The sequence below is a fragment of the Plectropomus leopardus genome, chromosome 13 (assembly GCF_026936395.1).
Source record: "Plectropomus leopardus strain MGB_pleo_1.0 chromosome 13, ASM2693639v1, whole genome shotgun sequence".
Classification (NCBI taxonomy): domain Eukaryota; kingdom Metazoa; phylum Chordata; class Actinopteri; order Perciformes; family Serranidae; genus Plectropomus; species Plectropomus leopardus.
The window spans coordinates 3505837-3794194 of NC_142188.1; the positions used below are offsets into that span (position 1 = coordinate 3505837).

The 288358-nt window shown below is 38.8% G+C and overlaps 3 protein-coding genes and 1 long non-coding RNA gene across 7 annotated transcripts; 1 reads left to right on the forward strand and 3 right to left on the reverse strand.

Moving 5' to 3' along the window:
* Window positions 1-23648: 23648 nt before the first annotated feature.
* On the reverse strand, window positions 23649-186209 carry gfra1a (gdnf family receptor alpha 1a). Of its 4 annotated transcripts, none has more exons than XM_088086460.1 (11): window positions 186012-186209; window positions 160399-160704; window positions 158725-158805; window positions 140461-140631; window positions 64169-64347; window positions 62608-62780; window positions 58066-58175; window positions 55652-55786; window positions 42298-42479; window positions 32262-32309; window positions 23649-28982 (listed from the first exon to the last, which is right to left on the reverse strand). In XM_088086460.1, exons 1-11 carry the CDS (start codon window positions 186103-186105, stop codon window positions 28830-28832), a joined length of 1632 nt encoding a protein of 543 aa, XP_087942586.1. In that variant the 5' UTR covers window positions 186106-186209; the 3' UTR covers window positions 23649-28829. The 4 variants fall into 4 exon arrangements, with proteins under 4 accessions (XP_087942586.1, XP_087942587.1, XP_087942588.1 ...); XM_088086461.1 differs by lacking the exon at window positions 186012-186209 and adding an exon at window positions 161171-161772; XM_088086462.1 differs by lacking the exon at window positions 140461-140631.
* ccdc172 (coiled-coil domain containing 172) lies at window positions 166500-181054 on the forward strand. The gene is made up of 8 exons (XM_042501686.2): window positions 166500-166578; window positions 166849-166934; window positions 169282-169398; window positions 170386-170551; window positions 171719-171820; window positions 172906-173008; window positions 180681-180768; window positions 181019-181054. Exons 1-8 carry the CDS (start codon window positions 166500-166502, stop codon window positions 181052-181054), a joined length of 777 nt encoding a protein of 258 aa, XP_042357620.2.
* A 1058-nt stretch (window positions 186210-187267) lies between the features above and the next one.
* LOC121954908 (uncharacterized) lies at window positions 187268-191007 on the reverse strand. Its single transcript, XM_042502650.2, has 6 exons — window positions 190925-191007; window positions 190709-190788; window positions 190110-190224; window positions 187996-188108; window positions 187760-187874; window positions 187268-187552 (listed from the first exon to the last, which is right to left on the reverse strand). The coding sequence occupies exons 1-6, from the start codon at window positions 190965-190967 to the stop codon at window positions 187377-187379; spliced, it is 642 nt and encodes a 213-aa protein (XP_042358584.1). The 5' UTR covers window positions 190968-191007; the 3' UTR covers window positions 187268-187376.
* Window positions 191008-235547: 44540 nt separating this feature from the next.
* LOC148187630 (uncharacterized) lies at window positions 235548-269211 on the reverse strand. Its single transcript, XR_015778418.1, has 3 exons — window positions 269031-269211; window positions 261581-261834; window positions 235548-237866 (listed from the first exon to the last, which is right to left on the reverse strand). It is a non-coding gene; the product is annotated as an uncharacterized LOC148187630 (long non-coding RNA).
* Window positions 269212-288358: the final 19147 nt, after the last annotated feature.

The window sequence follows — 288358 nt, forward strand, 5'->3', positions numbered from 1 at the left end:
AAAAATGGCCAAAAAAAAAAACGCATAGTATAGTATGGCAAAAATGTCAAATTTTGACATGTTCCAAAAATGGCCGAAAACACCTTATTATAACCCGTAGAGAGGCGCCATATCATAGGATGTCGATAAAAAGGTCCAAAAGTCCAAAAACCTGATAAACTAAGACGTCGAAAAAATGGCCAAAAAAAAAAAGCATAGTATAGTATGGCAAAATGTCAAATTTTGACATCGTTCCAAAAATGGCCGAAAACACCTTATTATAGCCCATAGAGACGCGCAATAGCATAATATGTTGATAAAAAGGTCCAAAAAGTCCAAAACCTGATAAACTAAGACGTCGAAAAATGGCCAAAAAAAAAACGCATAGTATGGTATGGCAAAAATGTCAAATTTTCACATGTTCCAAAAATGGCCGAAAACACCTTATTATAGCCCGTAGAGACGCGCAATAGCATAATATGTTGATAAAAAGGTCCAAAAAGTCCAAAAACCTGATAAACTAAGACGTCGAAAAAATGGCCAAAAAAAAAAACCGCATAGTATAGTATGGCAAAATGTCAAATTTTGACATGTTCCAAAATGGCCGAAAACACCTTATTATAGCCCGTAGAGACGCGCAATAGCATAATATGTTGATAAAAAGGTCCAAAAAGTCCAAAAACCTGATAAACTAAGACGTCGAAAAAATGGCCAAAAAAAAAAACCGCATAGTATAGTATGGCAAAAATGTAAAATTTTGACATGTTCCAAAATGGCCGAAAACACCTTATTATAGCCCGTGAGAGACGCGCAATAGCATAATATGTTGATAAAAAGGTCCAAAAGTCCAAAAACCTGATAAACTAAGGCGTCGAAAAAATGGCCAAAAAAAAAACCGCATAGTATAGTATGGCAAAATGTCAAATTTTGACATGTTCCAAAATGGCCGAAAACACCTTATTATAGCCCGTAGAGACGCAATAGCATAATATGTTGATAAAAGGTCCAAAAGTCCAAAAACCTGATAAACTAAGACGTCGAAAAATGGCCAAAAAAAAAACCGCATAGTATAGTATGGCAAAAATGTCAAATTTTGACACGTTCCAAAAATGGCCGAAAACACCTTATTATAGCCCGTGAGAGGCAGCGCAAAAGCATAATATGTTGATAAAAAGGTCCAAAAAGTCCAAAAACCTGATAAACTAAGACGTCGAAAAAATGGCCAAAAAAAAAACGCATAGTATAGTATGGCAAAAATGTCAAATTTTCACATATTCCAAAAATGGCCGAAAACACCTTATTATAGCCCGTAGAGACGCGCAATAGCATAATATGTTGATAAAAAGGTCCAAAAAGTCCAAAAACCTGATAAACTAAGACGTCGAAAAAATGGCCAAAAAAAAAAAACGCATAGTATAGTATGGCAAAAATGTCAAATTTTGACATGTTACAAAATGGCCGAAAACACCTTATTATAGCCCGTGAGAGACGCGCAATAGCATAATATGTTGATAAAAGGTCCAAAAAGTCAAAAACCTGATAAACTAAGACGTCGAAAAAATGGCCAAAAAAAAACGCATAGTATAGTATGGCAAAATGTCAAATTTTGACACGTTCCAAAATGGCCGAAAACACCTTATTATAGCCCGTAGAGACGCGCAATAGCATAATATGTTGATAAAAGGTCCAAAAGTCCAAAAACCTGATAAACTAAGACGTCGAAAAAATGGCCAAAAAAAACGCATAGTATAGTATGGCAAAAATGTCAAATTTTCACATGTTCCAAAAATGGCCGAAAACACCTTATTATAGCCCGTAGAGACGCGCAATAGCATAATATGTTGATAAAAGGTCCAAAAGACCAAAACCCCGATAAACTAAGACTACGAAAAAATGGCCAAAAAAAAAAACCGCATAGTATAGTATGGCAAAAATGTCAAATTTTGACATGTTCCAAAAATGGCCGAAAACACCTTATTATAGCCCGTAGAGACGCGCAATAGCATAATATGTTGATAAAAAGGTCCAAAAAGTCCAAAAACCTGATAAACTAAGACGTCGAAAAAATGGCCAAAAAAAAAAACGCATAGTATAGTATGGCAAAAATGTCAAATTTTGACATGTTCCAAAAATGGCCGAAAACACCTTATTATAGCCCGTAGAGACGCCGTAATAGCATAATATGTTGATAAAAGGTCCAAAAGTCCAAAACCTGATAAACTAAGACGTCGAAAAAATGGCCAAAAAAAAACGCATAGTATAGTATGGCAAAATGTCAAATTTTGACATGTTCCAAAAATGGCCGAAAACACCTTATTATAGCCCGTGAGAGGCGCCATATCATGGGATGTCGATAAAAAGGTCCAAAAAGTCCAAAAACCTAATAAACTATGATGTTGAAAAATGGCCAAAAAAAAAAACGCATAGTATAGTATGGCAAAAATGTCAAATTTTGACATGTTCCAAAAATGGCGAAAAAAACTTATTATAGCCCGTGAGAGACGTGCAATAGCATAATATGTTGATAAAAGGTCCAAAAGTCCAAAACCTAATAAACTATGATGTTGAAAAAATGGCCAAAAAAAAAAAACGCATAGTATAGTATGGCAAAAATGTCAAATTTTGACATGTTCCAAAAATGGCCGAAAACCGCTTATTATAGCCCTTAGAGAGGCGCCATATCATAGGATGTCGATAAAAAGGTCCAAAAAGTCCAAAAACCTAATAAACTATGATGTTGAAAAAATGGCCAAAAAAAAAAAACGCATAGTATAGTATGGCAAAAATGTCAAATTTTGACATGTTCCAAAAATGGCCGAAAACACCTTATTATAACCCCGAGAGGCGCCATATCATAGGATGTCGATAAAAAGGTCCAAAAGTCCAAAACCTGATAAACTAAGACGTCGAAAAAATGGCCAAAAAAAAAACGCATAGTATAGTATGGCAAAATGTCAAATTTTGACACGTTCCAAAAATGGCCGAAAACACCTTATTATAGCCCATAGAGACGCGCAATAGCATAATATGTTGATAAAAAGGTCCAAAAAGTCCAAAAACCTGATAAACTAAGACGTCGAAAAATTGCCAAAAAAAAACGCATAGTATAGTATGGCAAAATGTCAAATTTTGACATGTTCCAAAATGGCCGAAAACACCTTATTATAGCCCGTGGAGACGCAATAGCATAATATGTTGATAAAAAGGTCCAAAAAGTCCAAAAACCTGATAAACTAAGACGTCGAAAAAATGGCCAAAAAAAAAAACCGCATAGTATAGTATGGCAAAAATGTCAAATTTTGACATGTTCCAAAAATGGCCGAAAACACCTTATTATAGCCCGTAGAGACGCGCAATAGCATAATATGTTGATAAAAAGGTCCAAAAAGTCCAAAAACCTGATAAACTAAGACGTCGAAAAAATGGCCAAAAAAAAAAACCGCATAGTATAGTATGGCAAAATGTCAAATTTTGACATGTTCCAAAATGGCCGAAAACACCTTATTATAGCCCGTAGAGACGCGCAATAGCATAATATGTTGATAAAAAGGTCCAAAAGTCCAAAAACCTGATAAACTAAGACGTCGAAAAATGGCCAAAAAAAAAAACCGCATAGTATAGTATGGCAAAAATGTCAAATTTTGACATGTTCCAAAAATGGCCGAAAACACCTTATTATAGCCCGTAGAGACGCGCAATAGCATAATATGTTGATAAAAAGGTCCAAAAAGTCCAAAAACCTGATAAACTAAGACGACGAAAAAATGGCCAAAAAAAAAACCGCATAGTATAGTATGGCAAAAATGTCAAATTTTGACACGTTCCAAAAATGGCCGAAAACACCTTATTATAGCCCGTAGAGACGCGCAATAGCATAATATGTTGATAAAAAGGTCCAAAAAGTCCAAAAACCTGATAAACTAAGACGTCGAAAAAATGGCCAAAAAAAAAAAACGCATAGTATAGTATGGCAAAAATGTCAAATTTTCACATATTCCAAAAATGGCCGAAAACACCTTATTATAGCCCGTAGAGACGCGCAATAGCATAATATGTTGATAAAAGGTCCAAAAAGTCCAAAACCTGATAAACTAAGACGTCGAAAAAATGGCCAAAAAAAACGCATAGTATAGTATGGCAAAATGTCAAATTTTGACATGTTCCAAAATGGCCGAAAACACCTTATTATAGCCCGTAGAGACGCGCAATAGCATAATATGTTGATAAAAAGGTCCAAAAAGTCCAAAAACCTGATAAACTAAGACGTCGAAAAAATGGCCAAAAAAAAAAACGCATAGTATAGTATGGCAAAAATGTCAAATTTTGACACGTTCCAAAAATGGCCGAAAACACCTTATTATAGCCCGTAGAGACGCGCAATAGCATAATATGTTGATAAAAAGGTCCAAAAAGTCCAAAAACCTGATAAACTAAGATGTCAAAAAATGGCCAAAAACAAAAACGCATAGTATAGTATGGCAAAATGTCAAATTTTCACATGTTCCAAAATGGCCGAAAACACCTTATTATAGCCCGTGAGAGACGCGCAATAGCATAATATGTTGATAAAAAGGTCCAAAAAGTCCAAAAACCTGATAAACTAAGACGTCGAAAAAATGGCCAAAAAAAAAAACCGCATAGTATAGTATGGCAAAAATGTCAAATTTTGACATGTTCCAAAAATGGCCGAAAACACCTTATTATAGCCCGTAGAGACGCGCAATAGCATAATATGTTGATAAAAAGGTCCAAAAAGTCCAAAAACCTGATAAACTAAGACGTCGAAAAAATGGCCAAAAAAAAAACGCATAGTATAGTATGGCAAAAATGTCAAATTTTGACATCGTTCCAAAATGGCCGAAAACACCTTATTATAGCCCGTGAGACGCCAGCAATAGCATAATATGTTGATAAAAAGGTCCAAAAAGTCCAAAAACCTGATAAACTAAGACGTCGAAAAAATGGCCAAAAAAAAAACGCATAGTATAGTATGGCAAAATGTCAAATTTTCACATGTTCCAAAATGGCCGAAAACACCTTATTATAGCCCGTAGAGACGCGCAATAGCATAATATGTTGATAAAAAGGTCCAAAAAGTCCAAAACCTGATAAACTAAGACGTCGAAAAAATGGCCAAAAAAAAACCGCATAGTATAGTATGGCAAAAATGTCAAATTTTGACATGTTCCAAAATGGCGAAAACACCTTATTATAGCCCGTGAGACGCCAGCAATAGCATAATATGTTGAAAAAAAGGTCCAAAAAGTCCAAAAACCTGAAAAACAAAGACGTCGAAAAAATGGCCAAAAAAAAAAACGCATAGTATAGTATGGCAAAAATGTCAAATTTTGACATGTTCCAAAAATGGCCGAAAACACCTTATTATAGCCCGTAGAGAGGCGCCATATCATGGGATGTCGATAAAAAGGTCCAAAAAGTCCAAAAACCTAATAAACTATGATGTTGAAAAAATGGCCAAAAAAAAAAAAAGCATAGAATAGTATGGCAAAATGTCAAATTTTGACATGTTCCAAAAATGGCCGAAAAAACTTATTATAGCCCGTAGAGACGTGCAATAGCATAATATGTTGATAAAAGGTCCAAAAAGTCCAAAAACCTAATAAACTATGATGTTGAAAAATGGCCAAAAAAAAAACGCATAGTATAGTATGGCAAAAATGTCAAATTTTGACATGTTCCAAAAATGGCCGAAAACCGCTTATTATAGCCCGTAGAGAGGCGCCATATCATAGGATGTCGATAAAAGGTCCAAAAAGTCCAAAACCTAATAAACTATGATGTTGAAAAATGGCCAAAAAAAAACGCATAGTATAGTATGGCAAAAATGTCAAATTTTGACATGTTCCAAAATGGCCGAAAACACCTTATTATAACCCGTAGAGAGGCGCCATATCATAGGATGTCGATAAAAGGTCCAAAAAGTCCAAAACCTGATAAACTAAGACGTCGAAAAAATGGCCAAAAAAAAAAAACGCATAGTATAGTATGGCAAAAATGTCAAATTTTGACACGTTCCAAAAATGGCCGAAAACACCTTATTATAGCCCATAGAGACGCGCAATAGCATAATATGTTGATAAAAAGGTCCAAAAAGTCCAAAAACCTGATAAACTAAGACGTCGAAAAAATGGCCAAAAAAAAAACACATAGTATAGTATGGCAAAAATGTCAAATTTTCACATGTTCCAAAATGGCGAAAACACCTTATTATAGCCCGTAGAAACGCACAATAGCATAATATGTAGATAAAAAGGTCCAAAAAGTCCAAAAACCTGATAAACAAAGACGTCGAAAAAATGGCCAAAAAAAAAAACCGCATAGTATAGTATGGCAAAAATGTCAAATTTTGACATGTTCCAAAAATGGCCGAAAACACCTTATTATAGCCCGTAGAGACGCGCAATAGCATAATATGTTGATAAAAAGGTCCAAAAAGTCAAAAACCTGATAAACTAAGACGTCGAAAAAATGGCCAAAAAAAAACCGCATAGTATAGTATGGCAAAATGTCAAATTTTGACATGTTCCAAAATGGCCGAAAACACCTTATTATAGCCCGTAGAGACGCCGCAATAGCATAATATGTTGATAAAAAGGTCCAAAAGTCCAAAACCTAATAAACTAAGACGTCGAAAAAATGGCCAAAAAAAAAAACCGCATAGTATAGTATGGCAAAAATGTCAAATTTTGACATGTTCCAAAAATGGCCGAAAACACCTTATTATAGCCCGTAGAGACGCGCAATAGCATAATATGTTGATAAAAAGGTCCAAAAAGTCCAAAAACCTGATAAACTAAGACGTCGAAAAATGGCCAAAAAAAAACCGCATAGTATAGTATGGCAAAAATGTCAAATTTTGACACGTTCCAAAATGGCCGAAAACACCTTATTATAGCCCGTAGACACGCGCGATAGCATAATATGTTGATAAAAGGTCCACAAAGTCCAAAAACCTGATAAACTAAGACGTCGAAAAAATGGCCAAAAAAAAAAAAACACAAAATATAATATGGCAAAAATGACAAATTTTCACATATTCCAAAATGGCCGAAAACACCTTATTATAGCCCGTAGAGACGCCAAGAATAGCATAATATGTTGATAAAAGGTCCAAAAAGTCCAAAACCTGATAAACTAAGACGTCGAAAAATGGCCAAAAAAAAAACGCATAGTATAGTATGGCAAAATGTCAAATTTTGACATGTTCCAAAAATGGCCGAAAACACCTTATTATAGCCCGTGAGAGACGCGCAATAGCATAATATGTTGATAAAAGGTCCAAAAAGTCCAAAACCTGATAAACTAAGACGTCGAAAAAATGGCCAAAAAAAAACCGCATAGTATAGTATGGCAAAAATGTCAAATTTTGACACGTTCCAAAAATGGCCGAAAACACCTTATTATAGCCCGTAGAGACGCGCAATAGCATAATATGTTGATAAAAAGGTCCAAAAAGTCCAAAAACCTGATAAACTAAGACGTCGAAAAAATGGCCAAAAAAAAAAAACGCAAAGTATAGTATGGCAAAAATGTCAAATTTTCACATGTTCCAAAAATGGCCGAAAACACCTTATTATAGCCCGTAGAGACGCGCAATAGCATAATATGTTGATAAAAAGGTCCAAAAAGTCCAAAAACCTGATAAACTAAGACGTCGAAAAAATGGCCAAAAAAAAAAACCGCATAGTATAGTATGGCAAAAATGTCAAATTTTGAAATGTTCCAAAATGGCCGAAAACACCTTATTATAGCCCGTGAGAGACGCGCAATAGCATAATATGTTGATAAAAAGGTCCAAAAGTCCAAAAACCTGATAAACTAAGACGTCGAAAAATGGCCAAAAAAAAACCGCATAGTATAGTATGGCAAAATGTCAAATTTTGACATGTTCCAAAATGGCCGAAAACACCTTATTATAGCCCGTAGAGACGCGCAATAGCATAATATGTTGATAAAAAGGTCCAAAAAGTCCAAAAACCTGATAAACTAAGACGTCGAAAAAATGGCCAAAAAAAAAAACGCATAGTATAGTATGGCAAAAATGTCAAATTTTGACATGTTCCAAAAATGGCCGAAAACACCTTATTATAGCCCGTAGAGAGGCGCCATATCATAGGATGTCGATAAAAAGGTCCAAAAAGTCCAAAAACCTAATAAACTATGATGTTGAAAAAATGGCCAAAAAAAAAAAACGCATAGTATAGTATGGCAAAAATGTCAAATTTTGACATGTTCCAAAAATGGCCGAAAAAAACTTATTATAGCCCGTAGAGACGTGCAATAGCATAATATGTTGATAAAAAGGTCCAAAAAGTCCAAAAACCTAATAAACTATGATGTTGAAAAAATGGCCAAAAAAAAAAAACGCATAGTATAGTATGGCAAAAATGTCAAATTTTGACATGTTCCAAAAATGGCCGAAAACCGCTTATTATAGCCCTTAGAGAGGCGCCATATCATAGGATGTCAATAAAAAGGTCCAAAAAGTCCAAAAACCTAATAAACTATGATGTTGAAAAAATGGCCAAAAAAAAAAACCGCATAGTATAGTATGGCAAAAATGTCAAATTTTGACATGTTCCAAAAATGGCCGAAAACACCTTATTATAACCCGTAGAGAGGCGCCATATCATAGGATGTCGATAAAAAGGTCCAAAAAGTCCAAAAACCTGATAAACTAAGACGTCGAAAAAATGGCCAAAAAAAAAAAACGCATAGTATAGTATGGCAAAAATGTCAAATTTTGACACGTTCCAAAAATGGCCGAAAACACCTTATTATAGCCCATAGAGACGCGCAATAGCATAATATGTTGATAAAAAGGTCCAAAAAGTCCAAAAACCTGATAAACTAAGACGTCGAAAAAATGGCCAAAAAAAAAAACGCATAGTATAGTATGGCAAAAATGTCAAATTTTCACATGTTCCAAAAATGGCCGAAAACACCTTATTATAGCCCGTAGAGACGCAAGAATAGCATAATATGTTGATAAAAGGTCCAAAATTCCAAAAACCTGATAAACTAAGACGTCGAAAAAATGGCCAAAAAAAAAACCGCATAGTATAGTATGGCAAAAATGTCAAATTTTGACATGTTCCAAAAATGGCCGAAAACACCTTATTATAGCCCGTAGAGACGCGCAATAGCATAATATGTTGATAAAAGGTCCAAAAGTCAAAAAACCTGATAAAAAAAGACGTCGAAAAAATGGCCAAAAAAAAAAACCGCATAGTATAGTATGGCAAAAATGTCAAATTTTGACATGTTCCAAAAATGGCCGAAAACACCTTATTATAGCCCGTAGAGACGCGCAATAGCATAATATGTTGATAAAAAGGTCCAAAAAGTCCAAAAACCTGATAAACTAAGACGTCGAAAAAATGGCCAAAAAAAAAAACCGCATAGTATAGTATGGCAAAATGTCAAATTTTGACATGTTCCAAAATGGCCGAAAACACCTTATTATAGCCCGTGAGAGACGCGCAATAGCATAATATGTTGATAAAAGGTCCAAAAGTCCAAAACCTGATAAACTAAGACGTCGAAAAAATGGCCAAAAAAAAAAACCGCATAGTATAGTATGGCAAAAATGTCAAATTTTGACACGTTCCAAAAATGGCCGAAAACACCTTATTATAGCCCGTAGAGACGCGCAATAGCATAATATGTTGATAAAAGGTCCAAAAGTCCAAAAACCTGATAAACTAAGACGTCGAAAAAATGGCCAAAAAAAAACGCATAGTATAGTATGGCAAAAATGTCAAATTTTGACATGTTCCAAAATGGCCGAAAACACCTTATTATAGCCCGTAGAGACGCGCAATAGCATAATATGTTGATAAAAAGGTCCAAAAGTCCAAAACCTGATAAACTAAGACGTCGAAAAAATGGCCAAAAAAAAAAAACGCATAGTATAGTATGGCAAAAATGTCAAATTTTGACACGTTCCAAAAATGGCCGAAAACACCTTATTATAGCCCGTAGAGACGCGCAATAGCATAATATGTTGATAAAAAGGTCCAAAAAGTCCAAAAACCTGATAAACTAAGACGTCGAAAAAATGGCCAAAAAAAAAAAACGCATAGTATAGTATGGCAAAAATGTCAAATTTTGACATGTTCCAAAAATGGCCGAAAACACCTTATTATAGCCCGTAGAGACGCGCAATAGCATAATATGTTGATAAAAAGGTCCAAAAAGTCCAAAAACCTGATAAACTAAGACGTCGAAAAAATGGCCAAAAAAAAAAACCGCATAGTATAGTATGGCAAAAATGTCAAATTTTGACATGTTCCAAAAATGGCCGAAAACACCTTATTATAGCCCGTGAGAGACGCCGCAATAGCATAATATGTTGATAAAAGGTCCAAAAGTCCAAAACCTGATAAACTAAGACGTCGAAAAAATGGCCAAAAAAAACCGCATAGTATAGTATGGCAAAATGTCAAATTTTGACATGTTCCAAAAATGGCCGAAAACACCTTATTATAGCCCGTAGAGACGCGCAATAGCATAATATGTTGATAAAAAGGTCCAAAAAGTCCAAAAACCTGATAAACTAAGACGTCGAAAAAATGGCCAAAAAAAAAACCCGCATAGTATAGTATGGCAAAAATGTCAAATTTTGACACGTTCCAAAAATGGCCGAAAACACCTTATTATAGCCCGTAGAGACGCGCAATAGCATAATATGTTGATAAAAAGGTCCAAAAAGTCCAAAAACCTGATAAACTAAGACGTCAAAAAAATGGCAAAAAAAAAAAACGCATAGTATAGTATGGCAAAAATGTCAAATTTTGACATGTTCCAAAAATGGCCGAAAACACCTTATTATAGCCCGTAGAGACGCGCAATAGCATAATATGTTGATAAAAAGGTCCAAAAAGTCCAAAAACCTGATAAACTAAGACGTCGAAAAAATGGCCAAAAAAAAAAAACGCATAGTATAGTATGGCAAAAATGTCAAATTTTGACATGTTCCAAAAATGGCCGAAAACACCTTATTATAGACCGTAGAGAGGTGTCATAGCATAGCATGTCGATAAAAAGGTCCAAAAAGTCCAAAAACCTAACAAACTATGATGTTGAAAAAATGGCCAAAAAAAAAAAACCGCATAGTATAGTATGGCAAAAATGTCAAATTTTGACATGTTCCAAAAATGGCCAAAAATGGCCAAAAAACGCTTATTATAGCCCGTAGAGAGGCGCCATAGCATAGCATGTCGAAAAAAAAAGGTCCAAAAAGACCAAAAACCTGATAACCTAAGATGTCGAAAAAATGGCCAAAAAACTGCATAGTATAGTATGGCAAAAATGTCAAATTTTGACATGTTCCAAAAATGGCCAAAAATGGCCGAAAAACGCTTATTATAGCCCGTAGAGAGGCGCCATAGCATAGCATGTCGATAAAAAGGTCCAAAAAGTCCAAAAACCTGATAAACTAAGATGTCAAAAAAATGGCCAAAAAAAAAAAAACACATAGTATAGTATGGCAAAAATGTCAAATTTTGACATGTTCCAAAAATGGCCGAAAACCGCTTATCATAGCCCGTAGAGAGGCGCCATAGCATACCATGTTGATAAAAAGGTCCAAAAAGTCCAAAAACCTGACAAACTAAGATGTCGAAAAAATGGCCAAAAAAAAAACCGCATAGTATAGTATGACAAAAATGTCAAATTTTGACATGTTCCAAAAATGGCCAAAAATGGCCAAAAAACGCTTATTATAGCCCGTAGAGAGGCGCCATAGCATAGCATGTCGAAAAAAAAGGTCCAAAAAGACCAAAAACCTGATAACCTAAGATGTCGAAAAAATGGCCAAAAAACTGCATAGTATAGTATGGCAAAAATGTCAAATTTTGACATGTTCCAAAAATGGCCAAAAATGGCCGAAAACCGCTTATAGCATAGCATGTCAAAAAAAAGGCCAAAAACTGCATAGTATATTATGGTGAAAAATTAGAAATTTTGATATGTTCGAAAAATGGCCAAAAATGGCCAAAAAACGCTTATTTTAGCCCGTAGAGACGCGCAATAGCATAGCATGTCGAAAAAAAGATTAAAAAAAGTCCAAAAATCTTATAAACTAATATGTCGAAAAAATGTCCAAACACCGTATAGTGTAGTGTGGCGAAAAATGTCAAATTTTGACATGTTCCAAAAATATTGCTGGAAACCACATATCATAGCTCGTAGAGACACATCACAGTACAGCATGTTAAAAAGAGCAAAAAAGCTCATAATATAGCATTGGAAAAAAATGGCTGAAAATGACATCGGAAAGCATGTCAAGTCAATTTTATTTGTAAAGCCACAAATGACAAATCACATTTTGTCTCAGGACAAATCCTTTACCCTGACATCGACTTATGAAAAACTCCCCTCTAAAAAAACATGTGACAGGAAGAAAAAAATGGTAGAAACCTTAGGAAGACTGATTGACGAGGGATCGCTCCTCCAGGTTGGACAGGTGTGCAAAAGATGTCCTAAATAATAATTAAATTACAGTAATGACGTAAAGAAAAGAGAAGGAAAGAGAAAGGAAGACCGAGGGAGGCAGGGAGAGAGATGCACAGCAATAATGGTAACAAAAACATAACATATATAACAATATTGATGGACTTAAAATTAATAAATGTAATTTACGGTAGCATGTGATGTTGCATGCAAATATCCTAAGCGTTGATAACAGTCCCATGTGTATATTAATAGTGGTGGCGTAACTCATGATAATGTCAGTCGAAGGTGGTGTCAAGCAGGATCACGGCATTGGCGCAACAAAGGCCCGCGACACAAACGCAACCTCAGACAGGACCACAGCAACAGCACAACCAAGACCACGATCCAGGCTAAGCCGGAGGTACAGCATCGGTGCAGCCACAGCAAGAGCACTGTCAAAGGAAGGAACACAGCATCAGCACACCCATCACCACGATCCAGGCGCAGCCAAGATTGTAGCCAAGATCAGGGAAAGCTACGAAACAAGGGAGCACAAATGCTCTGGAGAGGAAGCTGAGTTAGTGTAATGCAGTAAAAAGACATGAGCGTTTGCAGACGGAGGCAACATGAGAAGGAAAAAGGAGCTCAGAGTCCCCAGGCAGAATAAACCTGTCAGCCTAACTAGGGGCTGGTCCACACAGCTGGAGCCAGCCCTAATTATGAGCTTTATCAAAGAGGAAAGTCATAAGTCTTCTCTTGAAAGTGGAGACAGTGTCTGCCTCCCTGACCAAAACTGGAAGATTGTCCCATAAAAGAGGAGTGTGGTAACTGAAGGCTTTGGCTCCCATCCTACTTTTGGAGACTGCAGGAACCACAAGTAACCCTGCTTTTTTATCGTATAGTATGTCGAAAAACATCAAATGTTGACATGTCGAAAAAAATGACTGAAAATTAAATATTATAGCTTGTCAAGACATATCATAGCATACAATGTTGAAAAAAGTGCAAAAAATACCATAATAAAGCATGACAACAAAACAGCTGAAAATGCAATAGTATAGTAGGTCGAAAAACAAATGTTGACATGTAAAAACAAATGGCTGAAAATAATATATTGTAGCTTGTAGAGAAACGTCATGGAATACATTGTCCAAAAAAAGGCCATGAACACCATAGTAAAGTTTGTGGAGACACATCACAGTAAACAATGTCCAAAATGGCCAAAAATGGTCAAAACATGGCTGAAAACAACATATTATAGCTTGTAAATGAATGCAATAGTATACCGTGTTGAAAAGAAGGCCAGGAAGCTGAAAACGGCATGGTATGATAAAGCAAAAAAGTCAAATTTTGACATGTCAAAAAAATGGCCAAAAACCGCTTATTATAGCCCGTAGAGACGCGTCATAGCATAGCATGTCGAAAAAAAGGTCAAAAAAGTCCAAAAACCTGATAAACTAAGATGTTGAAAAAAATGGCCAAAAACCGCATCGTATAGTATGGCAAAAATGTCAAAGTTTGACATGTTCCAAAAATGTCCGAAAACCGCTTATTATAGCCCGTAGAGAGGCGTCATAGCATAGCATGTCGAAAAAAAGTCCAAAAAAAAAAAGTCAAAAAAGTCAAAAAACCTGATAAACTAAGATGTCGAAAAAATGGCCAAAAAAGCTCATAATATTCATAATAATAATATTCATAATATTCATGGCTGAAAATGACATATTGTAGCTTGTCGAGACAAGTCATGGTATATAATGTCGAACAAAAATGCCAAAAATATTATAATATAGCATACTGAAAAAACGGCTGAAAACAACATAGTATAGTATGTTGAAAAAAAGTTTTTAAAAAAGTCATAATATGGCATGTCGAACAGACAAAATCAAAATGAGAAATAGTAGAATTGGCAGTCAAAAATATTTAATTTGCAAATCCAAATTTAAAAAATCATTTGGAAAAAAAAATTCTAGTATGGTTCAAAAATCCTGAAGAAACATCATCAAAGTCAAAGTACAGTTTATCATTCAAGATCAATGAGACCTTCAAAGCATTTTCAAACAACGTTCAACTGGTAAATTTCCTAAAAAAATATCGAAGTCCCACATTTGCAGCATCCCATTCAGCTGAGAGGAAAACGAATATTTGTGATTTGGCAAAAGTTTAAGCTAAAATTTGAGACATAAGCGCACAATAGGCCCTGTATGAATCCTCAATTAAAGCAGCGAGATCAATCCCACGTAACCTTGGTTTTGTTCCCATTTATGTCCACGCACGCGCATGCACACACACACACGCACGCACGCACGCACGCACGCACGCACGCACGCACGCACGCACACACACACACACACACACACACACACACACACACACACACACACACACACACACACACACTGCCAGGAGCTTTGCTTTGGTTCAGAGTGAATTCCTGCTTGTCATTCTGAAGTCATGCTGATGAATACGACGGTCACTCATCCTCTTTCTCTCTCCTGTCTTTCTTTCTCTACACAGTCTGCTTACAGTATCTTTCCATCTCTGACTGACTCATTCCCCGGTTTTTCACCCCCTCGGTCTCCTCCCGTCTCTCACCTCCCTCTTGTTGAGGACTCAGGGTCAGCTGAGCCACATGCTTGTGATTGATGCCCCATCCAGGCCTCAATCTTTACGCTATTATGCGCCAATTGCGGTGGGCAATTTGGGCCGCAGTCTGAGGACGAGTGACCGAGTCGGCCGGGGGGCCAACACTGGATTACAAAGCACACTGTTGTCCTCCGCCTGCCTACACACACCACACACACACACACACACACACACACAACCAAACCACCAACCAGCCGGCCGGCCTCAATGACGCTGTGAAGAATGTCGCTCCTGTCAGCGCCGTCCTCTCCACGGCCCCAGCATGCTGCGCTCTGTCATAAGTGGCCTTCTACGCTAACAAAGATGGCCCTTCTTTTATCCGCTCAGCACACAAAGTGCAAAGACACGAAGGATGAAAGAGAAGGAGTGTAGCTATTGACACGCCGCAGTAACCACAGAGACATCATGGACGCCTGCGGAGGGGTCAGCTGACGGGTCGAGGTGACGCTTTCCTGCTTTGTCACAGAGGAATGTTTCCATTCATGTGGACACATTTTGTGTCACTCTGCAATCTGTGTTTCGTCTCACTCTTTTTAATTTGGACTCATTGTAGCGCTGTGAATTGATGATGAATCGCCTGTGACTCACTGATCAAAGGTTTCAAATAAAAAAAAAAAAATTATACAGTATATATAAAAAATCTAAAAACCTTGATATGGCTTAATTTGAAAAACTAAATAAATAAACCAAAGAAATAAAAAAAAAACTGTTCCGATCTTTAATTAAAGTCTTACATTACTAGTTAGACTGGGTGAAATATTTCTAACAGAATTAGACTGTTTGTGTTGCGGAAGCTTCTTTTAAACGCCCGTGTCCCTCTGTATCATTCTGTGTCCCCCTCTCTAAATAGAGGTTTTTGCAAGTTCATAAACGCAGCACAGATGGAGTTCTCAGTGAGTTCTTTTTTTCCTCAGCAGCAGTTTGTAACTCGCGGGGTGTATAATTAATGTGTTGATCTGTTCAGAGCTGATCAGATTAATGAGAGGAGCAGCAGTTTGTAAGTGATTGCAAACTTTTAGACACAGCTAAATGATCAAGTTCCGCTTAATGTTTTTTTACCCTCTCTTATTATTGTATATATTATTAATATTACAAATAAACTTTTGGTAGCTTACTGATATCTGAATAAACTGCTTTTTTGTCCACTATTTAGCTATATAAATATTTAAGGTGAGAAACTTTATCTTTACAACTTTATCTTATTATTATTATCTTATTTGACTGTATTGCAAAATGTTGAAAATTGCAACAATCTTGTGTTATGATAAAAAGTGTTATGATAATGATAAAAGTATTATGATAATATTTGATGATTCCCATTTGACTCAACCCCACCGTCCCTGCTGCAGGAGATAGTCACTATGGCACCAAACGAGTGTTAATTCGCAGCTGAAAACAGTCCCTCTGGTTGAGTAATGTTAAAACTGGAGTGGTCAGCTTTTTCAGGAATTTACAGAGCCTTTATAAGGATGAAGCTCTAAATTTTTAATGCAATCTGTTTTGCAACCATTTTTGTTCCCCCACTGGCCAAATGAGTGACCCATCATTGTTCTTCTTACTGTCTGTTTTAAAGCAGAAATGAGACAAAACGTCAATGAGAGTAGCAGACAAGCTGTCTTATTAAACTGTGATAGTAAAGAACCAAAATGAATATTACAAACAAATCCATTAGTATTAATATCCTATTTGTCATCGTGATGTGAATCGGCCACACTGGGTGCATTAATAGATGTTCATGCTGGTGTCAGGAGACCCAACATGTTTATGTGAAGTTTTATGACCTCCTCTTAAAAACGGTCTGTTAATGAATGGAGCTGTGGTATTGATAAACTATAAAAAACATATAGAATATCAGGAGGGTTGTTATGAGTGTGAGCAGATGAGACTGCAGCCTGAGAGTCAGATCTAATGACAGCTCTGCTTCACTTTTATTCCGGTTATTATTCATATGTATCACCTGTCCAGGAGAACCTCGATGTCAAGGTGTTTATTAAATTACAAAGACAAAACCCCATAACGGCGCCACAATACAATGGCATTATCAATGCAAACGGTCTCAAAATCAAATCTAAAGAAGCTACAGATTTCAATATTTGAAACTCTGTGTGGCAAATTTGTGATTTGTGATAGGAGGCCACATAATAAAATTGATTTGAAAATAGACTTTTACCCTTTGAAACCTGGCATTTTTCTTGTGCCGCTAAGCAAAATATTTTTTTTGAAAAGCTGGAGATTTTTTTTCTAGAAAACTACATTAATAATTATCGTAATCATATTTAAAATATCTTTAGAATTTTTTTTTAACTTTCTTTCTTTTTTTTGTTTGTTTGTTTTTGTAATTTTTTGGTCACTTTCTAGTACTCTTTACAAATTTCAATTTATTACATTTTTGGGTTATATCTTCTTAAGCTGCTCATTGCTTCTTCTCATGATTTTGAAAGAAATCAAGCCATGTAGCCCAAATTTCAACTAGTTTGAACCATCTATGTTGTTGCTAAGTCATTTACAAGTGAATTAATAAAAAAAAGTTTTATCTTTTTTATACATTTCACATTTTTATACCTTTTTTATACGTGCAATACAATTCACGTGTTACCAATTGCATCAGTTTGATTAATTAATCTTCAAAACTTGGGTGTCTTTAGATATGGACAGGTGTTAACACAAAGCGTTTCTAGGCCTCAGTGGAATACACAATAATAAATGATTGGGAAACTTGAGGAAAAAAGCTCATTTGCAGTGTAAGAAATATTATTTTTTGTCAATTTTAAGAATGATATGAGTTATGAAGCCACCTCCCTCTTCAGTCACGGCGTTATTTCTGCAGCCAGGTTAGACCTGCTTGTGCTCCACACTCATCACAGCTCAGTGTGCGCTCATTCCCACTGACGCCGTTCCACGGCAAGAAAATAGGACTTTAATGACTCTTAATAAACTCAATCTCTGCATGTGAAATGCTGCCTGCTGTCAGAAATCCAATACCCCACATTCACCGGATGTGAAATTGATAACTGTCTTTACAGTTGTGCTTTGAAGCCACGGGGGTTTAATTTCAGGGTTGTGTAATGTGTTTGTGTGATGCCATTAGCTTTATTTTCCAAGAGGGAGAAGGAAGTGCCCTCTGAGCATGTGTGCTGTTTAAATTTGCCTGGAGAATTTTAAAAAAGTGAATAAATAGTGATGTATATTTCATTCCTATATTTTATCCTGACAAAGAAAAAGCGTGGGCTGATAATTAATTGTTTATTATTGAAATTATTTAATCGTGTTGGTGCTTTTTTAAGCCCATCTCAAACCTCTTCTATATATAATCTATCAAGGTTACATGAGGTCATTAAAAAAATGAAATTAAAAATTGTCCCTAAATCCTGCTGCATCTTTTATCTACACATTACTGACAAAACGGGGGAAAAAATAAAAATGCTATTGCATTGCACAATATATGTTGTGATATGGGAAATTACTCGAATTTACATAGAAGGCAGAGATCTAATGTGTCAGCGAGTTTTCCTTTTGTATGACGAAGCGAAAATAAGTTTAAATATATCTGAGTTAATTTGCTGTTATGTGACATCATACATCCTACGATACGACTATTGCACAAATATCAGTGTCGGGTTTTTTTTCTACGCCTAAATGTGAAAGAAAGCTGACGATGTTATCGGTCTCCTTTTGCTTTTCTATATTTTAATATATAATAATATAGTTTTATGTTGCCAGCTGGCACCTACAAACGCTGTTTCAAATAACAGACGGCATTTATGAGCATAGTTTATTCTACAGCATTTAAAAAGAAAAAAAAACTCTATAATTACGCCTGCTTTTTGTTGAAAATTGTTGTATATAGCTTGATTTCATCATGTTCTTATATTTTCAGGTTTTAAAATGCTTCATTGAGCATATTTTTGTTTTTTATAATAATAAATATATATATTGTCAAACATCCGATTTGATGTATTTTTTTGTGTTTTTGGGTCCATTATGCTGATACGGTATTTTTTAAAAAGAAAAAATAATAGTCAGGTGATACAGGTGGTGAAAATGCTGGAAAAAAGGATACCAAATATTGGCGAGGTAAACTTTTGTTTTAAGTGATATATGAAGGCTAAATGAAGAATATTCAAAAATGGACAAAATAGCCCAAGAAACTTAGAAAACAGATTTCCCTGAAAAAGATACGTTAATATAACTTCTCTTATAATATGTTTACTTTATTTCTGTTAGGTTTATGTAAAACAAAATGAAGTCAGCTTAAAAATAATGAGTGAAATTAACTTGTTTTTTAAGGGACAGTAACTTAATCAAACTGAGTTGATTTGACTTCATTGAACGATTGTGTTTACTTGGTAATATTTAGGAAACATTGGAAAAATATGATAGTTATGCAGGATTCTTTTCATTTTAACGAAACGCTGTATTGAGCATCTTAAGACAAGACCAGTGTTTGTATGAAACAAAGTTATGCAATCAAAACATATCCACTGAAAGCCATTTAAAAAAGTTAAAAATAGAGAAATATTACAACTAAATCTCTGACTTTGCTAAGGATATCAACACTTTTTTTCCCCCAAAAATATGAATACTGAATCAAGCTCAACTTGTAAAATACTTTAAACTGTTCAGCTAGTTTGACTAACTAATTTTTAAATTACAACTTCACATAATTAGGTAATACAACTGAGATGTAAGTAAACTTAGCAAACATAGTATAAATAAACATAGTTCTATTAACTATTTTAACTAAAATCATTCCTTTCTCCGGCAGATTTAGAAAAGGTCATCGATGCTTTTATCACTTCCAGGCTCCATTACTGTGATGCACTTTATTCTGGATTTACTGAGAGAAACATTCAAAGATTGCAGTTGGTGCAAAAATGCAGCTGCCAGGCTTTGAACTGGTGCTAAGAGAGGCGACCACATCACAGCAACCGTGGCTGCCCTTCACTGCTTACCTGTGAGTTTTAGAAGTGATTTTAAGATCTTGTTTCTGAGGCACTGAATGATCATAACTGTGCTTATAATGCCTATAACGGTGATCTGTTGAGCCCTTATGAGCCTCATCGCTGCCTACTGTGTTTTGTTTTATTGTTTGTGACTTTGTGACCCCGGTTTGTACTCTATAAATAAAGTTATTATTATTATTATTAAGGCAATGATTTCCCCAGATTTATGAAAGTAAGAGCAGCTTGTTAGTTCACAGTTCCTCATTAACATCAAGTATCAGAAAGCAAAAAGCACAGCGACTCAGATCTTGAGCATCGCGCAGCCTCCTGCAACAGGTGATGAAATGGCATTTTTACACTCTCTGCCGCCTCTCTCTGTAATCATGCTGCTCTGTATTAGTGCAGTTAGTCTAATGGCCGCGTTGAAAGATAAAGCAGAATTATGACTAGAAATTGCATTGAAATGTCAAACGAATTTTCTGGTATTTTATGACAATGATGTGCAGGCATCAGACCATTTACCCATCACTCTTTTCTGCTTTACATTAATGTTTTATTCATAACGCCGGGACCGCGTCAGTAGATGTCTTCGACGTCGATGACTATCAACACCGTTTAACATGACACTCGGAGCTGGGCGCCCGGTATTTTCTCATTCATTTTTCCATTCAACTCATTTTTCATGAAATTATGAGAAAAATTGTTTTTATTAATAACTTTCGAGCTCGGAGCCTGTTCACGGTTTCAGCAGGACCACCACAGTGAGACAAAACAGTGATTATATTTTGTATTTAGGAAATACTGCCACAACCCCAAAACTTGTATGTGGGTTTAAAGACATGTTTTCTTTAAAAAATCTCCAAAGTCACAAAATTAATCACAGCCCGAAACTGTGAAATATGGTCATTCATGGTGGAGGGGGGGGGTCGTGTCAGTGTCATGATTTATAAAAAATACAACAAAAAAAAAGACATAAAGAAAAAAACATCCCATTCATCGCCTAACTGAAAAAATGATGTACAGTCACCAAAAAAAAATTAAAAATAATTAAAAAAAGATTTTTTGTCTAAAACATCTGAGGTCACAGTGAATCAGAGTAATAAAATTTGTTTACTGTTTTTTTATACTCTTACAAGAAACGTACATATTTCTTGACTTTTATTGTATTATACAAAAAAATACAAAAGTCAAAAATATGATATAAAAAAAGGGAAAAACAGAGAAGAAATGTAAATATTTTTTCATGGCGTGCTGCAGTTACTTCTGCAGTCTTACAATTATATAACCACCAGTGAAACCACATCAGCAAGAACCACAAGAACCACAAAAACCACATAAACCACAAGAACTAAAAGAACTACAAGAACCACAAGAACCACAAAAACCACATAAACCACAAGAACTACAAGAACTACAAGAACCACAAAAACCACATAAACCACAAGAACTACAAGAACTAAAAGAACTACAAGAACCACAAGAACCAAGCCTCACGTCCACACAATATTAACTCAGTAATTTAAAATTTTTGAAGCCAAACATTTTGCAGACTCCTCCTTACTCAAAAAAAAAAAAAAATAAGCACAACAGAGGTCAGAATACTGCAATAAAACAAAAATAATCATCAAAAACACTGCAGAAGGTTCATAAACCATCATACAGGCCGCCAACCATCAACAGCAAAATACAACGCCATTCACACACAGCAGCATCACGCCAAAAACACACAACAGAAATACACAGTCTGCACTTTCTGAGCACATTACACACATAACTAGGGAGGCACGATATTGTTTTTGTTTTGTTGCTGATTTTCAATATGCTGATTTATAGTAATTGCTTTGGCTGATAACCAATATTAATATATCCACTTTTCCTGCCTAATTTTTGTGATCATTAAGTCTCTTCTGTAGCAGAATTAACATCATGTAATGCAAACTCTAACTGAGATGGTCCACAAGCAGATAGAGACACAGAATGACCTTAAATATATGTAAAATTTGTTCAATGTGCAAAAAAACATGTTGGCTGACTGCGATAGTTCATTTTAGTGTCTTTATTGGCTAATACCGATGATATCCTGCATCCCTGTTTGAGAGAGTTGTAATACTTTGTTTTTGTACTCACGTGTCCGTGTGAACGTTGTCCTGGATGAAGCACAGTGAAGTCGACACAATCTGAAGTCCAATTTTTGCGCCGGTTCACTCTCCGTGTTTCATATTAATCCACTTTGTTCAGGTTTGTCCGTCAGAATCTGTTAAATGTGAGGATGAGAGATCGACAGTTAAATCAGGGACTATTATAGAAAACCATGCAGGCAAAACAGAGGACAGGCATCAGTGCTCAGAAATCTCATCACACGCCTGCAAATCATCAGCATAAAGATGCATTTTATTTGTATTTGTGATTGTGTGACATTATTATCATTTCTGACTCACCTCTTCTTTTACAGAAGCCTAAATGATGGTAACTGTGAGGAGAAAAAAAACAAAATAATTCCAGTTCTTCATGTTTAATCAACAGAAATTGTCTTAAATCGGCAATTTAATTGCATTTAACATTTTGAAGTTGAATGGATTTTAATTTTTAGAAATTACTGCAGGCTGATTGTGGTATAATTGCTTTTTAAGTTTTTTTTTGTTTTTTTTTAAGTGCAAACTGATTAATTAAGTCTGACCCTATTGAGAAGCCACCACTGGTGATGTGCAATACTCACTTAATTCTTTTTTTTATATTTTTTATTTTTTAGTTTTTTAAATCCATGCATATAATCCTCTTTTAATTGTATACTTTAAGTTTTATGGTGGTTATTAGTCAGGTGTGCTTTTATCTTATTTTCTTTTGTTTTACTCATGTCTTTATTATTTTTATTTATTTTAACTCACATTAAATATCCTCCTTCAATAGTCTACTTTTAGAATTACTATTTTAATTTTTCATTTTTTTAATCAGTTGAATCTTATCCTGTTTTTTCTTGATCTTAATTTTTTTTTTAAGGTTTTTGCTTTTCAGTTTTCACTTTGTTTCACTTTTTTGGTTGGTCGCTGGCTTTGCTTTGTGCCTCGCTCTTTGTGCAGCACCTCGAATGAAAAACATAAAATACATAAAACATAAAAACACAATGCATAAATTAAGTTCTGCATGCTTCAGTTGAAATATATCATATGAAAAAATAAAGCAGCAGTCCGATTTTCAGATATGAATGTAAGCTGTAATTGAACATAAAGGTGATTATCTGTCAAGTTTCTTACAGAATGTGCAGGGTTAACTTTTGTGTCTTTGTTTCAGATGACTTTTTGTTTACTTTCTTGCAGCAGTGGATTATCAGACGGCCTGATGTGACCCCCCACCTGAATGGCAGTTGGCCGAGGCTAAAAAGAGTTGTCAGAAACCTCGGATGTCTCTTTCTTTATCCGCTCTCATCTCTTTGCTCTTCACGGTTCCTTTGGCCCTGCAACCCAAGGTCAACACGTTACCTCCTGCGCTCTTATCAGACTCTCGGCATCACCTCAAACTTTCTCTAATGGTTGATGTCACCTATCTGTGTTTTCCAGGTGTCTGCCGCGTTCGTCTGATGCTTTTCTTTTCATCTTTGTTCAGCCAAATAACACCACGTGCAAACAGTCTGGGTGATTTAAGTTTTTAATCATAACTTTTGTACAATAGATTTTACATTTTTCACAAGCTAAGAAGTTAATGATGCCAGATAGCTGAGGGAGTCTGCGCCTCCAAAAAAGCCATTTTTTGGTATTCTGAGACAACAGATGGGACGGAGATTGAGATGGACAGCAAACATATTTAACTTTTTTTTTTGTCCAAAAGTGGGACCCTTACATTAAGAGGCCATGAACCCAAATCTGATGCCTTCTGAACGCAGAGGAAAGAAAAGTGAAGCACTGAAGCACCTCTGTAAACTTTACTTTCATATTCCAGGCCCGATGAAGATATGACTCTGAGATCAAATATAAAGTAATCAGAAGACAAAATTTTGCAAAATGTAATCGGTCCCAGTTAGAGTTTTAGTCATGTAGCAACTCATAACATTTTAAACATTTTTAACCAACAAATTTTCTCACTTTTCAATGACTTTGAGGCAAATCTTAAAGACCATACATTCTCTGAAACAACCATCGATACTCCTTATTTGTACTTTTTCATTACCAAATAATCGCTTTTTAAAACGTATTATTTAAAAAATAAAGAAAAATTTCGAACATTTTTAAAGAAAAAAAATCATGTTTTTTCTCTTTAAAATTTTTTGGGTGGTTTTTCAAGAAAAAAAAGTTTTTTTTTCTTTAAAAAATGTGTTAATTCTTAAAGGAAAGCTATGTTTTCTGAAAAAAATTGCCATTATTTTTTTCTTTAAAAATTGCCAAACAATTTTAAAGGAAAAAAAAATTACCAATTTTTTCAAAAGCGTTTTTAATTTCTTTAAATGTTTTTGGGTGATTTTTAAATAAAACAAGCTGCAAGTTTGGAATGCACGTTTTCTTTAAAAATCGCCAAATACTATAACGTTAATCCTGACAGTGCTTGAACAAATCAACACAAATTCCATGCCTTTTTTTGTGAAACTTTCAGGTTATATCTAGTTATCCAAAACTTCTCCAGGACAGGAAATTGCTACTTGCAAATTCCATGACTTTTCCTGATTTTTCAGGACCGTATAAACCCTGTATCTTCAAATTTCCCTCCAAACTTTACAAATTCAATCTGCCCAAATCTGGCCAAACATACCATAAAAAAATCCTTCAGCTGTTATAGAATATATTTATCTTTAAACATTGATCCATTTCCTTCTCAATCACCATGAAACAGAAATTTTCTTCCCTGCTCAACTTTTAGGACTTGTCACTCTTGTTATTTTAGCATTAATACCAAAATAATAACAGCAACAGCAATGGACAGTCTTTAAAAAGTTAAGCAATGTAAGTATCCATGCCGGATCCACTTCATTCACTTCAACTCATCAAAACAGAAAAAAAAAATAGTAAAAGATAGAAAAATAAGTTCAAATCTCAGCCAAAAAACCCCAATTCTTTGATTAAGCAACATCATAAATGGGGCTATGGTACAAAACAATATGCTTAGGAAATACAGTCGTGTATAACTACAGGAGGAGAGTTACATTGATGTCCTCTTTCTCAGATGCAATAATATTTCATAATCATGTACATACCGGGAGAAATATACACATATAAAAAACAATATTCTGCTTTAGTCAATGTACTCTATGTTGTATCTGAATGTCAAAATAGCTCACAATGCTCTGGAATAGAATATCATCAGACATTTATTTGTCCAATTTATAGTTTCAGCCAAGTACATACAGTGCATATACCATGTTTATGCTCGGTAAATAACATTTAAGATCTACTATACATTAATCATGTTTCGAGAAGCTACATAAACCCAAGCAGCGCGTCGTAAATGCTCCTGTCCGAATGGCTAAAGTAACTTGCTGAACATGCCACAGTGATGGATGTAAACGTCTCGTGTTGTCAGAAGGTGGATTTACTCTGAGGAGAATCGAGAAACCGTGTCATACGCCTCCGTGTGAAAAAGCTGATGAAGACAGATGCGTCTGAGGACTGAACGTGATCGCAATGCTGTGGCTGTTTTGTTTTCCCAACATACAAAATGCTTGAACGATTTACATACAGTACATAAGTCACATGTCACGTGTTTGCTGCAGTTGGTTTTAGAACAAGAAGGAATTGACCGTTTGCTGAAGCCGTCCCCCAAAAACTGATTCTTCTCACGAAATGAAGCAACTACTCCAAAGCACATAAGGTTTCTATAATCAACATGTTGAAGTGGAAAAAGCCAATGAGCTTGAAGGATGGGATTGTTTTTTCCCCATCCTTTCAGAATAATGAAAATTAGAGCAAAATTAAAGCAAATTTACAAGATTTTGATCAGTGGTTCCCAACTGGTTAGTTGCAGCCCAAAATTGGGCCAAGCGTCCACATTCTTAATAGCCTACAAGTGACTTGTAAATATGTTAAATATAGAATAAAAATACACTTTTTTTTGAAGTTCAGTGAATTTCCAGCATATGGCTTTTATTTTGAATTGTTTGTTTATTTTTGCAATACGTTTCAATTATTTGTGTTTACATTTTGTGACATTAATCTGAATATGTGGTATTTGATCTAATTTGTGGACCTTGAACTGATGAGTAAGGAGAGAAAAAAACATTTTATTTTGAAGTTTGGTGTATTTCCAGCACATACCTTTTAATTTGAAGTGCCATTTTTGTTAATTCTTGCAAAATGTTTCAGTTATTTGTGTTCCAAGCAAACTCGCTGTTTACATTTTATGACATAAAATCGAATATGTGGTATTTTATTTAAATATGTGGACCCTTAAACTAATGACTAAGGACAAATCTGGACCCTGTGGATGGACCAGTAAGGAACCAGTAGACCAGATCACACAGTGGCAATGTTAGCACTCCTGGCTAATAAGCATTCAGCTACAGAAGCACCACAGCATTACCTCCAAAGAGCAGATTCAACCTGTTATCACACGTCAAAAATTGACACATCGAGTCTGTATGAGACGCATCAGGCTTTCAACTGACTCCAAACTTATCCCATCTGTAGCAAAATTAGACACTCAGAAGACATAACATATGAAGTATAAAGAGCGAGAAAGTCTGTGCATGGAGGAGGTGGATAGATGAGTCAAACAAATGTAGGACTTTCACCCAGGAGACAGCTGTTTGTGTCCCGTGTGAAAACAAAACTCAACGTTGAGTTACTTTAACTACATAACTGCATAACCTGTACCAATACAATGCACCCTAACCTAAAGCAACGTCTTTTTTCTGAACCTAACCAAGTACTTTTTTCCCCTAAACCTCAGAAACTAATGCTAAAAAAGTACATAAGTAATATGTTGGAAGTTTATTTTGAAAACAGGACTGGAAAGTGTATCTTTCCTGTAAACACAGGATTTTATTTAAAGAGTGGAAACTGTCATGCCGTCCCTGATACATCCAAAAACTGATGCTACCTAGAGCGTCATAGTTTGATGACGTAAGGCCACGGACTAAACGTCGGCATGAGACAGATCATAGCTAATTATGTTATTTGGTGGGTTTGTTTGTCAAAATCATTTGTTAGTCCTGATCCTCAAAACCATTTAAAGTATTTCATCTACAAAGACATTTAAATGGAGTAACAGTATGACGAAATTATATAAAAACATCAAACAGGTACCAGAAATACTTCTTATTTCTTGTAAACAAACCAGCTGTAAAGAATAAAAAGGTTTCTGATCAACAAAAATATCCATCTATTAGCTGTGTGACGGTTGTTCTTTTGGCCGTCAAAAATGATTTTAGCCACCAGCTAAAATTTAAAAGTGTGCTTTTGTGTACTTCGAAAATTAAAGCTCAATTTTTGGAGAAATCATTTCGAGTAGCAACGATTTCACATTTATTAAAGTACACTGCATTGCATGCTATGCTAAAGGACTTGCAGGACATTAGGAAGGGTGGCGGCGTTCAGCAAACAGCCAATATCAAATGATCGCTTCCTTTCCCAAACACGTGTTGACAGTTTCACAATTGAGGCAATAAGTCGTAACACTGAACTGACAGAAAAAGGATGCTTTGAGCTCTGGTGCGATGGAGTTACCGCTGAATATACTCTACAACAATAAGCCTATATTTTTTTTTCCTCAGCTCTTGTTTTCGTGGACGCAGTGCAGCAAAGTACATCAAAACTATATAAAAAAGGAAAAGAAATCATTGAGGTGAAACTGCAGCAGCTTCTCTGTCACTTTCTATAGAGAAACCCTGAACATGGCTTGGACTTCTAACAGTTACAAGTATGTACAATCACTAATGAGTGGAGCGGATTCAGCCATCCACAGCAGCGTATAACCTACTGTCCTGTGATCTCCGAGTATCGCTCTGTTGATGGAAACAAAAAAAAGGGCGGGGCAGAAAGCCTGGCGCTGTCTGTGTGTGTGTGTGTGTGTGTGTGTGTCTGTATTTTTGTCTGAATGTGTGAAAATGTGCAGTGTGTGTTTGTGGGTCTTTGCTTGTGTGCTTTTGCCAGCGGCGACATGTTCAGTATGAGCTACAGTAAAGACGGTTCGGGCGCAGATGTTCTCTAACGTTTCAGGTCGTTGGTGTTCACCCTGAAATAAAAGGCTCTCCAGTGACATTTTTTGTCAAGAAAAAAAAAATCCATCTTTCGTAAAAATGTAAGATACCAGATCACGTCATTATCAAAACATACACGAACCACAGAGGAGAATTACACCGAAAAGGCTGCCCAAAGTGATAAAATGTAGCAGTTACTGAACTGACTGTGACTTTTGAGCAAAAGATCCCACCTATAGCCTCAACACACAAACAGACGGGGGTGAAAAATCTGACGACTGTGAAAATCGATGCTAATTTACATTGTGTGTACCTTTCCAAGAGCCACCAGCTGTGGTTTATTGGAATGTAGTCCTCGAGTATTTTCTCATTTCCGCCCAAGAGAGCAACACAGAAGCTTTAAATCCCTTTTTTTTTCAACTAACCCAAAAGGGAACACACAGCCAAACTGAGTCAACACGTATAGTAGATCACCGTTTTAGCACACAGCTGCGATGCAGAAAAAGAAACAATAAAACAACAAAATTCATAAAAAACAAAAAACAAAGTAGGAATCAAAAGAGAATCCAGAGGGAAAAAAAAGTACAACAGGTATTACTGAGAAGAAAGGATACAATTTCTTGTTTTGCTTTTTCTTTTATACAAATGGTTGTTTGTCAGTCCGTTGTTGCTGCGAAGCGGCGAGGCTACAAGACGCCCGGCGAGGAGAGCGCCGCCACGCTGCAGGAGCACAGCCAGAGCAGCGGGGGCAGCAGAGAGGCCAGGCCCGCGGGCCGTCTGGAGACAGCCGAGTTTCTCAGGATGGCGTTGGACGTACTTGGACCGTCTATCTGAGGGTCCTGAGGGAGACACACAGAGAGGGACAAGAGACAAGGAGTTTAGGGAAAAACAGCCTCACCGAGCTGCAATAGACTCATTCATTTCTCAGTTTTTATTAGAGATATCCCAATCTGATCTCAAACATGGGTCCGTTGTTTTATGTTAGCTATCAAGCAGGTGTTTTTACGAGGGCTGTCAAGAGGTTAAAAAATTAATCTAATTAATTACACGCTCTGTGATTAATTAATCGAAATTGATTGCATACATTAAATTTTACTGTGAAAGTATTTAAAAGAATACTAAAAGCACAAATTTCACTCGTTTATGAAGTTGCACAAGCTCCTGCATTTCAAAATAAAACGCGTGTTAACAACTGATGGGATTGTGTCAACAGCGTTGTTAGAGGACTTGTATTTTGAAATACAAGCAGGGACGTCTTGAGTAAAACAGACTGAATTAAAAAAGGTGGTATAAAGTCAATATAATTATCAAAACACCATTTTCATGGTCTATTTCTGCTGACAGACTTTGGCGGGAAAATAAACCACAGCTGGCAGAGTGGGTGAGAAATCAAACTGCCCCTTTGCTCTGCACCTGAGCTTCTGATTGTGTAGTAAAGTTACTGTAATATATGTCTTTTCATGGTGAAAATACACACCATAATATTCTCATGTATAGTTTATGGGGGAAAATATTCAGCCTTAAAACTTCGCTCAGTCTGGTAAGTATATAAAAGTAAGTGAGTGCAAATTCACTTTTTTTCTCAAAGCTGTAAGATTAACTTTGCATGGTCTTAGAAGATGTGTCCAATCAGACAGCACTGGTCGTCCTAAATGTCCAGATTGTGGCATGATAAAGTTTCATGAATCAGTCGTGGCAGGTGCCTCGGGATCGGATCCAGAGCCGGCTCGAGGATCTTTTCCATGACAGCTTGATAAATGATGCGCAAACAATTCTGACAACAAGAACATAAAAAGCTGCTAAACATTTCAAACATCAAACTTTTTAGGGGTTTTATGTCTTCATGCATCGCACACTGGAGAACGGCATTTTGATTTGATTGCTGGTACCAGCGTCTCGCACCCACTGGGACACGAAGAGGCTGCATTTTAATTCACGCGTGCAAAATGCAGCACACTTAAAAACTGTTTAATTCAATGATATCACCCACAAAAACTCTTAAACATATTCATGTGGTGACACAGCAAAACACCAAAAGGTTGTTTTCATAACTAAAATGTCAAAATCTAAAAAGTACATGTGTGCGTGTGCATTTGCATGTGTCCTGACGCGTAGCTACATGTGTATATCGAGCCTCAGCGCTCTTTGGCTTGCTAATAAAGCTGCAAGCTAACGGCTGGGTCATCTCCCCGAGACCTGTCCCTGCCTCCATTAAATGTCAGTCCAGTGCATAACAGTGCCTTATTATTGTACAATGACATTTACAGTGAACTTTAAAAGCCACAAAGATAAGCAACAATCCCATTTCAGCCTCAAAGGAACTACAAAGACCGAGAGTTTACAAAGGAGGCGGGAAGGATTGCCGCGGCAACCACAGTCGGAGAGAGGTGGGAGACTTCCAACAGCCGGGTCGGGTTACACTTTGTGTTTATTTGATAGCTCCGGCAATTGCCCTGCGGTGTTAACTAAAATTGTTTTCTGAGATAAAATGGTCTCCGGAGTTCATCAAATCATGACAGATATTTTTTTTCACAAATTAAAGACAAAGTTCTTTGATGGTATTTTGGATCAAGTGTAACTCTACCATCAACCGCACTGAAATAATCATTTTGACAAGAAACCAAACATGTTAAAGCTCCAGTGTGAAGAATTTAGGGGAAATATTGGCTGACGTTAAATATAATATAATTTTCTTCTTTATAATCAGCTGAAAATAAAAATAATTGTGTTTTTGTTACTTTACAATGAGATGTTTATGTCTACATAAGGAGTGTGTGTATATATGCAGGCTGTTTAAATGCAAATAAACTTGCTAAAATAAAGCGTTTTTCTTTCTTTTTCTGGTGAGTCATGTTTGACGTTGCAAATGCTGCACAACAGTTTTGAAACGCTTTGAAACCTCAGCATATTGGTTTGATTTCTTTCAAAAATCCAGGGAGAAGGCAACAAGCAACTAAAGAAGAAATGCTGCAAAAATTAGCAAGTTATTATTAAAAAGTTTGATGAACATTACCTGAAAATTAGCAACGAAAAAGGAAAAGTAAAAAACAAAAAAGTAAGGACATGACCTGACAAAGTGCTTAAAATGATAATGATTCTTTAACATAATTTTAAAAATGTGATCATAATAATTGTAAATATAGTTTTTTAGATTTTTCCCCCTGGTCTTTAAAGAAAATAATTTTCCAGATATAAAAATCATGCAATTTTTGGGACATTTCTTGTCCTCATTGCCTTTTCTCCTGTTTTCGAAGACGAAGTCAAACCAGTTTGCTCAGGGTTCAAATACTTGTGAAAGAAAACGCAGGACAAGAAACCTGATGTAGATCCAGGTTTTTAAAGGGTTAGTAAACAGTAGAAAGCAGCATGGAGGCCAGCGAATATGTTTTTTTTACGGCTGTTCATTATTCAGACTCTGTTTCAAACTCGGTGCTGACTGATGTTGATTGTTGTGCGAGTGCAGCTTGAGCAGAAATGGTCAGAGTTTTTGGGGCACGTTGTTGCATTGTGCTGTAAAAGATGCAAAAAAAAATGCGTTTCCACTCATATTTCCATCACTGCTGATCAGCGCCAGTCACAGCTGGAGTTGATAAATAACCACGACTTCTGCAACTCTGCTGAGAATGACTGCTGATTGTAACCTTTTCTATTAAGGCAAAAGCCAGACGTTAGTGGCTGTTAGCGCATTTTTGTCCAGTGGGAAGGGAGATTCAGTGCATTCAAGGATGCTCAGAAAATTTGGATTGTGTGCCTTACAGAAGCCCTTTTTAAGTGCAACATCACTGTAACAAAAAAGTGAAAAGGTGAAGAAAGTTTTACTCTGAGTATCTCTTTCAAGAAAGTTTGGAGGGAACAGTAAAATCAACAACAATGGCTGCAACACGGTGAGAAAGCGAAGTGCGTTCTTTTGAAACTGGAGTTGAGTTAGTTATTACATATCTTCAAGTATTTTATCCCGTCCCACTCTGTACTGTGGCTGCTGCTGTTTCACCAGGAGTTTGGTTGAAAGTAGAGTCTTCTTTTGTTTTGTCTTGAAATACATTTGGTATTCATTTTCTCGTGTTTTAGTTATAATTTCCACAAAATTAATTTCAATACATTATTGATGACAAACTTACCACACAGAAGACGCCATCAACAGTCGAGTTTGACTTCAACTTCTGAGCCTGTAACAGACAAAAAAAGCAAAGAATCATAATACAGTGTTATCCCAAAACACTAATGAAGCCTCGAGGTTAACCCTTTGAAATCTGCACAATTTGGCCTATCCAAATCATGGGAATAAGGCAATGATTAATATAAAAGTAAATGACCCAAAAGTTGTCAAGAAAGTAGTAAAACATATAAGAAAATTGCCTGAAGATGATTACAAGACAAGGAAAGACAAAATAAAATAAAATAAAATAAAATAAAGTAAAACTAAATTAAATAAAATACAACAAAAAAGTAGAAAGTGGAACAAAAAAAAAAACAAACAAAAAAGTAAATGGCCTGGAAAAAGTTTTTAAAATTTACAATAATTCTGTAACATAATTTTAAATATGCAATTATATTAATTAGAAATATAATGTTTCCCTATTTTTTTCCTGTTTCCCTCGACGCTTTTTGCTAGCTTTAAAAAATTAATTTTCACAATCTACTAATTTCTTGCAAGCTGTGTGACATTTCTTACAAGTTGATCATTGCTTTTTTTTCATGATTTTTTGAAAGAAATTATGAAAGCTGCTCCAGGTTTAAAAGGGTTAACTCCTCTTACACTTTGCATTTTACATCACAACACAAAAGCACTTTTAGCGTCACACTGCGGCTAAAATAAAGTGCACAGAGGATCTGCAGTAATTAATTTGCTTTGATCAACAATCGATGGAACAATCTGCAATGTAATCAGACTGAAAATATTCCATCAATACGTTTACACAACACGAGGTACAAACAGCACACAGGCGTCAGTGTTCAAACACTGTGACTAAACTTTGAATACCCATCACATTCAGCGTGTTCGTCTATGAAAGCTGGGAGCTGATCTGATCATAAAAACAGATTGGGGGACTAAAGCTAAATTGGAAAAACGACAGTAACCTTGGACAGTTTACCCCGAGAGCCTGTTAAACTTTTAAAGCCTCTGATAGATTCAGCGAGAGGACGAGAGGAGCGAGCGCAGAGGGACAGTCAAACCCAGACTCGGATTTCATCTCTGATTTATCATTCAATGGCTGTCGCACGCTCAGACGCACCGTCTTTGATTCTGTCTCTCAAACACTCACATTTTCCACGTGTGTAAATGAAGGTCAGAGGTTCTCGCTCTGTGATGTGTGACGGCTTGACTTGACTATTTGACCACTTTTTTCCTGTAATTTACTGTGTATTTATAAAAGGATATTAACATTACAGCATGGGTTTTAATTTTTGTCAATATTTTTCGTCCAAAATAACTCATATGAGTGATTCTTACTTCTTTAGGGGGAAATTAAATGTCAAAACTTTTTGTTTTCTCTTTGTTTTCATACTACCAGGAAATGCTTTTGTGTATCAATCTGTGGAGTGAAACTACGGAGGAGTTTTTAATGTTGAGCTGTAACAGTGTCCAACCATAAACCGGTTTAAATTAATGTTAATGTTAACAGAGGTTACTGTTTAGGCTACTTAATATTCATATTTTCCTAGTTTATCTTCTTTTTTTCAGTAAATAATCATGTAAAACTGTAGTTTGATTTTGGATGTGTGGGTGTATGCATATATGTTTAATTTATTAGAGTATGGATTTAAATTTATAAGAAAGCAGGTAATTCAAATTCAGTGACTTATGGAGAAGTTAGTACTTCTTTCTTTTGCTTGATGTTTTTCATTGTCTGTAAATATTAATTTTTTGTCTGTCTGCTTGTTTGTATATTCACTTCCCTACTTTCGTGACTTATTTCCTTCAAGAAAGGCTATTTAACAAAACAACAAGAAAAACTGTATAATTCTGTATATGTATTTTTTTTTTTTTTTACATTTGCAGTCCTGTCACCAGAAGAAAATGCTTGTGAGTTTCTGCAAAACACAGATTGGTTACATTCGTACGTTTTATTTGTATCATATCATCATTTCTAAAGCAATGCAGTGTATGAGCTGACTTTGTCCAGTGTTTGTTGTTGCCTACACCTGACCAACATCATCGCTGAAATGCAAATATTTCAACTTCTTGCTTTCTTGTCACATACAAGTGTAAGATATCCGTGGTTTGCAGAAACATACCATGCCAGTTCTTCATTCTGGCGATTGAGTTGGTCAGAGATAAATTTGATTTCCAACATTTTCTGTATCTAAAACTGGAATCATACATCTTGCAGCATTTCATGTTACATCAAAAATATCAGAAGGATGAGGGAGTCTCAACACGTCAACCAACTCAGAGCTCAAACGGAGCCTCAGCGGACATGACAGCAGAGACAGGATCTGGAGATTTGAGGTCTGCAGCACGTGGTTATAGTTCGAGCTTTATGCATAGTGCAGCATGTCAACTTAAGAGTTTACTCTCCAGTAGACACAAAAGAAGCTCTAACTAGCATCCGAGACCTTACAAAAGTCCAATCAAGTCATGAAAAGAAGAAAAAAAAGACCAATGCACAGATTAACGTGACATTTGATCAGTGATGACACATCACATTGGTAATCTTCATTCTCCTCTGTGTCCTCGCTCTCCAGGTAAATTTGGTAAAAGGTAAAAGTGATTACCACTTGTGTTGATTGCAAACCCGCGACGAGTTGATTTGCTGATTTGCCGCGCCGGCCTTGTAATCAGCGCCTTCACATCTCATGTTTATGTTCTGCGTTTGGTAAATAAGGCCTCTGATTAAGAGTTTGACACTTTGCGCAGGAGTTTGTGGCTTCAGAGAAGATTTTTCTCCTTTTGCTTCTAATGACCTGTACAGTGAATCTCTGCACTCAGGGTGGATGCTGTAAGTGAATGCAACTCCAGTTTTGGTTTCTGGGTATTTATGTGTGTGTATGTGTGCTCGGGCTGGAGGAATGACAGAATAATAAATGGCTCCGCTATACAGGATCGTGAATTCAGACCAAAAATAGGGATGTACAGGATGTAGCCGGCATAATAATACAGAAAGTGAGAGACTGTATTCTGTTATTACACCTTTGCTTCAGCACTAAAAAAACAAACAAACAAAAAAAAAAACCTCGGGTGTAATGGTGTATTTGCAGGACTCTGTCTAAAGACCCAAACAAAGGGCAAGCCAAGAATACCAAACATGGCAGCAAAAAATATGTGATCTGAGGAACACGATAACAAAACACTTCCATCAGTTTGTGTTTCATGATGAGGTCCCATCTGTGTGAGGAGTCATTGTTTAGATGCATTAAAAGTTTAAAACATCACAGATAAGAGACACTGAGAGATCATAATGATAATAAACTTTTACAGCTCGTTGCTAAAGTCTGAAATCCTGAGGGCACGTTGAGTGTTTCACAACAAAACATTTGGAAATTTAAATTGCACGCGAGTGAATCTTCGAATGTCGACTCCATTTAGAAGCAGGACTCCATCTGCCACTGCAAATGTTTATGCTGATATAATATCTCCACCATGATTCAAAACTAACACATTCAGCAGTTTGGAGGCTGATTTTTATAAGGGATGTCTTCATGTAATAAGAGATAAAATTAATGGGACAATCTGTGATCCAAATGTAAACAAAAGGGTCAAGCAACTCCCAAAATCACCAACACACAAAACCCAAGACTGTCTGTCTTTCTACTCCAAAAAGATGCCAAGAAATTCAAATATATATATATATTCCTGCCTCGTGACCACGTGTTTTGGATTTGCCTAATATCTGGTCGTTCTGAAAAGTCACATTAGCATGTGGTAGATTTCCATATTTGTCCGGGGCACTTCCTGCCTTCTTGGAAGTCAACTATATTCATAAGAAGAGGCTGATGGAGCCCTGGGGCTTGCAAACTGTGTGTATGCATGCCTCCCCTGGCGTGTGTGTGTACATGTTGTTTTATCTGTGGTGGGTTTGCTGTGGGAACAACGAGCTCTGCTGTGTGATGAAAAACAGGAAAAATAGTCCTTCTTGGGTTTTCATTTACTCTCAACCTCAAGGGGAAGAAGAAAGCTTCTTCTCACTTGTTTTACGTTCACATCACACAAAGACAATGCAGAGAAAAAATATTCAAGCCACAGAATAGCTAACAGCTCTGTGATGCAGTCCTTTGAGCTCAATGCTACCATCGCCATACTCACAATGGCAACTCTGAAGTGCTGTTGAGAAGCAGATTTACTGTTTACAGTGTTTCATAATGTAAGTTTAGCATGATTGTCTGCCAATCTGCAGTCCACTGCAGATCACCTTTTTGGACCAACAAACAACAAAACCAGTTGTGATTTAATGAGTCATTGCTATGTTTCCAACGTCTTTTTAGGCACAAAAAATTGATGCTTTTTTGTAGAGACATTGCTACTTTTCCTGCTAAGATTGTGCCCCCATAAACTCGATATTTTAAGCCAAAACATTATCTTTTTCAAACCATAACCTAGTGGTTTTGTGCCAACCAAGCCTAATCACAGCGCTGTTTAAATGTAAAGTTTAAACACAAGTTTCGATGTATCTGCTACATGACAATGTACAGATGTAACATATCCATGGTTTTCAGAAACGTACAATGCCAACATTTGTTCTGCTGAAATGGTGGAATTACAGCTTGGGCTGATAAACCAAACAACTGGAAAAAAACAAACTAAAAATGTAGTCAAAAAGCCAGAGAAATACCACAGACAGCTGGATATAATATCTTGGACATGTGAAATGTCGTGACAGTCTGTTGAGTGGATGTATGATTTCACAGGATAAGTAGAAACTTTTAACAGCTGGTGGCACCAATGAAAAAGTTCACAATCACCAGGATTAATCCCTTTCTCTGCCACATCTGCGCCAAACTTTATGGTAATCCACAAGTCAAAAATGCAACCCAAAAGCTATAAAAATGTTGGCATTTTATGTTTCTGCAAACAACAGCTATGTAACTTTTGAGCATTATGATGTTGCCCATGGTTTGAAACTTTCTTTACTTTTTAACAACACTTTGGTTAACGTCATTAAGTTTCAGCACAAACACAGCGTGTTTATGGGAAGGAAAAGATTATGTTTTGGCTTAAAATAACTGCTGTTCATGCTACTGTCTACAAACACTCACTAAAACACACCCAGTGTTGTTGTTTGTTGGGCTTGAAAAGAAGTCTGCAGCTTGGCAGGCGTCTCGCCTCAAAGCCCCGCCATCCACCACCTCCTTTGTCTCCAAGTTATTATATGATACATAAATGTACAAATATTAATAACATATTCATGGCCTGCAGAAATGTGCAATGCCAAAATTTTCCTATGGCGACTGGGCTGAAAAATGTCAAATTCCTGGTGGCGTGAGAGGAAAAGTCAGGTATCACCAAGGCCAAGCCGATTTATCCTCTGCGGCCATGAAGGTCTGCACAAAATTTCTTGTCAGTGTATCCAATAGCTGCTGAGATTTCACTCTGAACCCGTCAGCCGACCGACCTCTCGCTGCTAACATGGCTAAAAAAAAAGGTAAGAACTACATTCTTTCACACAGGTAAAGAAGAAAAAAAAGTAAACTGAATCTCCTCTAATTTAGTTTGAACCCTACAATCAAAAGCTGTTTCCTTGTGCTGTTTGAACATTTCACAAAGCAGCCAGACTCCATTTGAGAGCATTGACAAAAGGGATGGTGGTTTTTCCTCTTCTTCTAAAGACAAAGATCTCACTGGGAGCTGTGGAGCTTTCAACTGGCTACACCTTCCACTTTTTTCTCTCCACTCTTTGATTGCTGTCTTTCAAGCCGAGGTAAAGGCAGCGCTGTAAGAGCTGCTGGGCTGTCATTGGCTGAGGCTGGAGAGGTTCTGAGTCACTGGTTCATGGGTATTATTCTGCATGTGTGTGTGAAAGAGAGAGATCAATGACAAGAGCGGAGTGAATCCTCTCACAGGCCTGTCCCTCGAGTGTGTCGTTACAACAGCAGAGCCTGTCTTTCTGCAGGCAGACACACACACACACACACACACACACACACACACAAAATCATAAACACAGTGCTTGCAGCCACACTCAGATATACTGGGAGAGTGTATACACACATACTAGAAAAGTGGTTTAACACAACTCTCTCATTAACTTGTACTTGACGTGTTATCAGAGGAGTGCCAACAGTGCACACGCACCAGTACACCACCACTCCTCATTATCAGAACAGACTGTGTACGTGTGTGTGTGTGTGTGTGTGTGTAAATGTGTCAGCGAGTCAGTCCACTTTCATTTGTGTGTATTTGTGTGTAATTACATCTGTCTACAATACCTGTCTGTGTGAACTGCACTTGCAGGACTGCATGCCTGCATATATGTATGTGTGTGTGTGTGTGTGTGTGTGTGTGTGTGTGTGTGTGTGAAAACAGTCATGGATATAAAGTTTAAGTCACAAACTGGGTTAAAAATCCCATTAAAAATACACCCAGGTCACTGAAATTACCAAAACATAACTGCAGCCTGCTATCACCCTTTTTTCTCAGGTGTAGGAGGGGAGAAGTCAGTGTTAAAAACACTGTTAAGTTGTTACAAACTCTATGTCTACTTCCTGCATTTTAATATTACACGGTATCGAGTATAACCGAGCAGTAGAGTTCATCTCTGGAATAGAAAACGATTTGCTACTTTAATTGCAAAAAGAGCATCAAAAGGGTACAAACTAGAAAGATTTAGCAGTACACTGATCTTTGGTCTAAATCTAGAGGCTTATAATTCATATTGGTCTTTTAATGACATCTGTGATTACGTATTGTTTATTTTGCGGTTTCAGTTAAGTGCCCAATTAATTTGATCTTAGCAGTTAACTAACTGCAAATTTTGGTAATACTCTCAATGATGCGCATGTCTGTAATCAGGCTGTTTTCATGCAAAGTTCATATGTTTACAAATGGAAAGTGATGAACCAGAATTTGTATGTAATCCGCACAATCAGAAATGCTACGATCACATGACCAATGGGCTGATGGGAGTGAAAGAATGAAGTAGTATAAAGAGCAAAATTTTGCATCAGGAGGCAGGTTGGGGTGATGGATATGTCAAACAAAACCAGGACTTCCCCCTAGTGGACCATTGTTTGTGTCCAGTGTGAAATCAAGTAAATTTTGACTTATTTGAGGAATGTTGAACCCAAGCTTTATTCCTAAACCTAACTTAGGTTAAAAAATGACTTATCAAAACTAACAAAACTTTGAGTTGAGTATGTAAATTTACATTAAGTACATAACGTAGCAACGCCCAGCCGTATTTTTTTTCCTAAACTTCTTGCTAATTTGTCCGATATCATACAAACCATTGTATGAAGATACGTTGCTATGAAGCATCATAAACACGTTTAAAATATGATACTATTTGCTTAAGCCTAATCACAGCACAGCTTAAGAGGCAGGTATTACATTTCAGGGATAGTGGAGACCAAAACAGAGCTAAAAAGTGAGTTTAAACTTATTTGTCAGGAAGCCAGAAACACATCTTCTAATATACCTCTTTTTCTGCAGCATTCAAGTGGCATAAAAAATCAATTAATGTGAATAAAGATATCATTATTTCTGAGTATGTTAGTTAAGAAACACAAAAGTTTGTTGTTTATATGCTTAAATATTTGCAGATTTGGACTTTAACACCATTGCACAGACAATACTCTCCTATGGACGAACAGAAACAATCCAGCAGCTCAGCACCATAATGCATGATCACTAAAACAGTGTGGAGCATCATAAACAATAACAACAAAAACAGCTGAGGGTAAAAAGTGATGTTTATAGTTTGATTGTTGTTTGCAAAGAGAAATGATTATGGTGGATTTCAGTTTGAAATTGCTGGAGGATTTTTTCTGTCAGCGCTGGTAAACAATAACCTTAGTGATTTTATGACGCTTCATCGGGCTGCGGTATTATTATATGTGAAATAGCTCTGCGAGTCCCTGTCATCGCTCTGCTGGTAATGACAGTATTATCCCCACTTCCTCCCTGACCCAGGAGGAGCCATCACTGGTGTTCAGGATTGCTGCCTGTGATCCCTCCGTTTCATCAGCCAGATAACTGTTGTTCCTGCAGAGCAGGAGTGTCTGCTCCAACTGAGAAATACACTTTCACAGTCTTATTGGGCACGGTGGGGCTGGCACATACAGGTACACAGATGGATCAATACACACCAGTGTGTCAATACCAGCCCCATCAGGACAAAGACGAGTAGAAGATAAATGAGCTCTGGTTACTAACATTTAGGTGCTATAACACAAGCAAAAGACGAGTTCAAACTAGTACTTCATAAATAAATACTTTTACTGATTATTTGTAGTAGTAGTTGTTAAGGAAAAATGCTGACTGAAATTAACTTCTACTACTATACTAATAATTAGCAGCAGTGAAATTCTATTCCTGGAAATATTTAACGTGTTGTGATGATAAAACAAATTGCAAGTTGTACTCTGGGAAAGTTACTACGAAGTTGGATAACATTTTCTATGAAGATGCATTTTGAAGGAATTTATAGTGAATTATAACGCATTCATAATGCTTTATGACTGCACTCATAGAGACACAAAATAATGTTAAAATTCTTTTTTGATGAAATCCACCTTCCCATGCATAAAAATAAACAAAACTGCACATAAATCTAGTCCCATGCTGCAAACACAAGACAATTGCCCTGGTGTCGGTGCTACAGCAACTGTATAAATTTCAAATGTTTGGAAATTCATAACAAATCATTTGTTTGTGCTACAGCTTTGCAACTTACACCAAAATATAGTGAGGGATAGGATATAGTGCTCACTTCACTGTGTTACAAATTATAAAGTACATCATGCTGTTTTTATCAAAAACGATTAAAGTAATTAAACCTACGTCCTCTCACATGTTTTGCTCAATCGACAACAAACTTGCTACAGGGCGTCTTCAGACTGAGCCTGCAGTGCATAGACATGTGTGACTGTAAACTGTGCTGTAAACATATACTTGCAAATTCATACCAAATAAATCTTCAAGGTTCGTAAAAAATAGCAACATTTTGCTGTCATGGTAGATTAAGTTTTTAACATTTTAGAATTTTATCTCAAAAACTTAATTTTTGACAGCATTTTGAACTATTGCAGCGTATGGGAAAATGGCATCTTTTATTAGTTTTTCACTTCTGGAGTGAATCAATCTTTGTAAAAGAAAGCAAATGATCAACATCTCTATGCCATCTAGATGCAAATTCTCAGCATTTCTGTTTTTGACAGCAGTTTGAAATCTGCCTTTCAATGCACAGACAGCTGATATCCTGCCCCCTGGTGGTTGGCTCAGTCAGTGTGAAGCCATCTCTGGTTTCTCTCTTTGCATGTAGCTTACTGGGATAGTGACTCACTCTTGATGTCTGAGGATGTGAGTTCAAACCTCGAGATGCAGAAAGAAAATCTGTAGTTGCTCATTGTATTCCAATTTGTCTGCTACTAAAAAATGCCTTGCCCCAACCCATTAAAGTGCAGCAGCTATAACTGGAGTCCTAAGTCCAATTTTAACTTTACTTTTATCTCTGGTTTGGTCTTCACAAACAGCTGAGAAAAAAAGTCTTTCTAGATGCTAAATTTTTCACTTAGTCCACCAGCACCACCTTGTTACAACTATTTTGCATCGTTTTATGAACAAGACCTGCCATCCACATTTTATTTGTAGCATTTCATTTGACATGTTTGGTATTTTGACAATACTCGATAAACCAATGGAGCCGGCCTGAAATTGAAAACAAGGAAAGAAACTGAGGCGGAGGATGAAGAGGCAGTGAGGTATGCAACAGAAACAGATAGCGGCAGCAGATGAACAGACACTGTGGACATTTGGACAGTGAGACGGATAGAAAAGGATAGAAGGATCAGCAGGTCAGATAAAGAGCGATTGTGACTCAGAAACTTTACCATCTGTAAAAAAGTTTCACAGAAAAAAGGAAGGTTTTGAAATGTTTTCATGTTATAGGATCAGATTTATCTCAGGCCGGCTGAGACCCTTGAGGCTCCGAACACAGACGCCCTCTGAATCCAAAACCAGCCTGTGAGTGTGTGCGTGTGCATGTGTGTGTGTCGAACCTGTAAGCTGCCACAGAAGTGGTAAATGCCAGGGTCTGTGTTGATGCTGTTGTCGATGGTGTTGGGGTTGCGTTCGCGGTTCCTCTGGTAGGGGGTGGTGGTGGAGGTGGTGGTCTGGACGGGGGACATCGGCTGCCACACTCCCACATCTGTCCCATTCCCAAAGGCCTGGATGGCATTACCTACAGATGGACAGTTAGAGAAAAAAACTAACTAGCTGTTGACCAGGAATACTTCTGTTGATTGGAGGTGAGTGGTGGACATAAAGAAAAGAGGTCGGTAAATAAACAAAACAAATAAACCAACTCTTGGCGTGAAACTCTCTGAAGGTGGACTATCTGTGTCACCTGCAATGATTTCAACCAGCTAGGGACCAGATTTATAAAACTATGTGTAGATCCATGACTAAATCTGTGTGTACGCACAGAGGCGTTGTTTTAAAAATCAGATTTATGAAGACGTGCGTACACCTGATTCTGTTTTGTCATCATGGCGAATGGGCACAAGCCTCATTTCCACACCCAACATTCACCATAAATGGACATAAAGACACCCTTAACCCTTAAAACTTGGTTTTGATATGGTTCAAAAACTTAAGTAGCTTCTTGGTAATTATGTCCTGTAAACTGACAAGAAAATGACCTGACAATTACTTAGGGGGTTAGGTGTTTCAGATATAACTCAAAAATGAGCGAAACATGTCCAGAAATCTGCATTAATAGCTCTTATGAATATATATTAACATTATGTCACAAAAAATAGCCCTCTCTTAAGGACATTTTCTTGTTTGCTTTCATTTTTTACATATTTTTTTCCAGGTAATTTTCTTGTAACTTTTTACTTATCCTTGCTCATTTTTGGGCCATTTCTTGTTAAATTGCTTCTCGCCTTCTTTTCATGTTTATGAAAGATTTCAAGCCAATTTGCTCCGATTTTTAGGATTAAATATCTATTGGCATATTGACATATCTGCGCCTCTACTATTCATTATACCTGTGAGAACTATGGGAAAGAAAGTCACTGTCACAGGAAAATCTACATCATCAGTATTATCAAGGATGATCACTTCATTCACAGCGCTCATGTGTAAACTAACTTCACAAAATGCTCTGCATGATAAAATTAAACAGTGATGAATGTAAATAAAAATAATGCTGAAATGTATCCCTTATAAACACGATTAACTTTATAAATGTGCGTTTGATTGACATTTTACAGAATACTGTGGAAGCTTCTCGAATATTAAATAATAATAATGAATTATTGAAGTTGGAAAACACTCTCTCAACTAAATATTTAATCTCCTTGTTATCAAATCACCTGCAGCTAGTTCAGCTGAAACTGTGTGAACGCTGCTCTGAAAAATGCGTGAGGTGCACACATTCTCACTGCATATTCCTCTGTTATAAATACCAGTTTATGTTTGGGAAAAGGCATATGCATGGTTTTTTTGTGTACACATTGTTTATGCATCTGGCCCCGAGTCTGAAATATTTTTAAGAATACGCAATTTTATCCTTACTACGATGTAAACAAACTTTAAGTAACGTTTCGCTTGGATTAAAGCCTCCAAACACATTTCGTGAAGACTTCGAGATGTGCTGAGCTGGTAAAAAAATAAAAATAAAAAAATAACTTTTATTAGCCCCACCAGAAATACGACATCGTAATTCTGAGCAGGTCACTTTAGAACAAAGCTGGATCTCACCATGAATCACATGCTTGTTAGTCCCCACGTTAAAATAAAGCTTTATATTGCGCCGGCCTAAACCACAATTAAAGGCGAGTTAGAAGGTACTTAAGTTTTGTTATCACTCTCCTCCATTATAAATTCACCACACAGTCAAAAACCTGAGTGCTGATGTGGCTATTTACCATTACAGTCCATTAGTGGCCCTATTAATAGCTTTCTATGGCTTTGATGTAAAAGACACACACACACACACACACACACACACACACACATCAGAGGAAAGCTGAGCAGAGATGCTGTTTGAACGTAATGATATTCTTCCCTCCAACAGTGAATTATGACCCTGATACCGTGGTAAAGGAAAGGAGAGCTGATCTGCATAGCCGCTCTTTAACCTTACTGAAATATTCATACATACACATGCACAGGCATATGGGTATGTCTACATGATTTACAGCATATATTCAAACAGCATATTGGATCTAGCCATTGTTTTTCATTCTTTTCCATGCCAAATATATATTAAAAACAGCTACAAAATAGATGGAATGTCAAATGGACATTAATAATACTGTAGATGCAAAAAACCTGGATTCAGAGATGTGTTTGTGTACAATAAAAACTACTATTCCACATATATAGATTTTTTTAAAAAAGCAACTCATATTAACAACTCAACACTAAAAAAAACTGTACAAACGCAAAGTGTAATTTATCTGTCTCGCTCTAAATCAAACATCTTTTCATCCAGAGTTTATAAAAGCCGGCTTTCATTCACGCAGAAAACCCATCGTCTTTTCTCTCTGTGCAGATACTCCTCAACAACTGCTGCTACTGAAGCAAAGCATTCATTCAAAGGTGAATTACAGCAGCTGATGATGGCTTTTATTTATAATATGAATACCTGCTGCTCCTTTTTTGAATATAAGGTTGGCATCGACTGGAGGTTATCAAGTCTTTCAAGTAAACATTCTTTGAAACTTAAAGGGATACTTTGCAGATTTTCATTCAGCTTTGAATCAAAACAATGTGAGTGGTATGTGTCACTGAACTGTGGTGAATTTTCTTCCTCTAACTGGTGCCCAGATCTCCCTTCTCCGTCATCCTATGAATTACTGGTTTCACTGGCTTTCAGGCTGTTGCTCCAAGTACAGGCTGTACTTCTGCATTTTCGTGTTGCTACCACTTCTGACATAAATAATGAAGAAGTGGATCACGATACAGACCTGAATTTCTGCCTCTTAACCTCAGACCAATATCCAATAAAATAGCAACACGAGGCAGTGCTGATCACAAATAAACTAAGATCGCATTACTGCATTGCATGTTTTTCAGCTAAGAAACACATCTCTGTGCCCTGTCTGGCTGTAATAGCGTGAGTTTGTGAACAGAGGGTGGGCACTATATAGGAGGCTGAAAAAACTGAGATCAAATGATAAAACTGAGCAGCGCTGATCAAATTTAAAACAAGATCCTGTTACCAAGTTGCCTATTTCTCGCCTCAGGTGTTTTCAGAGACATGTTTTAGCTCACAGTTTAACTGGAAAATGAGATTGTTTGTTACCTGCCCACCTTCACTGAGTCAAATAGACGAGTTTGCATTATGTCACCAGCAAGAGTGTTGATTGGTCTAGTACAGCAATACTTTCTCATCTAAAGTGGTCAAATATCACAGCTTTATCAGTGGACTTTTGTATCTACATATTACACTCTAGGTGTCCTCCTGCATTGCTGATGTTCTGGGATGTCACAAAAGCATTTTTTTGGAATTAGGCAGTGAAGACACAAGTGGTTAGGTTTCTTAGGTTTAGGAAAAAAACATCATGGTTTGGCTCTACATTCATTCAAAAATCCAGGTTTGTTGGACCCATCCACCACCCCTCCAACCCACCACGTAGCTCCTTATATTATGCCGTTACTGTCAGCGTTTCAACCTGATGCCATCTAGCAGCTGCAGCAGATTCAGTCCAGTTTTCAACTGAAGCCACCTGAAGTCCGTGTATCATATAGCCATGACAGGTGTTGTCTGGCCGACTATTCTCTGCTTCCTGTTTTTCTGGCCATGTAACACCAATTTCAAAAGTATTTTTGTCCTTCTACTGCAGAGACGGCCTTGTTTAATTAAAAGACGATCCTATCCAACAGTGAAATACTACTAAGGAGAATAAGTTGTCTGAACACAATCAGATACAGATCAAAGAACACCCTTATATAAATGATTTTTGTTGTTTTGCAGACTAGTTGAGTAATAGTTAAGTTGTGAGTCTCTTTTGGTGTAATCAGTCTGAGAAAAGCGAATGTGCTGACTCGATTCCACGCCTCCACATCGTGGCATCATACAGCCTTAAAGTTTCCCTGCAGGGCCAGCGGAGCACCTGCTGCAGAACTGGCAAAATTCATCCTCCAGATGTTGAAGGATGATTGATGGCAGGTATTTCTCCAGTCAGTGACCGTCCCTGGTCTCCTTATGGTCTTTCCTGAATGCACCCGTGGCAGCGTTCCCTCATTCCCGCTGACCTACTTCCAGATATTTCCTTAAGCGACAGGAAGCGGGAGATTCTCGGGGTGTACTTGGCATCTCAGCAGGCCATAGTTACCCTCAGTGTTAATTTGTGATTGCAGCTCTGACAGATTAAAATACTGCGGAGGAGTAAATTAAAGGTTACCTTGGAGTGGATTTTATGCAACTAAGTATTTTTTTGACAGCCTGTCAAGGACGAGACATCTGAGTGCGCATGTAAATGTGGTTGTTGGACTGGATTTGTGTTTACACACACTGACGCCCTGTTTCCACCAAGCAGTCCGGTTCAGTCCAGTTCAGTTTGGTATGCATTTTTTTCATTTCCATTGCAAAAAGTTCGAGATAATACCAATGGAACCGTTCCTTACTGTCCCCATTTTTGGTCACCCCTCTGTTGGGGTTTCTAGCACACTGAGCTAGAGCCAGAAACACTGCAGTCCTTCGATTGATCAACAGAGAACAATCACTCTTGCTACTGTGACAAAATTTATCATACATTAGTAAACTAAAACTATAAGAAGAAAGGATGTTTTGCAGCCTCTAGCAGCAGCAGCTGCAGTCTTGGAAAAAATACATTTCACACTGTGACGACTGCCAGCAACTTTTAAGGAGGGACATTTACTTTTAATGTTACTCACTGCATGGGTTGATGATGTGAATCCATCAACACACTTTAAATAAATATGACAACTTTTACCACTGAGTTTGTTTTTATTCTCTAACTTAGCTCTAGCTCCACCAGCAATAAACCGCTGCTCTTGCAAAGGAGTCAATGCACAAAACAAATATTTCTAACTCTTTGAAACCTGCGCAATTGTCTTTAATTGTGATTGATTCAAAAACATCAGAAAGAAAGTGATGAGCAACTTAAGTAAAGAAAATTGTAAAAAAAAAAAAAAACTTTTTAAAAGTAGAAGAAAAGACCTTTTCATTTTCTGTAGCTTTCTAAAAATAATTCCCTAAATGTACTAATTTTTGTGGGGGATTTTTTGTCAAGTTCCCCCCCCCCATGTTTTCGAGAAGAAAAATCAAACCAATTCAAACATCTAAATACTGAAAGATGTCTGCGTGCAGCACAATAAAAGTAATGTCAAATCAGGTTTCGAATAGTTTAATATCTCATCCAGAGAGACCCTGACTCCCCCCTTTTTTTGTTGTTGTGAAAATATTAGCATGCAACCCCGTTCTGTGGATGATAAACAAGGTGCAGATGTTTCTCGTTATCAGCAGTAATGTGGAAATACAGCGAGAGCTGGACAGAGCAGAGGAGGACAACAAACCCTCACATTTCTCTGCAGTGGAAACACTTAACAGATCCAGCGTCCACAGAGGTTACTTTTGGTTCCAAAGGTGCCATACAAAAATCTTTTTGGATGGAAATGTGGCTTTAAACATATATTGTTCAGAGTTACTGTACGCAGCATGGTGTCACCATCCTCTCCTTCTTGTTTTCTATCCCCTCTTGTGAAGATTTTTTCTGCTTAAACTCTCCCTGACCCACGAAAGCACCTTTGAGTTAGTTCCACTCTGCGCATTTAATAAACGTGACTATTAATCTTGAACTAAGTAGATTCAGAGACTCTCTTAATTCATCTGCTGGATTTCAGACCAGACATCCCAAAAAATGCACAGTGTCTCTCATAGACAAACAATGAATAGAGAAAAATGGCTTAAAAAAAGTAGAAAAAAATAAGCAATTAAAGAAGAAATTACACCAGAATTATTGAAAAATGTATAAATAATACAAAAATAATTACTGAAAATATGTCTTAAAAAAGGAAAATAAAATAAAAAATAACAAGTTAGAGAAATGTGCTTTTAATTTATAATAATTCTGTAACATAATTTTATATATGAAATTAAGAAAATTATAGTTTTCCCTACTTTTTTTTTTTTACCCTTGGCCTTTTTTCCCCCAAGTATTTTAATTTCTAGTAATTTGTGTAACATTTCTTTCCAAGTTGTGTGTTCCAGGCTCCAAAGGGTTAACTCAATTCATACACTTTTGTTTTCATGTAAATGTATGTAAGCAAATGTGATAATATTTGGAATATGCTGGGGAAGAGGATTAGTGCAGCGATTTAATGACACAAGCTCAACTGTGATACAAACTAGCATTTCCAACAAAATAAAGTATTACCACGTTTCCTGCCAACTTCCAATGCCGACTTTTATTTCCTTGAAAGTGAAATTATGTCTAAAAAAACTGCCGACATGTGCCAGCATTCATATCTGAGATGCAATAATCAGCACAAAATAAGTGAGCTTCGTCAATATCCTGCAGCCCTGACATGTGCGGCTTTGCTCATGAGTGTGCATATTTAATTTTTGCTTATGTGATTTTGTGGCTGGTAAGTTTGTGCCGAGACAGCAGAAGGCTGATGAGCATATTGTAAGTGTTGATGGGCTCTCTCCCCAACTCCTCTGCCTCCTCACCTAAGGCCTAATTACACTCACAGCACAGTGACCGTGTGTGAAAAACCGTTAGCATCTCAAATTAAGCCTCAGGGTGTCAGATGCATTGTGTGTGTGTGTGTGTGTGCTTAGTTGATTTGTTTTGTTTTGTAGATATGAAATATAATAGAAAATGCTGTCTATGTTTCTATCTGGGGCCTGTCTGACTTCTGTTTGTATATTAATTGTCATCTCCCAATCAATTGACTTTCCTTTGTAAGGTGTTGGTGAGGACTCAGTGAGTTCAGTCAGCTGTTACAGAAACACTTCAAACAGCACTTCCAAGTCTGTCCAGAGATTAAAAATCAATCAAAACGACAAAACAAATTACAAACAAATCCTCTCTCAAAACATGTAGACTTTCAATCCAATTATATGGCGCACGCATTTTTTATCCTCGTGTGTACCATACCTTCACTGTGTTTGATCACCAGCTTTGCAAGACGCCAAATTAGCTCGGAGTTACTGGGTCTCATTATTTTAAGTGAAATCTCCTCAGGGAGCTGCTGCTTCTATAACCAATCACCTATTCTGGGAATGGATGACATCAGCACGGTTGACCCGAAACCACATTAGGTTAGTATCACACTGTAACAACAACTCGAAGCTATTCTTAGGCATATTACTGTAGGACTGGAGGAACTTTTTCGTTGTTCTAAAAACTTATTGTATCCGCACCACAGGAACTATCTCTTAAAACACCATTTTGAGGGAATTTTCTAGCTCCCATTCCTGAGTAGCTATTCTCTCTACACCAGATATAGCTTATGACGTTATTCAGACACACAACTATCTGTCCTAAAAGAGTAATTCACTCCTTGGCTACTCTCAGTGAGGTTTCTTTCATTTTCTTAAAGAGATTTTTGGGGAAAGGGTTTCCTTATCTGCTCTTAGGGCTCAAGAGCAATGGATGTCATGGCAAATTGATATTTATGAAATGGGCAATATACACAAAATTGAATTGATTGGTCGAAAACCAACCAAGATCTGGTCAGTTTAGCGCTGAGTCCAAGTGGACGTTTGTGCCAAATTATACGAACTTCCTTTGAGGTGATCCTTAGATGTCATGAGAATGGGACAAATGCAAGGTCACCCTGACACTGACCTTTGATCACAAAAATCTAATCAGTTAATCGTTGAGTCCACCTGGATGTTTGTGCCAAAGAATTTCCCGCAAGACGTTGAGATATTGCTTTAAAAAAATGGATGGATGGACAACACAAAAACATACTGCTTCTAACCACAGCTATCCCCAGCACAGAGGCATAAAAAATGTTCAAAAAACAAGGAAAAATGGACCGACAGTGAAGTCCAGGCTTTGCTCAGCGTGTATGATATGGAGGTGGACAACGTTTTTCTTCTTGTCACAGCATAATTGACATTGCTCTACCAACTATCAGTCAACTGTAGTCACTTTAGTGTTACTGTTTAGTGCACCGATTATTCTTAATCTAAACCCTAACAGAAAGAACTGATGACCAGAAGAAAATGTCCCTGTTTTTTCTAAAAATATCCCCACTTTCAAGGTCTAACAACTGGTCTATAAAACACACACACACACACACACACACAGAGACATTTTTTAAAGCACTAAACCAAACATCCATTCAACCTTCACGAGTGCAAACCGCACAGCACATTTGAACAAACATGATATCGTCTTCCCGCTGCAGCAGATATTTGTGTAGGAGGCACGAGTTTGGCTCTTACAGATGTCTACATTACCACTTTATCTCACTTTACATGTACAAGCTTTGACTGTAACACTAGAATTAAGATCATGTCCGACGGTGTGACCTTTGCATATTCAGTGCATATTCCGGAAATGGGGAGGAATCACATCGGAAAGGCTTTGAATACATTACGGCTCCAGTGTTTGTCTTGAGAATTTTAATGTGTTGGTTCTAAAACTGAGGGTGGAGACCCCTCCAAAGGATCGCAAGGATAGAAAAATAGAGATGCTTCTTCTTGCATTTCTCACAAAGGGGGAAAATATTATACTCAACCACACGCTTATTGTATCGATCCCATTTCTTATTTTTGCAGGTAGACTTTGCTTCATTTTAAGTTCATTTTAATCAGCTGAAAAAACGTATCTATTGCGCTAGAGGATGCATATATATTTAGATACATGATTTTCACAGATAAAACTGCGAGGCATTCATTGCTAGGCCTCTCCTCTCTGGACAATACATCTAAAGTGGAGTTTAATAGAAAGTCCTCTCTCTCAGTCTTTCCATATTCTCCCTTTCTGTCTCTTTCTTTCTTTCTCTCTCGTAGTTTCTCTCTAGTCATGACCCTGTAACCGGCGTGTGTCAGGATCTTCAGTTGTCAGTTCCAGTTACTGCTGAGCAAGCTTAATGAGAGCAGGAAGAAGGGAGGCCATGAAAGAAAGGAGGAGACGGAGACACAGAGACGGGATGAGCTGCAAAAATGAGGTGAAGCATGAGCAGGAGAACAAGGCAGAGATAGGGGCGGTAATGATAAAACAAGTGAGTGGCAAAAGGAAGAGTGGGAGAAATACTAGAGAGTAATAATGAAAATTCAGAGAGTGTGTTCCTCCACTTTGCCCTTTGCTTGGCTCCCTGCAGAGAGTAAAAGCAAAGAAGAGATACACAGAGAGAGCTTGTTTTAACCCACATTAACCCGCTAAGATCTTGCAAATCTCACGTTGACACACTTGAACACATGAACTTAAAATCATGCAAAGAAGCAAAGACATCACACACTTACTGAGGAATACACAAAGATACACAGGCTCAAACACACACACGCAGCCCTTATTATCTGCCGCAGACCAACCTCGTTAACCCCGACTGATAAAAAGACAACAGAGCAGAGAAAACAAGCAAAAGGAGGGCAAAAAAAAGATAATAGAAGAGGAGAAGACAAATGAGAGAGTGAAAATGAGGCCGCAGCTTGTTGGTGTTTTCTCATCTGGTAACTGTCATTCTGACGGAGGAAAATCTAACCGCCCACTTTGCTCAGGTCGAGCTGATCCACCAGCAGCAGCGCCCCCCCCAATTGTGACTACGGCTCATTATTTTGAATGCACACCATTTTCTTCAGCCACTTAGGAATAAATCGACCAATTGAGTGATTGACATGGTTGTCTTACAGCTGATTACTTTGTCAATTGATTACCTTACTGATTCATTAAATGGCAACTGTGCACCTTGAACAGATGGTGGTCAGTGTGAATGGTAAAGGGGAAGCACTTGTGTAGCGCTTCTCTAGTCATTTTGAACACTCAAAGCTCTACGAGACACATTCACCCATTCATGCACATACATTCATATACTGATGACCAAGGCTACCGTACAAGGTGCCACCTGCTACTCAGTTTTTAAACATCCGTACACACTCACACACCGACAGCACAACCATCAAAAGCAATTTGGGGTTCAGTATAGCCGCGTTTCCACCAAAAACGTTCAATATAGTAACTTTAGAACCAAAAGTAACCCCTACGAACACGTATCAAGACCCTCGATCTGTGAAGCGTTTCCACCGCAGACAGTACTCTCACATGTGGGTGTGTTTGTTGTCACTCACTACGCCATCAAGCAGGACTCACTGTATTTTCGTGTTCATCAGTGATACAGAGTAAAGTCTGCACCTCGTTTATCATCCACAAATAGGGGCTGCAGGCCCACATTTTCAGAGCAAAAAAGAGCAGGCTGCAGCGAGAGTTTCTCTTGATGGGATATGTAAAAGTAGTGGGTTTGTGCATTGAATCTTTGTCAGGCAACAGCAGGGGATCAGTGTTTCCAGTGTGCACGTGTTTCTTTCTCCAAATGAGGATTAAAATATACAAACTTAAAATAATCTGGTCGAAATTCATATATATATTTGAAACCCACTCATTACTAAACGTGTTATCCAAGAGAGACAATAAAAAACAGACTGAGCGGTCAAAGCTGTTATATTTAAACTAAAGGTGTGCTGATGGATTCATGTCATCAGCTCAACGTTCCTCTTTAAAAGTTGCCGGCAGTCAGCACATTGAATCAAATGATTTTTCTCAGTCTACAGCTGCAAACATACTTTTATTTTATAGTTATAGTTTACTAATGTATGAAAAACTTGTCACATATGAACAGAGATTAAACCAGCCATGACTCTGCCCTGAGCACATGGTGGTGGTTCTCTACTGACCAATCACAGACTAAAGTGTCTCTAGCTCCACCTTTTAGTTCTGGATCGGGTGCTGGGTCCCCCAAAAGAGGGGTGACAAAAATGGAGACAGTAAGGACCAGTTCCAAAGGTGCCATCCACAACCTTTCACAATGAAAATGTAAAAAATGTATTTCAAACTTAACTGAACTGAACCAACCTGCTGGTGGAAATGCAGCTTTTCTTGCTCAAGGATACGTCCACATGCAGACTGGAGTAGCCTGGGTTCAAACTTCCAACCTTGCTTTTAGTGGTTTTACCTCCTGAGCCACAGTCGGCCCTGTATGTATATGATGTTATGCTTTCACTTCAAATAAAACTTACAGCTGACTAAAATGAGATGAAAACATCCTCTAGTGTCTAGTGTCTCTGTATCTTAGGATACAGTTTATTATATTGCCCTCACACAAGTATTTTACTGTTGGAAAGATGGTCTTTTCACAAAACTGGACTGTCCATGCTGTAAAAATGTGGAAATAATTTTGAAAATGGTGCTACATGTCCAGAAATAAGCAGAAGAAAAGTATAATGGCATTTGCATTTGCTCAAAAGAGAGAAAACCTACAACTACCAGAATGCACTGCACCACAACAGAACAATACAAGCTCCAGCTGGAGGGTGACGTAAAAACAAAGTTGTTCTCTTTTTTTGAACCTATTTCTGGACTATCTGTGTCCTTGGTGGTGGGCATTTGAAAACAGCCTGAGAGCCAGAGAAAATCTACTGCATAAATCTCCCAAATGACACATTTCCCTGGCATTGAAAGTGGAAATCTGGCTGCTGTACTTTGTTATGATACAAAGATGTCTGAAACTCAGCAGAGTATTCCTATAAGTTTCCATTTACATGTGTGAAAAGGTGGTATCTCTACTCATTATCATTTCATTCAAGCCAACGATTGCAAATTTGAGATTACACTCGGATTGGAGTTCAATCATTTTATAAAACCTCGATCAAATATCAAATCCCCTTACACAATCCAAATCCCTTCAAATCCCTTATTGCATGTCTTTAGGTTCAACTTTCAACATTGCAAGCCACAAAAGTTAAGGATAACTTGAGTGTGCAGATTCAGAGACTAACATAAAGCAACTGGATAGATTGTTTCTCGAGAGAAGAATCGTTACTGTGCTGGTCTGAACTGCAAAAACAAACTGTCTGCTCACTGCTATTTATAAAGTTAACATAGTGTATTGAATGTTTCGTACATTTTTTTGGTCAAAAATACCTAAATCTTATTTTTTTCTTTTCTTATCCTAACGTATATTATCCTACCTTTGTTATCTTGTCTTATCTTAACTACTTTTTTTCTTTACTTTACTGTATCTTATCTTTTTATATCGTACCATATTGTTTCGTATCTGTACTGTATCTTATATTTTTTTAATGTACCATATCGTATAGTATCTTACGTGTGCATAAGTGCATAACAAATCCAGCTTTATGTTGAACCTGACAGCAAAAATTGAGACCCAACTCTGACTGTCACAAAATGTTATTTAACTGCAGACAACAGCTGCACTTTCAGGCATCACTCCTGTGCAATCATAGCCAATTAACTATTTGTTGACAATTTATTCATTTCATTTCATTTTGATCTCTGTTTGTTTAAAATGTTTGAAATAATTATCTATCTTATGAACTAGTGTAATGGCTTTTAACAAGCGTTGGTGATTACCAACATTCATCTCACTCAGGTGCCTTTGGGCAAGATACCCCCTCCATGACCCTGCGTTCTGACCTCCGTACAGGAATCAATGAAGAGTCACATTACACTTAAACTGAACAGCAGTCGGCTGACTGGCAGTGAGCACACTATCAGGGCGAAAAGAGGCTGAATTAGCTCTGATTACAGACAAACACACAATGAATCTGGCTTTTATCTCCACAGCGCAGAAAGAACGTCCTGCAACTCATGAATCCTGGCTGGTAATGGGTGTGTTTATACGTGTGTGTGTGTGTGTGTGTGTGTGTGTGTGTGTGTGTGTGTTAAGGGGGGGGGTCAGTGTGTATGTGTGTTTGAGGGGGGTTGTTAATTAAAGTGGTTGTGTAAGAGGGCTGGATGAAAAAGCTGCTTTCTGTCAAAGATCTGGAGCAGGAGTTCCGCTGCAGCTTTTAGGCACATACACACAAATGAACACACACACACACACACACACACACACACACACACACACACACACACACACACACACTCACACACTCACACACTCACACACATTCATACACCGTGCTGCAATATGACTGGTTTCTCTATAATGCAGGGGGATAACAATGCAAGCATGGCAATGGGATATATTTGGTTAGAAGGAGAGAGCGAGAGGAGGAGAGACAAGAAAAGAAAAGAGGATAAAAGAGCAATACGGGGAAAAAAGAGCAGCGGTGAAGAGTGGGTGAAAATAGAAAGTAAGACTGCAGAATTCAGCAGAGCAGATAAAGTACAATAGAAAACAGTAGAATAGAGTAGTAAACAGCTGGTCAGATAACAGCTGAGCAGAGGGATAACTCACGGAGGCAGGTGTTCTCTGTGAAAAACTCGGTGAACTTGTCGCACTCGTCCTTGTTGTTGCCACTGTTGCTGCAGTCGCAGTAGGGAGACACGCTGATTTTGGGTGAGCGCAGGTAGTTGGGTGTCATCACGGTGCCTGCAGGGTGGAAGAAGCAATTCATTCATGCATTCATGTGTCTTTGTTTGACCAAGAAATTTGATCCATAAACATGGATTCTCTGTATAGTGAAAAATCCAGATCAGTTTCACGTTATAACGTGAAACTTTTCACGGTATAACGTGAGTGGCAGCAATACACTTCCGTAGCAAACTTTAAATGGCTGTATTTTGTATTTATTTTACCACTGTTATTTAAGGATAACATGTCAATGTGTTTTGAAGGCATACTGTATTGAAGATTTTGGTCAGTTTTTCTTAAACATTTTTTTTGTCGTTTTAAGGAAATTATTTTGTCTTTTTTTTCCTTTTGTGTGAAATGATTTTTTATTTATTATTTTATGTGAATAAAAAAAAACCCAATTTTTTTGTGATTTTTTTAACTTTTGAATTTGACATTTTTTTTCCCTTTATTTTTATGAACTTTTTTCCCTTAAAATTACACTATTTATCATAGCTCGACACTGTGAAAAAATAAAATTATCATTAAAATTTCAATTATCTGGACAGTCCTTGGACACATCATGTGTTATTATCGAGGTTTGTGAAACACATTTCTATGAATTTCCTAAAACTTTCAGGGTATAGTTAGTATTCATAAACTTTTCCAGGCCTGGAAATTGCTAATTACAATTTCCATGACCTTTCGAGGTTTGATGAACGTAGAAACCCTGGTTAGTGTCGACAGCCCAAATATGCTGCTGACTGTCAAGAAAAAAAAAAAGAATATTTAAACCCTTTCAGACTCAGTTATCATCCTCCTTCTGTGTTAAATGATGAATGCCATAATAGCAAAGCGAAATCATTGTCACATTTTTTTCTCTTTCCCTCCTCCCCCACGTACAGGAGTTAACGTAGTGTGGTGGAGTTTCTGCAGGAAGCAGAATGCAGAGAAGCTGGAATGAAGAATAGGCTTTCTCTCTGCGAGGGAAAGTAAATAGCTTCAGTCAGTGATTTCTCACTCCCCCAATGGATTGTTCCCTTGTGCTGGCTGCACTCCAAAACAGGCCTTTTCTTTTTGCAGTAGGCAGAATGAATTGGCGCCGTGTGGACGGTGTGTGTGTGTATGTGTGGTCTGGTTTAGTGACTTGGGAGAACCGATTTTTGACAACCTGCTGTTGTGTTGAGGACATAGTGAGGTGTGAGGACAATTTGGCTGGTCCATTCAGGGATTGAGACTGGAGTTAGAAGAAAGGAAATACATTTTAGGTCCTTTTTTCATAGTTTTGCTCAACATTTCAGGTGGTTCTTAAATTGTGGACTATTGACGACATGATTAGATTGTAAAAGAAGCCTAAAATCCATTTCAGACCAAAGATTTTGATGTGATGGAAGAAACCTGCAAATACTTGAAATGTGCGGGTCTGTTATGCTCGGAAATCCTGCCTATTTACACAAATGCAACTAGATAAAACAGTGTATCGTCTGCATAGAAACAACTCTCTTTCCATCCATTCTTCCAGCTCATTTAGTAGTTATTTATTTATTTATTTATTTTTAGCTTCATAAGATCCAGACAATTAGGACATTTTCACCAGGAGCCAAATTATCTGCAGAGATCTCAAAAAAACCCCAAAACAAACTGTGTCTAAAGTAAAAACAGTGTCTAAAGCATTTCCGAGATAAAAATTGCCATTTTGAATTTTTTGGACGCTATACAGGAGCTTGTAACCACAGTGACTGATGCAAAAATGCGAAAACATGAATGGCCCTGTGTAGAACCAGAGCTTGGTTTGGCCATTCTGGGCTACTGTAGAAATATGGCGTTGCCACATGGACAAGGACCCATTACCTGTGTAAGTATAAACGGCTCAATCTAAGGTATCAGAAATACAATTCTTATTTTCATGTGATTTTACCGTAGAGAAACCTCCTGCATACTGTCCTAGTTGCAAAAATATGTTTTTTAATGTGATGTTTCAGTTCAACAGCTGTTACAAACAGATGCAAACAACTGTTCGCTCTAGTACCGAAACGTTGCATTAAAATAATAATTTTTGCAGGTTTGAGTTTTTCGCTAAATTGTGGTCTGCTCACCCCTCTACTGCACACTTTTTCACACTTAAAGTTTCTCTTTAAGGTGATTATACACTAAAACAACAATCATATTGTATAATAAAACTTTTCTACCAATATATCCCCCTAAATCCAAAGACTGTGTTTTAGTTGTTAAGAATACATTCATCCTGACTTGTAAAGCGTACAGAGACTCGGGGTGATGTCCACTTTGAAGAACTGAAGTTGAAGTTGAGGACTCACCAATCAGACCCGAGTATGAGAGGAGACAGTCTGCGTAGTTCTCCTTCAGACAGCCTGACAGTGAGCGAGGCTCCGGCTGGCAGTTGACAAAGAAGTCAGCCAGTCGTGACCTGCAACACACATACACACACACATCCAAAAATATTTCAGAGCCAAACATGATTATAGCTCCAATAGATTTCATATGAGAAGTTCAGATGGCCAATGTGATTGGAATGTGCAGCAAAATGCCCGGTCCAAATGAGCATACGCCGAAAGTCATCTCTCTCAATGCAATTAGCCTTCTTAACGTCTGCCTTCAGTGGAGTAAGATGACCCTCTTACGTATGCTGCGGCTGCTTTATATCCTGGAATGAATGAGGCCGAAGGCAATTCTCCACCAAGTCTGTTCTGTTTCATTTACTGCCTTCACAAATGTTTGTTTACACTTTTGCCACAGGTGCAGTGGCACGTGAAATTGAAATGGAGTTTGGATTCCCAAGAAATTTACCATTTGAAATGAGATTGAGTGTGATATACAGGAACTTTGACACAAAACAAAACCTTCTAACGTCACTTTTGGACTGCGACATCTTTATGGAAACGGGATTTGTTGCATCATTCCTTTTAGGAATTTTAAAATTTTACTTGGGATACTTATTGTTAAGGTATTTTCTAACAGGGCAGGATCACAAAAAGTCTGTGATCACAGGTTGTATTCAAGCCCTTGTTTAGTGGTTTATCTTAATCAAGTATTTGGCAGTAAAATTAAGTGTACTTCAAATTCCTTCTAAAATATCTCACTTCACAGCAAAGATAAAGACAGACCAAAGCTGATTCAAGAAGTCAGTCTGCAAACAATAATGGATGATCCCAGAAAAAAAAGAAAATCAAAATAAGTTGTCAAAATGAGTCAAATATAAAAAAAGACTTGCGCTACAAAAAAAGGCCAAAGCACAATAAAAGAAAAAGTTTTAGTTATTTATCAAATTATTAAAATTGAGAAACAGTAATGATACTAAATAAATAAATGATACTTTTAAGTAAATTACTTTTCAGGGAGACGTTGGCATGTTAACGTATGTGAAACTTTCAAGACATTAGAGAGAGAATATCTCCTGCATAGCAAGTGGGAGAGCAAATGTTAAAACATAGTGAGCAAAATGTTTGGAGATGGTGTGCAAAACCTTTGTAAATATTATCTCCAATGTGCTGCATATCTCCTACATAGAATACAAGACAAACAAGATATTAGTTCCTTTGCAGGAAATAATATCTGCTACATTGTAATGAGGTGGGTGGGCAAATGTTCGAGCATAATGTGCAAAATGTTGGAAGATGGTGAACAAAATTCTGGCAAATATCACCCTTAAGTAGGAGATAATATCTTCAACATGGCATATGACAATAACGAGACATTATTGCCTACGTAGGAGATAGATATTTTCTACATAGTGATGAAATGGGTCAGCAAATGTTAAAATATAGTAAACAAAACATTAGAAGATAGTGAGAAAAACTGTGGGAAATATTGTCTCCAACATAATATATGAGACAAATAAAATATGTCTCCTACGTAGGAAACAATATCTCCTACATCGTAATAGATTGGGTGAGCAAAATGTTAGGAGATATCGAGCAAAATGTTTCTATGAAGCTGATCAGATAGGGGAGCAAAATGAAAGGAGATAGTGAGCAAAATGCTAATGAATGTTATCTCCTACATAGGCAATAATGTCGCTTCAACATAGGAGATAAACCTATGTTTTAGCCAATGGTGCTCATAAATAATTTAAAACTAAAAACTTGCCCTTCAGTGCTTCCATAGTTTCTCTTAGAAACTCCTAGTGATTAAAAAATCCACAAACAAACTTATGAAGTTTTTGTTTTGAAATTCATAAACAAAGTTTGAGAAGGGGAGCATATTTCTGTGCAAACCTGAACCCAGGAAACAGTTGTAAGCATAAAACAAACACAAACTCACATATCTGCACTCACAGTGTGATCCATCTAATCACGTCAATCTGGTGCAGAGCCGAGCAGAGCGGTGCGTAGTGAGAGTTGTCAGCGGCAGCCAGTATACTAACACCTGACATCTGGTGAGGGAGCTTGTGGAAATGCATGGCTTTAATCTATCCGTGCTGCCTGACAAATGGACTGGGAGGAAGCTGTGCTGCAGTGAGACCTGTTGTTCAGCCCTGAGCGTATGTCTGACTTATAGACAGCGCCGTGCAGAGAAAAAAAGACAGAGACGGAGAGGAGGATAGAAACTTGCGGTATGAATTTACTGTTGTCATGCTGCTTGCTGTTAAGTAGAGACAGAGGGTGAGGAGAGAGGGAGGAGGACCTGAGGCCACGGTCCAAATGGAGCTCATTTATGAAGCCTAATGCTTCCATTTAATCCCAGGGAGCCACAAGACGGCTGGCTGTGGGCTCCAGAGACTGCATGTACACACACACATACTCCAATGAGGATGATGTCAGATGTCCATCAATGAATTGCTCTTTGTGTGTGTGTGTGTGTGTGTGTGTGTGTGTGTGTGTGTGTATCTGAGACTTGAAGGTAGACATTGTATTTCTGCTGGTGTTTATGACTACAGTGACTATGCATTGTAAAGAGGTAGGGCTGGGTGACACAGAATAAAGTCTTACCACAGTATTTTTTTTTTTCATATCAGTCGATATTGATATATATCACAATATATATCATAATATACATCAAATCACTATTTCTGTCAATCTTTAAGGTTCCCTTTTACTCCTAAGTGAGATATGAAGATATCATAAGGTTCATTTTGGTTTAAATATTTATTTTATGTCAGACATTGAACATGACAAATATACTGTAGAACAGAATTATTCTACTAAAATTCAAAGAGGTCCAGTTACTAAAATTTCCTCCCAACAAAGGTCTGAACCTCATACCTAAAATAAATATCTCGATTAATTGAACATTTTACTTTGATTACGATTAATAAACTATTATTTTGCTTTTTGCTCTTTTTTTTTTAGTTTTGTTTTTTGCCCTCATAGTTCACTGACACAGTTTCATGTGACCACGGTGTGTTGGAGTGTAATAAACATATTTATTATTATTATTTATTAAAATTTTCAGAATAATATAAAAATGAAAAGCTCCATCTTAAACAAACTTCAGGTAAATTTAAGCACATTGTGCTGATAATAGAAACCTCTCCTGACTGCAGGACTCTGACTTCAACTTGTGTGAAGCTTCTGTGCTATTAATCATTTTACTCAGGAGTTAAAAACTTTTGAGTCGGCCTACTTCTCCTATAGCTGCCAACATTCCCAATTATTGAAAGGGTGAAAATAAGGTCATGTGCTTGTGGCCCCGGGCCCCCAAAACATTACATATCTAAATAATTCATCCAAAGTCTGATTAAAGCTGAAACTAACACAAAGTAGTCTGTAGAAGTCTAAAGAAGTCACTTTCACCTCTGCAGATGTGTCTGTTTCAGACACTTTGGCGCTTTGAGGAGAAGCTGCGCTCTGTTTGTCTGTCTCACTGCGCTTTTTTCAGACCATCAGCTGTTTGATCCACGATGACTGCATTTGGTTTGTTGCGGTGATGTTGCTATTATCACTGGCTGTTCGTGTTTTCTGTCAAAACAAGACTAGAATGCGCTCTATCGACATTCTATTGACTATGTCTCATATTTCAATGGATGGAAAAGTTATTTTGTGATTGATATTGTTATCGTTTTATCGCCCAGCCCTATGAAGAGGTGTCTAAGGGGCATGTTAGTGCCAGTGTGAACTTTCCTCATATCTGGGGACACAATACTTCTTCCAGTGAGGGAAACTATTAAGATGATGAAGACAGATGACAAACTACACTGTGGTAATACCTGACCCAAGAAAACCTGCACTTCTTTGGGCTGAATTCTACGCGTTGATGCAGAACTAATGATGGTCTGAGCCATAGACTGTGTATAAAGATGGATGACGTGTCTCTACTTCCTCTTTCTATACAAAAATGAAGGCAAATATCCTGGATACAGGTGCTCCCATCTTGCACTGGTGACATAATTTAGAACCAGATTCTGCAGAGTAGTGATCAGAAAGTGAAGTAACAAGCTCCTTTTACACTGCCTTTTCAAGGTGGGGATTTTGCTTCATTTTTACATCTGTGTTCTGTTTAAATTGACATTTGTGGAGTGGTGGGGCAGAGTTGTCTCAAGGTCAATGTAAAAGAGACAGCCAGCAGGATGGAGTCATGGGTCGGAAGAGTGCAACGTTTAGATGATGTGTTATGTGTGCTAGAAACATCAAAAATCTGAGAAATGTGCCGAAATCTTCCAAATGTCCTTAAATCCTAGAAATGTCCTCAAATCCTAGAAATGTGTATGAGGCGGTCCAACTGGCTCCTAGTTCTGGTCATTTTGCAGAAGTGACCCCCAAGTAGAGTAAGCTGAGTATCTGTGCTCAATCTGCTAATTTCCAGTCACATTTTCATTATCAGCTGTCTAATATATGCAGAAGAAAATGCCCTTAAAATGTATATTTATGAAGAAAATCCATTTCGAAGGTACTGTTTCCGACCTGCAGATGTAGTTGGTCTTGCAGGAAGCCTGCAGTTCAAGACAGTTGGGTTTCTGTTTTTCGTCGTACGAGCACACCGGGACGATGGTCTGACGCCTGCGTTCAGAACACGCCGTCTGGTCGCTGAGCGGACATGAGCAGTACAGCATGCCGTAACTGTGCTTCGGAGGAACCTGTGTGGCACAAGAATCACAACATGAAGTATAGAAGTAAAGTCATACACAAGAGCTTTGACTGTATTATTATTTCGGTCAGATTTCCTGTGACAGACGTCGCCCTTTCTGTCTTTTTAAAGACTTTTTGTTGAGTTTTTGTTGATGAGGTCTAAAGTTGTGTTAATGTTCTTTTCATTGTTGACTGTCTACAGTTACTGTTGCAGCTAACAAGCTTAAAATGAGAATGCTTCTGGTACCTTAATTTAAGACACGGTCACTTAGTTGTGGGTGCTTTTTGATTAGATTTACTTAATTTGTAAGCTTTCTCATCAATAATAATAATCCTAAATTCAGTCTTGTGAGTTTTTGGGAATAAAACCTAAATTTAGTATTATTTTAAGTTTCTTTTTCTAATATAAATCCTGAATTATGACTTTACAATCACAACTTACACCACTGGCAGGTTGTTGTTGTTGCTGTTTTTCATGTAAGGCTGTTTTTTGAGTGTCTCGACCTACTTCTTCTGTTAATTCCAAACAAACTGATCCTGCCATTGCTAGAAATTCAAAACTCATCACTTTATGTGAGCCGGAGAATTCTGAAGTACAAAACTTTGACAACCTTTTGGTTTAATCCTGAAATATTGAGGTGAAGGCATGCATTATAAACTAAAGCTAAAAACTAAAAAAACAGCCAAGTGGTTCTGCAAATGTAAACCTTTTTTTTAAAGACACAATACAGAGAATTTTATAAATTATTATGCAAAAGATGTCAAAATTGTCTCTGCCTCTTAACATTGCTTCAATGGCACAAAAACATCAATAAATTCTGATGTTAAGAGTTTAATGACGCTGTAACAACACAGTCAGGCTACAATAGGAGAATGGCATCACAGTTTTATCTCCAACACAAAGAAAACTTGATGCTCAAGGCTGTTCGCACAAAGTTCTCTGCTGTGAAAAAACAAAATTATACACAACAAGATTAAAAATGTCATGCAATCTTTGTGGGTTTTCTATTTATTCATGTCGCTGACTTGAAGCGATCCCTGTTAAGTTATTCCAGAGGGACATCATGGGAGCTGGGTTGTAATTACAATGTTTCACATCATTTTTTACAATATGGCGCAGACAGCCAAAACATCTTTTGTGTCTGATGACTGAATCAATGTCGGCATTGGAAAAGCAAACCCTGAACAAAAAGGCCCGCGTGATTATTTATTGTGATTTCTGACAACCCGTCTAACTTATGCACTTCAAAATCATTCCTCCTTTTGAAGCACGTCCTTTGTGGTGGACATTCAGCTTTTATCAGATATCAGTCGTTTGGAAAACCTCCAGTGTGTGCGAGCTTTAGTGTTTTTTTTTCGTTCTTTTTTTGATAAGCTTGTGTCAGAAGCGCCTTGCCTTGTCAAAGAACTGCCGCAGGGCCTTGTGGCACTTCCTCTTGTTGCAGACTTCAGCGGTGGAGACGCGGCTGGTGCACGGGCTGATGTAGGCAGAGCGGTACTTCTTGCACGTGTCATTCAGGTTGCACGCCTTGGCAGCGTTCAGACAGTTATTCTCTCTGGCCACTGCAGGCTCGCCTGGAGACGACGAGAGGAGGCACAGGGATGGAGGAGAGGGAGGAGAAGAGAAGAAAAAAGAGAACAAAGGGTGAGACTTAAACAGATGTTATTAAGAATATCACGTAACAGCTGCTTATCTTGTTTTTAAAGAACAGATAGTCAAAGAAAAGTGTCAGTGTTTTATCTAACAGAAAAAACTATGAAAATATCAAATGTGCATCACAAACAAAAAGACTGACAACTGCAGGACAGCGACACCACACAGTTTTTTCATAGTTAATTAACTCTTTTACACTTGGATAGACATTTTTGCGAACTGAGTTCAGACACCTTTCATTAGCATTTCAACCTCTGATATCTGGGAAAATGTATTTGATTTCTTTCAAACACGGGAAAAAAAACTTGGCAAAAATGTTCCATAAACTGCACAAAAAAAGGTAAAAGGTGAGAAAAAAATGAACAGAAAATTAGCTGTGGCTTTTCTTTAGATATTATCAAAAAATCATGGAAAAACTAGAAAACTGTATTTATAACCCTCTTAATATTATATTTAAAATAATGTTAATGTTTTTTTTTTTTTCCAATTCTTGCGATCATTTCTGTGTCTTTTTCTATTTTTACTTTCTTTTTCCTTTTTTTCAAAACTTATTTTCAGGTAATTTTCTTGTAACTTTTCAAAAGTTTCTTGCTAATTTTTTGGGTGACAATGGCGTCCTGCCACCATGGGTCGGGACAGGGTTAAACAAGAGCAACACTTGTAAAAAGATTAAGAAAATGTCATCTTTACAGTGACAATTTTCCTGGATTCACGCTAAGGATGCAGGATATTGGATTTTTTGCCAATATCTGATATATCACAGCTTGACTGATAACCATACCAACATTTTTCCACCTAATTTTAGTGATCATTGAGTCCTCTGTAGGGAATTAACATCATGCACACTCTATATCTACATCAGATCAGTTTCACTCTCAAATATCCATCTATATTGCCCTTGAAAATCTACTCGTAAACACCTTCAGATCAAATCGTCACAAAACAAAGCAACTCAGCTGTCCGGCTGCAGCGTTTTCACGACAGTGTGCGGAAATAAAGAGAGAGGCAGAGAGACAGCAGCACGATGTTTTCTCAAAACTAGTAGATAACCCCAGCAATGCATATTTCAGTCTGTACCTGTGTGCGTCGGCTGATATGAATGTTTATTTTGTTTTTAAGTGTGTGTGAGTGTGTTTGTGTGCAAACTGCGAGCACACGACCCCAGTAACAGTCTCACTTCCTGCTTGGCCCTGCCCGCTAAACCAGGCATGTATTTATGTATGTGCACAGCGTGTGTGTGTGTGCGTGTGTGTGTGCGTGTGTGTGTGGACTCCTTGTAGTCATCAAAGTCTGCGGTGCAGCGCCTTGCTCATCTATCAGCCCGCACTAATTGCCAGTGTTCTCCTTGATCCGCTATCAATTAACATTTTCATAGACTTCTCCCCCTCCTGCTTATTTGGGTGAAAATGGAGCAAAAACAGCATTTTTTTTTTCTCTAATGAGCACCAATTAAAACGGGGGGGAGGCCGGCGTGACAAACGTACAGAGGCGGTGTGTGCTGGTGGGAGGGGTGGAGGGGGCAGCAGAGGCAAACAGCAGGAGCTGTTTAAGCGAGTCAATGAAGCGACCGGCTGATGGAGTGTGTGTCGTGATGTGATGGTTAATGGTGTTAATAAGATTCAACACATCGAGGAGAGGGAGGAGGAAAAAAAGGAAGGGAGGTTGAAAGTGACACGAGACATGATGGGGGTGTGAGCTGATGGTCCCCTGATGTATTAATTGTCAGCAGAGAGGACGCTGTTACTTCTGCTAGAAACGAGGAGACCCTTAGGATGAATGCTTTCCAAAATATTCAGCAGCTCAAAGAAAGTCACTGCTGTTTCACTCACTGCAAATATATTCCATTATTTCCTCTGTTTACTACCTTACTTTCACCTTTTCCTTCCAATTGTCCCCCTTTCCCTTCATCTGTCCCCTCTCTCTCCTGTGTATGTCCCGCCTTTGTCAGTTTACAGGCTCAGTTGGCACCACATCTCTTGAGCAAACAGTCCATAGCAGTGACATTCAACTCACAACCCTGAAAACCACTTTTTAATTCACAATAAAAATAAAGTCATTCGGACAGGGAATTGTTTTTGCACTTTTAGTATACATAAGGTGCCAGAGTGATAATGCAGCATAAAAACAGAGCTTGTTTATCAAAAAAGTGACAATAAAGGATCCCCCGCACCCACACCAGAGGTCCTTGCTAAGTTCCTAATATCCTAAAATCCTAGAAAACATGCTAAAGTGTCCCGAAATCCGTGAAATGTCCTAAAATCCATGAAATGTCTCAAAATCCTAGAAACGTGCTAAAATCCTACAAATGTCCTAAATTCTTTGAAATGTGCTAAAGCAGATGGTCATCTCAGTGGGGCTGATCTCGGTTGATACTGAATGCAGCGGCAGGAAAACAAAAACCTGTCACATGCAGCCTGTTAGTATTTTTGAATGTCTCGTCACTCTGCACTTGGTGCTTCACCTGTTGAATGCTGCTCTGCATTGTGATTTGCAAACAGAAGCCTACATTCAGTATGTTATGAAGCCACCCGCTGAGATTTTGCATTTCATTCATAACATATTTTGTCACCCAACAGTTCTTTAAACTGCCATCATGTTAGAAAAAGAAGTGCTGCAGCTCAAACAAATAAACCCCTCTAATTACTGATTTAGTAATATCAGCAGTGACAGCTGCATCATAGTGATGCGATTAATGAGGTGAGGTGATGGAGGAGACGTTTCTGCTTTTCTCTCTATCCCACTACTCTACCCCCAAAAATCTTTCTCATTTCTCCATCACTTCAAAACCCTCTCAGACACCTCCACTGCTCTCCCGCTCTCCAGCCCTCACGTCCGCCTTCAGTTTCCTCCTTTCCTCCGTCTGTCTCTCCTCTTTGGATCAGTGCGCTCTGGGATCAGACACATGAACTTCATACATTTTTTTTCTCTTTCAGCTGCCTCAGATCGACTCGCTGACTCTCATCTGTTAACCCTGCAGTTGTCCCCCGGGTAGCTGAGCGAGGTTTGTGTTTTCGTGTGTTTATGTTTGACTCTCCTCGCATCATTTGCCTCGTTTGAAAGGACTTGATCAATAGCGCATCCATGTTTTATGTTGGCGGGCGCAGGACCCCCTGGGTTATGAAGCTTGGGAGGCTCACCCGAAATCTGCCGTTATCATACGGAGGGATCCAGGAACTGTGCATGAGCATAAATTTATTTATTTATTTTATTTTTTACTGCGGATGACTTTTAAAATGTGAGCAAAATGTATTAAAAAAAGAAAGAAAATACTGCTTCTTTTTCTTCCAACCTCCAAATGACAGAGCAACTACATTTTAAAGGAGCCACTATTCATGAAGGATGGAGAGTTTACTAGAATTACTGTTATATGCCATGAACCAGTCAAGTTAAAGTTTATATTCCTGTTTGTGGAAACATGGATGAAGTGAAGCTGACCTTTGACCTTTAGGATATAAAATGTCATTGCTTCATCATTATAAAGATTTGAGTGAAATTTAGTCATAAGTAACCTATGAAGTCTTAAGTTAATGAGGAGTTAAAGGTCACTTTGACCTTTAATCTTGATAACCAAATTCTAATCAGTTCATTTTTGAGTCCACCTGATCGTTTGTGCCAAATTTTAGGAAATTCCCTCAAGACTTTCTTAATATTTTGCATCCACAAAAATGGGATGAACGCAAAGTCACAGTGACGTTATCCTCTGACAACCAAATTCTAAATTGTTCATCATCTTTGCGTCCAAATTTGAGGACATTTTCTAAAGGTGTTCTTGATATACAGCATTAATGAGAATGAGACTGACACGAGGTCACAGCGACCTTAGTCTTTAACCACGAAATTCTAATCAGTTCATCCTTGAGTCCAAGTGGACATTTGTGCCAAATTCCAGATGTTCTTGATGCATGCATGAACATGAGATGTATGTGTGGATGTTTAGGAAAATGAAACAGACAAGCTCTCAGGAATCTTTGACCACCAAAATCTAATCAGTTCATTGTTGATTCCAGGTGGCAGTTTTTACCAAATTTGAATAAAATCTTATCATGTTATCATTGAGTCCGAGTGAATATTTGTGCCAAATTCAAGGAAATTCCCTCAAGGTGTTCTTGAGATATCGCATTCACAAGAATGGGACAGATGCAAAGTCAAAGTCAGATGCAAAGTGTGACTTTGACTTTTGACCACCAAATGCTAATCAGTTTATCCTTAAGACCAAGAGGCCATTTGTGCCAAATTTTAAGAAATTCCCTTTACGAGTTCTTGAGATATCATGGGACGAATGGGCGGATGGATAACCTGGAAACATAGTGTCTCCATCTACAGCTATCACAAGCACAGAGGCATAAAAAGGGGAGGAAAAACAGAAAAGAGTAAAACTTTGAAGGCACTCAGCTACTGCTTGAGCTCGTGTTTAAAGATTAATGTATATCAAGAGTTTTGGAGCCCCTTTTAATATCAAAGCTAGTCAGCATTGTAAACAATTATGTCTGATTAAATAAAGGCTTTTAATGTACTTTTGATCCTGTATGAGTGCCAGAAGAGCATCCTCTTTACTGAGACTATTTTGTTTTTCATCTTAAGGCGCACCTTAAAAGGATTCCTGGACGTCATGTACAGTGTGTGAAGCTGACTGAGCACTTGGCCTCTGCATTCAGCTTGTATCCATAGTTTTGCTCTGATATATATTCTCTGGTCGGAGCCAGCACCAGCTCCAGACGGCTGACTGACAGTCTGCCTCTCTCATCCAACAGCATGAATCCCTCCTCCACCTCTGTGGATATGCAGTATATATTTGGAGATGAACTCCCATAAAAAAAGCATTCTACAGATAACGCTGATAACAATGTAACTGTCAGCGTCGCCTAAATAACAATGATGATGTATATTTTATGAGCTGACCCTCTTCCAGTCTTTGCGTGACGGACAAACATCCAGTGCCACGACACAAGCCTCTACCCTGAGGGCGCATTAGTATCTCAACAAACTGTCAGTGGCTGTGTTTTTGGGCTCCATCACGGCATGAGCAAAAGGCGTGTGGAGATTGGACGCCTTTTAACTATTTGAACTCAATAGAAATGGTCCGCCAGTGCCTGTAATGGTATTTTAGCTCATTGTGATTTCATTTCTTGGGAGTATTTTTAAATATTTAGATAAAATTTAGATAAAATCTGCGCAACCGAAGATATAATTTTTTATACATCAATACACTATCATTAACAAAAGCATTGAAAATGTGAACAATTTTTTTCAAAAACTAGACATGTTTTCCCATCAGATATTGCTGCAAAAACAATGAATGCTCTAGCCGTTATGGTATTTATTTTAGATTGATATATCCAGGATTATGCAAAAATGATCTTCCATAGCATTACAGGGACATTACAGGTTATTCCAGCAAAATACTGTTTGCACCACATGCTTTCAGCTGAGAAAAGAATAAATGCTCCAGCTCAGTCAGTCAGCTAACAACACAAACCATTTTCTAATTCACATGAAAAAAAGTGATTGTACTTTTAGTATACAAACTAAATAAGGTGACAGAGTGCATAAAACAGCATCAAAATAGAGCTTGCTTATCAAAAAAAGTGCCAGTAGACAGAGTCGACAGAGGTCCTATCTAAGCCCCTAATGTCCTGAAATCCTAGAAATGTCCTTAAGTCCTATACATTTCCCAAAATCCTATCAATGTCCTAAAACCCTAGAAACATCCCAAAATTCTAGAAACATTAAAATCCTAGAAAAGTAATACAATCCTGAGAACATCAAAAAAATAAAAACCAAAGCAGGCTGAGTATCCCTGCTGCAGCTATTACAGCTCTCACTTTAGATCTACTCAGACAAAACAATGACCTCCTGCCGCCGTCCACAGGAGGTCCAATTTGAATGATATCTGTCTTTCTTGTAAAAATTAGTGCATATTCTTGTGTTTTTGTGCTGTTTTAGCCATTTATTTTCTCCGGCAACATGATGAGAGTCCCAACGCACACCGACACTCGAACATGCACACAGTATATTGTCTAAACCCTCCTGTGCCCCTAGTGTCAGCAAGTACATCTGCTGAACTCCCCTTGCACTCCTGGCAGATGGTATTGTCTCTCAAACACACACACACACACACACACACATACACACACACACTGACACACACCGAGTTTTCTGACAGGGCCCACACAGGGTTGGGGCCGGGGCCATCTGGAGGCCTGGTAGGGGGGAACGAGGCCCCCCCAGTGGCTCATGTTTCCGATTCAGCCTCAAATTGATTATCATGTCGCCTGTTTCCTCCAGTCCCGCCGCCCCCCGCCCCCCCCACCTAATTTCAATTACCAAGGGACGCCGCAGGGTCGAATCCTGACCTCACCCACCTCTGTACCCCGCTGGACCGCTCCTCCAGTCCCCCCTCCTTTATCTTTTCCTCCCCTCTCCTCTGGACTTTCCTTCCTCCTTCTCACAGGATCCCCCCTTTTTTCCGCGTTTCTCCCTTTCTGCTCCTCTTTCATGTCTTTATCCATGCTGCTCTGTGTGTACTCCAATCATTAGCTCCCTTCCTCTTTCTCCATCATCATTATCCATCTCTCAACTTCTCTCTTGTGGCTCCCATCGCTCTTGTTTCTTCCTGTGTCTCTCCTCCCCTCTGCCATCTGTCCTTTACTTTTCCTTTGAAGCAAAGCGGAGTCATTTAATGGCCCTCAGTGGCCTTTCCAAGCCTGTTAAAAACTCCCATCAACTCCCATGTGCGTCAAAGAGTCACCGTCTGAAGTCTACCTTTGCTTAGGTTCACACACTTAAAAGTTTTGTAGGTTTGACAAAAACAGAACAAAAACTCCAGCACAATGGCTGCCTCACACAGCAGAACTGGTGAAAAATTTTAGATTTTCTGGGTCTGCTGCTCATGTGTCAAAAAACGACTCAGTGGTGGCTCCTACAAAACTTCAACAAATAGCCACCGCTCCAGGTTTCACCTGCATGTATGAAAACTGGGAAGCGAGTGTAACACGCCAGGCTGAAAAAAAACAACAAAAAAGTCTCTCAGAGCCATACCCTAAACCCAAGAGGAAATCAGCCATGTTTACTTTACTGTGCAATTTCTTTGCATTTTTGGCCATTTTATTATTATTATTATTAGACATTACTTTCAGGAATTTTTTGCCAAGCTGCTCATTGCCTTAACCAATCAAACCAACTTGTTCAGGTTTCAAAGAGTTAAAAGAAAAAATGAGTTTGAATCTTTTTTAGATAACTGTCATTTTTGACTGATAGGAAACTTTTTATCGTGCTAACACTTTTAGCCATATGGCCCAGCCCTTTATAAATGTTGAACTTCAGCGTGTATGTGGTTGGCAGAAATGTATAATGCTTCTGGTCTGAATATCCAGAAAAAATGTCTGGAATCCAAACTGTCAGTTTTGGGGATGCAACAAATCGGACCAAAGGCTTCAAGTTAAGTTATAAACTGATGGAAGCAGAAAAGGTCAAGAGGGCACAGAGATTATTAAGAGTCATCCTCTGGAAACCATGAATAGCCAATAACGTGTACATGTCAGTCCCTGTAAAGCCTCCTGTAAGTATTCACAGTCGTTATGTTCTTGTCATTGACTATTGTCCTTGCCATGAGCCTCTCTATTGTTACAGCATGCAACTGTCCCTGTTATAGCTATTTTAAATATGCCATACCACCGTCCCAGCAGTTTGTCACTGTCTTAGTCCAACGGAACACATTACTGCACTTCATGTGAGCCAGTCGAGGGTCATTGAGGGGGACTGGAAGCACTTGACAGGTGTGTTTGTTTCCACTCGCCACGGCTCTGCAGCAGTGGAAACAGGAGTGGCTGCGTGCTGCGCCGCTGGGCGACGGACTATAATTCACAGCCTCTTTGTTTGCTAAGTACAATAAATGTGCAGGGATTTGTCCTGGGGGCGGCTGCAGGGGATTACAGAACAAACACGCTGACACCCTGGGGCAACTAGACGTCATATCAAGTGAAGGGAAACGCACTGTAGAAATTGAGCTATTAAATGGCTATAAATGAACTTTCAGCAGTGAGTGGTGGTATGTGCTACCAGGCTGTGCTTTCAAGCTGCAGCTACACAGAAGATAAGTCATTTAGGTAACTTTTTTTAGTTAATTTTGGCTATGTTCATGCATATGACATACATTTTGGCATGATTGTGTGTTTTTGTTTGATCTTGGAATTTCCAGCTCTTACAAAAAGTCCAAATGACACTGTGTAAACAGAAATCGATACTTTCATGCAGTTTACTGCTAAAAATGTGCCGCTGAAACCAAATCAAACTGCAATTTCCGATGCCACAGCGACCAAAGCATATAAACATGCATTGCAATATTTCTGGGTGTCATTCGACATTCATGACATCATATTTACCATATTTGGCATATGGAGAAAATACATGCATATGTACATATACATACATCTTTTCCCTGTCAGAATCAGGGACATATCCCAGGCTGTGATCATTTAACAACAACATTTGTTAACAACATTTAACAAACAAACAAAAAAAACCCATCTAAAAACATAGTGGCATCATGACAAAAACCTGGTATTTAAAGGGTTAACATTCTGAAAATTAATGAATATTTGAATTTCATGATTAGGACTCTGACTGGTTAAAAAATAAGTAATAATAATTACAGAAGAAAATCATGTAATGCATTTTGTGCATAGAGCAATACAAGTGTGTGCAATATTAAAGTACGGGTTCAGTGGATAGATAGATAGCTGTTTGTTGTCAATAAGACAATAATATTTATTGTCATATTTAATTTAACTAGTAAGACAAAACATTTATGATTGGTAAATAACAACCAGGATTATATTAAATCCAAAGTATACGTACGTTTATTGTCTCAGCATGGGCATTATTATGCATATTTTAAGTCTGTTTTTCTTGCAAACTAAATTTCTTCCCCTCCTTGTCTGCGCACGTCTTGATTATTCATTGTGTAAATTACTTCCCTCGCACCTCCTTCCCACTTTGAAAAATTATAGCAGAGTCAGATTCAATAGAAAAATCCAACATAATAAACGAGGCCTGGGGTCTCCTCTCTCTGTGAATCCGCTCTCTCTGTTGATTATCAGTGGTGAGTTACACTGTCATCCGCTTTAATGGGCTCCACGCTTGAAAGTGCAAGACAAGCAGAAATGGAGAGAGTGGAGGGCTGCGAGAGGACGAGTGAAGAGAGAGCCTCAAGGTTTACTCATCTTTCTTCGCCTCTCTTTCCAAACTCTCCACTTCTCTCTTTCTTTCGATTCTGACTCTCTGCCCGCGCTCTCTCTCTCGTTCTGTGTGTTTAATAATCTCCCTCTTCCTCCAAACACTGTCCCAGTGCAATAAAGCCACATGGCACTCGGAACAGCAAATTCCATAACTCACAGTTCCCAGTAATTGATCCCTGTAGTGCAACAGTCTCTTTCTCTCTTTTCCTTTTCCACTCTTCTATCCACAAGTACATCTCTCCCCCTTCCATCACCTCTCGCCATCTCTGCACTCTCAGAAATGAAGGTTTCAAATGGGTTCTTCCTGAAAGACAGAGGTTCCACCCAGAACCATTTGCTTCCAAGAAAGAAATAAATAAATGTTTTTTTTGTAAAACTAAGAGTTTTGTTAAGGACGTTTTTCTTCTAAAGAACCCATTTTTAAGTATGTTAAGATGCAGTGGAATGAGATTATATGGTTCTAGATAAAATGATGGTTCTTGGCACAACCACCTGGTTTGGTTCTTTGATTGGTATCTACATGAAACTCCCATTTAAAAAAGGGGTTCTTGGCAAAACCTCCTATTTTAGGTGTAGATGAAACCCTTGGAATTAAAAAAAAGGGTTGTTGGTACAACCCCTTATTTGTATTCTAGATACAACCACTGAAATATAAAATGATTCTTGGTGGAAATCCCTGGTTTGGATCAAGAAGAAACCATTTGGAATAAAATAGGGTTCTTGGTGGAAACCCCTGGTTTGGTTCTAGCTTAAACCCTTGTGAAAAAAAAAAAAAAAAAAAAAGGTTTTCTGTACAACCTCCGGTTGGGTTCTAAATGAAACCCTTGAAATATTAAAGGATTCTCAGAAGAACCCCCTGGTTGGGATTAAGATGAAACCCTTATGATAAAAAAGGGTTCTTGGTAGAATTTCCGAATGGGTTTTGCAGAAAACCCTTGGGATATAAAATGGTTCTTGGTACAACCCATCTAATTTGGTTCTAGGTGAAACCCTTGGAATAAAACTAACTAAAATAAACACTCCATCTGTTCTCTTTGACTAACATTTCGAGCCAGGTGTCCTCATAAATGCTCACCTGAATTCATCACATGCTCTCACTACCTCATCAGCTTTTCCAATTTCATACACCAAACTTGTTATTTTTTCACCTGGAATTTCAGTTTTGGTCCAAATTATGAGAGCTGGAACTGATGGAGAAGCAGGAATACAAACCGCGGGCAAATCCTGTGTGCTCGCAAAAAAAAAATAGTTTCCCCTCCTCTCCGCTTTATGTTGCGCCTCTATCCAATCCCAAACTTACTCCCTATGATCCCCTCCGGTCTGCCTTGTAATATCAACAAGCTATTAGCTGAGCTCCTCTCACAGTTGAGCTGTTACCTACCACACCTGTAGATGTTCCCCCGCTGGCTCCCAGCTGAGTTTCTCTCCTGTGATTCTGCAGCTTTCAAACTGAGTGCTAAAGACTGAATACTAAAATGCTAAAAGTCAGTTTTTGTTGTTTTTTTAGGTGTTGCACTAAAAAGAAACATGTCAATGTTAGATTTAAATGATTAAATTATCATCATACACTTTGATGATTCACAAAGCGTGGTGTAGCGCCATTTTTTTTCTCCATCCGTGTTTCGTCTACTCCCGCTGTACTGAGCTGTGATTTTTATCTCCATACATTTTGGTGTCTGAATTTTGCACTGAAATCACTGCGAGAATGACGGTTTGGGAAAACTTCAGAATGAGAACGGGTTGCAATTATGGATGATAATTATTATTAAATGACCAATTATTCAATCATTCAGAATTTAATCAAATAGCTTTGATGTTAGCTTTGATTGAGGACAAAATACAATTGCTTTTGTTTAAAATTAGCAAAGTTTCTACATTTAATTTGTCAAGTGACAATTAATAGATTAAATGATCGTTAATTTTAGGAATTATAAGAAAAATGCTTACTTTTTACAACCCTAGTTGCAATCACTATTTCCAACAACCTCATGAAACAAAGCCATGAATAATATAGATAAAGGTATAGATAAAAAAATCCTGTTTGGCCCAAAAAGCATTTTTCCCACAGAAAACCATTACAAAAGAGACATCTGTAAAATAGTTAAGAGGACACGTCAAACTGCAAATAAGATCAATTATGACTCTTTCTCTTATGAATGTTGACCAGAAGATGTTTTCTATAAAACCTTCCTCAAACTGAGGAAAGTCATTTAAAAATCACATGGGGTGTGCGATATTTAATGTACAGCATACCTCTGAAGTAAGTCCAGAAGCTGGGAACATTTTTGGCATAGCAAGCAATTATCTTTGGTATGAATAGGCAGCATCTTGGGGTCTGTGATGCAGATTTTACACATCTATAGTTATGCTGTCAGGCAAACTAGAGCCTCAATCCCACTGCACAAAAAACCTGCTTACATCTGGCTTTTTAATACGATTAGGTTGTGTACAATCGACATTCACAGCTGTGTCAAATGACTGCAGTAGACAAGTTTTTATCACCTCTGGCTCTGATTGGCATTGATAGAAGCACAACACCCGGGTGAACGCAGCAATTTCAGCTCCTTAACCAGCGAGATGCAATGACACACCAACACAAATTACTGTCCGTCTCCCGAGCAGCTAAAACACTGATCCAAATACGTCTGCACCGAGTTTTAAACAGAGACTGAATAAGTAAGAGATTTATAAAAGAGAAGAAAGCACTGAAAAAATTGTCAAAAATCTCTGTTCCTGCTGCTTTCTGCTGTTGACCTGGTCTCCTGCCTGTCCATGACATCACACAGACAGACCAACAAGACAACCCACACACACATACAAAAGCTGACAGAAAGGCAAACTCATGCAGTGTGTTCAGTGGCAGTGGGAATGGAGTCTGTCGCCTATATTTAGTAGAGTCAATTTTATTTATAAACTCCATTATCGCAGTTTGCCTCAGAGAGCTTTACAACGTACGACATCCCTCTGACCTACACATCGACTTAGGAAAAACTCCCCCCACGAAAACCCTATAATGGGAAAAAAAATGGCAGAAACCTCAGGAAGAGCGACTGAGGAGGGATCCCTCTTTCAGGAGGGACAGACGTGCAATAGATGTCGTAAAAAAAATAAAATAAAATAAATTACAGTAGATGACAAAAGAGAAAGAGAGAGGGAGAGATTAGTGGGTTTAAACCCAAATGCACTTGCTAATTTTAGAAGCAGAGGGGTATATCAAGCTTTTTTTCTGTAGCCCTTTTAAAGACTGTTTTACTGGCCACATGTGGCTCATTATGGTTTGTGTAGTTTGTGATATTAGCGAGTATGCTGACATTCGCTGGGACCAACTTTCTGAGAGTAAAAGTAAACTTTCTCATGAGCTCATATATGCTGTGTCTGAACCAGATATACTGTAGCACATTCAACAGACCAAAACTGAAACAGAGAGGGAGGGAAAAAATTAGAAAAAGGAGTGAAGAGTGTGTGGGGGAAGAGAGGGAGAGAAGCACTTTGGCTCTCCACAGTGATGAATCTCCAGCGAGGCCTGTTTCATTACCCGTCTGCCAGTGTGGAGATCAGCCGGTAAGAGCAGGCCCTGTGGGGCTGCAGCAGAAATATATGGCTCTTTAATAATCTCCACAAACACATTCCAGTACAGTATTGTACGGTGCACCGCCCCCACACTGCTCCCCGGCTGTCCGGAGCCCGCTCCCTGCACACACTCCTACAGAGGGGCCGCTGACTTCAAGTCTGCAGCAAACAACGTTTATTTTCATGTGTAAAACTAATACTTTGCAAGTTTGCTCCCCTTCTTTTCATCAGCTACCACCACACATAAGATGCTTTTACCCAGAGCTATAGCGCCCTTTGTACCGCCCCTGCATTTTTACACAAACCAAACGGTGCCGGCATCATTCCTCTCCAGTGTGTGATTATACAACGCATCGCAATCAAAGGAGGCATGACAGGTGTGACACTTTTTAGATCTCCCGCGCTTCGTCACACACATAAACACGTCATCACACTCATGCCGCCCATGGTCACATCTGTCCAGCTTGTTTTGAGGCTTTTACTACATCCGTTTCCAGCTCAGAGGCAAGACCACTCTGTCCCCCTATTCTCCGATCGGATGTCATACACTGATTGGCGAAGCGGTGTAATGGCGTGATTTTCCCACCTTGAACAGGCAATGTAAATGCGGCTATAAATTGAAATTCTGTGGGAAACACTGAGTTTACTAAGGAAACAAACAGTGGGCTTCTGGGTGAAAGTCTAGAGTTTGTTTGACCCATTCACCTCCCCTCTCGCCCTCCTCATTTGGACATGTTTGCTCTTTACATTGGTTGCTGGGTCATACTGCTACAACAGGTGCGTCTGTGGGTCTGTTTCTGACGCCGATGTCCACTGACAACACATCAGCGGTATTTGACAAGTTGGGCTGCATATTGTAAATATTGTGCATATCTGCACAAGTTGCTTCTGTGTGGCAGTATTTCACTAGCTGTGAGTGAGAGCAGGCGGTAGTACGCCAAAAACAGACAAAACCTGTTGCTTTACCTGTTGATACATGCTAAAAATATAACTACTGCTTCTGTAGTATCATTTAAATGTCACTGAATATCAAAAGCTTCAAAAGATCACAACATAATCAACAATATGTTTGCCCTGATTCTAAATATCTGCAGAAGGGTCAAACGCTGATTTCTTTTAAATATAGAAATTTGGGAACAAATACAAAAGGAGCTCTTATTCTGTCCTCTTAGAGTGCTTTCTGGGAACACTGCCATCCTCTGTTATCTGTTTTATGCTCTATGCATACATTTTCCGCTTTATATTTGAATTGAATCCTAATTGCTCTTTAGCCTATATTATATAATCCGTGCCGCTTCAGGCACAGAGAGCACAATGACTAAAATTCAGATCGATACTGGCGGACGGCAGCGCAGTCAGCTCGAGTGGCACTCCAGCAGCAGAGAGAGAGACTGTTTCTGTCGAGGGTGAATGAATAGATCAGGGAGATTACCAGCAGTCACATCTGACAAACAAACAGCACACTCTTTTAACTCTCTTCCTGCCTGACAAATGTCTCTTAACCTGAGAAACAGGTAAGAATTTTAGGATCTGTCTCAGAGGATCAGATAATAAACTCAAATATAACATTTCCGACCAAACAAGGAGAACTCCTGAAGTGCATTAGAGCAGGATCCCCCAGTCTCCGTCTGGAAAAAGCAGAAACTAGTGCCTGTTTTTGTATGAAAGCAGGTCGCCCTCAAGAGCCTTATCTGTGGTCCAGATTCATTTGACACGGTGCATATGGTTGTTTTTTTTCCACACCTGCCAGCTGTCAATCATCTGTCGCAGCTTCTGTCACTCTTCAGACGCAGACAGGATTTGATTATGGCTGGCAGGGTCAAAGGTTACGTCAGAGTGGAGCCGCATCACATTGACATCTCTGGGTTATCTTTCTATTTGTAGTCAGTTTTTTAATTTAGTCTTTCTCAGAAGAGTCGCTTGGTGTTGTTGTGACGTGTCCTGTCAGCTGTGTTATACACGTTTATTCTGGTTTCAGACAGGATGACCAAAAATGTAAAGAAATAGCTGACATGACACGTCACAACATCTCGTGACTTTCTCGTGACTGAGAAAGACTGCAGGAAGACAACAGTCAAAACATGTCCAGGTAAAAAAACACCTCAAATTACTAGCCTGTCGATAAGAAAATAATTAAGTTTCAGCGGAGACTAAATTAACCTTTTCAGACCTGCACTTATTTATTTGTGGAGTCCAACCATCATGAAAACATCTGCCGTCACATACTCATTTTAAATTTATGGAGCACAGTGGAGGTATTTGATGCCCGAAGAACGGGCGGGAGCAGCAGAACGTCCGGCGCAGTAAAAATGAAACTTAATATTCACTGACCTGTAAAGAGGTCCGGACTTAGAGAGGGGACCCAGAATGATAGATTCTAGTTCAGTGGGAAACACTGGACCCTGACCAATCACAGCTGGACGTCCTGCCAAGGTGCCAGGGACCCACTTCACCATAGACATGGCAGCACCACTGACACTATTCAACACTGTTTGCTGTGTTTACGGTTGAGTAAGTAAGAAGGTGGAAGTGTTGGCTCTAATTTGTCACCAAACACAAACACACAGAAATTGTCAGACTAGGTGAAAAAAGACAAAACATTTCTGACACATTAGTGATTTTGTTGGAGCTGGAGTGTGAGACGTCCCAGATGCTGCGTTTGTCGCCTTTGACTACAACACACAGTCCCTGCAAAACAGCCATTATCCCAACTGTGAGTGCCGTTACCAGTGAGACCATAGTGAGCGACCATAACTATACAACAAACACCACAACTAAGATTTTTACTCTCAACAGACCAGATCCAAACCATTGTCTTGATGTGGCTTCTAGCTCTCCGCACCTCAAAGCTCATGCATCATCTCAGCAGCTGCCTCCCTCATATCTGGATAATACCCTCAGTGCCCATTTCCGTCTGTTTAATATATCCAGCCGTTCTGTCGACACCGTCTCTTACCGACGGTCCCCAGCTCAAATCGCCTGTCCCTGCTCCCCAGCCTCAAATATCTCCCGGCCCGTCTGCCCCACCTGCGGTCCCTCTCTGAACATCAAACAGTCCACTGTGGAGATGGATGTGGACATCTAACAACTGGATAGCCTGTTTACTCCGGTGTGAGTACAAGTTGCGGCACAAGCACATGGCGCATAATTGTATTCAGCGGCTCACCTCCGAGTCTGTCAGATTGATTTACAACAGTGGCAGCGATGTGCCAATGAATTTGTTACGCAGCCGGGAGCAGAGAGGAGCTGGGGGGGAGTTATTGTTGGTCCATAATTAGTCCTGCTGGTGCCTTTTCAGGTGAGAGAGTCGGGAAAAGATAGAGAAAGAGAAAGAGATAGCGAGAGGAAGAAAAGGTCAGTAGGAGAGAGACAGAAGGAGGACATAGTTCCTAATAAACTGTTTACTATTGACACTTCAGTTGAGCACAGAAAATGGGAAAAGACAAAGAAAGAGAGGGAGATTGATTCCTAATCGTGTCTTTGAAACCAAAGCAAACTGGTTTTATTTTTATTTAAAAAACAACAAACATGAAAAGAAGGCAATGAGCAACTTTGAAAGCAAAACAATCTAAACTAAACTAAACTAAACTAAAAAAAATGCAAGAAAATTACCTAAAAACAGCAACAAAAAAAAACAAAACAAAAAAATAAAATATATATAAAAAAGGATCAAAATCAATGCAAAAACAATAAAGCAAATTACCTGAAAAAGTCCTTAAAATTATATATTTAAGATCATATTACAGAATTAGAGCTATTTTTTAAGCATTTTTAAGGTCGTTTACTCCCTTTATTGTGCTGTTTTTCAGGTAATTTAATTTAATTTCATTCAACTTTATTAATTTCTTTCTAATGTTTTGGACACGTCTTGTTACGATGCTCATTGCCTTCAGCTTGTGTTTTTTGAAAGAAATCTGGCCAATTTGCTCAAGTTTCAAAGAGTTAAGTCGAGCACAGAAATTGAGAAAAGACAGAGAAATAGAGTGATATTATTTCCTCATCCTGTCTTTAAAGCTCATCAATAAAAACTCCAACACATCCGCCATCACTCCAGGTCATGTCCTCTCAGTTTAGGAGCGCCCCAGCCTCGCTTCCATCAGCCATCTTTCTTTTTTCACCACTAAAACTGAGTGAAATCTGCGCGGCTTTTCCTTCATGACAGAAGGAGGTGACGGCTGCTGAAAGTAATCTGGCAGAGCAGTACTTTCAGATCGATACTGAAGGACGACAGCGCAGTCAGCGAACGCAGACAGACAGACAGAGAGGGAGACTGTCAGCGTGGAGTCTGAATGGATAGATCATCGGGATTACCAGCAGTCAGATTTGACGACTAACAGCGAACTCTTTTTAATCATCCCGCCTGACGGGACTTCCTTAACCTGAATGAGAAATAGGTAATAATTTATGGATCTGTCTCGGAGGATCTAGACGAAGATTTGACTCTGACACAGATGATACACTCAAAGATAAAATTCACCTGAGTGACAGGACGTCTGAGCCGTTACAGGACATCCACAGGACTTTGGGTCTAGTCTTAAAATACTCGGCCTGCCTAAGTGCCCTGGAGCAAGACACATAATCTGCAGCTTTGCTTCTTGGGGGCCACTTTTGCAAAATGACAATAGGCCAGGGGACAGCCGCAGCAGCCCCACACTTTCTGGGATTTTAGCACATTTCTTAGCTTTTAGGATATTTCTAGAATTTCAGGGTGTTTCTAGGATTTTCAGATGTTTTTCAGATTTTAAGACGTTTCTCTGATTTTAGAGCATTTCTAAGATTTTAGGACCTCGGACCTCTGTCTGGGGGTGTGGAGGATCCTCCACTGGCACTTTATTTTGATAAACAAGCTCTCTTTTGATGCTGTTTTATGCACTCTGACACCTTATGTATACTAAAAGTACAAAAAAAATCCCACTTTGAATCACTTAATTTTTATTTTGAATTAGAAAATAGGGCCAGATTTGGCCTGCAGGCCATAAGTTGAGTAAAAACTGATCAACACTCATATATTATATTTAAATAATCATAAGTAAATGCAATATCAAGGATTTTATTCAACGTAGCGCCATTCAGTGCGCTCATCCTTGTAAAATCAGCATGTCGCCCTCAGGAGTTATCTGTTATCCAGACTTCTTTGACAAGTTGCATGTGGATTTTTTTTTTCACCTGCCAGCCATCAATCATCTCCCCCAGCCTCTGTCACTCTTCATATGCAGACAGGATTTGATGATGGCTGGCAGGGTCAGAGGGTACGTCAGAGCGGAGACTCAACACAGCTCTGACTAGTTACAGCTCAAAAATAGAGGCATGGCAAAAGATCTACTGGTTGACAAATTGATATCACCTGATTGTGGACATCATCATATCACCTTAGATCAAGTCTAGGCTCCAGGAAACATTTGCAGAATCATGAATAAACCTATAATAACCAGAACATCGTGTTCATCAGATGAATAAGCTGCTAATGAAGTGGCTTTAAGCTACAAGATGCTCCTGGGATGCAGCTTAAAAAGAAATAATCCAAAAAGGAGCTTTAAAAAATAAAATTAAAAAAAGTATAAGAACATTTTTAAAAATATATAATAAAAAGTAAAACGTATGTGAAAATGATCTAAAAAATAGGTAAGAAAAGAAAGAAAGAAAATACAAATAAAAATGAATTAACCAAAAAATGTAAGTCAAAAACACAAAAACAAGGACATAACCTGAAAAAGTGCTTAGAAATTATTATAATTATGTAACATACGATACGATATGATACGATACGATACGATACGATACGATACGATACGATACGGTACGGTACGATACGGTACGATACGATACGGTACGATACTGCACGATACGATACGATATTGTACGATACGGTACAATGCGATACAATAAAGTTTATTGTTCCTGTGGTGGGAAATTAGTCTTGGACTCTTGTGCTGCACAGGTAATGCCTCCACACTTACAATAAAACAACAATCACACCATTACCTCAAAAACACAACACAACAACACAACATTGCACATAGTCCCAGTTCCACCCAACAGAATATTGTGCACACTTTGCACATAACACCTTTTGCACTCACCTAGTAATAAAAGAAACACCTACTGCACATCGAGAAATAAAAACACCATGAGACTATATAACACATAATTTCTCAGGTGCTATTATCTAAAAATTGAACATAAATATCTAATATAAATAAAGTGTTCCTTGCATTTTACTTTAGCTTTAAATCAATGTAAAAGAATTAGCATTATTTCTTAAGCATTTTTAAGGTCAATTGTTATCTTTATTGTGTTGTTTTTCAGGGTCTTTTTTTCTTTTGTAGGGAAAACTATATATTTTCAATTACTGCCTGTATGGAAACCAAGTCTATCTATCACATCTGTTCTGATGTATGGACTAATGAACGGGCAAAACACACCCAGTGTTTCTCTACAAGTCTGAGAGTGTCATCATCACTTCTTCGATGTTTTATCTCTGGAGAGACAGAGTCTTGCCTTGTCACTCAGACAATCTGAATACCACATCAAACCAGTCTTATGTCTTTGTCTCTGTCTCTCTGACTGCTGTTTTAACTGTCTCTTGTGTATGCACACACATGCATGGTTGTACACACTTGCAAGTTTGTTTTCTGAGGAGAAAACAACTCCCCCACCCTCCCCCACCCTCCCCAGCCATCCCCCCATCCCCTATAATTGGCTATGGATATGGCCCAGTGTCAGAAGGCGCTCTCTCCTCTCCGAGCTTTAGCGGAGATGCAGGAAGCTTTTGATGGATGATATTCATTTTCTAAGCTGTGTCTTGGACACTTTAGGTGCATACGACCCACTTCTTTTGGGGCTATATGTTTTTAATTTAACATCCAGGCGTGTCAAAGTCTGGCTTGAAGATGGATGAGAACTCCTCTACCTCTGCTGGCAGGTTGAAAGCGGAAAACACGGTGGGAGGGGCCGGCGAGGAGGGGGGGGTAGCAAGATAGAGAGTGTATGAAAGCAGCCATATAAGGGAAAAGAAAGAGAAGTGTGCACTGCAGACACCGTCCAGACTGCTGACAAAGGCAGAGGAGATGTGAGAAAAGGAGGGAGAAAGAAAGAGAAAGAAAGGCCAAGAGCATGAGGGAGAGACGGGAGGAATTGAAACAGAGGGGAAAAAAGCGTTAGGGGAAGAGAAAGTGATGTGGTGGGAGAAGGGAGAACAATGTGATTGTAAAACTGGAAACAAAGAGAGGTAGACAAGAAAGAGGAAAAGCGACTATCTTTCTCTCACAGTGAATCTTAGCTCAGGGCAAAGCTGCTGTCAAATTCATCTTCACAGCACGAGAAGTTTCACTCTTATTTATGGGGAAATGGATTATTACCAGGTTATAATTTACAATTTCAGTCAACACTTTCAAACACCTAGTTCACATCAACAATCACAATTTTGAATGCTTTTTTGTCTATTCTACTACACACACATACGTGGTATTTAAAAGCCATGTTACAAAGCAAACTCTTACATGTTTTGTTTTACTCCCTTTTCAGATCGCCACCTGCACATTTAATTTGCTTTCAGAAAACTGACATTTAGGAACACTCCTAAAATAGGTACTCTGTCTGATTATCACCGGTCAGTAATTCATCTACTCAAGGTGTTACAAATCAATCAGTGATTTCAAATGCGGCACGAACACCCCATCCCAAAAAAAAAAAGATAAATAAATAAGGCTGTACCTATCAAAATAAGGTAAGTTGAATAAGATCTGGTGTTTTAATTCAAATATTCAACAATTTGTTTTTTTAAATAAAGCGTTTGAGAGATTGAATGGGGTTCAGGGGAATGTTAACAGAGTGACAGCAACATTAATGTTATACAAGCAATGGTTTCTAGGTTTCTTGTACCATTTTAGTACATTTCTATGATTTTAGGAAGTTTCTAGGATTTTAGGATGTTTCTAGAGGTTTTGGACATTTCAAGGATTTCAGAAAACTCAAGGATTTTCAAGCATTTTTGGATATTTCTAGGATTTTAGGTCGATTCTTGGATTTTGGGACATTTACTAGGCTTTAAGGATATTTCTGAGATTGTAGGATGTTTTGGGGGGGTTTTAGGACGTTTCTCTGATAGTTGGCCCTCCAAACCAACGTGTGCTATCTATGCTAATGATGGATTGGAAATGTACAAGAACTTTTGCTTAATATCAAACAAAATCCAGAGATTATATTGAATTAAATAGCTGTGAGCTGTAAGTTCACCACGTCTATGCAGAAGGCAGAAGATAACATTATCTCAGAGCCTGAGCGGGTAAAGCTTTTCTTCCTCTATGCCTCTGCCTCATTCAGACTCACCGTGGGTCTGGGTCTGCAGCTGCCTGTATCAGAGAGTAGCATGAAAGCAAGGATCGCTCACTCTGTAACTAAATCTGAGCACTGAAATGAGTACCAGTAGTCCGCTGACTGACAAACACAAACTCTACTTGAAGGAATCTTGGTAGACTGGGGAGTTTTGTTTGAGGATTCACATCTTTGACTTTTAGAGGTCAGACTGATAAATAAATAATGAATCTGTCATAGTTGGATACATGATAAATTGAAAATGAGCCAATCAAGGGAAGAAAAACCATGTTTGAGTTTGCATCAATGGCAAGAAGTACCTGCTGCAAGTTTAATGATTACTCAGCTAAATGCTTTATGCAGAAAATCCAACCATGACTATTTTTATTAATGATCAATAGTTTAAAAAAGTAAAAATATTTTTCTTCAGCTTCTCTGAAATGTCATTATTTGGTGCTTTTTTATGTTTTATCATTGAAAATTAAGTATCTTTCTGGTTGTTTTGGACAGTTGGTCAGCCAGAAAAGGTAATCTGAAGACGTCCCTTTGGGCTTTAATTACTGTTTTTGATTAAGCACTTAATCCAAAAGTTAATGAACAGATTAACTTGATACTGAAAATACGTTTAGTTGTGGCCTTAAAACCGCTCAGTGATAGGACGGTATATTTTTTGCACTTGCAGCTACATCAAATTCCTCCTATGCAAACCATCTTTCATCAAAACGGAGCTAAGATACCACAGGCAAAAGAAAATGAAAATCATATCATCTGCTGCACATCATCTTTGCCACTGAACTATTTCTACTGCCAAAATCAATAAAGGAGTCACAACATCTCAACTGTTATATGAAGCTGCGTGTTTCATACCGAGCTAAAACCCCCCACCGTGCAGACAGTCATTATCTGTAATGTCAGTGAAGCGATTTCTCCGCAGCGCTGGCTCTGTGCATGGGGTGGTGGGTGATGAGGTCATGATTAAATGAGATTAGTTAATCATTACTTAATGACTTGACAGGCGACCCCAGGCTCATTTACTGACCAATGACTTCCCCTGCATGCTCATTATTTGGCAACATGAGAACAACGGGTCAGTGTGCTCAGACGTGCTCTAATTGCGCTGACCGTGGAAGCTGTCTGCAAAAGAGTTAAAAAGAAAAAAAGAAACTACGATGAGTGTGTTTTTGACTGGGCTGGTTTTGGTTTTTTTTGTTGTTTTTTAGTGTTTGTGGTTAAGTTTGACTCGAGTTTGAAATAGTTTCATCATTTCTGTTGTTAGTTTTACTGCTAAAGAGATTTTTACATTTTCAGGTATATTTCCAGCTTTGCATGTGAGTGTGCCTCCTTGTCTTTTTTCTGTGTTTGCCGCCCTCTACAGCAGGTATACTCACCTTGCTTTAAAATTTTATGTTTCTCAGATTTTAGAACATTTCTAGGACTCAAGGACATTTCTGGGATTTTAGGATGTTTCTTGAATCTTAGTAAGTTTCTAGGATTATAGGACATTGCTAGGACTTAAGGACATAAGGGGCTTAGCTAGGACCTCTGTCGGGGGGTGTGGGGGATCCTCCACTGATATTTTTTTTGATAAACAAGCTCGATTTTGATGCTGTTTTATGCACTCTGGCACCTTATGCATACTACAAGTACAAAAACAATTCAATGTGTGAATCACTTTATTTTTATTCTGAATTAGAAAATGGTTTGAGTACCACCCAAAATTTAAAATTCAAGAATCTTATTGTTATATGTACAGTAAAAACACAGCAGTTTGCACCATACAATCAAATTCTTAAACCCGGCACGCTATTGGGGGCCAGATTTGGCCCCCGGGCCGTGAGTTGAGTATCACTTCTCTATACTCTTTCTTTCTGTCTCTCTGCGACTCTCTCAGTTTCTCCTACTGTCCACATTTCCTTCAACAACTCCATCCTGTACCTTTCAATAAAATAAAACCAAACAGAAAGCACTCAGAGGAAATAAACAGTGGCCTCCGGTGCCTCGGCCATCCATTTGGCCCCACTGCAGCAGCTGAAACACACTGCCCCCAGTTATTTTATAAGGCAGCCTGCTGAGTGAATCAGGATCTCTGGGCTTTTTTTTCTATCCATCGCAACAAGGTGAGAGTGAAATTGACAGATAGTGAAGAAGAAAGGCTCTGCAGAGATGCGCTGAGTGGGCGTTGCTCTTTACTCTGACCATGCTGATACAGTTGTTTGGCCTTTTCTAAATTGCTGCTGGATGTCTAGACGTCTAGAGGTGGGATTTTTTTACTTTAAAGCTATTTCTTCCATGTTATAGTTTTAAGTTGGATGATGCATCACTGTGTAAGTTTCTTGCTTATCTGTCGTGGCTTCAAAAACTTTAAAAACTTGTTTCGTTTCTTCACGACTGCATTCATAGAGCACTTTTATTCAAAGCGCTTTACCTCTAATTCACCACATCGCACACTGATAACAGAGAGCTACCATGCAGCAGCGAGGAGAGCAATTTGGGGTTTGGTGTTTTGCACAAAGACACCTTGATATTTTCTTCAAACTGACAACCATGCTCTACTTGAACCACAGCTGTCCCACTGCCTCTGAACTATTGTTGAACTGCAGATATTTCTATGTCCCATATAAAATGAAAGATTAAGGCACAATCCCATAAACTTCTCTTTCTTTCTTTCTTAGATTCTCTTGAGTCTGTCAAATGTGAGTTGGATGCACAAATGTGATAACAGAGCTGTATACAACGCTGCCTTTTTGTCCCAGTGACCAACCACAGTCCCCCATAAACTGCCATTATGAAAAACACAAATAAAACTGACACAACACGACCAAGGATGTATAAACAGAACTGGATACAGCAGAAGGGATCAACTCAATAAAAGTTGCACAGTGATGCCAAAATGGTCTACTGCACACAAAATTATTGATTACTGATCATGATCGGAGTTATGACACTGAATAATGAAACTGTTTGCAGTTTAGTCTGACCTTGAATCCAAGTGGACGTTTGTGCCAAATTTAAGGAAACTCCCTCAAGGCATATTTGAGATATCACCTTAGCGAGAATCAGATGGATGCAAAGTCATGGTGACCTTGACCTTTGACCACCATAATGTAATCAGTACATGGTTGAGTCCAAGTGGACCTCTGTGCCTAATCTGAGGAAATTCCTTCAAGTTGTTCTTTAGATATTGTGGTCATGAGAATGAGACGGACAAAAGTTCACAATGACCTTTACTTTTGACTATGAAAATCTAATCTGCTCAACATCCAAGTGGACGTTTGTGCCAAATTTGAGGAAACTCCCCCAAGGCCTTCTTGAGATATCACATTCACAAGAATGAGACGAATGCGAGCTCACAATGAACTTAAACTTCAACCACCAAAATCTAATCCGCTCATCGCGAAGTCCAAGTGGACGTTTGTGCCAAATTTGCAGGAATTCTGTCAAGGTGAGATATCACGTTCACAAAAATGGGACAGAAGGCAGATTTAAAGCAGGAAATAACATATGTGTCTTTCAGTGAGGTTTGGTGTTTGTTTACCTTCTGTGACAAAAGTATTCCTGTTACGTAGTAGCGTGTAGTCTTACTATCACAATATAATCATTTCTACTAATTCTATGTGTTAAGATCAATTTTTTGAGATCCATTTTTGCTTATTTCCTATATTGTTCTTTTCAGTCAAACGGTGAAGCACTTTGAAATGCATTCAATTTGTTTGAATGGTGCTACATAAATAAAATTTGATTGATTTGATTGAATTACATCTGTGCTTAGACAGCGATTTCTAGCTAAAATGTGCCATTCAATGTCACATTAGGTCACTAAAAATAACGCTCAAAATTTGATTTCAGACTCCTAAATATAAGACCGTTTGCTCACATATTCACCCGTTTTTAGTGACGGCTAGTATTAGCTGCTACAGAGTAAGTCATCACAGTTTGTTCATCCTCTTTGCTTAATCCAGTGTTTGTTATCTAAATCCACTGTGTGTTTTCTTTGTGATTGAAAGGGGATAGAGGTGTGTGTGTGTGTGTGTGTGTGTGTGTGTGTTGATAGTAGAATTAAACTGTAGCTTTGTTTATGTGCTCTTTTAAATGTATCTTCGTGTGTGTGTGTGCACCCAAACCTGTGTGTGTTTACAGCTGTGCATGTTTGCCCACCTGTATGTGAGTGCAGTCACATAAATGTGTGGGTTTACCTACGTGTGTGTGCATATAGGTGTGTGTGTGTGTGCAGTTGTCCAGATGCCTGCCTGTGGTTTATGGATATTCATTACAGAACCATTACAGCAGAGGTTACACAGGACAGGAGAGATGTTTTATCTGCTAATGCATAAAACACAGTCTCACACACACACACACACACACACACACACACGCACACACACACACACACACACACACACACACGCACATGTCCATATCTCTTGACATCTCAGGAATGAAAGCATCTATCATCCTGCGTGGCAGATCGACCCGAGCGGCGGCGGCGCTGTGTAGCGAGATGATGAGAAACAAATCACCCAAACACATTCCTATCTGCGACTTCCCGGACAATTGAATCACTGGAAGACGCGGCAGCAAATCACGGCCTCGCAGGCACGCCATTAGTAAAGAAGACTCGCTTGTAATTGAGCTTTATTAAAATGGGAGCGTGTCAGCGGCGGATGGATCGCAGTAACAGTCCGAGTTTACACGAAGCAAACTTTCATTACGTTCAGCAGCCATTCCGCCTGGTTTCCCCTCGATGCAGGATCAATCGCATATCCCTCACATGATCAATAGCATCGATCGGCATAGCTGATTGCCTCATGTGACGGTAACTGCTGGCTGACGCCCCGCCTCAGGCTCTGTCAGTTGAAACTATGGCTGTTTTATGTACTTACGCCATAAAAAATACAACAGAATATAGGTCTAACTCATACGTTTGGCTTTGACGGCGATCATTGAAAAGCAGCATGTTACAGCACTTATGGGAATGTCAATATGATGAGGTATTGAATTAGGGGGCCACATAAATCAAGTAGAAATTGGCAATTTTCATTATTATTGCAAGATGACGTTCAACAAAGTGTGAATACAGCTTCTGGAGGCAAGATTTGTCTTTCTTTAAAGAAGAATTTCACCCTTTGAAACCTGGACAGTTTTTTTTGTGCTGTATTCTGACGCCCTTCACAAGTATTTAAAACTTTAAAACTCGAGTAAAAATGTTTAATTCTCTTCAAAAACATGGGAAAAGACAATGAGCAAATTGCAAGAAATGGGTAAAAGGTGATGAGAAAACTACCTGAAAATGAATATTTTTAAAAAAGAGAGAAAAATATTAGGAAATTACCTTAAAAAGAGGGCAAATCTTCAGAAACGACATGTATAAATGCGAAAATTATAAATTCAAAATATGTCTTTTTTTACTAATTTGTTGCAAATGTCTGGGTCATTTCTTGTTAAGCTGCTTATTGCCTTCCTCCCATGTTTTTGAAAGATATTAATCCAACCTGCTCAGGTTTCAGAGGGTTAACTGCTGGAAAGATGACCTTCTAATAAAATCCCGATGTTTCTACAGTAGAAAGTCGAGCTGGACACGACTCAGAATTGTGTCAGTTGAATCAGATTCAGCCGTTAAAAACAAATATCTTTTTTTTCATGTAAAGTTCAGAAGTTTGAACAAACTTAGCAGGACATTCAGTGTGACAGCAGCATTTATGTAAAATAATAAACAAGCTAAAGTGCCAACGATGCATGCAACGGTATTTTTTGCCATCGTCAGATATCAAACAGCAGCCAGACACTCGCTTTAAGGTCAATCTTGATTCCTAATTCTAGTTTTACCATTTAATCCGATTTAAACACTGGTTAGATGGAGGGCAGTTACCATAGTTCATCTACACACACACACACTGCTTTGATTCAAAGTCAGTTGAAAATCAGTATTGAAGGATCCCTTCAAAAGTGAGAATAAAATGGTGTCAGGAAATGAATAATGCAGAATTGTGTGTCTTAAATGCTCTTCCAAAAAGTCCAACCCTGCCACACATGGCATAAAAAAAACTAAAAAACAACAACATGGGTTTTAGCTGAAGCCCAAACAAGCCAAGCACATTAATTATGGGTACAGAGACACAGTTTCTCAAAAAGTAGGTCCTTCAAAATAAAAAATAAAAATTTTAAGGTTCACCATTCTTGTTGTTTTGCATTTTGCTTTTTTTACTATTATTATTTTTAGGCTCTTTGTTTGGATAAGCTTACAAATGAGGCTGAGGTTTGTTAGGATGTTAGAGAAAGTGAGCTCCCTGTGTGCCTGCGGTCATGTTCGAGAGATAAACACAGGACATTAGCTCCAGGCTGGATGAGCCTCCGGGGCTACACCAACTAATCTGCTCTAATATACAGCACATATTCACTCATTACGCCCCGAGCGCTCCGCGCCGGTCACTTCATCATTGTTCAAGCAAAGACACTGAGCATGAGTTAAAGAAATGATTGGAGGGAGGGAAGCAAATAAGAGTACAAGTTAACCCCCCGGCAAAGGCAGCAGATTATGATCAGCGATGTTTCATAATCCTTTTTTGTTTCTGAAATAACTCTTCAGAGGAGTAGACTATCACAATTTTTACAACCTAACCTTGACAACAGCTTAACACTCTCACTTTGAGTATGAAACTCTTGGCAGGTAAAAGCTGAAAACCTCGTGGCCGAGTTATTGAAACAACAATGAAGCTCAATAACAAATACAGCTCTGATTCAAACCTCAATACTCATTACTGACCGAAAACTGTCAATACAGATCCTGAAAAACAGAGCCGAAAACCGCACGGCTTCAGTGTCCAATCTGATTCTAGATCTGGTTGATTCTGCTCAGATATTTATTAAGGGGTGTAGAGATTCAGTTTAAAAAATCTGAATCTCTACACCCCTTAATAATTGCTTTTTTGCCTTTATGGGCATTTTTATACGAAAAAAACGCTTTTTTTTCTTTAGAATTTTTGAGTGATTTTAAAGTAAACACACCTTTCAAACCCACTGCCCATGGCCTTTTTAGAGGGGTGTTTGGAAAGCCCATGCCTTTTCAGGTTTTTTATGACAATATGAACCCTGATAGAAAAAGAGATAATGGCGTGCATGAGAGAGAAGCTTTCATTAGCTTTTCCCTGCAGGACAAAGAGATCTTTGATTTGTACTTAGAGCTAAGCGGCTGCAGCAGCCACTGATGTATATTTTAAGTCTTACACTTCCAACAACTCTGTCTGAGGTGTTTAACAAATCCCTGCAGCCTTGTGTGTTCGTGTGCATGTGTGTAAATGCTGCTGTGCACTGAACACACAAAATAAATCCAGAAGAGTGGACGGCACAATGAAGCAGCAGCCTCTTTCACCGCAGAAACATGCTCTGCAGTGATTTAGCATGTTTCCCTGGAAGGAAACGTAATGTCAGAGCATCTCCGCGTGCATCACGCAGCAAGCGGAGAGATGGCTGATAAACCTGCAACAGCCTGATTACCTGCCCGCCAGATTCACTCACTCAACAGATCCCGCTGAGGCCGAGGCCACGTCGCAGATTTGTATTCATCAACGCACACTTTACCCAGAGTCAATCTCCGCGGCGCGCGCTAATCAGGACCTTCAGAACAGCACTGGAGACTATTAAGCAGGACTCGATGCAGTGGAGCCCACTCCATTTCCGAAAGCACGCCTGGAGAGGCACCGATGGAGCCATCACCTCTGCTGGTTGTTAATTCTCTATTTTTCACGCTGTCGCTCCCTGTCTCGCTCTAAGTCTCTCTTTCTGTTTGTCTTCCTGTCTCCCTCTTGATAACTGCTCCTCGGCGACTCCTTCCAATTCTGTTTCTCATGAACTTTCCCCCCTCGGTCCCTCTGAATTTTTTAGGGCTGATCTCCTTTCCTGCTGCCCCCCCACCTCTTTGCATCCGTATGTTGATGAACTGTATCGAGTGCTGTGGCTGTATTAATCAGGGACACATGGAGCCATTCCAGAGGCTCTGGGCCCATTACTGAAACAATTAATAATTGATCGAGTTACTCAGACACACATAAGCTCATACACACACACACACACACACACACACACACACACACATACAGACACACACACACACAAACTTGTGCACTCACAGACAAACTGCATGTCAAACTTTGTCAGCACCGCAGTGCATCTTTGTCATTGATCGGACAAGCAGCTGTCAGGTGAGGAGCAGAAACAACTAACAAGAAAACTAACAAACGTCCGCATTAAATGACTTGAAAGTGCAACATTTTCACCTGTTTGTCATAAGAATGGTGGAGGATCTGTGTGACAGTTTGAACTGCGGTCTGCTGTCTGCAGATCGCGGTGGCTCGAGTAACAGCAGGTCATAAGAGCCTCCTTTAAGACACTTTGCAGAACTTGTCATGTGAAGAGCTCAGCCTTTAAAAACAGTTGTATTATGTCTCCTGCAGCTCTGGAGAAACTATGTCTGAGAAGTTAATCTGACCAACATCATTTGGATAATCTATGGGGAGATGACACATCTTTAACCCTTTAACACCTGGATTGACATGACTTTTCTTGTGCTGCATTCAGATACCTTCAAACAAAATGACTTGCTTCTTTTGAAAACGTTGGGGGGGGGGGGGCAATGTGCAGCTTTTGAGAAAGATAGGGAAAAATCTCCAAAAGGCTATACTTACAATGATTATATTTCTGTTTTTAAAAATTATTTACAGTTATTATTATTTTTTAAAAAACTTTTTTTTTGTTTCTATCTATCTATTTATCTACTTTTATTATCTATTAATCTACTTTTATTTACTTTTCTTTTTTGTTACTTCTTCCTAACTTGCCCTCTTCCCATGTTTTTGTAAGAAAACAAGCCAATTTGTATAAGTTAAAGGGTTTATAGAAATACCTGTGTTACAAACCGAGGGTGTATAATCTCAGTTTGTTCTCGTGCCGATGTGAAATTCTGCCACTTTGTCAGTGATTTCGACTTAACATACTAGTGCCAAAAGCCACCTCTTGAATATGCCGCCAGGCGGCATCAGACTGTAACGCAGCTGAACCTGCAGTTGCCGTACGATACACAGCTGGACAGCGTCAGGTTAAAACGCTGCCAGTAACAATGTGCTAGAAGGAGCTGGAAGGTCCTTCAGGGGTGGGAGGGATTGTTTGGGTCCAGCAAGCATACGTGCAAGTCGTGTTAGCGTTTGTGTCAACATTGCTGTGACACAGTTGCGTTCAGATCACCCAAATCTTAATACCAAATGTTCCCAAAGTTCCCATTTTGCAGCCGGGGAGCAGCAGTGTTTGTGTTTATAAAGTTGTTTTATTGTTAAAGATTTCCAAGAGATAACCGCGATGACTTTCTCAGGCGTCAAAGAGCTTCTCCAGAACTGCACAGCAGAACTGTTTTTACAGTCATCCCGACTGCTGAGTCATGTCATTTTGAATTGAAAAATTGGTGGAGGTGCCCTTTATAGTTCAAAAAATGTAATCACAAAGAGCTTTAAGCTAACTGCTAATGTTGAATATCATAAAAAAGTTTGAGGTTTATGTAACTCTGCTTGAAACTCACTAAGTAAAACTATTTAAATACAGTTTTTGGCCATGAATTTAAAAAATCGACTAAATGAGAACAAAAACAATTAAAACTTCCCTCACAGTGGAGCATTTCTTTGCATGTCTTAGAACCGAACTTCCGTCAGCAGAACTGAAGACAGATGTACCGCAGTCACCCACCCACCACCCTGACACAACACCTTCACTTTCCACTGCATTATCTCCCTGACAAATTACAGTTTTGTTTTCCTGCTTCTGTCTGCTCTGTGAAGTCCTTTCATGGATATTTCTCATATTTTTCTAACTAAATCATGCACACCTTGGCTCCGGCGCTTTGTTATTTGCATTTTAAGACGCTGTGCTCATCTCAAAAGAACCTCCAGGAGAGCAGATTGCAGAGAGACTGACCGCTCCAGATGGTAGGAGCTTCACAAACCATCAGTGGGTTGTGGAGGTGATGAAGAGCCTCATATCTGACTCTCATGGACCCCCTGAACAGCTAAACATCTTCAAAATGACAGATCTGGGAGTGTTTAGATGTGTGTGCAACCACATAACTGCTCCGACTCTGCTATCTACACATATGACTCCAACACAATCACATGAACCAAGACCGTAAGAAGTGAAAGTATCTTATGGCTGATGAAAAGACATCTATAACTACGAGACAGCAGCTCACACAGTTACGGCCGCAATCCCGAAGCAGCCCTGCTATCCTGCATCTGTCCTCCGTTCATCACGCAGCAGCCACAGAGGCATTACATTTTTCTTAATGTTGTAAATTGCTGCTTTTTTGGTTCTTAGACACAATACAAGCAAAGAGCTGTAGCAGGTAAAAGTCTTAAAGGAACTGATGGTTCTTTATTCTACTAAATCACTTCAAACTGCTTGGAAATGTAATAAAAAACAACAGCAGTCCACAGTGTGAAGGAGCCGTTTCCCCATCATGATGCTTTTCTGTGTCTCAACAGGTAGAGAGCGACACAAACACTGTCAGGATTCACTAACACACTAACACTCCCAGAACACCAATGCAGGGGTAAACTCACATTTTAAAGGTCCGGTGTGTAAGATTTCAGGGGATCTGGTGGAATCTAGTGGTGATGATTTCAGATTGCATTTACCTGAGGAGCGATTTTCCATCAGTCTCAGTGTGTTTCATTACAGTGAAAATGAAACCTGGGTTGTGATGAAGTAGCATGATACTTTAAAAAATAGGTTTTTGTCAACCCCTGAACGTGGTATGAGTTGCATGCATGATATTTTAATCATGCAGGGTCCATTTCACAACGTTACAAATCACAAATCTTATAAAGCTGCTGGTTGAATGGAAACTTAAGGCAACTCACGAACTGTGAGAGTCACAGGAATTACGCTCTGTCATCAGAGCTAGTGTGCATTTTCCTTCAGCCATCAAAACTTGAAGAATCCCAGCTTTAACAGGAGCTACTGTGGAGAGAAACAGGTCATAAATGTGGTTTTCTCTGTCCTGCACTTGAATTATGTAGAAAAAGTAAGCACAGTCACCTGTATGAACTACAAACGCCTCTCATCAGGTTCTTGTCTGAGTGAAAAATGTCTCCTGTCCATTAGGTGGACTACTGTTATGATGTAGGAGACCGTAGAGACACAAGTGACGCTCCGCAGGTCTCTGCATACACCCGGACGCTGTCACACTATAGATCCTTATCACTCTCACACACTCACACACACACACACACACACACACACACACACACCGCAGCTTGTAAAACCTGTTATCTCATCCATCAGCCGCGTTAACACGGCTTCACCTCTGACAGTGTTTGAATAACACTGTCTGCACAAACCTGTGAAGATGGAGGAGCGACCGCACCGTGAACCCTCCTGTGACCTTTGACCTCCCACAAACGCTCCAGATAGCAGTGATTGCCCTCATGGTATGCATCTCTGCCAGCAGCAAAGAGACATCCATCTACATTTATACTGCAGTTTATATTTGAGTACCTTAAGCTGATATTTTTCGACCTCTTTGCTGTTGAACAGAAATCACCTGCCTCACAATACAGTCGTCCAAAAGTCACAGAAAGAAACAAACATAAAGCTCACCTTAAAGTACTTTATTTTAACATTATTTTTAACATTACTTTCAGAGACTTTTTTTTGTATTTGATCATTACTGATTACCAAACATGCAAATTTTATTTTATTTTTTAAATATATTTCATTTCCCAAGTGGAACCTTGCAAGTTCTTCATGAAAAGCGATGCAGATCAATAGCAAAGTCAAAATCGAGGTGAATAAAATGACTTACAGCTCTCTTACAACTGGCACAAAACCTTAATAAACCCCTTTATTGCTGAGCAAAGAAGGGGAAAAAAAGCAAGAAATAAGTAAAAAAGCTACAAGTAAACTATCTGTAAATAAGAAAAAAAAGAAAAGCGAAAGCAAAAACAAACAAGAAAATGATCACAAAAAGTGCAGAAAATAAAAAAATTAACAAACTTGTATAATTTATTTTTTTCTATAACATACATTTAAATACAAAAACATTTATAGAAAGTTTTCTCTAGTTTTTTATTATTTTCTATTAAGTTTTTTAAAACTTATTATCAGGTCATTTTCTTTGTCACCTTTTACAGATTTCTTTGTATTTGTAGGACAATTCTTGTTGGTCTTTGCCTTTCTCCCCATGTTTTTAAAAGCAATCAAACTATTTTGCTCACACTTCAAAGGGTTAAATAGCTTGTGAGAGGTGCCCGAACGCAGCACAAGAAAAATGGTGTCATACCAGGTTTAGAGAAAGTTATCCGAACTCCAGCTGCTCTCGTGGAGTCCCACAAAGTTATTTACTGACTAAAGCAGCAAACAGATGACTTAGAGTGAGCATGAGTAATGGCGCCGTTCTTGCTCAAATAAACATAAATGAAGCACAGAAATGAGCACACGATAAAGTATGTTCCCGATTTACAGCTACATCCAACAACTTCCAAACCGTCGCAGTCAGCCACACTGCTGCCTCCACTACATGTTTACTTGTTATCCGAATTATCAGTGGAACAACCCACTCTTCTCTGTCAGCGTTTCGACGCGTCCCGTCCATCTTCTGGACACAGTCCAGATGCCAGACTCCGCTCCCGTGAAAAAGTGTGGATGTTCCCAGGTTGTAAAGATGATGGCGAAGATAAACAGCACTGGGAGGGGGACCAGAGAGGCAGCAGGAGAGAGTGGGGTCCCCTGTTGTTTCGCTTGAGCGGTCATTCATCAGGTGCTCAAGTTGTTGGCCAATCTATTTCTCTACCCCTTCAGCCATGTCGTTGAGCTATGGCCTGGCGGGCCGGTGGGCAAAGGAAATGGGCTGTCTGTCTGTTTCCTCGGGGGAACTGGATTTATTTTGTTTAGTGGGGAGCTCAGAGAGGATCCTACCAAATCCTACGGCCTCTGCTAGAACAGGACAGGATGGGCCAAACAATCATTGATTTAGCTCAGTGTTTTACCCAAGCTAAGCATCGGGCCGCACGGTGGTTCAGTGAGTTCAGAGAGGAAGATCTGTGCATTGAGCAAATATGTCCTCACCTGAAAAAATGCTACAATGGTTAATGTTTAAAACTGTCTATGCATGACCATGTAAACCACAGAAAGTTACATTAGTAAGTTATTAAATACATTCAAACTTTACGATTCATCACGTTCTACAACAACGTGATGAACCCAGTGAAGCCATGTCTAAAATGAAAACAAACAAAATAAAGTCTTTCATGGCACTATCCCCCGTGAAAAAAAAAGGTTGCTTAAACACATTCATGCTTGGTAGCTAAAAAGCTGGTGAAAGAAACAGCTGACTCACTAAAAAACAACTGTTTTTTCTTCAACAGCTGTCTGCAACTTGGCACGTGCCTCACCTACACGTCACGCCATCCACCATCCTCCATCTCCTCCACATCCTGATGACAAAGTCAGCTCGTATACTGTACGTATAAACTGGTGTTGCCCGGCAACGCATCATACCGCCGTGAGAAGTGGATTCTGCCGTTAGTGTATAAAGCAGAAATCAATGACCAAGCGGGGGTAATTCACAACTTGGCATTGAGAACAGGCTGTTTTTAACCTGAGCAACATAGTTTTTGTTGCTTGAACTCAACCAAACCTTGATCACGGCGGATGTTTCATTTTTTGGAGCATTCAAATGGGTCTTTTTGCAAAGCGACAAAAAAAAAAAACATCTGTATGAAGACTTGTTGCACAACTACGTATGACAGGTAGATCCTAAGTACATAGAAAACAGCCACATAAACATCTTGGAAATCAAACCATGCATGTTTGCCTCTATGATCAAGCTGAGATTCGAGCCTTCAGCGTTAACTAAAAAACTACAGACTCAGATTGAATATGTCAAGGCACCACGCTGATACACGAGAGGAAGAGTGCCATCAGAAGTGACGGTCAGACTGAAATGTGACCAGCGATGCTGCTCTGGATCGCTGCTGAAACGGCTGACTTATGGCTGCACTCCTGCAGCACTGGGAAGCACTTTAACTGTATGTTTCCCCTGACCATTTGTAAAGTGAGGGCTGCTCTTGTTTCTCAGGTCTAACATTTTGTGACATGGTTTCCAGCTGTGAAATATGATTTCAATCAATCCAAATGGAACTGGATTTACTCTCCCTGCTCTCTCTCTCTGCGTACAGTGCCGTGCCTCACAGACAAATAGCGGTGTCGGGGGGGCCGTGATGGAGGAAGAGGAAATTGAGGTAGTGGGTGAAGGTTTCACGATCACCTGCTGGGCTTTTGATGTGTGAACATGATGGCTAAAGGGGAACAACAGAGGCGTTCTCTGGTGAACTTTGGTACAGAAGGAGGCCGGCGATTAAAGAACAGGTGAAGGACTTTTCACTTTTCACAAGTGAGCTGCAGTGAAAGACTGACCAAAGACAGGGATCAGGGTTCATACACACTTTTACTAAAACATTTCCATGACTTTTCCATGATTTTGAGGCAAATTGTAGATTCACTGAAACAATCATCGATACTTCTTATATTTAAATATAACTTAGGAACTGTTATTTATGAGAGGGGAGGGAGTGGTGAAAAAAAAAATGTTTTTTTTTTTATTTTGGCATTAGGGAAGGAGCATACAATTTAAAATAGCTTTATTTTGTATTTATTTTGCTTAAAGAAAACATGCCTACGTTTTGCCCTTTAAAAATGTTTCAGTGTTTTTTAAGGGTAAAAAAAAGGCATTTTATTTTTATTTAAAAAAAAAAAACAACGTGATTTTTAAAGAAAACTTGGCCTCCAAAGGCGTTTTCTTCAAAAATGTTGGACTTTATTATTATTGTTATTATTATTTTGGTGATTTTTAAAGAAAAACATTTTTTTTAAAATGTTTTGGTGATTTTCAAAAAAAAAAAAAACTTGCCTAATTTTGGCAATTTCCTTTCTTTTTTTTTTTGGTTGATTTTAAACAAGAAGATATGTCTAATTTGGCCCTTTTTATCTTTATCTTTTTTACTTCATTTTTTAATTTTTGGTGATTTAAAAAGACTCATAAGATAACATTTATCATGGCCAGAAACTGTAAAAACAGAATTAAAGCTAAATTTTCAATTTTCTGACGGCCTGATACCACATCATGTGTTATGCAGGTTGGCTGAAGTGATTTCCTTGACCTTTCCAAAACTTTCCCCGGCCTGTAGTTACTATTTGCAAATTCCATGACTTTTCATGGTTTTTATGACCCTACGAACCCTGAGGGAAGCAAAGGAAAGAAGAGGGGAAGAACACATAAAGCAAAACAAGAAAGACAATAAACAAAAAACACAAATAAATGAAGCAGTTATGAATCAGTTGTGTTTCCAGAATGGGAGCAGATTCATTGTGACTCTGGATAAGAAAATGCATTCAGTGGAAACAGGCGCTCTATCATATCCATTTCTCTTCAAGCTATTTATGCCAGAATGTTAATCAAGCTTACCTTTTATTATCGAGGTTGGCTCAAATAATCACTTTTAGAAAAAAAAAATCTGTTTGAGCAAGAAACGACTTTATTTATTCAATTAAAAGAGACAATGTCGGAGCGCAGAATTAATTCTCTTTTAACTGCTGCCAGCACAATATGGCTCAACCGACATCCATATTAAAGACCCTAGTGCATTAATTAAAATCTGAAGCAACCAGTGCACTCAGCTGCAATTTGAGCACACAAAAGAATTCATTCATTTGGCCTAAAATAATCATTAAAAAGCTGCATATCCTGCTCCCTAACTCAGTGTTGAGTTTTCCTGTTATTTATTCATTGAATGTCTATTAACCTGAAGCCATTTCACAGAGAGGGTCATTTATTATTCAATAAGGTTGATATTGCAGTGCAGACACTCGGAAACAATATTTATTTGAGACAAACGTGAAATAAATCTTTGGTTAAAGGACTGAGAAACGGTGAGGAAGACGGAGAAAAAGAGAGAACTTTGCTATGAGATAGTAACAAATGTTGGATTTAGTGATTTAAAGCATAGTAACTTTTTTTGTCTCCTCTGCATGCCAGCAAACATTCCTAACAACGATGAGATGTTCAGCCTCCGGGCTTAAACTTACCACTATCAAAAGTTATTGATTGTCTCATTTGGTGGACACGATTTGACCTTGAAAGACACGCTCAGATTTGGGTCAAACAGCTACACATGCTACACATAGAGCATTTACACACAGAGTAGTGGAGTCCCCCAGAACACACCCCTCCCTCTCCCTGAGGCCAAATGTGACCTGCCCGTTGCGCAGTCTGCATCATCTGCAAATACCCAAACATGTTATTTTACCCAGTTCATATGTGATGTACAAACCTTAACTTTTCTAACACAACAGATGACACCATCATGTGTTGTCACCTCACTCCTCAGTCATACATTGTCACATATAGCATTGAAACTTCATTTGCATATGTTGTTCAAATAACGGTATAACAACACTGCTGTAAATCCATGTATCAGACTTCCTTCTCTCACCGTAGGTGGGTATACATAAACCCTCAAACTGTGCAAATTGAAACTGCAAATATAGAATACACCTAATGGAAACAAGTCAATATCTGAAAAAAAAAGTCACTTATCGCAAAAAAAGTTTTTACGCTCCCACGAGGTGGTATTTCAGACGATTTGAAAAAGCCATATTTGGCAAAACTGCAATGGAAACACTTTAGTCTTTTCTAGGTCACATGGTGCTATGTCTATGTGCTCGTCAGTAGGAACTGGCTCCCTCATGATGCAGCAGGAGCTACAAGAGCTGTTACTGCATCACATAACTCTGAGAAAGTTGAGCAGATCATCCAGATTACTGCAACTCACATATTTGGTCTCCCTCGAAAAACACTCCATAAACTCCAACTGGTTCAGAACTCAGCTGCCCGTATTATTTCACGAAGCCCCCACATTCATCACATCACACCCGTCGTACAGCAGCTCCACAACATATCATTAACAAAATACTGCTCCTCACTTTTAAAGCCATCCACAACCTCACATGTCCATATCTTTCAGATCTCCTCCACATTGACACCTCCTGCTGATCCTCCTCTTCCACCCTCCTCACAGTCTCTTCTGCCTGTCCTGTCACCATGGGGAGCACAGCATACAGCCGAACCCTGACTCCCTCTCGCACTTCAAATCCAAACTAAAAGCTCACCTGTTCACACTCACATATTCCCACTGACCACATGGAACTGTTTAATGTATTGTTTTTTATTAACATCAATTTTATTGCTGTTTGTTTTATCATTGAAAGTGAGGTGACCTTGAGTGTCGAGAAAGGCGCCTATAAATAAAATGTATTATTATTATCCAGTAGTTTTGAATCCACAATTCCTCTGTGAAATCGTGGACTATCACCTCGCAGAAATCCCTCATACGTGGTCGCTCCCACGTATAATGGACCCGCCTTTAAATTATCCCTCACATAACACACCTTCGTGGGCTTGGATTGGAAACAATGACAGCTAGTTTGGTGGCTGCAATAGAAATAAACCTGCTAATGGTTTGAACATCCATCGCCATGGTTACTGGGATGTTATCGGGAGAGGAAGTTGCAGAACATCACTCAACAGAAACACAGTCATCTCGCAATTGTGTGTAGTGGACATTTAAAAAATATCACTAAAGTTTTACACACATCTGTAACGGAAACCCGCCTAAGAAGTTATTGTGTGCTTAGAAAACACATTACACTCCAAAACTACACAGGAATAATCCCATGTAAACACAAAACACTAATTGTGGCACACTCTTTGGCAGATGACTCTGCCAAATAACATTTAAGAGACAGAAAGATCTCTTTTTCTGTAAATTATTCAAGGAAAACAAATAAGAGTGGCTCACAAAATACGCAGACCAGCATGCCTGTGATAGCAAACGGATAGACTTAAATCCAACAAGAGCAACCAAACGTGACCTTCAACCAGTCAGAGCCATGTAATGTACAATAAAGCACTGAGCGATGCGTGCAAGTAAAGGAGTGCTTAGTCCATTTTAAAGTCAGAAAAATTAAAGCAGCAAGATCACAAACTTTCTTACATTACAGCTAAACAGTACACAACACACAGGGACATGGGAGGGAATCTGTTTGGGTGAGTGGTTTTTCGAGAGAGCTGCAAGCAGCAATGCCACAAGCCAAGTGCTCAATCCGTTTCAAACAGACGTGTTTGAACAGCCGCTGCGCCAGTTCAAACAGAAGAGAAAGAAGAGCACACCTCAGAAACACATCTGAAACTTCTGATGAAATTTGCCAAAGTTGCATTTCTCTGTTTAATAAGGAAAATAGGTGTGAGAATATTACTTATTAACATTTTGTAGGTTTCCACTACCATCATATACCGTATAATGAAATTATAAGCAGGTATGAAACTATGAAATATTACAAACTCCCCAAGCCTATTTCCTGCAGTGTTTTATTTTGGAGGTGGGCTACGACACCTCGACAAAAGACAAATTCTGCTTACCTCGTAATACATTATAATAAAACAAAGCATTAACCTTTGAGGTATATAACCAGGTGTGCTACTACACCCAGAACTTAAATATATGTTTATATTTAATGAGTGTGTCTGTTGTTGATGTAAATATTACTATTTCAAATGTACCGTTTCCTGGGAAAATCCCAAATATGTACAAAACAACTTATTTTCCTCTCAACAGGCCTGTACTTTAAGTACATTATGAAGCACTCTACTGTCTCTGCATCAACATGTAAGTTCAAAATATTGAGTACTACTCTTGAATGCTTATCTGATAAGAAAACCACATTACTGTCATCTATTTTATACCATAAAACACACTATTAAGTATATTCTGAAAGGCATAAATGGCTGCAATCAGGTTTTTTATACCCAAACATTACATTTAATTTACAGAAAATGTTTTGAGGGCTTTCAAAAGCAGAAAAAGAGAGAGAGAGAGAGCTGTATAATCACAGTGGAAGCCATTGAAAAAAATTCCCTATCCTGCATCTAAGCTGCAATTATCCTCCACCAGCACCGAAACCGCCCCTGCAAGCCATTTTTCACTCTTCTGATAGAGCTGAATTCGTATATTGTAACAGAAAATGGTAATCTCTCAAGCTACAGGAGAACCTGACAGAACATTTCTTGCACCTTTTTAATGGCTGAAGAGGCTTAAATCAAAGTGTTACTGGGAGGTAAAGGAAGACTCGGAGCAGAGCGTAAAAAGTGGACCTCAGCACCGGCTATAAGTAAAGTGCAATCCTTATCATTTTTGATAGTTTCCTGCAGACAAATGCAAGTCATCCCACCCAAGTGCACTCTGAGTGGACTGTTGTTAAAAAAAAAAAAAAAAGCCTCTCAGACTCCATTATTTTCTTGGCCGTCTTCCAGCGTGTGGATATTTTTCAGCATTTAGCAAGGGGAGATAAAACAAGCACACACCAAACTGTTTGCGTCAAATTTCCATCACGCCGTATGATAGCTGCAGGTGTACAACACAGCCAGCGTGTTTCTCTCTGGAAATCTTCCTGTTTAATTTCCCAGTCTGCCCTGCTCGCCTGCCTGCCTGCCATCCTCAGAGGATATGTTAAATGTGCTTGGCCTGGGGATGTTTGATTTCTCTCTGCTGTGCTCCCTTCCATCTGACAGATTGGAATAATAAGGAGAGCTAATTGGAGAGGCTGCTTGTATGCTGATTAGATGAGATTTTTTTTTCTGAAGAAGCATCCACCTCTTTCTTTCTCTCGAGATATATATATATAAACTCCTCTCCGATTCCTTTCTGATTCCACGCATGTTTCCTGCACGCTTACAAATTAAAGATCCAAAAGGGTTCATCCTGAAAGGCTGAGGTTCTACCCAGAACCATTTGCCTCTGAAGAACCCTTTTTTTCAAGAAAGGGAGGGTGGAAAAGTTCTGGGTAGAGCATCCAGAGAGGTTTGTGGGTGGAACCACAACAGGCTTCTCTGAAGAACCTCTCATAGGAGGTTCTGGGTGGAACCTTTGACAAATGGTTCTACATGTCACCCTTCATGTTGGGTTCAAGGTGGATCTCTCTGAAAGAGCTCCAGTTAGATCTTTTTTCTAAAAAAAAAAGGCTCTACAGGGACCCAAAAGTGTTCTCTCATGGGAAAAAGCCCTTCATATGGTTCTAGTTAGCAACATTATTTCTGACAGCGTGAGTTTTCAGGGGATGTTTGCCTCTATGACAGCAGACTGTAAAGTGTGTGTGTGAGTGTGTGTGTGAGTGTGTGTGTGTGTGTGTGTGTGTGTGTGTGTCTTATATATGTCCGGGGCCTCGACTCCCTCCAGCTTCCTCCAGTCAGCTGATTATAGCATATTGGGACACATTTCCAATTTCTCCTGCTTAGCATTATGACGCCTCTTAATCCGGGAAAATCAATGCCTAATAACCTATGAAAATGTACATTTGCTGTTTTACATTGCCAGAAGCCTCGTCTGAGTCCCCCGGGCATCAGGCTATAAATACGCCTGCATTAGCACTTAGAAAAAAAACACAGGAACGGGCTGAAGTTTCATCTGATACTGAACGCTGGAGCTAAGTGGAAGAGACGGGGAGCAGCTTAAGGTGTGAGAGAGCTTAAAGGGGCCGCCCAGCTCTGCTGCCGGCCCCTCTTATATTTGCCAATATTCTCCGTCTCCTTCTGCTAAACTGTAGGCACAAATAGTGCAAATTATGAAGTTAACGATCTGTTTTTAATCAAAGGTTATAACTAGCTATACCTTTACTCAATCCAAACTAAACATCAAATATCTTCAGACTGTCCTTCACAAATGTAGTGCAGATTTTGCGTCACTATAAATGGTACTGTAAAAAGCTACTGTAGATTCTCTCTAAATAAGGGTCCAATGTTCATGAAAAAAGAATTTTAAATTCTGTCATCTTGTAGCCTATAGCAGTTAAGGGAAAAAGAGCATCTTTAAGCATTTTTTTTCACTTATCGATCAATAAATCTTGTAAAAATCATATATATACGTGTATACCTGTTATGCTGCACCCTGGTGGTATTCTACACTGGTGAGGTAGCTCATCTTGGTAACAGCTGGCCTTGGTGCCTAAAGGCTGTGAGTTCAAGTGCAAGATGAGACATATCTAACATGTTTTTGCCTCCTTGGACATTGTGCCGTGTGAGTTCAAAACACATGCTTTCAAAGATATTTCAAGGATTTAATATTTTTAGGCCCATAAAAGTTGAACTAATGGATCATCATGGATTTGTTCTTAGTCTTTCTCCTCTTGTTCCTTTTGCTATTCCTTATCCCCCCTTTCTTCTACTTTTGTTTTTATTCCTCTTCCTCCCTTTCTGACACTTACTCATAGCTATGTTGTGCTTTCGAGGGAGAATATGTGTGTTTACATGTGCATGAGATGGAGGAGAAAACAGAAAGCTATCACTCATCATCATCAGCAGCAGCAGCGTGCTAATGCTTTGCTCTTTAAATACAGAGCCTGCGTGCCACTTTGAAATAAATCCTAATACCCGGGACACAGATATTATTAACGCATTTTACAAAATATTCTACTCCTCTATTAAGCATCGTCACAGCGGTAGTCTTCATTCAAGCAAGAACAAAGACCATGCAGCTGCTTCAAAAGGTGCCTCTTACTGCTGTCTGCTCCTTTCAGCTGAAGTTTTTGGAGCTTTCTTGGTTTTTGTGAAGAAGCGTCTATTTCAGACTTTGATTCTTACGACCAATGAACGATGGTACCGCTGCAAGAAGACAAACAGAAGATTACATTGTCTACAGCGAGCTGTTTGCACTGTCTTTAACTTCTATTGTTTCTCTTAAATGGAGTTAACGTTGAGCAAACTGAACTTTTCATGGTTCGTCTTTTGAATGGTACCACGTATATTTCCAGCTGGTGCGATGAAAGCGTGCCTTTTGTTTGCCTTTAGGAACAAAAATCAGCCTACTGACGGTTAAGCCTGCTGAATTTATCATTTCAGTTCCTCTTCTTTGTCAGGAAGGGAGGATAACTTGAGATTTTTCTTTCTAAAGAAGCATCCACCTCTTACTTTAACTAAAGTAAATATAACTGATTATATTTTCACTCACAAAGTGCTGCTCATTTGCACTTGTTCAAAGTTTGAATCAAAACTTATAGCAGGTGTTTGAAAGCATAGTTTAACTTCTTATTCAAATTATTTAAAGAGACAGTTCACCTCAAAGTCAAAAACATCTGTTTTGGTGTGATCATCCCTAAAATTCCTAAATTTCTTCTTGTTCTTGTCAATTAATTTACTATGAAATGATGGCCATTAAATTTGCTTATTTTGTCCAAAAAATGGTCAAAAACTGACAGATTTTCTTAACAGAGTAAACAGCAAATATTCAGCTATACAGCTGGAACCAGTACATTTTTGGCAAACTATTACCAAAGCGGTTGCAGATATTATTGTTAGACAGCTCCTCCTGCGTAATCTGTGCCAAGCTCATGTATGTATGTACTAAACGTGTTTACATGTTCAGGTCTCCACAGCGGTTTATCTGGCACGTTGTTGAGTGAGATTGTCGCTGGTGGTGCTGAGCAAAGACGGTCTGACCCAGCTGGATGTAAACAGCTCCAGATGAATACGGGGGCTTAGCAGGCAGGCAGGAAGGATAGATGACTGCACAGCTTAGCTACGGCCTCCATCAACATACCTTCACACACATCACACAAATCACAAATAACTGCCACCATTCCTGTGACTGAAGCGCTCCATCTCGAGGAAGTTCAATTCTGCTCAGTTCTGCTCTCCAGAATACACAGAGACGCCCAAAACTGCTCGCTAGTAGCAACGACATTAAATCCGTCAACCCTGCCTCCGCCTCCAGAGGAAAACACAAAAATGCACCTCTGACAGAAAAAACACCAGAGAGACATCCAAAAACATACATGAGGAGAGGAAAATCAATGCACAAATTAGACCTGGAATGATTTGTCAATCAACAAGTGGAAAACAACTCAAGTAACCTGCACACAGGGCTGGACATATAAGTCTTACCACGATTTTTTTTTTGTCATATCAGTCGATATTGATATATATCACAATACACATCAGATCACTATTTCTGTCAAGATTAAAGGTTCCCTTTTACTCCTAACTGAGATATGAAGATATCATAAGGTTAATTTTGGTTTAAATATCTATTTTCTGTCAGACGTTGAACATGACAAATATACTGTACAGGCATCACCAACTGGAGAATTATTCTACTAAAATTCAAAGAGGTCCAGTTACTAAAATTTCCTCCCAGCAAAGGTCTGAACCTCATACCTAAAATCAATACCATGATTAATTGAACATTTTACTTCAATTACGATTAATGAATGATTATTTTGCTTTTTGCTCTTTTTTTATGTGGTTTGTTTTCTGCCCTCATAATTCACTGACACATTTCCATGTGACCATGGTGTGTTGGAGTGTAATAAACATATGATTTATTCTTTTTTCTTAAACTTTCCAGCATTATATAAAAATTAAAAGCACATTGTGCTGATAATAGACATACCTCTCCTCAAAACATGACTAGAATGCGTTCCATTGACTTTCTATAGACTCCGTCTCATATTTCAGTCGAGGAAAAGTTATTTTGCGATTGACAAATACGTTGCAGCAACTATGAAACATGGATTCTGCAAACAATGCCAAACAACTTAAGCAAAGGGACAATGTAACACTGATTCTGCTTATAACGTCAAACATACAAGAAAAAAATAACTTGCAGCAACTATGTACCACGACTTTCTGCCTTTAACACCAAACATACAAGCAAAAAATAAGATGCAGCAGCTATGTAACATGGTTTCAGCTTATGATGCCAAACATACAAGCAAAACACACACATAAGAAGTGTTTGTGGTGCAGCATCCGTCTTATTCTTGGCGCCCTCCTTCCAGAAGCATCTTCTTAATAACGTTCATAAGTTGTGCCTGGCGAGAGCACTTCTGCCCGGCCTTGACAACTTTGATAGCTCTTTGGAAAATCAATGCTCAGATAGGACTGAATCGGAGCTGGAGGGCGAAAGGCAGGGATAAGGGCTAAGTGAAGTTTTGGAAGAAAAGGAAGTGAGAAGAGAGACAGACGGGGGAGGAGATGAATGAAGATGTTGGGGGAGCAAAAAAGGAAAATGCAGAAGAGAAGAGAAGAGAAGAGAAGAGAAGAGAAGAGAAGAGAAGAGAAGAGAAGAGAAGAGAAGAGAAGAGAAGAGAAGAGAAGAGAAGAGAAGAGAAGAGAAGAGAAGAGAAGAGAAAAGAAAAGAAAAGAAAAGAAAAGAAAAGTAAAGAAAAGAAAAGAAAAGAAAAGAGAAGAGAAGAGAAGAGAAGAGAAGAGAAGAGAAGAGAAGAGAAGAATGACAAAACAGAAAATGCACTGCTGTGATCTGGCCTTTATAATACAAAGTGCCTCCCTCTGTTATCAAATGCATCAATTCAATTTGAATTTTAACTATATTTTGGTAAATAAAAGAGAGACAAAACCTCCACTGAACCACAGCTGCCTAAGTGAAAAACAAAAGCTCTTGCCTGTAAACTACAGCTTTTAAACCTGCTTATTAGAGCAGTGAGCAGTGGTAGTGTGGACAGCGTGCTGCAGTGATAGTCAACTTATGGCCCGCAGGCCAAATCTGGCCCTCCAACCATTTTCTAATTCACAATAAAAATAAAGTTATTCACACTGGGAATTGTTTTAGTATACATAAGGTGACAGAGTGCATAAAACGGCATCAAAATAGAGCTTGTTTATCAAAAAACAGGGCCAGTGGAGGATCCCCTACACCCTCCGACAGAAGTCCTAGTTAAGCTCCTAATGTCCTACAATCTTAGAAAGATCCTAAAAATGTCGCAATGTCCTTAAATCCTAGATATGTCCTCAAATCCTAGCAATGTGCTGATATCCTAGAAACCTGATGAAATCTTAGATATGGCCTCAATTCCTGGAACATGTTTGATATGAAGTGACTGGTCAGTGCAGATCCAGCCAAAGCCAGCTGTTTCTGTAGAAACACAACAGAACAAGCTGCCAGCAGAGCAAATATTTGGAAACAAATTGGTGGAAATATAGAGAAGACTAGAAAGCTGTTATTGTTTCAGAAGACAGATGTAAGACCTGAAGGTTTGAACTGAGGGCCACGCTGAATGTAAAAGGTGCTCAGCCTCAAACTGAGAGCAGGACTATTGTTGTATGTCAATAAAACAAAAAGTAAAATAAAATCTGGATTTAGCACCTCAGAGCTGTCATCAAATGTGGCGATTACTGGTGGTAAAATGCGTTTCAAGTTGTGATAGTTGATGTCAATTTACATTTTAAAATAAACTATAAAAAAGTTAGTTTCCAGACTGCTTTAAATTTTTCAGCTGACTGAAATTATTAAAAATTTACCTCAACTTGTCTTCAAACAGGAGGCGTCTGTCTTATTCAACTGTTATTTTCTTCAAATCCAGCAGAACAATTTCATTACTGTGTTCGGATTCCTTCATTTATCTTGTTCTGTCATCCTCTAAACCTGCACATTACAACTCAATGACAAAATCTTTACAGAAATCCACCTTAAGAAGATCGAATTTAAAACAGCAGCAGACAACAGAATATCAAACATATAACGCTGCAGTTAATTATTTTTTTTTTTTCATCAAGGCAACATCCAGAAGTGCTGACATCGTGATGTCAATGACATCAGTCATCGGGATGTGTGGGGGGAATAAAGCTCGGCCCTACAGGAAGAAGGACAAATGCTAATTCTGGCAGGATTTCACTACATTATCAATGAATGATTAATGACTGGATTCAGAAGAGGCGGAGAATATAGGAATACCGTTTCCATACCGAAGAACGGTCTGGCTCACCTTAATGATGAGTAATAACTCTATGTTGAGGCCAAATCTTTCAAGAGAGGAGATGTTACTTATCAGGTGGTCGCACAAACCGGACAACTGAGATCTCAGTAGGTTAGGAAAAGTAACCAATAGTCCAACAGGGAGGTGAAATATTTCGACTGTTGATTTGCAGATCAAAATATGTTTAAACATATAAATCAAAACTGGGCAATATGTCAAAATGTTAAGCTAACTCTGCATCTATACAGCATTTAAATTACAATATTTTAATGTGGGGAAGGTCCTCACTGCATCAGTGCGTATTGTGTGACACATAGCCGCTGTAATCCCACTTAGCACCTTCACAAAGCACCACGATAAACGTTAGTCTTTCAGGTGCCTCATGAAGCCATGGTTTCAAGTGCTACAAAGAGTGGATGTTTTTAGCACGAAATTGCTTAATTTCCTTTTGGAACTGTTCCATGAAAGGCAATTTTTTATGGAGACCCCAATGCATTTTCAGCCGGGAACATGTTATGAAAGGTGGATGTGGTTTACCAAGAAATCACTGCCTTTCTGAGTGGGAAAGTGCCATGAAAAACATGATCTTTTGCTAAATATAACCAAGTGATTGTGTGCCTGTTGAAACATAAAGATACATAAATGTTTAACCCATCTGCTACATGCTGTAGAGCCCTCTGAAGCAAATGATTTGTGATCATGTGCTTTATGAATAAAACTGACTAACATGCAAATGCAAACATCTTCCTGCATTGCAGATATATACAATGCCAAAAATGATTCTGGCTACTGCGTTGATACTTTAAAGAGCAGCAGGTCCTAGACACACTGAAGAGAAACTAGAGTTGAAAACTGCTTTTCCTAAGTCAAACTGGAGCTTTTCAGAAGGAAAAATAATATCAAGTCAAGACAAAAAGTACATTATTAAAGTGCGCATACGGCCTGGAATCACTGCAAGCCAATCAAATCAGCTTTAAACTAATTCCTTTCCTGGTATGTGGCATAATTAAGAGAAGTTAGACTTTAGATGAAACTACTCAGGTCTCTACACATCATGAGGGCCTTTGCCTTGAAACCAGTGGTGATGATCGTGAGCTGGCATGATCTCTGTGTGGCAGCTCTTATCGTTACTTAAACACAATGCAGGTTTAGAAAAGCCATTATGCTGTAATTCTCTGTGAGTCACAGTGGCTCAAACACTGAGTCAAATAATTGCAGCAGATGAAATTACGTAACCTCCAGCAGCGTACCTTTATATTCGAGAGGTTGCCATAGTTATTATCGGCTCTCTGAGGGGCTTAGCAGATCTGTAAGCAAACTTCCTGCGTCCCGTTAAAATCCTTCCTGTCGCCCAGGACATTTAGTTCCAACTTGTTTTAAAATGCCACATCATTCTGCTCCACCTCTCACACGCAAATGCTAATGAAATGTGGAGCTTAGCTTGTGTCACCACAGCAACCACGTCCCAGATGTGTTCCCTCTCTTTCCTTTAAGGAGAGTCACCCACACGGAAATGACTGTGAGGTATTTTGCCTGACAGGAGAGGACAAACAGCGCTAAACAAACGCTGCATTAGACCCTCTCCTTACCTGGGAGCAGCAGATATAATGTACACAAATGATTCCTGCCACAGCGCCCGTGGGGAGATCCACAGCAATTCCGACTTCAATTGACATTTTGAATGGTGGCAGGAGCGCGTGACTGTGCATGCGAGCGTCTCTATGCACATTTATGTGTCTGCGAATCCGTGTTTGTTTGTTTTATGTGTTTGTATCTACCTCTCAGATTGCATACATTTTCTTGATTCACGCCGCTCTCCCGACGCAGACGCGAATGCGCTCCTCTCCGTCCATCCGTCAGGCAGCTGATTAGATCATGTGTCAGTGCCTAAACTGATTACTCTGGCGAGAGGCAGGCAACACAGCAATAACACACTCCAAGCCTCAATCTGTTGCTTTTAACTTCATTTCAAAGACACACTCCGCTCACTTTCAATATCTGTACGAGCATCACAATTCGGCTGAAAAGCAACAGGAGCTTCACAACAGCTCACTCCTGAGGGCCACATTCAGAAAAATCTTTACCAAAAGATGTTTACGTTTCAAAGAAAGACGAGAAAAACTGTACACTCATAACTATGGATATGGATTTCTGTGAATAAGCATTGTGAAACATTGAATTTTCTTCAGGATAAAAGGCAGCCATAATAATCCAACTGACAAAGTGTTCACCCAATTATGGCCCAAACACACAGAAAATACTGTAATGATGGATTTTTACTCTAAGAGTGTGATCCAAATCATATACTTTTATTTTATTTCTAGTAGGCACTAGAAGCAGCAGGTACAAAGTAAGTACTGTTGCATAGAGTATCGCACAACTGTGAAATACGTACTACTCCTTCATAACACTTCTGTTCTGTTCACTTAAACAAGTAATATTCCTATTATTACGATTTTACTGGTCATCAGTCACTTGATTCTGCTGTCGTCCATCATCGTGGCTCCTGTCAGCTGTCAATCAACGGCCAAATGTCTGTGGCTTAGTCGATGTGACGCATCCATGATTGTGGGTCAGAATAACCACAAAAGCATGCTGGCTTGCACACTGCCAACACGTGCTCATCCCAACATGTCACATGGTGCCGCTCTGTCAGTGACCTTCTGCATCTACGTGTGACATTTTAGGTATCTGTCTGCATCAGCTGTTTACGCTCTGAGATGCTGTAAACAAGATGTCAACAAATGCACATGGTGGGATGAAGCAGCACGGTCCTTATGTTTACAAAGCGTCACCAACAACAATGTCACGGATGGTTACGTTTAGGCAAAAAAAAGGCACATGGTAAGGTGAACAAGGAAGTGAAACTCTCCTGCACCTCCACCCCCACCCCCCCACCTCCCTATACTGCACTCCTGCTCCTTACACTACATAGTTACAGGCAGCGTTACTACCTGACGCTGTCCTTCAGCTCTTTATGTGCACCTGACCGGTTCTTTCCAGCCGGTTTCCAGCCATGTGCGTTGCATGTAACAACGCCACGGGTTTTGTCCGAGCTGCTGTCAGGCTGCGTTCTAGTTGGACGCAGAACATGACTTTAGGCGTCACGCTCGTATGCAGAAAGCAACGACAGAGCTAACGAATTTGATTTGCTCGAAGTGAGAACTGGCTGATGCGACATACTGTGACTGGATGTAGTACATCCTAGTATTTTTGGCATACTGCATTAATACTTTATTCGTTTTCAGATACTAATAGACTTTTTTTTGGAAAGATCCTGAGTAAAAGCTAGAAATCTTTAATATAATTTTTTGATATGTATAAGTAATATGACATCTCATATTTACTTGAAATAGTTTAAACACAAAGTATGTACTTTAACTACATAATAAATTGATCTAAACATGCCTTTCACTTCCTCCTTGCCTCACAGCCGGCGTGGCTCAAGTACAGTCCACCTAAAATGATGTGGAACACCAATCCAATAAGTTTGTGCACTTCGGTGAAGTCAGATGACGCTAATCATAGATCTAGACATCCCAAAAAAGCTATGTTTATGAGAATGGTCGGGGGGTCTAAACGTCTATTTAAAGTTATGAAAGGCATCTAATATCAATCAGTAATCAAATATCAGTATGTCTACAAAATGGGATGGGAGATTTGTCATAAATATCCTTAAAGGGAATGTGAAATAAATAAATGAATGAATAAATAAATAAATAAATAATGTTGTTTGTCGAGAGAAAGGGGAGAAAACAAAAGAGATCCAAACACCAGAATATGAAAAAAAGTCCTTAATAATATGCAGCATGACAGCATTTTGTTTCTGCTTCCTTTGCAATATGGTTCATGAGTTAGTTTAATTAATTAATTTGTTTCCCCTCCTGCCCACATCTAAAGCACCATATGGTACGCAGTGACCACGGCCACTTTTTTCCTTTCTGGAGAAGTGAGCGATGGAAGAGTTTTCTACATGCACCTGCCAAAAACACAAGAAGAGGAGGAGATGAAGAAGAAGAAGCAGCAGGAGCTAATTTAGTTGGCTTGTGGTAATTTGTGAGTCAAGACAATTTCTCATTAAGTCATTATCGATTAAAAAACTTGTTTTCTGTCCTTATCGCATCCAGCCTTCATCAATACACGACTTTCCACCTCAGCTGCATTAAAAACATTATGGCAATACATCGACATTCTTCTTTTGCTTTTTTTGGTGAAAATTCAAAGACAAGCGCATTAAACAGATGCACGGAGACTCGCTGATGGTGTCAAAGCCTTCCTGCAGAGAGCTTCTCTAATTGGCTTCCCTCTCTCCCAGACAAATCAAAACGGCTGATAATTGGACCAGCAGGGGGTGGGCGGGAGGTCAAGCCGGACAGTGCTTTGCTTCATGGGATTTTTTTGTTATTCATTTTTTTCTACTTGTGCTCTCTCTCTCTCTCTCTCTCTCACACCAATCACGCACACACACACACACACACACACACACACACATCAGGCATTCAGACCTGTTGTCCTCCTCTGTTTCCTCATAACCTGCCTCCCCTGCAATACTGCGCTCAACTATGTCCTCATGCAGGTTCAGTTATATAAAAAAATAATAATAATAATAATTATTATTATTACTATTATTTTTATTATTTTATTTTTAATTACTATAATAATTATTACCTCTAATAATTCCTCCCTCCCTCTCTCCTTAATACTAATTTTCAAATCATTTTCTTGTCACTTTATCCAAATCTCTTTCAATTTGTACACCAAGTTGCTCAGTGCCTTTGTAGCCATTTTTAAATTTGCTCATGTTTCAGAGGTTTAATGCATGTGAAAGAGATCTCTTTAAATTGCAGCTGCTATTCAATTTTGTGGATATCACTTTTCAACAGTCATAAATGGCGTTGCATGTAAGAGGTTTTTCAGAGAGCACTTAAATTATGATCAAGCTAAGGAAACCAGCAGTGACATCTCTCACGATACATGGACAATAAAAACCCGCCATCATCAACAGCTGGCTGATGAGAGGACAATGCAGGCCTTCACAAAACTAACAAACTCTCTCTGAGTTGAAGGACGCGGCCCAGTGATGCTCTGACAGAGGCAGGGCACACAAATTAATTGCTCTTGTGAGACTTCACGCTGGCTTTCTGCAATTAACTTCACCTACGTCTGGGTGCTACTTGAGCTGCTATATGATCTGGGCTGTAGACAATAAGATTAGCTGCAGTCACAGTCGGGTCAGCAGGCCGAGTCACATCTGCTCTGCACATCCTGAGTTCTGCTTCAGAGATGAAAGCTGTCCATACGAAAACACCGAAAGCAGCCACTTCCACGACATTTCAAAACATTCCCAAACATGTTTATGGGATTTTAGGACATTTCTAGGAGTTTAGGATATTTCTCGCATTTTAGGACATTATTGGGATTCAAGGATATTTAAGGATTTTCGAACATTTGTCAGATTTTAGAACACTTCTCGGATTTTAGGACATTTTAAAGGTTTTAGGACATTTTAAGGATTTTAGGATATTTGTCTAAGTTTAGGACATTTCTCAGATTTTAGGACATTTTAAGGATTTTGGGACATTTGTCTAAGTTTAGGACATTTCTAGGATTTTAGGACATGTCTTGAATTTTAGGACATTATTGGGATTCAAGGATATTTAAGGATTTTAAACATTTCTCAGATTTTAGGACATTTTAAGGATTTTAGGATATTTCAAAAATTTCAGTACATTTCTTGGATTGTGGGACATTTGTCTAAGGTTAGGACATTTCTAGGAGTTTTGGACATTTCTCGATTTTAAGAATTTCTAGGATTTCAGAATGTTTCTAGATTGTAGGACATTTCTAGGTTTTAAGGTCAAATGATTTTAGGACATTTCTAAGATTTTAGAACACTTCTAGGATTTTAGGACATTTTAAAGGTTTTAGGACATTTCTTGGATTTTAGGACATTTGTCTAAGTTTAGGACATCTCTATGATTTTTGGACATTTCTAGGATTTTGGGATGTTTCTAGATTGTAGGTCATTTTAAGGATTTTAACATATTGCTTGGATTTTAAGACATTTCTAGGATTTTAGGACATTAGGAGCCTTTATCGGGGGTGCTGGGAATCCTCCACTGGCACTTTTTTTGATAAGCAAGTTTTATTTTAATGCTCTGTTATGCACTCTGGCACGTTATGTACACTAAAAGTTAATTTTATTATGAATTAGAAAATGTTTAGGGTCCATCCAGGACCCTTTTGGGAGCCAGATATGGCTCGTGAGCCCTAAGTTAAGTATCACTGCCCTCAAGACGCACTGGAGAGAGTTTGAGGGTCTATTTCTATGTGCAGAATAAAGTAAAGCCTTTATTCAGCTTCATCAACTGGTTTCTGATTACAGTTCATTTAGGCTTTGGCTAAAACATGAGGTGAGCTGGACGGAAATTAAAACACTTCCCTGAAAGTGAACTTGATTAAAAAAAAACAACTCAATAAATATATTTTTCCCGCCTGCTGGAATTTTAACATGGTGTTTCACATATGTGATTTATAAGAAAATGTATTTCCTTTTAACACAGTTTGCACACCATGAATCAACACAGGCCCCGCTAACACCTATTTGACAACCAAATCCCCATATTCATTACCCTCCCGGAGCCTAATGGTAATGAGAAATAGTTTCAGACCTTCCTCCAACTTATTCAATTCTTCGTGTAAATACACCACAGGCCAGGGAGCGGAGTGTGAGCAAGCCTAGCATAACTGGCAGCCTGAGCACATAATCCCAACTACAACATGGCACAAAGCAGGGAGGAGGAGAGAGGAGGATTCAGAGGAGAGAGGAGGAAACAGAGGAAAGGGGATAAAATAAAGAGCAAGCAGAGACAGCATAGGTAAGAGGAGAAAACAAGGAAGGAGCGAATGTGGCGGAGAGCAGATAATTAAGAGGTGACAGGAAATAAAACACGAAATGGGAGACAAGTTTTAGGGTGTGTAATTGACAAAGCCATCATTAAACTGGCAAATTAGCTCGCTGTTAAACTGGATGGTGATGTAAAAGTGTGTTGCTCATTTGTTAGACTTTTGCAGCCACTTCAAATCGGCTTCACAATGAAATATGGTCCCTTTTAAAATTAACATTACAACTTCACACATTTTAAACAAAACCAAAACAGAGCTGCTTAATTAGACTGAAGCAGCTGCCCTGAAATATACGCAAACTGCAGCATGAACTCTTTAAGAATTTCACTGCTGGAAATACAGTCTTTTCATAAAACTAGGCTGTCTCTGCAGTAGAAAGATGCAAATACTTTTAAATTAGTGCTACATGATCAGAAAAAAACAGAGAAAAAGGACTGTGGCATTTGCTTATGCTCAAGAGGTAGAAAACCTATAACTACCAGAATGCACTGCTTCCACTAAGCTTGGGTGGTGTATAATATTTATATACCTTAATAACTTCCTGAAAGGAAGTAAGGTACACGGTATATGATGGTATATGTGTGGCACTACCAGCCCACGACAGTGAGTGCGCGACTTACTTTCAGCTTTTCAGACAACAAATACACAATAGAGATCATGAAAATGTGAAAGAAAATAATATTCTCACACCTATTTTCCTTATTAAACAGAGAAATGCAATTTCATACCTTTTAAATTCAACTTTCTTACAGTCACAGAAGACTGACGAGGCTTAATTATCTCATTAAATGATTATAAAACACACTTCATTCAACCTCGACCGAAACAAAATAAAGTACATGTTATCAGGAGCTCATCATCTTTAAAAAAAATTAAAAGGAAATTATCACATTTATTCATGATGTTTAATTATTTCTGGATATGTGCTTGTTTGTTATTATTGGATTAATGTTCACTGACTGGTTACTTTTACTGCTCTTTGTTGTCACTTATCTTTTGTTGTATTTTTCTGTAAAATGTTGATTTAAAGGCCTTTGTTAGTTTGTTTTTTTTGTTTGTTTTTCTTTGCTGTTTTCAAATGGGGGGGGGGGGACTATATTATAAGCCTCTGGCTTCTTGGCCTCTCCTGACACTTAAATCCAAAAATTAATCTGGATTTTATGCTTTCTTTTTAATTGCACGCATAATGAACAAAACTAAAATAAAATAAAACTTTCTCAAACCGTCTTGGTTACTCTTACTCGTAATCTAGTTAAATCCACTGTTCCAACAGTCACCAGCTCTGGTGTGGTTGAAATAAATCCTTAATTTACCAAGTTAAATGTAAAAAAACCCCAAAAAAACATGCCGTTATACCCCAAGGTCCCTCTCTGCCTGCTGGCTGCCAGCTGTTTACAGTCCTGTCCTGTTACTAGCTGCCTGTTTCTCCAGTAGAGACCAGATGGTATTGAAAAATATACTTTCAGGATTACTAAATATTACAAATACCGTCATACTGTGATACCGCCCAAGCCTAACCTCCACTAGCCAAGCAGCTCACTTGCAGTTGAGCCCTCCATTATCTTGAATTTAGACAAAATATTTAATCGTGCAGCTCTTCTAGACCTTTAAATTGTTATCGGGCTGATTGGATCAAATTCCTTTAAGACAAGTATTTTTGTGACACTCAAAAATTTTTTGGGCCCTGTGGCATCATGTGATGGACTCCTAAATTGTGATTTCACACTCACACTTTTGACACTCTGGTCATAGTGTCAATTGGTTTCAAAGCCAGGCACGGTTTCTGTAGGCTTTACTAACATACACACAGAGCCGGACCATACACCCCAACAAAAAACAGAGAAGCTCAGATTAAAACACACAGTTAGCTCGACTTCATTCTCTGCTCTGGACGATATCACTCTGCTATATCTTTGTATAGCAAATAGTGGTTTGCTGCTATATTAATACTCTTAATGTCATATAGAGCACCTTAATCCTTTGTACACCTGGATCGACATCAGTCTTGTGTTAAAGACACCTTTAACGAGCATTTAAACCTCTGAAACGGGGGAGTGACCTAAAAACTGACATAAAAAAACAGGGGTAAAACAACCCAAAACTTATATTTATAACTCCTATAATAAGATATTAGATTTTTTTTTATAGATTATTCTGAGCCAAGTCATTTTTATTCTATTTTTTCTAAACATTTTTAACCTATTTTCAGCTAATTTGTAAAAATTTTTTTTTGTTTGTTTTTACAATTTTCTTGTTGGTGTTTTTTTGCTTATTTTAAGGTCATTTTCTTTAAATTTTTTACTTATTTCTTGCTAAGTTAGGGGAAATCTCTTTTTAATAATTTGCTTGGCGCCTCCTTCCCATGTTTTGATAGAAATCATTTGCTCAAGTTTGAAAGGGTTAATGCTGCACTAACACTGAATGCTTCCAGTTTTGTCAGCTTGAAGGCTTTATATTCCTGGAACAGCTGGACATTTCCTCTGAGATCTCAGCTTTGAATAACCTTTTTATTCTCAGTTTTTTCTTAATTTTTATGAATGACTCATTACTCTTATCATTCAGAAAATTTCACAAAACCTGCCACAAGTGCAGATTCTAATTGTGTAAATGTTATGTACAAAATACACTTCCAAAGAAGCAGAAGGCTGCAGACTCTCTGTGAGAATGAAACGAAATATAAATGACATAAACGTCCTGCATTACTGATAAAAAAAACCTCTTTATCCTCATATAATCTTACACACACTTAAATATCATCTCAGACTCCTTAAAATATGTGAATTTAATGCCTCTCATTCCCCTAATTTGCAATATTCGGCAGCAGTCTGCTTCAATCGCTCTTAAATTGAGTTATTAAACTACTTAATACAATAATGTCAGAGCAGGCTGAGGAGTACAGGCAGCATTTATACGCCACTTTGCTATTCCAACTTTCAAATCCACTTGTTCTCCCCCTTAACGTTGCTGCTTCCACGCACATTTCACCTTAATCTGAAGAGTTGAAGGGGCTTGAAAGTTATAATATTAAAGAGTTCGGTTCCCTTGTGAAAGTGAAGCCAAATTGCAAAAAATGACCTCAGCCTCCATCGGGATCAAACTCGCTCTTGTCCAACAAATGAACTGGCACGTTAATATATACTTTCACATTCATTTACTCACTGCAGGAGCACTTTCCACTCCTCTTATCTCCATAACTCCACTATAACCCCGAGGACAAGTGTGCTTCACATGCTCAAGACCGCTGATACATTTCTAACTGAAGTGGTTTAACTCAGTGAAAAAAAAAACAGTTTTATCAGCGGAGTCATCACAGCGTGACTTCACTGTTTAATTCATTGGTGAGTGTGCACATGGGCTGCTAATTCTGTCTGAAAGTGCATCAGCCAAACAGCTGCGGATGAATGAACTTATCATATCGCGGCTTGGGTTATTCCAGGGTGTAAATCTCTAGTCAAGAAAACAAGTCAAACATCTTAAGATGGAGTGTGGTTGAGTGTAGGAATACATTACTTTGAGTTCCCACTTGTAAATGAAATTGGTTTCCTCGCCAGTCGTAAGCGCATTTGCACTGAGTACATTTCAACCTTCACTTCCCCAAGTTAAGATGCAGGAGCACCAGCGCTTTGCATGTAAATCTCTCAAGTTTAAGCACACAGCCTACGCTCGCTGGCTTGCTCTGTCTGTCTCTTTCTTGCTGTAACACACGCATACACACACGCATACACACACACGCATACACACACGCTCTCTCTCTCTCTCTCTCTCTCACCCCCACACACAAAGCTGCACAGCAAATCCAACTCTGACTTTAACTCTCTAAAACTCTATAACTTGTATTTCCTGTGAAATACACTGTAGGGCAATTCCAAAACGAGTCGCTGGCAGAAGTCAAGTGTGTGCGTACCTTCGTACACGCAGCTTGGACTTACACTCATTAACACAGCTGCTAACAAAGTGTCTGGCATGCGCACACACACACCTACATGCACAAATCAGTATTCTCCAGTCATCTCAACAAGTAAACGTGCCAATATCTTTTTTTTTCTGCTTCCAACTAAACATCCCGTCTGACATGCAAAAGGAGGTAAAACAGAGGTGCTTGCTTATTTTTTCACAGAGTATATTGGAAAACTTAAATTAACTACAGGAAGCCCTTTTGCATTGGGGGTTAATTAAAAAATTGACCAAAACACAGATTTTTTTTTTGGCTTGCTGTGTCCCCCATTTTAAACCCTCTGAAGGAAAATGCAAATATATTGCATTCAAAAACTCATTGAGAAAACAGGGAAAAAAATGTTTGCTGAACTAGAATTACCGCCTTGCAGTTGTATGCCTCCGTGCAGAAGTCAAGTTGCACTTATAGTTTACATCCATGTCTGTGAAAACATGGATCTAAACACATGTCTTCGCCCCCGCAGCACGGAAGATCTCTACAGAGCAGAGGTTCAAGATTCGTGTAAAAAATTCAGAATCTGATTAAAAGTCTCCCCCTCTGTTCTTGAGTTATGACATTGAGAAATGGCCAGAAAAGTGTTTTTACATAACATTATAATGTCACAGCTGACCTTTGACCTCTTGGATATAAAATTTCATCACTTCATCCTGATATACTATTAAATATTTGTAGGATTTTTTTGGTTATGGCCTAAGACATGTTTTATGAGATCACTGTGATCTTTGACAACCAGATTATAATCAGTTCATTCTTGAGTTCAGGTGGACGTTTGTGCCAAATTTGAGGAAATTCCCTCAAGGCCATCTTCAAACATTACGTTCACGACGATGAGGCAGATGCAAGATCGCAGTGACCTTGACCTTTGAATATCAAAGTTTATTCAACTCACCACTGAGTCAAAGTGAATGTTTGTGAATTTTAAAGTAATTTCTTCAAAGTGTTCTTATGCCTTATGAATAAGACAAATGCAAGGTCACCATGACCTTGACCTTTGATGACCAAAATTTAATCAATTCATCCTTGAGTCAACTAAAATGATTGTGCCAAATTTGATAATTTCCTCTAAGGTGTTCTTGATATATTCCTTTCAAAAGAATGAGATGAATGAAAGGTCACTGTGACCTTAGCCTTTGACAACCAAAATTTAATCTGTTCATCTTCGAGTCTACTCAAACATTTGTACCAAATTTGAATAATTTGAGATATTGCATTCGCAGAATGAGACAGACAAGATCAGTGTAACCTTGATCTCTGACCTATGATCAGTTTATTAGTGAGTCCTAGTGATTGTGTGTGACAAATTTAAGGGCGTTACCTAAAGGTTTTCTTGATTTAACGCGTTTACAAGAATTAGACAAATGCAAGGTCACCGTGACCTTGACCTTTGGCCGCAAAATCTAGTCAGTTCGTGCTTAAATCAAAGTGAACGTTTGTGTCAAATTTAAATAAATTCCCTCAAGGTGTTCTAGAGATTTTGCGTTGACGAGAATGGGCAGACGGAGCCGTGGTGCAGAAGCAAAAAATGTTGAAAAATGAGAACCAAAACAAAGTCCTTTCCCACACTTATCTCAGGAAACGTCTGCTCCAGAGTGTTGTTTGTTGATGTAATGTGGTTCTGTTGAAATCTCACCATGGAAACCTCAACGCTGCCACAAATTACAAACTTGACTACTGGCTTGAGTCTCAACAGGATCAGGTCTGACAGCATGAAAACCTGGATTTGATTTAGGCTGCAGGACCACACACGCCACATACAGCCATATCAAACATATTCCACTATTATATTTACATGTCACTATATAGCCGGCACTTAAATTCCAAACCAAACCAGAAAATGACTCTAAACACCGTATGTTGCATATTTTAAGTGCCCTGCAGCTGAACGACCGCACTGAGGGACCAAATGTCCAATATTTACATCATTATATCCTCAGTTTTCCCTGCCCCACGGCAATCTGGAACCAGAGCCTGCTGCCATCATGTGTTTGTTGATAAGTGAAAACACTTGATTAGTAATTGTATGGTTGTATCTACGCTGGCGGTTTTTAAAGCTCAAACACTGCAGCTCCTAAGACCTAGGACCTGCTGCTGTTTTTTGAATGGCTGGAGCAAAGCTGGCCAGGGACCTCGCTGTGTGTTTGTTTCTGATATAAAAAAAAATCCCTGCTGTTTTGACTGACATGGAGGCCAGCGGTTGGTGATAAAATTTGCATTTAACCACTGCTGCTGCTTTTACAAAAATCCAACCTGTATTTCAACCCCATACCCAAAGACAGGCCTACTTTGGACCACACAGGGCAGATATGAGCTTGCTGTGTGCTGAAAAAATGACAAACTTAAGTATAAAGTCTACTCAAAAACCCCGGCAGACACGCAAAATGTGTTTGGTTTTGACTGTAATGTTGTCTATTGTCCTACGATGCATGAAGGACATACAGGAAATGTTCATGGCTACAACAAATTGTGGATTATAATGAGACAGCTGCAAGTGAGGTGAACTTCCAAAACAGTGTAATATTACATATTATGTTACCAGTTCAAGTTTAAACTGGAGACTAGGAAGGTCTATAATTGGGAAAATATAAGATGGGTTTTTTTAAACGTTATTTGTATTTATCTGTTTTTTTTCTTTTGTATGATCAATTTACTTACTTTCGAAAATTGTATACAGTGTAATCTTAATATAAAGAAAGAATATCTGTGGTTTGAGCCTAAATTGGGAACACATTGTCTCATTAAAACCAATCACTGCATATAACCCTCTGTGAAGCAGAATATAACCAAAAGTCAGAGATTTCTGTGAGCACAGTAACGTTCTGGTACAGCAGCATTAGCACTGGGTGGCGTTAATGGTCTCCCTGAAGAGGAAAGGTTTTGTCTGTAATGTGATTTAGAAGAAACTGGAGGCAAACTCTACTGTATGTGTTGTTGCTCATTATATGATGATTTAAGGGCTATGTGTTTAAGTGAGTTTCATCCCTGCTGTCATCTGAATAAAAGTAATGTTTTAAATCAAAGATAGTCAACCTGCTTAACTTGCAAAATGGCATGAAGCCAAGGGGGCAGTCGCAGCAGCCCCATACATGTTTCTAAGATTTTAGGGCATTTCTTGGGTTTTTGGACGTTTCTAGGATTGCAGGACATTATTAGGATTTTAGGGCATTCCTATGATTTCAGGAAATTTCAAGGATTTTAGGACATTTCTGGGATTTTTGGCTGTTTCCAGGATTTTAAGATTTTTCTAGGATTTTAGGGTGTTTGTAAGATTTTAGCACAATTCTACAATTATATGATGTTATAAGGATATTAATACATTTCTAGGATTTTAGGATATTAGGAACTTAGCTAGGACATCTGTCTGGGGGATCCTTCATTGGCTGTTTTTTTTGTTTGTTTTTTTTGGATAAACAAGCTCTATTTTGATGCTATCTTGTGCACTGTGGCATCTTATGTATACTGAAAATACAAAAGTACTCCCCAGTGTGAATCACTTTATTTTAATTGTGAATTATAAACTGGTTGGGGGGCCACCCGGCACCCTATCAGGGGCCAGATTTGACCCACGGGTTGTAAGTTGAGTGTCACTGTTTTGTGTAATTAGTGTTGTTCCTCCTCTGTAACTGTGCATTTCACGTCTTACACCCAAAGTACAAACACTTCAAAACAGCTGCCATATGTCAAAATGTCGTCACTTTCTGCCAAAAGTTCTCACTTCCTTTCCAAGTCCTCCAGCTTGTCCTCAGGAGTGTAATGCACCGAGTCAAAACAGCTCCGTGGTGCCACGTCAAACTGCCCGCTGGGCTCTGAGCTACCACAGGCTTTCCACTATCACTGCATACTGGGAACAGTGGGGAGGAAGTGCTCCTGCTCATTTTTCAGTCTACAGAATGGAGCGGAGGCAGCACTTTGGTGAGAGTACACGTGTGTGTGTGTGTGTGTGTGTGTGTGTGTGTGTGTCAACATCGGTGATTTAAACGGATATGCTCCACAGGCAGGACAGCAGAGTATTGTGAATCATACATCAGGACACCTGGCTCTCTGCTGCACGCAGGCCGACTTCATGCTCACACACGTAAACACCTGCACACACACACAAACACACACACACGATGCACATTAGCGCGTTTGGCCTTGCAGCCCTCTCGCTAGTCCAATCCCACATTACGTCCCTTTCACCTCTCCCTCCCTCTGGCTAGATGGCGATAAGTCCCCTGCTCTCAGTCAATGCGAAGCTGTGAATAATGGATGAAGTACAAGTTGTGAGCGACCACAGCACATGATGGACACAAAGGAAGACACGGCAGGGACAGCAGGCATCTGTCTCTGCCTCTTTTCTCCCATCTCTGCTTGGCTCTGTCTATATCTCCAACTCTATCATAACAAATCAGCGGGATCGTACTTTAGTCTTTTTTTATTCCAAAATAGCACGATTCAGACTTCTGAAAAACTCATTTTGCTCTGCAAGTTGTCTACTCCGACAGCCTCGAGTGATCTGACCCTGGGTCGACCAGCTGCACTGTTTACTGTCTTCTTTGACCTTAAAACCACTCACACCGTGTCTGTCTCAATCTATTAATAATAGCAGCACTGACACACACACACACACACACACACACACACACACACACACACACACACACACACACACACACACACACACACACACACAGAGCTCTCTGCATCCCCTTAAGGTGGAATGGTCATGCCAGCTCCAATTCTCATAATACTCTTTCTATGCGTTATTTTGAGCTCTCTCCTGGAATGCTCCCTCCATCATTATTTCAGCGTGCATGTGTGCAAAGTACATGTGTGGAAAATCTGAATCCGAAATGCAAACGGACGAGCGGTGGGTGTGATGTTTTGCGAGGTGTTTGCGGCTCGGTGCCAGTAACCTGTGGGGGTAGTTGTGGGTATCTCGCTCCCGCCTGCTTTAGTCGACTGATGCGGTTTCGCTTTGGGCTCACGCCACGTTCGCTGACCTGTGCCGCTCTGCTCGAACAAGTAATGCAGGAGGAAATGAGCGGGCGGAGGAGCTGAAGTGTCTGGAGTAAATAAGAATTATAATGTCATGTCGTTGACCCTGCTCTGTTGTGTAAATTTGCCTAATGAAGTGGTTGTTGGTTTTCTTAAATATGTATTCTTCCAACAGTTCATTAGTCTTATTTCTCTTCCTGTAGCTCCGGATCCCGCCTGATGAATCGCTCGTTACCGTCTCAGATCAACTTAACTGTGCAGCGTTGTAATTAAATTGCTTTCTTTGCTTTACTTTAAGTGGGCAGGTGCTCAGGTGAAAATGCAACACGAGATCTAAATACAATCATGTTTATTTTACAGATGTGCCGTGCGGATTTTAAAGGACTGTCAGGCAAATGGGTGACTTGTGGATTTTGTGAATAAAATAATTGGTTAATCTGTGTTTTGAATTACATTGGAATTAGGTAAATTGTCATTATTTGTTATATTTTACAAAGTTTGTTTCCTTTTTTAACCATCAAGGCCCGCTATAATATTACACACTGGTACTGTTCTGCACACAAAATGTGCTTTTCAAAATCAAGCTTTAAAAAATCATACATTAATATTATTTTCTACTTTCACTGCATTCATATTTTATTTCATTATATTATTATATATTCATTTGTTTTAATATTTTAACCAAAGTCAATTCTAATCATAAATATCAAATATTTTAGAGCTGATTAGATCCACCCCATGATTGAATTTAACTCTTCAAAGTCCACATCTCTAACATACATTTTGTATTTTTTTAACAGGACCTCACATCACGTTGGTTACTATGGGATGTAGCCGTAGCTCGCTGTCAAAGACGGCAGACCTTTGTGCACTTGCGCACCTCATATTGCGTAGGGACTCAAATCGGGTCTCAACAGTAAAGGGGGCTGATCGTGGATTGACGTGTAGCTATCGAGCTCGGATCATCTAGCTGCTCCAACCGAATCTATACCTTTTCAGAAATATTGGCCATAACCCCCAGACGCTTATCGTCCACAGCCACATTGCTGACGGGTTCACAGATTGATGTAACACAAAAATACACATGGTTATATGGATTCTAACTGGCGCAGTCAGACAGCTTGATGTTGCAGTACGTCCTCAGTGGAGACACATATGTCTGTCTCATGAATTATGCACCAACTGCATCAATACAGTCAAATGGTTTTGTGCTTTATGACTCATCACCAGTGACCAGTGCTGCTGGATGATGATCCCAGTGTGACTGTCACTGTGTGAATGATGCTCAACGACCTTTACATTACAGCAGCTGTTTAACACACTGAAATATTTCTCATGTATATCTGCGTATGCATGATTTATTTCCTCATTGCCACAGCTCTCCCTTCTTCCCCTCCCCGTATTTTTCGCTTATTTTATGCAGATTAGTTATATTTGCCTTACGAGGTGCAATAGGTTCCCTCTAAAAATGCAAATTCAAAACATTTAACACTGCCACGGAGCTAAATAATATATTTACCTTACAGCCCTGTTTCTAATTAATCATCAGTATTTTTATATTAAGGCTGTGAGAATAGTGCAAAGTTTCTAAGAATGGAAAGAGGGGATAACCGCTCTGGGCGTGGCCCCGCCGTAAGCTCCTCTGACTAAGAATGCTGATTTAAAATAAGCTCTCTCTCTTTCAGACAGTCATGACTCATTTGGTTCGGGAGGAGATTTTAGTCCTCCTCATTTAATAACGCTTCATCTAAAAGACAGCGGGCCGGTGGCCAAATCTCTGGAGCTGACGAGGCTACAAGATGATGACAGCGTGTTTCTGGGCGGGAGACATAATCACGGGGAATATCACAGGTCTGATCCATGCCACAGAAATCATAAATCATAGTGCGCACAGATTGGTCTGTTTTTCGTTTAACATTATCTTATACTGAATCTAAAATCTTAATCTACAAGTGTACATTTGAACTGTTTGTATTATTTATGAATTATTATGAGATTTACTAACTGGATATCAGAAAAATTTAGATTACTAAAAACTAGAATATTTATTTCTAAAATGTAGTAGAAGTCTCCAAAAATTGACATATTTGACTATTTCCTCAAAAAATGTCCTTTGATGTACTTATTTACCTACCAAGTCTGAGCTAACCTTTTTATGCCTAAGCAAACTGGCTTGATTTCTCTGTAAAAAAAAAAAAAAAAAAGGAAATGGGCGAAGACCAACTTGACAAGAAATGGCCCAAAATATATCAAGAAATTAGTAAAAAGTTGCAAGAAAATGAACAGTGTTGATAAGGGGCGCCCAGTGGCTCAGTTGGTAGAGCGGGCGCCCCATGTACAGAGGCTACGTCTCCGTCACAGCAGCGGCGGGTTCGATTCCGGCCTCAGCCCATTGCTGCATGTCATCCCCCCTCTCTCTCCCCCTTTCACATTTAAGCTGTCCTGTCCGTATAAAAGCAAAAAAAAAAAGAAACCCCAGAAAATAATCAGAACATTTTTTTGAAAAAGGGCTGATAAAAACATGTTAATTATCATTACTTTTTGGTGCCTAACATAATTTTAAATACATAATTAAAAATAAATAAATAATAAAAATAATAATAAAATATCTAATTCCTCCCCGCTCATTTTTTATATTTTGTCCCTGTAATCTTTTACTACTTTTTTTTAGTGAGTGGGAAATTTCCTGTCACATTGCTCATTATGTTATTTTCCCATGTTTTTGTAAGACATCAAACCAGTTTTCTCAAGTTTCCGAGGTTTAAATGCTATAAAATGCATCTGAATACAGCACAAGAAAACTATCTAGGTGTTAAGGGGTTAAAGAGCTTTAAGAAAAAATAGGTACTTAAATATTGTAAAACAACTTTCGTATGTCAGAATTATTAAAAGCAGAGACATCTTGCTTTACACTGAATCTTTGTGATTGCTGTGAAAAGACTTTTCTACCTTCTTCACTTTCATTCGGGCTGTTGTCTCAAACTGTCAGCTGCCTGTGAAGTGCAAAACTCAGCCTCCTCTTATGATGCGCTCTCTTACAAAAGAAACTATTTCACATCCTCTCACTGAGAAGTTCAACTTCTTGGCTTAAGGAAGCGTTCTGACTTAACTGAAAAACAAAACAAAAAACCCCAGGGTGAAGCTGCTCTCCAATGAGTCTGCTTTTAATCTGACACGGAGCTGTTCTCCACATGACAGACTCTGGGAATGCAAAGCGTTTACAAAGAAAAACATGATTTTCTTATACAGTACAACGCTGTCATTTTAAGAGTTAATATGTAAAAACAGCCCAATTGCCAGAGTATAAATGTTGGTATTACGTTTTTGCAAACCACAGACTTTTTACATTTGTATGTTTTTGAAAGATACATTGAAGCTCTCATTTTAACAATACTGTGAATAACGTGTGGTTAGGTTTAGGCACAAAAAACACTTAGTTTTGTTAGGAAAAGAGCATGTTTTGAACTTAACCCTTTGAAACTTGAGCAAATTAGGTTGATTACATTTAAAAATATGGGAGGGTGACAAGCAGTCTAAAAAGAAAAGGCTCAAAAATTAGTAGGAAATTAGCAAAAAGTCACAAGAAAATTACAGGAAAATGAGAAAAACAGGAGGAAAAAACTGTTAATAAAACAGTTAAGTCCTGTCTGCCTCTCCAAACTGGGGGACGGCTGAATGACATCCACTGTTTTCAGTATGCTGTCTGCATAAGTACCCCTTACACCCCCTCTTCAAAAAGTCCAGACTATTCCTTTAAAATCCCCAGTTTTGGTGGCACTGCTCTGCTAAAAACACAGTGACGTCTGGGTAAAAAAACAACCAGTTTTGTTGTTTGTTGGTCTGCAGCTTGGCGGGCATCTGGTTTTCCTGCGGCGACGTTTATGTTTACTCTTCTTAAGAAAATGAACTACTCTGATGCTTTGCCTTTTTGCATTTTTTGTCCCTATCAACATAGTTTTTGATTGAAAACATGAAGCCTCCACCAAAAAGTTACTTTGATAATGTGCAATTTGTTTATGGGAGATCAGTTTACACAGTTTAGCAGCAAGCCGCAGTGGTTTGTGTTTTCTGTGTTGAAGTAAACGGAGAAGGTCAGAGGATGATTACAATAACAAGAATAGGTTGAAATCTGATCTGAGACAGATAACCATTTAGTTTCACTGTTAACTTGAAACAAGTGATGCTCATAAAAGTGTTTAAAAGGCAGTTCATGAAGTCCATTTACTCTCCTTCAAATCCTCACCGCGCCGCCTTATACGGCAATTATTACCTGGGACGTTGAATCTTTTTTTTAAATGACAATTTTGGAGAAACAGTATTTACAGTTAAGCCCTCGGCAGCATCCATATTCCTGTCTGAGAACAGAGGGATTGAAGTTTTTAATTAATCTGAACGCCAGCATCCCCGAGGACACACACACACACACACACACACACACACACACACACACACACACACATAAACAGACAGACACACCCAGCCAGACACAAACCCACACAGTGCAGACTGAAGCATTAACACTTGACAGGCAGAGAGTGGCAGAGCGACATATCAACCTTTGCATAAACGTCTCTCTGAGACTCTTTGTTGAACTAAAAGCGTCTGAAGAGCAGACTGGAGCTTCTGTATTCATCGCAAAGCACTACAGAGATGTACTAAACAATAAAGGATCATACATTTACATTATCCTTAACACCAACATCCCATCTCAAGCACCAGTGACTTGAACCAAACACATTCTCAACACCAAAAAACAGCAGCTTAGCCCTACGCTTCAAACTATGTGCTCAAGGTACTCAGTTTACGCTTGTTAATATTCTTTAGTGGTATTATGCTATACCAGGGTATTTAGAAATCCTTAAGATATGTTTTCCAGTCCCGTCATAAATACAGGCACTCCTTTTTTAATAAAGTCATTGTATGCAGTGCACAGCACGCACCACCAGAGCTCAGTCTCCGGTCTCTACTGGTGGAACAGGCAGCTGAGCTGAAAGACACAGAGACACCTAGTGGTGGAGGGAGAAGTTACAGGACTGTAAACAGCCAGCGGCCAGCAGGCAGAGAGAGACTTTGGGGAATAACAGAATGTTTTTTACATCTAATGGTGACTTAATGATAAATTTGGACCAAACCAGCGCTGGTTATTGTCGGAACAGTGGACTTACTAACTAGATTATGGCAATATTGTTTTACAAACATTCATATCAATAAAGCAAATTGAATTGAATTACGAGCTGGAGTAACCTGGATGGTTTTGGTTAATGTGGCAATCAAAACTTTGAACATTTTTGGGTTTCTATTGTGTATTTATTAGTCTGAAAAGCTGAAAGTAAATAGCGCACTCACTCACTGGGGGAGGGGGGTGCACACTTATACTGTCATATACTGTACAACCTCGTGAAAATGAAGGTGTGAAATATTACATATCCCCCAACCTTACTAAGGACTATGTGTCAGCATACCTGGACAATAAAATTGATTTTGATTGTGTTTTCAGCTTGTAGGATGTTTTGGAAGGTTGCCAACCGAAAGAGAGAAAGGTCCAGAGAGAAAAATAAAGACACTTTAAACAGTGCTGAAAAAAGTATTTTTCTCTGTTAATGTTGCACAAATTATAATGTGAAGAAAAAGTGAAGAAAATGTGAACTGGTGTTTTTACATCACCTAATGTGAACACATTTGTTATATATTCATCAGAGTACACTCTGGTCCACTATGGATACTATGTATACTTTTTTTTAAGTAACAAGGGTTACATGCCAGACTAAATCAGGGGATGCTGCAGTTGCATAGCATCCTGGGGCACCAGGTTATCTGATGCTGCTGCTTTTTTTTTCTGTTTGTTTTGGTCTTTCTGCACAGTGGGAGCATGTAACAGTGAACCGCAGCAAGACACGGGGTGCTTTGCTATTGGTGAAGCACAATCAGGTACCACATATTTTATTATGAAAAAAATAAAATATAATAAATCTATTAGGTTTTTTTTAAAAAAAAATCTATTTTCTTAACCAACATGCTTTTTTTTCATCTCAGCCAAATGTTAAAACTGTCTGATCTTTTCACTCTTTTTTCATAATTCCTGACATTTGGACTTGAGTGTTTAATACGCAAATTGAAAATATGCATTAAAACAGGTGGATGGAAACGCCCCCAGTGGAATGGAGGGAGAAAGAGGCAGGGAGACGGTGTGTGCTGCCCCTCAGCTTTTAGTCAGAACACACAATTCAGCATGATTCAACCTCACAACCCTATTGATGTAATCCTCCCTCCAGCTAGACTCCCAGCAGAAAATGTGTGTTTGCCAGTGTGTGTGCACGTCTGCGTTTGCTCCTTTGGTCAGTTGTGCGTGCAAAAAGATGGTGAGTGTCTATGCGTGTGCATGCATTTGTCAGTGAAAAATGCTTGTGTCTTTGCAGTCCGGCAAAGGAATCTATTAGTATGCCACATGGCTGCGTCCTCTAGGCGCATATGTACACCAAAATTGAAAGAATGCAGCGAATTGCAAAATAACGACCAAATTCATTCACAAAGACAACTTTTCAGCAGGCCGTGATGCAAAATGAAATATTTCTGTCGCACCAACACAGCCTGCAATAAGCTGTTTTTGGCCATAAAACTAATGTAGCAGTCACAGACATTGACTGCCCTCTAAAATGGAAATTCATAAGCCAAAATGGCACAGTGGGAATATCAAAATATGACATATCCTCTGCTTCTTCTACCCTCCCCGCTTCTCACTGTCTCTCCCCGTTCCATCCCTCCCTCTCTTCTGCAGAGTTTTTCAACAGAGAGCACATCTGCTGTAGAAACTCTTCTGAAGGACATGTCAACCCTCCCTGACACAGCTGACTAGGCAGACAGACGGATGGACCGCCAGGACAGCGGCCTGACACCTCTCTCAGACGGTCTGAAGGGATCCAAAATCTATAACTGGCTTAATCTGATAACAAGGAGGCTGAAATCACAGTGAAAACACAAACAGATACGAGCAAAACTGACATTATGGGTCTCAAAACTCTTGAGCCGTCACACCCTCATTTCAAATGTTGCTGTAAACTACAAGACCACCTCAGTATTCTGTTGATCTGATTCAAAATTGGTCGGCTTCATCTAAACTAAATTCAAAAATGAAAAAAAAAGTGGTTTTCTGGGTACAAACAGGCAGATAATATTTGATAACCAGCAGATTTTCACGCTTGGAAAGTCCTGCATAAACAAAACTAGCCAAAAGCAAACCACAGCGTGCACTCATGCTCAAATTCAGCTGTTTGTTCAAGTGTTATAAGCTATTCAGAATTTTGTGCTTATTTCCCCACATTTCTGGAGCTAATGAAATTTTTTATTCTTTTTTTTTTTTTTTTTGGGACGGACACCACGTAGAATGATGAACTTTTTAGGTTATAAGTTCTTTTTTGTCTTACTTGAGGGGTGCATGTTTATGTGTGTGTGTATGAATGTAGGTATGTCATGCAAGTACTTAGTATGGGATTTAAAAAATGAGAATAATAAAGGTAATTATGAGTTTAAAACAAACAATATATTTTTTTAAATGGCACATGGTATAGAGATCTCAACATATAATTGCAATGGGCTGGCAAGCTGTACCAAAAGACAAGAAGTATTTACGTGGCTTAAAGATAAATCTGATATAAAAATTTTTTGTCTGCAAGAAACCCATTCAACACCTGAAAAAGAAGCACTCTGGAGGTCGGAATGGGATGGTGAAATTTACTTTAGCCACGGAGTCAGTAACAGCAGAGGAGTTATGATTATGCTTAAAAAAGATCTGCCTTACACTATTCATAATTTACTATCAGATTCAGAAGGCAGATGGATAATCATGGACCTAACTATTGATAATTTGAACATACAGTTAATCAACTTATATGGCCCTAATGATGATAATGCAGTTTTTTTTGAAAATATTTTCAATCAAGTTAATACAGAGAAATCACATGTCATCATAACAGGAGATTTTAATACTGTTCTGAACATAAAAATGGACAGAGCCGGTACAACTACTATTAATAACCACCCACAAGCTTTAATTGAAATAGAAGAGTCGAAAGCATCATTAGATTTAGTGGATATATGGAGGTTTCGGAACCCAGGGTCCATAAGATATTCCTGGCGTAGAGGGAAGCAGGCTAGCCGACTTGATTATTTCCTTATATCCTTTTCTTTGGTTTCAAAAATAACAAAATCTTATATTGGTGAAAAACTGAGATCGGATCACTCTATAGTATGCCTCAAAATAATAACATCAGAATACCCACGAGGAAAAGGATACTGGAAATTTAATAAATCTCTCCTGAATAACCCAGAATTTATTGATAATACAAAACAGTTCATAAATGAATTCTTCCAGATAAATGAAAAAACAGCCAATCCTCATATCGTTTGGGACGCATTTAAGTGTGCCTTTAGAGGACACTGTATAAAAAAATCATCAATTAAAAAAAAAGAAACTACACAAAAAGAAAATGGTCTAATTAAAGAAATTAAAGAACTAAATGAGGAAATAGACAAAGCTTATTCACAGGAGCTCTCTGAAATATTAGAACAAAAACAAGATGAGCTAGAGAACATATACTATGAACGTGCCATAGGCCAAATAACCCAATCTAAGGCTGTATGGATGGAACGGGGGGAAAAATGTACTTTACAGTTTTTAAGACTACAGCAAAGAAATATAGCTAAAAAAAATATAACCAGCTTAACTACACCAAACAGTACTATTATAAACCCTCAAGAGATTTTAAATATGGAAGTGGAATATTTTCAAAAACTATTTTCGCAGGAAAACACAGAATCCTGCAACTACAATATTTTTCCTCCCGAGTCCAATAGGTACGAACTTACAACAGAACTACAGCAATCTTGTGAGGGAGATTTAACGGAAGATGAAATCCTCGAGGCTGTTAGATCTTTCTCTCCGGTAAAGCTAGTGGTTTGGATGGTATTCCGATAGAGGTATATTCCACCTTCTTCAATGAACTCAAAACTTATCTTTTAGCTTCATTTAATTACTCTTATGTCAATGGTTTTCTGTCAGAAACACAAAAACAAGGTGTCATTTCGCTGCTGTTGAAACAAAATTCTGATGGCCAATATAAAGACCCAACAAAAAGGAAAATTGGAGGCCCTTAACATTACTTTGCTGTGATAACCGCATACTTGCTAAATGTATAGCTTCACGTATAAAAAAGGTTATAGGCAATATCATAAATCATGAGCAGGTAGGATTTAGCAAAGGTAGATTCATTGGTGAAAATATTAGACACATCATCGATTTAATAGAAGATTGTCAAACATATAATAAACCTGGTATTCTGTTTATCTCAGATTTGGAAAAGGCTTTTGACAAAGTAAACTGGAATTTTATTTACAATACACTTAAGTTTTTTAATTTTGGGAAAAATATTATAAGATGGGTACAGACTTTTTATAATCAACCAACCAGTAAAATACTAAATTATGGATATTTATCGGACAGTATTGCACTATCTAGAGGAGTCCGGCAGGGGTGTGCTCTATCACCTTATTTATTTATTTTATGTATGGAAATATTGGCCATCAGAATCAGAAATAATGTAGCAATAAAAGGTCTGCAATTGCACAATAGAGAATGTAAACTCACAATGTATGCCGATGATGTAACTTTCTTTTTACAACCAGAAGAAGAATCTCTCAATGAGCTAATTAAGGAATTGAATATATTCTCAATTCATTCAGGGCTAAAGCCAAACTACGAGAAATGTGCAATTATGAGACTAGGAAATATTCTTGGAACAGACTATCAGTTAAAATCTGCAGCACCAGTGAAATGGACAGACAATGATGTTAAAATTCTGGGTATACATATATTTAATAATTTAAAAGACACGGTAAAATTCAATTATGAAAATAGAATGAAGAAAGTGGAGAAACTATTACTTCCATGGAGAGGAATTCCTTTATCCTTAATGGGTAAAGTTACATTAATAAACTCTTTAGTCATTCCACAATTTGTGCATTTAATGATTACAATCCCTTCCCCAGAGAAATCATTTCTAAAACTTTTTGAACAAAAAATGTTTAAATTTATCTGGAACAATAAACCAGATAAGATTAAACGACAATACGTGTACAATTCACTAGAAAATGGGGGACTCAATTTAAAAAATCTAGAGATGATGAATGAATCTCTGAAAGCCTCATGGATAAAAAAAATCTATCTTAATCCAAACTGGATATCTAGCCTTGGATTAACAAATAAATATGAATTTTTCAAAAGTAAACTATTTATCTATTTTCAGTTAAAAAATACCCATATTGATTATATATTACAAAACAACCTTGATGGCATATCCACATTCTTCAAAGATGCATTGAAATCATGGCTAAATTTCCAATACTATCCTCCAGACGGCGTTTATGAGTTTCAAAATCAATTATTATGGATGAATTCTAATATATTAATAAATGGTCAACCTTTCCTGTGGAATACATGTTTACAAGCCGGAGTTATGTTTATCAATGATCTTATTAATACTTCTGGTGAAATGTTCTCATATTCAGAGTTTTGTAGTAGATTTGGAGTTTGTGTCAAACAATTCCAGTATAATCAATTATTATCTGCAATACCAATTAAATGGAAACAAGCGATAAAAGGAAAAATTAAGTTATTAGTATGTAAACCACAGAGTAGGTGCAATGCATGGCAAACGAGGAACATAAACAAAAAGATATACATGTTTTATTTACATACATCTGGGACAGCCTTTTTCCCCCATAGAATCTGCAGGAAATGGGAAGATGAATTCAACCTCCCTATTCTTTGGAAACACTATTTTAGGAATATATATGTTAGTGCTATAGACACTTACTCAAGGATGTTTCAACTAAAGATATTTTATAGAATTATAGCAACTAATAAGCATCTTAAATTATGTAACATCACAGGAAACTCGTGGTGCAGATTCTGTGGGGTTGAAGAGGAAGATTTAATGCATCTGTTTTACTTTTGCCCATATGTGGCCCAATTTTGGATGGCTGTTCAGAAATGGTTGTTTGAATTCAAAATTAAAATAGACATTTGTCCCATTAACGTGATGTTTGGAGAGTTTGAGAACTTTCAAATCAATGTAGTGAATACAATATATTTTGTGGGAAAAATCTTAATTTTTAAGGGGAAATCAAAGGAAGATCTATGTATAACTAGATTTAAAAATAAATTACACCAAAAATTCACACTTGAAAAAGTCATAGCGGCAAATCTAGGCAAATTATGCACTCACAAAAAAAAATGGGAAAAAATATTCTGGGACATACTCTGAATAATTTTGGATTCAAATAAGAGACTAAAAACAACCATTTTCTTTTCATTTGCTGGGTACAAATTTATTATAAAACGTACTGTGTATGATTAATTTTGGGTTAGAAAGGGAAGAAAGAAGAAAGGAAAGAAAAAAAAAAAAAACTTAAATAAATTAAAGCTGTGTATGTATAAAAAATGAAATATACGAATTTAGATATGTATAAGGAACTTGCATGATGAGAAGAGATTATGTCAAATCTTTGGTATATATGTAGGTATGAATGTACGAGTGTTTGAATGTTTTTTTTTTTTTGGGTGGCTCTAGTGTACCAAGAGTGCGCACAGTGTATGGTGTAGGTGTTGGTATATATGGAAATTTGTATGTAATATTTTCTTTGTAATCATTGTATGTTGGTACATACATTAATAAAAAAAAAAAAAAAAAAAAAGCAAACCACAGCGTGCACTCATGCTCAAATTCAGCTGTTTGTTCAAGTGTTATAAGCTATTCAGAATGCCAAAACTCATTATGAAAAAGAGTGCTGATACAGTGCATCTATGATCAACCCAATCCCGAGAATAATGCTGGCACCGTTCACTTCTGCAAACCATGGGTGCATTACATTTGAGTGATTTTACAAGTGAATACATTCAAACTTTACATTGAAACTTTCAGCATTGCTGTGGTTAACATGGTTACCTTTAACCCTTTGAAACCTAGACTGACGTTACCTTTCTTGTGCTGCATTCAGGCATCTTTCAGTGTGTATATAAACCTTTGAACCTTGAGCAAATTACTTTGATTTCTTCATAAAATTGGGGGAGAAAAAAACCCAATAAAGAACTTGGTAAGAATTGTATTTATTAGAGTTTATTATTATGAATTAATTAAATATTAATTATTATTATTTAATTTAATTTTTAGCAACTTTTTTGCAAGTAATTTTCTTTTTTAATCTTTAATTTTTCATTATTTACAGGTTATCTTCTTGTTTGTTGTAGTTTTTGTTTTTTAAAAACCTTTCTTAATAGCTAAATTTTGGGTAATTTCTTTTTTGTTTTACAAATGGCGAGACAAATGTAGACTTAGATTTTTTTTTAATTTAACTCATATATATTTAACATTATTTTTTAAAGAACTACTAAGTAGAAAAATTAATCTATAGATCAACATGTGTCACTGTCCCAATAAATAGTTTTTGCAGTTCAATGGCTACACACATACACACATTTTTACACACTATATATATTATTTATTCTCACTATCTTTTATGTGATTTGTATATTTGTATTTACTACCTCACCCATGATTGAGTGACCTCAGCTGTTTTTTGAGTCACATGACTGTTGATGTGTTTAAGATGGCGACTCACTAGAAAACTTATGAGTCTGAGGAAGAGTGTTTTTTAGCTCGAAACATCACTTATTTTTGCAGAATAAAATCTTTTAAGGGAGCTCTATTTTTTCACGTTTCGGATTATCTTGGATCTAGCACCCACTACAGGATGTGCGTGTCTTTTTGAATTCCCTTGGCAGTTCAGTGGTTAACCATTGACACCCCGAGAAAGCAAACTGTTAAAGTAATATATTGGTGGTTTGCAGAAACATGCAATGCCAACATTTTTTTGTTATATTATCTTAAGCTTCTCCAAATGACAAATAAACTCCCAACAAGCTACTTCAGAAATATGTGCAGTAATTGTGCTGTGCAACACAATAACAGAATATGTTCAATCTACGTTTCTAGCACTATTCATACCAAAGAAAACCAGCTGCAGGTGACCGGCACATTACAAGTTCAGCTGCAGAAACAATCTGACATGATATCAGAACTCTGTGTGACTTTATCTCAAGGAAACAACAATGCACGATCAAACGCACAATCAAACACACACACACACATACACACACAGCTCTATTTCGTTACCCAGTATGGCCCAATTGGGATGAGCTCTCCTGTTTCTACTGGGATCTTGAAGTTCGGTGGAGGAGGGGCTGTCTCTGCCCAGAGCGGGCTCTCTGCCCTGGGATACCCTGCCCTGGGCGCCCCCCCTGCCTGGAGCCGAAGTGGCGGAGCTGCTCCAAGGTTCCCCACCCTCTGCAAAAGATGCGCTTCGTTCAGGACCACCAACCAACAGCCATCAGGGGTCATCAGGGTTCACAAAGGTCACAGGGAGGTCAAGACTCCAAATGATAAAAAGGGGATACTCACAGGTCAAAGGGGAAAAAGGTCAAACAAGGACCGGAAAGAGAGCATTCAGATCATTCAGCTGACGGGCAAGAGTCGCATTCTGGGTGTTGTCCAGGTGGGCAAAGGTAAAAGCACAAGGGGCACACAGGAGCAAGGTTGTTTGTAACGATTCCTGAGTTTCAGAGAAGGAAGAATTGTAAGACCAGTTCAGTATGCTGAGGAAAACAACGAGGAAAGAGGAACTGTTGCCTGTAACATCGCTGAGGGAGTATAGTTCTTATCTGCAGCAGACACGGTGAGAAGAAGCTCTAAGGCAGTGATACTCAATTTACGGCCCGCGGGCGAAATCTTCCAACAATTAGGTGCCAGGTGGCCCCCCAACCATTTTCTAATTGACAATGTAAATTAAGTGATTCACACTGGGAATACCTTAAGTATACATAAGCTGCCAGAGTGCATAAAACAGCATCAAGATGCTGTTTTATGTTTTAGTGCTTGTTTATCAAAAAGTGCCAGTGAGGATTCCCCAGACCCCCAACAGAATGTCCTAAAATCCTAGAAATGTCCCCAAATCAGAGAAATGTACTATAAACACAGCAAAATCCTAAAATCCTATAATCCCAGAAATGTCTTAAAATCTGAGGAACTTACTAAAAATTTAGCGAAGTCCTAAAACTGGCCCATGGCCTGTCGTCATTTTGCCAAATTGGTCCCCAAACAAAGCAAGTTTAGCACCCCTGCTCGAAGGACCTTAATTTGTAGTCAGTATCAATTAAGGCAACCACAGCTGGTCAAAATGTCGCTCTGTAGCGACCTCCACCACTGACTTCTTCTCACATCAGTGAATTCTGTAACACTCAAATCAAAGCTGCGAGTACAAATAAAAAGCCCGAGCGCAACAAAATAACAATCTGGGATGTGTTTACCTAGATTACACATCGACAAACTGCACAATCTGTGTAGTGACAGATCGCTGTTTAGCTCACTTATGTGTGAAGAGACTGTACACACACTCACACACAACCAAATCGATGAACAGTCATGCTAGCCTCACATGAAACAAGCCCAGAATAGGAGCATCTGAAGCTGCTTGGCAAATTGGGGGCATGCAGTTATAGATTTTTAGTTAGGAGGCCGGTTGTGGATGAAACAAATGCAAATTTATGTATCAATGCCCTCATTTAACATCTCTGAGAGCAAAGACAGAACAAGAGCTCAGCTGGATGCTGTTTGTGTGTGTGTTCTCGGGTGCCAGCGGGTGCATGCGTGCTCACACATGTGTGGGTGCGTGTACACTCTCGGCTCTCGCGTGTGTCTGTTTAAGGCCATGTTTGCTTTTCAGGGATGCTGCTGTTCCGTGATCAAAAGAAGTGGCACAAAGGGAGAAGGGAGAGAAAAAGGGGGAAGCTATTATTCTCAAAGGGGGGGCGTTTGTTAGTTAGAGACACCGCTTTAATCAGGCGCACTGTGACTTTTGACAAACATGATCACAGGGGACAGGGTGTAAATTCCAATCAACCAGTGGGGACCTGTAAAAGTGTGCTAAGCAGGAAAGTAAAACGTATACTGCTGTGCCACTCAGAAGCAAACTACAGAAACTGCAACACAGGCTTTAAATACCCTTTAAAAGAGGTGCTCACAGTTTGCCAAAAACATATGAAGATGTAACCGAGCCAGACCGCGGAGAAGCTGTGCATGACGACCACAAGCTTCCCCAAATAACCTTTTCATGCATCAAGAACCAACAGTAATTAATGACAGATACACTGGATACAATCTCACTGAATAATCAAGAATCTTGTGGTTGCACTAACACCCAGTGGAGCAAGTATGAAAAGTAATATCACAATAACACTTCTGTTTTTATTTATTTATTTAGTCTGTAAGGTCATAAACCAAGCTCTTATGAGTCTGTAAATAAAGTGAAACAGATGTGGCGTCATAAATAAGACATTATAATTAACTGTGGCTTCACTGCATCGTTGAACAAGGCCGTAGCCATGGATACAACACTGGGGGTGGGGGTCCAAATCTGTACCCCCACCTCCCATCTCCAAAGACTTTTTTCAGGTCATTGTTTTAGTTTGTCTGCTTTTTGCATTCCTTTTTTTGGTTTGTTTTTTGCTAATTTTCCAGTTATTTTCTGCTCATTGCCTTCAACCCATTTTTCTTTTCTTTTATTTTTTTTAAATCAAGCCTTTATTATTCATGATTATGATTACATTTGTTAATGATTATTTTGGACTGAGGTCCATCAGTTGTACTATCACAGCATAGCATTTTTTTAATTATTTATTTATACTTTTGTCAATATCATAATTACTGCCACATGCTGAATTAACAGAGGAAGCTTGCACAATAGAAGGTGATGACACACTCCCTTCATAGAGACAAAAAAAGAGGTAAAATAACATCGCAATTATTGCAGATCGGCTACTACTATTGTACTGTAATACTGTCCCCGTTTATATCTGACAATGAAAGTTGTCTCTTGTGGATTGAAACAATATCTAAGGCACAATACAACGAGAGCAAAAGAGGTCAAAGAGTGAAACCAGCTGAGAAAAAGACATTCCAACAATTTTCCGCATTGGAAGAAGCATAACTTTACAAATCCACTTCTGTAAAAGACTGAAACAGAATACCTCAGTCCAGTCCCGTTAACTTGGTAGAGTATGAAATTCTATTAAGACACAACAGCACAAGTGAAAGCCCAGACGGCCGGAGCCGAGGCAAGTTAATCCTGCGAGTTGACTGGGTGCAGCTGAGGGCTTAGAGCAGCGGCTTAACACAAGGCTGCGGCTTTGGCGCACCTGCCAGTGGTCAGTCATGTCTCAGGCGGCGGAGGAAAGGAGGATGTGATTATAGCACGTCATAATTAACTACACTGGACTAAAACAATCCCCTCTTTATTGTTGATTCAAATGAAGTTATGAGAATGATTAAATGCGGCCCTTTATACATGGCAGCGGCCATGTATGAAGTATTTCTGGGAGGTGATAGTCCACGATTTCATAGAGGAATTGTGGATTCAAAACTTCCCAACGATCCGCTCAACTTTTGAGGAGCCACCTACAAGTGCATAACCACCTATAATCTATAATAATCTATAAAAATTGGAAAAAAAAATTAAAAAATAAAATAAATCCATTGCAGTCAAGATGTCAGGCCAAAAAAAAAAAAAAAAATTACCAATTTTAACAAAGCTACTTAAACCAAGACATCTCGGGTAAAACTGAGCTAAATCTGTTTGAACCCGAGGGGCTGTTTTAGATGTCTACATTACAAAGAACCACACTTTTACTGATAAAATATTAAGTGCCTCTCCGCTTCCATCATGCAACACCCGCCCCGGTTTATGTTGTTAACATAATATCAGCATGTCACACTGCATAAAATAAACTCTTTTTATTACACCATGAAAAGTTTTGGGCAAACTGCACATCTAAATCACACCTTCCACTTAGGATTTTGACTGTTATTCCTCAAACATAGAGTCATAACTGTGTATATTAACACGATCCATCCTCTGCCTGCGAGTCTCACCTGACTGCACGCTCGCGCACGTATTTGTGTATAACTCTGTCTGCGTAGGTGTCTGAAACTGTGTATGTGAAAAGTTAATTGTCCGTATTTGCATGCAGTATAAAGCAGCAGCGGGAGGCAGACCTGGCACATGCTCCCTCCCGCTGATTCGAGCTGTCAACCGCATTTATTAACTATGATGAATCACCCCTCCACTTCACATCCAATCAAAGGCCTCTCAGAGGGACTCAAATCTGGTCACCTTTAACTAAATGATTTTCTTGGCCCATGGTGCGCCAGCCAGTGATTGGACTGGCAACCTGATGATATGGCTGCTGTTAGAATTATTCTGCCAATGGCTCACAGCTGGATCAGTCATTTCTGTAACAGTGTGGTGAATTAATTGGCCAGCTGACATGTAACTGCATGAGAAAGGAGACTTTTAAAAGACCCGGTTGGAAAAAAAGGAAATGTATTTTAAAAAAAAGAGTTGTACAGTCAGTGAGACATGGAATATAAAGGTGTTCTTTTGACCTTGCCTTGAGGATTTGGATTAAATCTGAACCAGTCCTTGCTGCATAATACAATACATTTTACAATGCAAGCTGACAGCTACCACTGAATCAGAATAATCTTTCTCCCACAACGTAGAGGAATTTTCCTTAAGCCTCGCCTCTCCTCCAAAAACTAACAACAACTTCAATCCATCTATATTTAACCACAAACACACTCACACAGCTCTTAGGATCTCTGAAGAGTTCACATTACCGCACGCATTATGCTAAAAAATCAACTGTACGGAGATGAGACAAGGTCAGTGAAAACACAAATCCCCAGCAGGGCCGTGTCTTTCTCTGCGAACACGAGAGCAAAGCTGCGTCTGGAACTGTACACCTCAAACCTCGCTGAAGGATAAAGCTTTTGATCCTGGCCTGAATGGAAGAGCTCGGTCGGAAAAGAAGGAGGGAACAGGGGAAAAGGAGAGAAATCAATAGATTCTTGTAGACACAGCCTCGAGTTTCCAATCTAACACAGCTCTGTATTGATTAGGCTTCATATGAGACAAGGCGCAGGGACAGTAACGTCAGCAGTGGATTTGGGAGTCTTTAACAAAACAAACTCCAGTGCAGGGGACGGGACAATGAGGTCTACTGGGACAGCACTGCAAACAGATGACACACATGGAGATGAGGACTAACATGATGGATACAGTAAAAGTACAGTACAGATTTTGCAAAGACTGGGTTACTTGCAGGATCACTATTTGCAAGACTACATCTCCCATCCTGCACCTGGTTGAAAACATTACGCAAAACCCCCTTTATAAACATGACTAATTCACAATTCCTTACATGTCCTCAAAAACACATAACTCTAGCAACACAAGAGAGAAGGCCTCATAAGTCAACAGCATTCTTGTTAATTTGGTATTAATATAATCCATTAAGATAAACTATATCTGCGTACAGACTTTTAATTTTGGATTTTGTCCCCTCAGCTCATCGCCAGCCTCCATTGGTTAGCTGCGCTGTTTTAGTGGGAGAAGACAGCAGGGATGAATTCTCAAAATTAAGATTTTTCACTAATGTAAGTGCTGGTTTGTGGATGTCTTGTTAACTGCACAACTTGATTTGTTATTTCAAAGTCAAAATCACCGCTGACGCGCCAATATTATCGTGCATCTCCAATTAAAATGTTAACATGACAACTAAAAAGTTTAGCTTGTTAGCATAATATTGTTTAACATTAACTCAAAATTTAGATGAAACTATTATACCTCAAAAACTAAAAATAATAAATTAAATATTGGTCGTACTGCACAGTAAAAAATCAGGAGATACCCAAAGAAAACATGATAAATCCTCTGTGGACTGTGAATGTCTGCACATAAAGTAGTGCCAATGGCCAAACTGGACTAAAGTGATGGACCGACAGACAGATATTCTTCAGACTGCTAGCATCACTAAAACGTGTTGGCATGTCCACTTTTTTCGTGCTCTTACTACTTGTTAAAAAAGAAGAAAAAAAAGCACTGAGGAGGGACGTTTTTAAATTTTGGCTTAGGTGAAGGACATACAACTAAAGAAGAGTCCTACAACACCAGCAAGGAAGCTAAGTGAAACATATTCTAGCCACCTAAAAAACATTATCATTTTAAGTGTACTCTTTATTTAAATATTTACTCCACTTTACCTTAAACAAGAGCTGATGGAGCCAGCGGTAGAGCAGCAGCTTTGCCATTCAGTGAATTTAGGCCACGTTAAGACGAGAACGAATAAAGATGGAAGAGTCCTTTGCATTTTTTTAAATCACCATTCCTATGATTAAAATGTGAAATTGATCCTTGTGTACACAGAACTTCGTCATAAAAACCATAGAACACCAGGCGCATGCGCAAAGTGTGGCCACGATCTCACAGTTCTCACAGGATCCGCGCGTTACCAGTTTATATGGCGACAGAAGATGTTGCGTTTTGAAAACCCCGTTTCAAAAGTTTCAGGCCCCCAAAACACCATTGTCATGTGATTAAAAGGCTAAACCTTAACAGAAGTTTAACGTTTCATGGGAGAACTGTCGCCATGTAAGCAGCCCTTAAAATAACAGTTTTTCACAGTGGAGTCTGGTGATATAATGGCTTCAAATACCTGTATATGGCAAGCTAAAGAGGTGAAAATATTCTCAATGTGGCGCACACCTTAACTGATGATATTTCTGTCTATATCGCCACCAATCATGGCAGAGTCAGGCATACTTCATCAATAAACTGATTTCCCCCCAGTGCTATACTGGGACAAGGACAGCAGACCAATTAAATGTCCTAATCCAGCTTTAACTGTTGCGAAACTAAACACGCTACATTGTGCATCTAAATGCACTGAGTGTGGTCGCATGCAAGAAAATCATTTTTCCTTCTGAATTTAACATCGCACTGTCATTTGGAGGGTTAAGTATTCCTTTAAGGTCTGGAGGGAGCGATCACCGTTGGTCGATGCCTGATCCGTTTAATAAGGATCAGTCCCGATGCAGTGTATCGGATTGGTGCATCACCAGGCTGAAGGCTGATAAAGTGAGGAAACGCCCACTCCTTCGACAACTTTCATAAAGTAAACCTTAAATCTGCTCGGTGGTAAACAGTGCAGGACTGTTTATATCCAGAGAAACTCCCAGCTATAAATGCATTTGACTGAACAAGCGTGAAGCAGGAGACGGCACAAAAAGGAGCAAGTGTGCTCAGTCAACCAGCTCTGGATAAATAAAGGCAGGAAAGTAAAGTTAAGAGAACAGGCGGGATACTCTCTCTCTCTCTCCAAACGATACAGCACAATAAATTATGTTTCTACCTCTGCAACTCCTCTGCATTCCCTCCCCGACTATCTCACACTCACATAAACACACACATGCAAGCACACACACGCACACAAACACGGAGATAGCAGCAGACACTCTTATCTCTAAACATTGGCAGCTCATAATGAGAGTGACTTCCTCTGCAGCCAGTGGTTGAGTGGTGCTGACAGCCTCTCAGCGCTGCGTGTCAGCACGGGGGGATTTGAAGCACTGCCTTGGCTTGACAGCCGGGGCCACGCACTTACAGATGTTTTCACACTCGCAACACACGCACATATATGCACACACAGCGCCGCTACTGCGCTTCAAGGTTGACTTGAGTTGTAGGAGGGAAGAGGACAAGATGTGTTTGAAGTCTTGACACATGGAAAAGACACAACATTGAGCTTTGGTGTATTGGGGCTTATGAGTGGTGAGTGGGTGATACAGAGAGCGCGGCGGCGGCAGCCAGCTGAGAGGAGGACGCAGCTTAAGGAGAGAGTTTAAGCCAAACAGACATCAACACACACCGACGGGAAAAATTCATTACAAGCCAGGGAACACTCTCTGATTACTGCCGAGCTGCCCGGAGAACATCTGAAACATCAACAAGTTTAAGAGAAACACTCAAAACCTGCCTGCACTCTCAGAAATAAAGGTGCCAACTAGAATCATCTACTGCTTGTTCCCGTAGGAGAACCCATTTTGGTTCCCCGTAGATTTTTTCATTAAGGATCCAACTGGAACACTTTCAGAGAGATCTACCCAGAACCAGACATAAAGGGTAGTACCTAGAACCATCTGTCAAAGGTTCCACCCATAACCCCTATTAGAAGTTCTACAGACAACCATCTATGGTGTAGTGGTTCCACCCAGAATCCTCTCTGGGTGCTCCACTGAGAACCGTTCCATCTTCTGAGAGTTTGATCTAGAACCAAACCAGGGCATTCTATCAAGAACCTTTTTATACCCCAAGGGTATACACATAGAACTCACCCAGGGGAGTCTACCGAGAACTCTTTTATATTTTGAGTGTCTGATCTAGGACCAAGCCAGGGTATTGTGTCAAGAACCCATTCATATTCCAAGGTTTTTTTTATTATCTAGAACCCACCGAGGGAGAATCCTTTTATAATTCAAGGATTTCTCCACTGAGAGGGGCTCTAAAAATAGCAATTTACTACATTACCCATACATCTCTCTCCCACTAACATTGGTTTTAGTTCTTAATGGAACTCTTAAAGAAGAAGATCTCTTTATTCAAAAAGGGGTTGTTCAGAGGCAAATGGTTCTTGGTAGAACCTCAGCCCTTCAGTATTAACCTTTTAGGAACCTTTATTTACTAAGCGTGTAGATTGAGCTGAGTTTAAGTAAATGCCCTTGACGTGTGAGGACAGGGAGGGTTTAGATACATTTAAAAAGTCTCCTGCGTCGTTCTGTCCTGTAAATCTCAAACATTGTCCTGTTTACTCAAAAGTTTTAAAGTACAGACTCAGTTTAAGATAAGTGCTGCTGACCTAAATGCTATATTATCACTTCAAAACTGCCAAACAACTGTAAAAGGTCAGTCCACGGGCCAGAGTGAAAATGATACGTTGTATAAACTCATCTTTATTCATAGGTCGCACCTCCTGGAATCTGTGATGTTCTTATCCGTTTTCACCCGCTGCCGCCCCGTCATTTACCCGCAGCTGCTGTATTTACCTTCAGTCACTTTTGGCTGCTGCCCAGGCTGTCGATTACAGTCCGCTTCTTGTGCCGTGTTATATTTCCCTCGCCCCTTGTCATACTTGTGCTAAATGACAACTGGCTTACACACAAAAATGGTCTCTTGTCTGGAAGCAGTGCAAAAATCCACCGTAATCTCTGTGGCAATGTGCCAAAAATGTATGAAACAAGTTCAAATAGCCCCATTTGTCAAATTTAGGGATGATTTTTAAGTCACGCATTCCTTGGTTCAGGGTTCATACACATTTTACCAATAAATTCCATGACAAAAAATTTCAAAAACCATACATTCTCTGAAAAAAACATAAATACTCTTTATTGATTGTTTTTCATTACTATACAATAGCTTTTTATAATATATATAATTTAAAAAATAAAAATAATAATGAATGTTTTTCCTTCAAAATGTTTTGGTGAATTTTTAAGAAAAAAAAGGTTTTAAAAACCCTACATGTTTGGAGAGCATGTTTCCTTTAAAACATTTTAAAGTTAAAAACATGTTTTTAGGTTTTTATGCAATTTTGAAAGAAAAAATCAACAATTTCTCTGCTCTTCAGAATTTTTTGTTGAGTTTTTAAAAAAACATGCCTCCAATCAATCACCAATCAAATCTTCAAATTTCTGATGGTCTTTAAGCACATCATATGTTATTATACAGGTTTGTGAAATGAAATTCAATGGCTTTTCCAGGTTTTTCATGACTGTGTGAACCTGTCAGTTGGGCTTTGGCTCTAAAAATGTAAGGTTAAGAAAATAGGGAGAGCATGGCTTGTGATATCCTGTTAAATATTCAAAGTGCAGGATAACAAGATGACGAAGGACAAGAAGGACAAGTGCAGGAAGCCACAGACAAAGAAAAAATATATTTTGGCAGGGATGAAAGGTACCTGGAGTTGCCAGTGTTCATGAGTATAACCATCCAGGCTGTGTATTCATTCATTTTCTTCCACCAGTTTGATTTTCCAGCCGCGTGGGTCAAATGGTGTGGCAGTAATTTTAAGTCCACTTGAATCTCAGAATAATGCTTTCTGTTTCTGCGTTGCTCCCTCGTGCATGGATCACTGACTCATAAACATGGGTAACTGGCGGAAAGCAAGGCCGCCATTTCATCTAAACTCTGCTTTCTGCTTCCTCTATGATTATGTGAACTCATGCAGTGCCATAAGAAATTATTGTTTGTCAGCACCGTGTGTCTACCTTATTTTTAACTGATTTACAAACCCTAGTCTCTCTCTAAGTCAGGTTCAAACCAACCTGTAGAGATATCTACCTAAAATCTGGGCATGCTGTACAGCAGTGATACCCAACTTTTGGCCTGCGGGCAAAATCTGGCCCCTGATATTTGTAAAAAAGTCCTAAAATTGTAGAAACATCGTAAAATCCTAAAAAAAGGTCATATAATCCTAGGAATATCCTAAAATCCTCGAAACATCTTTCAATCAAGAAATGTCCTGAAATCCCAGACACATCCTAAAATCCTAGAAATGTTCTAAAATCCAAGTAACCCCCTCAAATCCAAGAAACATCCTAAAGTCCTAGATTCGTCCTTAAATCCTAGAGGCTTCTTAAAATCCTAGAAATTTCCCACAATCCTACAGTTTAAAAGTTTTAAGAAATATCCTAAAATCTGAGAACCGTCCTAAAATCCAAGAAAAGTGTCAAAATCCTGGTAATGGCCTAAAATCTGAGAAAAGTACTTATATCCATGAAGCGTCTTAAAATCCTACAAATGCCCCCAAATATAAGAAATGTCCCAAAATCTGAGAAATGTCCAAAAATCCTAGAGATGTCCTAAACTCTTTGAAACATGTATGGGACTGCTGCGACTGGCCTCTGACCTTTTTGCAAAAGTGGCCCCAAAGCAAAGCAAGCTGAGTGTCCCTTTTGAACAGTACGAGCTAAATGTAAAGTAAAACCAGCACTTTTTTTTATAACTAATAGAGAAGCAGTGGTCTCAATGGTTCCAAAGACAGACAAAAACTCAAAAAAGCCCTTTAATGAACTGACACTGAGACATCACAACAGGTAGAGATGCTAAAGAGAGATAGACAGGAAAAGATAAAGGGAGTGAACACAAGGAAATGTTGGAAAGGAGCAACCAACAGCCTGGATTAAAAATGGAGTGAAACACATGAAAGAACGTGTGCTTCGTTATTATATATTATTATTATATATTCTCACACACTGTGAGACTTTACTGCCGTCACAGCTGATGTCTTAAATGAGTTCACACTCACAGCTTCCAGATTTAAAGCCGTCATCACTTTGTCACATGAATATATGATGGAGACAGAGACGTTGTAAACAATGTGTCTGCATTATAAGAAAAACAACATATTTCATTCTTCACTGAAAGCTATTACCTATATCAACTTGAAAACATGACAGATGTGCTGATAAGACATGGTGGCTGATCAATGGCTTTCAATCTGATAGTTCAGATTTTTTTAAGTGGGGTTGTATGGGGTACTTATCAGCACGCCCCCAGTTTGGAGAAGCAGGCTGGAGTCTGACATGAAAGCCCTGCTGCGGATGAGTGAGCAACAAAACGTCCTGCATATTGCAAGAAATTAGTAATTTAGAAAATCAATAAAATAAGCAGGGAAAAATGTCCAAAATGTCCATTTATTATTATGATTATTATTATTATACAGATTTTTTTTCTTATTTTTAACCCTTTTTTTTCAAGTTACTTCATTTTTTGTTTTATTTTACCTTTTCTTTTTGTTGCTATTGTTTTTGTTGCACTTTTTTCCTAATTTCTTGCCAATTTGGGGCTAATTTCCTCTCAAGTTGCCTTTTTCCCGTGTTTTTGAAAGAAATCAAGCCAGTTTGCTTTGGCTTTAAATGGTTTAAAGGATTTTGCATCCAGCTCTCTCATTTCAAGTTACTTAGACAAAATATTGCCCATATTTTACTTCTCTAGAAGCACCACTGAGGAATTAGTCACTGCTGACTGCAACAGCTCTTTTTTTTGATGCAGAGAAGTGAGTTGCTCATACTTAACTGTGACTCACTGGACTCAACCCCAGAGGTAAAGGCACTCTGCCCCCGGTAAAGATCTGAAAATAATTAGCTAAATCAACCTAGTGGAGCTGCCGTGTGCGTGTGTGTGCATCTATCAGCTAGACTGTTCCATTAGTTAAGATTTAGGGGGATTTAGTGGAATATGGCAGTGTGGATTTCTATTAATATTTTGTTTTCTCACCTTTAACTAATTTCTTGCAATTTGCTGGACATTTCTTAATGTTTCAAACCGTTAAATAGCTTGTAGAAAGTGTCTGAACACAGCACAAGAAAAATAATGTCAATCCAGGTTTCAAAGGGTTAAAGGTTTGGTGTGAATCACCAAAGATAGTCCATATATCCACTTCAGCTGCACATGCAGTGTATTTTGTGTGGCCAAGACAACACCCTTCATGTCTCTCTAATGAAATCAGACTGACGCCTATAGGTGTTTCATGGGGAACAGGTGTTCAGGCACAGCAGTGAGAGTGTTTGGGTGTCTGTGCATCTGTGCACTGTATGTATGGGTGTCACTAGAGATTAGTTCCTTCAGTCAGTGACACGAGGTCGATTATGGAATTACAGGATCGTGGTGGGTGCCTATTGTTCCTATAGCCTGGGATCACTGCCTCACTGAGACACGTCCACAGAGCCTCCTGAAATAGGGGGCTGACCACAGACCGCTGACTCGGATCATAAGTGCTTCACAAACTGTTGTCTGAGGACTTGAGAGCGTGCCGCAAAAGTAAAGCTGTTTCACTATGAGCTAGGATAAAGTTTTCAATAATATTTTATCTTTCAGCGTGACAATGAAGGTATGTAAAAGACAAAAACATGATATAGGAGACCTCCTATAGAAAGACAATGAGAAAAGCAATCAAATTGGCAACACCGTGCTCTGATATGAACCTTAACTCCAATTTAAAGTGCAAAAAAGACCTTAATTTGGGGTCGCTGGTGGTTTGGGGGTAGTGGGGGCAGCCCATGTGCAAAGGCAATGTCTTTGCCAAAGCAGCCGCAGTTTCGCTTTTAGCCTGCAGCCCTTTGCTGCATGTCCCCCCCCCCCCCCCCCTTCCTCCTTTCATGCTAGCTCTGTCCTGTCAAATGATGACAAAATAACCAAAAAAAGTACTACAATACTAGAAATGTCTTAAAAACAGAACATCCTAAAATCCTAAAAATGTACAAAAATCCAAGAAATATCCTTAAATCCTAAAAACATTCTTAAATCCTGTATGTCATAAAATCCTGGAAATGCTCTAAAATCTCAGAAATGTCCTAAATCCTAGAAAAGTCCTCAAATCTGAAAAATTTCCTCAAATCCAAGGAACATCCTAAAATCACAGAAATGTCCTAAAATACCTGAAATGTCCTATAATCTGAGAAATGTCTTAATATCCTTGAAATGTCTTCAGATCCTAGAAACGTCTACAAATGTGAGACATGTCCAAAAACCGTCCTAAAATCCTAGAAACGTCCTAAAATCTGAGAAATGTCCTCAAATCCTAGAAGCATGAGCCCTAGCAAGTTTTGCAAACATTGTAAAGTAAAATATTTTTTTAGAAATTAGTGGAAAGAAAATTGCCTGAAAATAAGACGAAAAGAGAAGCCAAAAACAAATCTTCAAAAAAAAAGAAGATTTATCTAACAATGAGTATCCCCAGACAGCACTCTTGATTCTGGTCCGCTTTCACACTATGTATATTTTTGGGTTGTTTGGTGTAAAGTCCCTGTCCTCTGCTGAGTTCAGCGCACTGTGTCGTAGAGCTGACACATACGAGGCCGTCTGAGTGATCAAAAACACGCTCTAAGCTCTAATCATTTCTGCCTCGATCCTTCTCCTGTCACCTTGCCCTTTAATTTCCTCAGAAAGAGCAGAGCAGGGAGAGTGATCTTATGCTTTCTGTTTCTATGCTGCCCGTCTGCTTCGTCTTACCCTGCTATTCACTGATTAACCCTCACCCCTGCAGCCTTCTCCTCTCTCTCACCCCTTCATCCCCACCTCCTGCTCCACAAGTCTCCTCTAATGATCAGGTGCTGTTCTCCTTCTAGCTTTATCCCAGAACATTCGCCACGAGAAAATGTTGGCAGTTTCTGCAAACCATGATGCATTTGACATTTCATATGTATCATATCAACATTTCTAAAGTGCCGTAGTATGAGCCGTCTTAGTTATCAGGAGGTGGATAGCTTGACACCCTGGTTAGACGTCTGCTGAGCTGCAGACCACTGTTCAAGACCAACAAACAACATAAAATGGTTTGTTTTTTTCAATGACTCATTGCTGTGTCTCCAGCAGCTTTATATGTGCTAAAGTGGGTGTTTTTAAGGGACCTGTCACTGTTTTTCCAGTATGGTGGCACGAAAAGTGCTGGTTTTTTTTAGAGACATCACTGTGTTTCCAGCTGAGATTGTGCCCTTAAAACTGCATATTTTACGCCAAAACATGATTCAAGTAGTAATATTCAAGTAGTTTTTGTGCATAAACCTAACAATACATTACCCGCAGTGTTGTTGCAACATAAAATTTCAACATTAAGTTTAAGTTTCAGTGCAAAGTTTCAACATATTCACCACATGATAGCATACATGTACTATGTAACCGTGGTTTGCAGAATTGCATGGTGCAAACATTTTTCTGGCAATGGGTTGATGCGCAGTAATATCGGCACGTCATCCATATCTGCAGATAACAGCTTCAAAATTAAATATCAGTATTAGTCTGTCATAAACTTTTCTGGGGATATGACAGGCGGATAAGGTGGCGCTTTAATTATGTAAGTTAAAATAGGTCAAACTGTCCCTGGTTTTGGCTCTTGTCAGGATTGTCTCAAGGAGAGCATCATTCAAGTCTTTCGAAGTGGGAGACATTTTACAGTTTTGTTTAATATTTGTTACATAAAAATGCACATAGCATGTCTTACATGTAACCTCGGAGAAAAAAAGCTTTCTTGTTTCTCCCAGTGAATGTGTACATTCCCATTTTTAACGTTTCACTCCTCATACATGAACAGGATAAAACTGACAGATAGAAAAAGTCATGCTCTCCATATCTGCGCTTCAATGACAGACATGCTGATCCAATGTTATATCAAAGATATGTAAAGCTGTCAGTCAACATGAAAGAGTGATGGACAAGCACCGAAACAACTGGTCATTTAGTCCACTGGATCCCAAAATACAGGTCAGGACCTCCCCCAAGGGGTCACAAGATCATTAAGAAACAAAAAATAAGTAATAAAGATTCAACGTTACACAAAAGTATGTCTATTCTTCTAACTTTCTCACTCAAATGTTTGACTTTTGTCTTGCTAAACACATAAGTTCTTTCACCTATGAAAATCTTTTGAAATTAACAATCAAAGCAAGAGAAGTCACTCATCTCAAAGCTTGTGATGAGAGTTCATGGAGTTATTTCTTCATTTTAGGGTGTCACAAGCCAAAAAGGCAGGAAACTGAAGGGCAGTAAAGCACATGTGGAAATCAAAACCAGCCACCACCTAATGCTAGTAACATGTGCAAGTGAATCTAGAATTATTCACGCTTTAAAAAAGGTAATTTCCAACCCTGTGAAAGCAGTGAGAATTCATCGAAAATGAAACAGGAACATTTTTGAAAATTGTTCAACACATTTAGAAAGGAAAAAAAGAAAAATACTTTCCAGTTCCAACTTCTTAAATGTGAGGATTCCCTATTTTATACCATTGAACTGTTGGTCAGACTACCATGGACTACTACCATGGTCAGACTACTGACTGCATGCCAGCACTGTTTCTGGACATTTTACATGCTAAACAATCAATCAAGTAATTGCAAAAATAACCCACAAACTAACCAGTAATGAAAACCATCATTACTCGCAACTCTGCTCTCCATAACGGCGCTTTGATAACAACTCAGGCTGATCTGATGTCTGATCCCTGCTGCTTACAAAGAGAGATATACTGTATATGCAAAGCCATCAATCGACATAAAGAGGCGTTTGGACATGAAATAAGGAGTGCCTGCCTTCGCCATAAGAATGACACCATAAATCTGTCTGTTGGCGCTCCAGGAACCTGCAGCTCAGACTGTCGATAGATGTCACCTGCCTGTGATGTGAACTACGATCCTGTGCTGCACATGCTTCAGCGCTGATGGCCTGAGGGTGTCTCGTCCCTCCTGGGACCGGCTCCCATATAAAGGGCCAGAGACAGATATAGCATGACGTGGTGTAAGTCATCATCTATTTCTATTGACTGGGTTCATGCACAATTTTATCGACAAATTTCCATGTTTTTTCCATGACTCTGAGGCAAATTTTAAGGACTGTACATTCATAAATGCTCCTTATTGGTTCTTTTTCATTACTATACAAGAGCTTTATTTAAAAATATATATTATTTAAATAAATAAAATCTTCAGGATAGGATTAGGACCGATTATTTAAATATAACAAACAATATATTTAAGGATTTTTAAGGATTTTTTTAAGGATCACGGAGGGACTTTAGGGGAGGGACATCTAAATTTAAATGGCTGTATTTTGTTTTTATTTTACTGACAATTTTTTCATTAAACATTTTTGTCGATTTTTGATGAAAAAAATTTGGCGCTTTGTTAAAAAAAAATGTGATTTTAAAGAAAACATTACTTCCCAACCTGCGAAGGCATGTTTTCTTAAAAAACTTTTTGCACATTTTAATGAATGATTTTTCTTTCATGCCTTTAATCAAAAAATCACCAAATATTACATCATTTATCACAGCCAGAAACTGTAAAAACAGAAATTATTGTTGGATTTTTCAAATTTCCAACAGTCCTTGAACTTGAAACTTTCAGGGTATATTTAGTTTTCCAATACCTTTCCAGGCCTGGAGATAGCTATTTACAAATCCATGACTTTTCCATGTACTTCATGACCGTACGAACCCTGTATATTTAGTCCTAAGAGGAGAGAATAGGCTTTACAAAACAAGCTGTCTTCCCAGCGGGTGTTTCTTTAGAGGCAAATTGGTCATGAAATCGGCTCCAGGGCCAAGATTTCTTTTCCATGTATCTCACCACCCACGTTATGATCTCACCCTATAGGAGAAGCATCAGTTCAGGACAAATCAGCCTATTGTGAGATAAAAACGAGAGAGGAAACAGAAAGAAAAAGGCTCCTCTCTGTGAAAAGAGGGTCAAAATATCAGCCTTTGAAGATGTGGAGGCAGAGCATGCCTGTTTGATTTGACACAGCACTCATCACCTGCAGTGTGATAATGAAAATGTGATTGCGCCAACATTCATAGATCAGCCTCTCAAATACCTACAACAGTGACAACTGTGGGACCACGGCGTACCTGAGCGGCTGCAAACAAGGGAATAACATCGCCATCTAGAGGCTTTCACCAGCCTCGCTCCCACACAGAGCAGAAAAATATGCCTATCATGCTCTCCCACATTATTCACACTCACTCTTTTCAACAAGTGGATTCAAACAACCACAAGAGGAAGCTGTCCAACAGCCCTCCCTCTACATCTGAAGCATTAATCCACTGCTTGATGAGACTCAGAACTATAGCTCCCCGTGCAAGGTCACTTCAAGCCAGCATGCAATATTGCCGGGGCGAGAACGAGCGGAGAGAGAGACAGACAGAGAGGATGGGGGAGGATAAATACCTGAGACACAGATAACCTTCGGAGAGAGAGCATGCACAGCTTGGAGATATCTCGACGGAGACAAGTGACCAACGAAACAATGAAAATAATCACAAAGGGATGGAGTGAACGTACAACAGAGGATTAGGGCCATGTTAAAGACAAAAAGGTTAGATTTTGGGAATGAAGTTATAATATCACGTGAGTAAAGTTGGAATTTTAAGAATTAAGTTGTAGTATTATGCTAAAAAAAGTAATATTTTGAGAAAAAAGGAGTAATATTATGAGAATAAAGTTGGAATATTACAAAAAAAGGTCTGAAATTTACAAGAAAAAGGTAGGAATTTCAGGAGAACAAAGTCAAATGATATAAAAGGAAACAAAGCACGAACAAAGCAAACTATACAACAGGGGAGAGCACAGGCAGCTGCCTTGGCCATTGTCCCCAGATGCCAAGGAGGATGCCCTCCGTATAATATCCCCTCTTGTAAAATTACAACTTTATTCTCATAATAAAACGACTTAATTGTTATAAAATTGCGACTTTTTTTTTTTGGAAAATTACAACTATTTTTCTCATAATATTACGACTTTATTCTCATAATATTACGTGTTTATTCTCATAGAATTACTACTTTTTTCTTGTAAAACTACAACTTCATTCTCGTAAAATTGTGTTTTTTTCCTCATAATATTACCTTATTTTCGAAGTCTCAAAAGACTTTTTTTCCTCAGTGTGGCCATGAACCTCTGTCGTATGAAAGCCTCCTCAGAGAAGATTTTTATTCTTACCTATGATCGGAGCAAGGCGGAAGATGTCAGAGAGGCGGCTGTTCACTGGTTCATACGGAGAATCCTCCAAGAAATCATTACCTGTGAGGAAGATGAGATGTTACAGACAGATAGATGGATGTGTTTTTAACCCCCCCTCCTGTTTTGTTTATCATCCTTCACCCTTCACATTGGCCTGCATGTGACACGGGTTATTTGGGTCAGTCGATATCCACGCTGGCACACAGCCCCACGCTTGATTAGGCAGGTTGGTCAGCTGTGTTGCGCAACTGGAAGTCAACTCAGTGGCAATGGGGCTGGACGGCAGTTTCGGGACTTAAAAGGCCCCCCTGCTATGATCAACACTTAAAGATGGCACTGCCAGCCAGCGCTGAGGGGCGTCACGCTCCATTACCCTCGAGGAAAGTGATTTAGGAGGTCAAAAAGTGTCTTGGCTCTGCAGGACTGTGGCTGAAAAGCGAGTCGGGGGGCCAAATTTGAATGAAAGTTGAGTGATTGTGCATGATTAATAGCAGTGTGCTACTTTTTGAGGGGTTTTTTTGGTGTGTGTTTTTGGAAGCAAGGATGGGAGGGGGTCAGGAGGCGGAGGGAGGCTCCATATAAGAGTGGGAGGAGCTGGGGCCACTAATCCTCTCACCCCCTTTACTGAGCAGATTAGAAAACCTATGGGGAGCGACTGTCCATTTCACATTAACCAAAGCTGCAGGGTGTTCTCTAAATGTAGCCGTCCACCCAAACAAGGAACCCTGAGGGACTCTGTGGAGGTTTAATGGCTTCCCCCTCCAAAATAACAAACAGTCGTGCTTTTGTTCCATTCTCTGGTAGATCTTTGAACAAAAGAAACACAGGAAATAAGATTTTACTCTGATCAGATGTGCATAAATCCACATCTGCAAACTGAAGGTGAGGGACTATCTGTTACATGGTCAAGTTTTGGCTATTTTTACTTTGGCTGACCAGGGTTTGGAAGGCATGTTTACTTTAAATGTCACCAACAACTTTAAAAGAAAGGAAATTGCCTGGAATTAAAAAACAACAGAAACTTAAAGTTTTAAATTTAAAAAAATGTCTTTATTTTTTGAATCATCAAAAAATTAAAACAATAATTGCAATAAAAAATCTAAAAGAAAAACAAAAATCACCAAAAATTTTCAGGAAAAAAGTGGCAGTTTGTTTTTGTTTTGTTTTTTTAAATCGGTCAAAATTTTAAGAAAGAAATCACGAGTTAAAAAAAAAAATAGGAAAAAAAAAATAAAAATTTAAAAATCACCAGAAATTTCAAAATAAATAAATAAACTTAAAAAAAATCAAGAAAAAATAGAAATATGCAAGAATTTTAGAATAAACGACAAAAATTATAAAAGAAAAAAATCATTAAAACAAAATAAAACATGCCATCATTAAATATGATCAGTGAAATTACGACAAGATACAGCCATGGAAAGTTGTATGGCCTTTCCTAAGTCAAAATGATGATCATTTGATATGCCTCCTCCTTTTGCACCACCCCTCTCATATATAGGGAACAGTCCCTAATATTGATTTAAGGAAAAAAGCCCCAGATACAAGGATCCTGAGCAAACACCCCTGAGCAACGCAACACAAATCTGCAATCAAAAATGGGTGAGGATTTATCTCTCGAGAAAAAAGATCCACCAGAATCATGAAACCAACCTTGTAATGTCTGATAGATCCCCCAGTAAATGCGCAGGCAGTTCTTCTCTTTCTTCATGCCTCGTTTACACCGGCAGTTGTACAGCGGGCTCTGTTTGAGCGCGTCCATGGCGCTCCGGCACTCGTCCTTGGCCTCCAGGCCGGCCACCATGCTGAAGTTGCTCTCCTTGCCGCCGGCCACGCACTGCCTCATCGTGCGGTACTTGGTGCTGCACGCCTGCTCCTTCAGGCACTGCTCGCTGGCCCTCACACAGTCCAGCCGGGTGGCCCCAGCGCGCAGGTTCTCCTCGGCATAAGACAACACATCTGTAAACACAAATTGCATTTATTATAATGGGTAAAAACAATAATGCCTCTGTCGATGTGTTCTCATTGCTTTTCCACAATAAATATTCGAGGATTTAGCACTTTTGGAGTATTTTAACCCCTGAAAGCTTGCAGATGTGATGCACATGCATCCACATCGCCACAAAAGCATGATTGCATGAACTATTTGAAAGCATACAACTTGACAACTCCGTGATCCACGCAGCGACTTTGACAGTTTCCGATGAAAACGCACAGCTGCTTCCACATTTATTATTGTTTGATGAAGCAGTGAAAGCCCCTGATGGTCGTTTTGGAGCAGTTTGGACCCCAGTAGCCTCCACACGGACTCCCTGTGCGCAGCTGTCTCTGCCACGCTCCCTCTTATGAATAAAGCTCATAATTTCGCCCTTAAATATCACACGTACCTATAAATTAAGCTGTCGGTGCAGACAAATAAACTTACCTAAAAGAGGCAGAAGGACATACAATACCGGGAGGATCATTGTCTTCCTCTCCATGTGAAACATAAACCCTTATTGGAGCGAAAATTGCGACCTAAAAGCGACTTAACAGCAGTTTAATTCCCAGGGTACTTCCACTGTATTGAAATCCATTGAAAAGACGCTCCGCTATGCAAAACAAGATCCAGCTCGCGTAGTGCGAGAAATATCCCTCTCTTCAAAAAAAAAAAAAGTGTCCAGTCCGGATTCGGCACAGTTTCTATGACTCTCAGCAAAAAAAGAAGTGATTCTTTGTTTCTTTTTCCTCCCGTGCGGGTGGTCTTCTCACCGCCGGGAGACAAAGACGTGGGGATCAGAGCAGCGGTGGAAGCGAAACGGGCGAGTGTCCTCCAACTCCAGCCAGTGGGATGCTTGCGTCTGTGCGTCTGAGCGCACACAGCCAACTGGAGCCCCACTGCTGTCTAGCGCATTCAGCAGGAGGAGAGTGCCAGCTTCCCCCCTCGCGCTCAACTACTGTAATCTTATAATAAATGTACAAAGATATACCTCCCCATCACAGCAAACGCACTCCCTTATTATGACAGTATCACAATGGCAGCACAGAAAACAAATAATTAGCTTTAAGCTCGCTTGACTCACTAATGAGCACCGGAGACTCAAGTCCCAAAGGATGCATAAGAGCAGTGATGATGATTTCTGAAAAGGTTACCGAGTTGCACACTCACTACAAATCTCTTTGGGGTTATTATAGTTTTTTTTTTTATAGTGTTTACTTTTAATAACTTTCCAGCTCACTAAGAGGAAAAAAATCACTTTCCAGTCCATTAAAATGCACACAGGTCGCGCTTTCTAACCACAGAGGGTATGTGTTTGCGGTTTTTATGAGATGAAACATCAACTCTTGACGGGTGGGTTTTACATTCCAGTCAAAGTGTGCTGACAGATAGAGGGCAAAGAGCAAGTGCATGTTTAAGACGTGATTAATAGCAACATGTGGAGCAGCTCATATGAAGCCCTGTTTTTAAAAGGGTGCCACTTAAGTGACAAAATGAATATTTCAGCCACATGATATTTCAGGCGTGTGTGGCTCCTCCCAGTTGTCTATAACGTTAATCCAGTTTGCAAAATGCCAAAAAATGTTATGCAACACAGCTGCAAACTGTGAGGAGAGTGGGCAGAGAAGTATTTCATGATGACACTTCAGATGGTGATATAAAATACAGCCTCTGAAAAAAAACATGTTTTTGATGTTTGCCAGGTGAAGCAGCCTGACAGCGCTGCGCGGAGGGGAAGCTGCACTCAGTCCACACACAGAGGAGTGGACACTGTGTGACTGTCGCCATCTGTCGGTGGTTTTAAAGTAAAGGTCAATGTTAAAAGTGGTGATATTAAACAAAGATGCTGTCATTATTTTCAGGGTTTAACAGGATGTAATTGTAATACTTTACAATCAATTACTGTTAAAATGATACAGCGATATGGATGCTATGATTATTTCCAGGGTTTAACAGGATGTAACTGTAACATGTCACAATAAATTACTGATATAATACAGTATGACAATGCTATGGTTATTTCCAGGGTTTTGCAAGGTGTAAATGAAGTTTTTTACACACAAAAAACTCTGTTAAAATGATATAGTGATACACATATGAAGATACTCTAATTATTTCCAGGATTTGACTGTAATATTTTGCATAAAATTACTGGAAAATGATACAGTGATATAATTATGAGAAGCTATGAGTTCAACAAGATGTAACTGTGATATTTTAAAATAAATTGCTGTAAAAACGATATAGTGATAAAGACAGATACTGTGATTACTCCCAGGATTTTACTAGATGTAACTATAATATTTCACAATAACTTGAGGTAAAGGTGATAGCAATATAAATTTGAAGATATGTTTTTTTCCCCAGGGTTTTACAGGATGTACCAGTAATATGTCACAAAAAATTATAGTAATATAACTGGGTTTGAAACAGGGTAAGTTTCAGTTCCTTAAAAATCACCCAAAATTTGAAAGAAAAAATAAAATAAAGTAAAAAAAAAAGTAAAAAACCAATTACCATCTTTATTAAGAAAAATAAACAGAGCACATTTAATGAGCGCCAACTATCACTAATGTCCATTTCAGCCACCAGTTTGGCTCTGCGAACAAAATGCATCATCACTGTTTACAAACACAAAAAGAACCTATAGACAAAAATAATGAAATGTAAAATATTTGACTGTACATTTACAAGTTGCATTACTTTCATATTAAGTTACAGTATCATTTTTATAGTAATTTATTGTGAAATATTACAGGTACATCCTGTAAAATCCTGGTTGTAATTAACCGTGTAGGCTGTATGTTTCACACTTCATTTTTCATTGTAGTATACATAAAAATATGACCATCACATTTTGAATACCTCTGTCTGATCACTTTAATGAATAAAAATGTAACAATGCTTGATTAGAATAACAGGGATGAGGCATCATGCGACCTGTAACTGCTCCTATAGCTCATTGATCGCCTATAGGGTCTATTCAGAGGCTAATCCACTTGGCTAAATACATGGGACCAGACTATGTCAATGAGCCCCTCTCTGCATTAAAGACTGGGTTGAAATCAATGGATGCTGGCGTCCACCACAGTAAATCAAACCCAGAGAGGGAGAGCAGCTTCATTCAGAGATGGGATGAAACGATCTTACTCAAACGTCAGTGAATAATCCCTGAAAAAAAGGACGCTGTGATTAAGCAGGTATGATGAATCAATCCTGCAAGGTACAGTCACTTTTCAAAATGACTTTCCATTTTGTTAAATATATGCCACAGGCCAATGTCCACGGCTATTTTTATAGTGAACATGACAGGAAAAGAGACAGAAAATGGGTACAAATGAAAGACAGGCTCCGGCTGCTATCCAGGATAATTGTCTGCTTACAATTTGATGACTTTGCTGTTCTTAAGTCTCCAAAGGGAGCCTTGCCAGTCAGAGGAAGGCTCAGTCTGGTGATTTATGAAAAGCCTCAATCAATATGTGATATTAATTTTGCAAATGAATGTCAGAATGATGTACTCCTCAGGTCATTTAAACGTTTCACGCGGTAATGTGCTTCATGGCACCGGATCAGAGGCTTTTTCCCGTCCGTGATGGTGAAACGAGAAAATTGGTCAAAGTCAGAAATTGTGTGACAAATGTTAGACAGCGAGTCTCAATGGATTACTGTTGAGAGAGCTGACTGTGCCGATACAGCACTTCATAACGTTCACGGTCCAACACTCAATCGAGTGGGGACTGACAGATCAATGCCAATGTAGGCCTACTGAGGGCCAAATTTCTTTTCCCTCCGAGGATACTATGATTCTCCTAGCAGATTACAATAGGTCAACCCTTTGCCCTCCACGTAAAAAAAAAAAAAATTACCTACTGCAGTGCAGCCATTAACCCTTTGAAATCTAAGAAAACTGGCCACATTTATTTCAAAAACATGGGAAGAAGGCAGTGAGCAGAAAGAAGAAATTACCCCAAAAAAATTCCCAAATTCCTGAAAATTCGTGAAAAGTAAAATACATTTTTAAAAAATTAAATAAATAAATAAAAACAAAGAAATTACCAGAAAAAAAGGTGATTGAAAAATTAAAATAATCTTATTAAATAATTTAAAATAATTATCCAACTACTTTATTTCTTAATCAACAGACTGGTGAGGTGTTTTTTGTATTTATGTTTTCATGTTTGACAGCTTCCTGCAGTTTCTCAGTAGAGTCACGTTATGTTGCTGTGATGTCCTGTCAGCTGTCACAGTTAGCATCTCAAAAGCTTTTGCACCACCACAAAAAAAGAAAAAGTAATGTCAAGGTAGACCGTGCTAACTATATTAGTAGTTTCATCCTTTGAAAAATTAACAAATTGGCTTTATTTCTCTAACCATGGGAAGAAGTTACAAAATAAAAGTTACTAGGAAATTGCCTGCTAGACAGTGCTAATTAGCTACGTTACCGTAGCAAAGTTAGCCGTTAGCCGGTTTTGTTTGTTTGTTTTTAGCAATACTCTGTACATTACCAATGCTTCAGACAGCAGAAATACTTCCAGACATTGAAAAACAACTTGTATGCGTTTTATATTCAGCTCCCCCTCGTTAACTTCATATCAAGTAAGAGACGTTAACGCCGTTTGTTCCTGTAAAATGTCGCTAAAGTTTGCTAGGTGCGCCCGCAGCTTGACAGTCGGCTTAATTTCGGCTCCTCACAGAGCTGTAGTCTGTACGAAATGATCATTTATGTTATCACAAGTTGATAAATATTTACCTTTTGTTGAATAAATGCTTAAAAATGGGCATTTTTGACGCCAATGGCGAGCGACAAAGGCTGGGCAGCACTCTGCCGCTAGACGTTTGTTTTTTGAGGTTTTTTTTAAATCAACTTTATTGACACTTTTTCAAGTTTACAAAACAAAACAAAACAAAACAAAACTATTTGGTACAAGGGGCAGGCCTGTCACTTAACTTTTTGAAATCTAAACAAAATGGCCTGATTTCTTAAAAAAAAAACTGAAATAAAAAATAAAATTAAAAACATGGGGAGAAGATCCCCATGTATCTTTCCCCCCCGTAATATCATTAAATGAAAGCACATTAATGAAGTTTTCTGGACACACCATTATTTCTTTTTAAACTTATTTTTAGGTCCCTCTATCATGCTATCCTGATTTTTTTGCAACTTGCAGGATATTTCTTCAAGCCACTCTTTGTTTCATTTAAACTTAAAGAGGTTCAAATGTTTGTGAAAGGCACCTGAACGCAGCACAACTGACATCATTCAAGGCTTAAAATATGCAAGGCTTCATTTTTTGGGGGGGATAATTTTGGATGTTTATATATACACATACATACACACACACACACAGGTATATATATATATATATATATATATATATATATATATATATATATATATATATATATATATAAAGGTAGCATTTCACAGATTATACAATAATTGATTTTGCTTCATTAAAATGCAAAAAAGAGAAAGAGATAATAATTTCATGTTTTGTGAACCGCCCTACTCCCTGTATCACCGTTTTGTTTGGAAAGAGGAGTATGATTGGTTAGAGTTAGGGTAAGAATGTCAGGATAAGCCAATCAGAGGCAGAGTAAGGCGGGTCAAATCTTCGCTATCCAATCACGGGGCGCGGCTAATGATGGTGGGCGGGGCTTAGTAGCGTATTTACAGTACAGTTTACAGTACTTATTAACCAGGCGCTAGCTAGTTTACTGTATACCATAAGATCTATTTATTTTAATATTTCAAGTCAGCTTTTTACTTACTAAAATGAGTTTAGATACACTCTTTCAACAAATTCTTCTGACTGAACAACAGTTAACTGAACAGACACAAAAACTCAAAGAAGGTAACTTTATGTTTGTTTGCTAACTTTATTTTGCATTTCAGCCAGCAAAATAAGCCAAAAGCTAACATTAGTAGACTAGTTTTTAGCTACTTTGGTGGGTTAGTAACATAAACATTGGCTCTTTATACACCAACATGCAAGTTTACGTGATCTAAGGTGTATTTTTGTCTGATTCAATCCACCTAACATCATCTTACACCCTGGATTACTAAATTGTGCATGATATTTTTGTTTTGCAAGTTATTAGCTAATCATTTCTCTGTATTTCAGTCAAAGTGGCCATCATTAGATGCAATGAGAAGATCAAGAGTGCCACTGAAAAGTATAAAAAGACCAATGAGGAACTGGATATGAAGGTGAGCACAATGCAGATTGTGTTTTCTCTTTTACTTGTTGCTAATTAGTGAATTATTAGAATGTCTGCAGGACCTTAAAGCTTTAATAAAACATCCTAAAATCAATTTTTATACAATTTAGCGCTCAAAGGTCATAAAATAGTGTTAAATTTTAAATTTTAGATATCTTATTTGCTGTTAAAATTATTCTTTAATGTAATATATAGATCTTTTAATTTATTTTTTGTCAAAATGAGTCATGTTCATCTGCGTGAAAGTCCACATGTCTGATGTTACAAGTCTTTAAACTTACTACTGACTTTGAAATGTGGATCAACTCACCTCTACATACCACTGCACAGGCTAAAATGATGAATTGTTGACATTTTATATAGGGTCAGCATCACTGGGACATTGTAATGTCCTGCAAAAAAACATTTTTTGCCATTATTCATATCTCAGAAACAGCAGGAGACATTTGTTCAGATACTGAATTGGTGACACTAATCTTGGGTGTCCACTTTGAAAACGTGCTGATCGTATAGATCCTCTGTGCTGCTGGGGGGCAGATTTATTGTGAAATATCCATGTTTTCACAGACATGAATGTCAACTGTAACTGCAACTTGACTGGTGCACTGCTGCTTATTTTTTATTATTCTGTTCTTATATATTTTACATATTATTTTTGTAAAATGTAAAGAGAAAGACAAAATATAGTCAAGTATGGTGACCTTTACATACTGTATTCGTGGCATTGACACATGAGGTAAAGAAGTGCGTATTGGCATATTGATGAGCTGATCTGCCTTATGATTTAAAACACTTAATCACTCCCATTCGTTCCATCAGCAGCGCACATTGCAAATGCCACTGTGAAATCAATGGCTAATTTCCACCGGACAACATTAGCGAAACCTTTCAGCATGTGTGAGATATGATGTCAAAAGGCGGGCCTGTTGACCTCTCAGAAATAAGGCCAACTTCCTCCTATGCTTGTAAAAGTGGACGTCTGATCAAAAGAGCAAATTACTCGGTCGAATTAAAAAGGTTTTTGAACACAACGCCAGATCTGTTGGAGCCTGAGAACACAGCACGCGGACACCTTTTCTGACCCCCTCTGAGCGAGCCGAATATTGAAACTGTTTACATCATACAGATATGCAGGGCGTGTTTACAGCACAGTGTGTTTACAGCTCTCATGATGTAACGTTTTACAGTTTATGAGAGCTGTCTTTAGATAATTACAGTGTTTAGAAAACTTGGAAGCTGATTGTGCTCGCTGACTGTGCTCCTCCACTACCGTATAAGAAACAATAAACTCACCTCCTCCCTGACAGCTCGAGTACCAAACTGAAAACTGTACTGAAAGGCATCTTTAAAAAGCCACAAATTAACCCTCCTACATCATTTGGCAGTTTTCTTTTAAGTTACCGTATAATCACACAGGATGAAGAGAAAACAGGGAATAAACAAGAAGTTTAAGAGTGCCTATAAGGTCTATATAATTTTGTTGAAAAAGAGTTGTTTTTGTCCACCATTTCCCAGAAACAATCACAAACATGTCACCTTGTATGCAAGCTGAGAGTCCTACAATTTTCATTTCATATCATTTCTCCTCATTTGGCATCACTGACACATCATGCAAAGCTGGGATATTCAGCCTGTGTTGCTTAAGGGGCCACTTTTGCAAAATGACAGGAGGCCAGGGGGCAGTCGCAGCAGCTCCATACATGTTTCTACGATTTTGGGACACATCTAAGATTTTAGGATATTTCTAGGATCTTTGGACAGAATTAGATGTATTAGAATTCTAATACATTTTTAGGATTTTAGGACATTTATAGGACTGTAGGATGTTTCTAGAATTTTAGAAAATTTCACAGGTTTAAGAACATTTCTAGGATTTCTGGATATTTCAATGATTTTAGGATTATTCTGTTTTTTTCTGAAGTTTCTGGGATTTTAGGATATTTCTCAGCTTTTAGGATGTTTGGGAGATGTAGGTCATTTCTGGGATTTAGGGACATTTCTAGGATTTTAGAAGGTTTCTAGGATTTTAGGACATTAAGGTCTCTGTCGGGGGATGCGGGGGATCCTCCAGTGGGGCTTAAACAAGCTCTTTTTTGATGCTGTTTTATGCACTATGGCACCTTTTGTATATTACAAGTAGAAAAACACTTAAAGCCACTGAAAGTAGAATAAAATTCCCAACGTGACTCACTTTATTTTTATCGGGGGGCAGATTTGGCCAGTAAGCTGTAAGTTGAGTATCACTGTTATAAAGTGTCATTAATGTATGTCCGTCTCAGTACTTCTGTCTGTCAGATTGCGTGTCTTCACTGCCCACTCGTCTCGGTGTGCTCCAGGCTCAGCGGTTGTCTGCGGTGAGGCTGCAGCACGACCTGATGAGGAAATGTGAAGACCAGATGTTGAAGCAAATTGAGGAGCTGCTCTGCCAGAACAGACAACTCAGGGAACGTCTGGTGGGTCAAAGCCCGAATCAATATTTACATCTTGGATCATATTGGTTGTATGTAATATGAATACCTGGTCAGCTTTTATAGTGTAAACTACGTAGATGTATCCAAATCGTGCAATGACTGAGTCTGCTACTTTTCATGCCGCCACACCGGTGATGGCTGTGGCCGGAGGACTTTTTGGGTTGTCCGTCCTGTTCTCATGAACATGATATCTCAAGAAAGTCTTGAGGGAATCTCTTCAAATTTGGCAGAAACATCCATTTGCACTCAAGGATGGACTGATTGAATTTTGGTAGTCAAAGGTCACTGAGACCTTTCATTCGTTTCATTCTCATGAACGCAATTTCTCGAGAAGGCCTCAAGTGACTTTTTTCTTTAATATTTGGTACAAACATCCACTTGGCCCTTGACCTCACAAAACGTGTTTTTGGCCGTTACTCAAGATTTCAGCTGCTAGTTAAGAGAAAATTCCACACAAAAGTGTATAGGATAAAATGATGAAATATTACATCAAAATTTCAGCTTCACTGTGACAATGTTCAAATTTGGCACAAACGTCCGCTTGGACTCAAGCATGAATTGATTAGAATTTGGTGGTCAAAGGTCAGCTTCACTGTGACCTCATAGCGTTCTGCAAAAACATTTTTCTGGTCATTATTCAGCATCGTAACTCAGACACAGAAGGGTGCATGTTTTCACAGACATGGATGTAATCTGTAGTTTTAAGTAGTTTTAACTTGAGTTTTTCATGAAGGCATTCAACCACGACGTGGTAATTCTAATTTGAATAATCAGTTCATAATATAGTCTATAAAATTGCCCAAAAGTCAAATAATACTGCAAGCTTTTAACTGTGAGACACAGATTTAATCAAAACTGGATCGGTAATGTCACGAGTAGTAGCAGCAGCAGAGGTTGTTGTAGCTCTACAAGCAGCTGTATTTGTGTTATTGTTGGAAGCGTTTCCCATGATCCGTCTTTTCATACCAGGCCAAGATAAAGTGGGAGTCTAAAGAAGAAGAGAAAAACTTCCTCCAAGAGATCTCAAAGTTCAACAGTGACTTCAGTCTTCGGGAGAACAGAGACGTAGTGTTCGAGAGCCAAACACACACTGAGATCCTGGACCTGGAGAGGGAGGTGGACTCACTACACAAAGGTCACAAAAGACTGTCAGCTGTGCTGTTGTCATGGAGACAGATGTTATTTACCACAGATGTGGCCCCCACTGCTCATTTCAGAGCTATTATTTATGTTGTGCTGTATAGAATAGTATAAGCAGATGAATAAGTGGTAGAAAGTAGATGAATTATATTAAATGGCTCCTATGTGTTGACAGCATATTGCTGACACAGTGAAGAATGAGTCAGTGTGATTTTAGGTTTAAATTTATAGAGGTGGTTTATGGTGGTTGGAGAATGACAAAAAAAACTGATATCAAGTATCAGCATTTAGAGTCATTACCGAGCTGAGTGAAAATTTGTTGTTGTAGAATAATAAAGAGGCATATAGATCACAGAATAAGAGAAGCTGGAAGGCTTTGGAGAGATAACAGTTTGTTGTAATTCAAAAAGGCAAAACTAAATTCTTCAGTGTCTGAAAATCTGACCATCTGGACTCTATGGGCTCATTTATGCTCAGCGTTACACACAGAGCCCTCTGTCTGTACTCTGCATTCATGTCGTCTGCATTCATTTTGTCTGTATTTGTGGAGATTTTCTGAAAGCTTATGGATACAGAATAAGACGGAGCAGTACCACTGGAGATACCCGAGGCAGTGTAGAGTAGCTCAAGCAAGATATGACCACAGGTGATGATGAAATAATAATAGTGATATTCAACAATAATAAAGATAATAAGAAGAAGAATTGATAGGACTTATATAGTGCTTTTCTAAGAACTCAAAGTCACTTTAAATAAAATGCAACAAAAAATATAAATACAAAATCAAAATCAGTGGAAATTGGTTTGTCAAACATGGGAAAAAAATGCAATGAGCAACTTGGCAAGTACTGTTACACAAATAAGATATTAGTAGATCTGTAAAATTATTTTTAAAAAGATAGGGAAATTATTATTATTTAATTATTATTATTATTATTATTATTATTATTATTATTATTATTATTATTATTATTATTATTATTATTATTAAAAAATGTAAAACAGTTAAAGTGACTTAAAAATGGCGATTTTGCATCCCCTTGAAAATAAAAAGTTTTCTTTCATTGAGCAGCATAAATTTAACGTAAAGTTCAGCCCTCCTGGTGATTTTTACTCAGTCATTCTCGAGTCCTCGAGTTTTTTTTTCTCCCTCCACAATCAGAGATGGAGCTGATGAGCAGCAGGAGCAGTCACATGAGCTCCGTGCAGGAGGAGAAGAGAGCGCTGCGGCTCAAACTGCGGGGCCTGGATAACATCCGGAAAGGTGAACACCAAATATTCAGTTTCTGTTAGATGTGTTTCTGAGAGAGCACATGTAAAAAAAAACGGCTTCACTTCTCTCACCAGCGACAGTTTTCCTTTTTCTGCAACGCGCTTGACAAGCTCCTTTGTTGTTTCAGTCACACTGCCAACAGCAGACCATCAGTTTTTCAGCTCATTTTCATCTTCCGTTTGACAGAAATCAAAGTCCAAAAGGAAAGTGTAGAAATTATAACTGCATCAAAATTAAGAGCTGCTCAGGCAGCTGAACAGTCTCGAGCTCAGATGTTGAACATAAAGTATGTTGGGATCTGAGGACGTTTTCAGGATTTTAAGACGTTTTTAGGACATTTCTCAAATTTTAGGACATCTCTAAGATTTTAGTACATTTCAAGGATTTGAGGAAATGTTCAGATTTTATGAGGTGTCTACGATTTTGGGACATTTCTAGGATTTTAGGACATTTCTCAGATATTAGAACGTTTCAAGGATTTCAAAACTTTTCAAGGATTTTAGGACATTTCAAGAATTTTATGATGTTTGAAGGATTTTAGATTGTCTCTGGAATTTTTGGACAGTTCCAGGATTTTAGGGTTTCTAGGTTTTATTCATGCTTGTACAGGCATTTATTTGCTTTTCTCATTTCTGTTTCTCTTCTTGGCCACTTGTGCCAACGGTGCCGGACACACACCAAAATCTGTGGCGACAGATGCACATTTAATGTTTTTTTTCTACACCTTACCATGTGCCTCGTTTGCCCAAACCTAACCATCGGTGCCAGCATGTGCATTAGTTGACGTCCTGGCGTTTGTTGCTATGTGCTTTTGTTGCCTTAACATAACCACGTGCAGCATAATCGAAACATGTGCTTGTTTTGACATCACTTAGTGGCAACAGTCTACAGACATAGAAGGATACCTTTAGCGTGATATATAGACGTGAAAGTCCACTGCAAAGCGGCATCATGTGACAACTTGTGATAAGAAAGTGTTGGTCTCAGCCACCTCAGCAACAGCTTCATCAATGCACCCGTGTCTGTCCTCTGCGAGGAAAGTAATTTTGTGTGTGATTTATTGTTCTTGACTGCAGAGCTGGATCAGCAGCTGATTGAGGCTGAAGCCGTGACAGAATCTCTGCGAGCCGAGAGGCTGTTTGTCAGTCAGAAACCTCTCACTGACAGCACCTGTCTGAGGTGAGTCTCATCAGCTGTCTGCATGCTCAGAGAGATTCATATATTTGGACACACAGACGCAGAATACAGTTTCCTGATTTACTTTCAATTAAATTATGTCACATTATATAATCCTTATGAGACACTAAAGAGTAAACAGTAAATGCTGCAAGGGAATCAAAGCAAATAAAACACAAAGGAGCGAAAGAGAACAAAACAAAGTGTAAACACAGCAGTAAGCTTTTTAGCAGCTCATAAAAAACGTTAATTCACAGAAGCTTTCCTTAGAGCCTCCTGATATTTTAAATATTCCTGACTGAGCAGCTGTGATGTTTAATTAGTTGAGCATTTTTTTTGTCTGGTGAGGCCTGTCAGAGGGCTTTGTGTGGTGCAATCACTGTCGTCTCCTCATCAAAGCTCTGAGGTTTTTTTCTATGGGAGGGATACTCAGCCTGCTTTGCAATATGACGGCCCCATACATGTTTCTAAGATTTTAGGACATTTCCAGGATTTTAGGATGTTTCTAGGACTTTAGGATATCTCCAGGGTTGTAGGACATCTTTAAAATGGTAGGAAATTGCTAGATTTTAGGAGGTTTCTAGGATTTTAGGATGTTTCTAGGACTTTAGGACGTCTCCACGATTGTAGGATATCTTCAAAATCGTAGGAAATTGCTAGATTTTAGGATGTTTCTAGGATTTTAGGATATTTCAGAGATTTCGGATGTTTCTCAGTTTTTAAGACATTTGTAGAATTTTAGGACATTTCTAGGATTTTAGCACATCTCTAGTACTTTAGTACTTGGATTTCAGGACATTTCCAGGATTTCAGAATGTTTGTAGGACTAAGGACATCTCTATGATTGTAGGACATTTCTAGGATTTTTGGACATATCTAGGATTTTTGGACATATCTAGGATTTTAGGACATTTCAAAGATTTTAGGATGTTTCTCAGTTCTTAAAACATTTGTAGAATTTTAGGACGTTTCTAGGATAATAGGCCATCTCCAGGACCTTGTATTTTAGGATGCATTTTTATGATTTTAGATTGTTTTTGGGATTTTAGACTGTCTCTAGGATTCTGGGACTTTCTGGTATTTGAGGACATTTCTAGTATTTTAGATTGTTTCTAGTATTTGAGAACATTTCTAAGAATTTAGGACATCTCTAGGGTTTTAGGACATTAGGGGCTTTATTAGGACCTCTTTCAGGGGATACGCAGATCCTCCTTTTTTTATAAACAAGCTCTATTTTGATGCTGTTCTGTGCACTCTGTCAACTTATGTATACTATTATTTTATCACTTCATTTTTATTTTGAATGTGAAAATGGTTGGGGGCCACTTGGCACCCTGTCGGGGCCACATTTAGCCCGCGGGCCATAAACTGAGTATCACTGTTCTATAGTATAGTCTAACAAATAAAAAATCAGCAGCAGCACTATTAGCTGCAGTCCCTCTTTTTTTGCTAAATGCACCTAGAAAAGGACAAGAAGTGAATCACAGTGTTAAAAATACAATATGACGCAGCATCCTGCAGGCCCGTCAGACAGAAGGTGTTATTTATGTGGAGCAGAACTGAATCATACTGTGAGAAGTGCTGAATAGAGCAGTGAGTCCAGCTCCCGTCTCTGTTTCCCTCCCTCTATCCTGCTGGCTCAACTCCAAATCTAGAAGTGTAAATAACAGAGCATTAAGAGCATTTGGCTTAATTAAGGCTTTGATCTGCAGTGTATTTTATTCAGTCAACAAGTAAAAAGAAACGGAGGCTGATGTGATTGATGCAGGGAGGTTTGTTGGGGAGAATGAATAAGGGGCGCAGAGTCAAGCTTTTACGCTCATACAGCAGATTACCAACAAAAGTGCAGTTTGATTTTCACAGTTAAAGCATGATTCCACTAAAACTGAACTTTTATATAAAAAAGTGAGTATATGGAGCAAACTGAACATTCTTACTTTTAACTGAGCTGATATTTGTACAATATTAATCCCTGGAAATCTCAGCAATTTGGCATGATTTCTTTTTCAAAAACATGGGAGGCAGGCAATGAATAACCAGAGGAAATAACTCTAAAAATGGCAAGAAATGAGTAAAAAGTTACAAAAATTACCTGAAAATTAGACGAAAAAGAAAGAAAATAAATCAATTAAAGTATATATTACAAATAAATATGAATATGTTTATCAAGGCTAGTTGTGTGGACAATTTAACCTAGTTTCAAATAAATCTGAGCAAATTTGCTCGTTTTCTTTCAAAAACATGGGAGGCAGGCAATGAATGACTCAAAAAATGGAAAGAAATTAGTAAAAAGTTACAAAAAATATATTTTAAAATTACAAATGACAGACAGAAAGATGTATATAGTTTTGTGAATAATTTTACCTGCCTTTTTTTAAATTATTTTTTATGCTACTAACTTCACCTTGCAGTTTGTGGAGCATTAATTTCCAAGTTGCTCTTTGCATCTCTCCCATGTTTTGAATGAATCTAAACACTTTGCTGAGGGTTAAAATGTTTAAATACTTGTGCAAGACCTAGCACAGAAGAAAAAAAAAAGGGAATGTTGATCCAGTTCTCAAAAGGTTAAATAGAAACATGCAGTCAGGAGTACTGTTTTTATACAAAATTACATACACAGCATGTGGAATTCGCATCAAAAATATGAATAATACTAATCATAAGAGGCAGCTGTGTGAGTGTCGCACATAAGGAATCAGCTCAAAAATGAGAACACAGGCCCTGTTGTCACCTGCTATTAACATGCATCTTTGGTGATCAATGACAAGTGGACAGTGCTAATTAGAAGTGTGAAAGTAACGTGTCGGCTCATCACAGAATATGAACTAGTTGTAGAATATGAATTGAAGGTCTCCTATTGAAACACGACTGGTAGCTGAGCGCCAGTCCACTGTGTTTCTCCACAAAGAGACTTCCTTTATTTAATTAAAGACTGGAGATCAATAGTGTTCCAGGAAGGATGGGTCATTGTTATTGCTGATGCCACTACTTTGGATAATGTATTCTCTACAATACCACTGATGTGAAGTGATTAACAAATCCCCAAAATCATTCAGACAATGAGGTTTACACTTTCAGGGCTGAATTCAAAAACGGTTTGCAGGGCTTTTTTTCGGCTGCTACACCTGCAAAAATAAGACAAAAGGAAACTCTGCATGCCTCAAATCACTTCACAAAAGGTGAAATGACCCATAACTGCACCTGCCAAGCAAACAGCGTCTCACTGCACCTGTGCTATTTGCACATATTTAAATAAGGCAATATGCATACATGTGGTGCAAAATTGGCCCTTTTCTATGCAAATGAGCCTCATTGCAAAAACAGTCCAATTCACAAAGATCAGCAATAACAGCCACACGCAGTTATGTGAAATTATGATAGTTGGTGGGAACTGAAGCGCATTTATAAGTGGTGCCATGTCCAGATTTTCCACTGATCATGGCAGTGCCTGGCAAACTCGTGACATTTTGAAGAAAAATATCACTTTTGTTTCACCTCTTTTTCTCTCTGCCATTGCTCTGCCTACTGTGTTCTTGGCGCAAAGACAACATTTATACTTTGCCACATGAATAATTGCAATGTGAAGCAAAATAAAAATAAAACTAAAAAAAATACAATTGCAACTTCAGCTTCATATCTTTTGGAAAAACCTAGCGTTTCAGAAAACTTGATAGCTCATAGGTTTGAAAGGCTTGTTTTCTTTAAAAATCCCCAAAAGTACTTAAGAAATAGAGATCACCAATTTTTGTTTCTATAAAAGTTTTCAAAAACGTTCAAGGAAAAAAATTAACCAAAAATGTTTTCCTTAAAATACGCCAAAAGGTTTTGAAGAGTGAAAAAAACCCTTTTCTTGAAAAATCATCCAAAAACTTTTTTCCTTAAATATCACAAAATTGGCAAAAAATAGTCAAAATTTAAAAAGGAAAGAAAAAAAGCCATAAAATGTTTAAAGGAAATAAAATCACAATTTTTCTCCCTTACAAATCCCAAAAAAATTTTAAAGAAAAAAAAGCCAAAAATTTTTTAAAGAAAGTGCCAAATGTTTTTCTTTAATGAACAACTATTAAAAATAACTGATATGGAGTATAGATGCAAGTTTTACAGAAAGTTTGGTCTTGAAAATTTGCCTCACAATCATGGAAAAGTGAAAAAAATGTGTATGACACTGAATTATAATAATGTATATTGGTATAAAAAGTGACACTGGGCATCCCTGTATCAGTTCAATATTGCCATTTAAAATATTGCAGTACTGCACTATATTGATTTTTTCTTCCAGCCCTACAGAAAGAGGTTGCAAGTGATGCCAAAAACATGGTGCTTTCAGCAGCCTCAATCCATTCATTGTCAATTCACTTGTCATTTTTCAATAAAAATTTGAAAATACATCATTTTATTTATCCACCGTAACTTAAATTTTTCTGCCAGTATTAAATTAAATGTATTTTGACCATTCCTGCTATTAGGACGAATGAGGCAGCTCATAATTGTCTCCTTCACTCTCATCAGCCGCATCCTTATTTATTTTCTCTGTCGTCTTGATCCGCGCCCCCTCCCTCTTCCAGCTATGCCTTAAATCATGCATGTGGGTAGCATGTCCTGTTCATCCATCAGCCTCATTAAACATACCAGGTCCTTCATTACCCCTGCGCTTATTAGCCTCAGGAAGTGCTGAGGAAGTGGCTTTGGAGGGGAGAGCGGCCTCCTCTCAGTCATTCTTATGATCATCCGTTCTGAACTGAAAGCATCAATCGTGTCCTCGGCCGCTGCGGCGTCTCTTTAAAACGCATATTTAACTCTGCGCTTATTGATTGTTGGAAATTGAATGCACGTCAATTTGAATGAGTGCTACAGTCATTTAAAAAGTGTTCAGTGTGCAAAACAGGGTGGCTGCGGGTGCAGATCGTTCTGTCACACAACCCTACAGAAAGATACCTGAAATACTCAATGTGCCCGGGACTGATGATGAAGGAGTTGTATGTATTTTTTGATGTGTCGGATTTTCTTCATTGATATATTACTGCTGCATTATTTGTGAAGGCTCATTTGAGGATGTCATTGCGCTGCAGAAATCTAATATTAAACTGCAGAAACTACAGATATCTATAAAGCCATATCCTGCTGCTGGAAACATCATCCTGCACACCTGAAAAAATCTGATTTGCTCCACAGATAGGTGTAAAGTTTAAAACGTTATTTTTCACACTGTGAAGATGCAATTTTTGATCAGTTGTTTTGTTGTTTCATTAACTTCCAATAAAAGAAATATAAAAGTATGTTTTCTCAAATTCAAGTGTAACTCAGTATAGATCCTTCAAACACCAGATACAACAGCCACTCACCCAAATACTAATGCTTTTTCTAGACGCAGACTGATCTGATAATACAGTTTAATGTATGTTTATGAAATTGTAGTGAAATATTTACTTTGCTACTACTCAAGCAAACTTTTTTTTAAAGGAAGCTGATTGTTGAGTCAATAACAAAGCTTCGTGGTGCTGCCATGAAGTTCTACATCCTTCTTCTTCTACAGCTTCTTTCTTATGGAGTTGTCCGATACTGTATATAAATGTTCACTGAACAAAGATTCAAAAGTTCAGTTATGTATCGAATAAACATTATAATGGCTACATTTTCTAAAAGAGCAACTGATTGATGCATCTGTGACACCGGCGGGGAATGAGAGCAGAGCGGACTCCGGTGGAGCGGACATAGGTCGGGAAAGAGCATAGAGCAGACATTCAGAGACACCGGGCAGAGGATGAGAATGGAGCGGACAGTGGAGGAGACACCGGCGAAAAACGAGAGCAGAGCGGACATTCGGAGACACTGGTGGAGAATCAGAGCGGAGCGGACACCGGCGGAGACATCGGCGAAAAAGGAGAGCGGGGCGTACATTTGGAGACTCCGGCAGAGAACAAGAGCGGATCAGCCAGCATCAGTAACTTGACTTTCTCTTTCAGTCCGCAGTGCCGTCAGTGCTCACGGTGCAGGCTCGTCAGCAGATCAATGATGAGAAACAAGAAATAATGAAAAAAGAAAATAATGGAGACCCCAGTAAGAGTCGCTACTGTTAAACACAGAAGCTAATGGGGATCTTAATAAACAAACCGACACAATAACAGGGACCTGACGACACTGACCGCAGCTGGTTAGAGCAGGACTGCAGTTAAATCAGTCTTGAGAACATAGCTGATGGCACCTTTAATGCTCCTCACTCTTCAGCTTTGTCGTCACCCTGCGACTCCTCAGCTACCTTGATCAGTACAGTAGCTGCTTCAGCCAGGTTTCTTTTGCTGTTTGGAGTCAGCAGGTGCATCACAATAGTTAAATAATGATGCAAGGCGTGGAAAGCTACATGATCTAAGACAGATCCACATGTCAGGTGTTCAGCAAACATCACACAGTCACTGTCTCCTGTAAGCTCGCAGTAACTTGTATCATTCTGAATATTAACTCGACTGTCAAACATCGTCTCCTGCTGTGGAGGCCGGGCTGATGTCAAAACTGTAAATTGCACCAATCCAGAGTATTTAATGAAGTTGTTTTGGAAATTACAGTTGCATCAAACCAGCCATGTACTCTCAAATCTGTTTATATAAAAATCAACTTTTAAGTTGGGATATATTGTGCGTGAGTCACAAGGCAGGTTTCCATTACAGATTCACGCAAAACTTAAGCGATATTTTCAAAATATCGATTAAACACAATTGCGAGATGACGTTTCGATTGAGTGATGTTATGCTTATTTCTATTGCAGCCATCGCACTAGCCGTCATTATTTCCAATCAAAGGCCACGCAGGCGTGTTATGGAGCAATAATGGAAAGGCGAGCCCCTTGTATGTGGGATTGACCACGTATGAGGGATTTCTGGGAGCTGATAGTCCGAGTACGAGTTCACAGAAGAATTGTGGATTCAAAGCTTCCAGATGATCCGCTCAACTTTCTCAGAGTTATGTGATGCAATAACAGCTTTTGTAGCTCCTGCTGCATCATGGGAGTCAGTTCCTACTGACAAGCACATAGACATAGCATCATGTGACCTAGAAAAACAAAAAAAAGTGTTTCCATTGCAGCTTTGCAAAATATTACCTTTTTTTGAATCACCTGAAAAAGCACCTCTTGTGAGCATAAAAACGTGGGATTTTTTTTTAAATAGACTTGTTTCAGTTATTTAGTATTACTATTATTATTTTATTTTTATTTTCATTTTTATTTTTATTTTTATTTATTATTATTATTATTTTTTTCTTATTAATCAACTCATCCTTCAACTCCAAAGATGTAGCAGGATCAAGGACAAATTGTAATTCTTTTTTTTTTTTTTTTTACTTACTTTTTTGTTTAAAAAAGTACTAGTAAATCTACCTTGTACCTTGTATTTGCAAATTCAATTTGCACAGTTTTAGGGTTAATGGAAACCCATCTACTGTCTGCATGAAAACCATTGTGGAAGATAGGTTTCAGTTTTAGGTTATTTGGTTTTGTTTATTTTCTCAGTGATAAAACAGAGTGTAGACATACAAAGAAAAAGCATCAGTGGGTTTAAACTCAATATGTAGAAGCAAAAATGCTGACGCTTTTCTTTACAAGTTGCTCCTTTTCATGAGTTTTTTTCTGCTCTTTTCTTTGCCGCTCCTTCACTTACTGACACGGCTTTCATTTGTTTACCAGGCTGAGAAAGGAGCTGGAGATGCATAAAGAAGGAGAGCTGGAGCGGCTGCGAGAGGCGCTCAGCTCAGAAATACAACTCCTCAAGTCGGTGAGTTATTGTGTCGCGAGCAAGGCTTCTATTCAGGCTAATAAGAAAGTATTTCAGATTGAGACACAGTTATTCATATTCAGACAGCACTGTTTGCATGTCAGACCGGGGCAGGAAAATAATACCTAGACGTGGATTCATTTTCAAAACGTTTCCACGAGATAAAGAAGTTCATTCAGATTCATCCTTATTCTTTCGTGGGTTCTTTGTAGGCTTCCATTTAGATTTTTCTTTCTTTTTCTATTAGCAGAAGCTGAACAGCAGCCAGGGAAATGAGCAGCATTAGGTTTGATGATACAGGAACAGCAAAAGGTTATATTGGTTCACTGATTGTCTTCTGTGTTAAAAAACAAACATGGATGTGAAAAGATAAAAGAGGAAGAGAAGAAAGAAGACGGGATGGAACAGACAGAAAGATAGTTAACACTTGTTAAAAACAATAACAAGACATGGCCTGAAAACTTATTTTAAAAAAAGAAAGAAAAATAATCAAACAAAGACAGAATTTAGTAAGAAAAATAGTTTTAAAACTTAAAAAAGATTAAAACATAAGAAAATATTAAAATGATTAAAAATAGTTTAAAAACGTACAAAAAAATAAAACTTAAAAAAAAAGAAATAAAATGATTAAAAATTAGTTTAAAAAGTTACAAGATAATAGACCTTGAAAAAAGTGCTGGAAATAAAAACAAGTGTATATATTTATTTTATTTATAATTTAAATATAAAAGTATTATAATTATAAATACAGTTTTTTACATGTTTTCCTAATTTGTGGACTATTCTTTAATGATCCTTTCCTCTTTTTTAAAACATAATTTTAGTTTTTTGTTTGTTTTTTTCTAGTTTGTGAAACATTTCTTGCCAAGTTGGTCATTGCCTTTTTTCTCCCTGTGGTTATAAAATAAGTCAGACTATTTGCAAGTGTTATTTAGCTTGTACAAGATGTCTGAACGCAGCACAAGAAAACTGGTGTCAATCTATGTTGGAAAGGGTTAACAGTGCGTTCTTTACAGGTTCACTGTGCAGGTTTTAGGGGGATATTTAAGCAGAAATGGAGTATAATATAAGAAATCTTTTTTCTTTAGTGTATATTGACCTGAAAATAAGATTTGTTGTGTTTTTGTTACCTTACAATGAGCCGTTTTTATCGACATAGGGAGTGGGTCCTTGTTAATGGACATCACCATGTTGCTACAGTAGCCCAGAGCAGACAAACCGGACACTGACTCCAGATAGGGACATTCATGTTTTCGTGTCGGCCACTGTAGTTAGGAGTTTAAGCAGAAGTTTTAGCTGGTTGCAGTCTGCCATCCTCTCTGCTAGACACCACCAAATCCCCTTAAATCTTACACACAGCTCCTGTAATATTTACTTTAAAGTTATTTAAATAGAGCAAATTCTGTTCTGTAAGTGAAAATGTTTAAGGTCTTTGTCCTCATAAATGTTGCTGTAGTGATTTCTGTATGTTGTAAAAGATCCACATTAAAACACAGACATACACTATTAAAACTGATGAAACATCCGTCTTTTTGTTTTTCCTGTTTTACTTTAAAGCCCCAAAACGGTGCAGGTCTGTTTCTGCTTTTACTTTGTTCTTTTAAGAGAAATATTTGCTTTTTTACTTTTGTTTGCAGAAGACTGATAACTAAACACAGAGTCACCTGTGTGCTGCATTGCCAGCAAATAAAGGAGGAATTCAAAAAGTGATGCTATGCTGCCCTCTAGTGTACAAAGAGTAACATTTCTAAAATAGGGAGATGGTTGAGTTGAGACAGACTCGAGGAACAAGATGCAAATATAACTTCAAAATAAATTTGTTTCAATGCTGCATGATAGTTAAAGGCAAAAAGTAATTCAGCTTCTGCCTAATTATAATTCAATCATAATGAATAATTCAAAAATGACACTGAATTTAGAGGAAAAAAAGCAAAAGCAAGACAATAAAAGGAAAAACTAATTTTCACAGTTGAAGTGGCAAATTGTCTGGCTGGTCAAAAGTATGTGGACACCCATATGTTGTATACTGTGTGTTCTTGTACATGTTATTGCAAAACAATGGCCAGTAATATGCTAATGTAACAGCTGTAAGTATGAAGGCCTACTTGCTTTTGTCTGCACTGATATATTAAAGTTTGTTATTGATCTTTGTGAATGAATGATTATGATATGATTTGATAATGATATTGCACCATTACGCTTTGCCGATTATGGCATTAAGGTGTATTAGTGATAAATCACCTTCATGCATAAATCCTACATTAACAATAGCCTAATTTTACACACAATCCATGATAATGAAAATACAGAAAATAGAAATGCATGTCAAAAATTGTGTATTGTCGATGTTTTAGAGAAAAACAGTAAAATAAGATAAGGCCTGGCTCTCAGTCAGGGTTTCATTTGGTCACAAAGGTTTTAGATGGAGTTGACATCAAGGCTCTGTGCAGTTCTTCTGCACGAAACCAGGAAAAAACAAACAGACAGAAAAACAACGAAACAACAAAACTGACCCGGCATAGTCATGTTTGAACAAGAAAGCTTACACACACACAGAAGCACACTACTGTCAAAAATCTAATGAGATAATTATTAAATCATCAATCGGAGTCTCAGGTAGAGTATGCACATGTCCACGACTGTTTGTGAGCAATAACACCAGCAAAAATGCTGAAAATGAAAGCCAGCTTTGTCCACTTGACATTTCACATTTTTCAGCAATGTGTACATGATTTTCAAAGCTATATCTTGCATGTGTACTAATTACAGTCTGTCATCAAGTCACTACCTTTTAAACCAATAAATCAAGTTGAAAAAAAAGTCAAGAGATCACTTTCAAACTGAGCCCAGGAACGTCCCAAACACACACACACACACACACACACACACACACACACACACACACACACACAAAAAAAAACCCCAAAAGCTACAGGCAAAGAGCAGAGTCTCTGCAGATAATTACGTGGCCACACACTGAGAGCAGGATACTCAGTTATGATCCTGTAGTGACATCATTGTTTGTTTGTTTTTTAATGACATATATTTAATATCACCATTGCAAAGTAATGACAAGAACCAATGAGGTGTATCAGTGGTCATTTCAGAGAACATTTGGTCTTGAAAACTTTCCTCAAAGTCATGGAAGTTTACTGTTAAAAAATGTGTAAGACTCCTGCTGTGAGGAGCCTAAATGGTGAGAGGCAGCCCCAAAGCAAATGTTAACAGAGGTTTTTTTGGGGATGATTCAGCTGCTAACGTGCCACCTAATGGTACATATGTGACATTACAGTTTACAGCAGTTTGTCCTTCAGTCCCCACACAGTTATTTCAGTCATTGATGATTAGATTAGACACCTGACGGTCACTGTGCGGGTCCTTTTCTCTCTGATTAGAGTGATTCCTGACAGAATAAAGTGGAAATTCAATGTTTTCCTAATGACATCCTGCAATCTCATTCTGACTCTTTAACCTTCACCTGTGTGAGCTGCGTCTGGATGTGTTCGCACAAACTGAGGTCAGTCAGAAGAGCAGACACCTGAGGTTACCTCATTTAATCGCTGCTCTCGTCCACATCTCGCAACCAAGCGCACACATAATGAGCGGCTATCAGTCAATTGAAGTCAGATGGCAATCACACACTTGCAGGTGTATCCATTTTTTTATTAAATGCCACTACGAAGCCGTTTATCTGCAGAATGTCACTTTTAACCCTTAGATACCTGGAGCGACATAACCTTTCGTGTGCTGCTTTCAGATGCTTTTCTCAAGTATTTAAACCTTTGAACACAAAGCAAATTGGTTTTATTTCTTTCAGAAATAATGGAGAAAAAGACAAGAGCACCTCTGCAAGAAATATCTCACAAAAAACAATAAAGAATTGTTTCTTTGAAAAAGCTCAGGGACAATTTTCAGAGAACTTTATATTCATATTTCTCATAATAATATATTTCAGGTTATTGTATAGAATTAGTCTAACCTTTTTTTTTTTTTTTTTTTAAAACTCTTAAAAAATGTCATGTAATTTCCTTTATATATATTTATATTTTTATTAATTTTCAGGTAATTTTTCTAGAACTTTTTTTTCTGAATTTGCTTATTGTCTTATTCTTTTTTTGTTGTTCATCAAACATTTGCCCAGGTTTTCCAGTGTTTAAATTGCCTTTTATACTTCAGTGTTCACTGAAAAGATAAACTTTGTTTGTTTGCCTTGTCTAGATTTAACCAATTTTCTACCAAACACAGGTCTGTACCTAACTGACTTGTTGTCAGCTAAAGTGTATTCTTGCAAAGTTTACAGAATCACCAGCAAAAGCAACAGTGAAAGCCCCAGCTTTGTCTGCTTGGCATTTCACCTCAGTAGATTTGCTTTTTTTTTTTTTTGGCACCATGTCCACAATTTTTACTTCCTCTTGTATCAGCTTGATTTACAAAAATTGCTTTGGGAAATATATCTTGGTCAAAGGAGGGTGAGCAACAATAATGGGGGGCTGCCTTTAATCCGGTGAAACCTTAACGAATTGGCCTGATTTCTTCAAAAACATGGAAAAAAGAAAATGAATGGGAAATTTCCTGAAAAAGCAAGAAATTACAAGGGAATCACTAACATGACCTAAAATTACGCAACAGGTTCAAAAATCTTATTATTATTATTATTATTATTAATAATACGTAATTTGAAATATACAACTTTAATAAATACAAACAGAGTTTTCTGGAGATTTTTCTGCATTTTTAAAAAGTAATTTTCTAATAATTCTCTCTCTGTCTCTCTTTAAACTAATTTTATTCTGAGTTTAAACTAATTTTCTTGTCACCTTTTCATTGTATTTTATGTTTTGCGGTTCTCCCATACCCAGTTTTTGTCTTCAAGTTTTTGAAAGAAATCAAACCAATTTGCTCAAAGTTTGAAATGCTTTTGAAAACTATTTTCCAAGAGTTAACCCCCTACTGACAACAGCAAAAGAAAAGCAACATCAAGTAGCTGAAAGGAAACTTAAATGATGCTACAACACAATTATTTTAGGAAATAAACCTCCCTTCGAAATGACAATACATGTTTAAAAATGTAACGAGCAATACTTTAATAGTTTTCCTCTTTGTCAAACTTAAATCATTCCTCCCTGAAGGAAATATTCTAGCTGAGAAAAGAAATGTTTAAAGTTACACAGAAAGCCGGAAAAAGCAATGCACTGCAAAAGAAAGAAAAATCAGAATCAGGAAAAGAAAGAATCCAGTCTTACCTTGTTGTGCTGGTCTGTGTTTTTGGGCCTCCACACAGACACACACACATGCACACATGCACACACACACACACACACACACACACACACACATTTTGGTTAAACTTCTGCCTTCAGACGATCAAAAAACACCAGGAAAAGGAGTCAAAAAGGAGTTTTTCCACAGCAGTCTGCCCTACTTCCACTTCGCTCTCCTGTTTCCTCCTCTGCAAACTAAAAGACAAAAATCCAGCCCCCAACATTTCCCTCTCTTTTTTTTAAGATAGGCCACGCCCCCTTCACCTGTGTGCACCAGCACACCTGGGCTGCGTTCAGCCCTGACAAAACGTTGCAAACTGTTCATTTAAACAGAAAGAAAAGGGTTGAAAGGAAAGGTTGTAGGAAAAGGTTTATCTACATTTCCAAAGCAAGTGTGGAGTAAAAAAAAAAAAAAATCTGCACAATAAGCAAAGATTTACCAGAATTTTGTTTAGATTAATGTCACTTTCTAAAATCACACACCAGAGCCAAAATAATTTAAAAAAAGAATATATGACCTCGACCCACCAATCCATGCTGAGGGTTTGAGAAAGTGCTGAGGAAACGCTATCTTAAATTCCTAATGAGGAAACTCTGCATTTAAGGTTAAAATTTTAAAATAAAATAAAAAAAAATAACCCAGTAAAATATGCTCAGAGGTAATAAAACACAAAAAGATAAATCATTAAATATGATAAAATTAGATAATAAAACATTACAAGATAAAACAGTAAAATATGATAAAATCAGATAGTAACATGCTACCTTTCTAAAACTAAAATAGAATAAGATAATATATAAATCAATAAAACAAGACAAAGATAAAAAAAAAAAAAAAAAAAAAATTCAGCTAAAAGCCTGACTATAAAGGTAGGTCTTGACTTTGTTTTTTCTATAGATTGATCTCTATGTAATAAAGGCTAATATCCTAAAATAGCCACAGAGCACACTGTGTTTTGGCTTAGATAATAACATGGCCTCTCCTCTGACACTACAATCTGATAAAATTTTGTTGTATTTGTTCCATTAATAGCAGACCGAGGAATAGCAAACATATTTTATCCAATTACAGTTTGTTTTTTATGAGTGAGGACCTCACAGATCTGCAAACATGGCCACAGCATGCAGTAAAAAGCAGAACGACAGACAGTCACTGCAGAAAACGCACTGCCTCCTAAAAATGTGAAGCTGCACGTACTGACGCTTTTAACTGAGTGTGCACAAATGACAACAACGGAAAAGTTCAAGAAAACTTTTATTCACCAAACTCTAACATTTACAAGTTTTTAACTACTTGCAAAGCTTTATTTCTCAGTGAAACTTAAAGGGAGCGTATCTGCCTCGTGGTCATCCACAAACAAGACACGAGGACTGAGGCTCTCCCTGCACGTTATGACTCTTCAGCTCAGCGGTAAAAACGCTGATGACGTCTCTCTGCAGTTGGCTGTTGCTCTTGGTTGTCAGGCAGCCCTGATCTTTGGGAAAATACGCTGTATTTGCTCCTGAAATTTGAAATGGTGCTTCTAGAGACAGAGCGGAGGTAAAGTTTAGGTCAGAGCCACAGAATAAATAAATAATGTGAGCTTCCTTGTACAGACAGTTTAGGACATAAAAAAGTAATCAAACTAAAGTGCGCTGCAGGAATCAAAAGTGCATGTGGAGAGGGCAGGAAGTCTTCCCGCTTTGAACTCTGTAATCAGCAAAAAGATATGAATTCATAACAGTTTTACCGTTGCACACAGCCAGCGTGTTTCCTCCGATGTACTGAGTTTCCCATTTATATCCGGTCTGCTCGCCGCATTTCTCGTACAAACGACTTCTCCTCAGGAAAGCAAAGTCATAACCCTGTGAAAGAAAACTCAAATATTTAACTAAGAACAAATTCTGTCAGAACTATCCAGAAAATGTGTTTGCACATTTGACAGCGTTGTTTTTATAAATATGTCAAAATGAATGTTTCACTTACATGGCTGCAGAGTGGTTTGCAGTAGCTCGTGTTGGCGACTGTTACACATGCCAGCCCTCCATTTTTGGGAACTTCAGCTGCGGGGCATTTCTGTGGCTCTGCACCTTGACATCCTGTAAATCAGAGATTATTTAATAAATGAGGAAAATAGTATTGAACCTGTGAGATATACATTTTGAATTTACTGTTTTTTTCCTCTGCATTTCTTTCTTTCTTTCTGAAGAAGGCAGTGACCAACTGAAGAGACTCAAAAAGTAGCTCAAAATTGGTAAAACGACAAGAAAATTACCTGAAAATAAGCAACAAAAAAGAAAAAAAAAAGAAATTAATCTTAAGAAATTGCTAAAAAAAATATAGCATCATTTTCTATCTATCATTATAATAATTTTAAATATAGTTTTCTGGATAATTTTCCTTAGTATTTTGATCATTTTTTATAATCACCACCAGATAATTTTGAGGTCATTTTCTGGCCACCTTTCACATTCTTTTTTCCTTGACATTGTAATAAATAAAATAAAACTGAAATAAAACTGATGACAGTCCAGGTATTAAAGGGTGAAACACATCGTACATCTTTACATTTTTGCAGTACTGAAATTGAAACATAATGCACACATTTTTATTTTATATTTTTACTAATGCACATAACATTTTTCCTTTAGATATTTATTTAAATATTTATTTCATTTTACATATTTTTAAAATGAATTCTTATCTTAATACCTATTATTTCTACTTATATTATTTTCTATGCTTGGTTTCAAAGTGACTGCATGACTCGCAAAGTCCCGTCGGGGATCAATAAATTATTTCTGATTCTGATTATTTATCCTTCATGTCTCAGCTCTAAAGACTTGATGAAATGTGGAGCTTCCTGCACAAAGAGCATGCTCTTTATTCAGTTAATTTCAGACTCACATAAAAATCCCACAGAAATGAACTACCTGCAGGAGTTCATTTGCAGAATTTACACCACAACATTTAATCTTAATCAGAGATGAGAGCATCTTCAGCAGATAGTGATCCGTCTGTTTGCCAGGCAGAGTTCACTTTATCCCGTGTTCGACTTCAAGAACTCTGACAAATGTGATGAATGTGGCGCTCCTCTCTGTGACCATCCCGACTCTCTGAAAATGATCTCTGTATTCAGTGCAGTGTACTTTATACTCTCCAGCTCAAGACATTATTGTGACTGAGGTGGAAAATTGGTCCAACACACCCATCGGAAATAGCCAGAATTAACAGATCATCATGAATATACAGAATATAAAAATATAAAAATATCGGGTAATATTAAGAAAGGAATGTAATTTGGATTTTTCACCACCAAACCCTTCTCTCCTCCACCCTTTGGTTGTTCGAACTGCCTTATAATCTGAACTTCATTGTAATATTAAAGTTATCTGCCACTATCGGTTCGTTTCATTTTGTTTATGTGTTGTATTTTGGTTGTTATTTTTATTGTGTTTTGCTTGTAAAAAACTGAAGCATAAATCACAAAAATATTTTGTAATTATTAGTCACATTTGGTGCAAATATGTTACAGAATATGCAATTAACATATGCATAGTACAGTTTATATGTTATATACACATTACACATACTATTTCCAAATTGTGCAATATTTTACTTTATTTTATATACTTTTGCACTCACTATACAACATGTGTGTATGTTATTATTCTGTTTAACTATCAGTCACAGACATACACTACCTGAAAAAGTGATAATTAAAGTATATATAGATTTTATATTACATTATTTTATATATTATTTATATTTCTAGTTTGTTTTTATCTTTTCTCATTTAATTTATCTTTCAATAATTTTTATTCTTTTTCCTTTTCTTCTGACTCTTGAGCTGCTGTAACATGAAATGTGTGAAATGAAATTGTCTCCTGATCCCCTATCTTGTCCCCTGTATTATCGTATCGTATCGTATCGTATCGTATCGTATCGTATCGTATCGTATCGTATCGTATCGTAATCTTAATCTTAATTTTATCCCATCTCATCTTGTCTCCTATTGTATTTTATCATAATCTAATCACAGTCTAGTCTAACTGGTCACCCAGTGAAAACACACACACGTCTCTGTCTCGCTCTTCTACCTTTCAGCTGGTGTTTGTGCAGCGTTTCAGTCAGATTCTTCATGGTCAGCAGCACTTTAGCCGTCGCCTCTGTGCTCCATTCGGACGGCAGGTCTTCTCCACACTCTTCCGCCTCCTGTTGGTTCATTTTAGACATAACGCTTGTTTTCTTCCTCTGACAGCTTCAAAATATCAGAACAAATTGTTTTGATTTCTTTCAAAAACATGGTGAAAAAGGGATTTAACAACTTGGAATCAAATTTCCCCAAAACTGCCAAAAATAGTACAAGGTGATCTGAAAATCAGCTTTTAAAAACAGGGAGAGAGAGACGATCATTATAGAATTACTAAGGAGAAATATTAAGATTATTTTAATTGTAAATAAATAATAATAATTGTAAATATATAGCTATTACATTCATTTTATTTTATCATTTCCTGTTTATTTTTTCTTTTTTATAAAACTTTTTTGTTGCCAAATATAGGTAGTTTTCCTGTAACATTTTACAAATTTCTTGCACATTTTTGGGTCATTTCTTGTTGCCCTCTTTCAATGTTTTTTTTTAATTTAAAAGAAATCAAACTAACTTGCTCATGTTTCAAAAGGGTTAATAGTTTACCTTGAGATGATTTAATAGAGTTTTTTGCAAGTCACATTTCGGAGGTAAGGTGTCATCTTGAGCTGCAGAGGAGGACAAGACTGCAAACACACACAAACAAACTTAAAAAAAAACAACATTTTACCTTTGCATGAATGATTTTAACCACATACACATTAAATGCACTCTTTCATTAATTTCTACATTTCAGACAAACATTTAACACCCTGAGATTACCTGCTAGTGAGCAAAAACAGATAAGTGCTCCCTGTAATGCCATGGCCACTGAATTACACTCGTAAAAACCCAGAAGTGAACACAAAAAGTGGGGCCAGGTGGATTTATTGACTCTGTCTGCAGGAGCAAAGTTTACAGAATTGGCCAATATTGTTATTTGCAGCCAAGATTGGAGTCACTGGATTGCCCACATTTCACAATCTTCCATTTCTAACCCCCGGTGCAACGTGAACTTTGGAACTGCAGAGGCAGATATTATCAGCTTTTGTGTCCATTTCCATTTGAAACTGACACAAAAATATTTTTACAAGTTATTGTTGTGTCTAAAAGTACATATTTTTTGCACTCTGTATGTCCCTGCTTTGTGCAGATGGGGGAGCTGGTAGCACACACTAACTGTAGCTTTTGTGCAGCTCGTCTTCACACAGAAAGCCACTACTTCTTAACGCATCATGAAATCCACACACACATATAAATGAATAACAAAACAGACACACTGGGTGACTCAGTGTCAGTCAGTAAGTTGTGGCGCGAAGGATGACTGTGTAAATAATTCACTGTGGATGTTATTCATTATGGATGTGTGACGATCTGGCAGCGGATGAATTATTGAGACTTTTAGGAAGAGCGATCGAGCTCATTAACACAGAGAATTGCCTTTTTTATGTTTGATTTGAGGAACAAAGATTAGTCCTCCAAATGGACCTCGAAAGTTGTCATTATCTCAGCAGTGCGTCTGCTCACACACTTCACTGCCTTTTAGTCCTCTCATGTGCTCAAATATATAACAGAAAGCAAGTTTTTTCTTTAATGTGTTAATGATATGTTATCTATAAATCCATGCGGCATACAGAATCCGCTGTTGATTGGATGATTATATTAAATTAATGAGTGGAAAACAAACAATAATGAATTAATTAGAGCTTACATCTATAATGTTCGGCGTGTTGCATTGGTTCAGAGGATTAGAGATGCCTGCTGTTTGTTTGCATCAGTGTGAAACCATCACATCATGCTTACAGTTATTTTTTCAGCATGAAGTCATGATGTGAAAACCTCTGACATGGAATATAAAAGTACAAGACGCCGTCTGTTGACTTCCTCTGTGATCGCTGGCTGTACGTTTTTGTCATAGTTTCAAAAGAAAAAAACAGTTTTACTGATCTCACACCGCTGTGGTTAAAGGGGAGCTTCACCGATTTTACATTTCAAAGTATGTTTACATGTCTCGAGGAGTGCTGCTACTGCATATGTTAAAGTTGCATAAAGCCTTTTGTGGCTCCAGAAGGAGTTGTGTGAAGTCTAATAACGTGCCTCAAGTGATGTCACTTGTAATAAAATGTAGGCGTTTTGGAAAGGAGGAAAAAGGTGCTGGAAAAACAAGAATTGCTGTCATATCGTTTTTTAATCGGCCTAGTCTCAATCAAAGGGCATCGAATACTCTCACTTTGTCTCGCCCCTTGGCATGATATCAATAGGCAGATTTCCAATAAACCTCTTTGCAAAACTGCAATGGAAACACTTTTCTTGCTTTTTTAGGTCACCTGATGTACGACAAAGAGTCGTAGTTATGGCTATGGGCTTTTTTTTCGGTAAGAGCTGGCTCCCTCATGATGCAGCAGGCGCTACGAAAGGTGTTATTGCATCAAATAACTCTTCAAAAGTTGAGCCAATCACTCGGAAGTTTTGAATCCACAATTCCTCAGTGAAATCGTGGACTATCACCTCCAAGAAACCACAGACCTTTTACCAAGTGTCAAACCAAAACAAAAATCAAAAAGACTTTAAGTTGAGGGAACCGGGATTGCTTAAGTCATTTCCAGGTTTTAGGACTCATTCCTGCACCACTCTGCAGCAAAGTCACACTGCTTCCTCCTTTGCTCCCGAAAGGAAAGAGTCTTAATTACTGCCACCACTAGAGGGCTTTGGCACTCGGCCGTGAACATATGGCGTTATGGAGTGTCTGCTGAAATGACTAATCCCCTCGTTTTTCGTGGGGTAGTCTCAAAACGTACCCAAACATGTGGCACCTGTATCAGTGTAAGACTGGGATCCCAGTGGCGTCCAAATGGGCTCCACATTGTTCCCAAATGCATGACAGTGCACGCTGCAGCTCCTGGCCTTTGGAGTTAAAATTAACTGACCCCAAGTGCTTCTCTGTTGGCAGCAGCAGTTATTAATTCACCAACATATGGGCCACATTAGGCTGTTAAATGTTATATGTACACAAGTCCCCGTACTTAAATTAATGGTGTATTCCCAAAGAATATGTGCATGTTTGTTTCCATCAGCCAGACAAGGTCACTCCAGAAGGGTTTTAACTTCAAGGCAACTGCTTAGTGTATTGAGACAAAATGATTTGATTTTTTTAACATAAACATCCACATAGCACACTTCAATCACTGCTGTTTCTGTATCACATTACTGAGCTGAATAAAAGCTGATTTTATACTCTACTGCTCATTATACAAATAGCACATTCACTAAAATACAATCCACACATCTCTCCTCTTTATATCACCATCAAATGTTTTTTTGAGATACTAAACTTGCTTTGCTTTGGGGGCAATTGCAGGAGCTTCAAACATGTTCCAAGGATTTTGGGACATTTTTAGGACATTTCTCGGATTGTAGGATATTTCTCTGATTTTAGGATACTTCTCGGATTTAGGACATTTCTATGATTTAGGGACATATCTTGGATTTCAGGACATTTCTCTGATTTTAGGACGTTTCAAGGACTTCAGGACATTTCTAGGGATTTAGGACATGTCTTGAATTTTAGGATTTGTCTTGGATTTTAGGATGTTTCTCAGATTGTAGGACACTTCTAGGATCTTAGAACATTTCAATGATTGTAAGACATTTCTAGAAATTATGATTTTTTTTTCTAGGATTTTTGGACATTTCTGGGATATTATGACATTTCTGGGATTTCGAATATTTCTTGGATTTTAGGGAATTTTAGGATGTTTTCAGATTTTAGGACATTTCTAGGATTTACGACACTTCTAGGACCGGGACCGCTCCAGGATTTTATGATATTTTTAGGATTTTAGGACATTAGGGGCTTAACTAAGACCTCTTATGGGGGGTTATTTTTTATAACCAAGCTCTATTTTGCTTCATTATGCACTCTGGCACCTTATATACACTAAAAGTACAAGAATAATTCCCAGTGTGAATCTCTTTATTTTTATTGTGAATTAGAAAATTTGGCCTGCGGTGTGAAAGTCGAGTATATCTAGTCTATTAGATTCAGAAAGTCTCAGCATTAAAATTTCATGCAGTGGTTCTCTGGAGAGGACAGTCTCAAAGCACACAAAGTCACAATGCATTCACAGAGCCAATCTACCCTGATACCTGCACTGCACACATCAATACGGAGCCAGACACACACCCACAGAAGCCCTCTGTGACTGTGCGGCATGAAAATGATGATGAATGGCGTGTGTGATAGCAACAAGCTCTCCTCTCTGTCTAACCTTTCTCAAATACTCGTGACATTCTCCCCACGGCGCTCCTTGTCTACCTCCCTTCGAGGCATTGTGCCGAATTAGCCAGCCGTGGAAAACTGCTACTCTGTTGTCAAATGATTCACATGGATGAGCCTCAGAAAGCCGAGCTAATTGGTATTCAGGAAGACGCTGCGCTACCTGTTTCAAAGACTTTTCCTGTTTGGGAGGATCACTTCGCCTCCAGGGAAAGTTTGAGCGCAATTGCAGCTGATGAATAGCTAATAACGTCTATTAGCTCATTTTAATTACCCCTTTACTTTTATCACGAGGCTGATTTATTTTCTTAACACAGAAGAGCCGTGACGGTTGCAGATCCTTTAAGAGGTGCAGCACCCAGGCCTGTGAGAGATTTTGTAAGATTAATGCGCAAATGCCTTCGGAAGCAGAGGTTTAACACGGATATTCAGCTCGGAGCTTGTAAGGATACAACCAAACTGATCTTGTCAGTTGAGAAAGGCTTTTCTGTCTAAACAAGAATCAAAGTGATGGGTAGGAAGAGACGAGCAGGGAACAGGGCAGTTAAAAGTGGGCCTGATAACTCCAGCTGAGCCATATCAGACATTTGAAGCGCAGCAGGAGGCCACCAAAAAAGACGCTTTCTTCTCCCTGTCTCGAGGAACCGCGAACGCTAATTAACACACTATTATAGTGACAGAAATGTCTGCTGGTGGGATGAGGATATTGTATGAAAAGTGTGACTGACAGCTCCACTCATAAGTCTTCTCCCACCCCCTTTTTTGTCTCCATTGTTTCGCGAACACAAATTAGTCGAATGTCACAGAGGCGGCGTTTAACGAACAGGCAAAGAACATGTTGAATGAAAGAGCGACGTCACTCTGCCTTCTCAACGGGGGGACGAAGGATTTAAACCGACACTTAGTCATCCAGCTCGCCAGTCGGTCAAATTAACATGCAGATTGCTCATCACCTACAGGAATGAGGAGAACATCCTCGTACCGAAGCAACGGCCCCAGAACACACACCAGATGGAGGAAACTATTATTTTATCAAATATTTATAAGATGCAAATGTGAATAAAAAACGACGATGCTGTCCCCGAACACCTGTTTCCCTGCCGGCTTTACCCAGCTCTTGTTTACCACCTGTCCTCTTACACACTTCCTGCCTTCCCGAACACCAGCAGTCCTGCGAGTTTACCTCGTGTCTTCGTGCCTCTACAGCTCATTGGTTAGCTTTTTTTGCACATTACAAAATTATTTTAATCTTTACCTTTCTGTTTTTATTGCTTTTTGCCTGCCACTTAGTATATTTACCGCCCTGAACCTTGTTTCCTGTCTCTTTGCTCGCCTCCTGTTTTCTTTCCCAGCTTAAACTACTATCAAAGGTTACCACCTAATTGGCTGTTAGTATGCTAATGACTGCCGATGCACAAACTTGTTAGTGACTGTGTGTATTTTGGCTGTTACCTGATCTTTAAAAGAGGCTGCTCACCTGTTGATTATCCTTCATCTACAACTTATGTTCATACAAAACTTTTGTGCACCAGCGGCCATTATCAGTACTGATCATTGACTGTATATAAAGATGGACGACATGACAGTTCTCTCAAAGTGTAACATTTCAATGTCCATCACCTCCTGGTGTTTGGCTGCAGTATTTTGGAAAATGGGACATAGGCCAAACTAAAAACTCAAGGTACACGCCAAATAAATTTTCCCCAAATATGGTTTCTGTAACTGAAGGTAGTTCTCATCACCCTGATGATTTTATCATTTTAATAATCAAAAAGCAAATCCATCTGCATTTAATCTAGTAGCTCTAGGTGTCCTCCTGTTGTAGGAATAGCTTATTGGAAAACATTAGCATTGGTTTTGCAGACACACAATGAGATCTCAGTGTGATTCATGCAAGTAAAAAACAAACAAAAGACAAAAAAAAGTAGTTTTCCATTGCAAGACTGGTGCATGTGAGCATTGTACTTGTTTGGCCTCCTGGCTGTTTGCCATGTGCAGAAGACTTGAAACAGCACTCATACAACATAAAATAAAGCCCGGTGCATCATCCAGAATGGATCTATGTTTTGGGGATACGCTCTGTAGCTTCATGACAGAAGGGCACACAAAGAGCAAGAGTTCATTGTTCATGTGTTTAAAGGTTCAGAACTGCTGCCAAAAGCTGACAGGAGGCCAAAAAACATCTGCCAGTTTATTTTTTTCTCCTTTCTTTTAAGAACAAAACCACCAGCATGAAAGCTTTTTTTAAAATGGTGCGAGGAGGCTTTGTTAGCGATCGATAGAGTATTTACTAAAAAGAAGTTTTGCTTTTAATGACTTGTTTGTTTTGAAAGGATGAATAAGCATCAAAATGTTCTTTACTAAGTGCACAATGATGGTTTTCTTTGTTGGATACACGGGCTAACTTTGAGAGATTAAGATTAAGCCTGTGATGAAGTGATTGCCTTGATATCTTAATATTCTTGGAAACATCAAAAAAATATATACAATTACATTTACGATTTTGATAGGAATTAGTTTTTGGCATTAATGTAACACAAATAAGACATTTTCAAAGAGATGTAAATCTAAGAGGAGGCATACTGTAGATAACACATCAAAGCACAGAGACAAGGACTATAAAACAGTTTAAAATGCTCATGTTTGATGAAAAAGCTTTGCTTCTTTTTAAAACTGGCCAGGAAAGAGGACTTTAAGGGTTCCAGCTCCCAGGGGGGGAAAAAAAACACATTTTCTTCTGCTTTTTGTGGACTGGATTTCACATGACTCTTTACTGAAGTGGATGACAAATGCAGACGGTCCAAGCTGGCTCCTGCTGGGGATGTTTGGCACAGCCTGCTGGAGAGTTTCCAAAACGGCCTGTAGGATCTCAGCTGGAAGTTTATCTTTCACACCAAGCAACAGGAAAATGACAACTTCAGGTGTCGCCAAACACTTAGAACCCGAGCCACAGGACTTTCGTTCCACCGGGAGACCTGGAACAAGGACAGACTACAAAGGCTCAAGAGGCACAGCTAAAGCACACGAGACAGGAGACACAAACCAGCCGGTTCTCACAACGAACCCATCAAATACGTCCGCTCTGTCAGTGCTTTCGCCAGAAAATGCCACAAAGTGGTTGCATCTTAGAGACATCACTAAGTTTACAGTTAGGATTGTGCAAAGAAAGATGGCTCCTTTATTTACCAAGACACCGCTGCTTTTCCAACCAGGATTTTTTTTAAGAATAGTTTTTATTTTTTTACTGAGATACAACATGTTTCCTACTGGGATAGTGCCATGAAAAGCAATTCTTTAAGACATGACTGCATTTCCAGCCGGGATTGTGCCAAGAATGGCAGTATTACTTTACCCAGAAATTGGTGTTTATTTTTAAAAAATGTAATGCAGTTTTGTGAAAATGGCTTTTTCGAATAACCTGAAATATTATCTAATGCAAGCGTAAAAACTTTGTTTTTTTTCCCCCTGAATTTGACCTGTTTCCATTAGGATTATTTTATATTCACAATCTCAGTTTGTGCAATTTGAGGGTTAATGGAAACTCGTCTATTGTTACTTCATCAAAGTGGAGCAGTAAATCACTTTTATCTTAATTTAGGAGGAGGGAATTAAGTTTTCACAGCAGACAAGCAGAGCTCTGATTTAATAATATGGGAATAATCATCGACTTGCGGGCGCGTACAGCTGAGTGTCATCAGCGTAGCGGTGGAAATTAATGCTATTATAGCATATAATTTGGCCAAGAGGTGAAGTATAAATAGAGAAAAGTAGAGGGCCAAGAAAAGTTCCCTGCGGTACTCAATACTTCACATCAAAATGTTTAATGTGGTGTCATAATTTGAGACACTGTATTCTGTCAGATAAGTGGGACTTTAACCACCTGAGACCCAGAGACGCCAAATCGTATACAGTGCCACCAAACATCTTTTAATGTGTAAAAACATTAAAAAGAAACAGAAAAAAAGCAGCTGGCAACCTTTTCCCCTCAGCTGTGTTTGTCGCTCGCTCACTCAGTCATTTGCTGTTTCTCAGAGACACTGATGCTGCTAATGGGCCCTGGGACGATAAAAGGCTTTTCAGATTAGCGCTCCAAAAGCAGCTTTAGGATTCTTTCTGGTCCCAGCTGTGGGACCCTCCCTTGTTGGGGAGTTTGGCTCGACAAAACATTTGGTTATTCCAGGAAGAAAACTCAGTCTGTATGAAGACTTTGAAGGTTGAATTTTAATGTTACGTGTGCTGGCAGAAAAGGAGTGTGTGTAAAGTGCTTTGGTGTATGCATTTGTGTGTGTTTTCCATATGAGATGTGCATGCAGTCTGTCTGAGTGTGAGTTATTGGTTTAATTTCCCCCCTTTATGTGACTGTAAATGAACGCTATTTGAATGAGGCGAACTGAGGCTCATAAAAGTGCCCGTGTTGAGATAGTGGATCTAGTTAAGTTTCCTCTCGCACTCAAAATGAGCTGATGGGCAGCGACACAGACAGCAGCTGAAAAGAGAGTTTGCTTTTCACATCAGTTGTGATGATGCATTTTTTTGGACAATGTCTCCCACCGGCTCTGTGGTTTGTGGTCAGTCTCAGGAGCACATTCACTGCCAGACTCACCCCCACGAGATGCACCACAGGAAGTAACTCCTCCCCCAGAGAGTCTGACAATAGATAGGAGTTAATAGACCGGCACTTGGACTTAATACGCACATCTACAATTAAAATTCCATAATTTATTAATTATACTACAAATGTGCAAAGGGGTTTTTTAGTTGCATAATTCTTAATATCACTGTCTTAACTGCGATATTTAGTGCAATATTTCAGCTACAGCAATCCTCTGTGCAGTAATTCAAACGTTCAATATTCTTCCCACTCTTGAATGTATATAATGATCATGTGACACATATTGTATGTATTTTTTATTGTTATTCTTATTCATTGCATTGCATCATGGGGCAAAATTTAATATTTTACACCCTCAGCACGTTATCTCTAATTTAAATATTCACATATTAGTGCTCATTGTCTATTACTGTATTCTTTACATTTATATTTTATTTTATTCTTTATTATTTACATATATATTTTATTTCATTTAAAAAAAAGTTCACTATTACTGCATTTCTATTTTTTATTTTATATTTTACATACTTTTGCTGGTACTTATTTATTCTTGCTACTATATATAATATGCTGGCATCAGTGTAACTGTAATGGACCACAATTTCCCCCTGCGGCACAATAAAAGTATTTCTGATATCTTTAACGTCTGATCCAGACAATTACAAATCTTTCGGGCATTTTTTGTGTGTGTATGTGACATTGCAGTTAAAGATCAGAAAAAAGGAGCAATATATAAAGTCAAGTATAGTGTGTGTGGGGATGCAGTCAAACACACTCATCTCCATTTCCACTGCAGCCGGCCCTGCAGCAAATTTATTCCTATTTCTCATTTCACTTCATTTTCAGACTATTGTGGAAAAAAGATATAAAAAGGGATTCATTCCAAAATGATATATTCATACTAATATATCAATTTTGCAGTGACTCCACTGTCTGACATTCACAAGACAATCTCTCTCAAACACAGGTGATTATAAACCTGAAATATAAACCTGAAATTGAACCAATTTATGAGGAAATGTCTTTAAAAATGACTGAACCGTAAGTCTTCAGAGCACTTATCATTAATGCATTATGTATTGATTTATTCATAAAGCCTCATTTTGGATTGTAAATGCTCTAATTTTTATGAAGACAACAACAAAAAAGAAAAAAGCTTTATGGCACATATAAAGTGCTCATATAACCCCGTGTTGTGGTGCCTGCAGGGATGAGCAACATGAACGCCTTGAACGATTGTAACATTTTAATTGAATGAGAGACAATATAATAAGGTCACAAGACTTACCATATAAAAACGAGGACGCAACTGTTTACATCGGGATGAGACATTAAATTTGCATGTTTTAGTACAGAACATGAATAAATCATGACTGTCTTTGCTGTGCACTTCACCGATATGATTCCCATGTTTCAGCCACATTGTTTTTCCACCATTTCCTACAACCTTAATGAAGCTGTGAACCGTTTTCCAACATGCATGTGGGATATTATACACATTTAATTTTCCACAGTATTAATTGTTTGATCAATTGCCAGAACATATTCCTTTTACTTTCTTTAAACTTGGTTTCATAACTTTCACGAATCATAGATTACAGCTGATAAGATTTGAGCATGTTACCTCTGGGGATCATTGCGGGAAGGTGCAAAGGTGGGGTTGGTTAGAATACTGTAAAATGAAGCATCAGTGACTTATTTAGTGCTTTAGAAAACTGGGTTATAATTATGTGGAGTTGGTTTATGCAAAAGAAATGTGATAAAAGAGAGATTAGAATCCCTACAGTGTCTCTAAAGGCCCAGTTACATGAGCACTTAAAAATGCCTTTCTTTCCAATTTCTTTCAATGGATTCACTCCTCGTGTAACATCTATTCAAATCTTCAACATCGAGTTAAACATTACTTATAAAGAGAATTAGCTGTCTCTATTTTGGACTCTGGACCTTTTTTGGCCCTCAGTGGTAAGCAATGTCCACAGTGCAAACTGGTTTGCTGAAGTGTCACTATTCACTCCAGAAAAAAAAGGAAAAGCTTAAAGACTTCAACTTCAAATAAAACAAACAATACATGTAACAAAAGCGAGCTATTTATTTTATCCTAAACCATAATATTTTTATTTAAAAGTAGTGTTGTTGCCCAAACTTAAGTTTATTTTGAAAGGTCACTATGCATGTAACAGGCAAACACTGACATGTCATTCCTAAGCGTTCAAAATTGATGCGTGTCGGATACCAGGAGCATCATAGTTCGAAGCAAAGGGCGACTGACCAAGCTGCCGTGTTTGGCAGGCTGGACGTGAGACCTTGTTGAGTTTCTGAGAGAGCGCGGCTGGACGAAACCTGTCGCGTCTGCATGATACGCCACAGGACGGCGTGAGGTTGAAACGCTGCCAGTAATGATATAATATAAGGAGCCTGACCGTTAAGAGAGTCAGTGGATGGATCCAACAAACCCCAGACTGTCGTGTGGGAGTCTGGTATTTGCTTCCTGTCTTACTGTGATGTTTTTATTTCTACACCTCACCATGTGAGCACATAAAGCACTTTGGTTGGCCACTGGCTGTTTTTAAATGTGCTATATAAATAAAGCTGACATTGACATTGACATTGACATGTGCCTCTTTTGCCTAATCTTAACTATCTGTGCCAGCATGTGTTTTTGTTGACATCTCAGCGATGGTTTCCATGTGCTTTTGTTGCCTCGACTTAACCACGTGCAGCATTATCCCACCGCGTGCGTCCTGGAGTGTAAACAGCAGACACAGAAGGATATATAGAGCGTAATATGTAGACGCAGAAATCCACTGCAAAGCGGCAATACGTGCTGACTTGGGATGAGATGGTGACCAATCAAATGTAGGTTTCTTGTGATTATTAGTTTAAAAAAATGTCATTTCCAGGTGATTGACAAGAGTATTAGTTCATGAGCACAGATCCTTTTTTCCACCTTAATCATTTCATAAAGTGTCTCTCGGGTCATCAGCTATTTTTACCTTCCTGCCCTCAAACTTTCCTCTATCGTAGCGCAGCAGCATTAGCATATGAGTCAGAGCACCAGAGGGCGACACACACTCCGACGTTTAGTCTCCACGCTGAATGTGCAGAGCAGCGAAAGACGGCTGACTTAGTCGTCAGGTGTTATTTGCCTCAAAACCTGCTCTGTGTGAGTGTGTGAGCGACAGGTGAAGTTTGTGTGTGTGTCTGTGTTTAACACCACAGCACCTAAGCAGATGCTTCACTAAACACATCAGAGAGGTGCTCCTTCCTTCATTATTTATAAATGTCACAGTTGTGGTTGTTTTTCTCTGTACTCAACCCTGTCCACTGCAAATGCCACAGTCTCAGCCCCGTGTCTGTTTTCTGTTTTTCCTTTTATTGTTTTAACACACAAATCAATACTTTAAAAAATCAGACGGGGGAGCAAAAAGGAGCCTGTGTCCCTGAGCAGGTATGAAGGAGGTGCCTCTAGCTGTGGAAGTCGAGCCCTAATTTTTCCTCTAAGCTGACAGAAAAGTGGGAGTGAAGTGAGCAGCTCAGCTGTTAAACCACAGGAATGTGATGTGCAGTGCTGCTAAAACAAGCATTCATCCTCACTTAACCTCTTCTGGGTAAAAATGCAAAGAGAGCAAAGCACAAATTAACAAGAAAAGAAAAAAACCCCCAATAATTTTCAAAAAATTAGAAAGAAATTACAAGAAAATTACCAAAAATTAGCCAAAAAATGAGTCAAAAATAGGGCATAGTGTTTTTCCCCCTGTTTTTTTTCTCCACACACCAGATTTTTTGAACAGACAGTTGCAGCTGCGTTTGGTTTCATCACACACGTTCACAAGTCTCCTGCCAATCACTGCGGTATGTGTGTGTCATGTGCAGCGCTCTGTTAGTGCCCTAAAGGGCATGTTGTGTCCCTGCTTATTATAACCAGTGCAGAGTGAATGTGTGACACGAGCAAATCAGCAGCATGTGAGCTCAAGCGCAGATGATTGCACCTCCTGAAGCTTTTTGACTAATTGATTGAATGTTTGTCTGCAAGCAACAGCAGCTGTCATCAAGTTCAGGGGCACAAAACCGAATTTTGTCATGGAAATGTGTGACTTTCAGTTTGGTTGGAAACTTGCTGGTTTAAGCGTTTAACACCTGTATTGACATTACTTTTTTTTTTAAAGCTCTGAAATCAATTACAACAAGCAACTCCAAAAAAAAAAAAAAAATGAAAATTGAAAATTGTTGGGGGCTGGGATATTAGATATGATGAAAAAATTAAATAAATATTGCCAAAAACCATATTTATAATTCGTTTAATTATATATTTATAATTGTTCCAGCAAAAGAAAAAAAGACACATTGAGTTAATTTTCTCGTTTTTGGTAAATAAATAAATAAATAAAAAATTTTAAAAATTATTTTTAAGTCATTTTCTTGCAACTTTTTTTTAAACATATTTCTTGCTTAATCAAACTCTCATAAATAAGAGCATGTAAAAAAAATAAAATAAAATGTAAAATGAAAGCTGTGAGTTTTTCCTTAATCTTGCATTAAGTTACAACACACGATGCATTTAATTTATTTCAAAAATGGTATTTAATTTGTTTCTGCTTCATCTTTCCTCACTGCTGCTTTTCAGTGCACAACCAGTGGAGCAAACGTGGCTTTGTGAGTGAGCGTTCCTGACTCATGCATCAGGCTGTGTCAGTCACTTACTAATTATTAGCTGAAAATAGATTGCTGGATGAACATACATATTTGGGGTGGGACAATTTGTCCTAATTAATTATTCTTTTCAGAACTATTATGTCTATCTCTTTGATAACAAGCTCCAATTGTGTCCATGACAAAAGTAAAGTGACTGCGGAGCAGGCTGAGATATTTATTTTGGTGTAACTGAGAGAATATCTTGCCCATTTTTGTAGACGTTTTTCCTTCAGTTTGACTACAAGTGCGTCCCAGTTGAGAACTTGAGAGGAAAAGTGGCAAAACAAAAGTTCCAGGACAGTTTTCAGATTATTTTTTACAGCTTCACTGCTTTATTGGACTTCTTAGAGAAACGGTGAGATGAGCATGAGAGGTTTGATGACATGAAACATAAATCACGAGCCGCTGTCAGAGTCATTTACCACTTTATGGCACTAGATGCTCCTCATGTGAGACAGTTTTATTACCTCACGGGACACGTTTGTGAAGGAGTCTCCCTGTGCATTTATTCAGCATGAAACTGAACAATTATTTAAATTATTCTTTATCTTCTTGAAAGCACTGAGACTGCAGCAATTTGGACAGCACTGATACACAGCACTGAAATGTTTGGGAGGTTTTGTTAATTTTAGATTTATTCTTAAAACTGACAAATGATTTAAAATTGTATTTGTATGAATTTCAACAACTCATTATGCAAACTGGAAATGACGGGCTGGAGAAGGGACATTATTTGACCTCAGGCGAAACACGGTTACAAATTAAAAGTTTATTTCAGTGTCGACATTTTGCTTCCCATCCTGTTTTTGGGCTGTCTCTCTGCGAGCCAGCAGCTCACTGTCGGCTCTGCAGCTCTGATGATAGCTCAACATAAATGACGTAAAGTCTTTTTAAATTGTTTGCAATTAAGAGTGAACTGTTTGCAGCTGAAAGGTTGTTGCAGTGAAATGGTGCAGAACGTTGTGATGGGTGCTGCTAAACAGCCTCCACTCCAGTGTTAAAGGTGTGTTTCACTTCAGAGCTGCTTGTTTTATGCATCGTTTTGTTCTGCACAGCTCGACTCGCTGAGCGCGTGGCAGCAGAGCTTCTCCGGCAGGTTCAGGACTTTTACGTGTCACGTTTGAATAGCTGATATTCGGCTCACTATTAAAATAATATGCGCCATTTGAAAAAAGTTTGAGTAAAACTGTGTAAAAGTACAACTCAGTCAGTGAAAAAAAAGCTGGCATCGCATGTTTCTGCAAACCACAAATATGTTACATTTGTATGTTATTAGCAGAAATGTTAGACGTGATATTTCTTTAGGTTTTAATGATACAGTATTTGCCGTCAGCAGCCAGTTATCAGACAAAAGGCCTTTTATGTGCTCGTAACTCGTAAATACGTTTCATTTCTAAGGAGCACATGAAGGCAGCATAATTGCAAATCCGAGGAAAATTGACAAATTTTTAAAGGATTTATTTTGGGAATAACAGTCGGAAAGACAATATTATTAAGTGAGTTGCACAAAGCTGAAGGTGATTTATAAAAACTGAAGAGAACTTTGTTGTCAGTGTGGTTATTTAAGTTTAATATCAGTTTTAAATGCTTTGATTTTCAGCTGATAACAGAACAGAGGAATTTCTGTTTAACTGGAAATAAATGGCATTGAGTCCTATCATTGAATCATGTCGCAGATCCAGTGGACAGCCTGCGACTGGCCCTCAGGTGGACCATCTGTCCAGACAGACAGGCAGATGGCCAGATGGCCTAACATATTTACTGGCCCCAGGGCCCCACAGGCAGACAGACAGACAGACAGACAGACAGACAGACAGATAGAGAGGAAAACTGGAAGCTTTCCACATCAGCCTGCTGCAAAACAAACACAAACAGATTCTCTGTGTCACAGATGTGCACACAATAAAACACAAACACACATACACACACACACACACACACACACACACACGCACACACACAGACTGGAATGTGATTCTCCGACCGCACAGACATTAATATCATTTGAGAGACGGCAGAGAGAATCTGACAGACACACAGCTGGACCTGCGTGTGCTTGACTGTTATACAAACATTTAATCTCTTCAGCTGGAATAATGTTGGAATCAATACACCTCCGATCTGATCTCAGGCGCTCCACAACATCAGCGTGACAACAGTGCTGGAAAGTCATGTAGAATAGAATAGAATAGAATAGAATAGAATAGAATAGAGGACATGCAATCAAAAAAGCACTTATAAAATATGTGACCAGCAGACACACTCAGTCATAGATTCGTATAAATATTTTTAAAAGAATAGACTGTATCACATGGGGTTGGGCTAGCGTGAGTTGAGATTCATCAGCCTGATGGCCCACGGGTAGAAACTGTTTTTCTGTCTGTTTGTGTGTGATTTCAGACTCGTGTATCTCCTACCAGAGGGCAGGAGAGTGAACAGTTTGTGACCAGGGTGGGAGGAGTCTCTGGTGATTTTATTAGCTCTGCAGAGGCAACGGGAGGTGACAATGTCCTCTAGAGGAGGCAGTAACAAGGTTTGATATTTCTTAAAGCTTGTACCGGCTTTAAACTGAGCTGAAATCAATAGAGAAGTAAGACAAGCTCCACCAGAAGAGGCCCCTCCTCCTCCTTAGGTGGAGCAACCTGGGACTTATTTTGGAGAACGAAAGAAAAAAATAACATTAAAAAGTGTGACGCAAAAATAGTCAGCTGATTTCTTTTTCGTAAGTGTAATCTTCAATTAAAAAAAGCAACCCCAATTTCACATTAGTTCATTTTTGTTCTTATCTCACCATCAGAGCGTCCCTCTCTCAGCCGTCCGACCTGTGCGTGCTCTGCTTCAGTCTTTTTACAGCTTCTGAGCTCCTCTTCTCCTTATCTGCCAAGTCATTTTCCTTTCACTGATTTTGTAATCAGGTCCTCATCACGACTGTCTCCAGCCCGCTCTTAATAGGTTTCCCTGTGGCTAATATCAGCTCCTTGTCTCTGTACGCCATTAGCCTCTTTAATGAAAGCATGACCCCTATCTGCGGCCCGGCCTCAGTCTCCCTCCCGGCCCATCTAAAGCTCGAGACATCACAACGGCTCGGTGATGGAAAATGTCACTTCTCGTCCTTATTCAATTTGATATGAGCTGTTATGGCTCCTCGGAGGCTCACACAGAGCAGAAGGCTGGAATAGTGGCTGAAACAGGTGCCATTAGGTTGTTTTGCTGCAGTTTTTCTTTGAGTTTGTGCTGTAATATTTTCCGGGAGTTTGTTCCTCATGGTGGGATTGCAGCATCAGCTCAACACAACATGCAGAGGCCTGCAGATTTTGATCTCGACAGCTGCAGATCCACTGCTGAAGTGGGTGGATGACAAGATGGAGAATAACAAAATCTGACTTTGTAAAATGTCATGCTAAAGTTTTTTTTTTAACCCTTTAACACCTGAATCCACATCAGTTTTCGTGTGCAGTGCCACATATAAACCTCTGAAACCCGAGAAAATTGGTTTGATATCTTTCAAAAACACAGGAATCAACATTAAGAGCAACTTCTCAAGACATGTCCCGCAGATAGCGTAAAAAAAAAAGAAAAAAAGTAGAAGATGACAGGGAAATGATCTGAAAATTACCTTTTTTGTGCACTTTTCTTTTTGCCTCCTGTTTTTTGTGCTTATTATATCTAATTTTTGGGTTTTTTCTTTCTTGTTTTTTTTAGGGTTAAGGGCGTTATTAGTTAGTTTGTAACATTGTTGCAGATTGTAATGCTTCAGCTTTGATCACTTGCAGCTCGTTAGGTTTGTATAAAAGCTGTGTAGGCAGGGAAAGGTGAGAGCTTTTGTCAGTGTCAGAGGCTTCCTGGAACCAAATTTATACTGAACTCAAAAAAAAAAACATTTGCAAAAGTTTTGTTGGATCAGTTTTTTGCCAGCACTAGACTGTGAATCTCCATGAGTCCTCTGATGTAAACGAAATTGTGCCATTTTTGCACAAGATTGTTCCTGATGTAAAGCGGGTTGTCACATAAAACTAGGCTGCCTCTGCAGCAGAAAGATGCAAATACTTTTCAAATTGGTGCGACAGGACCAGAGAAAATGGAGAAAAAGGACGCTTTTCCTTAAGAGGTAGAAAACCTGCAGCTATAGGTATGCAGCACGCCAAACCAGACTGATAAACACTCCCACTGGTGGGCATCGTAATGTGGACTGGTATGTGTTAAACAATGCAAATGAAACACTGCTGGACAACATCAGGTGAGATCTAACTGGTTCGTTCTGCAGCCAGAGAGAATACGTTGCAGTGTTATTTTACGTCAGGTAAAAAGGCTCACCAACCTCTCACCTGCAACAGTGGACGTACAGATAAGAACAACCAGATTAGGGGAATTTTATTGTGCATGTAAACATGCTTAAAATGTATTAAACATGCAGTTATGGTTGATTTTTATCTCTAAATTCATATTCAGTGCCGACTGTAGTCCTAGTAAGTCTGTAAAACCGTTTATTTGCTTGAAACTTGTCCTCCCAGCTGTATCATTACTTCCTTGTTCCTTTGGAGCTGTGATCGGGAGGACTTCAATAATTAATGACAAACTGTTCTTCTAAGTGCAGCTCTGGAGCTTTGGTCCCAGCCACACGACTTTATTACAAATGTGTCCAAACCGCCATTGAAAGGAACAATGGTTATTCCAACAAATGTTACGATTTCAGTCAAAAGCGCTTTCGGGAATTGCTTGTGGGAAAGTGGTTATCTCCTGAAGTTTAGGCTAATCCTCTAGTTTTTCAGAGGGGCTTTTGCCCCATTACTCTGTATAGTGGAATCTGAAACAGCCACTTTGCACAAAAGGCTCTGACTCAGGGGCCCCCTGACACTCCTGGGTTTGAGCCAGAAGAGACATTTGGTAATCCGCTCATGAATTTATTTCCCCCACCGATGCTGCAATATCAGAATGCAATTTTCCAATGGATCCACCGTTGAGAGCAGTATCACAAGAGCATTTGTGTGCGGTTGGAAATACAATGTGCACTGAAGGAGAAAACTGTGAGAAAAATAACGATTTTAAAAACGTTATTACATTAGTGTGGACACGGAATAAACCACTTGTTCTTAAACGGTGATGTTGGGCCCCTTGGGTGGTTGAAGAGCCTTTTTAGGGCGTGTTGTTACAGAATAGAGAAAAAATGTGGAGCAGAGCTTTAAATGAATTTTTTTCAGTGCTGGAGTTCCTCTGAGGTGGAGCACCGTCTGTCCCTCGACCTTCGCTTTTCTTTCTCACTCATCTTTTTCTCTGGATTGAACAGGAAATCTCCTTTTCTCTTTATCCAGTTTTTGTTCATAGTGGAGTTTTGTCTCCAATTTACTTTCATCCACTTTTAGCACTTTTGTCTGTGTAAATGCTATATTTAGCCCCTTTCACACATGCACTGCAGCTCTGAACTTACACATTTCGGCAAGACGCTTTATGCAAATTACACACAGAAGCTCTACGCAAGAACACAAATGCCTGATTCAATCGGACATTACATGGATTCTTTAACAGGGTGCTGGCACGTTAATGTCCGATTGAGCTGGTGTGTTAATAAAGCAGGTCATTGTCCTGAGAATTGAGTATTGATGATATCTTTATCATGCACCTAGCCCCAAATGAATAACTGATAACACAAACAATTAATACAGCACAATTAATTTACACAAACAATCCAATAAAAATATCTAACTGGAGAGACGACGAGAAGGTCCAGCTGACACCAAAACAAATTCAAGGAACAGCAAGAGACTCAGATATTGATGACCAAATTATGATATTTATGACCGATTATCTGCAGGATACTTCTGCTTTACGTCCCTCCATTGGGCAGGTTTCCATTACAGATTTGCCCAAAACTTAAGCGAAATTTTTGAAATGATGATAAAACAAATGGGAGATGACTGTGTGGTGATGGATTTTGAATACATCAGCAGGTTTATTTCTATTGCAGCCACCACAACAGCTGTCATTATTTCTGATCCATGGCGGTGTGTTATGTGAGCGATAATGAAAAAGGCGAGCCCCTTTTTTGTGGGAGCGGCCACGTATGAGGGATTTCTGGGAGCTGATAGTCCACGATTTCATAGAGGAATTGTGGATTCAAATCTTCCGGATGATCCGCTCAACTTTCTCAGAGTTATGTGATGCAATAACAGCTCTTGTAGCTCCTGCTGCATCATGAGGGAGCCAGTTCATACTGACAAGCACATAGCCATAGCACCATGTGACCTAGAAAAGACAAAAAAGTGTTTCCATTGCAGTTTTGTGAAATATGGCTTTTTCAAATTGTCTGAATTACCACCTCATGCGGGCGTTATTCTTGAGGTGTGGAATCATCCAATATGCACTTAATTCCCTGGAACAAGGAGAGTATAACTGATGTTTCTGTTGCATGTCCTGGAAAAGCTCTGTTGCTCTTCCTAAAGTCTAAAAATAAGGACATCGTGTTGTACAGATTGTAAAGCTAAGCAGATTTGAGGTGATTTAACTTGGGCAATGTAAATAAAACTGACTCGCCTTGATTCATGAGGGAAAATAAACAACACAGTGGTATCCGGGCAGGTTAGCAGGATTTATTTTGGCTGCAACAACACGTAAAGCACAAGATGGAGAAATTTTGACAGGAAGGAAAAATTAATGATGCTCATCAATCAAACACGAGTCAAATCCAAAGACAGAGTTTTGTTCTCCGGTTCACTGTCAAGGAGAGAAGCCTGAAATTCATGTTTTTAAATTTTAAATTAGAAAAAAAAAAGCTAGGATTTATTTACAATGATCATAATTGAATTAGTTTAAATTATTTTACAAAATTATAACAATTTTTAGATAGCTTTTCCAGGTCGTGTCGTCTATTTTGTTATTTATCTATGTATTTATTTATTTGCTTACACCCTTTTTTTGTTTTTATTTGTTTGTTTGTTTGCTTTTTGGCTAATTTTCCGCAAATTTTCTTGTAGTATTCATTCATTTTTTGCTTATTTTGATTAGTTAGTTGCTTATTGCCTTCTTCCCATGTTTTGATTTATTTATTTATTTATTTTTAAATAAATCAAGCCAAACTGCCTAGGTTTCCAGGGGTTAATTAATTGATATAAAACGCAAGCTGGCTAATCCCCAGTGCTGTTAAATCAGCTTTCACATGCATTTCTGATTTATTTATTTATTTTTCTTTTTTACCCCTGCTCGACTGAGAAGCCTTGCAGAGCAGACATAAGATTCTTCTAATTGTATTTCATTATGACACAGAAGCTGGATCAGGAGAGCAGAAACAGGACACTGATGATAAGGACTGACACTGACGCAGCATGAGGTCTTTCTGTCTCATAGAAACAGGCTGCATCTTCCCTCCATCTCCCACGTTACCACCCACCCACATCAGACACACCTCCCCACATCCTCCCCTCCTCCTGCCTGCCATCTTTTGCACTTTTCTCTCCCTCCCACCCTCTGCGCCTCCCTCCCCTCCTCCGCGGGTGCTGATACAGTGCACTAATCACCAGCTCAATAAATCAATGGCTCAGCCAATAACCATTACTTCAAATTAGAGCTGCTCGCTCCGCTGAGGGAAAGCAGCTGACACCTTCATAAAGGCGCCTTTCATTAGCGGCTATCGACCTGTCCGAGCCGGTGCAGAGACCTGCGGGACAGCACACACAGCGGGAGGCGAAAAAACAGCAGGAGGGAGGGAGGGAGCGAGGGAACGAGGGAGAGGAAAGAGACAGACTGCAAAGAAAGAAAACCCAAAGTTGTTTCCAGTAAATAAATCTTGGCTGCAGAATAAATTCCCTCTGCCAGAATGTATCCTCCTTGAACAGATGGGATTGGGTTCACTGCATCAGAGAGAGGCTGAATTACTGTACGTGCGTGTGCTTGTTTGGAGGCTGAAAAGCGAGTGGAGGATGCATAAAATGGCAGCCTCTGTGTCTCTTTTTTCTCTCCATCCGTTTCACTCCTCCTCGATCCGTCGGAGGCTCGGAACTGGTGCGCTGATGTGGGTCACATGTAAATCAGCGCAGTGGGTCGAGCTGGCATCGCCTCCCCGCTGGGATCCCACAGCTGAGCATCATCTCAGCTTGCTTATTGTAAGGCAGCCGCTCACACTACTGGTTTATGGATCACTTATGTAAGTGCAGTCTTTGGGTGTTTTCTTTTTTAGGGATGGTGTTCAGTGTTTGACCCACAGATGGCAGTGTGGGATAGACGGTTTGAGCTCAAAGTGTCGGCCATCACCGTCCAGTCTGCTGCTTGAGAGAGAAGGTTCAGGTTAACATACAGCTGGCATGTTAGCCCCTACACTGCCTCTGCTTTCTCCTCAGACATTTATGAATGGGTTAATCTCTGTGCTGGTGTAAAGGTGATATCAGAAAGGGCTCAGCAGTGCAAAAGCACTGGTTGTAAGTGCTTTGACCCTATAAAAACAGACCTGCAGCTGTCGTTGTTTGCATGGTTCTGTTTAAATAGATTTGAAATAGGAACAATAACAGTTGGAGCATTTCTTCTTTTTGCAGCAGAAAGGTAAGGCATCTGTCTCCCCCATCACCACAGCGTTACCTTACATCACCTTACTTTCTGCGCCGTCAAATTTCGTCACAATTATGCCAGCATTTTCAGCCCACTTTTTCCATTCCAAAGTCATCAAAATAGTGTAACTTTTGTAGTGATTTTGGGCGGTGATGGCCAACACTTTGAGCTCAAACCGTCTACTATGGCCCTTGGAGATCACTGTTGCATAATTCTGTATATATTAACTTACAATAAAAAATCATAATACCTGGAGCATTTATTCCTTTTAAGTCATTGCACCTTATGTGCGATGCAAACGTGGTATTTCACTGCAATATGCTCAGGAATTTGCCTGTGGACAGCTGCCAGAGATCATTGTTTGCATAATCTTGTACATATTGATCTTAAGCAAAAACCAAGATAGGAGGAACATTCATTTATTTGGCAGCAGAAAGCTAAGAAATCTGTCTTCCATTTCATTATTCCATATGCTCATAATGACGTCATTATGCCATGTTACCTGCGGTGCAAAAATACATGGTGGCATGAGAGGAGTGATAGATGAATCTATCACGCCTTTGTACTCTGTTCTTAAAAATGAACATATAACTAAACAATGCACATAGTATTTCTAGAGTGTTAAGAAATATATGTTTCTACATGAAAAGTCCTCAATATGTTTTGTGTCTTAATATTGCCAGATCCAATGAAAAAAATTGCCCAACTTATCGACTCACATAGCCTTTTAGAGTAATGAGGCATTTGAAGATACTTGAAGAAATTACATCATAATGAGCAAAAATACCAATGTAGACGCTGGTAGACCATTTCTTTTGCAGAGTTCAAAAGGTTAATATCTTGATATCAGGTTACAAAATACCTGTCTGACATTGAAACTGCTGTTTACATCTTATCTCGGGGCAACTATCAATACAATTTTCTTTTAGCCATGGCTTCAATCGTTGCCTTCAGACTTCCAGCTTCAATCTATAACCTCAGAGGTCAGAGCGGTCACCAAATTACTGACTGGTTGTTTTGGAAGATGCTACAAACCTATTTAGTCCTTCAGGTTTGAGGACTTGTTGCATGTCCTGGCGGAGAGTATCGAAAAGCATCGAGCCCATGTAAAGTCTGCACAAATACCCCAGTGAGTCTGTGTAAACGCTACTTCAGATGTGGAGAGCTGGATAAATGGTATTCGCACGCATTTATGATCATGCACTCGAGAGGAGATGCTCGGCACGGACGATCCGCTGAGGGTTTATTGTGGCTCTGGAGGTTTGTTTAGCCCGCCTGACACCACTGATGGAACGGTGAGTATGTTTACATGCACACTCATCTTTCAATATTCCAAAATGAGATATGTGAATACTCTGTTGGATATTCTTAATTGAGACTAATTCTAAATATAGCATTTTCAAAAAAAGAAAGAACATAAATGTTAAAATGATAATATAATAATAATAAGAATAATAAACACTCAAAATAAAAAAAATATGTAATGTGCTGTGAATGCAAACATAGTCAGTGAGCTTTTCCCATTTCTCTAGATGCCTTTCAAAAGTATTTAAATCATGGATCCCTGAGGAAATTAGCGTAATTTCTTAAAAAAAGGGAAAGAGGCAATGAGCAACTTGATAACATTTTTTCACAAATTGTAAATGATTTTTAAGGGAAAACCTATATTTACATTTCTCATAATTACATAGGCATATTTAAATTACTCTAAGCACTTTTTCCAGGTCATTTCCATGTTAAAAAAAATGCAACTTTCAAGTTGTTCCCTGTTTCATTGCTTATTGCCTTCTTCCTATGTGTTTGAAAGAAATAGACCCAATTTGCGCAGGTTTTAAAGGGTTAAGCACAGTCCATATGTGACTGTGAAACCTTTGGAGCCCAAATAATGAGCAGCAGGTATGTGCTTATGTGACTTATGGTGAACAAAAGTTATTTCAGACTTTTCATCTCTCTGTATTATAGAGTGAATCTCTCCCGTCCTCCTAACAGTGATATAATATCAAATTTCACACTTAATTATTTCTTAGGCAGGAGGAAATGTAATTTGTTAAATAAGCCACTTTAGAAACAAAATACTGCAAATGAGCCAATTTAAAGGTGCATTAAAGACGCTGGATGAAATCCTATATAATATCCCAGAGTGTCCTCTGAGATCAGGCGGCACGCTGTGGAAGATGTGATTTATTTTGTCGGCGAGTTTCTGCGTCTCAATGATGAGTTAGAGCTAACTGATATGAAATAATGTATGTTTAGCTTTGACAAACGTTTTGATATCAACACCTGATGATTGGTGCACAGACATCCCACACAATATAATGTTGTTAATCACCATCAGGTCACCCTCTCCGTCTGTTACCTCCTGCTTTGATCTGCACTGTGTCGGCACCAGTTTGCACAAACGGTACAGATAATGTTTAATGTTGCTACCATGAAACAAGAGGCTGCCGTTTCACATTTTGTGAGAATGCAGGACAGGCGATGTGGATTCACGGCGCAGAGGTTTAGGGGCTTGTATCTTTTTGTCTTTTCACCTCTTGTCTGCACTTTTGCTATTTTTATTGGTGATTTTTATTGTATTTATTTATTTATTTATTTATTTATTTATTTATTTATTTATTTATTTCTTATTTTTTATTGTAACTGAATATTTCTTTGTTTTATTTGTATGCAGTTTCTGAAGCACTGTAACTTTTTTTTCGATAAGTGCTATACAAATAAAGTTATTAGTATTACTATTATTATTATTATTGGTATTATTATTTACAGAGCTGTTCAAGATGGAAATATCACGCCGTTATGCCTCCTCTTGGTCTGTATGAAACATCCAGTTGAGGAAAGGGGGGACAGAGTGGTCTCGCCTGTGAGCCAGGACAGGAAGTAGCAACAGAGACTCGTGCCACCCATGGTCACGTCTTTGAGACTATGGGCTGGAGTGTGACGTTTGATGACATGTTTATTCGCGCAGCCCACTGTGGGAGATTTGAATAGCAGCTGTTAGCACAGCAGCTAATTTAAAGAAGTCTTAAAAAAAAAATGGATTCAGGAGGATTAGATTCAGGAGCTCCTTACTCTCCGAACAGAGGACGAGATCAGCTGCCATGCTGTCAAGGGAAACAATTGTGATTGTTGTTTTATGATTTTGTTATTGTTTATCAGTGCTGCTGATGCATGTGTTTTGTGTCATGTTAGAGGCGGACGCTTGTAAACGCCACGCCCATCGCACCCATCATGCCTCCTTTGTACAGCACCTTGGTCGACTCTGGTTGTTTTAAAAGTGCTTTATAAATAAATCTGATTGATTGATTGATTGATTGCAGGCTGCACTGTACACTCAGAAACACAGTCTCAAGCAAATGCTGGTGTAATGTTATTGAATGGTGGAACACAAACTGGAAATGGGGCAACTGATGCAGAGAGACCATTAAAAAGAATAAATAAATAAATAGAGTAATCTACATGTGTACTGAAACGTTTGCACTTTTGCACATTTTTTCACTGTCTGTGCAGCACTGCGACATGAGAAATACAGATTTATGAAATACAGACCTCAGTCTGATTCTTTTTTTTTTCTCTGTGCGCAAGTCCTCCTCTGCTGTCGTCAAGTCCAAGTGAAGTCACAATGCATCGCTACAGTCCAGCTCCAGTGGCAGGTCTTTAGTCCAATTAAAAGTCATTAAAGTTGTGACTCAGTCTGACTCGTGTCAAAGTCACGTCACTTCAGTCCACAACTCTGCTTATAATATCTGTCATTATGGGCCGCTGTCAATCAAACACAATCATATTATAACCTCAAAGTCTTGATAAAGCAGATCAGCAGAGCTGTGGATCTTTAAACTCAAACAAAAGCTGCTTTGCCCTCATGTTTTTTTTGAAGGGTATCATGTATTTATTTCACCACCTCTCTTCTATCTTGTGTTTTTTTTCTCTCTTCAGTATGGCGCCGACCATTTATCTTTATTTAAGACGCTAAATTATAATGTTAAACATAACTCAAGTCTCTGTAATGAAGAGGACGACCCAGTTCCCCACTGACTGGCAGTCTAACAGTAACTTCAGCTCATCACATCTTCCCACCAATTGGCTTCGCCGTCCCTCGCCTGTCTCACAGCTAATGTTATTGATGGCGCCATCTTACACAAGACGGGGAAGTGAGTCAGTTCGATTTTCTGCAGCAATCTCGTGTAATTTTTATACCTCCCTCTTCTCTCGGGGCAGTCAAAGTTAGCAGTTAGTATATCATAATTAAAGGGAAATTGGCGATAGTCGAACGAGGATTGAAAAAAGGCAATTAAAAATGGCTGTCAGATGAACTACCTCAACCTGGCTCAATCAATGAAAACGCCGGGGAGTCTTTATTGTGAGGAGAAACTCCGGATGAGCAGTGCTATCAAAAGAAGACAATAATTTCATAACTCGCTTCTTTTCTCAATGTAGGTGGCTTGCGGATGAGTAATTTCTGCTGAAAGATACGAGGGCACACAGAAAGAAAAGGCCCAAGTGGAGGTGAGAGGAAGGTGGAGGAGAGGAGCTGGAAGACAGTAGATTATCTGCAAAGTGAAGCTACTTAAAGACTATTTTTACAGTCCAGCTCTCCATCCTACCTGCACTTACAGGTGTCTTTGTCTCCTCTGCTCAGCTTCACATTCTTAGTCAGAACAGGCCAATCAAAACCCACATTTAAGCTTCGCAGGGATACACCGCTGTTATTTTCACACTCTTTCCTGTGGCTTACAGCCTTGTCTGTCGGCATTTTAGAGGGTTCTCTAAATTTAACTTGCAGTCTCACCCAAGAACATGTGACATCTAACTGCTACAAGATTGAAACCGCTGATACGTTTTGGGTTTCAAAAATTCTGTGGCCTTTCCATTCATTTCTGAATAGACATCAATATGGCTTTGTTTCGTTCATATGGAGAATTTTTCAGCTCGTCTAAGCTTTCTCTGTGAAGATGTGTGCAGAGCAGTCTCTGAGATCCCGTTATTGAGGGAGCCTCAATCGCATCTCATCCACTTTATTCTGCTGCGACCGGACATTAGCCAGAAGAAGGTTTGGAAGAGAAACAGCTTTCGGACCAAGTCATTTCAGCCTCGCCCTGATGCCGGCTCTCCTCCTGCTCTCTTTTATGCCCCGGATACATTTAAAATCTACATTTCAATAGTGCTGGGCTTAATGTCTAGCTAAGTTTAGATGGAGGAGTTCTGATGCATTTTTGTTGACAATGTTCTGTCGGCTATATTGACTGACACCCCTCTTCTCTGTTTGTCTGTCTCTTGTCCTGCCAATCCAGTCCAGATTTTTCATGAAACAAAACCAGGATTGTGAATGCACAACAGGTCAGGCAATTTGTGAGACAACCAGGAGACGTGGAACAAGCTTATATGCGGTAATAATTCACTTCATAATGCATAATTGTAAGCCATTACAGATGCACGACAGATGGGTTCCTTTGCTGCCTTGATTCAAAACTAAAACACAAGGAAAACCAATTGATGGCTCAGTTATGCTCCAGAAACCTCAGGCCACATGCTGGGAACTCAAATGACCCGTGACACTTTTCCAGTCACTTTTTTATGTGCAAGAAATTATCATTTTTGTAGTTTCTACGACTTTAACCATTTCACTGCATTACCTTTGCAGCTCCTTTGCAGCTCAGAAGGTCAAGACATTTTTTGAGTTCACTCTCTATTTTGACTTGCTAAAAGCCCCGAAAACAGCAATATGATACGCTGAGCACACGGCAGCTCAAACACATTAAATATGAATGCAATTTTGTTTATGTGCATGTACTGTACTGCCGTGCAGAAGAGCAGTCTGCAACTTTATTCATTTATTCAAATGGTATTCCCATTTTTGAAATAACCTAAGGTCTGATGTAAACACTGTTTAAGAGTCACTGTCCGCTGTGTGTGTGTCCTTGATGTGTCCAGCTGGAACAGATGCAGGACGTCACTCACTGAGGACTGTGTCTGAGGAATGATGATGCGGACAGGTTTTTAAAACAGAACAGATAGTGTTATTTCCGATAAAACAAACTGCGTTGTCACCATTAGACTGGTGAGGTGAACTGTCAGGTCACAGCAGGTATTAATTTGCGTTAGCGTGTCCTTGAGTAAAGTGCTGAACCCTTTTGTTCCTGCTTGACTGCACCATATGTACTATCTGTCCTTAATGGATATGCAAAACCAAAAGTCCTTAATTACACCATGCATTGAAAAATAGATAACTGTTTAGCTGTGTGCATCTTGTTAAGATTTTTTTTTCTGATAGAATATTCATTATGTTCATTATCTTTGTTAGCATGTTAGCATGCTGACATTTGCAATTAAATGACTAAATTAACCTGCTCATGACCCAATTATGTTCCAACCACATTAATATATTATAATTTTCTCAGTAATCATTAGCAAAAAAAGGAAAAGATTTTTGTTTGTTTTGTTTTTCATTCCAATGGAGGAAGAATCTTAACCCAGAAGTTGCCTTAAAGTGAAAATGACAAAATGTTGTGGCGCACAGTTGTCAGCAAAAATAGACAAGTGGAAATGGTGCTTTGATGATTATATGGACTCTTTATGGCCACCTTTCACTACAACTTTAATGTCTTTATCTGTCACAGAGATGAAGAATACAAATTTATCTGTTTTACTCAAACTTTCCTTCAGATATTTGTACGAACATGTTTTTAACAATGCAGGAGTTGCATGACTTCTTGATTGTGTGGAATCTTTGTTTATGTGTGGAAATAATGTTCTCAAAGCAGGCAGCCCTGCAGAAATGTTGCAGCAGCAATGCTGCCAGTGTAAACACCGTCAGCATGCAACCCGCTGCAGTTTGGCATGGCTGTTGTCAAACACTACTCTACTACTATTCAGAGTGTTCCAGGCCTAAAAGTTAACCAAGAGTCAACCACAATCCCTCCACACAGGCGTGAAAGGTCACAGACACCAGCACACTACAACTAGTTTCTTCAGTCTGCAGTCAGACACACAGCACCCACACTGACACACTGGCTCTGACAGCGTTCTCCTTCAGTCCTTATATACTGCATGCTGCTAATCAGCAGATTAGGCACAAGTGTGCACAACTCTCTGCATGGTGAGGAGGAGGGGAGGGTGGCACCTGGGAAAGCACAAAAAACACGAAACAGGCACAAAAAAAAGTCAAACCTGCCTTTCACCTGTAACACCAATGAAAAATGACTTAAATGAGTGTTAGTTATATGGCGAGAATGAGAGCCGAGTGGACATTCTGAGACAGGCGGAGATATCATAGTTTTTCTTGTGCTGCATTCAGATGCCTTTCACAAGCCTTTAAACCTTTGAATCTGAGAAAATAAGTTTTAAGTCTCTTAAAAAATATGGGAAAAGGCAAAGACCAAATTGCAAGAAATTCGTAAAAGGTGACAAGAAAACATTATCGTTAAAAAAGGAGAGGGATAGAAAAACATAACTTTCCAAAAAAAAAGGTAAAAATGTCAAGAAATTATATTTATTATCATTAAAATTATATATAATTGTATTCAAAATATATTACAGAATATGTAATATATATTTTTTAAATGAATATTTTTGCACTTTTTTCCAGGTCATGTCCTTGTTTGTTTTGTTTTTTTTTACTTACCTTTTCTTTTTTTTTGCAAATTTTTGTGTAATTGTGTAAAAAATAGTTTATCAGTTGCTAATTTTGGGGTAATTTCTTGTTAAGTTGTGCCCATGTATTTTTTTTTAAGTTTTAAATTATTTATCTTCTTTATTCTTTACAGTAAGAAAGGCCCAATGGTTTGAGCTCAGACTGGTTTCTCTTGTGGTAGAGAGGAATCAAACATACATGTCACTGAAGAAATACTTTCAGTCTGAACTCTAAATATGGCTACCAGTAAGTGCTTGCTTGTGTCCAGGCTTCACTCGGGATAATACTCAAACCACAAACCAACACTGTGCATATTGGTAACTGTGAAAAACACCTGAAAGCAGCAAAACATACAGAAAAGCTCCAGTGTTATAATGACAGTTTTATGTAGTATAGGACACCTAAACTTGAAAAAAGTTATGCTGATGCATGTTTTTCCCACTGTTAACAGATCAGCAAAAAAGACCTATGCTACACAAAAAAGACAGTTGTTACTGTGCTTTATGAAAAATATTGAAAATTAAAATACAGTATTTCCACAAGTGCTGACAAATATCATAACAGCAGAAACTTCTCGCAGTTGCAATTTGACAGACTGGATAAGATGCAGAACACATATATAGCTTTTCTGACTGCAAGCATACTGCAGACTTATTAAGCATTTTAAATTAGGTTTTCAATTTCTTTTTTTTTTTTTTTTTTTTTGGGTGCAATGTCTCCTACAGCACTCTTGCCTTCTGAGCCTGCCGCCAGCCAAATGATTTTGTGGGGAGCTGGACAGCAGAGCAAAAAGCTGCAGGATATAAAACTAAGTCCCTATTCTCTCCCTTTCTCTCCCTCTTTCTCACTTTATCCACAGTAATCCCCAAGAGCCCCGGATGATAATGGGTAATGGATATCCAGACCCCTCCCTCCCACACACACACACACACACACACACACACACACACACACACACACACACACACACACACACACACACACACAAACACACTCGGTGGTGATGCTGAGGGTGCAGATTCCTGTGTCTAACATACGGCGTCTGTGGACCTTATATCCATGGCGATTAGCTGGCTAACAGGATTACCCCGTCCCCCATTTCCCCATCCATACGTTCCATCATATGTTATCCTTTTCTCCTTTGGTGCAGGTTTTACCCCCCTTGCGACAGGTATTGGCAAAAAAATTAGGCTGCAAAATACTGAGGTGTTTAAAAGGGGAAAGTTCATGACCAACTTTTATTGCAAAAAAAAAACAAAAAAAAAAAACACAGTCAAGAGTGAAATGGTGGGTCAGTTTTATTTGACTCCACTTCGGTGTTCAACATCTCTTTCCCTGCAATTTTGGAGAGAGAAGTGTGGCAGCAGACCTGTGCCCCCGACAGCATGTCTACGAGCATTTTATTTTAGTATTTTAGTTATGTATTTTTTTCACCTACAGCAAATGTTTGAGTGTTTTCCAAAATGTGACTGCAGCAGTGCTGGTGTGCGCACTATCTCAGCTTGGCACACATGTTGGCAAATTAAATGCCAACTTGACGGCTCGTCTGGCAAGTTGACAAAATACCACTTGTAACAACAGCATTGTGAACAATATGGACTAACAAACACTTATTTCACTTCTTTTGGCTGAATCCAGTTGGTGTGAGTTCTGTTCTGTCTCTGCCACCACACAGAAGCTGCAAAAAGATAAAATTAAACTCCACCACAGTTGCAAAGTTGCTGAGACACGACTTTTTCTTTAACTTTTGAAAAGCGACCGGTCTATTATTCAAAGACCCTGGATCACAGTGTGGTTTCTTAAGCAGAGGTTTAACAAAACCAAATCCCTGCCCCCTGCAAAAAAGGAGCCACTTTTGCACTGCCTGTTCAAAGCTGAAAAAATGCACCATTATGCCACCTTGACATTCTGTATAAAAGGTAGAGCAGTCGTGTTAGCTGTGTATGACTATAGAGGCAAAGAAATTAAGCAAAACAAGACAGAGAGCTAAGCCAACAGAAGCTACCCCCTCACACCAAGCACATTTGAAAATAAAAAGGTAGCTTATCTGATATAGATTTTGCACAGAGAGTAACGCAGTAGATGAGTAAAAAAGATGAAAACAGTTCTCCATCTCACATAAATCACAGTGTGCTGCAAGCTGCAGTCGAAATAAACTTTGTGGCTTCTTTGTTTCGAGGTGGCATAGACTTGGGCCGCGGTGGCTAAAAACACGAGGCGGGTTTCAAAAATTTAAATTACAAAAATAAAATAAGCCTAATGGGAACATGTCGGTTTCGCAAAAAAATCCCACTTATCGCAAAAGCATTCACTCTCATGAGGTGGTATTGCAGGTGATTTGAAAAAGTCATATTTTGCAAAACTACAATGGAAACACTTTTTTTGGCTTCTATAGGTCACATGGTACAAAGAGTGTTGAACTAGCCCCTTTGGGTCTGTTAGAGGAGGTGTTACTGCATCGCATAACTCTTCAAAAGTTGAGCTGATCATCTGGAAGTTTTGAATCCACAATTTCTCTGTGAAATTGTGGACTATCATCTTCCAGAAATCCCTCATACACGGCCGCTCCCACATATAAGGGGCTCCATAACACGCCTACGTGGCCTTGGGCGGCTAGGGAAGTGGCTGCAAAAGGAAAAAAAGCTGCTGATGTTTTGAACATCCAATGGTATCGCCAGAGGAGAAGTTGCATAACATTCACATTCGTCATTTTGAAAATATTGCTTAAGTTTTGGGCAAATCCAAACGAAACCCGCCTACTGGTTCTCCATGGGTTTTTGTAGGAATCCTTGGGTCGCTCAGCAGGCCTGGTGTAGAGAATCTGAAGGTACATATCTAAGGCATGTCTGAGAGATTCAATGATTTAGAAACTAACAAGAGGATCTTAAAATCCATTTTAAAACTGAGAGGAAGCCAATGCTATGATGTAAAAACAGGAATTTTCTGTGTTCTGTCTGGTCTTTGTTAGTATTCTGGCTGCTGTTCTGAACAAGTTGTAGGCAGCAGGAAGCTTTTTTAGGCAGACCAAACAAGTAGGCATTACTGTAGTCAAGCCTAGACGTTATGAAGGCATGGATTTGTTTTTCCTGTGTCAACCTGAGAGAGAAACACTTTAACCTTTGCAATATTTCTAATTTGATAACATTTTTGATATTTGATAACAGTTTGGTGAAGTTTCTCATTTGTGATTCCAAACTGAATCCGGGATAACCCCTCAGGTTTTTCACCTGGTCTTTGGTCTAGTCTGTTGCATGTGGAACAGTTTTGCTAACCTTCTCCACAAAAGCATATTTATTCTGTTTTTTTTTTACTCTTTACATTTCTGCAGCGGAGGAGTGGGGGCGCGGTAGGTTGGAAGATGGATGAAAGGCAGCGCTTGTGTTGCTGCGTTGACCCAACCCGGTGGTCGATATCCTAACCGAGACAAATCAAACACCCCCCGATGTCCAGTAGCCCGGGGCCATTTGACGCATTTCAAAGTGCTTGGATCTCGAACCCTTTTGCAGAGGCATGAGCAACTCCTTTCAACCGATGCCCAGCAGCAACAACCCACAGAGACGCGGAATAATTTTCCTCATCCACAGTATAGGTGCCGATACTCGCATTACTCCCGCTCAGGCAGCACGTTCACAGGTTCATAACCTGTTGAAATACACATTTTCCAGGTCTCGCTCTGCCTTTGTTCGTCTCTTCAGAGCCGCTAACAGAATCCTACCTTGTTAAGCTCACTGCTGTACAGGAAAACTTTGAAGTGAGGAATGGCCTACCTTTCACTTCTTAAAGTCGCTGCTCGGCAGGATCAATACGCCAACGGCGCCTTAACCTGCCACCCTCAAGTTTTCAACAAGCACAACCAACAGCAGACTGAACCTGCAGCTCTTTTGCTCTTGAATGCACCTTTACTAGGATTTATGCACATTTTTACCAATATATTTCCATGACTTTGAGACCATACATTCTCTGAAACAATCGTGGACACTCTTTATCGGTTCTTATTAAAAACTATGTGAAGGCTTTTTAAAAATATATATTATTTTAAAAGCAATGAATTCAGAAAAGGATTAGAATTGAAGATTTAAATATAACTAAGGGTCTGCTCATTATTTATTAGAGAGGAGGTGCAAAAAGGGGAATGTCAAATCATTTTTTAACCACTGGAGAGGGAGTTTATTTTTAATTTTGGCATAGGTGAGGGGATACAACTTTAAGTGGCTTTATTTTCTATTAATTTTTAAGCTTATTTTATTGATTTATTTTATTAAAAAGTCATTCCTCTACACTGCATGTTTTTCTTAAATTTCTTTTTTTACATATATATATATATATATATATTTAAATTTTGGAAAAAAGTTTGAAAAAATATTTTAAATAAATATTTGTCTTAAAAACATTTTTTGTGTGCAATAAATAATTTTGATGATTTCTTGTTGGCAGTTTTAAAAGAAACATTTTTGGTTATGAATAAAATATTTATTTAAAACATGCCTTCCAAACTTGTGTTTTTTATGACTTTCTCAACACTTTTCAGGATATATTTTTAACTTTTCCAGGCCTGGAAATTGCTTTTGCAAATTTGATTACTTTCCAGGTTTTTCATGACAGTGCAAACCCTGATCTACAATACAGATTAAAATACACTGCAGGTAATAATGCCGACTGTTAATCACTCATAATTTTAGGTGTTATTATGACGTATATTCCAAATTAAATCTGCATTTAATTACATTACCACAAGCAACTTAACACCCCGTGAACATGGATCTTGCAGGAACTCTGGAGGTCTTGGGCCCTGGGGCAGTTGGCCATGAGTCATTAAAATACTTTCCCCAAAGTCCTATCTGTTGCAGAGCTTTTTAATTAAAATGCAGAGTGTGCAGGGCATTTTAATTCATGCCGTGTACAAGGGGTCACAGTCTACTCTCTATCAGTGTTTTGTATTCATGGGCTTCATTTATTTAGAATGTCCTTGTTAGTACAAATTAAAGAAAAAAAGTTTTGAACTATGCACTTAATCGTTTTTCAGTCCAAGAGCGAGATGAGCAGATCAATACCACTCTCATGTTTGTTTGTGAGTGCTGTGTGTTAAGTGTGGAGCTGGAGGCCATTAGCATACAGGGCATACTTATCAAAAATACACCAGCAAGTACCTCTAAAGCTCAGTACACATTGCATCCTGTTTATTTAATCTGCACACAAACAGAATGTAAAATAAGACAATTTGAGTTTTCTGTGTTGACTGATGGCAAAACCACAAGAGTCAGTGCTGAAGAGCAGGATTATTAAAGGCAGACGTTGCCAAATTTACATCATGCATGATTTTGAAAGCTACACACCATCACATACAAAACCTCACACAGAACAGCTGCCCTAAGAAATTTGCTCTTTGCTCACACAGTGATACGGTGCAGAGCATAATGCACACACGTACAGGGGCAAAGTGCAGCACGGGTTTACATCAGCACTATAGCTGCAGTTTCTTTGGGTTAAAGCTTAAAGAAGGAGACTGCATAGCGTATGATGCATTTAACCTTATTTCAAAAGAAGTTGCTGACATTTGCCATTCAGGCCAGATACAAAGCACAGCGCTCTGTCACTGTAAGGAATTTTCATTGTTATTCTCCCCTTGTGTCTGTATTACTCTGGAGGTTGGCGATAATAAAATTAATGCGATGTATGCTGTCATGTTATTTTGGTGTCTACATATTTTTGGCATCTTATTACTGTAAGCCTCACAAGCAAGTGAACATTTTTGCTGTTAGATGGCGAAACGATTACGTATGCCTGTGACTGTGTTAAAGGTTGAGTGATGGTGCAGCGCTGTCCGTGGTGCTGAAACAGGATGGCATTACATATAGACAGAGATCATTTAGCCTGCTTGTTCTTCATGGTTTTAAATTTTAAAAAATGCCCCTAATTCCTTATTTACCCTCATTGTAGGGATCTGGCTGTATTGGCAATTTATTTTAATGATTACTGATAAAATTAATGAATGGAAAAGTGAACATAATACACTCAACCAACACCAGGAAAGGCGATCTGCAATACATGCAAAGCAAGCGTCAGGATGGGAGAAACCTTTACTTTGTAAAGCCTCAGGGAGCTATTTTCACTTATTCGTTTTTCATTTCAATTTTCACTGAACTTTATTAAAGAAAAAAGTTGCAGGGAACTTTCTGTATATGATTTTGTAAGTTTTGGTTTTGATTAAACATTTGCTAAAGGCATTTAAACAAAGTTTTTGTGTTGGAGTTATTTTTATTGAAAATGCATATTGGTTCCAAATATCGGTAACCAGTCTCATCCCTAATAAACAGAAGGTCACTGACTGAACAGCACAATGTGACGAGTTGAAATGAGACCGTGTTGGCGTATCGTACCACCACAAAAGATGGCTTTTTGCATTGATGTCTGATGCCGAAATCTCTCAACAAACGGGAGTATTTGACAATTTCGGAGTGAGACCAGCTGAGCTGTAATAAGTGACCGATATCTCCACTCATAAATATAATATGGAGGTTGATGAAGTTTCTTCGTGCTGTATTTACAGTCTGTATGTCGGGATGTGGGTGCAGCATTGGTCCGTAAGACTCCAGAGGATCCTGTACAATCTTTATGAGCCAACAGTGATGTCTGATCAACAAAACTTTTCACCGACTTCCATCTAAAAAACACTGTTTCACATTTTCAGACAATCTCTCTTTACCTACCAGATCTGAACCTGAGCAGATTTTTCCTTACGGGAAGATAAAGCGTAGGCTGGCATACGGTATTAATCATTTCTCACTGAAAGTCTGTTTCCTTTTTTCTTAGAGGTTTGGGTCGGGATGGTGGCACAATAAGCAGGGTAATCCAGACATCCTTGATAACAGAAACAGAACCACAGCCAAAATTATATATTTAATGGTACTATACAACATTTAAATCCATTGCTCCTAACAGTGCCCTAAGAAGCCAACATAATTCAAAAATGTATTCTGTCTCAAATAATATGCTAATGCAGTTTTTTTTTAGAGAGTGCAGGTCTTTCACTCAGTCCAACAGGCTGGAAGTAAATGTGTTGCTCAGATTTGAAAAACTGATTGTTACAATAGCATCAGATTTCTGTATTTTGTTAAAAGCTGAAAGGAATAAATCATATACACAATTGCAAAACATCCCAATCAGATTAATCAACCGTTCTCTCACAAAAGAAATCAGCGGCATATTCGAATGAAGCCAATTTGAAGCAGATTTTAAAAAAAGAAAGAAGAATCATTAAAAGATTTACATGTTGCTTAATACTTTATGCTTCATTATCATGCAGGAAACGACTGCAGCGTCTGTGCTTGTATCACAGTTTTGTTGGATATTCTGCAGAAATATCAGACTTTACACTCAGCAGAACACCTGTGAAATTGAGATGTATACAGTGAGACATGATTATTTGGAGTCAAATAGAGGTTTATTTGACGGTGGTAGAAACTAGAGAATAATGGCGAGATTAATCTCTGCTCTGACATGAGGGAAGCACTAATTGCTGTCAGGGAAATGTCATGCTTATTATCTATGAAGCTGGTATCTGTGAAGCAAAGATTTTCTCTACATGATTTGTCCCAGCACAGATGAGAGTGAATGCTATTTCACGCTAAGTGAGCTGGATGGTGTGAAAGGACTCTGCTTTATGTCAGCGCGCGTTGTGTCAGCTCCATGGATCAGTTTAGCCTGAACTCATCAATCTCAGAGCGTACACGCTGCCAACAGTGTCGGTACGGCAACAGCAGCGTGGGCTGCTGGCGGATTTGTCATGGTATGATCCATAGATATCTCAGCTGTTCTCTCCTCCACAGTCATGTGGGAGGTACGGGGCAGTTATGAATGACACCTTTAGGCTCAGTGTTTTTCTGTTTCACAGGGCTGCACAACCGTGTCCATCACTTCATATCCGTGCACAGAATCACAAACCAGACGATGCTTTCAGTCGGAGTATTCAGAACAGATTCTAAAGTGCATTTGTCTTGAGTAAATTTGTCTCCATTAAAAAATGTTACACCTAATTTCTCAGCCCTGACACAAAGCCTTGCCTGAAGAGAGTCCATGTGTAAGACTCTGTTTAGATTCATGACTAAAACTGTGTGCATGCACAGATGCATACACATTCTTTTCATCACATTTATAAAGCTGTGTGGTTTTTGTTTTATAAATCTGTGGCACTGGGCACACAAGTACCTGCCTCATTTCCTCACTCACAGTTCACCATAAATGGACATGGAAATAACTTTAAAACAATCAAATCAGTAGAAACCACTTCAGATTTGTTAAGGCTCTTTGGCTTGAGCAGTCCAGTCACCGGGAGAAAATGTTGGATGACGTGACACTAGGTGGGACGTCTGCAGAGCATTAAACAACACAACTTGCATTTCAGTTGCTTTTTAGGGACCAAACATGAGTGTGTTTCAATGACCCTTTACTGCATTTCCTGTTATTATTAAACCACCATAAGTGGGTATTTTGAAGCCAAAACATGATTTTTTCTAATGATAATCAAGCGATTTTTGTTGCTTTTGTTGCTTTATCATTGAAATACCTCTTCTAATGCACAGAAACACTACATTTCTTACACTATGCATATTTTGAAAACAGCATTGAACACGCTGTTCCGAAACATCAGCAACATACGCAGGAGGATAACTGGCTCATCATATGTAGAAATGAACGGCACTGACCAAGCAGCAATATTTGACGAGTTGGGATGAGAATATATTAAACAGCTATAATATTTCCCACCTGACAGCATGAAATGCAGAATTTTCCACCATGAAAATAAAAATCCACACAAATCGAACAAATGAAGCTCATTTAAAGAGAACTTTAGCCTTTAGCTCATTTAAATCTGGTGCAACTTGTTAACAAACTGCTACATATATAACATCTCCAGTCATGTGATTCCAGGGCTGACACTGGCAGCGACCTGTTACAGCTCTTTTAACAAGCTGTTTTTCACTCTCATACTGACGTGACATGAACACGGCACACAGCCAGCAGGTGAAAGACGGAGACACTCAGTACAATCTGCCCTGAAACACAAGATCAAGTTGTTTCGGGATCAAAGAAAGGCATCTAAAAATAAGTGCAGCATCCAACAATTGATTTGTGTTCATGGAAGGCAGGAAGAGCCGAGTGAAGAGATGATGAGGGAGACGTTTCTGAATAAACGGAGAGCAGAAGTAAAGGAGGAGCTGGAAATAAAGCTCGGAGCAGGAGGAGAGTGCAGAAAATAAAGATGCCATGAATCACAGTGGTATCAGCTGTTTTATTTAGTTGATTTAATTATTTGTTAGAAAAGAAGATACTTACTTCATTAGAGAAAACAGAATATATTTCTTGAGATACTGATATTTATCTCGAGAAATACATTTTGTTCACAGATAGCCAAAATGTCCACGCCTAGTATCGATGATAACTGAACACGTTGTGTGTGTGAGTATATTCACATTTTTAAAAATTTTTTTTTTTAAATTTAGCACCCTTGCCAGGTAATTTCATGCTTTTCTTTCTTTTCTTTTTTCTTTTTTAAAATCTTTTTTTTTGTCCAATCCAATTTCTTTTGTCCGATTTTGCCTTCTTTCCATGTGTTTTTTCAAGCCCATTGGTTCAGGTTTTAAAGGGTTAACAAGAAATTTAAAATTTCATATTAATAAGGTTGCTGATCTCTGCAATATTGTGTTTCATGAAGAAAACATAATAAACCTGTTATGATGAAAAATGTAAAGTTATAAAATATAACAAAAATATTGAAAAATAATTTTTGTTATATTTTAATGTGTTTCTTGATGAAGTAATGAACCTGATACGATGAAAACAAAAATACTTAAAAAACAAAAATACTTAAAAATAAATTGTGCTAAAAAAAAGAGAAATATATTTCTAGTGTGTGTATGCGTCCTTTGCATTAGTGTATAGCAGCTGCGGGTCGTTACGTACAGCTTGCACCGGTCAGCACGTGTCAGCGTGTGAACGTGCTGAGTGCATACTAACACAGGTTTAATACAGAGCACTTACACAGAGCACCACTTAGCCGCCTCTCGGGCTGCAGCATCTCAGTCGAGCTCACTTTGCACCACACTTTCTTAAACATATGTTCAAATCTTGTTCTTATTTTTAATTCACAGACTTAATGACCCAGGAGTTCTGCAAATTTACAATCTTATGGTGTCTCTGTGAGTGGAGGAGCTGCGCTCAGTGGAGCGGCTGCTGAAGGCATGTTCACTCTGTATGTTTGAGTCAAAATCTAGATCTCGCAGTGCATCCGGACAGCTGCATTAAAGTGAAAAACATGAAATGAAGCCGTTTTAAGGAGCAGTCCAAATTTGAAAGGTTTTTCTTGATCCACAGCAGCCTCATTTATCACATCAACAGAATAAAACAAACAAAAAGCCTCTAAGTCCTGTGGGAAAAACACTCTCTGCAATTAGGGCTGATTTGTAAGGCGCCTGCAGACACACTCGGCTGTCCTGCACTGTGTGTATCACCCTCATTAATGCTCTGACACGTAAGGTTTAACGTGTCAAAGCAAAACAAAAGCATTGAATACAATCAAAAGTGTGTATTCTGTGCTATTTTTTTGCCTTTAATCTCAATGAAACTAATGCAAAAAGCCATATCTGTCACCGTGTTAATGTAAAACATTTAAAGGTTGCTGTTTGTGATCCTTAAATGTGAAGTCGAAATTAAAGCGTCTTAAGAGGATGTTGCAGCATCTCTCTGACATGCTTTCATTTTTGATCGCGGCCCTGATACAGAAGATATCACTGATGCAGCCAAAGGGGGGTGTGTGTGTGTGTGTGTGTGTGTGTGTGTGTGTGTTTGTGTGTGAGATTAAAGAGAGTGTTTAATGATTTAAGAAGGCTGCAGAGCACAAGCCAGACGTCTTTGATGTGCTGAAGGTTGCTTTCAGAGTGGAAACGCAGGTGCTGCTAGACCTCTATTTGTCTTTCACTCAAGCAAACATCAGCTCAGGGTAGAAAAACAAAGTCTGGACAGTTATGTAAATGAGAACATGCACACGCAGACACACTTTAAACGCAAAGATTCGCATAACTTGCACGGGAAGTCGCGCAAACACACACACGGGCACTTAAGGGCGACCTGTGTGACATGTTGGAATGAGATGACTGCTTCTGACATATCAGTTTGACCCTGGCTTCACCAGGGTCGCTGGTGTCGTGACGACTAAAGTGTGTGTGTGTGTGTGGTGTCAGGGCTAATGTGGTGTACGGTGACATTCTGATAAATCTCCAGGCGGCCTGAGCGTGTGCCCTTTCACAGCTGCTGAGTATGTTAATGGAGAGTGCAGATCCAGGGTCTGCTGGTTCTCTCTCCGGTGTTACCCCCCCGCACAGACACTTAGAGATGGATTCTATACGTAAGCCGAGGCAGCGTGCAGGACTACCTGCAGGATGAAGCTTTGACTCAAGTTTAAGTGCATTTTGATAGACTAGAATAGGTGTTTTCTGATACCTTTTGGAGAATATCCAAGCCTCAGGAAAGACTTCCCGCTAAAAATAATAAAAAATAAAATAAATAAATAATAAAATATCAACCTCAGTGAGACTTTATTACACCAAACCTCCAATTTGTATTCCTATCCATATTCTGATTTTTTTTAATGCTTTTTTTGTTCATATATCATCATAATTATGAATGTAAATAATAGAATGTAATAAAATATTATTATTTTTTTAATGGCTGTTGAAAGTATTTTCTGAATCATGGTGTGATAAAAAGTGATTGGCCCAAAATTGGCCCTGTAAAAGAACAAAGTGAACGTGGCTTTATCCAGTGTTTATTTTGGAAATGTATGCAAATCAGCACATATTTTATTTGAGAAATCCTCATTTGTATATATGTATATATGTTAATGTCCGTAATCAGATGGGTAAATTTAATGGTGATATTAAAATCTGGTCTTGTAGTCTTTTTTAAAGGAAGTTTCCTCCAAATACGTTTTTTCTCATACTCTGAGCCAAAACTCTCCACACCGACTTTTCAATTTTAATTTTTTCCAAAGGAGAGTGTTTTGTTGAAATATCAGTCATAGCCTGATTTATATAACAGTTTATTATTCTCATTTATGGAGTAATGAAAAGAGATATAAAAAATTCCCTCATTAAAAACCTTTGACCCAAATATGAAAACAAAATGGAACAGAACTTTGTTCGGGTTTTTGTTCTGGAAATTCTGCAAATTAGAGCATATTTCATCACATAATGCCTCATATGTATATTTAAAGATAACATTTCAGAAATCTTGTAATACAAAAAATAATGTAATCAACCGGGAAAGTTTCATGATGGTATCTCTTAGTTCAGAACTTTACCCTCTTCACCTGAGTTGTCTCCCCAGAATAGCTTAAAATAGTGAAAATTATAAACGCCTCTTGTGGATGTCTCTCGAGGTCCGCAGACATCAAAGCCAGCACTCCTTTCATCATTATTTACGCCTCTCCAAATGTCAAACTTTCCTTCTGTTCTCCCATTCTCTTTTTGGTCTTTGTTTTTTTTTGGGGGGGGGGGTACTTTTGATTTCATGTTGCACACGTACATACTGTATGTGCAGTATGAACAGTGGATGAGACAACAAAGTTAATTTAATCAACCTTATAATTGAATTATGTCCTGATAATGAAAATCTGTTCTCCTCTAAGCGGTCGTCGGGACGCGGCTGGTTGCAGTCGTCAGATGCCAAACAGTAATCTGGTATTAATAGCTACAAACTAACTTGGCATCCACATCTTGGCAAATTATTCGGTAGTCAATTTAAGCACCGGACAGAAAAAAATACAATGAAAAACAAATGTGGTGTCGCACGTCTGCACCTAACTTCATTATATTGAAATCACATAACTCAGCATCTGTTCCTCTGAAAGACAAACAACCTGGAAAACCTACAAACTTTTAACTTCCAGCACAACAGGTGTGAAGGTGTTCACAGAGAATCATGGATGCATCAGTCCATCTGGATCAAAAATATTCTGTCAACTATGATAAAAAAAAGAAAAAAGATTTAAACCTGTTTGCAAATTTTGTCTCAATCGATGTATATCCAGCTTGTTCTCAGTCCCAACCAATCATATACAGCCATTTTCTTCAATGATCACGGACTCTGACGTAGATGCACAGAGGCAGCTTTTGTGGAAGTTTTATGTACCAGCCCATCCTCGTTCTGAAGTCATCAAATACCGGCTCTTTGTCAGTTATTTCAGCGGAAGACACTGATTCAACCATCCAACTTTTGCAGTGTGATGATAGATTACCACACGGGCCGAAACGGTCGCGGCCATATGATACGCCGCTGCATTGTGTCCCGCTAAAGTGCTGCAGGTTAGGATATAACGCGAAAAAAAAGTCATGTATCATGCTACATTTTTTTGGAAATGTATAATAATTTCATGTTTGTCACCTTTTAAAAATCAAAAACTAGACTGGACACATGGGATAGTATTTTTATTGTTAAGTGGATGTCATGTTTTTTGGATCCAGATGGACACAAGTGTCTGGAAGAGTCTCTTTCAGACTGTGATCAGAGTTGTTAAACGACCTCGATCTTTAAAGATTGGATTTTCTCTTTCAGAGAAAGAGATGCTTCGCTATGTGACGTGAATGTAATGATAATATCTGAGAGGTACAAACAGGGGCCACAGTTACAACTGATCCAACAAAACCTGCAGCAGATGAGTTCATTCGATGTCAAAGCTTTGTGTTGAAACAAGGAGTAGTCATAATAAAAAAATGTAAAATTTCTCTTCTGCATGCTCTCCGTTTTGGTAATGCTCACCATGCTTTATGCAAAACTCCTTCTCATCTTTAACCTTGCACAAACAAGGACACATTTCTGGAGCAAATGACCCCAAAAGCAGAAACTACCTGCATAGATTTAACTGTAATGTGTACAGATGACCCTCACCAGCAAATGGAGGAGAGAATTGTAGCCAGAAGCAACTGAAGGTTCGCCAGAGCCTGATTGTCAATAATGGAAAGTTGTGTTGACAAGGGTAATTAGTCAGAGTGCAGCCGCCACTGAGAGAAAAGAGCAGAACAGGTAAACAGAGGGAAAGATAAGAGGAGAGCAGGAGTGTCGGTAAGGAGAGAAGGAAAGAAGTAAAGAAATGAAGCGGGGGGACGAGAGGAGGAAAGATAATGAGAAATGGGTGAAAAGGTGGAAAGAGAGGCTAAGAAGTGGTTGAGGAATGGCGGAGAGGTACATTAGAGAGAGGGAACAGAAACAGAGGTGTAATGGAAAAGATAAAGAAAGAGAGAAGATGAAGGCAAACAGGATGGAGAAGTGACTGAAGGAGGGAGAGAAGAACTGAAATAGAAGTGGAAAAATAGGCAAAGGTGCAGAGGAGAGGTGGGGCGCCTGAATCCTTGAGGGTTATTCATGATGTGCAGCTACAGTTTCTGTTCAATCTCGATGTGCTCGCAATGTCGTTTTGACCTACACTCAGCCTTGGAACAGACTTCTTTGTGAGCTGTGAAAAACATAATTATTTCCTCTGTGTGTGTGTGTGTGTGTGTGTGTGTGTGTTAGCATGCAGGTGTGCAACAATTCACAGCTTACACTTGCTGTTTAGCTGCTTAGAGAACACTATTAATAAATGACTAAGCACAGATTAGATTGTAAAGGAACAGACTGTCTTGTAATTTTCTGTATTTAAATGCAAAACGCCCAAAAATGAAAATTCAGGCGTGCAGATATTGCAAGCTATTGTTGGTCCTGCGCAAGTGTGCATACGTGAACGTGGCTCCCAAACTTGGAGCTTCAGGCTACAACAGGGATAAAAACATGCTGCTAGTGATGTTTTTTTTAAAGAACGTAGCACGTTGGGGTCATCTGATGTTTGCATTTCTTCAGAAAGTGGTATATAGACATTGAGTGGTTTTATGATGTATTTTTTTCTTTCTTTTTTTTCTGTAAAAGGCAGCTTTTGGCGTTGGGATCTTATGGTGATATCACTACACAAGTGGCATGATTTTATGACTTTGGAAAGAGAACGGGCTGTTTGCTCTGACCATGTGCCACTATTTCAAAGTATTTGGTTATTTACTGCATCGACAGCCTAGTTTTATCAAAAGATTTCCAGTGGCGAAATTTCATAAAATTTAGGTGTGCAAAAGCCAAACTGAGTAAAATCGATTTGAGATGAAGAAAATCGCCATTTGTCACATCCCAACCTAATGCAGCGAGCTAGGTGTGGATGTTTTTTTTTGAAGTGGACAAGCTTTTGAATCTTCAAGTGCTCAGATCTTGATAAAATAGCTTGAAAATGTGAGACATTTTAATCCCCCCCCCCCTTTTTTTCATTTTAGTGCTTGTGCGTTCTCAAGTCTTGACTTTCCATCCAAGCATGAATCTGTTTTGTCACTAGAAGACATCAACACACACAAACACTCCAGACTCTTACTTTTCCACTGTGTAGAAACAAGTGCTTCATGCAAATGTGGGGAGAAATACACGGGGTGTGTTTCCACCTTTTCCAAAAGTGTGAGCGCGGCTTTATATTTCTCTCTGAATGCATCATCTTCTCACCCTGTCTCACCTCACTTTCACTCCGTGGATATTGAACCGGCCATCAGAGGTGTTCTGCATTATGTACACAGTCTGTGATCGTATGCAACACGTGTGCCTTTGTGAAGGACTGTGGATCCATATATAAAGCACTTTATTCAAGCTTTTTTGGGTTTCTTTTTGACCAAAACTTCTTTGAGCTTTGCCTTTTACACTTTGCCTTTGACCAGCTCTCGTCTATATTCTGTGGAAAAACACAGGTAGTTTCAGCTTTATTCAAAGATTGAAAGAGGGGCAGAAATGTACTTTAATTCAGTAAACACAACACCAGTGTATCTCCTTTGATATGACAGTTTTTCACAAAACAGTGCTTATTTAGACATCGAGCAGAAATGGAGAAACATTAGGATTCATTTGGAGTCCACTTTTTACTCTTTTTAGCTCTATTCTCGGTCTCTTCCTGACTCCTGAGGGAAATCTCTTGCTCATTAGTGCCTAAATGCTCCACTTTCTTCACCAGCTAGTTGCTGAGTGTGTCTGTCTGCTGTTTGATGCTGGACAGGTAGCGTATTGGGTTTGTAGCGCTGAAACAAGCTGCCTGCTGCTGCTGGGAACACAGATAAGAGCACTGAGTGAACGCAAAGTAATGGGCCAGAAAACCAAAACAATGACCTGAAAGTGTAGCTGAAACCAGGGGTTAAATTGGGATTTGTGAGGAGGGGGAGGTCTCGTCTAATGAGTTTGGATGATGGGGTGTTTTCTACAAAGTAGACTGTCAACAGTTTTTATTTCTTCAGTGGAAAGAAGCTCCACTGGAGACTACAGACAGTGAGTTCTGTGGATGTGGACTATTCAGAAAAATGGCACTGTTTGTGAAGAGAAAAGCTGAAAAGCTGATATTTTTCTTTTTTAGTTTTCCCCCTTTTCTTCGCCACAACCAGAGGCAGGCAAGAACATTTTTTTCAAATGTATCTACTAATTTTAATCATTTGAGTAAAGCAAGCCTTTGAGCTACAAAAACAAAACAGCGTTTGTTATGTTTGCTGTGCAGAAAAGCACTTAGGTCATAGTTGTTGAAAATGTGGCCCCCGGGCCAACGGCTGCCCTAAGAAGCCTTTGTGCAGCCCCCCCAAAGTGACGTGAAATTTACGCATGCATTTAAATCACATGTAGTCCATTTCATTAGCTTTTATTTCATACACTACTCGACAACTACGTCTTGTGGCACCTCGCCACACGCTGTGGAGGAGGGAGGGTGGATCTGAATGACAGAATGTAGCAGCCCTGCACTTAAATATGCACAACTATACAACTATACAGGTCATTCAATGAACTGCAGTTTTTGGCAAGGTCCCATTGGCTTCATTTGTCAGCCTACGAAGTTTCTGTTCGGTCGAACCTCAGAAGATTTAAATAATTCATGAAGTTACCGTTGCTCTTACTTTCTACAGTTTTTTTATATATTGTGTGACATAGCTTTTATTATTTCATTTTTATCATTGCATGTCCACATCCCATACTCAAACTTCATTCCATGCTATCTGCAATTGTTTTGTATTGTTTAAAGTTTTGCAATGTATGAATTGCTGTGACAGAATAAAAGTAAACCAAGTTAATGTTTTTTAGACACAGGCATATAGACTGTATTTGGATTCTTAATATTTAGTGCAGCAAAAATTTAGTATTGCACTCCTATGAAGCTGCAGACTCACATAGGACATTGAGAAATAATTCCCCTCCCTGTCTGGTAAATGCATAATGCTCAAACTGTAAACTGGACTTGAGATCAGTCAAATGATGCCTCGTGATTCATTTGTCAGATTTCTCAAAGCTCCTCCACAGCCACAGAAAATGAGTCAATTCGTTTTGCTCTGTAATTAGCATTAATTTAGTTATTTTTGTGTATCACCAAAAATACAGACTATTTCTTATCAGCTCTACAGTGGGGGCTGGACTGGGCTCCAGGCAGCCGTGAAAAAAAAAAAAATCCTAAAAAATTTGAGTAAAAGACTGAAGCACTGGGAGTTTGCTTCCAGTTGTGCTTGCTGTTTATTATGGAGCTAAATGAAAGAAGGTGGCAGACGGGTGAGAGGCTTCGCGGCTCTGAGAACCAGCACTATTCATCTGCATTAGGACCACTTATTATAAAGGCAGCAATTTATTTTCTCTGGCACTTTTTCTCTGTGAGCTTGAATAAGTGAAAGAGAAGTGAGTGAGAAACGGGGAAAAGGAGGGGGAAGAGAGAATTGATTTTGCAGGATAAATGAAGCTAATGCGGTATAATATTTATCTCCACCAGATTAACGAACCACCGGGTGCCCGGGAAAAAAAAAGGAAGCTTAATTGAACATCTCCAGCATCCCTCTTTTCCAGGCCGTGGTTGGCTCACTGCATGCCCTTTTCTTGCTTTCCTCTTTTTCATCCCTCCCTCCTGCCAGGACTCCTACAGAACAGATGAAACGGGTTGCAGTCATTCATCGACAGAGGAGAGAAATAAAGAGAAGATGAATAATGGGGGTTGAAAATGTTGGCGTTTTTATAGCAATTGGCGCCGTTTCCACGCAGATTTGCATTTGGAACGTTTTTCAGCTCCAATAAAGATGCACACACTCCTCGACAAACACTCCAGGAGACAAACTAACACACATAAAACTAGGAAAACGCACACAAGCAAAACATTCACACTGTAAAAGTTGCTCTAATGAGACAGGCAGCAGCGTTTCAGCAGCGTGTGAAGAGCTTCATATCTGTTAATAAACTACACACACACACACACACACAGCAGACTGTTTTGCATTCAACAAGCTTGCTGAACACATTAATTGCACCTGGGTTATTTTAAGCACAAGCGTGACAACACACTCGCAAAGTCTCACACTCACACTTGATGTTAAGATTTAAAGTTTCTATGCAGACATGTTCACTTTCATCGTTACATGGGGTGACGAGTCACAAAGTATTTCTAATACCTTTTTATGTAAATGGCTTAAAACCTGAAAATCAGACACCTTTTCAGTCCCACAAAAAAACACGTTTGTGAAAAGCAGGAAGAGGAAAGCTGATAGAAACTGATGGATAAAAAAATGCAGGTTTTAAACATAAAATGTAGGAGCTAACATGGCTTTTGTGCTAACAACAGCAGTCCACAAAATCAGCAATTACAGAGAAGGCGTATTCACAAGCAGCATGCATGGGCAGCGTCACGTAAGACTACAGTCGGACAGAACCAGTCGTGTGTGGGAGTCTGGAGTCCGCTCTCTCTTTATTTCCTAAACTTTACCACTTGCGTTTTGCCTCAATCTAACCACCCGTGGCTTTGTTGCCTAATCCTAATCATGAGGACTGTGCAGCTTCATCCCACCATGTGGATTTGTTGACATCCCGGTCGCAGCATCCCAAAGTGTAAACAGTGATGCAGAATGACACCTAAAAGAAATTAGGTAGAGCGGCACAATGTGACGAGTTGGGATGAAAATGTGTTTGCATTTAACAGGCGGAAATTGACACGCCATCCCATGATGTTAACAACAAATGAACCCAGGGTACCCAGCCAAATCATGTGTGGACGTCAAAAGTCCACTGAACGAGCAGTGGCATGTGATGAGTTCAAAGTAAGATTTTTTTACGCTGTGATCACTGCTTTGGGGCCTGATTTGATAAAAGTGCATCGATTTAACATAATAAAGAAAGCAAATATGGCTGGGTCTTCATATGGAGTCAGTGACGTCAAAAATATATATATATATGTTATATTATATAATTATATACTAAACAACATAACAAATTGCTGTCAGTGTTAAAAACACCTTTTAAACTTCGGAGACCAAACTCGACTATAATGCAAATGATGCTGCGGGCTGTCGGATTTATCTCACTGGAACACTCAAACTCATGTTCCTCTGTTTCTGCCTTCGTCACAGATCCCTTAGTGTACACTGAATGAAAAATACTTTTCCTGTGGTAAACTCTCTTTCCCTCTGTTGTTCTGTTCTGACTCCCTCACCGTGATGATGATGACGACATTAGGACGGGGCACTGAGGCTGCAGGCTGCGTTTTTCTTTGCTGTCGTCCCTTAAAGCAAATGAAATGCGGCTCTTGCATCATGCTTTCGTCTCTCCTCCCACTCTTTCCCCCGCTGGATGTACTTTGATCAGGCGTAATGAATGTTTCACTTACGAGCAAAATGTACACACTCGGCTACATTCTCTTTAAGAGGTCTTTGTTCTGACTCCTGTATAAACACAATTATGTTGTTGTAATTACTTTATTTCATGCTGCTCACGACCTTTTGAAGTGAAAGGCCTTACAGCTCGGTCTCAACAGGCTCAACACATGAAGGTGAATTTCAGAGGCAGTGATCTCACAACACACAAAGTCGATGTTACGTCTTTTAATGGGGCAGTTTTAAGCTTTTGGTTTTCTGAATTAACTTGCAGAGCGTAGTCAGAGCTCAAAGGGTGAGATGACACATGTTTGTTTTTATGTGGCTGGTGGTCACATGATGTATGACACACACTTAGTTGTAAATGTGTCTTTTTCCCATCTGCCTCCATATTGTCCAATAAAAGCAAAATCCCCCCCAAAAATCCTGAAAAACAATAAAAAAAGAGTGATGATTAGTTCCTTCAAGCCCCTTCCAAAGGATGAAAATTTGCTGCAGTGAAAGAGACATGCACATCTTCCACCCCTTTTTCTCCCATCTGCAATGTGTGCCTACTCATTATCCCCAAATATTTGCCCACGATGCTGATGACAGCAGCTGTCTGACCATGAGTGATGTTAAATGTCTTTAAATCTGTCTTGAGTGACAAGGTGACAAGCCAAAAGTCCTGAAAATCTGAAAACACAACTTCTTTGTGTCAAAGAGAGTCAATTTCGGTGGACTGGGCACTTGATGAGGACACCTAAACATCTGCATTATTGAAACTACTTTGTTCCAAGATGCCGTCCATTTTGGGTACATTGATCATCCAGCACATACGGTAAAAAAATACCATCTTTTCCTTTTCCTCAGTGTTTTGTGGCTCATTGCACGTGTGCATTCATGTCTTTTTTTTCTGAAACCACTGACTCATCCAACACGTTTTCATCCCAAGCTGTCGCATATTGACTACGGATTATCACATCACATATAACCCTCGAGGTATCCTCCTCTGTTTGCTTTTGTGGTTCTGGGATGCTTCAACCAAATGCCAGGATGTCAACAAAAGCACATGGTGGGATTATGCCAGAAACGCACATAGTTGTGTATAGACGCCTGACACTGTCCAGCAGCATAACATACTGCCACAACAGGTGCTGTCTGACCGAATGGTGGCGTATCACAACACTTCGGTGGCCTTATGCGTCTGTATTTTACACTGAAATGACAAAGCAGTATTTGTTGACTTTGGAATGTAATTGGACTGATTTATCCCTGAAACTTTCCACTGAGATTAGGCCACCCTTAGTTGTACAAATATTACATCTAAGTGGTTTAAAAAGTCATACAAAGAGCAATAATTGACTCTGTTGTGCCATTTTTATCAGTTTTACAGCTGTTTTATAGCTGTTTTCTTGCTTTACAGTTATGAATTTTTGTTTCCCTGTTCGATTCCAACTGACAGCTGGAGGGGCTGAATATGTCCCCCCAGCTCCAGTGTAGCTCCCTACCTTTGTGTAACATTTCCGTAAAATGGCACTGAATTTTGTTTTCACATGAGACATGGTTATTGGTGTCATACCTTTACTTTCTTACTCTTTTTATCACTTCAGTTGGTCTGAGCATCATTTTGCTGATGGAATGGCATTGGAGTTAGTTCAAATCTCTGTGCATCGTAGAGAAATGACGAAGGGTGCCTTCGTTGTTGGCATCACATGCTGATGGGCTCCACAAAAGGGTCAGTATTTGGCGAACTTGGAATGACAATGAGCTGGTTTGTCTTGGGCTGGGTCAAAGGGGCTGCTGGCATTAAAAACATCCCTCTCACCAGCAGCATTTTCCAGCTCCTCCCCCCCGAGGGTTCTCATGCCAGATTTTGTGTTTTTTCACACATTTATTATTTATAATGTAATGTAAGTAGAGAATGCTTTGTGGGCCGCACAGAATTGTTCAGTTGCAGCTCTGTAGTTGGTCACTGTGACAAATTGTCAGCAGGGGTGACGGCTGCACTGTATCCACTAGTATAAATGCATTTGTTGATATCAGCCATTGGCGTCCCCCAAGGGAATCTGGGAACATGCACCAAACGCTCTTATAGCAGGTATACAAGTCACTGATGTGATGAGTTTCGAGATGATTTAGTAAGAGGAGCTGGAAGATGTTGCTGGGAAAAAAGAAATTTTGAGTAGTAAGTGGCCTCAGATGGAACTAAAAGAAGTGGATCCACGCGTGCGATACTGCTTCTCCCTTTACTTCAGTCAGTTTTGGCTCTTCTCAACTCTCAGCTTTACTTTAAAGAAAAGAGCTTTTAGCCATCGGAGTGACGCTGTCTTCTTGCTCTCCACACCAGAGAAGGCAGACTCTGTTTACTGTATTTTTTTCTCTTTGCTTTCGGAAATAGAAAAATGAAACGGGAAAACCAAATTCACCATGAAATATGAAGTTGAGAGGGAAGGGTTGAGAAGGTCAGCATTAATGTGTCTCTTCCTGAGCTTTGCTGTGAGGTTTAGTGCTACAGGTGAAGGAAGCGCTGAGAGTACTTTTCAAAATAGAAGTCTAATGGAAGGTCCCTAAAGGCCATTCAAAAACAAACACTTCAAAAACAGTTATCGTACGGTATCAACATTTGTACACCGACAGAAGCGCTTTTAATAAAACATGTTAAGGGCTGAAATAATAAATGCAGGTTATGTCAAAATGATCTCTGCAGTGTGTGGGGTTATTTAATTAGGCCAATAATGTTGTGTTACCTTTTCTGCGGAGACACACTGAATCCATTTAGATGTTATGTGGCCTTTTTTCTTCAGTGCCCATTAACAAACCCTGTTGGACATCCATTATAGTGAGTTTATCAGTTCTCTTACCAAATATCACACTCTACAAGGATTTTTAAATACATATTTTTTTATCTTTATTTTTTTCTCTATTTTATTTTGAGTGTTTACATTTATTGCATCCTTCATAGTCGAAACTCTGTCCAGAGATAGAAGAGAAAATGAATATCAGCTGCAACTGAATCTGAAAAGAACACAGATAAATAAATAGGCTGATAACATGGTGTTACCTTTTCTGCTGAGACAAACCAAATTTGATGGTGGTAACTTAATCGATTTTGATGCCTTTTTCTCAAATGGCCACTAATAACCTCTTTTGGACAATTATAGAAAGTTTATCAATTCTTTAAAAAAAACACCACACACTACTAGGATTAAAAAACAAAACAAAAATAAAAACAAAAGTATCCCCCCCCTTTTTCCCATGTTAGATTTACCACTAGAAATTCCCTGGTGTCTTGCACAGAAGTGGGTGTAAACTGTTTTACACTTTGTGCAACATTGTAGTTGAACACAAACACCAGCGATTTTTAAACAAACTTTCCAGAACAAACTTTTCTGATGCAAAGCACACTTAGAGGATCACTGAAATGTCTGGACAACAGACAGTTCACCACAAAAAAAAGCGCCACGTTTCATTGAATGAGCTGAAACAGTGAGATAAATTAAATATGCATTATTAGTGATGACATTAGTGTAGTATGAATCACAAAAAAAAAAAAAACTGTTTTATTCTGACTGAAACTTTTGCAAATTTCATTTACTTCACTGCAAAAAAGAGCCAACAGAGCTGCTGTTTTTAAGGCAATTTATGCAGCAACAAAAAAAGCCTGTGAAATATTTCAGTCATTAGCACCAAAAGAAAAAACACCTATGAGAAGACCTCACACAGAAGGAAAAGCACAGGTGTAAATAAAAAAAGGCTGGATTCTACTTGGCAGATTCAGTTTCAGTTTTCTGGTATTATTTTCTAATCTCCCGGCAGGAGTTGGATCAAGCAGCTTACTTGACGCTTTTAAAATTATGTTCCCGCTTTGAAATATTTCTGTTTTCAGCATGTTTCTCATGACCAGCACAAAACATTTATTTGGTGGTAAAAAAATAAAATAAAATCCTTAATAAAACATATATTATGAAATGAAGCCCAATAATCATATTCTTCCTGATACTAAGAGGATTTTAAAATTCTGTTCTTGTGTACTTTTTCTTCTTTTTGCTTTTGCGCTTTCTCTCTTTTTATTTTTATTTTCACTTGCTATTCAGTATCGAAATTAATTTTCCAGTGATGGTGGACTAATGTCAACATGAATGTGACTGCATATGTTGCAACAGTTTACAGCAGTTAATGACTGCACTGAAAATATAAATATAAAATGAGATTAGTTGAATTTATTTACATTTTTCATTGGACTTATTATAGTAAATTTACTTTAGGAATTGACTGATTTCGTTTTTTTTTTTAAATTAACATTTAAACAAAAATCTTGCATACCCCTTGTAGTACTCCAGAGTAATACTAGAAGTACCCGTAATACCCCACTCCAAAAAGGGAATATACCAGAAACAACATTTAAAATGCTTTTTTAACTATCAAGACTTGAGACATACTTTTTTATTTCAATAAGATATCCAACCAGTAAATAATTGAAGTAAATAGTGGAAAATGTAACTTTTATTTGGGCTGGAACAGACTGTTTTTGAAGGTCTAGCCACTTTTCTCTGTATTAATATTCCTGGCAGGTATTTGGACAAAAACTCAAGCTGTTATTAAGTTTCATGCTGAGAGACCACTCAGGTTGCCACTACCATTTCTGTGGGTTAATTACTGTGCACACACTTTATCTCCTGGGTTTAACCTCTGGATTTTTCAGTCTCGTCTGCAAACTTCTCCCCCAAACAGTGTGAACATCTAAACACACTAAACCTTGCAGCCGAGTATCGACTACCTATGGGAAACATCTGAATGGCCCTCAGAGCTTAATATTGTTTTCAAAGTCCGCCCTCTGGCTATGAAAGATAAAAGTTTGATGTTGGCAGTACAAAGCATGCTGCTGACAAAAGTAACTTTACTTCTCTTTGAGTTAAATATTTCAGTGTTCTTTCCAGCGCTGCTTAGCTACGAATTTAAAATGTGCTGAATGTTTTTATCTGTGAGCGTTTTCTGTGGTTTTGGGAGTCAATATGACTGCCTCCTCTCGGTATCCCTCAGTAACCCCTTAGAAAGTGTGAAGAAACAAGTCTGATACTCCATCCATGTTGACAAAAGCATCAGACAGATCAAAAGTGGCGTCAGAGGGGAAAAGCAGCCTGTGCATTAGTCTGTTAGGGCATTAAACCACAAGAAAGGCTTCAAGAAGGTGCAGGTTCCTTTAATTTTACATGGACTGCAGTGAATGGAGGAGCACACCAAGGTGCTTTCAAGTATCTCCCTCACAACTCATCTGTGCTTCACATTTATTTTATTATATTCACATGTAGATCATGAAATTTGGTCCGACTGTTTTATGCAGCCATAGTCTCTTTAACTATTAACGCCGAGATCAACATCAGTTTTCTTGTGCTGTGTTCAGCATTTACATGTTTGAAACCCGGGGAAATAAGTCTGTAAATTTCTTTTGAAAACATGGGAAACAAAAAAAAAATCATGAGCAACTTGGTAAGAAATGTTCTGCAAAATGCAATAGAGAAAATATTCAGAAAAGTACATTTTTAAGTCTTAGAAATAGATATTTGATTTTTTCTAGCACTTTCTTAAGTTAATTTTTTGTCTGCTTTTTTTTCCTTTTTTTTTTACTGTTAAATAATTATTTTCAGGTAATTTTTTGTAACCTTTTACTTATTTGTTTTCAACTAATTTTCATGGTAATTTTTGGGTAATTTCTTTTTATGTTGCTTGTCACCTTCTTCCTATGTTTTTGTTTGCTCAGGTTTCAAAGGGTTAAACTTGTTGCATCAAGCTCCCACACAGTGTACATATTTATCATTGCTTGCATTTTTATTGCAATGTTTGTATCATTGTTTTCACGTGATCTGGGGGATTTCTGTGTTTCTGTATGTATTTCTGATGCTGTGCTTTTGTGTCTTGATGCCTGCTGTTGATCAAATTTAGGATAATAAAGCTGAAGTATGATTTTTGAGTTTTGTTCAAGTTCTACTTTTGCTGATAAAATCTAAATAAATGTCACAGTTGTGTGAAAGGAAACAACTGAAGAACCGAAATGCAGAGAGAAGCATGAAACGGCAGCGCAGCTTTGACAAACTGGCAGTGACACGAGGAAATGAAGCAGTTTAAGTAAACTCGGCTAATTTAGGGGAGATGTGTAGCAGGTGGGTGAGTGAGCGAGTGGACGGGGAAAGTCACGCAGCTGCAGGGCTGATGAGGGAAAGTGGAAACAGGTGAGGAGGAGAACAGGTGGGAGGGGGAGGTCAGGTGACTGGGACTGGAGGGAAAGGGGTTACTGCAGGGCATGTTTGGAGCAGTTTTGTTGGTTTAATTCATCTTTCACTGGTCTATTTGTCTTTTTTTTAGTTCTTTCATTTATTCATTTTAATTCATATGTATTATCCTCTTTAATGGTCTTCATTTAGTGCTATTTTTCAAATGTAATTTTAATATTTTTTATTAGTTCTAACTCAAGTCTTTATGTATTTAGTTGGTTTATTCTTCATCTTAGTTATTATTTTATGAGTTTTTATTGTAATTTTTTATGGGTTAGATTTGCTTTTACGCTCAGCTGATGGGTTTGTTTTGTGGCTGCAACTTGTGCAGCACATTGTGCTTTCACCTGAAACAAAATGTGCAATAAGAATAAAGTTTTGCTCGCTTGAATAAATCCCAAAGAAAGTCTTCCTAACTAAACTGACGCTGAGCTTCATATCTTTGACAATAATGTATGCAAACTGGATGTGATGGATTACACATCTCAAGCAAGTTTCACAACTGGTGATTGATTTTCACATTCAACAGAAATAAAGTGAATACAGTTGACAGTGGAAAACTCACTTTCCATATTTGGTTTGCAGATGGTCATTGTTGTTGTGATGTGATGTGAAACACAGTTTGTAGTAAATGTGCTAAAGCATTACAAACCACTGCAACGGTGCTTTTAGCCCATCGGACTATAAAATACTACTTTTTGATATCTTTTTTTGTCTTGATGCAGATTTCTCCTATTCGTTTGTGCTTTCAATTTGGTATCCATCCTCACACTGTTTACACATGTGGCACAGAAGCAGCTGCATCTACTGTATCTGCTGCCTCGAAGGCTATTGACCTCTGCCTTTCTCTCTCTCCATCTCTGTCCATCTACCCCCCTCCTCCCTCGCTCCTCCCATTATATATTCCCCCCCGCTGCCTCCTCACTCCACCTCTCTCTTTCTCTATCCATCACTCCAGGCTGCCATCGGTATAAACATTTCATGTAGTGCGTGTCCGCGGGGCTACACATCTCCCTCACCGGAGTCCCATCACGGCACTGCTCCAACCTCGACCCCCCACCTCTCTGCCCTACAGCGGTCAATCCACGCCATCACCACCGCCCCACCAGGCAGGGTTGCCGCAAATAGTTGGCCTTGGCAGCAACTAGCGGTGAGGGAGAGAGCGAATGAGGATAAACGGACTGCAATACCTTTGACAGAAAAACAGCTTTGGAAAAGAGGTTTGAGTCAGAGGAGCTAAGTGTCGAAGGACTTTCTGCTCTGAGAGTCTGTCCTGAAACCTCAGTGGGGTTTTTTGTATATGGATTTATTCTCTTATTCAAGGCTGTGTTTATATATACAGTAATACAGCTAAGTGGCGTTTTAACTGGTGTCTAACCAAGCCTTAAAATGAAAAAAAATTACCTGTGCAGTAAACATTACCAACAGTGAATTAATCTCATAGTCAGAAAAAAAAGAATCTCAAAAGCAAAACACCATGACTAAGTATAATTTTAGCTCTGCTGAAACAAGGATTTTAAATCCTTTTTGATACTTTAACTTCTTTATACCACTTTGCATTTACACAGGACCAAAAGACACAGGCATTATTCCACCCCATTGTGTGCTTACAGACAGCCCGTCCAAACTCGCCAAATATGTCTGCTTTGTCTGTGTTTTCGGCGTACAAGTGTGACGCCAAAAACGACCTCCTACGTCCAACCAGAAAGCGGCTGGGTGAGGTCAGGTGAGAACACACTCAGACAGCAGCCAGCCGACCACAGAAAACGTGTATGGGCAGCGTCACCCGGCCAGATGGAAGTGTTTGCCTGTGCATGTGTCACGTTGGGACGGGAACTTGTTGTTCTATAAAGCATGCTGGCCTCCTGCAATCAAAAGCGACGTAACGGGTGTAACTACAGCGTCTGCCTCTGTGACACCGAACATACCCACCAATGAACAATGAGAGATTAAGCAGTCTGGGTGTACTGAGCATTGAATCTAGGAGGGCAAAGGCTTTGAATCTTGACTTATTTGTTGATCGGTTTGCCAGAAATCACCAAAAGCGCAGAATACAGTTGCTGTAATGTGAAATCCTGTAAAGGAAAATAGACTGTGGTGCAGAGACCCTCTAGACTAGCCTTATAAAGGCTTTAGCTGATGCTCTTATTGTTTTATTTTGTTTTCAATTTCAGTATTGTTACTGAAACAAACACCAATAAAGGTATTCTTGTTGTTATTGTACTTTATACTGAACTAAAAATGCTGAAGGCTTGAACACTGCTTTATTGCTGTTTTATTTTGTTTGTTTTATTTCTATTTTTTTGCAATATTGTAGAAAATTGTAACTAACATATTCAAACAAAGGTTAACTGTAACTGGAATACTGTTACTGTGTGCCAGTACTTTATATTACTTTATTATTATTTAAGCGAAAGATTTTGAATGCTTGAATGCTTTTTTGTCTCTTTCGCCCGGGTTGAATGAGTCCCTTTGACAAAACCCTTGGCCCCAAGTTCAGGCAACTGACAAAGACTGAGGTGACAACTGAAAGCAGCTTGGAAACCAGAAGTGTTCCTGCATATCTGAAGTAAAAGTGCACATTTTGAACAAAGGCCTTGTGTTGATAATTTAACCCTTCACAGTAATACTGATTTAAGATTTTCTTCTTAATCAACCCATGTAGAATCAAATGTGACGTTAGGCTACTAACCACCTCACTAACTTGGAAAGGCCTTTGAAAACTTCTTCTAATGGGTCCCATCAGCTTCACAGTCGATTTCAGTTTAGCTCCTTCCTTTAAATGAGACTCGTGGCCTCTCTTCTCCAGCTTTTGGTTCGCTGCCACGACTGATATCACACCATCACTCATGGTGTGCTTAGTCTTTGCGCACTAAATTAACTGATGCATTTTTTAAAAAACTCGTGTGAAATGTCTTTCAGTAGGACGTGAGATAACTTAAACCACTTCATTTAGCTGCATTTCCCACAAAGTGAGGAGTTCTCTGACAGCTGGAAACTCTGTGTGAATGATTAACTGCTGTAATATAAAAAAGTTGTAAGACCTTTTTTTAATCTGCTGTTAATCATCTCTGAAGCAAATGCAAGGTTTGAAAATGCACTGCCATCTGTTGACGAGGACAATAAGCTTATGTTGATGTCCATATAACTTTCCTGATTAAATTGCAAAGGACATCTGCTGCAATCTACTGGAAAACATTTGAAAAACAACTGCAACATTGAAATCAACGATATTTTATAACACGGGTTGCTGAGTTGACGTCATAAATACGTAAACATGGCGGGCAAAAGTCAATGTTTGGTCCATGGTAAGAAACAAATTAATTCAAATGTTAAATATCATTTTTTGATATCTGGTATTAATGTTAACTGCTGTCCATGAAGAGTGACCTAAAAATATAATATGTCATATATAAAATATATAAAAAATAAGATAATATATGAAAATATGAATAAACTGGAAACAGCTCTTAGCATTAAAATGCAACCCACCCAGCACATGAACATCACGAAGTTGGAAGAACGACTTTCCAACTTGGAAACTACGACCTTCCAACGGGACACGAATGCTTGTCTCACCAACAGAGTTATGTGGGAGCTGAATAACAATAAAGAAGACAACTATTAATTATTTCAATCACACATAAAAAATTATCATCATCAATCATTTTTAATTAATGAGTGTTATTTACATTAACAATACAGATAGGCTAAAAGACAAATTATGCATTCAGGAGCCCGATTTTGTGCCTCAACCTCCTAATGAAGGGCAGGGATGTTCCAAAACTCTTAAAATCCATATTAGTTTTTTTTTTTTTTAATTCAGTCCTCGTAGCACGCACTTTGGGAAAACTGCTGTGGACTGATGTGTGAGGAGACAGATGGCTTTCCCTTGAGACTGTAATGCCAATTAACTGAACTAATGTTAGCAGTCATGAGGAGCTCCCCAGACTACCCTGTTTTTGTGATTATCAGTTTGCTATACATATAAGAGTTTTGGCTTCAGATAGTATTTGATTACTCAATTGAAATGATATTTTTTAAAAACTAAAGACTCAAGTATAATACATCATTCAATTAAACTGAGCCATTAATTATATGTTATTGTGGTGGTTATTGAGGCCTGTTCTTGCCTTGGTTTTGCTATCAAATAATTATTTATGCAAGTTCTTACTATTAATTAATCCCTTTAAAATTGCATTTTAAAAATCGTCATTGCTCATTACACCTGTTACACATTACGCAGGTGCAGCCAATCAAGCAGATTTGTAAGCAAGTTGGAACCATGTAAAGACATCTCGACACAATGCCTTTATATTGCACAACTACACTTTACAGGAACATCTGGTTCAGCAGCATCAGATGATCAGACACTCTGTTTCCTGGCTGTATTTCCACAGCATTGTACCCACAAGCAGGAGGCTGAGAGAAAGAGCCACGCCAAGCATGAAATTAGTTCATGACAGCTGTAAAGACAAAGTCGGTGTGGACTAAGGAGAATTCTGCAGAGCACAAGTCTGTAGGGGCTCAGTCAGTGAAACAGTCCACTATCACTTACTACGTCTGTGCTGGAGGCTGAGTGGAACATGTCAATGTGTGATGCAGACAAGGTAATATCGTCAGGTGGTGGACATGAGCCACTGCGCTTTCACAGAATTACATTTCACAGAGGAAAACGTCACAGAGGAGGATGGAAAAATAACAGATTTTTTTGGCTGTTATCTGAACTGCTTTAAGGCGTCTGCATCCTTGTGCAGCCCGTGCTCATTATCAAGAACAGGGCGAGGGGTATGCCATATGGATTTCTATCAGATACATCAAAAGACAGAAAGACGGGGTGATCACCAGCCGTTATGGCACAAAAAGCTTCTGCAGCAGTAAAACATTTGTGCTTATCTTTGTCCCCTCTAAATGACACGATCTGACTTTAATTGTGAATCCCATGAAGTCTCACAAAGTTCACCTCCTTTATCAGACAAAAAAAGAAACCCAGATATTTCTTACTTTATGCGGCTAACGTTGCAACAAATATGTCATTTTCTAGAAGAAAAAAAACAAGCGATGACATGATAATATCTTTTTTCTTTCAGCTGCTGAAATGTAGTTACAAGAACATTTTCAGCGACAGAGAACAAATTCAAGATGACATTTTCTCACAAAGAAATGCCTTCTAACATTTTAGGCAATTTCACACGGGGACAGTGATCTATGATGGAGGAGAACTGAGCTCATCTTCTGTTTTGTTCACTGTCGCACAAGTGAATTCGACGAAACTTTACTGATGCTTTAAAAGGCTGGAGAAACTTTGAATGTGCATATTCTACATTGTGCACAAAAGCTTTGGTTTAAAACTTGATTTTAATGAAAGATATCTTTGTTCCAAACAGCAACATCAGCAATATGTTCTGGATTTCTGTCGCCTTTCAAACCTAAGATATGAATTTGAAATATTGAGCTAGTTTTGGTGTCAGAAAAAGGACATTCTAGGACACTGCAGCGATGTTCCCACTATCATACAGGCAGAAATCTATTTAGAACAAACTGTTTCCAATAAACTTGTTTAAAAGCCCAACACTGTACTGAAAACATCCTTTTTGGGCATTTTTATGTGTCAGTAATTGGTTGTAGGTTTGTTTTTAGAGTCAGTTTTGTTTGTCTGTTGTTACTGTCATTTTAATGAGGCGGCACATTTTCTGTTTTGATGCTTGCTGGATGTAAGTTTGCATCATTTTGATAAGATATTCCTCTGGTTTATTATCGGGTGTAGACAGTGAGTCACTCTGTCATCACACAGCAGGATAATCACACCTACAGCTTCTCTCCCACGTTTCTGAGATGTGCATATCAGGTGGTTTGGATATTCTTAATGGTTACAATTTATGAATGTAAGTGTTATTTCTTTGTTGTCTCTGTTAACCCTGATAGACACTGTGGATATTGGAGGTAAAATAGTAATAATACTAATCTGATTGACTGATGGGTTTTCTCAGAGAATCTGCGGAGGATGTGGTTGAAGTGGAGTGACGCAGATTAAACCAAGCAACAGCCTCCAAGCCTGAAAAATGAAGCTAATCTAGAAGTGACAAGAACTGCAGTTTTTCTAGTGTCCACTTGAGGCTGACTCCAATACAGTCAACGCCAACATGCTCTCATCCCAAGTTGTCGCATGTTGCTGCTCTGTATGTAGTCTTTTGGTGTCTACATATTAGCCCTAGATATCCTTCTGCAGTCGATGTTCTAGGATGCTACTACCATGGTGTCAACGAATGGTGGAATAACACGACAAAGACACGGGTGGTTAGGTTTATGTAAAAGAGGCAAATGTAGAAAAAACATGACATTAAGACAGAAAGCAAATACTGGACTCCCACATGAAAGTCCAGGGTTTGTTGGACCCATCCAACGCCCCTTTTGTCTTCCCCATTGGCTCCCTCGTGCTCCTTATATTACGTTGTTACTGGCTGAATTCCAACCAGACACCATCCTGCCGAGTGTCACGTGAACGCGACAGGTTCCATCTGTCCGGATTCTCAGCCAACGGCATTTGTGTGCGAATCATGCATGGTATGTGGGTCTGTCTGGCCACATTCACATCCCAACTTCTCACATGGTGCTGCTGATCTTCTGTATTGATATATGACATTTTAAAGACTCCTTTTGTGTCAGCTGATTACGCTGCAGGATGCCGTTACTGTGATGTCAATAAATGCACATGAACAAGAAGCAGCATGATCTTTATGTTTACTAAACAGCACATGGTAACCAGCAAACACTTTCACGATGGTCAGGATTAGGCAACAAAGTCACTGATAGTTAGTTTCAGGCAAAGAGACACATGATAAGATCTAGAAAACCTCCACATACATCCAGACAACTCCGAACGTCCGCACAAAAGTCAGTTATTGGGGGACCCATCAAACTCCCCTCTCGCCTGCTCTATAAGTGCACTTTCACAACCATATTATGTTTCTACCGACAGTGTCGTTACCTGACATTGTCCTTCAGTGTTTTGTACGCACACATCTGATTTTGTCCAACCATGTTCTCAAGTGATGCTGCAAGTGTGCGTTACATGTTGACATGCTGTCTAGCCGTCCACCAGCCTATAACCATGATGCCACTGGTTCTGTGCGAGCATATTCTCTTCTGATGCCATGATAACATGCAGAATGCGGCTTTTGGTGTCACGCTTGAACACCAAAGCACTGACAGACGTACTTGAAGAGTTTGGATTGAGAACGTTTTGTCTGGCCACGTTCTCAACTGACGCAATCCAGCAGTGTTTCATGCAGACTCGAAATGAGGCTGTTTGTGTTGCGATCTTACGCCAAAAAATGTATCCACATGCTGGTTTTGGTGGAAAAGGGGTCAGCCTTCACTCCTCTGTGGCTCCATGTTGTCATCCAAATATGGTCATCGTTCCAAAAAGAAAAAAGACGGCCGAAATGCAAAACTATAGGCTTTAAAAACAGAAGTTTTTAACAAGCCACTTTTGATGGTAGCTGGGTCCATTATTCCACACCGTCTATGGTTTTATCAAATAAAAGCAGATTCTACCAAAACTTTACAAACACTTCACGACTGTTGTGCTTTGCCCACAGCCAATAATTTTAAAACTTGTACTGAAAACAAAAAAGCAACCTTCAACTACTGCTGAGAAGGACATGAAGACATGAAAGGAGAGAAAAGAAGCAGACGTGAAAAGAGTCTCTGAACTCCCTGTCCACTTTGGAACAAAAATACAATAGCACAAAAGCGAGAAAGTCATCAAAATGCGTGTGTGTGTGTGTGTGAATGTATGTTTGTTTTCACCATTTTAAAAAAGGAATGCTGATTCTTTCAACACAGAACATTTCACATTTTCATCCCCCGCATTGGTTTTGTTGACTCATGTGTGAAGGCATGCTGCAGGGTCACTCATTGATCTGACACTTCATTCATATTCAAATGAGCAGCCTGATCTATAATACTTTCTCTTCCACCTCTGTGATCAATGGCTCATTTTGAAAAGCCTCTGCGCGGTTATCGGGAAATAAGCAATGTAAAAGCCGCGGGGAAATGTTTCCAGGCTGCTCGCTGACGACGGCCGCGAGAGCATGCAGGTGGCAGAAAAACAAAAGATATGAGATGAATAATTACCCCTTCATTTTTAATTGCTGTAATCCAAATGTGCACCACATTCACCTATACAACCCTTTCCAAGTGACATAAATATTTGATTTCCACTCGCACTAATGCGCTAATGATAGATTTTCTTACTCTACAAATGGTAATTCCAGTCACCAAACAAAAAAGCGGGTGAATGTGCTCATCAGCTCTGCACTGAAGTGTTCATCTGACTCTTAAGAATATTCAATTTCATACCAGCTATTGAATTTTAAGAGGATGCAATAAGCCCCTGCTTTGGTTGAGTGTTTTCTGTTTGCCAAGAATATTGCTGATATGGGTTACAAATGGCTGCAGAGTGATAGAGACAATTGTGCTGGTATCCCTGATCGCATTTGCTGTGCCATCTGTGTGAGGAAATTGGTTGAAGAGCTTTTAAATGTAGAATAAATGACAAACAGAACTCCAGTATCCTGCTATGTTGTGTTTAACTGCATGCTTAATGTTGACAGGGGATGGAGGAACATGCAAATACAAAGTGGCTTCAGAACGAGCTGTTAGTTCATTCATTTCGATTTTTAACAAGACAGCATGAACAATTCCCCCTTCTTTCCTGCAAATTTCTTTGGTTTTTGGTTGAATGACTTGCTTATTTCAACTAAGCAATACCAGAACAACTCATTGTACTTAAAAGGAAAACTTCACGCTAATTCTGAAATATGGCTTTTAAAGTTTGGACAACAATTCAGCGAAAATTGATTACAATCATGGCACCAGGTCAAAAAAACATGTTTAAAATGAACATCAATCAAACTGTTATGTTTATGCAGATTTATATAACTACAATGCTTGTTTTGTTATGGTCGTGTGTCCTGAAATGTATTCTTTTTTTCAGTATTTTGTCATATCATCAAGAGTATCACTATTGCAATACCCTGACATTTTATCAGATTATTTCAGGGCCACATCTCCAACCCCATAGTGCATCACGCTAGTCACTAACATATAATTACAACACCATCACTTTTGTCTGAGCATGTGCTCATCTAACGCGTCCAGTTCTTCTGTTCTTGTCTGCATTCAACCCTTTTTTGCTGTAATATCCTGTTTCTGCCAGTAGAAGGCTTCAAAACAAAAGTCCTATAGGATCAAAAAAGGAAAGGGACTATCAAAATAATGACTTGCAGAAAGTAATTTAACTGTCCCTTTAACTTTATTAATAAACCTGTACCTTTTCAAGACATTTACAAGACTTTTCCATAGATATTGACACATATCTTCACACCACTGAAATTCATCGTAAATAACTATTTAAACCAAAGCTTACCAGCTGTTGTTCTCTGAAAAAGGAAAGCTACAAACTTTTCAAAGCCACCTGTCAAACCTACAGGGAAGGTGAATCTGATGCTCAGTATTTCTTTAACATTGTTCCTAAGCCTTTCATGTCTTTCTGTTTGAACATTCGTGGTGAGTTCAGTTGACTGCAGCACCTGTCTCGCATTCCTCAGAAGCTGTGTAACGACGGTCAAAAACATCCAAGTCGCTGAAGTACAATCTTGAACTGGAACACATTTATTATGGATTGCTACCTGAATTCTGGTATAATGCAGCACAAAATAGGCTATCAAGGATATCTGTGTAAATAAGAGGGTTTACATGACAGTCTATTCTACGCTTGATCCCTCACGCTCTTCCTCTGATCCCCCTGTAGCTCTCCTGTTGTTTGCTGTCCCTCAGGTGATCGGGCAGCTGGCCAAACACTATTTCTCTACCAGTTCTCTTCACTTTCCATCTATCCGGTAGCTTTTAAGGCTCACTGGGCATAATGGAGGCTGACATTAAAATACTCCCTTATCTGTCCTGCTACTGCTTTTTGCTTAAAATACTTTTCTGCAGACAGGATTGTTTCAAGAATACACTGTACTGTTTGCCCTCTATTGTAAGACACTTTCCTGGCATTTGATGCATTTACACTGGCGATGTTTACATGCCTGTTTGTCAAAAAAGCTTTAATATGATGCAAATGAGGTTGAACTCATGTGAGTGACACACTCTGATAATGTTCATGTGATTATGCATCACTAAGCAGAAAACATGCAGACTAGTGTGTTAGTCATATTATTGATGAGCATTTCAGCCGTCTAGAAACATTCAGTTGTTTTGACTCCCTATTGGAGTGTTCACACACATAAATTAAGGCGCTGAGGACACATCCTAAATGTTTCTGCTTAATTCATTGCTTTATGCTTTCCAGCCTTCAAACAAACGTACCAATGCCTTTCTTTCTCTGAAAACATCTGTATGTTTGCTCACAGCAACACCTTGCAAAGAAAAGCACAAAGCAGTTTTTACAAATGGTACATTGTCCAGATTCCTCCTTATGCTGAGGACCCAACTAGCAATCTTTGGTTCTAAAATCATTCTGAGAATGGTACAATGCAAGGTTTTGGTAATGTTTTCTTTTAGTTTCCAAAATGTTCTTCTTCCATCCCCAGAGTGTTACAATTAAAACATTACATCTTAGTTAACATCTAACCTTATAGGAACAGTACTTCAAATGATAAACATCCTTAAAATGTTCTGTACTGTTTGAACATTAGATTAAAATATTTTCTTGAAAATGTTATTTCAACTTTCGTTGAAATAACGTGTTATTTCAACTTTCGTTGAAATAACATTTCGACGTTCCCCAGTGTTGTGGGAATGTTCTGCTAGCTGGGGACATACTGCACGTATGAGCACGGCCCGTTTCTCATTCCTAAGTCGTTTAATACCGGTGCTTTTACGGTGCTTTCAGTGTGAAATCCCTGTGCCAAAGATAAGATCTACATCTTAGCATGTGCCTTTTTCCCCTAAACCTAACCATCCATGCCAGCATGAGATTTTGCTGGTGTCCTAGTGTTGGTTGCAACATGCTTTTGATGCCTTAAGAAAACCACGTGTAGCTTAATCCCTCCATGTGCTTGGGTTGACAGCGGGCTAGCGGTAACGAATTTCACTGTAGGCATTTTCCTAAATGCTTATCTTTATTTCATTTGTTCTTTCAAGCATCCTGTCAGTTCCTTCTCTTCTGCATGTATTCTCTGCTATTCTAGTGAAGCCCTTTGTTTTTCCAGATTTTGAAAAGTGCTACATTAATAAATTAAGGTAATTAAAGTAATTGAAAAATTCCACATGATTATCTGCCACAAGAGCTGGATGTCCTGTTTAATTGTTTGGGTTCATATAATTTGGTGTTTTTCTTTTTCTTTTTTTCATTAAACCTCTTCACACTGGAAAGCCATCAGCAGAAGATCGGTGTAATTGCTATTCTGAGCTGAGTTTTCATGTGTCACATTGAGACTATTTGCATATTGGAACAGGGAGATTTCCCTCTGGCATGATTAGTTGGTAAGCTGTCAGTGCGGAGCTCCAACAAAGAGAAGAGAGGCATTCGTCCTATCCAGGTACCGACACCTGCAACACAAGCCTGTCCCTTTCTCTTCCGCTTAAATGGAATCAAAGTACACGGTGTTAAAGATTAATTTGGCCGTCTGCCTTCATTCGAATATCTGAATGCATTAGTAAAGTTTTAGTTAATCTCATAAACTACCTCAGTATATGCAGAGAAAACATTTAATACCATGTCAGTGCCATTTCCTGCTTGCTCATATGTGATTTCAGTTGAATAAATCATTCGATTTGTTGTCAATGAGCCTGGAGAATCCCACATCGGCTCATTAACGGAGACATCACATTGATCAATCAGTGAAAGAACGATGTGAAGAAGACTGGACCGTGACAGGATACAAACCATGATCTTTCTGTAAACCAAACCTTAGTGGTGTTATTAGATCATAAAAGCGATTCATTTTCCAAAAATGATAGCACAGATGTCATCCTGTTGATAGGGCCTTTGAGATGTAAAAACACCTTTGGGTGGTTTGTTTTCCTTCCAAGAGTTCAATGACAACATCAATACAACTCCACCCAACGTGATGCTACAACCAGCAGCCATCAAGATGGGAACCAAGGGGAAAGAGCTATCCTGGGTCTGTCGGCAGTTGACAAAAAACTGCTTACCAGCACCTCAAAAGCTTACTAGATGGGAAAAAAACCCAAAACATAGGATAATAGAGGCCATGTTGAAAGATACCAAAGTTTCCCTTTAAGCACTGTGCCGTTAAGGTAATCTTTCTTTTGCTTTGTCACTTATGAGGAGATCAAATGCCGAACTTAAGCTTTATTCATTAATTGTCACTTGTGGTGCCAAAGGATGTGCAACCAAAACACAATTGTTTTCACAGATTTGGGGATGTTGTCAAGCAAGTGCATCACAGTTTGCATTATGCAGTGAACTGAGACAAAGATTAAGTTCTTCTATTCCTGCAGGCTGTCTTTGATGATATTTTAGTCCTGCCATTCATTCCCTCTTTTCACTCCAGACACAAAAGGCTCAGTCAACGAATTTCAGAGTCTGTAATAAGTCCTTTAAAATGATTCACTGCAAAGCTGGGATTTGGATAGTATTTCAAGTTCGGATGCCATGATACACAAGGCTTTTACATAACCCATAATTTGATCAAAGTAGCCACATAATGATGCTAATATGCATGCATTTGTAACTGCCAACACAATATGTGCCCTTTATCTGGCTATGTTTTGACAATGTAGCTTCCACAAAATGTGAACTTGGCTGCGGCTGCATGGAGCTGGGAGCAGCAGAGCATGTGGGACCAGACAGAGAGAGGCTGTCGCGTGTAATTGCATGGTGTTTCCTCTGTCTCTTTCTACTTTTTTTTTGTGTGACACCGGTTAACATAAATTTTGTGTTGTAATTGTGTTGTGTGTGGCCATTCAGACCAAGGTGATGGTGTAAGAGAGCAGCTTATTCCTGTGCTGCATCTCATCTCAGCGCTAAAAAGCTCTGATTTACATGCAGATGAGGCTTATTACAGCTCAAAATGGTGTGTTTGTGTGTGTTTCGGTGAAGCTCTGTGTGTGTATGCACACATCCGAGTGCCTCTGTCAGCCTGCAGCTCATTAAGGGCCGCGCGTCCATTGATTGCAGTCGTGTAGTGAAACGGCCCCTCTTTTCTTCCCCTTTGATTAAAGACGCTGCATGGAGAAAGTCTTGATTTGTCGTTATATTGATGCTTGTCTGGGCATGTAGAAAAATGGAAAGAGAAAAAAAAGAGGTGGAGGTTTCTCAATGGGAGACCTCCTCTTCATCCACTCTACATCACATCCACTGCACCCACACACACAACCTCTGCCCTACACAAACACACACACAAAGCGTTTCTATTTTCTCCAACCTTCCTCGCTGCTCTGTGTATCAGCTGGGATGTTCGATGGAAAATCAGTGACAATGCATCTCAAAAGCCTGCCCGACTGAGAGATAATCAAATTCAATAATAGCCTTGACTCTGCACTCTTTGTGGGCTCTCTTACTTTATTTTTTTACTCTTTCCATGACGCCTCAGTCTTCTCTCTCTCTCTCTCTCTCTCTCTAATGCTGGCTCTCCTTCCTCCTCGCGTTGTTGCCAACTTGGCAGCTGCTAAGTGAACTGATGCATTCTATACGGTTTGTTTCAAAGTCTTTGATGAATAATTCAAAAGGCCTATGTGACCCATAAGGACCCCCTGACAACCACACTTAGGGGACTACAGTTTGTTGGGCTATAGGTATGTACTTTGCTTTGCAGCTTTTTTTCTTTTTTTTTTTTGCAAGTCTATCAAACATTTATCCAAACAAGAGTTTTGTGTTAGTAAGTTTGTGTTGGCCTTTTGTTTTTTTGCTCAGTGATTAAAGCCTCCTACAGACAGAGATTTTAGCAATCTTATATGTTAAAGCAGCTACACTCTGCGACATGGATCTTAATAAACTGGTACAACATCAAGTGTGACGTATGTAGACTGTACGATGATTCATTTTACCCTAAGTCTATCCTAATTTCATCTCACTTTCAGTGTTCAGTAGTAGGGCTGTTTATCTTTCCATTGTTGAGTTGCCATCATTGCTTTGTTTATCAAAGCACTTTGTAAACTCTATTTTTTAAAGGTGCTATTTAAAGTTATTATCATCATCATCATTATTATTATTATACGTATGAACAAAATATTGTCAGTGCGTGCCATCAATCTGTGCCGTGGGGCCCTTGCTATAGTGGCATTTATGCGTGTCGGAAAAGTCTGAAGAAAAGGAGGAGGAGAATGTGGATGCAGTCGTGGCTGTGGAAAAGAGGCCAACTTGACCAGCCAATTTTGCAAAGTGAGCTTCACGTTAGCATTAGCATCTACTAGCATTTGGCAGTGTGGCACTGATGAGTGCATCATTTTATGCTGCATTTCTGTTGGTTGGTTAGTAGATTTAGGTCATAACAGCATTCACACGGTGAGATGGTAATCCCAAATTTCTGACACTATCAGAATTTTATCCCAGGCTGTCTTTGATCAGTGACAAGACTCATCCTTAAACCTCTCTAACTGTGCAACGTATGCCACGGTTTTAAAGTCACCACCAAAGATATCACCACTTGTCTTTCACGATGGTGATCTTTAGCCTGGGACAGCCCAAAATTGCAAAGTGAAAACCAGGCTTAAGACATTATGAGTTGGTGTGTGAAGTCAACATGCTCTCACCCCAGTTCGTCAATGTATCCCTTTGCTTCTGCTGTTGACTTTCCAAGATGTAGCTACCATGATGTCAACAACAGCACATGGTGGGATGACATTGCACATTGTTATGTTTGGCAATAAAAGCACATGGCAACCAACAGCAACATGTCAACAAATGCACATGCTGGCATGGATGGTTAGGATTAGACAAAAGAGGTACATGGTAAAGTGTAGAAAAAACAACAAAAAACAAACAAACAAACCCATCATATTCAGATGGGAAGCAAACAGCGGACCACTGCCTGAAAGTCCGGGGTTTGTTTGATCCATCCACTGCCTGCCTTCATGCTCTTTACCTCGTTACCGGCAGCCTTTCAACCTGATGATGATGTCCAGTATCGTGGTTTTTTTTTTTTTTTAATTTGTCTACTTTTTGCTGATTTTCTCATAACCTTTTAGTACTTTCTTGATAATGTTAGGGCCATTTTGCTCACCCCCTTCTTCCCAGTGTTTGTGAGAGAAATCAATCCGATTTGCTCAGGTTTCAGGGTTTAAGGGTTAAATGAATTTATTTTTTGCAGAACTTTGAGCACTGCAAGCAATATTCAATTCAAAACTGGCATCTCAAACATGATTTTCTCAGAATTGCAGCTCATTAAAACAAAATAATCTGTACTGCTAAATACCACAGGTAGTGGGTGAAAAACCAAAAACCTTGGGACCTGAGCTGTTTATGTGACTCAATGTTGTTTTGATGATATATTCTGTTTGTTGGAGCTTTAATATTTGAGTGGTTCTGTTTGCCTCAGATTACCCATAGTAAATCAGTCTCAGCCGCCTGTTTTAAGCTCAGTCAACCACCTGAATGATGCTTGCTTACTTATATTCTCACTATCCATCTTATCACTGGGATCTACAGCAATGCATCAGGTTGACAGATGTTATCTCATGCAAATGCATCACCACAGCAGATGAGGGACGGACTCCAGAAAATTACCTCGGGCACCATATAAAGGTGTGGGTGCTGCCTCACTTACTTCTACATGCTTTTACTTCCCATGGCACACTAGAGCTGAAATGATGTGTCGAGAGCCGCCTTGGCATCCCATCAGCCACACAGTGCCAGGGTAACACTGCTCCCCTGCCAGCATCCACGATCATCCTGAATAATGCAGAGCCGAATCTGCTCCTTCTCTCTCGCTCTGTCATCTCCGTCCAGTGCCCGCGCCCCACGCAGCAGCGGCATCACTGCGGTGCCATCGACATGCTAATTGCATGCAGATAGGTCTACCTGTGGCAGACAGTATAAAGACAGGCCATCCATTAGCCGCTGACTCATTCATCATAAGCGGGTTACAGAGCTTAAGGGATCAATATCAATGCCATGTGAGCGTTCCATCAATGTCGCCGTTAGCACATTAATGGCACAGAACATTTACACAGGTCTCTAACACACAAACACACACACACACACACACACACAACTGCTCGTGTCAGGTCACTTGTATTTAGCTTTTAGCTGAGACAAACATCTTTAAAAAAGTAATCAATTTCAATTGTTGTGAGCATGAAAGAGGCCAAGAGGTGAAACACTTGCAAAAATGTGCACATTGATAACCAAACTATTTTTTTATCTTAATGACAATTTTATATCGTCTTGTGAAGACAATGCAAACTACAACCATTTCAGCGCCACCTTTCAGTCCTGTAGTGAGGGTTTGATACCTGAAACAGCTCTTTAGTCGAGCATTCCTTTGAGCATTCTTCCTGAATAGAAATCACTTTATCTACCAGATGCCACTTTGTAATGGAGGTTGGCTCCCTCTTCATATGTTTTAAAACCAAAAACTCCATTAGAGAGTTTCCAATGAACTAAATATTAATATAGATAGGTATTATTTTCTTCTCTTCTTGTGGACAGTTGCTGAAATAGATCATGAGATCATGTTGTTACTGGGAGTACATTGCGCAAATAACCAAGGAGGAGGCTGGTTTTATTTGTCATTTATGGCAGTGGGCAGGCTCATAATTGAGATGCCTGCATTCTGACATTAAAGAGTTCTCCAAAGCTCGTGTCTCCAGCAAAGATAAAACATTTAGACATTACTGGCATTTCAATCAGCAGCAATTTGACCATTGGGGTGATCATCAGTGCCAGAATCGTGGGTCATTAACCATTTCATGCTGTGCAAACATCAATGAGAAGATGCCAGCCGAGCCAGGATTCTGATTTTCTGTCATGCCGAGTCTGTTCTGGGATAAGCCGGCTTTGATATCCTGCAGTTGAAGGGTGCCTCTAAGCAGATTTTGAACGAAGATCACAGATGGAGTTTTATTCAAATTAAATTAATACTGATTCTTGTCTTGAGAAAAAAAAACAAAAGTGTGGCTGTAGACGCCCCAGTCTGGCATCACCGGACCAAACGCAAATTACAGTTTTAATCTGGAACCTCAGTTCATTTTCAGTTTCTTTTTTTTTTTTTTTATGTGACGACATTTTAATTAGTTAATCTTTTTTTTCTTTTCTTTGTATTCATTATGGAACAGACTTTACATATGAAAATTAGGCAACTGAAATATTGCGTTCACATTGCATAACACATCCAAAGCTTTTCACAAAGGTAATCATATATGCATTATAAATGTGCATAAATTTACATTCACATGTCTCTGGAGAAAGATAGATAATTGTTGAGTTCATTCCCACATTGTCAAGTAGTGAAGCTTTCAGTCAGCGGTTGAACTGAATCACCAACCAAAAGCGATGCTGAGACTTAACGATCAACTATTTTTTTCTTCAGAGTTACATACAGCCCTTTTTGCTCATTTTTTTTCTACCCCAGCCCCCTCATTCATCTCTCCAGCGACCTTATTCTAAAATTATAATTGGATCTTACATAATTGTTGTTTCCCCTCACTTTGTCCAAGGCCTCAGCCCTGAAAGTTTTTAGAATATCCCCAGATCTCTCTCTCTAACTATTTACACAACTATTTATATAAGTTTACATAAAGTGATATAGCAAACTTTTTTTCAACTTTAGTCAGTAATATTTTTATGATAGCAGTTGTAACATATTCTAATATGCAACATGTTTTAATCTCAAGTCGTAACACATTGTCAGTGGACTGCCATGTCTTCATATTATGCTCTAGGTATCTTCTTGTGTCCGTTGTTGATGTTTTGGGATCCGGCAACTAACACCAGAAGGTCAGTAAAAGGATATGGTGGTTTAGGTAACAAAAACACACAGCAACCAACGCTGGAAGGTCAACAAATCCAGTGATTAGGTTGGGGAAAAAAACATCATGGTTTGGCTCTACATGGGCTTAGTTGGAGCCATCCACCACTGTTCCCATTAACCCTGTAGGGACCCTCGCACTCTTTATATTACTTTGTTAACAGCAACATTTCAACCTGATGCCATGTGACATTTCATACGGCCGTCCAACCGACCGGCAGTGAATCATAACACAGTTAAAGGTTCCATCCAGCTGTGTTACAACCTGATGCAGCCCGGTGGCATATCATACTGCCGCAAACCGCCGATTCCACGTTAGTTACGCCAAAATCACTGACAGAGTGGACACAGTTATTTGATGACTTTGGAATGAGAATGTGCTGTAACTACGTAGGTTTTTGAATCAAAATGGTTTAGGGTTAGGGTGTTAGGGTTTCTAAAAGTAAATAAGATGCCAGAGTGCATGAAAAAGCATTAAAATAAACTTGTTCATCAAAAAAATTCCTGTATGAGGATCCCTTTAGACCCCCTTCAGAGATCTATGTCTGCATGTCCTCAAATCATCGAAACGAAACGCCCCTGCCTGTGTCCCCAGTGTGAGGAGCCAAAAATAATGACATGATGCTTTTTGTGTAAAGTGTGAAGTCTCTGCAAGTTGTCATTAATTGTATCAAACCGAACACATTAGATACTTGTTTATGATCGACCTGATCTCGGTCAGACCAGCTGGAATCTGTCTGAACAGGAGGGGGACCAGACACATCTGCCAGAGCAGATAAAAACATGAGCTTGCAGATTCTTCTGGTTCCTGGGTGATGAACACCCAGCTATGGCCAAATAGAGTAAACCACTGCTCTGAAATGCATGAGGATGAATAACATTTCCTGTTGAGCAGGCTTGTGACAGTTACCTAATGCTCTGAATACCTGAACACTGGCTGTTCACATTCCCAAAAAGAGGAAGAATGATCTGAGCTGTAGCGGTCTGTGTTACTGACAGACACACACAAAGACACAAAGAAACTTAAAACTCACATTTACACCAAATATGTGCAGAGAGTCATGAGCTCCTGCTGTGGATGTTGGTAAAAAAAAAAACAAAAAACCCTTCAGCTGTCATTTCTGCGGTCATCCTGCCCTCTGGGGAAAAGTTCAACCCCATTTTTTTGCAGTTTTCTGTCTCACTTTCAGGCCCGGGGCAGTGGGCATCACCGCTGTGTCACATGGCAGGCAGGAAGATGTTTTCTAAACCAAGCTTTTATGTAGCACTCCAGGGCCTGAGCCAGAAAAAAAAAATCACCTTTTCATGAAAGTGGAAATTTTACAGAGGGAATAACCGTGACAAGCAAACAGAAAGCAGGAGATTGTACAGGCTTTTTGCTGCATTACCTGACACAAGAAGCTGCAGATACGACAGCGTGAGCACTTGTAAAATATAATACAATTCATTGCAATAGGCAGGCAGTAAACACTACCTTTGCAAAGATATTAATGTTCAGCAAGCTGTGGTAAACTCACAGATATGATACAGTGTGTTGAGTTGTCTTTTAAAAGATCAAACATGCTCTGTGTGGTTGTACTTGGCCACTGCTGTGCATGAAGCTTAGTGCTAATGTAAGTATGCTAACATGCTAACAATGACAATAACAAGATCTTAGTTAAGCATGTTAGCATGCTAAAATAGGATATTTAACTTAGAGCAAAATGGATTGCTGTTGGTACCAGTGGTCGTCGCATAATGTTGCTTTGCAGTCATCATCCACGTCTTTCTGCGTCTGCTGTTGACGTTCCAGGATGCCGCTACTGTGATGTCAACAAATGTACAAAATTGCGCTGCACGGTTGTGTTCAGGCAATACAAGGCAACCAATGCCGGGATGTCATCAAAAGCTCATGATGGCATAGATGGTTTTATGCAAAACAGTCACATTCAGATGGAAAGCAAACACCGGACTCCTATGTGAAAGTCCAGGAATCTTTGTATTCCTTAGATTATGTCACCTGTAGTTTTCCAATCGGACACCAATCGTCAGCATATCATGCTGCTGCAGCGGGTGCCACCTGGCTGTCATTTAGACAGAAAAGGTGGGTTTTGGCATCAGGATGTTATGCCTAAAGCACTGCAAAAGTGGCAGCATTTGCCAGTATTTTCACAAAAAAAGTGGAAATTTTGGCTTGTTGGTGGTTCAGGGGACCTAAAAGTCACCAGGGTGCCTAACCCAAAGAACATGCATGACTGTAACCAATTACATGGCAATCCATCCAATAGACATTGCCTTCTTTAGAGCAATGCTGCTGGCATGGTAACACTCCTGAATTCAATTTGTAAAGAGACATTTTAGAGACTTTTCTTGTCAAATCTGGCAGGGACCTTTTAACGTACCTTTTAAGAAAACAGAGAAAGGATGTTTGGTTTTAAAGTAGCGAGCTGCGAGGTTTTTGACGGCGACATCTTACAGGTCAAACCTTGTATTATCCGTTAATTCACAGCTGTGGGAAAGAGTATATTGGCTTTCAGTGCAGCAGGCTGACATCTTCCTCGACTCAAAGCACTCATTGATCATTCAGGTGAAACCCAAAGCTGCAGGATCTTCAGCAGGCGGCTGGTGAGCCTGACACTGCAAAGAGGAGTGTAAGCTGATGTGTGCTCTCCTGGAGCTCTTACTGTACATCAGCAGGATTACGTAATGCATAAAGATCTCTGGATGCTTTCTATCTCTCAGATATTCATTTGTTTCTATCATAGCAGGGGAGACTAAATGCATTAGTTTAAGAAATCTTATTCTTTCTCATTTATTTATTGTTTGTTATCGGGGAAGTTGAGCTTCTTCCAACCATGTGAATGTTTTAATCGAACTGTTACCTAATCTAATTATTCAGTGCTTGAGTTATTAAAATGCACTTTTAGAAATACAATATGGGGACAACTACATTCATTTAGCAGAGGATTGGATTTTTTTTCTACACCCACTTTCCTTCACTTTTCCCATCCTTCCTTACCTTTGGGATTTGTTGAAAAATGAACCAATATTACGAGCGGCTCTATGATCAACATTGATGGATGGAAGGGGGAAAATTATCCTCCACACCGTGAGGCAGAGGCTCCTGTGTGTTCAAACACCTCCTCATTTTCCTGCTAATGCATAGTTATAGATTGTATGAAATGTGCTTCTTAGGTTTTATAACTTTTGGCAGTGATGTAGCATAGTGCTGTTCAAAGTGAGGATATGGGCTCAAGTCCTAATTATCTTGCCAAATGTATGTGTCACTATACCTCAAGTTTGGGCTCTCTTCTCTAGGGTTGGTTTTTATTGTTTGGGCCAAACCTTTTAATTTCAATTAAAGGAGTTCTTAATTATATAGCATACAATGATATCACAGACAGTAGTGGGCTGCCAATTTTGTGCTAAAAGTTTGGAGAAGGTCCCGTTTCATCATGCTAATTTCCCCATGCACAAAACCAAGTCCAAAATGAAAATGTATCCCCGGTTTAATGTGAAAGAACTTGGCTGGCCTGCACAGGGATGAACTGGGAAGCTGACTGTAAAGACCCAGACACACAAAGCCAGCCTAAAAAAAACTAGGGATGCTGGAAGCTTCTGCTGCATTGCCTCATGTTGCCTGCATCTCGACTCAAAAGTTGCACATGAACACACAAACTGGCAGATGCAGAAGGATACCGAGAGCATAATATCGAAACATGGAAGACAGGCATAATAAAACAAATGATATCAGAATGGCACGTTTGATAATTATGAATTTTGAGTGTCTAAATATGTTGTTGTCCATATACTTTTGGCCACATTTCTAGCTCAGAGACCTTGTATTTTCTTCTACCTGAGGAGAGGCTGTAGAAATACAGACTTTCTCTGCACAGATTAATAAAATCTAATCATGAAAGCTTTTGACTTTGAGGCAATTTGTTTACTTGTCCTGCCACCTCCTGCACATCAGACCGAGCTCTCTCCCTATTACACTGTCAGTCATCTTGATGAGCTTCCTTCTTCACCGCGGCATCTAGCCTGAGGCAAAGGCAACCATCATGGCATAGAGAAAACAGATGGCGAACACGGACTGTGTGCAATAAACTAAAATCCACACTTATGTTTTTATGTATCTGAACGAGCCTTGTCTGCTGCATATTTAACATCAGTGTGTTTCTTAAACCCAGCTCATGCATACAACACTCGCCTACAGCAAAACATCGCAAACATCTCTGAAGAGCCAATTTGTGGCAAATGGGACAAAGATGAATAATGTAATAATGTAGAATGAATTCATTTTCCTGTTCATTTAGTTATTTATCTCAAAGTTGGATATAGCTGGTTAAGATAAGGGATGCATGCAATATGAACACATACAGCTGTTCTTTCATTTTTCAGTCATGTTGGTATTTCAAATAATCTTGGCAATTCAAAATAAATAAATAAATAAATAAATAAAATAAAAAAACAATTTTTAGCTTTTCAGCTCTTCAGACATGAAGTATCAACCACAGTCCTCAATAAATCAGTCCTTTTTTCTTAAATAAATCACAGTCCCTGTGTAAATTCCAGTCTCTGTTTTTTGGGGTGGCTCGCCACAACTACTGAGGTCCCGTTCTACCTTTACAGACACAGGAAGAATCCCCAACAGAAGAAGATACGGAAAGAAAAAGACCCGGCCTATAAAGGCCAAAAACAGGGTTACTGTGTTGTTCCCATAAACAAAATATACGTTTAAATTTAAATAAATACATATAAACACACAATTTTGTGCATATACTTTGTAACACAGCATCTTAATAATTACTTTAACCACTTTTTACTGTAAATTCAATGAACTGAATACATTTCACAGTATTAACATGAAGCAAAACAGCTGAACATTTCTTTCCCTCTTTTATCTTTTTTTCCTACTGCCACTCACTCAAAAAAACACAGAATGAGGGCAAATGTAAACAAAACACTGCAATATAAAACATTTTTTCAACCACCACATTCATGGAAATAATGCCTCATTGATCCATATTAACATTAGCAGAAGCAGCACATTTCACTCAATTTATCAGACTAACTTCAGTAAAAGTTACTCACCAGAGGCTCACAGTTCATATACACACACACACTCCAGGCACAGGGCACAATACACAGGATCCCGCTTTTTAAGAGACAGGGACATGGGAGTTCAGTAAGGTGTAACCTCTACAATTTAGCAATGGATGTGGCTAACGACTGGAGTTAGCGCCGAATGCTAATCAACACAACTCACCTTCTCCTCCGCTTCTGTTGTGAAACACACGGTCCGCTCATCTACCCACGGCAACAAGGGGAGGCTCCACTCTCTGCTCTGACAATAAAAGTGACTTAGACTCAAAATATCTGGCCCTCTCAGACAAAAATCGGCATAGTCCACAGCAGGAAGTTAGCACACACCGCTGCCTTGGAGAAAAAACCGGAAGCACCCAGGCAGGTACGCCCTGGTGGCGTCTGATTGGTTAACACTATCACGCGATCTCCTCATGTCACCCGAATCTTTTACACTTTCAGAAAGGCACATTCACCACACTTAAAATGAAATAAAATACTCTTTTAAAAACAAATAAATGAAGTTGTGTGTGTTGATCTTTTCAATCTATTTATTAACATGTTTATGATTTTTTTTTTCATTTTATGCAAGACTGTAACTTATCTGTCACAGGAAAAAAATATGAATTTATTAATTTATTGGTCTAATTAATCAACTGGTGAACTGGATTGTTAATAAGGCCTAGTAACCTGGGTTACACCATGGTCTTGCAAGTTTTCATCAACTAAACTTGAGTTAATGTTATTAAAAGTAATCTTCCAGCAAGTGTAATGTTTCATCTCTCAGCATTTGGAAGCCTCCTGATATTAAACCACGGTATTATTAAAAAAATCATATTTCGCATTAACATAACATATTCTGCAGTCTAGTCTGAATGATTAGAAAATGAAAACCATGTTAAATCGGCAGCTTGATTTCCACAAAGAAAGATGAAAGTATATCTTAAATGTTCACCTGTTAACATCACAAGGAGCAAATTGCCACTATTGATCCTTCAAATAAAAATACAAAAAACCCAATAACAATTTTACAAAATCACCTCAGGACATGTCGGATGCCTTTTTAGGGCTAGTGCTCCCTGGAGAGGTGAAAAGGACCGGGTATAAGTCAGCAGTGTTGACCCTGACTCCCCTCTGGTGGGGACACACGTGAATGTTTCCGTGCTCTTTGGGGTAGCTTTTGGCATCCAGATCTTATGTCGAAATCTCTGCAAAAGTGACAGTATTTGATTGGCTGCACCATCATACAGCTCCTATATGTACCCTGTGCTCGACTTGTATTCTGGAAGGTCTGTTCTGATTGGCTGGCTACAGTGATGCAAGTTTTAGTAAGGTGCATGCATGTGATTGAAAGAGCATATTACCCATAGACTCCAGTGGAGGGCTCTGCCTGTGCAGGTTACGATGTTGTAACGTTTTTCTTTGTTTTATGCTGTTTTTTCATTAAGACTTCTCCTAATAGTTAGTGACTCTTTTTTTTTTTTTACATCCTTGCAAGTATGGATAATTTGATCCAGCTCTTATTATATGCCGCAAGTGTATAATAACCGGTTTAGGTAGCTGAGTATTGCCTCATAGTTTAAAATGATATAATAAGATCATATTTCCTCTTAATGTCCAGATGGCTATTCTGCCTCTTTGTAAGGAGGATGTATTAGCAGTGGTGTCGAGGAGCCGCTGAGCTGCTTCTTCACCGTCTGCATCGCAGGTGGGATGGGTGAGGGGAGTCGTCCATTCTGAACTAATCTTCGTCCACTGGGATCCTCCTCAGGTCTGTGCTCAGCTCTAAGAATTGAACTTTGTGTGAATATCTAATGAGCTGTTCAGAACTGGCGCTTACAAACCTGCATACTGGAACTCTGCTGGTTTACCTAGAGGTGGTGGATGAGGAATCATGAAGATGCTGTTCTAATATAGGGATGGTAGGGTATATAAGGACCTATTTTCCTCTTTCTTATGTCCTTTCATATATATACTGTTAGATGCTCATATTCATTGTGGCCATTTTTTAAAAAAAAAATGGAGGAATTCTGCTAGGAATAAATGAAACCCCACAGTCAATGCTATATCCAGATCTCTTAATTCATCTATGAGTGCAGAAATGCCAAGATTCGGTAGACCCAGAAACACTAACCAATCAGAGCAGAGCGAGATTTTTCAGAATGAGGAGCTTAAAGAGACAAGTGCTCAAATGTGCCCTCTTAGACAGGTGGTGAATACAGGGGTTTCAGCACAGAACATGAAGAAAAAAAGTTTTTGTGAACATTAAAGTGTGAAATCGTGTTTTAGTCGAAACCCAAAAAACAAGTACATCTCAGCATGATGGGCTGAGCACATACACACAAATTCAGTCCATGCATTATATGTTTAATCCTAAATACGGTTCCAATAACTAACCATTGCTGCCGTGAAGACACATGAAACGAGTCAGACTCATCTCCCCTGTGTCTACTCTGCTGTACCTGTTGGATTACATTCTTCAGTACCTGCTCTTTGCCAAATCCGTGTTGTGGAGTTTCCGCGCTGCACAATTAATCATGCGTTAATTGCAACTCTGGTTTTGCCTTTCAGAATCAATTAAGCTTGATCAAGTTAGATGCTGATGTTTTGCATTTGGCATGCCTGTTCCAGTGCATCAAATCAAGCGCTCCCTTTACACAAGTGAACCGTCTCACCAATCATAGGTGATTAACTGGTCTCATGCCTCCCAAACACGGCTGTGGCTTCAGGCGAGAACATTTTCACTACAAAGGGAACCTGCAAGTGGAATGGAGCTGTATTTGCTATGCTGGGTGAAATCCTTTTTATTTGATGGCATGCTGTGTTGGCACTGCTTTATTATTGTATAGTCAGATCTTATTTGGTCTAACGTTCAAGAGATTTTACATCAACAACATGTATATGTTTGAAGTTTAGTGTTGTGTGTAAATATGTAAAGTCAGATTGTACATCATATATTGTACATGCATGTATTGGGGAATTTAAGGCATTTTCTGTCAGTTACAATACAAATAAATCATTTTAGTAGGATAGTTCTTGTCCTTTAGTCCTTGTATGGCTCATAGAAAATTGACTTTATACATTAAAAAATATAAATGAAATGCATAAATACATGAATAAATGTTATTTCTTTGTAGATTTTGGCAAATCCTGAAAAATCCTTAATCCAAGGGCAATTATTAAAGAGTTTCTTCATGGCTGATTTTTTTTTTTTTTTTTTAATACCCAACAACTTCTCCTGTTCCTTTTTATTTTTTTTCCTCTTTCTTTGTTAATATTGTAGTAAGATGTGACAACCAGCTTTCATGGACCACCAGAGAGCCTCGGTACACCACACTGAATGAAAAAGGCCAAGATGTCTCTGAGGGTTAGCAATATAGACAGTCCTAAATTCCAAAGTTTCAGAATATGCTCATTTAAACTTTCAAACTTTTCAAATTTTTAAGAGGACTATAGGAACACGACCTCAGGGAGGTTGCACTGTAGCTGTGGTAAGTTCCAAAACTTTCGCTCTTGTATTTAATGTTGGTACATGAGGAAACAATGTGGATAATTTTTCATAATTGCTAAAGAATCATAAATATGCAATTTGCATTGTACCTTTTTGTAAACCACAATGTATTTACATTTTTTATATCAAGCATATCAGTGGTTTTAAAGTGACATAATATCTGAGATGACCTTGTCCTTGGCAGGTGGAAAGGATGTTGGATGGCGTGCCAGCTAGGTGAGACAGCTGCCAAGCTGCAGAGCAGACCCCCGAGAGACCAACGAAACACCACCACCAGCTGTTTTTTGGCAACCCTTTGTGCCATTTCCAGCAGTGTTTGTGACACTGAACCTGGGTGTTTTTCACCAAGACTTTAAAGTGTCACCAAACATGGGTATTTGAAGCCAAACCATGATCTTTTTCCTCACGAAAACCAAGTGCTTTTTGTTACTCAGTCTGACCACACCTTCTCCACAGTGTTGCTGAGAAATGTAAAGTTTCAAATATCTGCTGCAAAATAATGTGCAAATTCAAAATGTACTGAACAAGACTAGTGGACTTCTGGTGTGCAACTGGATAGGATGAGGAGGATGTGTGCAATACTGACTGTCAGTCACATTCAGATGACCGGAAGAGTTGCAGAAAGAGACACTAAGACTGAGGTTGCAGGTATAGGAGACTGCAGCTTTTTATATAATATAATAGGTTCAAAGTAATCAGCTGTTGAGGAGCAGCTGAGGCAGCACAGTTTGGTTCTCCACGTATACTGACCAGGAAATTTCCTTAAAGAGCAGGAGAGACAAGACTGGTAGCTTGGCTTTGTGTGAACTGCAACTTATAGGATCAGCGGTTCTCAATCAGAGGTGATTTAGTGCAGGTGTGTCCCTGCTGCACCTGGGGCGGGACAGGGCCAAGACAGAGCTGGGACTTGTGTGCATGTAAAATGTCATTTCACAGCAAGTTTTACTTCTGTCAGCTCTATCACCCTTAACATGAAATCAAAGTATATTTTAATGCATGAAAATTATATTTCATGACTGTATATGCATGGGAGCGAGTGCATGCATGCTTACATATTCTTTAAGAGAGACATTCACTTGACCATTTAAACATCCAAAAAACATGCTCTGATCTATGTTTTACCTTTAAACGAACACTACCAGCTGCACAGATGCACTCTGGAGAAACGTATTTCACAGCTAATCACACTTAAAGCTCTGATCCTCATGACCAGACTTAGATTTTAAACTGCTCAGCCGAAAGAAAGCTTTTTTAGAAGTGCTGTATTTCTTCATATGTGAGAAGATGTCGGGCTCTCCTCGCTATACACCATACACAGTTCGCTTCCCTTGGGGACAGCAATGCATAACAAAGGGAGTGTGTGTGGTAAATTTATGAGGCAGCCAACCTGGCTGTGCCTGCGAGGCACGGTGCAGATGACTTTCCTGTGCTCCTGTGGGGAATTGCTCTGACAGGGGCAGCAGAGGGATGCTGAATGGTGCACAAACAACCAGCTAGAGGAAGAGAAACTGAGAGCAGGAGTATGTCACACTGCACTGTGGGGCCATTAAAATTACTTAATTTATGATTGACAGTTGTCTTTCTTAGAGCCAAAAAACAACAACTATCAATCATTAAGGATTTATTTTCTTTTTTTAAATTAATGTTATCATTATTGCCACCTGTTGCAACCTTTTGTTTCGGAATGAGAATTTTTTTATTTTAATTTTATTTCTTTTAATTATTGGGATTTTGGCTGTGCATGCTTCTGGGTAAGATGTACATTTTTGGTCCAACATTTCTAATAAAAAGAACTTAAGCAACTCTTTATTGTATTTCCTTATATCACAAGGTAGCTGTACCTAAAAACACAAAATGGATAAAGAACGGAAAGAGCACTGGTGTCACATCCCTCTAGAGTCTGCGGGCATCACGCTTCACCTCTTCACGACCTGTCACATTGCAGAATTAGAGAGTGCTGACCTTTGTTTTGACACCAGCAATAAGAGAAGTGACAGGAGAGACGAAGAGGTGAGGAGACAAAAATATCTCTGTTCTGTCATATAACAGAACACACACACACACACACACACATACACACAGTATCTTTAATTTTGAGATTATGACAAATGTCAACTGTCAGATTTGACACATAACTAGTCTTTTAACCCTTTGGCTGATGAGTGAAGTCACAGTTAAATGCTTAGTGATGAGTTGCAAATTTCTTCAGCCCAGGTTACTTTTTTCTTATCACCACATGATTAGCATTCATTTAAATTAAATTCCAAGTCTATTAAATTATGAATTCATTGGTTTACTAGAAGGGCACTTAGATAGCACAGACCTCCGCCAAGGACAAATGCCCTTTCTTGCAATTCCAAAGTTGCAATAGCTGACATTCAGAACACTAATATAACAGCAAAGTACTATTTGCTGTGTAAAAACATTGTAGAGTAATGGCATCCTAAGCAGAGAATGAAGTCACACTTCTTCTTCATGTTGTAGTCTGAGCTTCTGTGTTCTTCGTCTTGGTAGCCAGGCTGGCTGCAGATGCTTGTTAGCACTGGTGTTAGTCTAATGTGATTACGCTCTCATAATGGCTAGATCTGTAGGCACTGTTTGCATTGTTAGCAGTGTGCTAATAGCCCATGCCACTTCTGTCAGCCATCGCCATATTTGCTTGTAAGTTTTGAGGTGAGAGCCATGTGCAAGCAATCTTAGCCCAGACCTCGAATGTTGTCTGTAGCAAGTTTAACAAAAGTAAAATAAAAACATTTGTGTGTCTGCCCGGTGATAAAGATCTGCTCCAAAATTTCCTTCACCAAGTTTCACGAAAATTTGGCCAGTAATTTTTCCAGAAACCTGCTGACAAACAGAACCGAAAACATAACCCCCTCAGAATCAGGATCATTCATATAGTTTAGGTGTCAGAAAACCTTTCCGATGAGTTGATCTAACACATGACACAGTCTTGTTTGTCACTCAGACTGTTTAAACTAAACATAAAAAAAATCTATTTTCCGAGTACAGTAGGTGGTGTTACTATTAAATTACTTTTTTGAGTGATAATAGAATAAAAGTCAGCACGTCCTGATCTAGACGTGCGTACAGGTGTGAATGTGTCTCTTTTCTTCAAAAAGCTGCACATCACATCTTCTTTGAGAAGAACATTAGGCAGCTGCTGGGTAAACACATCCTGTTGGAGCATGAATCTTTTGAACACAGTGTATGAGTCAGGCTGACTTCAATCAAAGTATGATTTTCCATCTCTGAACAATTCAAAAAGATCCAGTAATAGTTCGGAAAATTGCAAAATTCAGCCTTGATTTAAAAGAATGAAGATCTGCGGCAGACCTGCAGTTTTCAGAGCTTGTTTCAGATATGTGGTGCATAACAGAGCACTACTTATTTATGTTTATTTTACTCTGCGGACACAAAGCAGAGGAGTCCCAGACTTCCTGAGAGCGAGATGAGAGCGCAGAATGCAGCAGAAGATCCAACATGTATTTTGGCCCAAATCATTCAGTGCTTTATAAAACAACAGTAGTATTTAAAAAGTTTTTCTCTTATGGACAGGGAGCCAGGATAAGACGTCGGGACTGGAGTGATGTGAACCACTTTCTATATCTTAGTGAGGACTTGAAAAGCAGCTTTTTAAAAATCCTGCCTAATTTTTTCAGGAGACCTGTAAAGACACCTTTATAGTGGTGAAGTCTATTGAAAATAAATGCAGCTTTTTCCAAATTCTGTTGGGACATAAGTCCTTTAATTGATCTATTTTTAAGGTGACTACATGGCTACATCAATATTTCTGGCTTGGTCCATAATATTCAATACTGCAGACTGATGCTGAGTGCCAATTTTTTATCATTCCTCCTGGCTTCAAAACTTCAAAAATTCTGGTTCAGGTTTTTCAACAGTTTTACTTAAAATTGGAAAGTTTGAAAAAGGCTTAATGTTAATTAGCGACATGACTAGATTGATCTTTTTTAAGAGTGGCTTGATCACTGTCATTTTCAGGGCCTGTGGGAGGACACCTGCTAGAAAAAAACCTGTTTACAATTTGTAAAAGATCTGAGGCCATGCAATTTGAAATATTTTTGAAAAAGTCTGTTGGGAGAATATCAAGGCAGCAGGAGGAAGAAATTTTAGATGTGGTATAATGTCTTCCAGATTTTAATGGTTGATCGAATAAAATTATCCCGATGAAACCCTTTTTCCAAACCACCTTGCATGAGGATGTTTGATGAGTCCCATAAGACTTGTAACTGAAGACTCAAAAGCTGGATAGATTGTTTACAATCTAACGTTCCTGTGGGAATCAGCCCACTTTTAGAGGCCAAAATGTAAAGTTAATTGGGATTGATAGAAAAAAAGTTTTTCAACAAGAATTTGTTCTGAAATCGTGACAAAAAGCTTTAACTTCTTTGTTTTCCACCCATCCATCCATCTGTCTTCCTGCAGGTTCAGGTCCGCAGTCACAGCTGGGTAAGCAAACATCCCCAGATGTCCGTTTCTCCTGCTGTTTCCTCCAGGTGCAGGAACAAGGAAGGTGCTCCCAGACCAGATGGGAGATGTAGTCCCTCCAGCTCACCCAGACTTGAGGGTCTGCCTGAGGTTTTCTCTCATGTGTTTTTGCATGGTGTTCTAAAGGGAGACTCTCTGGTGGCATCCTCACTGTTTGATGATTCCTTATTAAACTATTTAGCACAGACAGAAACAGATGCTGTTGAATGGTGGTGACGCACAAATTGTTTTCCAAAAACATGTACAGAAGTATTTAGTAACTTTTAAAGCCATCCTGTTTAACATCCAGACATTCTTTTTGTTTCTTAAAGCCATTTCTGCCACCTGCAACATTTGTGTTGTATGTTCTCTTTTGGGAATGTCTTCTTATTTTGGACATGCACTATGAATCCACAGAGTGCATGCTGAACATGTTTCATCAATATGGTATTTTATAGAGGTAATATGTAAAATATGTCATATTTGATTGGCACTCTTTCTTTCTGTATGTCAACCTATAAGTGATTAAAATGCTTCCAGTCCTTCTGTGTTTCCATCATGTTATTTTCTGATGAATTGCTTGATTATAATCTAGTTCTAGATCTAGTCTAGTTTAATTGCATTTTGCAAAAACAACAACAACAACAACAACAACAACAACAACAACAAAACATGTTAATTTCTTCACACAGTCTCTGTCAGCTCTGAACTTTAGTCTGGCTCCAAGCAGTAATACTCTAAGTGGTAATGATATAAAAAAAAACCCCACAAACACAAAAACACTAATAGACCTGTATTAAACTTTTAGGATTATATCCAACATTCTATGATATATTTTCCAAGGTTCAGTTCTTCAGCATATTGTTTAGCAGGAACTGCTTCTGGCTGTCTGTACCTATTTACAAAATGCAAAAGAGTGAAACAGAGAAATAATAAAATAAAAAACATTTGTTTTTGCAAACATGCTGTACACAGATTGGATTTGAGAATAGATATTTAAGGTCGGACTGTTTTTCTCCTCCCCAGTGTGTTGAGTCTTGTGTAATCTTCAGAACTGTCTTTTTTAACAAGGATGTGGTGAATGTCTTCCTAAAGACAGACATGACCCTTGAAGGGGCTGTTATCCGTTCTATGAGCCTGTGTACGTTTGTGCATGTGTCAGTGTGTGAGAGAGCTTGCATGCACACACACACACTCAGGTGTGTTTTTGGCTGTCCCTTCCATTGACTCTGTGCCAATGTTGCCGCTTGGCTGAACATTAAATCTAGTGAAGGGCTGAGTTTATTTTCTTTGCTTTGAAAGGCCATATTTATCGTTTTCAATTATCTCACATCCATAAAAGCTGACCCCTGCTCTCTGCTGCGCTGTCTGAACCACTGGAGAGGGAAAAAGACCAAATGGAAGTCCAAACTGTGCTCTGTATGTTAGAGATTTTCAGATTTGTGTGTCTGTCTTTTTATCCGGCGTGCACTCATCGATGTGAACAAACATGCATTTGCGCCCTTGAATGAACTGAGTGTTATCTAATGCCTCCTAAGACCTTGAAATCCAAACACACCATCATCGCTCTCTGAAAGTACACCCCGCTTTCTCCGCGTGATAGTAACATCAACACACTTCTGATGTTAATAGTAAATTAATAACAGCCTTGATGTTAAACTCTCATTATCCTGTCATGAGATGTGCTGTTGGCTTGGGGGCACCCAGCCGACGACGGCTCCCTTTGAACGCAGAGTGTAGCAGCCTAACCCCCCCCCCCGTTAGCCGTTTCAAAGCAACTGCTGCAATGGACAGAAAATGATGCCATCTGCATGAGTGTGTGACTCCCACCCACTCTCAGCGCCGAACATAATCTCCTTTTTATGTTGATTGTCTACACTTGTGATTATGAAGTCGAACACTGTGTGTGTACGTGCACCTGCGTCCATGTCTGCTAGCTTTTTTGTTTTTTTGCAATTGCAGAGGAATGGCAGTGAGTGCATGTAGATAAAACCAGCAGCTTGTTTGGCAGAGCACGACAGAGTACACATTTGGAGAAATGTATCGTAGCCCATTTAACAAAATCACAGGGTGGAGAGGCCGACCATTACACACATAGTACTTATTGTTAAGTTGTTAGCAAATGTAGCTGCAGTGCTTTGGAGCTCATTGAGTACCTGGGTAATATTATCACTCCTAATGGCTGTGTGGCTTGGACACTCATTGAGTCCACCAATAACACATATGGTCATATCACTATACAATTTTAATCATAATAGAAATGAAACCAACAGCAGAAGTTAACCGCTTGAACTCTAGGCTTGTTGTTTTACTCACATTATTTACAGGTTTATGGTGCACTGCATGACCATATATTGAGTGGCAGTGTTCAAAATACCATGACAATTAGGGAGGTCATTGTTGTATAGTAAAACAGAATAGACAAACATCAGCCATTAGCAGGGGTGTTGTATTGGGGGGTCGATTGGATTGGATTGGATTTTCAAGGGGCCCATTGTAAGGAAACCCTTGGGAAGCATGTGATGGAAAGTTTGGTTTTATTTGCACTTTTCAATTTCTAAATAATTTTGTATAATAATAGTGGAAGCCCTCTATGGTCCCTCTCACACCTTAAAGTAAAAAAACATGCCTTTGATCAGAAAAATCAGGGATCAAAAAAAAAGAAAAAAGACAAATGAAAAGAACAAAAGGAGAGAGAAAGAACGCAAACTGGCTTAAAAAAAATTTCCTTCATCACAAGTTTCGAAAAAATTTTACTCTTAAAAAGTACGTTATCCATACTCGTTTCATCCAAGTATCTGGCTCAAGCCTAATAAATAAATTATATCATGCACCTATGGCAATATGTCTGCAGGTCAGTGCCCTGCTGTAATCTCTTTTGGCCATCACTGACATTAAATTGACTGTTTACATTCAGCTGACGTTGAGAGATAAGTGTGCACTGCAATCCAAACTTTTTGCCCTCTGAGGCACCTTTCCGATCCCTGAAGTGTTCTCCCGTGTGCCCTCACAGGTGGGCAAACCCAGTGATTTGGTGAGGTTTTCAATTCAAGGCCCCTCTGTCATCTGGCCAAAAGTGCTGGTCCAGCAGTTTTAGCATCTGGATTACTCTCAGGCGAGTGTTCGGTGAGGTAGACCGCAGCTGAATCCTAAAACTTTGCGGTGTCTGTCTAACCCTGGCACCATCAGCTGTGTGCCTTGGACCAGCCTGGATTAATCACACTTCGCAACTCTTTCTAAATAACTTTCCCGCTTAAGCCTTTATTTCTGCCAGTAACTTGATTGCTGGTTTCTACTTTCCATGTTCAACAAACAGAGTTGCATCTCTTGTGGAGTCCTTGCAGAGACAAGCTCCTAAACTCTCAAAGGACATCTTTTATCAAAGCAAAATCTTCTACAAACCCAGAGTTTGGTAGATTATAAGGACTTTAACAGACCTTTGTATTTGTGTCTGGAGAGTTCTTGAGGCCAGTTTAAAGTGATGCACCAGTGTGGGAAAATCTTTTCAAAAATCCCTCACTGCACTCAGTAGCTGGGAACCTTTCTGACGGTTGAGACTTCACCAATGCTGTGAGATTTGTGAGCAAAACTTTATTTAGGTGTAAAATGGAAAAAAAAAGAAAGAAGCAAAATCTTATATATATTAATAACTATCAGTCCATGTTTGTTGTCCATAAAACCATAGTTAAAGTCAGTCCATACAGTTACATGCACAGTTAAATCAAGATACAGTTTCTAGCTTGATTGGGCCATTTAGGTGACTGGTCTACTGTCTTTGTCCCATCAACTTGCACTGGGAGAGAATCGATTTATTGACGGAGGTAAACGTCTGAATCCACTACGCCAGGTGGAGCTATGTCCCCTTTTAGCTAGTTGCTATTGGACCTTCTGCTCGTTGACCTATTATGTCACATACCAAACAAGTTAGCAAGCAGCAAATGGGTTGCATGTGGAACGGTGAAAACATGGGGAACTTTTCGGCACTGTACATTTTATACATGCTCTGCCCTTTACTTTCTTTTTTACCTTTGTCTTACCTTATCCTTCTTTTGATTTCTTCGCCGTTCTTCTCGATTTATGCTATTTGACTTTCGGGTTATAGCGGGTTAATTTGATTTTTTCTGACATCATATAAATGTATGAACTGAGTTAAAACTCACAGTGAGGTAAGGGTGTACATTTGATGAAGTTATGAGCACTTATGAATCTATAATTCATGGATATTCATGGGTAGACATTGGGCAATCCCTGGTAAGAGCAAGTCACACTGATTCCAACAGTATGGTCAGTGTTTGATGGGGGAATATTTAAGGACAGAATTACACATCTCTGCTCCCTCTGCTGCCAGTTTAGCTCATTACCCATTAGAAGCAGGAAATGGACACCATAGTCAAACTGGCCATCTGGAGCACCATGAGTTTTCCCAGTAGGCCGCTTGACAAATGGGCTGATGCAACTCAAAATATACATATAAAAATAACCAAGTGGTGTGTGGCTGAGGGGCTCAGGCGAGTGGGCTGTTGGCCCAGTGTGGTTGGGTAATACATCTGTCAGCCTCTCTCTCCCAGCCAATTATTTTTGGTTGAGTCTTTTTGGACCCTACCCCCATCCCCATCTCTCCTAAGAGGTGACATTTGGAGAACTCATGGAGTGGAGCAAGATGGACAAATGCAGAGAAAAAAGAAACATCAAGGTAGTGCTGAAAAGCTGAGAGATAAGAGATTGAAGTCCCTTGAGGCTGATGCGGCCAAATGTTTTAAAAGAACTAATTATTCATTTGGCGCTGTTGCCAGTAAATCCCCACAGCCTGGTGAGTCAGCACTGGCAGCAGTAAGGAGAGAGCAGAGAGTACAACCCAGTGAGCCCAGCAATACCAGTTCAACTGTTAGTCAAGGCTCTGCAGCTGAAGCGGTTAGACAGAAGTGAATAAGGATGAGATAAGAGAGATTTGGGTTTGTCTAGCTGGATATTTAGCTATATTGGGGGACTTCTCTTGAATTTTTTTATAAAGCTGATGTGCTCTTCAGTGTCACCTTTCATGAACTGGCCAATCACAGCCTGGATGGAATGAGACATTAAACAAAGGTTGACATGCTGTAGCAAAAAATTATCAATAATTTCCTAAGAAGCTCTACACAATCTCAAAAGGGCATCTATAATTCAGAAGTGGTCACATAGCACTCAACATGAAGTCTGCTGATTGGTGGTTAGCAGCTAACAATGCTAACTGAACCCACAGTGTTAAATGCATGGGGAACTGGAGGGAGAGCGTTATGCTTCTGCAACTGCGCCTGTGGGATACCAACATGTTCTCATCCCAAGTCATCACATATTGACACTTTGCTTGAGACTTTCACATCTACATATTAAGCTCTAAGTATCTTTCTGTGCCTGCTATTGACATTCCACAATGGTACTAACGTTTTATCAACACAGGCACATGGTTTGATTGCCCTGCACGTGGTTATGTTTAGGATACAAAAGCACATGGCAACCGACACCAGGACATCAACAAATGGATGGTTAGGATAAGGCAAAAGGGGCACATGGGAAGGTGTAGGAAAAAAACGTCACATTTACATTGGAAGTGATCCCTGGACTCCAGCATGAAAGTCCGGGGTTAGATCCATCGACCTCCACCCCCACCTGCCCTATAGGGGCATTCATTTTCTTTTTATCACATCATTTATGGCATCCAATGGTGTATCATGCAGGTGCAAGCAGTTCCATCCAGCAACATTCTTAAGTGCACCGCCTATTTGCAGATCATGTGGACATGGTAGGTATTGTCCAACCATCCAGCAGAATATAATCACACCATGTTCTGGCCATGTTCTCAGATGACGATCTCCAGCGGCATATCATGCACATGCAAAAGATGGCTTTGCCGTTTAGATCTTAACACTGAAAGCACTGAAAAAGTGGCAGTATTTGACAGCTTTGGAATGAGAACAGACTGGATCATCTTGCACCCTTTTTCCACGTAGCAATCAAACAATGCTAGTTAGGTGGGGTTGAGTGTTCGTGTTGCAATAGTGGAGAAAACAATGCCACTCAACTATAATTTTAACTTGTGATATCATGGTGGAATAGCCAAATGGTTTGGTATCTCACCTGTCATATGTATAGGAGGAGGGCTGCACTCTCAACGGTGTCAATAACACAGAACAATTACTTATGCAATTATGCATTCAATCTACAGTGTTACAAGCAAAATATGAACAACATCTACTGAATAACTGAAATCATATCATCCTGTTCTGACGATGGAAAACTACAGATCAGACACAGCAGGAGTGAGAAAGATGCTTGCAGGGTTCTTGCTTCTGTGCCAGTAAGAATCCACCTTCATAAAATGGATTAGTGCAGGGCAGTGACTCAGTATTTGCTCCTGCTGCGCTGCTCTGCAGCTGATCCTGAATTAAACTGGGAGGTAGCTACCAAAGGAGATCCTATTGGGATCAATAACATATCAGAATATCATTAGTCAGACATGACCTGTTAAATGCACTCAAAATTGAATACAGTATAAATCCAGGGATTAGAGAATTTTACCATTCTGGCAAATCTCCATTCTTGATTCAAAGGGAGAGACACAGAAAGCAAGTTATCAAGTAAAAAGGCAGCAGCTAGACATCCATGTATTACATTTTATCTCTGACCTACAGTGACACCCATCTCTTTCCTGTAGAGTAGCTTTGGAAAGCAATCCTGCCTCCTCAGTCTGTCAGAGCTCCTCACAGTGTCACTGTCTCCGCTGCCTGTCAGGATGTGTCCCCGAACAATCTGCAGCCCCCGTCCAGTTAAGCTATTATGGGAGAATGGCTGAGAGGCTGACGACCAGCTATTTTCTCCTCACAGTATTTAGCACATTTATTGTAGATCTTCCTCCCTTTGTTGTTTTCCTCCCCCTCCAAATAGAGGGATGGTGTGTTGGGTAATGAGTGTGAGTGTGTGCTGTTTGTGATGGTGCGGCCGTGAACCTTCTGTAAGGGCTTCTGTAACCTCTGTCTTCTGATAATCTGCCAATTACCAAGTTCTGCTCAGTGTCAGGAGGACCCCCACCCCTCCACCCCCCCTTTTCTCTACTGTCTCCATGGTAACCTCTTCAGAGGCTGACAGAATGAATGTGGAGGCAGGATGAACTCAGGGATTACCATTTGACAAATACTGCAGGTCCTTCTTTACCCAAGCCAGAAACTGCACTGGGAAAACATTTTTTTTAACCTAACAGCCTGATTTTTTTCTCAATAATGTAACATGTTTAAGACTCTGATATTACATTGTTTGCCAACAGATGACATACTGCAAAGCTATTTTAAAGTGTTGGGGATTCTTTGGGGAAGATGTAAATGTTAAGAACATATTTAGAAGAGGATTCATCATAGTAGGGCTGGCAGACCCATTCTCATTTTAAAAACGTCCAATACTGCTGTATTGTCAGTGATTTTCGTATAACATAGTCTTGCTATAAGACAGCTTTTGTGGTGGTATGAGTATATCAGGTGGCAAGGCTGAACCTGTCAAGCCAAATTATACACTGCTGAAATGTTGCCGGTAGCGACGCATTATAAGAACTTGGAAGGTTTGTATAGGCCAGCTGGGAATAGTGTAGGATGGGTCCAACAAACCCACGACATTCATCAGGGAGCGTGGAGTTCACTGCCTGTATGAATTTAGAGCCAAAACATTATGTTTTTTCTGAACCTAACCACAGGTTTCTGTTGCCTAATCCTAACCATGTGCATTTGTTGACATCCTGGCATGATTGCAGTATCCTGGAAAGTCACTGACAAAGAGGCATTATGTGATGACTTGGAATGAGAACATGTTGAGCCGTCATGTTGCATCTTTTTGAAGTAATGTTTTTTCTCTTAAGGCATATTTGTATGCTTTTGGGTCATTTTTGTATCACTTTGTAGTTTTTTTGTGTCTGTTAGTGGTCCTTAACATCTCTTTTTTAGTCATTTTGTGACTCTTTGTATTCATTTTCTGTTTCTTTGTTGTTCCTTTGCATCTCTGAGGTATATTTGTGTCTTTTTGAGTTGTTATGTATCTCTTTGTAGTCATTATGTGTCCTGTTGTAGTTCCTTTGCATCTCTTTGTGGTCTTTTTGTGTCTCTTTGAAGTCATTTAGATTCTCTTCCTGGTTGACCTTTGCAAATTTGAGTGATGGCCATAATGTAAAGCCATCCATGAGCGTAACCTCTGCTCAGGATGCCATTACTCCACTATATCTTTGTCAACAAAAAGTTGTTTGTTGCTAAAATGCTCTGAATATTGTATAAAGGTCCTCTGAAATGCTTACAAAACAAAAGTATGTTGCCATCTGTCTACTGCACACAGTGCGTTGCTGAAGCTCCGGACCACAAAATGTCATCTTGCGTAAGTCTACATATTGTATATAATACATAAACATGCTGTTTATTCTATGGAAAGGTCATTTGGAAATATGTCTTGTTATATAAGAATATGTGATGCATGTCAGTAATAGATATCCAGGGTTCTAGGTTCATTTAATGTGCACTGTAAGAACAGGAGAAAAAGCTAAATCTCACCCCTGCAGACCTCTGTATTTTCACAGAATAGGTTTTGGAATATAATGCAAAATTGATTAAAAAAAAAGAACATCAGGTGTTATTGACAAAACACCATAGCAAGGTTGGTGTGACATTAACGTCTGGGAGCCGGGGGCATCGATTTAGTAAACTCCAAAACTAAATGGTAAAGTCCTTCTGTTTCATTTGGCACCAAGACTTGCTGCTCTATTTTTAATAACTAATAATGAAAAATATCAGAAATGGAAATGGCCCTTGATTGTTTTTATACCATCATATCTGGCCAGTTCTCATAAAGACCTTCACCTGGCAGAGAAAGCCAGAGGCCCAACACGTTACCTCAGAGACTGTCTGGGTCGTGTAACAAAGGCCGTCAGGACACGAAGGTCACATGTTACCTGGAGTAATATGGAAGAGATGTCAGCTGGCAATCAAACTCTACAAATCACCATCCAGCCCACAGCTCCGTGTTCAAGGTCCTTTTGGTATATTTGAATTATTTCTCGTCACTTTCTGTTCAGCCCAGCAGCACTATCTCATTTGTTCAGCCCTTGAAATCTTAAAAACATAAATGGCAGGATATTACTTGATAGTTCAAATGTGCAGAGGGATTAAATTGCCCTACAATTTGGTGCATTTGGCATTTTCAACAAGTTGTCATCCTGTACCAATCGGAGCTCTATTACAGGTGATGAAGTGAGACAATGTATGTACTTAAGGTCTAAAGTTACAGTCATAATCCACAGCTGTTACACGCAAGAGGTGCGTCTTTGCATAATCATCACATTATATATAAATCTCACAGGAAGCCACTTATCCACATGTCAGTTAAACATGTATGTTAAAGCCTGATTTAGACTTACAGCTCTGTGAGGTGTTTAATCTCAGTATGATGAGTTGCTCAGTTAATGCAGATCTGAGCAGCAGTGAAAGACACTTTGGCAGTAGTTTGAGAAACATGCACTAAACTTTGGTCAAAGATTTTGGTCATATACAGTTGGTTTGTTGAGACTTTAGGTGTATTTACAGCGGGGGTTTTCCATCTGCTTTGTGTGGCTCATTTGTGAGGGGTAAACAAAGTCTGTGCTCCACTCAAATTTACCCACCAACTCACAAGGATTATCTCCTGCTATACTGGAAACATAACATAGATGTAGCCTGTCTGCATGAAGCGGGTGCCAGCCAAAAACGAATGGTGTTTGGTACCAAATGCTGCACACCCTTATCTCACAGGCTTTAGCTACAGTTTATTAATGCAACATCCTAGTGTCATGGTAGTCAAAGCATCTTAAGTTTCCAAACATCCAAATATTGCCACATATTTTGTATCAAGTAAGTGGTCCCCTAGGATGCAACCTGATACCTTTGGTGATCCTCTTTACTTTTCATCTAGCAAGAACAGCAGATTTATGTAGGATTATTAGATATCTAATAATTGCAGATAATCGCAGTAATTGCGAACTAATCGGCAGAAAAACTGACACTCCGTTTTTGCAAACACAGTTATGTTACATTTGAATGTTATAATGTAGTGGACACATTGAAACTACATTTCAAAACCATTTTTGTCATCTTGTGGTTCATTTTAGGCACAAAACTATGCTTGGTTAGACCTAAATAGTATTTTGGCTTAAAATACTTGATTTTGTCGGCACATTTCAGCTGAAAAAGCAATGATGTCTAGATAAAAAAAAAAAAAAAACAACACACACTGAGTGCTAGTAGAGCAACAGGAAACACATTGATGTCTGGATAAAAAACAATGCCTTTTTGTGGCACTGCCTCTGCTTAAAAAAACCCAATCATGGGTCCCTAAAAAACACCCACATCTTGGGGCTAAAAACTGCAGGAAATATAGCAGTGGCTGTGTAAGAATAACCTACAATTGCGTACAAAAAAACTCTGGAAAAACAGCGATGTCTTAGTTAAAAAAGTAAAGAACATCCACTTTTTGTTGCACTATCCCCACCAGAAAAACAGTGGAAAAGTCGCTCAAAGACACCCATGTTTGGATGCTAAAAAGCCCCCAGTTTTGTGATTTGCTGGTCTGCAACATTGGCTTAGCGGTCTACAGCTTGTCGGGTGTCTCGCTGAGGTGTTACACCATCCACCATCCACCATCCCCTCCACCTCCTGATGAAAAATTCCATTCATGTACTGTGTCAGTTAAACGTTAGGTAGATATGAACATGCAGAAGTACATATTGGTGGTTTAAAAATGTACAATGCCAACATTTTTTTTTCTGGTGACTGGGTTGGTAATTGTTAGACAGTCGCCTACATGAGATCTAACCCTGAAACCAGATTTAGGTAAAAGGTTGTTTTAAGAGAAAAAGACTCAATCCACAGACTTTCTTGCCTCTCTAAAATTAAGCTCCACTGACCCTATCAATAATTGTGTGATCAAAGTTTTTCTGACCGGTGTGTGTGTATGTGTGTGTTTGTGTGTATGCTAGTCTGGCAGTGGCAGCAGTCAAGCATGGGTGGTGAATAACACACACTGTTACAAACAAGTAGTGCATTAGCAAGGGCCATTACCCCCATTTCTCCCTCTCCTGTGAACACACACACACACACACACACACACACACACACACACACACACACACGGGAGATGTGATGGACTGCATTCTGCTGAGCTCTGATGGAAATAAATGTGAGCAGGAGGTTTGAACAGTGAAACTTGGCAACTGATGTCATCCGAATGTGAAGAGAGTGGGTTCATTTGGTCAATTCTGCAGCTTTGAACTAGTTGAAGGATGACAGAAGGGTTAACGACCCTCATTTGGGTCATTATTTAGTTTCAACCACAATGTTCAGCAATACTTTCACTTTTTTACTGGTGGTCTTTTTATAAAGAAATTCACCATTGTATTGTGCTTAGTACAAACGGCTTTTCTGAGGAAGAAATTACCTTTCTTTGTGCAATAACTGGGGTCTATAAAATTGTGCAATTTT

Excerpts from the sequence above, each read along its gene's own strand:
- ccdc172 (XM_042501686.2), top strand. The coding sequence starts at position 166,500 with ATGAGTTTAGATACACTCTTTCAACAAATTCTTCTGACTGAACAACAG. Across the intron at positions 169,399-170,385 it reads GACAACTCAGGGAACGTCTG|GCCAAGATAAAGTGGGAGTC; the intron begins GTGGGTCAAAGC and ends TTTTCATACCAG. Across the intron at positions 170,552-171,718 it reads GGTGGACTCACTACACAAAG|AGATGGAGCTGATGAGCAGC; the intron begins GTCACAAAAGAC and ends CTCCACAATCAG.
- gfra1a (XM_088086460.1), bottom strand. The coding sequence starts at position 186,105 with ATGTGTGTGTGTGTGTGTGTGTGTGTGTGTGTGTGCATGTGTGCATGT. Across the intron at positions 158,806-160,398 it reads GATCTATCAGACATTACAAG|GTAATGATTTCTTGGAGGAT; the intron begins GTTGGTTTCATG and ends TCTTCCTCACAG. Across the intron at positions 64,348-140,460 it reads TCCCAATTGGGCCATACTGG|GCGAGCCTGCAGTGGCCAGA; the intron begins GTAACGAAATAG and ends CGTCGTCTCCAG.
- LOC121954908 (XM_042502650.2), bottom strand. The coding sequence starts at position 190,967 with ATGGCATTACAGGGAGCACTTATCTGTTTTTGCTCACTAGCAG. Across the intron at positions 190,225-190,708 it reads CTCTATTAAATCATCTCAAG|GAGGCGGAAGAGTGTGGAGA; the intron begins GTAAACTATTAA and ends ATGAACCAACAG. Across the intron at positions 188,109-190,109 it reads GCACAAACACCAGCTGAAAG|GATGTCAAGGTGCAGAGCCA; the intron begins GTAGAAGAGCGA and ends TCTGATTTACAG.